General features: G+C 46.4%; 4 protein-coding genes across 4 annotated transcripts in view; all 4 read right to left on the bottom strand.

Moving 5' to 3' along the window:
• Positions 1-54,645: 54,645 nt before the first annotated feature.
• LOC119456743 (hemicentin-2-like) lies at positions 54,646-168,486 on the bottom strand. Its single transcript, XM_049669061.1, has 7 exons — positions 168,432-168,486; positions 74,906-75,027; positions 69,932-70,036; positions 66,243-66,570; positions 62,948-63,092; positions 62,397-62,542; positions 54,646-59,559 (listed from the first exon to the last, which is right to left on the bottom strand). The coding sequence occupies exons 1-7, from the start codon at positions 168,484-168,486 to the stop codon at positions 59,336-59,338; spliced, it is 1,125 nt and encodes a 374-aa protein (XP_049525018.1). The 3' UTR covers positions 54,646-59,335.
• An 11,935-nt stretch (positions 168,487-180,421) lies between these two features.
• Positions 180,422-241,193, bottom strand: LOC119456742 (beta-mannosidase-like). Its single transcript, XM_049669060.1, has 9 exons — positions 240,901-241,193; positions 235,024-235,109; positions 216,397-216,575; positions 215,052-215,228; positions 208,007-208,104; positions 198,187-198,331; positions 191,037-191,245; positions 187,167-187,358; positions 180,422-181,006 (listed from the first exon to the last, which is right to left on the bottom strand). The coding sequence occupies exons 1-9, from the start codon at positions 241,066-241,068 to the stop codon at positions 180,503-180,505; spliced, it is 1,758 nt and encodes a 585-aa protein (XP_049525017.1). The 5' UTR covers positions 241,069-241,193; the 3' UTR covers positions 180,422-180,502.
• A 769-nt stretch (positions 241,194-241,962) lies between these two features.
• LOC119456741 (beta-mannosidase-like) lies at positions 241,963-261,291 on the bottom strand. The gene is made up of 8 exons (XM_037718563.2): positions 261,169-261,291; positions 256,097-256,243; positions 249,802-249,950; positions 249,052-249,257; positions 248,250-248,320; positions 244,420-244,616; positions 243,600-243,759; positions 241,963-241,985 (listed from the first exon to the last, which is right to left on the bottom strand). The coding sequence occupies exons 1-8, from the start codon at positions 261,287-261,289 to the stop codon at positions 241,963-241,965; spliced, it is 1,074 nt and encodes a 357-aa protein (XP_037574491.2). The 5' UTR covers positions 261,290-261,291.
• An 18,733-nt stretch (positions 261,292-280,024) lies between these two features.
• LOC119456740 (beta-mannosidase-like) overlaps positions 280,025-288,358 on the bottom strand; it is a 58,974-nt gene continuing 50,640 nt past the window's right edge. The window contains 3 exon segments of the mRNA XM_049669059.1: positions 280,025-280,378; positions 284,625-284,719; positions 287,056-287,175. Of these exon segments, the coding sequence (XP_049525016.1) occupies positions 280,025-280,378; positions 284,625-284,719; positions 287,056-287,175 (569 nt within the window).

The raw sequence follows: 288,358 nt of genomic DNA, 5'->3' as shown, positions 1-288,358 counted from the left end.
TTAAAATCGGATATCTTCCCTGGGTTGGAAGTTAACGAAAGATCGGTAGGCCGGTTGGCTTAGGGTGCTTACTGCAAAACCATGAATGAGGCAGTGCAGGGTGATATGGGTTGGGCCTCGTTTCAAGTAAAAGAAGCGCAGAGCAGTGGCGCACCGACAGGGGGGGGGGGGGGGGGAGGTTGTAACCCCTCCCCCCACGAGGCCGACTTAACCCCCCCTTTTGTTTAACCCCTTTTATTTCCTTGCGCCTTTGAGTACTGAAACTAAGATTTAAGACGCGCAATCGTCTGCACACTCGCAAAAAGCGCATTTTTTTTTTACAATTTCCCGTGAAGAAATTGAAATTAGTGCTGTTTAGATGGTATTGGCAAACTAAGGCAAACTGTCAACACCCCCCCCCCTCCTGGCAGTGATCCTGGGTGCGCTACTGGCGCAGAGCAAAATTACCTTTGAAGAAAGACTCAGGAACATGAGTGAAAATAAATGGGGTGCTAAAGTGGATAAGTATCTGTACCTGACAAGCATGGACACAGAATGGAGGAAGAGGCCAAGAAAGTTGGCAGCCAAGTACAGGGTAACCAAAAGGGTAAATAGAAAACCAGGAAACAACACAAAGAAAGTGAGATAAAAGAAACAGGGACAGTGAATGAACGCAAAGAATAGAAACGAAAATGATCATGGAGATTTACAAGAATTGAAAGTAACAAATTAGAAGGGAAAGTCTGTACGATAACACGAAGGGAAGTGCCTTGCGATTTGAGGCTCTAGTTGGTTGCGTAAGGACAAAAACATACCGAAGCGAATATTCGCAACATGTATGTGTATGCTGCAGCAAAAATCCGGAGACCACCAAGCATATCCTAATGGAATGCGAAGGAATTCACCCAGTGAGACCCGTAGGTAACGTTCACCTTCCTGAAGCGCTTGGATTTAAAATGGGTGGAAGCACCAACCGGTCAGCAGCCGAAATAAGCAAGATACGTTTGGAGTATTGGTGGGAAAAAAAGCAGGAAAAAGATTGATACGAGTGGATCCGTTACAGGCATAGGTAGCGGTACAAGGTGGATAGAGAAGTTTTGAGGAAGAAAAAAAGTTTAAAGAGATATTATGCAAAAATTCTAGAATAAAAAGTATGTATAGCATACCTGAGTAACTCAAGCAGGCTAGGTGACTGTTGTCACCACCCCGTTTCGAAGGTGATGCCAATAAATCATCATCATCATCATCATGCATATCGTCGGAGTGCAGTTCCAGTCGCAAAAAAAAAAAAGAGACACAGTAATAATAGCAAAGGTGAAGAGAAACGAGGCCATAATGAAACACACAGCACTATGGATATGCAATATAGGTATGGGGTGCTCCTTGGTATGTGGAAAGGTGTAATGGTTCCACGACTTACATTTAGAAATTCGGTTGTCTGCTTGAAGTCAGGGGCACCATCAGGACTCGGTGGCAACCAAAGGTCGGCGGGATGCCCGCATTGGGCGCTCCCGGGACGACTACAATTGAAGCTGTACTGGGTGATATGGGCTGGAGAAGTTTTGGAGTGAGGGAAGCTCAGAGTAACATTGATTTCGAAGGACTGAGGAATATGAAAAAAAGTAGGTGGGTTGCGAGAGTATCCAGGTATTTGCATAGGGAAAAATTCGAGGACACCTAAGCACTTATGAGTTGTGAATGTGAAAGCATTTATGTCCAATTGAACGTCACTGAGCGGTCCTTCGAATTATGAACTCCTCGCGGGCAAGTTAGTACGTTGAGAGACTTGTATACAACGCCTCCTAGATAGCACAAGGCCGGTGCACTTCGATCCGGGACTTCATGTCCTCTTGCCCGGCTTCCATAGATTCTAATGGGAACGCTCCCGCGTAAGTCCGCCATCTGCTTTTTACGTGTCCCGGGACAAAGACAATTCGCGGAAGTGTACTTAAAGGTTTGAAATTTAACAGTGATAAAGCTAAACGCTATGAAAGATTGATTATGGGCAACACATTTTATAAGTCACTAGTGCAGTATTGCCAAATCCTGACTGGGAGCTTACCACTGTCGTTGAAAAGAAAAGTGTACAATCATTGCATTCTACCGGCGCTAAGACATGGGGCAGAAACTTGGAGGTTAACAAAGGACTGCACAAAGGACCGCACAAAGAGCGATGGAACGAAAAATGTTAGGCCTAACGTTAAGAGACGGGAGGAGAGCGGTGTGGATCAGAGAGCAAACGGGGGTAGCCGATATTCTAATTGGCATTAAGAGAAAAAAATGGAGCTGGGCAGGCCACGAAATTGCGAAGGATGGATAACCGGTGGACCATTACAGTTACAGAATGGACACCAAGAGAAGGGAAGCGCAGTCGAAGACTGCAGAAAATTACGTGGGGTGATGAAGTTAGGAAATCTGCAGGCGCAAGCTGGAATCAGCTAGCGCCTGAAGATCGCAGGGAGAGGCCTTCGTCCTACAATGGACCTAAATATAGGCTGATGCTGCTGCTGATGATGATAATGATTGCAGTATCTATATGAAACAGGCCTGCTTGCTTATATTTAGTTTCATACTGACGTTATGTCATGTGGCAACACAAGCAAAAAAGAAAAAAACAAAGTCGGGGTGATTTTGACGTCACCGCTTTCGTCACGGCGGGCTTGGCAATGGAAATTTTGGTCCAGGTAACACGACGTCATAAATCAGAGTGCACGGGAAACGCCTCCTACATAGCACAAGGCATGCGCAACTTCGATCCATGACGTCATGCTACCTTGCCCGACTGCCATATAGAATCTAATGGGGATAATGGCAAAACACCACCTGTGCGTTACGCGCCACTAAAGCGCTGCTGACGTTCTTGCGGGCGACGAGCCTTAATGAAACTTTGTAAATATCTCTACAGTGCTTATATATATATATATATATATATATATATATATATATATATATATATATATATATGGGGGGGGTGACTGTATGTGCTGTTAAGTGGTTCTCACTATATATATCATAATCACCACCCAGCACCTGGAGCATCATGTCAGGCGAACAGCCAGGCTAACATCTCCAGCATATCATTAATGCATGTTTCTCTCTCTCTCTCCCTCTCCCGAGTAAGCCGCGGTGAGTTTGACGTCACCGCTTTCCTCCCGCCGGGCTTGACAGTGGAAATTTCGGTTCGATAAGCATGACGTCATAAAGCAGAGTGCAGCGGCCTGCTATCTAGGAGGCGTTGGCTTGGCGCGGATTTACCGAGGCGCAGTGAGAACGCAGGCGAGAGCTTGCGCGGACAAGGAACGCGGGAATAACACTGGCTTACGAGAGTGAGGGTGACGTTGCGCCGCAGCGATGGCCTCTCCCCTCACGCAACAACTGGCGATCTATCGCGTCATCAGGTGTTCCATTCCGCCGGCTCTGCTCCGTCGAGGCGCGCTCGTGAAGTGGCGTCGCAGCCAATGGGAATTTAGGTGCCGTTCTCACTTTTCCAGACGACAGATGCTGGCTTTTTCGCTCAATGGGCCATTTGATGCTTTCGCATCAAAAGATTGACTCACAGTGGAGGAAAAGAACTAGGAAGCTCACTAGCAAGTATGCGACCGGTATAGTAATTAACATGCAACAGAGAGCGTTAAACGCAAAGAGGCTGGGACAATCTCCTGGGTGGGGGCAATGAAAAAGAAACCTGCTATGAGTAATTACTTAAGAAGTAAAAACGAAATCAGGAAAGAAGCAATTTATCTTAACTCAAAGGAAGCTCTTTACTTTTAGAAGTGAGATCAGGATGCCTTAGAACGCGCAGTTATAAAGCGAGATACACCAAGAAAGAAGAAACATGTGCTTGCTGCGGCAAAGCTAGGGAAACGATGACACATGTTTTAATTAGAATGTGAAGATATCTATCCAGCTGTCGGTATACTCCTCTGGCCTCCTTGAAACCCTTGGGTTCAGGGATAGCAGGGGGGAAATAAACATGTCCGCAATAGAGATTAGTAAAAGGCGATTTGAAGGTTGGTGGCTGAAAAGTAGGGAACCACGAACAATGGAGGCGTACAAAAACAAAGTTCTCATTAGTGGTTCAAAAAGTTTGATGCTGGGAATTCTTTTTCCCCCTTTTTTTAAAGACAGGTAGGACATTGGGCTGAGTAACAACAAGAGCTTGGTGGCGCAACCCACCTTCCCGTTTCAAAGGGGACGCTCATAGCATCCATCGATATTAGCCTGCAAGGTAATAATGATAGTCTGCTAACTGCCAAAGAAGGCGACAAACGGTTCTCGGTACAAAAGGAAAAGTTGTACTAATATCGCGCTCAATTCGTACGGTGTTAATTTATGCCTGTTCGCTTCCAATTAGGGACGTGACAAGTGTGAAAAAAGATATCGCGGGTCCCGAGATGGAGTAGTCTGAATTGAGTTATGCCGTGCACAACCCCGGTACCGGCACCTTGCAAATCGAGCTCAGAACGCCAGCCACGGTCCGTTTCCAACGTCCGACCGAGGTCCTTCAGTCCGCCTTTGTTTGCAAAGCTTCCTCCCTCAACCGGACCCCGCGGCGTGCTTTTCTTGTGAAGCCGACTGACCTCGCGGTCAGGACCCTCCTGGGGCCTGCGAGTGGGCTCCTGTCTCAGACCTTCCCAGGGGAAAGCGATGCGAGCAACGTCGTGCTCGGTACGTGTCCCCTTATGCAAGCATCACCCCGGAACCGCGTATCTTGAAGCCTAGCTGCGGCTATAAATACCACCACAACTACGACCGCAAGAAAGTTATACGTGCCGAAATGTTATACAAAATTAAGCCCTATCAACCCAAATATTTCCTTCGTATTACTGCTGAACGAATTTAAACATTAACGAGCGCAAATCTGTTATCTTAATGTTTTCGTGAAAAACATCATACCACAAGAATACGACAAAATCGAAATCTTCAGGAGGCCCACTCGCGTGAATTATTGCACTGATGCCGCGACCATTGTTGGTATTGTATAGTTTTCTGCGGGAAGTGCCATGTGATATTTCGGTAAATTTGTTTCACTTAAACAAATAAATCTGTCATAGGTTACTTAATTATTTGTGTGCCAACGTGATGACCGCCAAGACAGCACTAATGAGGTGGTCTTTTCTACAACGGTTAATCTGCATGTTCTTGGTTAGTCGTTTTGGTTAGGTCAATTATTTTAGTTTCATTCGCTCATTTTTATTACGATGGTAATTATATGGGCACTCAAAGCGGATTTCTGCCGTCGGCGTCGCCGTGGCCGTAATGTTCCGTACGACGTCCAACGGCGATGAAATCGTCACCGCGTGCCGTATGCTGTATGTGCGAGTGTATACTGTATGTGCGAGTGTATACTGTATGTGCGAGTGATCGCTATGGGTGCAGCGTTAAGGGTGGGGGGGGGGGGGGGGGGGGCAGGTGGTCAGTGAAGAGGGGGGGGGGGGTGAAATGTAAGAGTATTTTTTGTCAAAGAAGCGAACAGATGCCGGGCGCCTTTCGCTGAGTGGAACAGTGGCTCCGTGGGCCGACTGTGGAAAACAATACAAAATGGACATTTGTAGGAGGGTGCCCTTAACAAAGCTTAATGACTTAGGGTGCTATAGAATGTGGAGTTAAAATTAAATATACACCAGAGATGTCGCCCCTGAGAGGAACCTAAATCTTTCGCTGATACACCGGCATAGCGCTCGTTTTGACTGCTGTAGTAAGTGAGAGAGACAAAGCGATAGATAGATAAATTTTGTTGATAGGAAAGACAGAGAGGTCGACCTGAGCTAGTGTGCTCTAGTCTGCTATTCTGTACTGGGGAAGATGGAAGGGGAGTGAAAGTATTGGGATGGATGATGATGATAAGAGGAGTGGTGAGTGCTTATGCACTTACATTAGATGGTGGCCCTACTAGCGCCGCTCGTCTAGTTTCGTGTCCTGCAGAAACTTAAACAGCGCTTTAGTTGCCCGCATTGAAGTATCAGTGTAAGGCCATGGGCCGAGGATAGCGTCCTCTGGCAGTGGTTGCCTGTCAACGCTGGCTAGCGAACTTCCCAACGTCCTTCGCTCCATCATATATGCTGGGCAACCACACAATTTGTGTTCCAGCGTTTCAGGCGTCTGGCAGTGTTAACAATCAGGGCTGTTCAACTGGCCGATGAGGTGTGCGTAGCGAAGGGTGAAAGCGACGCCCAGCCGAATCCTGTGTAGCAATGACGCTTTGCTCCGCGTAACCTTCGGGCGCCAACCGAATTTACCGTCTGGGTCGATCATATGTATGTGTCTATGGATGGTGTCAGCATGGGCTCTGTATGCCTTTTGGCAGCAGTGACGGCATCGACCACAACCACTAATCGGACCCTGCTTCCCATTGCAGACTATGCCGTCGACAAAACTAGCATAACTGCATCTGCATCGCTGGCGAACGGGCCTGCGTGAGGGGTGACAAGTGACAAAGCAAGGCCGCTTCGCAAAGCCTGGAGCATTCCAGTCCTGACAGCGCAAGACAGTGGGACCGCGTGACCTTGACACAGCCCATATAACCAGCGGTGATCTGTGGACACACCATTTGGCAGCAGTGACGGCATCGACCACAACCACTAATCGGACCCTGCTTCACATTGCAGGTTAGCATACTTTCCATTTTCGCCTCATTAAGTCGCTTATATAATTGTTGCTGTCATTGCTGCCACAGTGTGTTGTGAAACTTATATGCACTTTGTCCCGGTTGCTATCAGTAATGTCGAAGGAAATGCAAAAGTGTTTCCAGGAATTCAAGGAGGAGCTCCGAAATGAATTCAAAAGCCTGCGAGAATCTCTGGAAAGAAGTATCCGTCTAGAAGAAAGAAATATTCGGGCAGATATAGAAGAGATAAAAACGCAGCACGACGTTCGTCAGCAATGGCCTTGATGAAGCTAACAAGAGGCTCGAAGCCTCCCTGATTGAAAATAAGCTGTTGAAGAATGAAAATGAAACGCTCCGAGTGAAGGTAATCTCTATTGAAAGGGACCTTACTGCTTGCCAAGCTGACCTCGTGAAGTCAGAGCAATAGTCGCGTAACTGGAACCTAGAAATAAAAAACGTCAAAGAAAAACCAAATCAGTGCCTTTCGGGTATCCTCAGCAAAATTGGCAAGGAAATCGATGAACCAATCTCAGTCGCTGATGTAGACGTATGTCACAGGGTTTCAAAAAAAGATAAAACTAAAAGGAACATCGTGGTTTCAGTTCGTGAGGCGAGATAAGCGCGACAAGGTCCTTGAAAAAGCACGCAAAACAACGCTCACAAACACAAAGTTGGGCCTGCCGACTGAATCTTCTTTGGATTCCTCGACAGCCGAGCCAATTTACATAAATGAGCACCTCTGCCAACTTATGAAGAGACTTTTAGGCATGGCTGTAGTCCGCAAACGCGAAGCGGGATGGAAATTTGTTTGGGTGAAAAACGGCAACATTTTCGCACGTCGCGACGAAAAATCGCAAGTTGCAGCGATAAAGCGTGAAAGCGATCTTGGTAAGATTTGAGCGGGCGACTAGAAATGCGCATGTTTTGCGCAGCCTGTTTTCCGTGCCAGTACCAGGATGGCAGTCGATTGTATTCTCCCGGAGGCTGTATCAAATGCTTTACCCTGTGAACCACACAAACTGTTTAAGCTCTTTCACCTGAACACAAGATCCATTCAACGAAAGCACGATAACATCGCTGTTCTGTTAGAGTCATTCAAAATCTCTTTCGATGTAATCATGTTCACCGAGACTTGGTACAATGACAACTCTGATCCCTTTGTTTTACCTCGTTACAGTCATTTCTTTTTAAATCCTCAAGATAGCAGAGGAGGTGGGGTGTCGATACAGGTAGAGCAGTACCAGGCTTTGACGTCATAAGTGAATTTAGCATTGTCACTAGAGACTTTGAAATCATCTGTATTAAACGAAGGTAAAAGTCTGTTTGCCGTATTGTACAGACCGCCGAACTGGTAATGTTGCCACGTTCTTAAGTTTTCTCGACTCTCTGCTTTCGCGTGCCAACGAGTGCAAATGGTTGCTTACAATTGGGGGTGACCTGAACATTGATATTCTAGTGAACTCGGGCCGCACCATGGAACTTTCACTCTTGCTACAAGGAAATGGCTTTGAGAACATTATTTCCACTCCAACACACGTAACTAAATCAACGGCATCTCTACTAGACCTTTTCATTACTAACGCTATTACTGAAAAAAGTTGCATCTGGCGTTGTAACTTCAGATATTAGTGATCATTTGCCAATCTTTTGTATGCTTAAGCGGAACAATGATTTACAAAAGCATGCATGGCCTGAGACAACTTATCGTAAAATATCGCCACACACATTAAATATATTTAGGCGCAAAATTGCCCAGGTTGATTGGAGTCAAACATAGGCAATCGAGGATGCCAACAAGAGCTATCATACCTTTTTGAGCATTTTGAAAAAGCATTACCTGTGTTCTTTTCCTATGCACACATATCACAAGCAAAAAAAGCTGCGCAAGCCGTGGATAGCGTATGACCACATCAAGCTAATCAAATAAAAAAAAAACTTTTCGAGTCCTTCCTTTCATCCCGAAGGATCGAAAAACTTAAAGAATATAAAATATTTCGAAATAAGCTTAATAAAACTTTAAAGAAATCTAAGGATGAATATTACAGTTGTATGTTTGATGAAAATTGCCTTCGAAATAGTGACATCTTATGGAAGAACCGCATTGAACGGAAAAAGTTATAAAACAACAGTTGAAAACCTGACGATTGGAAACATGAAGGTAGCTGGGACGGACCTTGCAAATTCTTTCAACTACTTTTTTGTCGGAATCGGTAGTAGCACATATTGTCCTGAAGCAACAAATCATATTTCTAGATTACAATATTCAGCATTTTTTCACCCAACAAATGTGCACGAAGTAACCAGCATTTTTCAGGGACTCAGAAACAGTCGCAGTCAAGACGCTGATGAACTTCAAATTAAGCCAATTAAGTATGTGATTGATTTACTTGCACCGATATTAACGCACATATATAATTTCTCTCTCACGACGGGCGTTTTTCCTAGTAGAATGCAAGTAGCGAAGGTAACAGTGATCTACAAAAACGGTGATAAAAACAACTTAGGCAATTAGGCCTACTTAGGCAACTTAGGCAACACAGACCTGTGTCTGTGTTGCCTATTTTCTCAAAAGGACTAGAAAAAAATATAAATGCTCGGATAGAAAATTTCTCCAAAAAACACAACCTCCTTACTGACTGTCAACATGGTTTCAGAAAAGGACGAAGTACTGAAACTGCACTTCTCGTCCAAAAGGAAACTATTCTGGAACATTTCGAAAATAAGACCATGACAATAGGTATCTTCTTAGACTTCAGCAAGGCTTTTGATCGAGTCAGCCATCAAATACTACTGGATAAATGAGAACGCTGTGGTTTTAGAGGAACGGCTTTGCAACTAATCCAAAGCTATTTAAACTCTCGCCTACAATACGTCGAACTAAACAAACATAAATGCAGGCTGATGCCCATTGAGTCAGGAGTTCCTCAGGGAAGTATACTGGGACCGATATTCTTCCTTTTTTACATAAATGATATCGTACAAATTTATAATAAATGCCAATACCTTATATTGTCACGTACGAGTTTGTACCGCTGTGGACAAAATGACGTTGGTTGGGGAAGAAGAGGCTGAAGTGTCTCGGAGCTCGGTAGATGGTGTCACCCTCGCCACAGAGCTACAACCCTTTGTATATATTGTAAATACATATATTTTCTCCCCGTAACATTTTGGTGGAGGTGCGGGGTAATCTCGCCACAAGCCGGCACTGGATCTTCGCAGCGGGCGTCACATCGGTTCCGCTGTTATGGCTACTGACGCTGCCTCCGACGCTGACGCTGCCTCCGCCGCTCAGACACCGGCGGAAGTGGTACTAACCCAGCTACGTCACCCGGGAATCTTCACTGGCACTGGCAAGGTCGACGTCGAAGACTGGCTGACGTCGTATGAGCGCGTCGGTAAGCACAACAAGTGGAATGCCACATATTTGCTGGCCAACCTGATCTTTTACTTGGGAGGAACCGCGGAGGTATGGTTCGAGACGCATGAAACCGAAATTACAAGCTGGGACTCCTGCAAGGAAAAGCTACGCGATCTTTTCGGAAGGCCTGTGGGACGTCAAATGGAGGCCAAGCAAGAGCTAGCGTCTCGTGTCCAGACACCAACCGAATCATACGTCGCGTATATTCAAGACGTTCTGGCTCTCTGCCGTAAAGCGGACGCGGACATGCTAGAGGCCGATAGGGTTGGACACATCTTGAAGGGCATCGCAGACGATGCGTTCAACCTCCTGCTTTGCAGGAACTGCTCAACGGTTGAATCCATCATAAAGGAATGCCGGAATTTTGAGCAAGCGAAGAGCAAACGCATCGTACAACGCTTCGACCGACTTCCCAATACGGCTGCCACTTCCTCCTGCAACGACCCTCCGGCATCACATCCGCCTGCCACGCCAAGCTTGACACAGGTCATCCGCCGCGAACTTGAGGCTATGTCTCCAAGTTCTCACTGTCCCCATACGCACGACAACATGACCGTCTCGCTCATTCAAGCTGTTGTCCGCCAAGAAATTGCCAACATGGACATCCAGTCTGCCGTCCGCCCACGTCCCACCCCTACCACCCCTGTCATTGCCTCTGCTGCACCTCGCCAGTCGTTCCCGAGTCGATATCGGAACCCATCTGAGTGGCGAACACCAGATGACAGGCCGATTTGCTTTGCTTGCTCCCGGGTCGGTCACATCTCCCGCCACTGCCGTAGTAGCCGCTGGTACTCCTCGCCTCGACCATACGCTGATCGCCGCTTCAACCGAGACCCTCGGTCTCTGTCGCCCCTTTCTGAACCATACCATGCCGGCCTTCCCTCTCGGGGAAACACCTCTAGCCGCTCGCCCTCGCCGCAACGCCGTCAGTCCCGCTCGCCTACACCTCGACGACCCTCGTCCCCGTCCTACGCGGGCCGCTTCTCGGGAAACTAAGCAATGCAGCCCCCGGAGGTGAGGCTGCGTTGACGACTCGGACTGCAAAACCTCTGCTGACCCCTGCTGCTCGACCGAACCTTGTTGAAATTTTTGTTGATGATGTACCCGTTCAAGCCCTCATCGATACTGGCGCTCAGGTGTCGGTTATGCGATCAGATCTTCGTAGCCGTCTCCGTAAAGTCCTGACACCTGCCGAGTCGCCTGCAGTCCGAGTGGCTAATGGCAGTACAACAGCCGTGATGGGAATGTGCGCTGCCCGTGTTACCATTGCCGGTCGTCCTGTGTTAGTCCTCTTCACTGTACTGGCCGAGTGTCCCCACGAAGTGATTCTTGGAATCGACTTCCTGACTGCTCATTCAGCACTTATTGACTGTGCAACCGGCACCCTTCGCCTTGAACTGCCCCATTACTTTGCCGACCCGACCGAACACCACAAGTCCCGACTTCGTTCTGCTGAATTTGTTCGCCTGCAACCTGATGCTGCGACCTACGTCCTCATGTCGCCTTCTCCTCCACTTCGAGATGGTCCTTACGTGGTGTCCCCACTTTGCGACGTTCTCCTGGCACGCCAAATCGCACTACCCAGCTCCATTGTCACTCTTGTTAACAATCGAGCGTGGCTTCCCCTTCTGAACTTTGGTTCGTGTCTGCAAGTGCTTCCTGAGGGTGTATCTCTTGCTTTGCTATCCCCTTTGGAAGAGTGTGGAGTAGCTGCTCTTACGCCCGAACCACGATTCGACACTGCTGCAGCTTCCGACCGTCCTACTTCAAGCAACGACAAGTTTACGCCCATGATAGCTACTGACCTACGGCCTGCTTACGCCGACGCCCTTCGCCGTATTCTGATGTCCTATGAAGACATCTTTGATTTTGGAAATCGCCCGCTAGGTCGCACCTGGAAAGCAGACGATTGCTCAGTCCTTATAGATGGCATAAATATGAAAGAAATAGTACCTAAGGCTACAGCCTTCTGTCAGCTACTTTACCTGTGGTGTAAAAGAAATCGGCTTTACCTAAATGAATCAAAACGAAGTGCGTCCTGTTTCGTCCACTGGGAACTGCGGAAATAGCAACTGGATTCATAACCCTAGGTCTTTACGAAATCACCATTGAAAAGTCGGTAAAATTACTCGGAGTCGTTTTCACGGAGCACATGTCTTGGAATGAGCACATGAAAACCCTACTGACGAAGTTAAGCTAAGCTGGCGGTGTGCTAAGTCGTTGTCGCCACATACTTCCAGCGAATGTGAAAAGGGTTATATTGCGTTATATTGCGCCTTGTTGAATTCCCACTTGTATTACTGCGCATCAGTCTGGGGAAACACCACACTTACAAACCTAAACAAACTTACAATAATGCAGAAAAAGGCAGTGCGGTGCATACATACCGCCCCGTTTCTAGAACATACAGATCCTCTATTTCGTAAGCATAGAATTATAAAAGCGGACAAAATCTACCTCCACTAATTACTACTAATGTATAAAAATGCTCAACTTGGCAAAATTGAAAAGTTTTTAGACCTAGCAGATTTAAAAGAAAACATAGCGTTGTAAGTATTTTAGGTACAAGCCACCTTTTGAAATTCCTTTCTCCCGTACACATTATGGCACAGAAAGAATTCGACACAGAATGCCACTTACTTTGAACGAATACTATGCACGAGATATAGACATACTAACACTAACAAAAAAGGAAATATTTCATCTTTGTGTAGTTCCTAGTATCTAGTATCTTGAATAGATCTTTCTTGATTTACTTATGCTAAAACGTTCGAATAATGTTTATAGTGATATCTTACACCTGTCCTCATGTAGTTTCTGTTTGTATTTTGTGTGTATTTTGCTTTCAGTACTTCATATTATGCTGCTCGTACATTCTGTAAGGCGGTTGATCTTCATTTGAAGCTGCAAAAGGAAAATGAAAAACGTCTCTGTATGCTCATTTCCTGCATGCATATTTGCTGCTGTACGGGTGGCAAGAGCTCAGTCAAGCTGCGACAAAGCAGCTTTTTTCTCTTGCCACCTATTTTCGTTGTATCGTGTACACGAAAGACGGAAATAAACTGATTGATTGATTGATTGATTGATTGATTGATAAGGTCCTAAATGAGTGCCTTGATCATCGATTTGGTCTCGGGTCGCGAGTATGCAGTCCGTATTTCATCAGAGGAAGAGAATGTCGATCTTGCCTCCCGGTCAGCGAGTTATTGCCAATCACACCACAACGACTAGGCACCCATTGAAAAGTGATCACGTGACCACCTAGCTTGGCACTGTGATGAAGTTCAGTGATTTATAGCACGAGCAGGTAATATGGTCCTTTCTTTAAAAAGCATTTTAGCACCTGTAGCGCTGATTTGACATCGCAGAACACCGTCCATTTTGAGGTGTCTGCGTTCTCATAAAACGGACAGCCTCCCGTATTGCCGCAAGTTCCGCAGCCGTAGATGTCGATTTGTGGTCCAATTGGAATCGCCAACTGATTTCAAGTTGCGGGATAACAAATGCTGCCGTTGTGGCAGATGGTGTGACCTAACCATTAATAGTCCAGTGGTTGTACAGTCCAGTGGTTGTACAACCAGTGGTTGTACAGTCCCACTATTCAATGTAAATATATGGGACAGGGTGGGTTACTTCAAGCCAATGGAAAAAACGCGGGGATTTCTTCGTAATTCCAGGTATTTGAAGCCTCACTAGTGGTCTCGGTCATGTCCAGGGGTTGGTCTCGGTAATGTCCGCCAACATCCCCAACATCTCGGGGATGTTGGTGGCCTGGAACCTTGCAGGTATAATGCTTGCGTGGCAATTAATTGAATTAGAAAAAGCACAGTCAAGGTTGGTTCTTTGAAGTGTTGACAGAGTATGGTGTGAGTGTCTTGTCAGCAGGCGAAGATAACTTCGCACAGGTTCACAAGACCTGTATATGCCGATTGGGCAAGCCCGTGCTTCCGCTATCGTACCCTTAGTTGACGTGCAGCGTGGCAAGCCAAGGCATACCCTCAGTGCTTGTGCCTGAAGGCTCTCCAGCGTGCGCATACAAGATGACCCCATGTTAGATAGCACATACATGCTGTAACGTATGTAGCCCACAAAAAGTGCCTGGTACATTTGGAGCAAACTTCGTTCAGAGGGGCCCCATCTCAGTGTAGATATAACACGAAGAACGTGTATGAAGTTTGTCAGTTTAGCCCTAAGCGCAGTAACATGTTTTGTCCAAGAAAGAATGCGGTCTATTATCACACCAAGAAATCTGTGGTGGGTGCCTAAAGGGAGCACCGTTCCGTCGACAACGATGGGATATTGTGACATTGATTTTCGCGTGAATGCCAACACTGCAGACTTAGTTGCTGAGAGTTGCAGGCCAAAGACGCCCGTGTGCTTTCGTTGTAGTGCACGTTAAAGAACCCCAGGTGGTCAAAATTAATCCGGACCTCCACTACGGCGTGCCTCATAATCAGGAACTGGTTTTGGCTAGTAAAATCTCAGAAAGAAGAGAGTTGCAGGCCTCTACGGCACAAGTACTTCGCTGTGATAGTAGCCGTGCGTTGAAGCCTTGTACGCACTTGTGGACGTGTGACCCCAGATGAGCAAATACAAATGTCATCCGCGTACGTGCTGATATGCGTTGTGTCAGGTAGCTCGCCTGCAAGTCCACCAGTATAACATTGAACAATATTGGGCTGAGGACGCCACCCTGTTGAACACCCCTGCGAACGTCATGTCTATCAGTCTCACCATCCGTAGTGGACATGAAAACGGTGCGGCCACTGAGATAACTGTACAGCCACGCATACATCCGGCCACCAACTCCGATATCTTCAAGCGCCTGAAGAATTGATTGGGGGAAGATGTTGTCGTAGGCACCTTTAATATCCAGAAATGTTGCACATACCAGACGACGACGTCTTTTCTCCTGTTGGACAGAACATACACACACCGTCAATAGACGATCGGCCTCTTCGGAATCCGTTGATAAAATTGAGAAGTCTACCATTTCTCTTGAGTAGCCATTCCAGTCTGTTCAGTACCATCCGCTCCATCACTTTACCGACACAGCTTGTTAAGGCTATCTGTTAGCCTGTTAAGGCCGATAATGTGAAAGATCATGCGGGCATTTCCCGGGTTTCAGCAGAGCCACAAGACGACTGCATTTCCAGTTGTCAGGCACAGTCGCGGAGTCCCACGTAGAGTTGTAGAGCAACAGAAGAATTTCTCGAGCTTCTACACCAAGATGCCAAATCAAAGAGTATATGATTCCATCTGGTCCTGGACAAGATGACCGGCGGGAAGCAGATATCGCAGCGTCGAGCTCGTGCATAGTGAAAAGCGCATCCAGATGGTGATCACTAGATTGCGGAAACGTCAATCGTGGTTGCGTTGGTAAACCGCTAGAGGCATTCACAAGTAATTTGCAGAAGTCTTCGGCGACCTCAACTTCGCGCCGGCCTTGCCGTATGACCACAGCGCTTAACGGGTGCAGCTGTTGCGGAGGCGATCGAAGGCTTCGCACTATTTGCCAAATTCTAGAGAGAGGTTTTCTCGGGTCCAGAGAGCCACAGAATGATCTCCAACGTTGTTTGTGGAGCTCGTCAAGGTGGCGCAAGACATGACGTTGAGCCTGTCGAGATGCAGCGACGTCTGATGGTGATTTGGTCCTTCTGTATTTCCGTTCTGCTCGACGTCGTATTGCGCGAAGTTGCTCGTACTGGCCATCAATAGGTGATTTAGGTGCAGGTGCGCTGAGCTGTTTTGTGGTGTCGCGTAATGCTCACGCGATGACATCTTCAATATTGGATGGTGATTGGATGGTTTGACAGGCGGTGTTCACAGATTCTTGACATGTTGGCCAATCGAGGTAACCCCATAGTGTGCGGAGCTGGGGGATGTAACCATTTCCACTGAATATATGTTGGTAGATGGTCACTTCAAATAAAACAAACACAAAAAACAGAACGCCGGGTGTGTACACCCCGGGGGCTACTTACAACTGATTTGTTGCAGCCCCTAGAAGACCAAGAAAAAAAGACGTACAGAATAATTCGTGTGCGTACGTGTTGATCAATGCCATAATAATAATAGTAATGATAATAAGAACGATTCTTGCTTTTAAATGCGTCTGTGTGGCTATCTGGAAGAAAAATTTGGGGGTTTTGTTTTGTTTTGCTTTTCCTCGATGAAACGATACGCTCGTTCTTTTTTTTTTTTTTTTTTGCCGTGATGAACCCGTCAGCATGCGAATTATTTTGTAGTGTCTTTGCTTTTGTTCTCTTCTATGGAACGGAAATAAATCAGTTGTGAGTGGAGCGCCCGTGGTGTTCGGTGTACGGTTGTTTGTGCGTTTTCTTTGCGCTCCAATGGCTTCACCAAGTATCAATCAACTCGGCCAAGAACAAGTTATTATGTATCCCCTACATATTTTCTCGCGATTAGCCCTGCTCCTTGTGGTGCTGACGGCCCGGTGGATCCTAGTTAACCGTCCGACTATTGCGTTCTCCTTTTCCCATTCTCTGCCGCGACATCCCGTTCTCCTTTAATTAATTTTTTTTTTCAATTGTTCTTGTTCCATGAGGTATGCTAAACCTTGTTATTCTTTACAATATACTAAGTATATTGTTCTGTTAACCCTCTTTTCTTTTTGCTTGTGTACTACTTTATTGTTTGCTACTGTGGCTTTAAGATGTTAACTATCATAATTGCTCTTGTACAGGAGGTCCCGATACAGTCTTTGACTATGGAACCTCCTTCTGTATACTAAATACTGTTAATATGTCCCAACCTTTAATAATAAATTTCTGATTCTGATTCTTGCGTTGTTTATCTGCAGGTTCTGATGAATAGTGTGTTTGCTCGATTAGCCTTCCCCCTCCCTTTTTCTTTCTCCACCTAGTTAGCCTTCTATTGATTTCTTTCTCAAAGTCGTTCGCTGCACTATGGATGACACCGCAGAAGGTTTTAAACCAGTTCTTAACAGGAATAGTTACTCAGAAATGGTTACTCACGACACATTTTAGGCACCTCAAAACCTTCAAAGGTACTTAGTTAATAAATAGAACATCTTGTTGGGCTACTTGGTGCATATTTGGTCTGGGAATTCTCTGCGTTTATTAACACGACACAAAGACACGCGGACAGGACATGAGTAGTCCTATGTACGTGTCTTTCCGTCGGCATGTTAATTTACGTAGACACTTCATTTACCAAATATGGTTACTTCACTTAGGTGACAGCTACAGCTACAGAGACGGTGACACACCAATACAGCTGCAAATGCTGTTTGTTTAATAACTCAATAACTATTTAGGAATCGGAAAGTCGGTCACATTGAAGCAGGCCATCCCAACAAGCAGTTAAGGAATTCCATAGCAGCTATCATAGAGAAAATAAAAAAAATATATTTTTCGCGGGAGAAAGCACGACGTAAAATAAGCATAGGACGCCGAAAACATGTATCAGGGCTCGTATTAACAAACAAAAAGCACTAGGGCAATCCCAAAAGTAAGGTCTCCTATATTTTTACATATAGAAAAAAAAAAAACGTTTATTTACTATAATAGTTACATCATTTTAAAGTTTGAAGAAGGCTTTATGTTTCCACAGAATCTCCCATTCGGTCGCTGCAATTTTGTAGACGCTGTGGCAGTTTCACAAAGCCCATGTCATACCAGCTCAGCGCCACGTGCTTCAGGAAGCTTTGAACCTCATCTTTCAGCTCGTCGTTGGAGCAGAACCGCCGTCCAGACAAATGTTCCTTCAACTTAGGCAACAGGTGGTAGTCGCTCGGTGCCAAGTCCGGACTGTCATCATCATCATCATCATCATCATCATCCGCCTATATTTTATGTCCACTGCAGGACGAAGGCCTCTCCCTGCGATCTCCAATTACCCCTGTCTTGCGCTAGCGTATTCCAACTTGCGCCTGCAAATTTCCTAACTTCATCATCCCATCTGGCTTTCTGCCGACCTCGACTGCGCTTCCCTTCTCTTGGTATCCATTCTGTAACCCTAATGGTCCACCGGTTATCCATCCTACGCATTACATGGCCTGCCCAGCTCCATTTCTTGCGCTTAATGTCAACTAGAATATCGGCTATCCCCGTTTGTTCTCTGATCCACACCGCTATCTTCCTGTCTCTTAACGTTAGTCCTAAGATTTTTCGTTCCATCGCTCTTTGTGCGGTCCTTAACTTGTTCTCGAGCTTCTTTGTTAGCCTCCAAGTTTCTGCCCCATATGTTAGCACCGGTAGAATGCAATAATTGTACACTTTTCTTTTCAGCGACAGTGGTAAGCTCCCAGTCAGGATTTGGCAATGCCTGCCGTATGCACTCCAACCCAATTTTATTCTTCTGTAAATTTCTTTCTCGTGATCAGGGTCCCCTGTGAGTAATTGACCTAGGTAAACGTACTCCTTTACAGACTCTAGAGTCTCACTGGCGATCCTGAATTCTTGTTCCCTTGTCAGGCTATTGAACGTTATCTTTGTCTTCTGCATATTCATCTTCAACCCAATTCTTACACTGTCACGGACTGTCAATTGGCGATAAATTTCCGCCAATTGGCGATGAATTTCAACCGGTTTACCGCATTTTGCGTTCAAAAATCGAATAACAGCGCCAACTTCGCATTTGGGGCGGCAGCGTTCAACGACAGCTCCATTTTGAATGGCGGCCAAGCCAAGATTCAGCAAGCGAGCGAAGCGCGCACGTGCTTATTTGGGAGTGAAGGAAACGCCACTCACAAGAGTGTGGCTAACAACCGTATTAACAGTTTATCTACGTCCCCCCAAGAATGGGAGACCTTTCTTTTCTTTTTTTTTCGGGGGGGGGGGGGGGGGGAGGTGGATTGCCCTTCGTACTTACGCTAGAATTGTTTGTAAGAGCAGATGCAAGGCATATCGTGATGAATGACATACTGTAAGCGAATGTGGCCGGTCAATGGGAAAGACCACTTACTGCAGAAGTCTTTGCGAATTCGGCCCCGGGCGATCTTACCTGAAGAGTTTTTCTCTTGCTTCTCCTCCACTCCGCTATGCGTAGCCCTTCGCATGCTGATACCTGCTACGAAGGCATCTCTCGTACCTCTTCAGCCTAACGCCTATTCTCCCTTTTCCAGAATTTCCTCCTCAAACAACTTACTCCGTGGTTTCACTAGGTCTTCACGCGTGAAACCTTAAATACACGTTTTATTTATTAATTTTTCGACCCCCTATTGCAGCATTGTTATGACGCAATAATACTAACCATTTTGGGGGCTAGTGCCTTTCTTCCGGGCCGACGCAGACCTACATCGGTGAAATGGAGATATCTTATGCACAACGTACGTGCCCAAATAGTCCTTGTTGGCTGCTTTCACTATTCCGACTAGATAAAATCTAGACTGAGCCGCAGTAGTGTACGTCGCCTTGAATTTATACATTGTGGCTTTTCTGTTCGCCTTTGCTTACTGTAGCTAACAACACTTATTCGTTTGGGCTGGTTTGTACATCGTATATCGTTTGTGGCCGGTCAATGGGAAAGACCACTTACTACAGAAATCTTTGCGAATTGGGCCCAGGCGATCTTACTTGAAGAGCTTTCTTCTTGCTTCTCCTCCACTCCGCTATGCGCAGCAGTGCCTGCGTTACTTAAAAGACACCGGACTCAGTGACAAATTGTGACTCTGCACTGTGTTACGTATAGGATGGAACGTTGACACTATGCAACACGAGAACGCCTTCGTAGACTGCGTGACAGTGCCCACAGAAACAGTTCTGGTTTGTGCGTGTGTGTGATTTTCATTTCTTTCCTTCCTTTTTTTATTTTTTACTTTTACTTATTTTTTCCTCTCTCTCTTCTATCGCATCCCTTTACCCCTCCCCCGGTACAGGGTAGCCAACCGGAGATAACCTCTGGTTAACCTACCTGTCTTTCCTTTACCTTTCTTTTTTTTCTCTGTCTTGTACATCGTAAATCTAGACTGAGCAGCAGTAGCGTACGTCGCCTTGAATTTATACATTGTGGATAATCTCTTCGTCTTTGAAGAGATAGTACCATCGCTTACTGTAGCTAACAACACTTTTTCATTTGGGCTGGATTGTACATCGTATAAACCGCAGCTTTATGAAGCGTGACACAGGACACAACACACATACTGTGGTTCTTTTGCTGTGTCCTATGTCGCACAACTTAAAAATTCTTTAGGTTGAGAAAGTACACTGCCACTTGGGGAGAATTCTAAGGGCTCAAAACCCCCAGCCCTACAGCTTCGCGTAAAAAATTTTGTTAATTGAAAACTTTCACTTTGAGCAGTCCCGGAAAACCTTGACTTGGTTTTAGTGCGACTACTGAATACCGAATTCTCAATTTCGCGAAGTTACGATATCTCTTACAGACATGTGTGTCAGATGTGGACTACCCTTGCTCGAAACATTGTGGTGAAGTTATACGTGCCGTAGAGATCGAAGTAGAACGACGCTCACGCTGTTCCATCGTTTGCGTTTCTTAAAACACTCCCGCGCTTTGTGCACTTGTGTTGTAAGCTAGCTTTATTTATTTTGTCTTTACTCGACGGTTCGACGCAATACCGTCTGGTCAGCCAAAATTATTGTTAGAAAAGAAGCAGGGGCTGAATTCGCGAACCTTTGCGTTCGTTAAGTGGTCTTCGCTATTGGCCAACCCCATTCGTTAATAATTTGCCCGGCATCCGGATTGACTAGAATTTGCTCTTACGAACTATTAAAGACGATAGTCTTTCTTGGGGAACTTAAACGCTGAAAATTTGGTCTGTCTGTCTGTCTGTCTGTCTGTCTGTCTGTCTGTCTGTCTGTCACCCGATTCAGCCACCCGGCCAAAGTTGGACCACTTGCTTACCGCCCACACTACTTAAACTGGTACGGCTGTTCATACTTGTGAACGTTATCGATCACAAATAAATATTACGCATATCTGAGGCGCAACATCACTAGGTAAGTATTAGGAGGTGTGTTCCTTTAATAGAAAATACATAGATACGTAACTCTAAAGACCTTAGTTTCTTAAGCTGCGCTGAAAATGCCATGCTATGCGCGCCGACGAACGACGTTCCCCGACTGCGCGCCGACGAGCGCCCTCTGCCATGGAGGAAGGAAACCCTCTGCACAAGCTCATGTTTCCCGATGTATTGCCAGATGGCGTCCATGTCTCACGCAGCGCCTCCTCAATTTTATCAATGCCAGCCAGATGCGGCCGATTCAACATACAGGAAGCGCTGTCTGAGGCAGGGCAAAACATAATTGGCCGCTTGATGAAATAATGCGGTAAAATGAAATCTGTTCAAACAAACCTTCATTGCATTTATCACTGCCAGGACGGAAATGGTATGAGAACAGCATCACGGGTGGCCGCGGATCAGACAAGCACTCATGTAGTATACGGCCGGCAGAAGACTATCGTCTTTCGACGACATTTGCAGCGAAGCACGCAGATACGCGGCAATTTTTTATACCGTAAGATCTTTTTGTGACTTAGTAAGGTGGGATCACTGGGCTTTTTGGTAATCCATATACTAAACGTGAACATCGCAAAAGCAGCATGAGGATGTCCCATCTCGTTTTCGTACCCGTGCGGATGTTGCGCTGATCACGTTCAACTTATTGTGAATATGCGCCCAGATCACAGACCAAGTCAATACAAGAGAGAGGGGAAAAGGCATCCGTATGGATCTCGAAACGTCACTGTTTTAGTTGCTTATCTGCTTATTTTCTAACAAAATCTTCTATTGAACAGCGGTAGACTAACTGGTACGAGCCGCGCTCAGTCCTGGCTGAGTCGCAAATAGGGGAGTGCGAATAGTAGCTTTTGACACCACGTCGAAAACAAATTGAATACTGGCCAGAAGAGAATGGAATTAACATTGAATATTTTTCAAACAATTTCTGAATGATGAATGAATGTTGCGCCTTCTCACCGTTAATATCAAACAATTTTCACTCGATATTCACAACATTAGAAAGCTTCCATCATTACACTGCACATTATAAATCATGCTTTATCAAAGCCGAAATACAACATTCGAAACACCTAAGCTTAGAAAGGCTGCATTTTTGGTCAATAAATATATGTGCATATGTTTGCAACCAAATCAAGAATGTGGGTGGTCTGCGGCGATGGCAGAGCGAGAGAGAGAGAGAGAGAGAGAGAGAGGGGAAAAAGAACTTTTTATCTAGTTGGTGTATGGTCGCGGTAGACGGTGGCATTACTGTATCAAGTGTGTTGCAATGAAACTTATTTACATATAATCTGATGAAAGGACCACAGTACTGCATCTATAAATTAGTACCAAACAGTCACTGCCTACCTCTGCGTCTAAACATTTTATTGCGAGTGTTCGTGTTTACCCGTAAAGCCTGCTCTAGTACGTTATGTCCTCTGTGGATAGGATGAAAGTTATTGCATTTCCGCTTATATTTTTTATTTGATCGTGTTCATTCGAAGACGTGAAGTATTCGAAAACTATTCGCAAAATATATGAATTTTCGAATTGTTCCTGTTCGATTCGAGAACTATTCGATTAGAGGGCCGAATCGAATAAGACTGTATTAGATTCGTTATTAGAAAGTTTCGAATATTCGAGCAAATCTAATGACAATTTCACACTTGTGCCCCATTCTCCCAACGCGCATTTCCGTTCGCAGGAAGTGATTTGTTACTACAGGCACGTATGGTTGAGCGTGATTCGCACGGAACTAGCGCAGCCTGTACAGGGCAACGCTTGTATAGGTCAACGCAGGACTAAGTGAGCACCTCGATCCTGTAGCTATTTTTTAAATGCTGGTTCGTCTTTTTTTTTTTCTTTTTCTCAATGACTTTATCGTCTAGCCTTCTTGGAGGAAGTTCTTGGCTCCTGTAGCACAGGGCAGACATGCGTGTTCCTGGATCCGCCGGCGTTGTGTGCGAGAGCTCAATGCTGGCTGCAATGGGGCAGTAAGAGATATAAAACAAAGCATGCTCGCTGTGCAAGGTACAACGGGCACCGACAGGACCTCGTTAAGCGCACGCCTCTGCGGAAGCCGTAGTCGCTGCTGCTGTCCCAACGGGAGACACATTTTGCGCACTTCTTGTTGTTGTTGTCCTGCATATTTTGTTTGTGTGCGTACGTTCGAGACGGCCGAAACACCGCTGTTCGACTTCCTGCGCGCACCGGCTAATAGATAAGACCTAACGGTCGCTGACCGCCGCAGGAGCCACGCGAAGAAGACACGGCAACTCTTTCTCGAAATTGGAAGCTGGTTTGTGTTCACATGCGAGGTGGTGATCTTACGGGGGCGTACTTGGATGGGGAGCTGTGATTTCGACATTTACGTTTCATCGAGGGGTGTCGGTGCGCATCTGCACTTCGTACCATTAAACTTCTTCTCTCTTTGGTTTCCACTTGTAGAAATGGCATGCTCGTGCAATAAGATTTGGAGCAACGCACTTCAGAAGGTGACATCGAATGAGCGAGGGCTCTGAGTCAATGTAACAAACGATGAAAGGTTGATGCCCGCCAAAAAAAAAGAAAGAAAGAAAGAAAACAGATAGAGAGAGAGCATCGAAAGCAATATAAAACACTTGGGGAGCGGCTGCACTGAACATTGTTTTTAATTATATATATATATATATATATATATATATATATATATATATATATATATATAACAGTGGGGGTGTGGTTGATGGAGGAGGAACCAACGTAGTGGCTCAGTGGCCATGTAATTATGACGCTGAGCACGGGGTCACGGGTTCATATTGCGGCTGCTGCGGCAGCATTAGTAAATAGACGGGATCCAAATGTGTTCCGAGCGCTTCAATTTAGAGACACGTTAAAGAACATCAGAAGTACTCAAAATTAATACGAAGCCCTCAATGCGTATTCTTTACAGCTAAAAAACACACTCGTTGGCACGCAAAGCCAACTACATAATTACGCTTGTGCGTCTCTATACGAAAAAATTTTGAATGTATCCAAGTAAAAGCTTTTCTCCCAAGAAAAGCCTTTACTCGAGATAGAGAGAGAGATACAATGTTCAAAGCAGACGCAGGAAAATGCAATGCTCTCTTAGCACGGGTGTTGCTTTGGGACGTTAAACTTCTTCGCTCAATCAATCAATCAATCAATCAATCAATCAATCAATCAATCAATCAATCAATCAATCAATCAATCAATCTTGAACGACGTGTAATAGACGGTTGAAGTTTGAACATAACTGGCGCCGATGCTTGCAGTTTACTGCAAAAATATTTGCTAGAAGAAAATCCTTCGCAGACATGTGTCAAACTGAGGAGCTGATACATCAAAGACAGCGAAGCTGTATTGAGCGAGTTCTGAAACCTTTCGGAAGTACTAGGGCTCTGTTTGCTGGCTGTTCTCAGTGATGGCTGTTTGTAGTTCTTAGTTCTGAGATGTTATTAGTAAATCAGTACTTGAGAAAAAAAATACGAATTACTGGCTGAAAACACCGCGCAAGAAAGGTGTTGCCTATTTGTGTCAGGTGTGCGCAAGGTAACCTTTATTCTATACCCAACGATATTCACGTGTTGAAGCAAAAATTTGGGACACCGATGCAGGTCGCGTTGCTGATTGATACCGAGCACGGCGGCGCGCGATGGCCTTTGCCGCACGTAAAACGACTGCGAAACTCCATCTAACGTATTCGCAGTAAAAAGAAAGAAGTAAGGAACCACATCGTTCTGGCTAAAATATTTGCATATTACGTCTCCAGTGCAACATTCGAACTTTATTGCTCGAAATGGGCGTTTTCTTTTTTTTTTTTGTTATCGTGCTTTCTTATCGTACTTGATTAAAGTTATCTCAAGGAAGGAAACTTGCATGGCTCAAGAGACTTGCATGGCTCAGAGACCACTCAAACTACAAAAGTCGTGGAATAGAATAAAATAGCTGCAGTGAATCAGCTTCACCGGCGAATGTGAGATTGGCGTTCCTGCACGCCCTATTCTTCCTTCTACTAAGATTAACTCCCGCCCAATTCTCGTCTCTCTTCGTCGCCCTTTTCTTCTCCCCTTTTTATCCCTTGTATTTCTGGAAAAGTCGAAGTCGAGGATTGTTACGAGATGTCCTCCGGCGAAACCTCGTTAAGGCGGAACACTTCGCGACGCAGGAAAGGAATCCGAAATAGTTAACGTTCGTTGACTCTTTGCGCGAACCAATCATTTTCTCTCCGCCGTTGTTTCGTATCATTATTCTTTCTTCCTTGCGCAAGTGTCTCGTTAAAGGGCAGGAACTGTGAGATGTGGCCACTACACGCGTTTGGAGTGCTGATGTGCTACAGTGCTGAAGGAAGCTACGTGATCGCTAATTCGGGAAAAGCCGGTTCCCAGTCTTACGTATCGGAAGTTTTCGTTCTTGTAAATGAGGCCGCACTCGTGACGTCTATAAACATCCACCTCGGAAAGAAATCGATCATTAGCGCCGATCTAGATTCTTCGAAATGGTCGTATTTTGTTTCCTATAGGTTATTTGTGTCTTGGAATGGAGATTCAGGAGGCTTGAGTACGCTAAGTAGCGAAACCAATTAAGAGAGACGGAGCTTTGTAAACATTTACTTCAAAAGTGTATCTGCTACGCCAAAAGGAAAGCAGCTTTGCTATTTCGGATTTTGAGGGCACGTATAGAATTTTTTTTAATGATATCATCGCTGTTTAGAACTACCAAGTCAGTGTTCCCTCTATTGAGTGCGAATAATCTCCGGTGTGTTACGTACCTTTCGTTGCACTCTGTGCCCAAATATCAAGAGTGAGTCTTATCCCACTTGTACACTATTGCTCTGTGGCTTCACTTGGCAACATAGAATCAAACATCTGCAAAATGAGTGACAGGTGCTGTAATTTTACACGTAGGCAATGTTTGCGTTGAAGCTGCAGAACGAAAATCGCTGCATTCACGTAAGCATGTAGCGTCATTTAGGTAAACCGGCAAAGCTGACTTCTTAAACAATCCGTGATTGAATATGAATTATTTTTTACTCTATTTCAACAGAAAGAACGTAAGAAAATGGCTGTGTTGTTCTGAGAAAATTCGAAGTATAATGAAATGTAAATAGAATGATTTATAACGAGGGCATGTTCAGTAACTGAAAATTTTACCGCACAAGTTGCACTAAATGTGCCAGCGTAACTGACAACAAATAAATCCCAAATAACGCATTCGTAATTAGGACAATTACACATAACGTTTCATGACTTGACACAATGGCTGGCGTAAAAATTGTGGTTATAGCTTTCTGCGCCGGTGTCTAAAGAATTTACTTGGACCATTTATTCGTAAAGAAAATGTCCTGCAGTGGACATAAATATAGGCTGATGATGATGATGACGATGATGATGAAGAAAATATTAATGCATTATTTCAGCGGTGACGTGTTTACGCCGTTCTCGTTGTCAGGGACGACCACAGAGGGCGACATACACAGAAAGGCTATGAGCATCGACTCCTTTCTCTATAATAAATGTCGCGCTGTTCTGTCGCAATTTCCAGTTAAAAAAGGGCACTTTTCAGGAGAGCCGCCTCATCAATTTTAAAACACCTGACGTGTTAACTTCGTTCCGAATTTATCTTCTGTAAAAAGAATAAATCATGTATTTCGCTTGTCGATACAAGTTGCCCCTCAATAGTGATCAAGAAACGAACTGCGTGCCTTGTGAAATTCTACTGTAATGGTGCCTTAACAAAATTTTAATGGTGACACAGCGCTCACTTTATGCATCGCTCATTTAAGGAACTGTAACCGAAATCGCGCACACCCTTTGGACAGTCGAAGCCTGCGAAAACATTTACGGTTTTTAAATGTTGTACCCTAGCTCTGAAACATTTGAAACGTGCAATCAAAAATCGAGTGGCAAACGCGTACACATGCACGAAGGAACACACACGCACACCTGCACCCACGCACAAGCACGCACACCCCCTCTCTCTTTTTCGTTCAACGTAGAAAAACCAATGCAAGTGAAAGTCGTGTGACGCAACGGACCCAACGCATTCTGATGCCTTTCATACACATGCACAGCATGCTTCACTGTTAAAGGCAGCACCAAATTAGCATTTCTGGACTGATTACAGCTCAGATATGACACGAATACCTCTGCAATAACTTCTTTTTACCGATCTAGGGCTACGTAATGCATCGCGTCAATCAAGTTTACTGCGATAGCAATTATATGGACAATCCAAGCGAATTTCTGCCGTGGTCGGGAACGTCGCTATGAGGTTCCGTATAAAGTCCGAACACGCTAACATCGTAGCCGCGCGCCGAACGCTGTGTGTGCGAGTGAAAGCTTGCGAGGGTCAGCTGACGATTGCGGGAGGAGGAGGAGGAATAAACTTTATTTGTGTAGCAGATTTGTGAGACCTAGGCGTCTCTACCTAGATGACGGCCTCGAGCCCTTGGGCTCTGGCGGCATCTTCGGCCTGATGGATTGCCTTAAGTTGGTCTTCCGGTGCAGAGCTGAGCAGCGTGGTCTCCCACTGCTCTCTGGTCTTGTGCGTTTTATTCGGTATGGGTGTCCGAGGACAAGCCCAAACCATATGTTGCAAGTCCGCCCTTTCTTGACAGAATCTGCATTTATCGGTGTAAAGTTCTGGATAGTAACGGTGGTAGGCCACTGGGTTCGGATATGTTTCTGGTTGCGGGTTTTGAATTTTTATACAGAGATGAAAATGTACTTCAACCGACATCACCACATACGTAATGAAAACAAAGCGTTGTACGCGCTTTGACAATTGTTATTACACATCTAGAGTAGTCAAAGGCTCGAGGAAATTCTCCGAACTGAGGTCAATACTCGGGCAGCAATTAACGCTTTAATTGGCTGCAAAAATATTGCACACAGAATTGACAAAACTTTCCATCCATAGGAACTACTCGCATAATCACTAACCTGAATTGTTCACGTGTACAGCCGGATGAAGAAGGGTCAGAAACAGCCCTTGGCGAGTTCGTTAGACGTTTACACAACTACATTGCATGGCACCGCGGTTTGCTCGTTGGACATCTGCTGTCTAATGTTGTACAAATACGTACGGTGCCCTAAGAGCTTGAGTGAAAGTAGACAGTTGACTGCCTACCTAGCAGTGTTCATTCGCTATTATTGTAACCTTTAAGTTGAAAAAGAAAACACATAGGCGTTTGTCATTTAAGTTGTTTCTTTTTTGTTTCTTTCTGTTTTTCTTTCTTTCTGTGTTTCTTTCTTTTTTTGCTGTTTCATACCTTATACGCTGCACTGAAACACGTCATCATAGCAGTGTCATCTAGTGTGGGGCCTTGGCGTCTTCATGAGCACATCCCGAAATCTCTAGGATACATTCCATGGAATGCAATTATCCCAGCCAGCGGCAGAGAAAATTGCACCCGGGTATGGCAGCTTGCGGGCACAAAGCGCCGCGTACTTTGAAAAGGCACGTGGTTTAACATGTGCGCCGTCAGTCATTGCTCTGTAGCAAGAAGAACCACAGATATTTGCGCTCCACGGACGTTTTCCAGCGTGATAATCTCGCAAGAAAAAAAAATAAATATGTTAAAGCAATTCAACGTCAGCCATTACACAGAAAAATCTTGGATAAGAGAGCCCGCGTTTGGTAAGATGCTCGGTTTCGCTGCGTGTGTTAACCGGGCCATCCTCAATTTCGTGGGCGTAGTCGTTCCTGCAGAGTTTCCATCGTGGCCTCCATCGCAGGCTGCAAAAGGGAAGTCGAAGATTCTCGAGTTTTAAATAAAGAACGCGGTGTTATCACAGCACATTGGTCGTAATGAAACGCTTTAATTGAGCCAACCGGAACTAATTCTGGTTAACATCCGTTCTTTCTATGCATCCTCTCTCTCTCTTTAATTTCTTCATTCAGCCACCACTGTTGTGTTGCATAAAACTCCGCGAGTTCAGCCCCAATCAATGTGACTATGCGGGGCGCAGTAACAAGATGTCATGTAATGGGAGACCTTGACAGGCACACACACATTTGATTTAAGTCTGTGTGCATTTGGTCTAGTCATTATTGCCAGCGCGTAAATATATGAACGTCTTATTATATGAACGGCAGATATGAACGTCTTATTTATATATAGATTATTGCCGGTTTTGTTATTGCATTGACACATTTAGCGGCTGTAGCAGGTAAAACATGCAAGCAGTGTATAAAGGTATAGGCGGAAAGCTGTCACACTGCATTCTGGGGTTTACGTGCCAAAACCACGATCTCATTAGGAGGCATGCCATAGTGGGGGACTCCGGATTAATTTCGACCACCAGGGGACCTTTAACGTGCCCCGAAGGCGTGGGACACCGCGGCCAGGATTCGATCCCGCGACCTCGTGCTTAGCAGCGCAACAGCATATATAGCAGCAAAGCCACCGCGGCGGGTAGCTGTCACACCATGTGCCCACCTCAGTGTTATTGAAAATTGAGTTGATTGTTTCAATAGAAGAATGTGACGTCGCAAAAGCACCGAAACACAGCGTCAGCGTACACAACAGTCAAGGTACTGTTCTGTTTTTTTTTCTTCGATACACGGTTTTCTGGGGCAACATTGAGGTAACGATTACCTCGGAAACTGCATTTCTCTATGTTATGCTGCAAAAAAAAAAAAGACAGAAGGAAGGAAAGAAAGAAAAGCCCACAAGGAAGCAAACTAAAACACTAAAATAAATGTGTTTACATAGATAGCTATGTTTTCAAGGTAGCAACATGCACTCATTGAGAAATACCAGTGCCCTTGCAACTAGTTCAACTAGTTTCCATTGGTTGGTTTGCTATAAGAGCAATGCTTCGCATTTCGTAAGGCTGCTTGTAATTTACTCCCGTGAACAAGTTGAAATCGATGCAATCCACGTGACAACGCGCTCGCTGCCGCCGGTCTGCCTGCTTCTGATCGCCTAGTATATAGTCTGCCACCATCAGCCTAAGCGAGTTGCTATCTAAAAAATATATATAAAAAACAAAGAACCACACGACTTTCCAAGGAAATGCCTCATGTATGGTAAACTCAAAGGCTTCGCCCATAAATCATTTCCGGATGCACGACTTACGCTAAGTAAAAAACGCTAACGAAACGGCTTTCTTATGATCGCCCTGCTGCCAGGAAATGTTCGGAGAGCACTTTTCAGACAGCTTGCCTTTTCACATTCACTCTAACAAAGAAAAATTCCAATAACTTTTCAAATATTTATTTTGAAACAGGCTCCCCGGGCCTATCTGCTTGACACAGAGCAAAGCCAGGTACCGTTTGCCCCTTGAAGAATTTATGTCTGTTTTATGTCCATTGTGCCTATATCTCGCTTGTGTTCGTGCAGCACTAGCACCATTACCTCAATTGAAAGGAACGAGCTTTTTAGGCCTGATCGAAATATGCGTGGCTTTGCATTAAGTTTGTTTGCAGCAAAGAAATGGGTCGCATGCTCAAAGCCGATTGACATATTTATCTTACCTGCGACCAGCGAGAGGCGAACGCTTTTGTTGATAAACGGCTCTATACATGAATCTAAGCTTACAAAGTGATGTGTTACTCTTTTTGGAACCGTTTGCCGACATTTTACTAAATCAGCTTGATTCTCGCCATCTACGTGTCACAGCTCCTTCTCCTTTATCTTAGGTATATTCGAAATACAATTACTTCAGTATGCAGTAACGTCTCCACAGAGAACCACAGAATACTGAAAAATTTAAGTTGAAATTCCTAGGTTGCATTATCGTGCACTTCCACAGCCTAATCGTATCGGCGGAGTTGCCGAGCAGTCATTGCGTTAGATTGATAGTAAGAGCAGGCTCCGGCTAATTGTGCTATAAAACACAAAGTTCTTGAAAGGCACTGTCCAATAAAAAAAAACAGTCTTTGCGAACAAACAACTTTGTCAAATAAACCCCAGTTGGGCAGTTGACTAGTGCTGTAGATAGCGGGAAAAATGAAACCGAAACAATTGTAATTCTCCCATAGGCTGCGGCAAGGCTGTCGTGATCTATACAGTACCACGGGTGGTGTAAAAACAAAAAAATTACTCCATCTCCCGCTAAAGATAACCATGTGTGGATGAGAAGCAGCGGGGAGATGGTTAGCTTGAGCGGGAGATGGTTTCGCGGCAGCGGCCCGAGCGCTCATCGCGGCGCTGCACAGGAGAGAGAAAGAGGCGCGCGCGCTCCGTCATTTTCATACCGCGGAACTACCGTGGCGCCGCCAGCGTAGTATGCAGCTGCCGCACCACCTGTCGTGCGCGCCGCTCCGGATTCCTAGAGGAGAGAAAGGGGGGGGGAGCGTAGGAGTGGAGAGAGAGGGGGGATGCGCGTGCGCTGTGGGGGTGTGGCACGCAGGCGCCGCTCCGTACAGTAGAGGATTCCTAGAGGAGAGAAAGGGGGAGCGTAGGAGAGGAGAGAGAGGGGGAGGGGACGCGCATGCGCTGTGGGGGTGTGGGACGCCGAGGGAGGGACGGACAAAGCCCCCGCCATAAGCTAGCTGCTTCGCATCTAAAAGTGGATGAATCCTCATGAGCGTCTCGGTTTTTATCAGACTACAACATAGGAACGGCAGCTACGTAAAATACACATGCTCAAACGCACACACACCCGCACATGCAGAGAGAAAAGAAGAGAGAGAGAGAGAAAGAAAAGGACGCAAACAGTGAGTTGCAAAAGAAACATGGAAGAGCTTCCCCTATAGACTACATTCAAGTTTTGATTCTTTCACGCTTTGTCTCTTTCGAGCAATCTTTGCTTGCCGGCGGAGTCTCCGGGTCCCGCCAGTGAATTCTTATTATACACCGCAGAAGAGGTCACCCTCTCCGAATTCGTTGCAGTGGGACGTGCTCAATCAAATATGCATACCCTCAGCTCCCATTGAGACACTGCGTCTGCTGTGGCGTATGTTATTTGTTCTGCACTTTCATATTTATGATACTCAGAGGCCGTTCTGTTTTCCAATACACTGTTTTGAGTCCCGACCGGGTGGTCACGTACACATGAAAGAAACTGTCAAATTTATTTCCCACATGCTTGGTAGACGAACAGTCATTGTTGCTTTCATATACCGTAAACTTTCACAAGCTACAAACTATCCACGGTCTTAAAGACAGACAAGAGCTGGTAGGGCAAGGAAAGGGTAATGTGCCGCGCATTTGGCCTTACATCCGCCAATACCGGTGTTTTCATGTACTGCGCTGGGGAAACTAAAAAAAAAAGCAAGAAAAAGTAATGCAGATCTGGTACGTGCCGACCGGAGTGCCTTAGCGGCTATGGCATAGCGCTGCAAAACACTAGGTCGCGGGTTAGATTCCTGTGCACGGCGGCCGCATTTCGATAGGGGCGAAGTGCAACTACGCTCGTGCATATTACAGTTTTCTAAAGAAAGCGAAAGTACGCATATATGTTTATTCATCGTCAACGTGTTTTAGCAAGTGGCGTGATTGATGTGTGCGCCAATCCAATGCTCTGTCTCTAAGAGCGCTGGTTTGGGGCGTACATACTGTGGACCTCACAGCGCCAACAATTCAACGGGCTATAGGCATACCTTTTCTCTTTTTTTTCAGGGGAGAGCCAATCTGCGCCTATCGATTTAATCATCGCGTGAATCGAAGTCAACAAGTGCATTAGCATGGGAAATTATGCATCCATCGAGCCATCGCTTTGCAGAGAAGGGAATGGAAATGCATGGCTGCACGAACATTGCAATGGGCATTTAATGACATTGTGACGACATTGTAATAGGCAGAAGATATAGCAATATGCTTATCTTCTTTCGCGGGGAAAGCCAATATGCGCCTATCTTTTTATCCTCGAACCTGTGCTCTCCAGGGGAAGTAGCGGACATGACTGCGCTGAAAATATGATGAGCTGTAAGCTTACCTTTTTTTTATTGCGATAGCAATTATATGGACACTCAAAAGCAGATTTCTGCCGTCGGCGTCGCCGTCGCCGTCGCCGTGAGGTTCCGTATGACGTCAATGGAGATGAAATCGTCGCCGCGCGCCGAACGCTGTATGTGCGAGTGAAAGGGCGCGAGGGGCGCGCGCTTTCACGGGGAGTGAACGCACGGCGGAGAACAAACGCGCGTTCTGCGCCGTGCTCGCTTAAGGGCTGCAGAAGTAAGCGTCTCTTTCCTCCTTTACAATCACCATATATGTAGAGCAAACGCGCCTTCTTCCGACGTGCGAGAGGCCGTGGGGGAGGGGAGGGGGGAGGGAAGGGAGGCGACGTTTAGCTGCGGCACCAAGTGCCTATTTATATCAGAGGCTCCGGCAACAGTCACCAACGCCGCACGCATTTTGAGCGAACGCGGGCAAAACGCCGACGGCGTCGACAACAGTTCTGCGTGTTGCTGGTGCTGCTGCATGTCCAAGTTTATACAGCTGATAAAGCTAATATCATTACTCCGTATAGCTCTCTACAAATTTGCTATCGCAATTGATGCTTCGCCTTTCAGGTGAAACTGCGACAACTTTTTTCAGAAAACGCCAATCTGCACATATTCGTTCTTTCACCGCCTTAATCGGCGTCGGCTCATGTATTAGCATGGGAAGTTATGTATGCGCCGAACCAGTCCTCTAGAGGCCCTGGCTGCGCTGACAATATGATGGGCTATAGGCTTACGTTTTAATAGCGAAGCTGTTTAAGCCGGTGGTTAGTCCTGGGGAGAGTGCGCACGAAAACCTCGCGAAGCAATGACGTCACTCCGCGTCGCCTAACAACGCGGAGCCTCGCAACAGCTGTGTAGGTGGAGCTAAGCCGTGACGTCATCGCGCGTGCCATCGCTTTGTCCAGCTTTGCCGAGCCATGACGTCATCACACCAAGCTCCCGCATAGCCGTGTCGCCACACCTGTGGCAGGCGGAGCTAAGACGTGACGTCGCTGTGATGATCCTCATAGCTCGGCGTCGCCGCCGCGGCGACAGAATGCTCCACGTTTCCGCGCCAAGCACATCGCCGTCAGAATGGGGTGACCGACGAAGTGCGTTACTCCCGTAGCTGAGCAAGCGCGGCGCGAAAACCGTCGTGCCGCTACTCGAGAGCGGATGAGACTACTTCGGACCAATCCAGAGTATCGCACCTGTGAAGCGGCGGCGAAACGTCGGCGATTTTGCAGAAGATTCGGAGTTACGAGCTCGCGTTACCGAGCAAAAGCGTGTGTGCAGCCAGAAGCGTCGACAAAACGATCCGGGGCCCTGCGACTTCGCCGATCCGAGATAAAGCTAGGTGGGATCGACCGGATCGACAGCTTCGTTGTTTGCACAGTCTTCGCACCACTAGTGTGAAGCTGCCCTCATTTTTTTTTTTCAGAAAAAGCCTATCTCCTCATATCCGTTTACTGACTGTGTTAGTCGGCGTCAGCACCTGTATTAGCAAGAGGAATTATGTATGCAGGGAACGAGTTCCCTCCACAGAAGTTAACGGCCCTGGCTGCGCTGACAATTTGATGAGCTATAGGCTCACGTCTTTAACGCGAAAGTGTTTTATGCCGGCTCGGCGATGAACTTCCTTTAAGGCTCCTTCACACTAGGCCGACGCGACACCGATTTCGGTCTGCCGACTGTTGGCGATAGCGTTTTCCTTCCTTTAAACCATTGGCCATAGAATTTTCCCTCCTGTAAACAGCTGTCGCCCACAGTCGGCAGACCAAAATCGGCGTCGTGTCGGCCCAGTGTGAATGAGCCTTTAAAGGCTGTAACGGATGTGACGTTCAGCGCCAACGAGTAAAAAAAAATGTCACAGTTTCGCCCTAAGGGCGAAGTGATGAATGCGATAGCAACACAGCAATGTCATACGAAGTAAGGTGAGCGGCTTTGGTAGCAATATGAATTGTAGTAAACATGAGCTGATTAAGTAAGCAGGTGTGCTGCGGCGTAAGTAGACCGACATGAAGAGAGACTCGATGACCACGAGAAGGCGCGTGTGAAACGGTGGTGTTGAGGAGAAGCGCTTCCCGTGGGCAGCGCGTGCGAAGGGACACACCTGTAGCGCTGCACTGCCGACCCGGGCAGCATTGCATGTGTAGCGTGCGTTGGAAAATGTGGCCCGACTATTACTGATTGAAGAAGCGTGGTGTGAGCGCGCACAAACAAACATGAATAGATCACACTGAATGATTGCAGACAACGACCGTCAAAACGCTGGCAGCGAGCGGATATCTACGCCGCAGGAGCGGGCGAAGGTACGTGCGGTCTATCGCTTCAACGGAAACTGAGCGGCGAATGCGCATAAAGGTCAGAGCCGTGTGGAGATAAGAGACGGTGCGGTCGAACGAACGACGAGCGCGGTTGTTGGCAGCGTAGAAGTGCGCCCCCCCCCCCCCCCCCCCCCGCTCCTTCCGGCGCTGGCTTCCCGCTTCCTTGCTTGCGCGTGGGTGAGATAAGAGACTGTGCGGACGAGCGACGAGCGCGGTTGTTGGCAGAGAAGTGCCGGCGCTGGCTTTCCGCTTCCTTGCTTGCGCGTGGGAGATTGAGTGCGTTCGCTCTCCGTGATAGCGTGCGTCCCCGCACGCTGCCTCTGGGGCATACGGCGTGCGGCGAAGATTTTATCTATACGGAACCTCACGGCGACGGCGACGGCGACGCCGATGGCAGAAATCCGGTTGAAGTGTCCATATAATTGCTATCGCAATAATAAGTTTTAAGCGGAACCCTTAGATCTCTTTTTCGAGGTAGCGTTGAGAGGTACAGAAGTGATGATTAACAAAGTTAATGAATGATTGCTTAGTGATTAGATTAAGGTGTATTAGGGTAGATTAGGGTGAATTAGGAGAGATTATGACCGATTAAGGAGGATTAAGGTAGGTGGCGTGCATTAAGGTAGGTTAGGGTGGACTAGGGTGCATTAAGGTGGATTAGGGTGGATTGAGCGGGATTAAGGTCGGTTAAGGTTGACTGAGGTTGATTAAGGTGTATTGAGGTGGATTAATGTTGATCGAGGTTGAATAAAACGTATTAAGGAGGATTAGAGTGGATTAAGGTCGATGAAAGTGGATGAAGGAGGATTAAGGTGGAACAAGGTCGATTAAGGTGTATTAAAAAGGACTAGTTTAGATTAAGGTGGATTGAGATAGATTAGGGAGGATTAAGGTGGATTAAAGTCTATAAAGAGGATTAGGGTAAATTAGGGTCGATTAAGGTGGATTATGGAGGATTAAGGTAGATTAGGTTAGGTTAAAGTGGATTAGGATGGATTAGAGATGATTCAGTAGGCCTTACAAGGCTTTCGCCTTCGCGTATCTTAGGCGATAACTATAAGGACGTCTTGGACTTTTGTTGACAAGGATGGAGCCGCCGTCTAGGAGCGGTGAAGCGAAGTACTGCACGTGAAACTAACGAGCGCCGACAGGGAGCGCTACGGTAGTCGCAGCGGAGCGGAGGCTGCAACGCAGTATAGGCATCGGGCGGCCGTTGTAAGGGGCCAGCGGCGCGCCGGCGATATGCTGGGGAACAGCGCCGCGAGCGGCAGCTGTCGGAGCACTGGCATGTGAAGCAGACGACGGGACGAAGGCGCTCGGTGCTTCCAGTGATTTGGCACTGCGGGTTTTAAGGGCTGACGCACCGGAAAACGCATTTTCGTGTGTCTGCTTTTGAGAAAGGTCGTCACTTGTACGAGGCAGATCACATTCGTGGCATCAGGTAGTATATAAAGCAGAAAACGAGCGCAAATTGCGATGCAAGTGCACCACGCGAACGGAGCTCACCGCGGCAAGCTAAGACGTGGAGCTCTAGCAGTTATATTCCAGATGTTATTTTGCTTTACGCTTTAGCATTACCGCGTATTTAATCATAGAAATATGCGAATAACACAAAAACTATGGGCAGAAAAAAAAAAGGGAGACGTACGTGTTCCTTATTCTGTTTCTTGAGCTGCTTCGCCGATCGCACATGTGTCAGTAAGTTCCCGTTCTCTGTCCGTTGTAGTTCTTTTATTTTTGCAATGCTTCCCCATTCTTAATTGCTTATAAACTAGCCCAATCTTCAGTCACGACCCATTTTATATAGCTTAGCGCGACAGGAGCCGTCGGCGGCGGCGAGTGTGAACACGCCACTGCGTTGGCGTTCGCCGTCGATGCACAGCACAGTCGTGTGCCGGACGCAACCAGAGTTTGGAATTGCTAGGAAGAAAAATGTACATTAAAGGAAGGCTGTTGCAGTGATACGACGGCAAAATGACTACAAATCTGAGTGTTCGTCTTCGGTGCCCAAGCTCCGGATCCGTTACACTGCGGAGACGAAGCCATGCAAGTGCGACACGAAGCTCTTGCGTACGAACGGCTCTTTTATTAGCGTTAGAACAACTATACCATAGCAAATCAGCGTCGGAAATGTACAGTGCCCAGCGACTGAAGCGCTGGCAGCGCGCGGCTGCCACCGTTTTTTTTTTTTCTTTTCGTGCCACAGGTGAGCGCCGTGGGACCAAATGCAGTCATAATGCGTTAGAAAGGTTCTCGCTTTCACTCTACACCACAATGCATCCGTTTGGTGTCCCCAGCGCTTACAGTCAGTGCGAAAAGCGCTGGCGGCCATGCGTTTCGAGTATCGCGTTTCAATTGCTGAGCATGTCTGTACGCGCTAGCTGTTGCCTACAGACCGCACATATCCAGACTTTCCGCCTGAAAAACGCAATGCCGCGATGAACAACTGATTGAATTGAATGGCCTAACCAGCTTCAGTCATGTTTCAGTAACTGTTGGCGCACCCAAAAGCGCAACATGTTTCATCAGACTTGGTTTTACGGCAGCGCCTGCTGCGCGCGGCCCGGCCGCCACATGCCATTACATTCGCGGCGCCGCCGCATGAAAGCGCCACCGGTCCAAATTCATCCCGCGCCCGGTGCCTATAGCCTGGTGCTGGCACTTTCCGCATATGGTTTGTCTTTCGCGTCGGATTAGCCAGTGCCACCTCGTCTGCTACGGAGTGGAGCTTCAACATGCATCAGCAGTGCTTACACGCTGCCTACCGCTTCGCTTGCAATGACAACAACTAAGAAAACTGCGGCGCTAAGCGGCGCAGAAAGGCAACGACGTCGACGGGCGAATCTCGCTTTGATCTGGCGCGAGACACGCCAGCGCGAAGCAGAACGCCTTAGTGCGTGCGCGGCACAAGCTGCGAAATCTGCCACTCGCATTCCTAATGCTGAGCGCGTTGCAACTGAACTGGCTGCCGAAGACACCGCGCAGTCGAACCAAAATGATCGTACCGCCGCCGAAGCGACTCAGAAGCTGGACGCCGCTCGCCAACAGGATTCCGCGCACCAAGCAAACCTGCAACACGGCCGCCGGCCCTCAAATCACGCGCCTTTCGCTGCGGCGGGCCGTGAGTTCACGAAGCAAACATGCAACAGCTCCAGGTGGTCAAAATTATTCCGGAGTCTTCCACTACGGCGTGCCTCATAATCAGAACTAGTTTTGGCACGTAAAACCCAGAAAGAGGAAGAAGCCCTATAGCGAAGCCTGGTATCGGTTTCTCCGAGCTTATAGGAAAAGGACGTTACCCATACAGCCATGTGCTTGGCGGCTGTGCCTGATAGTACAGGTTGTTCAAAGCTAAGCTTTATGGTTTTCTTAAATTAGGCACTGGGAGGCACGCGAAGACCACCGGTGCAATAGTTATATGGCCAGGGGGGGCCACAAAGTGAGATGATAATTATCGCTGTGAGCAGCCTAATTAAACTAAAATTGAATACTTATTTTTGCCGACTGCAGTAAGTTGGTATGTTTGTATTGAAAACTTAGAGGCAGTCGTGTTTATACACAGTATAAGTCGGAAGAATATTCTAGCGGGTTCGTGCTCCGAGATATCCGACTCCAAATTTCAATTGTACAATAAAGAGGCCACAAGCGTCCAAGATAGCACTGCAGCAGATGTGTTTAAAGGCTCATTCACACCGGCGACTGACAGTGGTCGCGCGACCAAGTTGGTCGCAAAGCGACCAGTCGTGAATGGTCGCAAATGGTCGCTTTTCTTGAAAAGCGACCATTTTGGGCTAGTCGCGCACTGCGCGGTTATTCAGTCGCGCGACCGTGGTCGCAAAGCTGCTCAACCAATCAGCGCCGTACCGAAAGTGATGTGTGTCGTCGTCCACGCCAAATGCAATGTCCGCGTCACGATATGCAGGCTACAGGCCGGTAATTGGTGTCTTGCCTTGTAATTCTGGGACGCAGCAGTTGCAGCAACGTGTCGAATGTACGCGGTCGCATTCGCTGAAAGCTAAACAGCAGGAAAAGAAAGCACAACACAAACCCTTTTTCCAGCTGCCGTTCGTTGGATGAGCACGCCACCCAAAGGTGAACAGCGGGTGAACAGCTTTTTAATATTATGCACCGAATAACACGCAATGCGAACTAGAAATTACAACTTGCTCTCTCTCGATAATACTCGTCATGCGCACAAAGTTCGGGCAGGAGGCGGCTTGCGTGGCCGGTCACTTCACACGAGCGGATGCACGGGCGCACCCACGAGCGTCACGTTTTCTTCGGGGGCTTCCGCGCTGCCACAGCTGACACCCCGGCGGAGCACATCAGCACAGGGACGGCGTCTTCCCGTTCGCTCGAATCAAAATCCAGCCATCGCTCGAATCAAAATCCATGGCTGTTGCCGGAACGCGAAACCAATTTACACAGTGCCAGCGAAGTGCGCGCTAACTGCGTAGATCCCTAGAATTCTCGCTGAAGAACGAGAATGTCGGGGATTGCGACTTGCAGGTCGCGCTCAGCCGGGCTTGCCGGTGTGAACATCAGTCGCCTTCGGTCGCTTTTTGTTCGCGAGTCGCAAATGGTCGCGCGACCTCCTCAAGTCGCCGGTGTGAATGAGCCTTAAAAGTACTCGAAGACGTTCATCAATCGTGACAGTCGATGCAGCCTTTCGAAAGAGCGAGAGAGTTCGCAAGTGCGTCTGCGAGAAAAGTTCACTTTCCCCGCGTTTGCAGCGAGCAGGCATCGTAGCAGACGACACTTGTAACATTTCTCTCAAAGGCGCAACACTTTTCTCATAATACAAAATTTTTATTCCCACAAATATTTCATGAGTATTTTTTATATAAGCACATGCACGGTTGTTATTGCTGTTGTGAAAGTAAATAAATAATTATTCAATGGCGCTAAATCAGGCAGAACGATGCATACCCTGGTGGTAAACCATGCTTCAATCTCAAAGTCATACAAACCTTATTCAATGTATTATGCATTATATACAACACAACATAAATAAAATTAATTTTTGCACGAAAATGTTTTAATACAGCTTCGTTTACTGCGCCGCATGCAAACGCCACCAGTTTCAAGACAGAAGTCAATCCGAAGCCTGTACTTCCCATCATTCCCATGTAGGTTGAGGCAACGTTCAGGAGAACCCCCGTAGACACTAGCGCCACTTTTCCCTCTAGGTTTTTTATTTAGAAACTCTATATTTTTTAACACGAAAGTGTTTTATGCCGGGGTCCACCAAGACTTCACTGACGTATTTCCGTCACGGAAATACGTCATAGAACATAATACAAAGAAAGAAACCAGAAGAAAAAGTTCCACAAACATGCAAAATTTGGAAATCGAACCCACGACCTCTCGGTCCGCGACGATAGATCGCCGAGCGTTTAACCCATTGCGCCACAAACGCATTTGCAGAGAGCTACACAGACGCGCCTTATATATCTAACACTCCTCCGTGTACCCGCGCTCTTGCTCGGGGCGGTGCCGCCGCCTACGAGCAGAAAAGAGAAGTACTGCATTATGACACTAACGTGCACCGACAGTGAACGCTTCGGTGGTCTCAGCACTACGACGCCTCGATGCCAGCATTCGAAGGGACGCTGGCATCAAGAAGCACTACCAACGCCACTTAGGTCACCCCTACGGAGTGCAACTAAGCTTGTGAGCGAGCTACCTTTACTTCTAAATGGCTGATACCACTGGTACTCGGGAAAATAATTTTGAAGAATGCTGGTGGCCATATTTTGTTGTGACAGGGCCATCCACCTATCAGCGAGGGGGCGATACAGAAATCTGAGGGGGGGGGGGGGGGGGGGGGGGGGTCAGGACATCCGGACATCCCCCCTGGATCCGCGCCTGAGAACGCCTTAGCGCGTGTGCGGCGCACGCTGCGAAATCTGCCACTCGCATTCCTAAAGCTGAGCGCGTCGCAACTGAACTGGCTGCCGAAGACACCACGCAGTCGAACCAAAACGATCGCACCGCCGCCGAAGCGACTCAGAAGCTGGACGCCGCTCGCCAACAGGATTCCGCGCACCAAGCAAACCTGCAACACGGCCGCCGGCCCTCAAATCACGCGCCTTTCGCTGCGGCGGGCCGTGAGTTCACGAAGCAAACATGCAACAGCTTCCCTGAAGCCACGTTTCACTTTCGTGTTCCACCGATTCCTGTGAAAGAGGCATCAATCATATTTTTTTTAATGAAAAGGTCAGTCTGCAAATATTCGTTAAATGATCGCGTAAATCGGCGTCGTCACCTGTATTAGCAAGAGGAATTATGTAGGTGGGGAACGAGTTCTCTCCTTAGAAGTTAGTGGCCCTGGCTAAGCTCACTAAATGATTGGCTATAGACCTACGTTATTTTTCCTCCAGGAAAAGCCAATCTGCAAATATTCGCTTATTGATTGCTGGAATCGGCCTCGGCACCTGTATTGGCAAGGGGAATTATGTAGGTGGGGAACGAGTTCTCTTCAGAGAAGTTAGCGGCCCTGACTACGCTCACAAAATGATAGGCTATATGCTTACGTTTTTGTTTTTTCGGAAAAAGCCAATCTGCTGAGGTCAGTTTTTCATCGTGTAAATCGGCGTCGGCCTGTGTATTAGTATGAGGAGTTATCTATACGCCGAACCAGTGCTGTCCAGAGAAGGGAGCGATACGTGGCTGCGCTGATATGATGGTATATAGCCTTACCTTACTTTTTTTCAGGGAAAGCCAATCTGCGTATATCCGTTTATTGATTGCGTAATTCGGCGTCAGAAAGTGTATTAGCATGGGGAGGTTTATATGCACTCAACCAGCGCTGACATTGTAATGAGCTATACGCTTACCTTTTTTCATATCCGGGTTTTTATCTTGTAAATCGGCGTCAGCAGCTGTATTAGCATGAGGAGTTATCTGTACGGTGAACCAGTGCTCTCCAGAGAAGTGAGTGGTCGTGCTTGGCTGAAACTGTAATGGGCTTATAGGCTTACATCTGTTTCAGGGAAGGCGAATCTGCAGATATCCGTTTATATATCGCGGAAATCGCTGTCGACACGTGTCGCCGGAAATCTGGCTCAATAAGAAATAGTTTGACATGTATTTATGATTTTGTGGCCCGCTGCTGGCATGCCCAAATGCAGGGGAAGAATGAAGCAAGCAATCAACAGCGTTTGCGTACCTTTATGTCTACCCGTGGTATTTTCTAGACGTGTTAAGTTACAAATCTAAGTCGGGAATACCTTATTAGGTAATACCGAATGTATTCATAGAAATAATATATATATATATATATATATATATATATATATATATATATATATATATTCATCGAAGTAATAGCTCTCTGCGATGGCAGTGGATATTTATTTTATTTCTTACATTGTACTTCTTTGTACTCCAAAAGTCCTTATAGTTGTTAGTGCTTCACCTAGAGTGGGAGAATCCACTCTAAGGACTCCTCGGCACGTCCTTCTTTAGCTCGCTCAAATAAGGGGCATTTTGCTGGCTAACGCATGTTTCGCATTTTCGAGTAGGTAGGACATCCACACAGCCGCCATCAATATCCGGTGTCCAGAACATTGCTGTTCATCTGCTGAATTATGTGTGTTTATTTTTGGTGTAATGATTAATAGATAGCGGTACGACAAGAAGAATTATTTGTAGTGGCGTGGAAATAATGAATTTTGTAGCAAACGTTGCTATGAATGATACAACACCTATTTCTGAGCAGCTGTGAGATTTTCTTGGGCTTATTAATTATATATTTCTTTAACACCGCAAACTTTGTTCGTTAGCAACTCTCCCATGTCTAAAACGATTATTACTAAGTAGCTAAGGACTAATAGACAGCAAATTTTCTGCATCACTTCTTTTTTTTTCTCAATAAAGCATAAAAAGATTAGGACAACGGTTCACACGAAGCGCATAAAGATTACTTGTAGACTTAATGTGCGACTACAGCGCAGCGGCTTCTGCGAGAAACATATTCCTGGCTATCGATTTACTATGGATCAGGTTGGGAGGCTGGAAGCGTGCTACACCATTTTTGTCATTGGTTTAAGTAGCTATGAATAATGAAAATTACTCGCAAAAATGCTGATTAACGTGAGAGACAAGAAAAAGAAACAAGTGGCGAATGACGTAATGTCACACTACACCACGAGCGTTATAAGATGTTTTTTTTTTTCCTGAACGTACAGTAGTCCACCATACTATAATTGTGACCTAAACCTTAACCTGACTCGGCCTGGCATTTTCTGCCCGATGACGTCCCTCTCGGCCATATATGTTTTTAAAGGGACCTCCACGGGGAGCATAACTATGTGTCAATTTTTCACCAAGAAATGCATTATTCCTCGGATATGTATGGAGATGAACGAAACATGGTCGCCTACGATGCCTTCTGTCAGGATGTTAAGCACCGCACGCATGAAAATGCACTATACGACGCCATCTCAACTTCTTGCTAATGCCACCGCCCGGAGCGAAGTCTCGCCGCTACTTCCGGTGCTTTTATCTTCCACGAATCGGGGTTGCTGCAGAGCCAGTGTCGGCTTCCCCACTGTTGACCGACCATTTGGGTTTTGGCTCCGCAATTGTTTATGGTCGCACTGAGGTTGCAAACTCTGGAAACGATGCGCAGTAGTGGGCCCGTGACTGCGATGCTTCGACAGCGCGCCTAAGAGCTTCTTCGTGTTGTGTGTGGTTATGAAATAAGTTAGTCTTACGCTTTTTCCTTCGAACGCAAGTTACTGCTCAACTGTATTTTTCGTTTTCGATTGACATCTCCCGGCTTTCAGATATTTTATCTATCTATCTATCTATCTATCTATCTATCTATCTATCTATCTATCTATCTATCTATCTATCTATCTATCTATCTATCTATCTATCTATCTATCTATCTATCTATCTATCTATCTATCTATCTATCTATCTATCTATCTATCTATCTATCTATCTATCTATCTATCTATAAACACATTGAATTGAATACAATGAATAAAGCCGGCAGATCCCACGCAATGTGGGAATCGATCTTATGCGAAGCAGTGTGCGGGGAGCCTACTAAGTTAACGAAACGACCATGAGAGCACCAAGACGTAGGCGGCTCTTTCATGACCTACATGACACGCATGTCATGACATTCATGTCATGATTCCTCAGGATTCCCTTTAGCTACACTTCAGAGACCTTAAGGTGAAAGCCTTAGTCATGCTCATGACTATGACTTCGACCATCAACCTTTAGCCTTTTCCTTCACTTAGTACCAAATGCGAACCCATTCCATTGGTATTTGAGTGTTAATGTTTTTTCGCTGAGTCATTCTCATTTTTCTGTGTCATGTTCATGGCTATGAATTCTACCAGCATCCTTTAGTGTTTCCTTCACTTAGTACGCACGTCCGAACCCATGTCCGTGGTTTCTGAGTGTTAAATTTTCTTCGCTTAGTCATTGTCATTTTTGCTCAGTCATGGTCATGACTATGACTTCTACCATCATTCTTTAGTGACTCCTTGACTTAATACCCACGTCAGAACCCATTTCAGTGGTTTTTGAGTGTTCATCTTTTTCGCTGGGTCATTGTCATGACCTACGTGACACGCATGTCATGACATTTATGTCATGACCTATCATTTATGTTCGTCATATACTCTTGTCCTAGTATGCCAATTTTGGTACACACCAAGTTAGCGAAACGACCATGAGAGCACGAAGACGTAGGCGGCTAGATAGATAGATAGATAGATAGATAGATAGATAGATAGATAGATAGATAGATAGATAGATAGATAGATAGATAGATAGATAGATAGATAGAGAATGTCAAAGTAGCAAATGTTCGCCAAGAAATGCTTCACATTTAATATATATATGAATGAGAAGGAAGGAAACCGAGGGGCCCGATTTTTATTACTCATATCACCATTAGCCAGCCAACCATAACACCATTCACGATTGTTGGGTGTCAGTGCTTGCTCGCTTCTTATGATATATATATATATATATATATATATATATATATATATATATATATATATATAGGGCTCAGCATAGTTACTCCTAGTTTACGTATATTGCTCAATTCCTGCTCGCCTCACTTCCTAGCCTTGTTCTTTTTCCTTTCTTTTTTTTCCATTACTGCCCGGGTCCTCCCAGCTAAGTGTACCGTAACAATGTGTAACAGGGATAAGCTTTCTGCCTTTTCGCTTTATCTCTCTCTTTCTCACTGCAACTGTCCCCGCATACGTAGCACTGTAGTCGTTGGTAGAATTGTGCCATTGGTGGAATTGTAACACTCTGTAGAATAACGGCAATAAAGACTGTTCTAGTATGTTTACATATATCTTGTCTATTTTTACATGAAGCCAAGAGCAAGTGATGCCAAGAAAAGCACAGGGGAGAGTAAGTGGCTCTTTGTTATTGAAATGTAAAATTAATGTTAATGTAATGTCACGAAAAAGGGAATTTAAACCGTAAAAGAAAGTGACTTGCCGCCATTGGGAAGTGAACCCACAACATGCGCATGACGCACGCCATACCTTTCCGATTAAACTTCGGCAGCGCCTATACTCCTGTGAACTTTCTTCGGCACTTGCGCATTTCTAAACAGCCTGGCTCTGAGAGTAGCGAGTCTACCAGGTAGTGTCACTCAGCGCCACTCACGGTCACGGCGGCGCATGCTTTCACGCTTGCTATCAAGAATAAATAAATAAATAAATAAATAAATAAATAAATAAATAAATAAATAAATAAATAAATAAATAAATAAATAAATAAATAAATAAATAAATAAATAAATAAATAAATAAATAAATAAATAAATAACGAGCTCATGGTTCTTCTTGTAATTCCCGTTCATCTCCTATTATTCGGCTTCTCTAAGGGGTTACAACTCTGCCTGTCTTAAAAATGCAATCCTCGGTGCAGGAAAACTCCCGTTGCAAAATGTCAGACCCGTGGAGAAAGCGTAACCATCAAGGGGGAATGTCTCTCACGAATATCATTATTATTATTTATTGTGAAAACATATATATAATGGGGAAGCGAGGAGCATGCTGCAGCAACTGCCACCGGAAGGGGCACAACGCCTGCCTACTCTTCAGAAAGGAGGACGCGAACGACAGCAGAGAAAAGGCGGCAAGAACAGGTGCCTAACACCAACAACTGTGAAAGCAAGGTGGGGGCGGCAGGCAATGAAGTCGAGGAACGCTGGTGCGCTATCTTCCCGCCTCAGGCGCTGTAGTTGAAACGACGCACCTGAGACCGTATGCGTCAGCGAAGATGCAGACCAACCCACAAAGGAAGAGCGGGGACGCCGTCGGTGTATAGAAAAATACATATGTTCGGGACATATTACACGTGCGTGCCTTTGGCTGCCTCCCGGTCCCTCCACTTTCTGATACGCCCATCTTCGCTATTCCCGAAAATCAACGTCGCGGCCCGAACATGGCGCATTAAAACCACTGAGAGCGCGGCTGTGGCTCGACCTACGGCTGTCTCATCCGTCATAGTTCCTTTGGTTACATTACGTTCTACGTTCCGCTGGGGTCTTTTACGCTCGCAGGAATCCTTCTTGCTTAGCGAAAGAGCGCGAGGACAGACGTATTCGGTCGCACTTTCGAAACGGTTTTACGGTTTTTGCTGGAAACGGTCTTTGGGATGTCAATTCCTAGCGCCGTCTTTTTGTCTCGTGTCTCCTATTTTCTCCTCGCACGCTGTGTAATAATACCGTTCGAATCGTTGATGCCGAAGTTCTTTCCTGGTTGGCTGAGAAGAGCTGTCTTTTAAGATATACCAGGATTTGAGTAATTCATCGATGCGCAATAAAACAAAAAGTGTAAATGCGGCTTCGTTCTTATCCTGGCAAAATGGGGAGGCGTGCAGCATGTCTTCAGGGATCCCAAGGAGTGCTTTTGACGCAAATGCTCAGCGGGACAATAGGCACCTGTGATCTGTTCATTTTGTGCTTTCTGAAATCCAGAAATGGGGCGGAGTAAGTGAGTCGTCGTGCATGACAGACAAAAAAAAAAAAAAGAAAGAAAAGAAACAAGCAAGCATCAGGTATAAGAAGATACTGCAAGATGTTGCAAGATGTTGCATGAAAGACGTCAAGATAGAGAGACACGTTGCAGCAAGCCCCACGCAGAATTGCTGAAAGTGCTCCTTCACGGATCCAACGAACGGCCTCCTTTCCGTTTTGAATCAGAAAGGCCACAGTGGCGTAATATGGCTGCAGAATTCGTTCGCGACACGCCAATAGTAAATATACGATTGGCGTGCCTCCTGGCGATTCAATTGATCCGTTCAGGTTTTGGTGTATTGTAGTCGGAGTTTGCCGCGTGTGAGGGGCTTTCGAGTACGTCACGTACGGCTGCGATAGTGTAACATTGTGTACCTGAGGTTACTCAGTTGCAGGTTCGAAGCACGCGAAACGCAGAAAGCCTGTCATTGGGCAATCGCCCAAGTGATTTGAAAGAAAGCTGACGCATTTGGGAGGAAAATTCCGAACTGCAGTAAAAGCAGCAAGACATATTTGCGTTTCGGCCCCGAATCCCATTGCGAAAATTGCCGAAAACCAGGAAATGTTAATATTTAAGCATCGGGCTTACAACTCTGAAACTCCGAAACAAAACCGGATATTATAGCTTGAGCAAAGAATGCCACTAAGCTCAATACAATTCTCTATTATGGATCTGGTAGGACGTGTAACCTTTGAACAAAATCTTCCGTAGTATAACTGCCGTAAGGTGTGCCAATAATTTTCGTAATTGATATAAACAAACTAACAATTCTGCCTCATTGTGCCACCTAAGGCAATACATTTGTGCAGAGGAGGCCATCAATAGGCCCAATTCACACTTGCACTGAGCGCACTTATAGGCGAATCAGTCGTTCCTGGTCTGTGTGAAAGCCTTTGACTTGGTGAGGCCCTCCACGCGCTTGCGCGAACTCACCGCGTCTTTCCTACCCCTCACTCAGCGCTCCATCACATCTTTCTATTGAACCTTTCTCGTCTTTCTATTCCCCCTTTCCCGCCAACCAGACGCACTTCTGGTTAGCATCCCTGCCGTCTCTGGTTTATTCCTCCTCCTCCTCCAATGCGATAGCTATGTACGCATATATATATATATATATATATATATATATATATATATATATATATATAGTTTAGGTTAAGCACAACGCTTTTATAGAAAACGAAAAACTGTTACCTTAAAAGGTATTGAATTTCAAATTTTGCCACTGTGAAACACCTTATATGTTATGGGATACTAGGAGGTTGAAATTTATTTTTACAGCTTTCTGGGTATTTCGATTTGGTGTAATAAACAAGCTTGGCGGCAGTGGGTGATTTTCGTGTAAAATGTTGTTAATCGAAATGGCAACTTTCATTTTGGTCGCCAAAAGAAGTGGTCATATGCCGAGGGAGTAAATGTTACGCTGACCCACAGCCGACAAAGCAATGTTGTGTCACGCCGCGAGAAATCTCATGAACGACGGATCGAGGCTGTACAAGCAACTGTTCCACTGCTCCCGCTCCAACGAAAAATGCCAGATTCTCCGATGTGCCTTGAGCGAACTGGGAGATCGGCTTTTCAATGAAGCTAAGGCCCTGGGAGCCTGGGCGCATCCGCTCATTCACCCAAAAAAGGCACACAAACGATACTTCAGTTCCTGGAAGCAACAGATTTGAAAGCCTGACTTAGAAAACGCTATGCCTTTTCCAGTGCACACACATAAATGTTGTCTTCTCTGTCTTTCTTTCAATCTCCCTCCCCAGGTGTAGGGTAGCAAACTCGAGAAAGTCTAGTTAAGAGGAAGTGTTACGCGGAGGCGCACACAGATTTCTCTGCTCAAAGTCGTGTAAAACACACAGATGCTGTCATTAGAGAAACGCTGGACTGATTGGAATGAAATTTGCTGTGTTAAGTACAGCGCCATTCTCACACTAGTAGTCGTACGAATGTTACTTTCAATGAGTAGTTTATCAATTCAATTAACCGATGTACTGAAGGAACGAATAGCTTCGGGGTGGAGCAGGAGGAGGAGGGAATAACATTCAATAGTTCTTACAGAAACAAGGACCTCAGTCCAGGCCTCCTTGGTTGGTTCAGACCTTGTGTCCCATTATATTTTCGACGTGCAACACCATAAGCGGCCACCATATTTTTTCAAGTGCCTCAGTAGGAAAAGCAAGCTTGCATATTTGTCACAAAAGAGCGCGTAATCCAAGCGCGCGCCGCGTGTCACGCAAGCCAGCGAAAGAACACGCCGGCCCCGCGGCAACTTCAACAGAGGGGGAGAGCGCATACGCCTCAAACAGTGACCCGAACAACGGCACCTATACGTCTAGAAGAGCATCGACGAAGCGACGTTAACCGGAGAGAGAGAGAGAGAGAGAGAAGAGCACACGTGCGCGCCGAGACACCTTCTCACCCGGCGAGTCGAAAGAGATGACTACAACGTTAGCGTGCGCCAACTGGATGAGTCATCACCCCCCTTCGACAACGCTTCGACGGCGGCGGTCGAAGGTACCAGAAAAGAATAGAAGCTTCCAGGCATTGGCCATGCTACCGGATCACGACTCCGATAGGAATGTTCGAGAACGCCTGCGCAAGCTATATAAGCGCCGTGCGAGAATCAGCAGTGGAGTTCAGTCTGCACCGGTGAAGTTGTGTAACGTGAAGAAGGGGATTCCCCGGCAAGCTAGTCGACGAGTTCATCGAGCGTCTGCAATTTCCGGAAGAAGTTCCTTCTTCGAGATTTGCCCCGAGCTACGCCGAGATCGTCTGACTCCACGACCAGCACGGTGAATACGATTGGACACTAAGTGTTCCTTTTCATTTTGTACTTTACGTGTTGGGCTCTTAGTGCTTGTCGTTAATTATTTTCTTGTGTTTGTTAATACTCATCTGATTTGTAATGTGTTGTGTCTAGCCTAAGCGTGCAAGTGTGTGTGTAACTGCCTGGTGTGAAGAATATATTTCGTTGTGTTTTGACAACTCTGGGCTCTGACTCGGTCTTTGGACAGCCACCGGCGTTCGCTGGTGCACCAGAGGGCCCATTCTTAATTGTCCTTGCTTTCGTGGGATTATTTTCGGAAGCTGATAAGTCGGCTTTGGAATATGGTCCGGCGTTTGCGCCTCCTTCACGGGGTCTGTGACAATATTGAATCTCCTCGCATCGCAAAGGTGTACCTCCTTCGGTGGAGGTTAAGGCGACGGTGCTGTAGTCATATATCACCCGCTACATCCGACTCCTGCTTGCCTGTTTCGTATTATCGCAACAAAAGCGCTAATGGGAATATTCGGGTCTGCTTCTTCCTCCATTGTTTGCGCAAATCTGGAACTGGAGGGAGCCATGCCCGCGAGCGAGCAATTTTCCTCTCTCGAGGTAACGGTGATAAATGAGGGGAGTTACCTGGTTTAGTGCTGCAAACACGGGAAGTTTAGGGATAAAACCTTGCAGCAGACTTCGCAATCTGCACCAATAGAAAAACGAGCATGTAGAAGAAAGAAAAACGTTGGATGGCGCATAATGATGATAGAAGAGCATGCAGACCACGGCGCCTTCCATGTACATCCGATGCCTAGAAGAATACGCTGGAGATGGCCTCAGGTGTGCATGGTGTCCAATTCGCGATCCCTGCGCGCGCATCAGTCAAGCCTCCCTTCTGTCCTTTGGAACAAATGTAGCACGATTTCATCTGGTGTTCTAGTGCGTTGCCAACGTCACCCCAGTTTCCGTAATTCAGGTTTTTCAGGAAGCGTGGTAGCATGCCTTTGGCTAACAAATAAACACACACACTTACGCAAACACAGAGTGTGCAGTGCAACCCCCCTGGATTCAGGTACGCGTACGTAGAGGAATATTCCGTAGCTAGCCTGGGCAGGCCGTGCTATATGCTGTTTCTTCAACTGCGTGTAGTGCACGGAAATACTTCGGGTAGCTGCAACCAGCCATTGTCGAGAACTACGGAGAGGGACTCGTCGGCTTTCCGCCGCTAACGGTGCTTTTGTGCGCGACGCCGACTGAATGTATGTAAAACACCGTAGTAACCAGCGGCGCCTTTAAGTGTTCAATCTAAAACGCCTAACAAGTTCTCGTTTCTGACTCGCTGACGTGAAGCGTAGCCTTCGCCGCACTGCGCGTTGTTGTCGAAATCGGGCTGACACCGGAACTTTCAGGCTCCTGCCTGAGGCTCCCCTGCTCACCTGTATACTGTTGATCACTTAAAATACCCATCTTCCCATGAACGCTTAAGGTTTATTCACACCGGCGACTGACAGTGGTCGCGCGACCAAGTTGGTCGCAAATGGTCGCAAATGGTCGCTTTTCTAGAAAAGCGACCGTTTTGGGTCAGTCGCTCACTGCTCGATTTTTCAGTCGCGCGACCGTGGTCGCAAAGCTGCTCAACCAATCAGCGCCGCGCCGAAAGTGATGTTATGTCTTTTTATCTGGCGTCCTCCACGCCAAATGCAATGTCCACGCCATCATACAGACTACAAGCCGGTAATTGGTGTCTTGCCTCGTGATGCTGGGACACAGCAGTTGCAGCAACGTGTCGAATGTACGCGGTCGCATTCGCTGGAAGCTAAACAGCAGGAAAAGAAAGCACAACACAAACCCTTTTTTCTAGCTGCCGTTCGTTGGATGAGCACGCCACCCAAAGGTGAACAGCGGGTGAACAGCTTCGCTTTAATATTATGCACCGAATCCCACGCAATGCGAACTAAAAATTACAACTTGCTGTCGATAATACTCGTTGTCATGCGCACAAAGTTCGGGCACGAAGCGGCTTGCGTGGCCGGCCACTTCACTCGAGCGGAGGCACGGGCGCACCCACCAGCGTCGCGTTTTCTTCGGAGGCTTCCGCGCTGCCAGGGCTGACACCACGGCAGAGCACATCAGCACAGTGACGACGTCTTCCTCTTCGCTAGCATCGAAATCTATGGCTTCGCGAAACCATAGCGAAGTGCGCGAACTGCGTAGATCCCTAGAATTCTCGCTGAAGAACGAGAATTTCCGGGATTGCGACTTGCAGGTCGCGCTCAGCCGGGCTTGCCGGTGTGAACATCAGTCGCCTTCGGGCGCTTTTTGGTCGCGAGTCGCAAATGGTCGCGCGACCTCCTCAAGTCGCCGGTGTGAATGAGCCTTTAGTGTTGAATATAGCTAGCACATTTCTTTGGGCTAGCTGGTGGGACACTGCAAGAACGCATGACACGTGCAGACGGAGAAAGAGAGAGAGAGAAAAAAAAAACGGGACAGGTTGATGCGCTGACTAACAAGCGATTTCGACGCGTTCCTGACTAAATACAGAAAGCGAAGTGAAGTAAGCAGAGGGAAACAACCAATGAAGTGAACAAGAGACGAAGCGCATAGCTGAACGTAGTTGGAGACAGGGAGTGTAGTCGTGTCTCTCAAATGAACTGGGATGCTGCGGAGTTGATTTAGTGACGTTAAAGACGGAATGAAAAAAAGAGAATGTCTAACAACCGGGGCCACATTCACGAAGTTTTTTCGCTCGTAAACGCATTGTCTATTCGGCAGCCACTTTCGGTAATATGTCCGCATGACGATTGGATCGCAGCTGCTCTTACGAAGTTCGAGCATAAGAGCGTTTTTTTTTTTTTTTTTTTTTTTGTGTGTGTGTGTGTGTGTGTGTGTGTGTGTGTGTGTGTGTGTGTGTGTGTGTGTGTGTGTGTGTGTGTGTGTGTGTGTGTGTGTGTGTGTGTGTGTGTGTGTGTGTGTGTGTGTGTGTGTGTGTGTGTGTGTGTGTGTGTGTGTGTGTGTGTGTGTGTGTGTGTGTGTGTGTGTGTGTGTGTGTGTGTGTGTGTGTGCGTGTGAATGCGGACCCTAGTTCATTCATTACGTCCGAGAAACTCAGCGACTCAATGTCATTTTTTCGAATCGTTTATTCCTCGACATGTACATTGCCTCTGGTGAGTGGGCCAAAAGACCGCAGGTAGGTACAGCACCTCAAATTTGAGAAAAGGCAGGAGGCGACAAGCAATAAAACTCAGTACACTGTTACAGAATAAAAAGGCCACAAGACAGTATAAACTAGCCAGGTGCACAATATATCTGCTTAGTGAAGAAAGGTGTGGTCACAGCATAAGCGATCTCCAACTCTTAGCGTTGGATAACTCACTCACTAGTTATACATGCACATTGCACGTTTCAGTTTATTTCAAAAGATATCACTTCAGCAGCTCAACCAGAAACACATTGGTTAACTTAATCAGACCTCTGCTGCACGTGTCAGCATGATCATTGCTAACAAGAAGGATTAACCATTACGATTAAATCAACCAAGGGTCAGATTCGCAAGGATGTTTTCATTCAGAAGACCTCTCTGTCCTTGCCCGAGAGTTTTTTATACCTCATCTGCTCTGATAGTTGACAAATACGAGTTACTACTAACCACCACTTGCGTTCGAATGGCCTTGTGAATCTGGGCCTGGTTTTCGTATACCTCAAAGACCAATTTTCTGCTCAGTTCCCTATAGCCACGTCAGAATCGGCTAAAATTACAAATGGCGCCAAACGAAATGTTCGATCAGAACATGCAGTAGCGCACGAATGACCAAAACCAGAACGTTTAGTAAAAAAAAAAGAGAGAGAGACAAGTTTTACTCGCATTCTTTAATACTGTGGCCAAGATTACAGAAATGCAAATGTCCGGAAAAAACAGTCGGTCTTTCCATAAGTTTTGTCGAAAGACAGAAATTCTTCTAAACGACGCGTTTTACGAGAAACGTCTCATGCTTTTTATAGCTACACTTTGCGCGGCTAAAAACAGCCGTTCCTGATGGCAGCGTGAAATATTTCTCAACTCAAGACATTCTCAAAACAAACAAACAAAAATTATGGAGTTTTACGTGCCAAAACCGCGACCTCATTATGAGGCACGCCGTAGTGGGGGAACTCCGGAATAATTTAGACCACCTGGGGGTTCTTTAACGTGAACCTAAATCTAAGTACACGGGTGTTTTCTGCATTTCGCCCCCATCAAAATGCGGCCGCCGTGGCCGGGATTTGATCCCGCGACCTCGTGCTTAGCAGCCGAACACCATAGCCACTAAGCAACCACGGCGGGTCTCAAGACATTGAATTATTTTCTTTTTTTCCCCAATAAGCAACCCATGTTCTGATTGTGCAGTCAGTAATTGCGTCTTAAGTAAATCATTAGCATTGCCTGCTTTTGTGATCAACACCAGCTTCATCAACTCTGTTTCGAAACATTATCAAATCTCTGGAGCATAACAAGAAATACTTGAAACGTGCTGTGGGAACGTGAGTTCTAGAAGCTCTTTGCACAGCAGATCAGCGCCAACCAACTTGGCGTTCTAGCCCTTAGGTAATATTTAGAGACAACGCAAGAGAGAGCTCAAGCTGTTTGCTAGCATGGGAAAATAGTACCCTGCAAGCCTGAACGCGCTTCCATTCTCCAAAAAGCCAAATAACTGCCATGCAAGATGCACCCTCCCCAAGTACAATAGTTGTAACATAACTATCATAAAGGACTCGCATGTAGGCGATTCTGAATAGTACCAAACATAGTTGTCGTGCGTTGCACAGTAGACAGTACACTATTCAGGGCATATTCCTGTTCACGTCCCTAACTAAGATTAGCCTAAATCCTGTCTAACGCCAGCTGTTCCCTTTGAGATTGGTACACCACAAACAGAGCGGCATTTACCTACATTCTACAACGTCGTATGGGCTCTTCAGCGGTGATCTTCTCACCTCATTGCGTTGTAGTTCGACGAAATGCTGCGTAAGTGCTGTGCTAGAGGTCTAAAAAGGCAACATGGGCAAAAGGCGAAAAGAAAAAGAGAATGCCACACAGCGAACCTTACACGCAAGAAAACACTATATCTCTAGAAACTGCTGCTTCGAACCTAAACATTGTTCGCGAGGGAAATTATAGCTTGTTCAGGCGAACGTTAATATGTAATATGCACGCCACTATAACGGGCTTGCGAAAGGTTCTATTTACTAGATCTAGGACGCTTGAAACGTGCTTATGAATGAGCCTATGAAGACGTTATAAAGAGCGGAGTTACAAAATAAACGGTTTGGCTTGTCTGAAAGTATTGCGCACTTGGTTAAAAAGAGTTTTAATGCCGATGGCTACAAACTACCAGGACGCATGCAATGCGAAGAAAGCTTTTTATCACATCTGAAAGCTCTGGACACAACGTACTTTTTAACGGTAAAACATACGCCGTTAATACGCAGGATGGAGAGAAGAGGTTGTGGCTTCCTAGAAAAATACTGTCGCAGCGTAAGAGGGCACTTCAAAATCTATAAGCAACCACGAGGTTAACTATGGCACTACACAGGAGACTGACTTTATGTTAGTATCTTCAGTATAGTAGTTAGACATATTGCGCAGGTCGCGAGCGGCGTCGGAAAAGTCGAGTGTGCAAGGCTTTACTACTCTAAGCTATGCGCTACACTACGATAGTACAATACTCATTCATATCCCCTGCGAAGTACAGCCAAAGCACCATTGTTTGAACCAGCTCAAGCTGACCGGTATACACGCTTGCCAGTCAGCACACTTTCTGTATCTCACTATAAACGATTAGCAACGTCCTACATATTTAAACGAAACTCTGCGCATACATTCTTCCTACGTAGACCCGGCACAATTAGCTATATACAGGCCTTAAACAGGAATTCAGGGCAAGATGACAAACTTATAATGAAAAAGGAGTCAGTCCTCGTTAATGCAGCACTCTCGATACTCTTACACTCTTGGTAAGGCAAATGTATACATAGGCTGAAAGGTCCCTCCTAAAATTGTTCCTGAGTGTATTGTGGGTGGTCCCCGTAGTTGTGAAGTAGTGAGGATGGTATTGCATATACAGAGTTGTGATGGGATATATACAAGTCTACCTTACCCTCTTTCCTCTTAGCACGCGTTGCTGTGGTAGATGCAGGCATTCTTCGCAAATTCACGTTCCTCTCACAGAGGCATAACCCTCCTTTCTATAATCAAAAAGTTTAGCGAGGACTCGGTGGCGCAGTGCTGGCGTACAGTTTAAATGCTCAATCTTTCCGACTGATCTGTCGTAAGCTTTCGCCTTTGTCTTAAGTTGCAAGCGGTGGCACGAAGTTTGCCATTGCGAAGCAGGGAATCTCAGCGTTGATTTCGGACATGCTCTCTCAAACTGGTTATCGAGGAAAGGCAATAAAGTCGACGCAAACTGGTTGTCAAGGGATCGCGTTTGCAGAACAAAAACTTCATCCTGGAGGTCTGGTAACAGAGAAATCGATAGCTCCTGAAATTATTTCCTGTAGTCAGGTGTAATTCTCTGATGTCCTTAACAAAAGGTTATTAAATACGTCTATCTTTCCTTCTTTTAAAGACCGCAATCAACCTGTCGAGATGGGCAATAGAAGTTAACGCTATGCAGAGTAAAATGAACGTCATTTGGGCATGTCTTGCAATGATTAGCCAACACCTCTGTCACATCAAAAAATGGCTCCTAAAGCTACCTATTTTACCCAACAGTATAAAATTAAATTGTTGAGAAACGAGAAAACTTCGGCACACTAGTAGTTCCCAGAATTTGGGAAGTTAAACAAAGGGAATGACTGGCGCCCACAACTCATCAGTATGTTTGCGAGCACACGCGGGAGAAGCATCATTATGAACCACTATCATGAATCACTGCGTTCCTCTTACAACTGACTCTGCCGCTGGCTGAAATTCACACGTAACGCGCACTTTGTGCTATGTTGTGACAGATCTCATAGAGTTCTCTCTAACTACAGGCAGGCATGAAAGCCAAAACTTAAGTGCGTGCGTCATTTCGCCAGTCTCGCCCTGTTCCTCAACTGCCACAAGAACACGTCAACTCAACAAGAAGTGAATCGCGATGTTCGAATCTTTCTACGCTTATCCTCGAAACAAGGCTCGTTGAAGCAAAGGATTCGTGACCGCTGTTGTTTCTAGGCTTTGTTCGGAGTTGATTATGAACAGCAGGGAAGGAACAGACCTTCAACAGCTGTGCCTCATGAATGCGCGCGCATTATCACTGATCAGTCCTTAAGGAGTCGTGCAGATGCACTACTACGCTGCCCTTGTACGATAATTTAATTGACGTCACGCAAGACTCAAAGAACTTTACCACTGCACATTCAGTGAGTGTTACGTCATGCTCACCGAAGAGAAGGTACCGTTCCTCGTTTGCCCGTAGGAGGGCTTCGCACGACGTGCGCAAACGATATCGCTTCTTCTCGATAATCAGCAAAACCTAAGAGACGGAGATGAGCCCAATCTACGCGTCGTAGGTCCACCATACGCTTCATGCCGGCATGCTCACCGGATTAAGAAAAATACGAAAGGGAAAAATAGCATAGACCTGAGTGTAGTACAGCGCTGAAAACTACAATGCACCAAGCTACGCAGATAGAAAGTTTCGCAGCTAAGCAGCTACGAGGCTACAGTGTAGAATAGTCCTACAAGGTTGTAGTGCTGGGTTTGTCCCCCAGACAGGAAATAATTTTTGTTCACTTGCGAAACTCTGAATAAACCCGCATGAGTGGTTTTTGCAGCATCTTGGAATTTTAATACGCGGGCGAATTAGAAAGTATTTGCCCCAACTTCTTTAGCCAAATTATGGTTGTAAAGGAGAAGTCAACATATCCATTCCCAGCGGTGGACCTTTCTCAGACCGGCCCGGCCTTATCTACCGGTAGCTCCGCGGCATGGCCCTGCTGTCACTTGTAGAAGATGGCGGTTGTGCTTCACACGTTCACGGCGTACGAGCAACGAAGTGCGATTCGTTTTCTATGGTGCAAGGGGAAGAACGCCCATCAAAATCCACAGGGGAATGCAGCCTAAGTATGGGGAAAGGTGTCTAGCTTTGAGAAGTATGAGGTGGTGGCGTTGTGAGTTCATTAGATGGCCGTGAAGCCAGGAATGCAGTCCGACGGTGGTTCCACAGTCAGCCGGACGAATTCCACCACAGGGACTTGGCAAATTTATTGCTGCGATGGGACAAATGTCTCAACCGGTGTGGCGATTATGCGGAAAAGATAGTGTAAGGTACGTAGAATAGTACGAATATTTGTAATTACCTGTATGTACCTTATTTTGGCTAATTAAAATTGGGGCAGAGAATTTCTGATTCGCCCTCTACAACTGCTGCCTTCCCCTTTCATGAGCCCAACTACACCTTGCGCATTTCTGCAGAACTTTGTTGGATAATTATGAATAGCTGTGCGCACTGCTGCTTGCGCTGAAGTTGCAGCCAGTGCTTGAGTGGTAGAAGCTAGATGCTCTTAACATGCTATGTCAGAGGGTAGAGCATGGCAATTTTACAAACTTCACAGAAAAGGGTTACGTAGGGCAATGAAAGTGGGGAGACTGCGACATGTTTAGGTGAGAAATGAAAAGCTCACGACAGCGGTAACTGTAGGAGCGAATCATTTGTTTTGCACACATTCGAATAGAACATCATTAGCCAATAATGTGCGAATAATGTGCGACAAGATACGTGCCAATAGACAATGCTGCATACGTAGCACACCTAGGAGATTTTTTTGAGTGCGTGTAATTCGTACACACCTCGGGGATCTGTTGAGTGTGTGTAACTCAATATGATCAATTTCTGCTCGCGCTTACGCGACGAAACAGCCGATCAATCCGCGAGAAAAAGAAAGTCAAGAACCCGCTGTTGTTTTGCTTTGCTCTGATATTTTGGGACAGAGGCGCAGCGCACAGAGTATTCAGTGGGTGCAAATTGACGTTTCAAAGCTAGCGTTCCTTCATTGCCATTTTCTATTGGTTTCCGTTATTTTATATGCGCGATACATTCTAAGCATATATTCAGCAATGCTTTTATGTACAAAGGCCAAACGTGTCGGGCACTATTGAATATATTACTTGTTAATTATATCACCACAATATTATTACTTATCTACAAGCTGTCGCAGGACCATCCAATGAAAAGTATTTCTTGATCGTCAGTGTTGCTGCGCGCTGCATTCGACTGATTCGTCCTCGGGATCCCGCGAGAGGAGGGTAGGACCCGATCACGAAAAGTACCTAATGCTCATTCCGCCAGATAACAGAGAGAGGAAAGATAGTTCCTGAGACAGCACCGGTCCATCTGGGACGACTGCAGCTAAGCCCAAGTGTCCTGTTGTCGTTTGGGTAGGACGGTGTGCTAGTAGCTGATAAAGAAGGGTTCCTCCATCATGCCGGCCTCCTCGGCCCGTTCCTCGGCGTACCGAGATCGGTACCCAAGTTTGAGGATTATGTAGAAGGAGATGAACAATGGCGGCAACATGCCAATCACGAAGCCGGTAATCTTGAATCGCTTCACGGGAACCCCGTCCAATGGGTCCCGGTCACGGACCACGCTGGCGTTGGGAGACGCTGAGCTGTCACCTGCGAACAGAAATATAGACAGCCACGTTGTATCCAGACGCACGGTTTCAGCGGATTCGTTAGGCAACGCATCACTGCTTGCTACTAGGCCGGTTTGTTCATACTTGTTACGGTGTAATAGGACGCGATACAATATTGTCACGTTACGTATATTACAATACGTATATTACGATACAATATTATTCAGGCTATTTACAGTATATTTACACGTAGGCCAACGGTGGCCAAGATGGCGACCCTATATCATTCGCGAACATGTCGTCTTCCTCCTCTTCACTGCAGTAACACTGTGACGGCTCTTCCGTATCAATATGAAGTAAGAACAGGACACTAAATAGCGTCCTGCCGAGCATGCGAATGTTATAAAGACTTGGCTTGCCCATGCAGTAGCCACAGTGCCACAGGCAAGTGTGCCGCAATTTTATTCGAGAAAGCTCATGTTCTAATGTCCCTGTTATTAACGCAGCGGTCTGCTTGGCCAATATAATCGTTCTCCCTATTTTACTCTTTCTATTCCCCTTTTCCCTTACCCCTAGTGCAGGGTAGCAAACCGGACGCTCTTCTGGTTGACCTCCCTGCCTTTCCTCTCCTTGCTCTCTCTCTCTCGAGAACTCCTGTCGGCATCTTACTGCTGTCCTTGACGATATTCCTTAAAATTAATTTGGGGCAATTACTTTTTGACAGCGACTGCTCTATTAGCGACATTTCGCGGCCATGTTGCGCCTACTGCGACGATAATTTGTCATCCGCAGAAATGCTCTTTTAGCTGCGAGACCTTAAATAAGCAAGTTGATAACCGCTTAGAGAACACAAATGTCGTGAAAACATTTCTTTTGTCGCAGCCCAGGCATGTATCCGGAAATGAAGTGGTACAGTCCACGTCTGTGTATTCAACCAATTCAATGCACGGAAAGAATACAAGATATCTAAAATTTTTGATGATGCCATGGTGGCTAAATTTTTGCTTGCGAGGGTTCTTGAATTGCGTACGCGAGTCTGCTGTCTGCTGGGGCATTCATCCTCCTCAGTTTTAAAGTCATTAAGCAAACGGCACGACACAGCTAGATGTCGAACGTATAGAGAAACGTTTCGTCTTACTGTAATGTCTAGACAAAGACTTCATTTTGTACTCGAAAGGAGAACATAACGCTCCGTGCTTATTACACATGAGGTACTCGGAAATTATCTGCGCATCAAAATTCGATGCAAACCCAGGATATAACCAAATCGCATCCATAGTTTTATGCAGACTGTAATTTAGTACTAGCGTGCTAGTCGTCTTCGTGCGAGTCTCGAGTCCTCACATTTTTACGTCTACATTAAAAAGAGCAAGTATCCGCCTTAGCGTCGATGTTTCTGTCGTTGCTCTTTGTTAAGCAACGCTAAAATGGAAAAGTAAAGTGCTTTACCTCTCTAGTTTTCAATGTGCCTCTTGCACGCTATGTTTCGATTATGACGTTCCCTCTCTGTGCGAGCAGCAAATAACCCACATTCGTGGAATTTTCCCAGACGTTTATATCGACATCCTCCGGTATGTTGAAAATTATGGCTAGCTCAGTGCCTGTGCGAAGTTTTTTTTTTTTTTTTTAAGTTTGACACCAGGTGCACCATCTCTACTCCATCTTCATTTAAAAAGCCGCATCTCAGTATGCACAAACAAACAAAGGCTTCCGCAGCTACAACCCCCCCCCCCCCCCACCTTTAATTTTTGTTAAAATGTCGAAACAATCAATTGACAATATAAAGAAACAGTGTGAGTCGTGGCGATCCAGGGACCAATTTAAACGGCCACTGGTGAGACAAAAGAAAAGGGGAAACATTGTTGCGTTCCGCCCTTCTGAAGCAAACAGTGTCACACCTATGCAAAGCTTCGCCAACCTTCTGAATGCGCTCGAACGCGTTGACTAGCGCCAAAGTGCACGTTATGGCAAGAAAGTGAAAAATCGCAGAACGTACCCTGTTCCAAGAAAGCTCGCAAACGAGCTAGAGCGTACTTTGCCGCACGACCTAGAGGAACGAGGGCTGCATCGCATTCAGGTTGGTTCTTATTGGGCACTGAGTGCATCACTGTATAGCCAAGACGGGAATAATACTAACTGGAACTAGACAATGCTCCCGCGTGGCTGCTGACGTCATCAATCGCTGACGTTTTCCAGCAGCTAAATCTCTACAGCTCTTGCCATTTTCTCAGAGCAATTACTGAAAAATTTTGAAAGCACTCTGAAGTTCCCCGAATGACTTATTTGTGATTGCGCGGTCTTCATCAACTTCTCACAACTTTAAGAGTTTATAGGCGCGCAACTTTTATGACTTCTACCAGTATAGCTACATATAAGTTTCTCAAAGAAACCCACAAAAACGGCTTCAGTCGCTTTTTTAATCGTTTTTAGTCATTCAGCTTTTTTTTTTTTTTTGTCGTTTAGTTTATTTGGTGTTCGTATTGCTTCTTGTGATATCTACGCCGTGGTGCGATGATCATGACCGGTTGTGATTGTGTTGTCTGCTCCCTCTGACTCTCTATTTTCTTCTCATTTTTCCACCTTCCCATCTCCCTCGCCCCAGTGTAGGGTAGCAAACCGAATTTTCTGTTCTGACCAACCTCCTTTCCCTTTTCATTTCCTTAGCTCTATATCACTATGAAGCTCTAGTAGTCTTCGATCCCGATATCTTGTTCAGTTTTCTTATAGTTTTTGGTAAAACGTTGCACATCTCGACCTACAACTTGTCACGCCACACGCACAGCTAGTAGACAAGACACCCAGGACTAAAACCTCAACGGCAGACGCCGTAAAAAAAGGAAACAAAAAGAACAAGGGAAATTTCGCAGTGCCACTCACCATTTCGGAGTAGGAGCGAGCGGCTGGACGTGCCTAGAGTGTTGCTTGCTACGCAGGTGTAGTTGTGGGGGACCTCAGCTTCATCCTGGACTTCTCTAAGGTGCAACTTGGATATTCGCAGGCAGCCTTGAGAAGCATTTTCAGTCCTGTACATTTAGGATAGAAATATGACGCTGCCTTAAATAGAATTTAAGGGTAAAGCAATCATGCACGCATAGCTTTCAGCACTGGTACACTTTATTTCTTCAAAGTGCGCTATTAGCTGTAAATATTGGAAAGAAGCTGGAGGCCTTAAGGACTTATAACTTAACGACTATAGGGCAACACACAAGGCGTACGTGTGAATTCAGACAGTAACGATCAATTCCATAATTTGATAACGCTTGTATATTCGCGGCGTTAGGCGTATATTAGAAGATTTTGTTAATTTTTCTGACGCGCACATACACACGCACCACACGAAGACGTTACTGACAACCATCGAAAAATTGGCAGTTGTTGGCCGGCAATTACAGTGCTGTGTGCTTTGTGGGTTGTGACGAGCTGCCCACCTAAGCGAGGGTGAGATGTCCTGGGAAAGTGGCTGGTCGTCTCGGAGCCACGCGATTTCCGGTGAAGGCTCCGCCCCCGCAACGCAGACCAACCGGGAGTCTTTCTTGTCCCGCAGCACTTCCAGAGGTTCCACAGATGGGGCATCTAGAATCGCGGGTCAAGAACATCTTTTGACACAATGTTTCCACATGAAAACTTATTACACAGCTAAAAAACGCTCTGATAGAGAAGTTATCGCTCATATGAGTGCGTGTGTGTAGAGGAAAGGGCTAATTCGTACGCTTTGTGCCGCCTCATAGACTAGGGCTCAAGGGTACGTGGAGGTTACGCTCTGAGAACACGCTGACAGAAATGTAAAATGGAGTACGATGTCGCCCCCATAGAAGGTGGCTGGCGCCAGGGTTCACTTTTTTATTATTTGCGATTGCGAGGGTTGCCACATCAAACAATGTTAATAAACATTCCTTGATAGCAAAAAAAAAAAAAACAGTTTTGAGAAGGGACGTTGCGATACGCAGTGAGATTTAAAGTAACGTAATCGTCATCATAAATTTGTCTACGAACCCAGCGAGAAACTTCACGGGGTAAAGGAAACACAGTGATTACTGTGTATTAATAAAGTCTAGCTCTTGACTGTCTTTTCCGTCACCGCTGCTGCAATGCTATAGAAGTCGCATACCTAAACTGAATAAAGTGCATTAGATGAATGTGCTCAGTGATGGGCTAATAATGTAATGAGCGTTACTGGAAGTTTTCATTTGACTGCACATTAGCACCATGCCCAGTGGTACTAATTTGAACTGTCACTGACCGGGGCGTTAGACAAATATATAACAAAGCAATAGAAATGGTGCTGATTGCCCAATAGAAAAAAATAACAAAACAAATCACGCTAACCCGCCTGAACGCCTCACCAGTTACTGTGAATGGTTTGTAATCGTCCGTTTTCTCTTATTCATACTATTCGTCATGATGGCGGTCAGCACACTGCGCAATACAAAGGACAAAAAGCCAAGAATGTACGAGGACACATTCTTATCTTTCTTTCCCTTGTTTTTGATGTAATAGTTCAGCGGAAATCCGCTAGGTGGAGATAAGTAATTAAAGGGACACTGAGACCTTCCACCCAAATGTAGCAATTGCTACAATGGAAACCCGACCGGGTTCCTCGAAAGAAAGCCTCGCAGTTGAGGAAGAATTCGTCCTGGTCCAGGTCCCGGGTTCGAGTCCCGGACCAGGACGAATTCTTCCTCAACTGCGAGGCTTTCTTTCGAGGAACCCGGTCGGGTTTCCATTGTAGCAATTGCTACATTTGGGTGGAAGTCTCAGTGTCCCTTGTTTTGCCTAGTGCTATGACCTTCATCATGACTTGACTGTTCCAACTGGCCCAAATCACCACTTTGTTCAGATTATTATTTGTGTTGGAGAAAGCTTGTCGTACGCATCCCATACTGGCGCAAAAGGTTACATCCTATTCTCTTGCCCCTCGCCTCCTCAAAACACGCCGTTTGTTTGTTTTTCTCATTTTTCCGCGTCAGACGAAGGTTACTCTGGCTTTAAGACGCACGCAGCAAACTGATCGGCCATCACCTTGGTAAAATAAATAAGTGATGATCCTATCCACACAACCTTTATGGCCAGTGCCACGTGGTCGGCCACTGGAAACTGACGCATCTCCCCTGAGACCCCGAGCTGGAGCGTGCGCTGACTCGGGTATGGGGGAAACGAGAGACGGGAGCGCGAGGGCGAGCCTGACGCAATCGTCATTCCGTGGCCGCTCGACCGCAGGCGCGCACACGACGTCCCGTGCATGCCGAACAGTCGCGTGGCTACGCCTGTAAGGCAAGTTCGCGTTTCCCGCGCTTTTGACTCGCACAGGTGAGGGGAGACGCCCTTCAGCCTCCTCCGCCTCCACCCCTGCTACACTTCCAGTCGTGCCACCTGCAATAAAAGAGCGTGGCAGTAAAGCTAGCCGCGAGGAAGGACAGACGCACCTCACAGCCGGCCAGCCGTCAAGTCTCGGGGAGCCTATCAGGGAATGGGACGCGAGCCAGCCGGTGCGCGGAAACAGCAACAGCATAGAAGCGCGCGCCCATCTCTGCCGCAATATATGGTCGAGGTGGCGGGAGTCGCTGTTCCGGAACGCGCGGCCGCTGCTTCGCTATAGCGAGCGCAGTCCGACCGGTGTTCCAGAAGGCTGCAAGGTCGCGGAATCGACAGCACTGGCGTTTTTGGTGGCTCACGGCCAGTGTATGGCGCGTCGTATGGGACGGAAGCAAGCTTGCTCTCCGAGGGCCGTTTTGAAGCCGACGCTATAGGCCTATTACTCCGCTGCGCTCGAATGGAGCGATACGGCGAGTGGGAGAGAGAGGAAATGTAGTGGAAACGCGAAAGGAAAGGATTGAGCAGTGCTGCTGTAGCAGACCGCTGTATGTGTCTGCTACACGGGCAAATTCCCTAGTGAAGATTGCGATCACGTTCGGTGCCTTGTACGCGCAGTCAGTTCATCGCAAGTTACCGCTCCTTGACGAGCAAGAAAAAGCTCCTTGCTGTAGACGTCCCACTTGGAATAGCCCTTTGATGGACTCTCTCCTGACCCTGGCTCCAGTTAATGGCTCTTTCTTTACTAGAGTGCTTCGGTTCCCGCAAAGAGACATCAGGATAGAGCGGCCGCGGAGGGCGGCGAAAGTTGCACGGACAATAAAGAATTGAAAGGCACTAAATGATCAATCCGATAATGCTTCCCGCAGCTTTCCGAGAGCGGTGTTTCTCCTATCGTGTAACGTGTGCCATTATATTGCCTGAGAAATGATTGGTTTAAAGTTGAATATTTATTCACTGTAATTGGTGTGAACAGGTTTCTGCTAATTTGTTGATCTGCTTTGTATGGTAATCGTCTCATTTATGAATCTCGATGTCATCATAACTGCGGAAAGTTAGATATTTGGCTGCGCTTTGATCCTCCTTCATTCCGTCGCCGTGTCAACGTGACCATGGTTTCGCGCATCACAGTTGCAAAAGGCTACAAAAGCGATGCAGAGGTTCATCAAGGCAACCGGACTGACCGACCGTCGATGACACAGCGCTAATTATTTTCACTACGTCGGCGACTCCAGTGCACATCAACTATTGACTTTCTCTTCTTCTCTTTATCTTTTCCTCCCCTTTCTCCTTCCCCCAGCGTAGGGTAGCCAACCGCGGACTCACTCCTGGTTCACCTCCCCAACTTTCATTTATCATTCTATCTCTCTCTCTTTCTCTCTCTTTCAATGCAAGTCGTGTAATAAAACTCACACTGAACGACGAGCTGGACGTCAACGAGTATGTGGTAACCGCGCGCCGACTTGAAGCGGCAGGTATATCGACGCGAGTGCTGCCTCCGCACGCGGCCGAAGCGCAGCAGCCGGCCCCGGAGGTCTGGCCCGACCGGCCGAAACGTCGTCGGTTTCCTCCGGGGTTCTGCCACCGCTTCCGTCGTTGTTCGGCTCGAGCTTGTGCCGTCGGGCTCGAGCCAACTGTCGGCGCCCGCTGAGCCGCACGACAGCTGCAGCTCGTCGCCTTCGCGGGCCACCACGGAGTAGCTCGGCACCGGCACGTGCCTTGTCGGGGACCACCTCCGAGACTGCACGAGAAAAAGAGTGATAGAGAAAGGGATAAACACTCCATTACCTCCAGGACGGAGCGCAAGGCACCTCTTGCGTTCCCATTTATATCCAATTGCATCGCATGCGCCACTTATTACTGCGACAGCGTTTAAAAGAACTCGACTGGATTATCTGTATCAGGCTGTCCACCTGTCCGTCGATCAATTTCCGATGCGCAAGTGTCGTCACCGTCGTGATGTCACCGCCACGTCACTTCTTTATGCCCAGCTTCTCCCTCGTCATATGCCGAAGACAAACAACTTTCCATATTCACAACCGGAGAGCAAATCCATGCCCATGCAGAAATGTGCAGTTTGGAGCTGGAGTGTAGCTATCGTGGAAAATTCGCACTTCGCGCTTTGCGTGAGGTTTTACGCGTCAAACAGACTCTGAGACTGGTGGCGTCTGTGCACGTATTTTGGAAGCCACAACGGTTAATATACAGTAGTGGACGAATGCGACGCTGTGTGCATTGCAATATTAAAGTTGCCCTCGAGAAGATGGTGGTCACCGCTGTGATATGTTGCTGATGTCGCAGTAAATGAGTTCACAACCGAATAAATCACTGAAGTCTGTAAGATTTTATTTTTGTCATTGCGATATAAACAGTTATACTTCGCACCCTTTCGAGTTTCAGCGTTACGATTAAATAAACAGGCGCCTCACTTCATCCCCATAAACACACGAGAATAGTGAAATCATTCTCTAAACAGCTAGAAGCACTGGTGATGTTTGCATACATAAGCGCCATGGCAAGGGCAGCCGTGAGGTACAGGAAATTTATTCAGCACGATGTAAATAAAGCACTGAGGTTAGAGCTCCTTCCTCAAACAGTTCTATATTACCGGAAAGAATTCAATTGCGTCTAACCAGTTGCTCAGTCTGATTGAATTTTTTTCCCGCATCCACAATGACCAAAGAGGAAAGGAGATTGCTAGGGCTTAAAACATAAAAACTTGCCCTTTTTATTTTACTGCCATATCAATGTTGAAAATATACCCGTAGGATGCTAGAATACATGAGCATCGCGGCGTTTCGGATCTGGCTAGTGAATCTACGTGGTTAGGAGACAACCTTCGAAGACACATTCATGAGCAACGCCGTTAGAGTAAACTGGACAGTGGCTGTTGAAGCTACGACAACGAGCTGCCGATATTCAGGATAGCTAGAGTCGAGCGGAACTCCAAAACAAAACAAAAAGAAAAACATCGCTTAGACGAAGACTTCAACAAAGGTTCTCCATCCGAGTCGAGGAGAAATTGTCATTGCCGAGCCGCAACCTCGAGCCACTCCAAGCAAGGAAATCGTGAAAGGAACTAGGCCGCAGCGGGGAAGGCTACGCCCGAGCGCACTTTTCACAAGCCTCATCAATTATAGACGAGTGAGACGTTCGCAGCGGGGGGTTGCTGGATTGGTGATACGAAGATCGCAGACGAAGATACAATCCCAGTAGTCACAAGGGAGGGTACTTAAAAGGCACTCGAAATGCATTGTTCGGGAATATTCGGCGTAGCTGTACGTTGCAGTGAAGCCACCCCGAACGGTCTGCATGCTCTTAAATTGTCCAGTTTCACCCCCTAAAAAAAAAAAAAAAAAGAACGTAAATAAAAAAAAAGAAACGTCCGCTCTTTCTTTCTTCACAAAACGTTATCTGAAAGAAAGAAATACGACGCAGAGGAAAACGAAAGAAGACGCAATAGAAAGGACACAGGCACGGTGTCACGTTGCGGACCCTGCGTCGTGGCCGATCAGAAAGCATAACCGAACGCGGAACGAGGACAACGAAAAAAAAAAAAGCAAATGAATATTTGATGACTTTGGCTCTGAATGACACAATTCTGTATTAGAAGCACTGTGATTTGAAGAATAGAAGACGAGCCGGAAGTTGGACCCTCGCATGTGCGCGGACGAAAGTATATATATATATATATATATATATATATATATTATGCGCGCCTGTGCTCGTCCACCACCCAATCTGGTAAAGGATTGGAAAGCGGCCAACCGTGTACCCTGGTTGTTACAAGTGAAACGTACCAAAAAGAGGCCACGACCCAAATAGAAAAGCTATCAGTGCTACTCTTTTTTTTTTGTATGCGTTACGTCATAGGTAGGCGTATACGTCAGTTATTCGTGCAAAAACAGCAGCAGATCTGAGCGATTCCTTTACTACGACATTGGGCTTTCACCGTCGGCACTGCGGCCTCGCTTGCTGATTGCACCTCAAACAATGACGCTATTCCCTATAAAAGTCCAGCAAAGCTCACTTAACGATAACTGTCGACGTTAATACGATTAGCACTCATCAATATAGCCACACAGCGTATTGCTCAAGAAACATTTATTTACAACCTGCAGTGAGCATTCCGAGATTTCCACTGCACGCTTCGCAAGTAAGTTTGAATCGTCTCAAAGCGCTAGCTTTCGCGACTGAAATTGGCGAGTATGTTATGCGGGATTTCTAGGCGTGCATCCATCGGCAAAGTGTCGGGCTGCTTTGTTGATTGCGTTAGAAACCAAACGTCGGACATGCAATTTCCTTTTTCTGGTTTGAGAGCGAGAGCGACGTTCCAGGGCCTAGCTAGCAGACAGCAGCAACACGCAAAAGTGGGGGAACTACAGGCAAGGAATGCTAAGCACATTAAATATTATTCGTGATGCGCGCGACATTGTCTCCGTCCGCCACGGTATTGTCGGCTGTGCCCTCCGAAACACTTGCATATGTATGCGTTCCGTCGCTCGCGGATCAAGCGTGGCGCACAAAACACCGCTAATCCGTGAGCGCGTTCGCTCACTGATTAGCGCGTCCGGCTCCTAATTGCACATTGCTTCAGGGGCATGAGTTTGATTCCCATGCAGTGGCGGTGGTGAGTATAGTTTCGTTTTTTTTTTTCGCCGTGTGGTAGGGATCAGAATAACAGGGGTGCCTGGACGACGTCCACTGCGTGACGACTAGGTAAATGAAAGAACAGATAGACACAGGAAACGCAGCTTCTCTAGCGTTTAACATACAGTCGGCTGTAAAAGAGGTGATGACTTATAAGTAACGTCATAAGTAACGTCCGATTGTATTCGCTGCCGGTAGCGCAAGAAAAACAAGAACAAAAGGAAGAGACGGAGACAAATGTGAGTCGCTTTGTCGTCGTTATTCACGCGCTAGCCACACCAAATGATGTATCTACAGGGTATCAGACAGGCCACACTCAATGCCTAACCTTCGGACGTCACATGTGCAGGGATTGAAGTAGAAGAGTCTTCACAGGATTGTAAGGATTCGCAAGGTTCCATGGCAGATTGGGTGCAACTCTGACTCAGCTGCAGGTCGCACTCTCTCCAAACTAGCTCCTCCATGACGTTGTTGCTGCCCTGCTGACTGGCTTCACCAGCGTCGTCTTCTCCGCCAGCCTTGTCACGCGACTTGACACCCTCTTGACTGTCGCCTATCTGCGCAGCAGAGGAGAAAAACACATGAACCTACAGCGGACACCTTGAACATCCTATCAGCCGCACAATCAACGCGCAGTCGGCTACATTACTTTACGGGACGTTGTTTGAACGATAAATCTGAATTTATGCTCTGTTCAGGTATGACGCTTGTAATATAATGCATCACTAAGTGGGTCGAAAGAAATGCTACCGGCTGAAATGTTAAATTCGAGTATTTGTGTCATGCTTCACGGCAATTCATTTTTTTTTAATTTTTTTTCTTTTTTTTTTGACCAATCTCGTGTCCCGTAACTTTTCTGGCCTACTGTGTGCCTTTCCTTAAGCTCATCTCGGTAGAATCATCCCATCAAAGGGCTCAATTGCAGTATATATGCCGGTAGTACGATGTATATTTATTTGTAGATTTAACAGGGAACGTGTGTCAGAATTGTGCTCCTCCGATTCTAATAATTTCTTATCGTATGCCCGCCGATTGTGTGGTCACGGGTGATAGCTGCAGCCCGCACCGCAAGGGCCACTTAGAAGATCTAGGGGAATGGAAAATGAAAAAAAAAAAAAGAAAGAAACGGGAAACTAGGCCACAACTTTGCCAGCTCTCCATATGCGATAGCATAGTTAGAATGGGATGTGTAAGCCGTCTCAGCAGCTGCACGCGTGAAGACCACCATGAAGTGGCTGAAGCCCACTTGCAATATGCTATAAAGAAACGCGTGGCCCATGGTGGAATCGAACCTCTGTCATACAGTACAGCAGCCCAATTCTCTAATTATTAGGCCACCCTATCGCACTTTCTTTCTTTTTTTTTCTTTATTACATGGACAACAAAACTGAATACAAATTACAGTGCGGACATAGCTACGCATGTAAAACACGAGCAAGCACACACATGCGTCCAACAAGTGCATCCAGTCAGGCGGAGGTTCCTGCGCAGATTACACACTTCTCACATAAGCTGCATTTTCCCGATAGAAGGATGTTGGCGTGATGTCAATATCCTTCCTAAGCATCCGTTGGAGAATGTCTCATGCTTCTCTAGTTCGCAAGTAGCTCTTTGAAACATTCGGTGCGCGCGTCATGTGCCAGTTTATCGCATTCATCTCTCGAGACAGCTAGCGTTTTGCGACAGTGTTATATTGCATTGCCTTCGGGATCGGTGCACGTATTCTGTTACTGCCCTGCCTTAGTTATTGGCCCATATTTTCAGTTAACTACCTTCAAAGTAGGTGAAGTTCATCTATAATGCTATAGCATTAAAAAAAACTCGTTGGTGTATGTTGCGCTACGTCAATGCAAAAGTGCATCTAGTATTTGGGATATTATACATGCAGCTGGCTCGGGATTGTGTGCGCTTCCACTTTTTTTTGCCAAGGAAAGCTTGCCGGGCTCGGTTGTTTACGGTATTGACTCTCCTCGACACAAAAGCAAAGCGTTAACTCAGTCTAGATATGATAGTTTCGTTTAATATGCGTATACCTCACGTTGCCGTAAACAACTTGCCCACTGCGCCGCGTTAAATTCACCTACCGGCCGGTGAAACGAAACCAGTGATTGTCCTAAATATTGTCTTACCCTGCGTGTCCAATTCGCATTATTCACCTGCGTTCAGCTTCATGGGACAGCTCATGGGGTTTATTTCATTAAGTAGCAGTGCAAAATGACACATTAAAATTTGAACCTTATACGAAAAATAAGGTTCCATCAAATCTTTCTCGAGGTGCATTTTTGGGAAACTCTTGTGAGTGCATGATTCAAGAGCTCGCAGACCGAAACAATAAAAGAACACACATGGTCAAAGCAGCGGAGGTTCCTGCGCAGCTTACACACTTCTCACATAAGCTGCATTTTCCCGATAGAAGGATGTTGTAGTAGAAGAAGAGAGAGTCCAATGTGGATATCGTTCACGTGGTAGCAGTTTTCTGCTACCACGTGACAATGATAGTGACTCAGTCCGGATCACAAACGGTCCCTCAATCCTGTAGCTTTTAAAAATCGCAGCAGCGCTTTTGTGGCCTTTTGTAGCTGCGATATTCGAGGCTATCTATGGTCCCAAGAATTTGTTCAAGGTGAACGGTTTTTTATCCAACTGATTAAGAGCTGCGCAGAGGTCATGTCTTTCGTTTCCAAAAGATTGGCAGTGGCACAGTAGGTGTTCTATAGTCTCATCGACACCGCAGACATTACACTCGGTGCTATCAGCCATTCCAATGAAACATGTATATGCATTGGTGAATGCAACGGCAGAGCATTGTTTCCTCACTTCGCGGAAGCCCAGGTAACAGCCGCAGTTGCATAGATGGGTCGAGAGAATTCAATCGATTTGGGTGAATTCAGGTGTGTGCCACTTCTCCAATGTCATACGGTGCGCTAGCTTGCTTAAGTGTTCACCATCACCAGTTGCTTTCAATGCGTATTTTTCATCTGTTTTTACACAGCAAGATTGTTCCAATGTGCCGTATGTTCCAGAGCATAACTTCGCCTTCATGGCACCACTCATCGTCACTGCCAAAGGAATCCCTAACATGATTACCAGTCTTAAAGTTTCTACTTCATCTGGCATTGATAACATAAACTAAAAAATACTAAAAATGCTGCAGATACTTCTAGTCACATTCTGTGTCTCATTTTTAACCAATCGTTATCATCTGAACTACCTAAGGACTGTAATATTGCTAAGGTCAGTTACTCTTTTCAAATCTGGTGACAGGCACTCACCTGGTACTTATCGGCCTATTTCGCTAACATGCATATGCTGCAAATTACTTGAGCATGTCATAGCTTCTCATGTCTACTCTCACCTAAAATCCAATTAATTTTTCTTTTCTAATCAGCATGGTATCAGGAAAGGCTACCAATGTGACACGCAGTTATTTGAATTCACGACTGATTTTCACTTTAACATATACGCTAATGACCAAACTGACTGCCACTTGCTTGATTTCTCTAAAGCTTTCGATACTGTAGCCCATTGCCGTTTGATTTCCTAGTTGCCTTACTTTTGTTTAGGTTCATTAACACTATCCTGGCTTCGTAACTTCCTGTCTATGCGTCAGAAATTTACAATAGTGAATAACTTTTCGTCTAACCTTTGCGCCGTCTCATCCGGTGTTCCTGAAGGCAGTGTCCTTGGTCCAATAATCTTTTTCATACACATTAATGACTTACCCTCAAACATATAATCCTCAGTTAGGTTTTTTGCTGCCGATTGCATCATCTACCGCCCTATTAAATGTTTCGATGACCATTCTACTCTCCAAAATGGCCTTAACGTTACTTATAGTTGGTGTAAAACGTGGAATATGTCCCTTAACGACTCTAAATGCAAGTTAATTTCGTTTAGCCGTAACGTGCTAACTCAGTGTTTCACTATTCGATTAATAATACCATAATTAGGAATACCCCATCTTACAAATATCTAGGCCGTCCACCTTACACCTGACCTTTACTGAGATTTTCATGTAGCAGCCGTGTCTTCTGAAGCTTCTAAAGTCCCTTGGTTATCTGCGTAGAAACTTGCGTAATACACCTTATAACGTACGTAAATTCGCATACCTAACCTATGTTCGTCCTGCAACTAGAATTTGCTTCATCCACATGGTCACCATATTAGGATTACCTTATCAGCATGTTGGAAGCTGTTCAGAGTAGAGCAGCTATATTCATCTCGCTTAAGTACGAACATCCTTCTAGCATTACCCGAATAAAAAAAAAGACATTTCACTTCAGGCATTAAAAACTCGCAGCACGATCACTCTTCTGTGTTTGTTTCACAAGTACATTTATATCAATAAATATCCCGTCTGCCAATTCATGCACCTGTGCGCACGTAACAACGTCTTCACAACACGCTCAGTTTCAAGCGCATACATGGTAAAACGTAGGCATTTAACTCATCATCACTGCCTCGCACTATTGCACGTTGGAACAATCTTCCAGACCACATCGCATCCATGTCAGACCGCGAAACATTTCATGATAACCTGAATACGCTCTTTGATAACACTGTATAATGATTATGCACTGTACTTTTTGTAACCTTTGTTTCGTTACCCCCCCCCCCTTTTTTTTATGCTCACATTTTTTTTTTTTTTTGTTCTTTTGAAACTGTTACCCCCCTTGTTCAATGCCCTTCATTGGGCCTGTAAGGTATTATGAATAAATAAATAAATAAATAAATAAATAAATAAATAAATAAATAAATAAATATGATCGCGAAAAGACACGACGTCGTGTTTCAGTGTTAGCCGGGTCATTGTGGTATCTCGGGCAACGACCTCGCCGACGAAGCAGCTACCTAGGAAAGCCCATGAGGAGCAAACCTTGTTTCTGTACCTTTATCCAGGACTGACGCAGCCCAATAAAATATTAAACATTTTCACTTTCCCGCCTCGGCAATGGAGCACCATTTCGCACTGCACTGATAGGCGTACGGATTGTGTGTGTGCTCTGATTTTCCCCTAATTTCGTTACTCACTGATATTTTACTCTATTCGCACGATCACATGCTGTGCTCCAACTCATTTTCAACAACTCCGTGAGTTACATTCGACACGAACACTTAACCTAAGCCATTCTTCTTTCTTCTTTCTGGGCTTTTACTTGCCAAAACCAGTTCTGATTATGAGGCACGTCGTAGTGGAGGGCTCCGGATTTATTTTGACCACCTGGGGTTCTTTAACGTGCACTACAACGCAAGCACACAGGCGTTTCTGCATTTCGCCTCCATCGAAATGCGGCCGCCACGGCCAGTATTCGATCCCGCGACCTCGTGCTCAGCAGCGCAACGCCTTAGCTGACTGAGCCACCGCGGTGTGTTTAACCTAAGCCATCCAAGTGTATATCGCACTCAATCGAATCCGTGTACATTACCTGCTCCTCCTCGAGGGCGGAGGCTGGCCTCCGAGACAGGCACTTGATGGTGGTCAACGCCTCGACGCTGTCCGCTTTCTTCTTGGCTTCGGCTTCGCCTTCGGTCAGGGGCACAGCTTCTTCTGCGCAAAATCAAAAGTAAACAACGGTTGCGTGAGCAGAGTCATTCGATATTTTCTCTTTTTTTTTTTGCATAGCGACACTTTAGCCATATCTTGATGTCCACGCTGCCATGATGATGATGATTATTTATTGGCATCCCCTTTGAAATAGGGCGGTGACATATAGTCACGCAGTCTACTTGATTTAATTATGCATGCTATACATATTCTTTATCTAATATTTTTCTACACATCTCCTTAATCTTTTTCCCCTCTAAATCTACCTTGTAACGCTACCTATGACTGTAACAGATCCGGTTCTATCGATCTCTTCCTTGCTTTTCTTCCACCAACACTCTAAACTTCTCTTGCTCATCTCGACTGCTGACCGGTTGATGCTTCAGTCCACTTTAAAGCCATCCGTTCAGTGGTTAAAGCCATCCTCCGGCGGTGGCTGTCCCCAGATCATTTACTGTGGCCAGTTTACAGGGCACGATTAAGCGAATGCCACCTTACCTCTGTCGCGTGATTATTCCTCACGTTTTGGACTTAAAGGACTCCGCTTATAAACAATAAGTTCTCTATTACTCTACTAAAATGATCTGCTGTGCGCTTGACCCTCTGTTATTTAAAGCAATGAAGTCAACAGCCCGAAAACACGCACTCAATGTGACGCGTCCCCTCCCAGGCGCCATTTACAAAGCTGTTCAAATGCTCTAGACGTAACTGTCATGTAATGCTGATTTTGTATAGTTCCTGAGTATAATTGTATCTCAATGCACATTAGGGTGGAGCGGGGGAGGTTGAAAAGGGGGGGGGGGGGGGGGGCTTCCTATAGTGTTAATAATAGACGCGCGCCACTTTCCATTTTTCTTTAAACTCACTTAGTGCGCACGAGTTGATCGGCTAGTTGGTTCCACATACCAAGGCAGCAGTGCCCGAAAGACAAGGTTAAAAGGGCATGCTCGTGACGCCAGTATTATGTTTCTCGTGTCCTTATCTGTCATGCGCTGCTGCCTTCGTATGCAATAGTGCACCTTAGTCGTAAAAGAATGCATGTGATAAGGGTTCCGTAACTCAGTAAATTAAATTACTTGGTGCGCTTCACGATGCTTACGGGCACCGATTTCGTGATTATTTAGGCGCACAGATACCATGCTGAAAAACATCGCTTCTAAAATCGCGGCCATTGACGAAGTTAGGTGAAGCTATCGTTCGGCAGTTTACCTAATTAGGAAGGCTTCTGAGAATGATTTAGGCAATAAATGGTAGGAAAACAATGAAAAGGGAAACCGAGGTCTTTTAATTTAGATAACGAGGCTTTGTTCTCGAAAGCGCCTCCTGATGAATGTTAAGGTACCTGTGTGGCACATCATGAATTGCATGTCAACTAGAACATGGGCCCTCGACATTCGAGAGAGACGTCGCGCGGTCAGTTTCCCAGCAATAACGGCTGTCGCGTAGCGCAAATGAAACATATGTAATACACTTGCCGCAAATAGTAGTAGCAAGTGTTTGCAGCTATAGAATTGTGCCAAGAGAAGGGATGCGCAGTCGAGGATGGCAAAAAGCTGGAGGTAGTCAGATGAGGTTAGGAAACTTGACGGCATAAGACAGGGCCAGCAGGCGTGAGACAGGTGTAATTGGAGATCGCTGCCAGACGCGTTCGTCCCTATAATAAAATAGGTATTATTATTATTATTATTATTATTATTATTATTATTATTATTATTATTATTATTATTATTATTATTATTATTATTATTATTATTATTATTATTATTATTATTATTATTATTATATTTTCGTGGGGAAAAGAATATATGTTAATAAGGCCATTCACCCAATGTCATTCCAACTCGTGAATGGGCGCGCGGCCGCGATAATGACGATCTTTGTTGAATAAAAATGACAAGAGGGATAACGACCAGTGGAAACGTGCGCAAACCGCTCAGCTTTCAACGACGCCTATAGTGTTCATTACTTTCGCGCCATCCTCGTCCATTTGTGCGATCTTTCTGCGAAACTCGGATGACTGGGAAAGCTAATACTAAAACGGAAAATACATCGAAATTTGCGATGCTTTCCCCTGATATCCGCAGACAGTGGCCGCCACAGTGTATGAAGTTCCACACCATCCCGCCACCACGGCGGGCGTTCAGCTATTGTTTCCCCGAAATCGTTTTCATTCTTCACTTGTAGCAAAGCAGCGAGCGGCTTTTCCCGTTGTCGCGTACAAAAGCGTAAAACAGCAGCCCGGGCCACGTCTGCTGCAGTGGCGAAAAAAAAAATGAATAGAGTGAACAAGGAACATTCAAGGAAACGAAGAATCTGCGCAGATGTGGGAAGAAGAAAGAAAAAATACAGCTTGGTAACGCCGTCACAATCATTTTGTAAACAGTGTATGTATCAATTCTATATGCTTATATGCGCTTGTGTATTTCGACAGGAGATGCTTTTTTTTTCTTTTACAAAAGCTTTTGTCGCAGAAAACACATCACTGAAGCGGAAGACATTCTCGGTATCTCTCTGTGGCGCTTTCACGCATTCTCGAAGCCTGAAATGTAAAATGTCGAACGTCAAAAAGCAAGGCACCACGTTTAGGTGGCGGAGGTACGAAAAGCGGCGCGAACAAGATGTATATAGTTCTACCGTGAAGCTTCAACCAACTTGTCATCACCACCGCTGGAATGTAGTGCTTGTTTGTCTTTTCTGTTTCTTTTTTTTTTTCAGCTAAGCTTCAAGGTAGTATAGGTTGGTGTTCCGATGACATGGCGACTGTTTGGTGTTCTTTCTTATTCTATTAATTCGGCAGGAAGAACCTGAACTGCACGGGACTTCCAATACTACGTTTGAGTGTAACACTTTCTAATCAATTCATCTGATTGATTCCCGCTATCTAGCTCGCTTAATTTTGAAAATGGCACCTCCGGCTGTTTTCGCAGAAAATCGAAGCTGCCAACCGTACACCAGCATCAAAACATTCACCTCCTCTGTGCCGCCTCCGTTAACTTAGATCTTCGCCATTCCGAAAATCGCCAGAAAGGTCGGTCGGTCATTACAGGCTCTGCAGCAAATGTCGCTACGATTACGTCACCGGCTACTCGGAGTGGTACGGAGAAGACATCACGAATAAATTCAAGATATCCCATTTACGGATATCTCCTGCAACGTAACTTGACGCCTTTCAAGCAGCTGTTCACTACAGAGCTGTTGTTAATTATTAGTGATCGTGTAAACGTATGTAAACGCCAGACATAATACACAGACGGAAACAAAAGCAGGCTAGCAAATATCTTCCGGAAAAGACTCTATTCCCACTCGCTTGAAGAGAAGAGAGAAAAAACGGGGGAAAAAAGAGGAAGGGCGCGCCACGATACGTCAACACACGTACAGAGTATGAGCACTACAGATCGGAGTCGAGACCCGTAGTTGTTAGGAATTATTGTACAAATTTGTGAGCCTCGTGCCGAGCTGAAAGTTGTTGTGATGCAGTGAGCGCAGTTCGAGAAAGATCAATCTGCTGAACCTTGCTCAGCTGTACAGAGCGACAACACCTGAAAGTTTGGCATTCTAAAAGCAAGTGTTCAAGTAAAAAAAAAACAATTACAAAAATGTGCCTTGTTTTGCTGCTCCAAAGAGCTCCAAATCTGCTGTACTGCATAAAACACATCAGCAACTTGGTGTCGGAGATCATATAAGTGCCACAATGCTCTGAATAAAGCAAATAAATATATTTTTAATGCTTTCGGGGCATTCTGGCATTTATGGCAATTGCCTCGAAGAACAGGTTGTGCGGTAACCAACGAAAGTTGTGGTTCTTTTTGTGAGGAAGGATGCCTCAGGAAAACTTTGTTCATAGCTCGTGCAACGGCACAAACTGTGGCTGCAGAGACTGCTCTGTGAAAAGGCTTACTCCTTTCTAGTTAGAAACGTTGACGCACCAACATTCGACTGCTGTGGATGCGGGGAGGTCATTCAACAATATACTTGTGTCCTCTCTAAGACGCGCCACGCATTTTTTTCATACGGCGTTAAACCGGTTGCATTGTGTAAAGTTTTCGGAAGCAAAAATCCTTCCACGTGGCAAAATCCTTCGTTGGCTCGCAAAGCACTTCTAGAGCTAACGTAGATATTGAAGCCTGAAGGCATCGATGAGCATCCATTAGTCATGCTGTATGTCCTCTCCTATTATCTTTCTATCCCCTCTTCACAGTGTAAAGCTGAATATCAAACATCCCTCTGGTTGACCTCCCGTCGTCTCTTTTCCTCTGCCTTCTGTATTTCTCCCTCTCCCCCCCCCCCACACACACGTACATACACACGCACACACACACTTACATACACACGCGCGCACACACTTACATACACACGCGCGCACACACGCACACAGACACGCACAGACACGCACACACGCGCACGCACGCGTACTTGCAAGGAAACCACAGGTGGTGCTATCAATGACAAACCGTGGCGCGGCAGCACGTAGCAACGCAAGAGGTAAGGCTATGCATATTTGATTGCGCACTGCCCGGCGGGTAGAGAGCGGCAGCGAAAGAAACGCCCGCGGGCGCCGGAATGCGACTGGAACAGCCGAAGCCCGAGAGGCGGGCAATGGCGAGCTTCATTTGGAAGACGTGTGGCCAGCCATACAAGCAGACGGCACGCGGCATATACATGGGGTCAGCGTGCTCGGAACGCGGGAACGCTCGCTTCCCTGTTCGCGGTTGCCTCACTCCCGGCTAGAAGATGCGGTTTTGTGTAACTTATGCCGGTGACCGGCGCATTCTTTAGGGCTTGCCCGGCGGCACCCATGCTAGCGCGCGGCCGTTGGTGTATGGAGGCTGCACCGCTGGTTGCAAATGAGATCTGATCTGTTTGTGTTGCCGCTGAGCATTTCCTGGAAGAATAAATTGCAAGAATGTTGGTCCCTAACAACGTGTTATGCTTGCCCCGCTCGTTTCTTCTGGATGCACTGCCTGCGGTATTCTCTGTCTAGGCTTGGTTTGTTTCAGTGCCGGCTTCATGAATGCAACTGGCTTCCTCTTCTTCACTGTGCATATATTCGGTATACAATATTCCTCTTTTCTGTCTTCCTTTCCACCAGTGTGCATTTTCGATATAAGGGACAAACACTGTAACGCTCTCATTTCAGTTCATCTGTAAGAATGAAAGAGTATAAGCTTTTCACCATCGTTGCAAGACAAAAAAAAACAAAAAAAAACTAAGAGAATCGGCCTTAAATTTGGACGTAGATGCAGCCAACAGGTGTTTATCCACCGCGTCAGTGTCACCATATACTCCGAATTATGCGTATGCTTGTACATCATGCCTTCCTAGATATAGGCGCAGGATTATGCTTTTCCGCATAAACGATGACAGATGTAGTTGAATGCATCGCGTAGAAAGACAGAGAGCGCGCTTCAATACAGAACGTAAAAATTTACTTGACAACTTGCAAACGAGAGGATTTCGAAATGCGTGTGTGGAACAGATATTTTCCGAATGGCGGAAAATACTTCGTAAGGGGATTTGATGCTGTCTACTCGCATATATACGCGGCATTGAACTCGTAGAGATGTAACTGATCCCTGAACAGCGAAACAGACGAACAGGCGAAGCGATTGCCGGCGCGGACTTCCGGGCAAACACCGGCTGTAATAAACACCGTAACCGACCGACCAGAGTTAAACGTAAGGAGAGGTCGATTAACCAACAGATATCTTCAGTTGGCTACCTTGCACTGGGAAAGCAGAAAATTAATACGAAAGATAAAAATAAATAAATAAATAAGAATGAAACAAACGCAAGAACAGCTTTCGGTGGGCAGTCCTCTGGATATCGTGAGATTCTAGAAACTGCTTCCTACAAGATGTTCTCAGAGCAAGTTCGCGATACTTTGGTTTCATCACTACACTTTGTTTGTGCTGACTGCAGCAAGTTTTCTTTCTTCCTCCTATACAGACGAGAACACTAACAAAGAGATGGGGAAATGCTTTCCGTCTCGCGTTGCTGTGTGTGTGTACAGTGCTGTATCTAGGAGGGAAAAGGACGAACTATTCGGATGCATGCTCGCAATGTGTGTGCATTCTAATCCACTGAGCAACCGATGGCGGGTTGTCATCCGTCGCAGAATTTTCCAGCTCTCTCGGCTGCACTAGACGTAAGGTCGAGTGACGAGGTTATTCTCATTGTATTGCCGAAGTTTACGTAAGTAAGCCTAGACTTCTCTCGCTGTACTGCGGGGTACATAAACCAAGTGACGTGTACTGCGCAGCGCTGCTCCCCATGTTCCTTGACCAGTTTTGTCGTGAGCGATTTGGCTTATCCTTGCGAAAACGTATTGGGAATTATATAGACGCCCATAAATGGTTGATTCATTCATTCATTCATTCATTCATTCATTCATTCATTCATTCATTCATTCATTCGGCATTGAACTCGTAGACATGTGGTAACTGATCCCTGAACAGCGAAACAGACGAACAGGCGGAGCGATTGCCGGCGCGGACATCCGCATAATTCATTTATTCATTCATTCATTTATTCGATTTAAACGTCCCATAACAACACTGCGGCTATAAGAGATGCAGTAGTGGAGGACTCCGTAATACTGTTCTCTCATGTGAACCTAAATATATAACTACACGAGTTTTTTTTTTTTTTAACATTTCCCAGCGATCAAGAAGCGTTCCCAGCTGCTGGAAATCAAACCTGTGATCTCGTACTTGGCCGCCGAGTGCCATAGTCACTAGGCCACTGCGGGGCTGCGGGACATGGTTATAGACGTTTTTCTATGAAGCCTGTGGACTGTATGTAAATAGTACATGTGCCTTACGGACTATCACTTGTAGGCATTTTGATAACAGCCAGCTGGGAACCTTACAGACCACTAATAGACCAAATATAATAGGAGATTTCCGAAAACTTTCGTGTATAGAAAATCTGTAGTTACTTACGTGCATAAAAGCACGAGTCTATGCGAAGGCAAAACAGTTTTTAGAACTTTACAAACAGTCCATGCACAGGCGGAACTAATTTCTGTAAGGCTGAAAGCTTTTGCCATCGATAATGGCACTGAAGGCGGCGTAAGAACCTCGCCTTTACTTAGCGGCGTTAGCATGCCCATAGCGTGAGCGGGGAACCTAACCTCCAGAAATCGCCAGCGCAGGCAATGTTAGGGGCAACTTACCAGTAGTACGTAAACTACAAGGAATGAAAACTATAGTAAGGCAGCACAAGCACTGCACTGTGGGTTAACGGCTTATCGACCTGTGCAGGAACACGCGAGTAAACCGAGCATGTGGGTGAATACTGATTAGGCAAGTAGCTAAGCGTTCTTCACTACGTTACGATATCTTCTTTCTTTAACCTGCGGAAGACGTGCACCCCGCAACCAACCTGTACGGCATCTTTCCGTTACTGCATCGTGACTACCCCAACCATTCCTTTATATCCTCTCCTTCTCTCTGTTTGCTTGTGTCCGCATAATACAACCTCCCGAAGTAAGTTTAATATTGCTAGGGTAGCCAACTGGGCTACCTTACGATTCTTTGTTTAACCCCCCTGCCTTTACTGCTTCGTTTCTCAGACTTTTGAAAATCCCACGAAGTAGCAGTATGCCACTTAATAGCATCAGCCAGGAACCGGGCAATCGGAGCGATTTCAAAGGAGGAGGTAAAAAAAATTCAAGGGACACTTAGTTATGAATGCGAAAGCATTGCGATCCCCAAAGATCGAGGGTTCGACTCCCACCAAAGGTCCGGGGTTCGATTGCCTTAATTAAGTGTGCCTTAATTAACATCGCGTCAAATAACACCAAAGGTCGTAGGTTGGAGTGCCGTAATAAACTCTATCTTAATTAAACATGTGCCTTATTTAACTCTACCTTAATTAACGTGTCTCTAAATCCTTCGCCTCAATTAACATCAAAGGTCGTGGGTTGAAGTGCCTTAATTAACTGTGCTTCCATTGACTTCGCCTTAAATAACACCAGAGGTCGTGGCTTCGACTCTTAGCAATGGCCGTGGGTTCGAGTGCAGCAATGAACTCTATCTTAATTAAACCTACCTTAAGTAACCTCGCCTTAATTAACTTCACCTAAACTCACTAATTCATGTGATCAACTGCCTCGATTGGCTCACTTGGGCTTACTTCACTTTTTGGACCATCGTGGTCACGCCAACGCTGGCTACGCCGGATTTTCCGCCTCGTGAGCCATATAGTGCTTTCGCATTAATAATGAAGATAATAATAACAAATATAAGGATCCTTTGACCGAGAGTTCGATCAGCATCTAACTTCTAGCTACACCATTACACAAACGCCGTTACACTTTATAGTCTTTACCGTTGGTGCAGGAGTCCTTAGAGGACAAGCATGGATGGCAGCCCACACGCACAGTGCAGTTCAAGCTCAGTCCTCAGTACAGAACAAAAGTGACACCTAATGCCTCAATATACTGCGTCAATTATTACAAACACTAATATTGTCCTATATCTACTCTGCTAAAGTATTCCTGTGTCTACTAAAAAGTCCTCAACAAGATGTTCACCTTTTCGTGCAGATGACTCGTGACAATAGTACCAAACGCTTTCGTTTTGACAATTTATCTGTATAATATTTTATTCGTTTAATTTTTTGAAGTTGGTAACCGAGATACTTTAAATATCAATCTATTCATATCCTCCTGAAACCCGAACACAGCTAGAGGATATAATCGATCTTAAAGGTGGTCTTTATTGCCTACTGTTATGTTATGAACTTGAAAATTTTAAAATTTAAATTCCATGGTTAGATGCCAAAAGCTGCGTCTCCATGCACACGAAAAAAATAGCTATCTCCATCATGCCCTTATGTTTGCTATGGTAAAAACTGCATTTCATCGCTTGAACGCAGAGATGAAGATAGAACTACGTGTAGTACATTACCATGTTGCCGCCACGTCCGGTATTTTCATGCAATCTCAGTGATTTCGAAACACACCTCAAGGTTCCTTTCCGCCGTCTGGGACAACACAAGGTCTAGATCAATTGAGTGTCAAATTTCTCGAAATCGGATGACAAGAAAAGAAGTTAACCACTTCTTTACACATGCACCGTACATACTTCATACCCGTGCAGAATGAATATATTGCGTAATCACTTCCGAGTGATTTCAGAAAAAAAAAGTTGAGAGCAATGTGCAATGTATTGTACAAGGGGTCTTAGAAGGATATAAAAACCGATTTATTACAGAACGCAGAAGCAGGAAGTACATAACCATGTAACGAGGTAACAGGCACGTATACTATAGCAAAAGGCGGGTTTAGCCTGGCAATCAAGGCCGGCAATTGCTCCGCTCTAACGTCTCTTACAGTATCATGGCGGTGTCTCCCCACATGGCCATCAAACCAGTCTCTCTTATTAATAATGCAATAAGAAGACGACCAATTAACCCATGGCCCTCAGTGCCCAGTGGCTGCGGAGCATCTGACCAAGGCGGCGGTCAGAACTGCTACGCGGCAGAGGGTGCTAAGAATCTCTGGGTCCGGACAGGCCGCCAATGGAAACTGAGCCTGGCAACGTTCAGCACGCGCACCCTCTCGAGTGAGGCTAGCTTAGCAGGACTATTTGAAGAATTATCAGGCATTGCCTGGGATATATTATTGGCCTTAGTGAGGTTAGGAGAACTGGTGAGGCTTACACAGTGCTGACTAACGGCCACGTCCTCTGCTACAGAGGTCTTTCAGATAAGAGAGAATCCGGGGTAGGATTTCTAGTCCATAACAACATAGCGGGCAACATTGATGAATTGTACAGCATTAATGAGAGGGTAGCAGTCGTCGTAATAAAGCTGAATAGGAGGTACAAAATGAAGGTAGTACAAGCCTACGCGCCAACCTCTAGTCACGATGATGAAGAAATACAACAGTTTTATGAAGATCTTGAATTAGCAATCAGAAATGTGCAAACTCGGTATACTGTAGTCATGGCCAACTTCAATGCAAAAGTGAGGGAAATGCAGGTTGGTGAGCAAGCAATTGGCAACTACGGCATCGATTCTAGGAATGCAAGAGGAGAGATGTTAGTAAAATTCGCGGAAAGGAATAGGCTCCGAATAATGAATACCTTCTTCAGGAAGCGCAGCAACAGGAAGTGGACCTGGAAACCGTAATGGAGAAACAAGGAATGAAATATATTTCATACTCTCTGCCGATCCAAGCATAATGCAGGATGTAGAAGTGTTAGGTAAGGTAAAGTGCAGTGTCCATAGGTTAGTGAGGTCTAGGATTTCTCTCAATTTGAATAGAGAAAGAGTGAAATTAGTCAAGAGGAAACAGGCCAACCTAGAGGCAGTAAGGGTAAAAGCAGACCAATTCAGGCTGGTGCTCGCAAACAAATATGCAGCTTTAGAACAGGAAGATAAATACAACATAGAGGTAATGAATGAAACCGTAACTAGGTTGATCTCAGAAGCAGCAATTGAAGTGGGAGGTAAGGCACCAAGGCAACCAGTAGGTAAGCTCTCCCAAGAAACAAAAGACATAATAAAGAAACGACAAAACATGAAAATGTCCAACTCAAGAGATCAGATTGAATTCGCTGAACTGTCAGAACTGATCAACAAGAATAAAGTAAGGGATATTCGAAATTATAACGTGGAAAAGATTGAGGAAGCCGTAAAATATGGACGCAGCATTAAATCAGTAAAAAAAAAGCTTGGCATAGGACAAGGCAAGATGTATGCACTGAACGATAAGTATGGTAATATCATCAGCAATTTCGATGACAAGTAAAATCAGCGGGAGAATTCTATACTGACCTGTACAGTGCCCAAAACAGCCAAGCTACTTTCATTCAAAATAGTGATGAACCGGATACAGAGGCTCCTTCTATAACTAGCGATGAAATTAGAAGGGCCTTGAAAAATATGACCAGGGGAAAAGCTGCTGGAGAAGATGAATAACAGTAGATTTAATCAAAGATGGAGGAGATATCATGCTTGAAAAGCTGGCCCTTTATACGCAATGCCTCACAACTTCATGTGTACCAGAGAGCTGGAAGAACGCCAGCATTATACTAATCCATAAGAAGGGAGATGTTACAGAATTGAAGAAATAGAGACCCATTAGCTTGCTTTCAGTATTGTATAAAATATTCACCAAGATAATGTCCAATAGAATCAGAGCAACACTTGACTTCAGCCCACCAAGAGAACAGGCTGGCTTCAGGAAGGGAAATTCTACGATGGATCATATCCATGTCATCAATCAGGTAATCGAGAAATCTGCGGAGTACAATCAACCTCTCTATATGGCTTTCATAGATTATGAAAAGGCATTTGATTCAGTAGAGATACCAGCAGTCATAGAGGCATTGCGTAATCAAGGAGTACAGGAGGCATACGTGAATATCTTAGCAAACATCTACAAGGATTCCACAGCTACCTTGGTTCTCCACCAGAAAAGTAGAAAGTTACCTATCAAGAAAGGGGTCAGGCAAGGAGACACAATCTCTCCAATGCTATTCACTGCATGCTTAGAAGAAGTATTCAAGCTCTTAGAGTGGGAAGACTTAGGAATGAGGATCAACGGCGAATATCTCAACAACATTCGATTTGCAGATGATATTGTCCTATTCAGCAACAATGGAGACGAATTACAGCAAATGATTGAGGACCTTAATCGAGAAAATGTAAGAATTGGGTTGAAGATGAATATGCAGAAGACAAAGAGAATGTTCAATAACCTGGCCAGGGAACAAGAATTCAGGATTGCCAGTCAGCCTCTAGAGTCTGTAAAGGAGTACGTTTATCTAGGTCAATTACTAACAGGGGACCCTGATCACGAGAAAGAAATTTACAAAAGAATAAAATTGGGTTGGAGTGCATACGGCAGGCATTGCCAAATCCTGACTGGGAACTTACCACTGTCGTTGAAAAGAAAAGTGTACTATCATTGCATTCTACCGGTGCTAACATATGGGGCAGAAACTTGGAGGTTAACAAAGAAGCTCGAGAACAAGTTAAGGACCGCACAAAGAGCGATGGAACAAAATATCTTAGGACTAACGTTAAGAGACAGGAAGAGAGCGGTGTGGATCAGAGAACAAACGGCGATAGCCGATATTCTAGTTGACATTAAGTGGAAGAAATGGAGCTGGGCAGGCCATGTAATGCGTAGGATGGATAACCGGTGGACCATTAGGGTTACAGAATGGATACCAAGAGAAGGGAAGCGCAGTCGAGGTCGGCAGAAAACCAGACGGGATGATGAAGTTAGGAAATTTGCAGGCGCATGTTGAAATACGCTAGCGCAAGACAGGGGTAATTGGAGATCGCAGGGAGAGGCCTTCGTCCTGCAGTGGACATAAAATATAGGCTGATGATGATGATGATGACGACCAGCTTCTTTGGTCACTGTAACTGAACCTTCGGGGAACACAAGATGCTGCAGGCACGCATGCGCAAGGTGCTTTTGTTGCAGGTTCTCCAAAAGAGCGTCCCTTTCATCTTGGTATTTTGGTCACGACCACAGGTAGTGTTCAACGTCTCCTGTTTCGTCGCATGCCGCACAGTTCGGAGAATTGCTACACCCCGTTTTAAATAACCATGCTGGTGTACTAGCAGATCGTGTCCTTATTGCACAATAGAAGTGAGGCTTCCTCTCGTCGAAATTTCTTGTTTAGGCAGGTACATGTGGTGCAAACCAAAGTGACCCAAAGTGAACGAATGTCACCATAGATGTGGGACTGGGTATGTACTGCTCGTCAAGCAAATTCGTTGAAATGACCACCGACTTGAAGCACTGGGTAGGTGCCAAACGGTCTGTACTGGTCTTCTGTAGTGGTCTTTGGTGACAAGTTGGGTTGCTGGGTATGTGCCAGTAGGTGCCAGTAGGTACCAGTAGGTGCCTGGGTATGTGCCCGCGTCACACGGATTCCTCAAGGACAGCAATCCGACGATTTAGTAGGCTGCGCCACATATATGCACTGGATTTGTACCGCTTTTCAATCAACGTCTTTCCCGCCCACGCTTTAGCGTGCTGCGCCATGAATGCGCTGGGTATGTGCCACTCTAAATCATCCTCTCGCCAACTTTGGTTATACAGTGTCATGTGCCGCTGAGTGCGGCAAGCGAGGGAACAGTTCTCAGCGTTCGCACGCACATTCGCGCCACGCTTCTCGTATCGGACGCCACGCGCGGGCTTGTCGGCAGAGCCACTAGATGGCGCAGCGTGTTAAAAAGAATAGGGGGGCCTCGATTCCACGCTTCTTCATACAGGGTAGTGACACGTCCGGTTACGCCGCCATATTGTTTCGGAACAAGTATAGGCGCGCTACGACCGTCAGTCCCGCTGACGTTGTTATTTAGGGTCTGCGCTCGCTGACAGTGTAAACGTTTTAATTTTTGGAGTTTGTAGGTTTACCTGCATTGCAATATTTACGTCTCTCCTTAACAACAGACGTGTAACGCTTAAGGTAAAGCAATACTATAATAAGTTTCGAGACCAGCAGATAAGTAGCAGTCGTTCTTGCCGCGCTTTCGCTTATGCTCACAAATTTGTTTGAAAAACAATGTTGAAGCATATGGCGTATACATAAGGGTTTAGATGTTAAGGGTTTAGAGGCTGATGCAACTTTCGACCGTAAGACTATTGCTGCGTAATGCTATGAAAATGTATAGGCCAAACGAGGTGAAGAAATATGGCAGCATTACCAATAACTGAAATTGCTGTATTCATCGAGATACATATCGCGCGTGTCAAAGGTTAGAACGATAAAGAGCACGGGGCCGAAAACAGTCTTACATTAGAAGCGAGAAGTCTGTGAGTGTTAAAGCAAGCTCGAGCTCGCGGTTTTGACGACGGCCGCGGCTGCCGAATTTCGAAGGGGCAAAATGCAAAAACGATCGTATACTTAAATTTAGGTGCACGGTAAAGAACCCCAGGTGGTCAGAACCCCACTATGCCTAACAATCAGATTCTGGTTCTGGCACATAAAACCACAGAATTCATTATTTTTATTATGTGAAAAGAAAAAGCAGGGCACTTATAAAGAACACTGCGGCCATCAAGCCTAAAGTATCAGCCCATGCGTTCAGCTTTTGGAAATTTCCTGCCTGCAGTTAAGTACAGTATTTCCTGCGTGTATAAGTGTAGTGCCTACATGTCTTGCTGAAAAACACATTTTCCTTACGGTCTGTTATTCAACAAGCCATACATGAGCGCAGCAGCGTGACAAAGAGCACCCTAGTAGCACATCTCACCAAAAGAAGGGAATGTTCATTGCCAAAATATATAGCTCTCACGTGAGTAAAACCAGAGGAAGACAGCCTGGGAATAACCGAGAGGGAGCTCACCAACACATGCACTTGCCTGAAGCCACAGGATGCCGTGCATATAAATTTCAGACCATTGACGAAGCAAAGCTCAAGCTATACGCTTCTTATAAACATGAAAACAGATCAGTCCAAGTTTACACGTGCAGCAATATTCGGTCATATTCCATCCTCCTTGTTACATCGGGCTGGTACATTCAGTGGTATAAGTGGTATTCAGTGGTATAAGTGCTATTCAGTGGTATTCAGTGGTAAAGTATATATACTTAGCCGCTACAGGACAATGATCCTCAAGAACATTTCCCTATCATTTGGATGCTTAGGGCATGTGATTGTTGTAAATGACACATTGGGTTTGGGTAGGCTTCTCATCGCCTGGATTAAACTGCTTATACAGCAAACGCTTAGTGCTTCAGAAAATTTCCTAAGGACCGTTCCGCACGACGATGCAAATTTAAGCATCATGGCTTAGAGGAACAATCTATTTGTCGACTTTTCGCTACGTTCTGGGTCGCGGGGGAATCTAAGACATAGGTGTCGTTTCTTCGTTGAGCTGGTGCACAAACATACGCAGCAAACGGGCATGACGGGGTGTTTTTAGCTATGAAACTGTCAAGCACATTTCGTCTCACGTCGCGAGCCCGAAAAGTCAACTAAGCGAACACGCGCGCAGAACCGTGGAAGTTGCCAACACCAGGTAACACGACCGCGCCGCAATGACGAATGCACGCATATGTACGGCCGCTTCAAAAGCCCTGACACCTGGTCAAGTTAGAGGTTGTCACCACCCTGGACGGCGGAAGACGGCGCTGACATCAGGTCACCCTAAGAAAGAAGCGCGATAGAGGTGCCCGGCTGCTGCATGACGCGTTTCTCAGTGTTCGCACGCACCGGCGCGCAATCCATTTCGGATGTCATGCACAGGCTTCGAGGCGGCCCCTCTAGATGTCGCCGAGTGTTCTTAAGGAAGGGCGAAAATTAAGAGAAGTGCTGCTGAAGTACTCTCCTCATACATCACTCGTTTCGACGGTGGCAATGCGTTGTGTCGCTGTACACATTCAATGCTATACGCATTAATGTCGACAATCATTGTGCGATGGGTCCTGACGAATTTGTTTGAGTTTAATGTATGAGAATGAAACAAATAACCAGCAATTTAACCGGGAATTGAGTCTCGCTGTACGGCAATTGCATTGTGGTTTTTTTGTTTCACTTATTGCGTGCTGCACTTCAACAGCTGTATTCAGTCTAAATTCACATCCTGTAAACTTAAAACATGTTTTAAAACCGAGTGACAAGCACAGCATCATACAGTCGCGCAAGAGGTAGTTATATGTGCTGTGGTGAACCACAAATATTCTCGTCGTATGTGATGATATTGCTATGCAGGCGGGGTTAGCTTGGCAGGCTCGGTCAGAAACTGACCCGCCTGAGCGCCTCTCTCCGCGTCATGAGTATGTGTCCCCATGAGTGCATCAATTCAGCCTCTCGCAGCAATATGAGAAATGTGTTGTAACGCTACGCTCTGGATACAGACAAACCGGAAAGCATGCTGCAGTCTATTCGGATCGCGAAATGCTTGGGCAACGGCCTCTAATGATCGCAAACTTCCGCAGTTTGCTCAATATATAAAGAGGCTGGTGAAATCAGGAATGAGAGACGCACGTTCCAAGCGTGCTAAAAAAAAAAGAAACAGTTCTGGCAGAAATGTAACTTTTTACCGCTGAGAGAACATCAAAAAGCTCTGCGCCGGACATGCCCGGCCATTTTTCTAAAGGATTTGTCGGATGCCGCTGAAGCTGTTACCGAAAAAAAAAAATTGGGGCTTCCTCTCAATCCTTCGTCGGTGGATATTTTATCTCAAAATTTTGGACGTGACGAGGGCTGGACGAGATGAGTAATGAGCGAAAAGTGAAGCGTGTAAAGCTGAAAAAAAAAGATGGAGCCTACGCGCATCTGGATGCTCGAAGCGATTCGGACGCGCTCTTTTTTTTTTTTTTTTTTTTTTTTTTTTGGGGGGGGGGGGGGGGGCTCTGCATATTGGTTCATACGCTGCTAACATATATCTTCGGTTCGAAAACGTTCTTCTAACTGAAGATGACAGTGTATGCCTTTGGTATAAAACAAGATGCGCACGCCACGCAATACAGTGTTCACGCGCATACAGTGTTCACCCCTCACAAATCACTCACTCACTCTTTCTTTCTTTCTTTCTTTCTCACACACATACGCAACGCGCAATGCAAGCTTGCGCATAAACGCACAAACTCGCGCATGCGCGCAAGGGTGATCACTCGGCTATAATCGCTCACTCACTCTCGCTTCCCTGTCGGCGCACCAATTCTGATGGTACTCCCTATTACAGAATTCAGACATCATTAACTAGCGCGAAAAAGACATCGGGCGACAGCGAGAAGCACACAAGACATACGTGGCTCGATGTCTTTTTTTCGCGCTAGTTAGTGACGTCTGTGATAAGCACCAACTAGCCTAACTGTCTTCTCTAATTGATGGTGCTCGAACAGCATGCTGCATCACTTCCACATACTTGAACGAGTAACTCTATATTAACATCGGCACGGAACACTGCGCTTCGCTTCTTGGATGATGGCTGCATCTCTGATGTGATCAGCAGTTCAAGCGCCGAAGACCATTGCGCACTGAATCACCCTCGTGCCTTCATTCATTTACAAGCTAAAATGCATGTAAAATACACAGCGAAAACTGTGGCATGTGACAAGTATGCGTGCGTGCGTGCTTAAGCTATCGGTTTATTACGCATCTGGGAATTGGTGCGCGACAACAGTAACAAGTAGACCACCATGGTGATGGCAAACTGGGCATAACACTCACAAAAGAGTTGACATGTTGCTATTGCATATTTATCCTGTAGGATCGCCATCAGACTCATCTTGGTTAGGCAAGGCCATCGTTCCAGAAGTTGTTTCGACGTTACACGGTGTATCAAATGTATTGCGGGCGCCCGTGCAACGTCGTAATAAAGGCAAAGGAAGCTTAATTCTCTTCAAAAGAAGCTGAAATAAGCCTTGCCGTAAGCATTCTGTTTCAGGTTTAACTAAATAAATTCCTCCAGAGTGAGAGCTCTCCTGTTCGCGCAGCTGCGTCCACATTAAAATCCGGTTGCTGCCTTTTTTTTCAGGTGTTTCAAACAGAACAGCAACATCGCAATACTTCTAGACAAAATGAGGCATCATGGGAAGCGCAGCGTGTTCTGGTTGCGAAGTGCAGATACAATATGAAACAATATGAAAGTAAAGTGGCGGCACTACGAATACAGGGTCACGTAAAAGCATGCATAAAAGATCACACTTCAGCTCAAGCTCAGATGTTAACTCTGGAAATTAACTATTCTTGCGAACTAATAATGGGCTTTGGTATTGTACGTTGTTTTGTTTTGCTCTATCTTAAACTGCGGGCTTTCTGTGCACGTTAAAGAACACAAGGTGGTCGAAACTGACCCGTAGCTCTAAGTTACAGCATCTCTCATAGTCGGTGTGTCGCTATGGGATGTTAAACCATGTACAATTATTTATTTCAAACTTCGAACCAAAGTCGACTCTTAAGTAGTGCACGGAGGACACCGGCGCGACTACAATTTTGACATCTTGCCTGTTCTTTGTGCAGCTCGCCGTTAACCTTAGCGTCTCTTCCCTGCATCGCCCGACTGACGCCACGGACGCTCACTACGCCGTGGCTGCCTTGTAACCTCTTGGTCGCCTCATGTGCGGCCGTCCGACACCCTTGGGACGAACTGGACACTTCGCCGCTTCTTGACCGGAGCCTGCCTGACCACGGCTCTGTGTTCACGGACTTCCATATCTGCCTTCCAGTCGATTGCTACGCCTTGTTTGCAGTCTCATCCCAGCTCGAGTGAAGTTCGATAACCCAAGCGACGTCGCCCTACTCTGCCCGATCACTGAATTGCCGAGTGCGATGACGTCCTCACCAACCACGCATAACCAAGCCAGGCAGCTATTCGCACTTCCTCAGCGGGCAGGAAGACAGCGGGCGCGGCTACAATGCTTAAATCTTGCCTGTTGCTTGTGAGCGTATGGTACTTTGACGACATGCCTAATGCTTTCGCTCAAATGACGGCTTTTTGCTGCTGTTTCCTTGCCCACGGTGTTTTAATTTGTCTAATGTATCGCATCACCCGCCTTTTATTTAGCGGGGATATTAAGCTCAATCCTGGCCCCCACTCTGGAGCATCGTCGACCCCTGTTACTAGATACTGCCGATAATGTTCTCTTTGTCCATCACATGCTCGCCCAGCTGCTCGATGACCAAAATCAAATAACTAGAGATATTGCAGATCTGAAATTATCTGTTGACTTAGGTTTGCTGCTTTCGAATCACGTCTTTTTGCCCTCGAAATCTCATCGTCCGCTTCCAAAAACATCACACTTTCTGACGGTCTTCGTAAAGAAATTGAATCGCTTGCGGCTACAGTCAACAAGCTCGCATCCCAAAACACTAGCCCACCGAACAGCCCGACACGGGACAGTCTGCAAGCTCGCCTGAGCCAATTGGAAGACAGGTCTAAGCGTACCAACATAATAGTGTATAATATTCCTGATTCCCTAAAAACGTGCGATCAAACCGAGCAATAAGTCTTAGCAGCCTTGTCACTTGCCCATGGTAATGAACTTTCATGTGAGGTCATCGAACGCACGCATCGCATAGGCGCCTTCTTTGTCCCCAAATGTCGTCCTATAATTAAGTTTTGCTCCAATAAAGCTAAAGAAAAAATACTGTCTTCTAGATTAAAACTGAGGTCTGGGAGCATATCTGTGTCTGAAGACTTCTCGCCCAGTACGCGCCTTTCAACAAAAAAAAAATGTTGCTAGAATTTGCCAGCAGTCTGCTTCAGTCCCCCGCAATTCGGGTTACGATATAATAAGCTGTTCGTGTATGACGTCGATATTAATTGTGTGAAAGTTTTCGAACAGCCTGCCAATGGCGACCTTTCTCACGAATCATTCGCCCCCAGAAACACAAGCATTCCTACAGCTACAAACTCCGCTTCATCAATAGGGTCTTGGAAGTGGACGCGATGGATTTTAATTTGCTCGCAATGCGTCCATTTTAGTGACTAATGCCATGAGCACTATTAATGAGCGAGATCGATTACACTCCCTTGCAGATACTGTTGGTTCTGATATCACCGCTTCAGCAGAAACCTGGCTTAAGACTGGTACTCAACTATGATATTTCACGACTACTCTCGTTTCGCAATCTACCGTCGTGTTTGCACTGAACATGAAGGGGGAGGCGTTCTACTCGCCATATCCAACACATTCAAATCATTTCAAGTCACCGACGACACTGACTTAGAAACTTTCTGGGCATGCGTTGTATTCGGGCACCAGAAATAATAGTCGGCATTTGTTATCGTTCTCCCAATAACCCTTCTAACTTAGTTTCTGAATTAAATGATGCACTCAGTTCTATTCTAACACGGTAGCCCTGGGGCGCTATAACGTAAAGCTATTCCAAACTTTTCTATTCCAATTCTGCAATCAGCCCACCACGATTGGTGAAAACATTTTCGGGCCACTCGCAACTTCGCCTGACTGTCACGCGACGTCACGAAAACCGCCATAGCTCCCCATCTGATATAACGTGTACACACTGATTATGCATGATTAAGCCGCATGTGATGATGTGGATAGTGGCGTGTGGCGGTGCCAGAACAAAGTGCGTGACAAGCCAGCTTGAAGTGTTGGTGATTGTATGGCAGCACCAAGAAGGGCATTGGTGATGATGATAATGGAAGATGAGGACACGTGCCACGAACGAAGAAGCGACACGAGAGCACGCAGAGCGTGAGAGCGAGCGGCAGCTTCGAACGCAAGCTCGCAAAACGGCGGCTCCAGGCTCGGGTACCGGCGACCGGGTGTCCAGCTACCGTGCGGACCTGGTCGGAGATCCAGCTCGTGGCTGGGCTTTCCTGCGCGCCAGCGGCCTGCTTGTGATAGCGGCCTGGTGCAGTGCTTCCTGCTTGGACCGGGACGCCTGAGCTACCAGCTACCAGCCTGCTGAGCGAGCCCGAGGACTGGCGACCGGGCGTCCTGCTACCGTGCGGACCTGGTCGTGGATCCCGCTCGTGACTCTGTTCTCGTGTGTACCAGCGGCCTGCTGTGATAGCGGCCTGGTGCAGTGCTTCCTGCTGGCCACCGGGGCGCCTGAGCGACCTGTCCGCCGACCGAGCCCGACGTTATAGCGGCCGAGGCGTTACAGGCCAGGCGTTACTGGCCAGCTACAGCAGTGGCCTGGTGTTCTACCGGCCTGCTGTTTTCTTCCTGCTGCCACGTCGCGACAAGGTGCGGCGCGACAGCAGCGACGTAGCCACAACGACGCTCCACCGTCACAACCACCGTCACGGGCACCGCAGCGACGAGGCACACGGGCGAGTGGTGACGCATGAGTGCTAGGCACATGTTTATATAGGACAAACGATTCGCGGACTCTAGTCCACGTACATGTAAATCGTCTGTATGTAAATAGTCTGTATCGTGCTAGCGTGTCTGTTAAGTCTGTGTTTCGTGTAGCAAGCTCCCGTCTGCCGTGTCATTATTAAAGGATCCTGGGCCCAACTGGAAACACCGGCAAGTTTGTCGTGTTTTCCCTCATCACACCGCACAAAAGAAAAATAATTATTCCTGATTCAACGCGTTTTCACCATTAGCCCTCTGCTATTGGTCCAATGTTTTCGGGCTGCGCCCACTTCGCCTGTATGTCACGCGGCCTCACAAAACCACGAAAACTCACCGCGTCAAAGTGACGTGTACGCGAAAAAAAATGCATTAATACGCCGAACAAAACTGAAAATTTTTCTGAATAGCCAGAGAGTGCCCCGTTTCGAAAGGAATAGAAGATGGCTGCCCATCGATCGCTTAGGCCCTCGATACTCGCGCCTGCCTGTGGGCATGTATTTATTTGCGCATGATAAACCTTCTCGAGTGGCAGTAAAACGTTATCGAGCCCTTTTGGCACGTATATGACATCGCTCTGCCAACTCTTCCTTGCTGAGGATCCGTTTTAGCGGCATTCTGATCCTTCCGTAGCGCGCCGCCGCGATTTTCGACCAGCCACCACAAGCTAAGTAAGGCGAAGCGGACCAATTGGAGAATCCGGCACCACCCTCTTCATGCGGTTATCTATTTTTACTGTGCTGGCTCGGCCCCATTGAAACCCTCTCCACTAGAGCGTGCTCCTCGCCTCTTGCCAGCCAATTGAATAACAAACACCTCTCCGTGCAGGCAAGGTTATTCGTTTTGAAAGCGAACAAAGGTGACCTCCTATAAACGAGGAGAGTGTTTGATTGAAGGAAGGAAGGAAGGAAAATAAGAGGCGAAAGGCAGAGAGGTTAACCAGGTTAAGTGTCTGGTTGGCTACTCTGCACGGGGGGATGGGTTAAGGGCAGAAAAGATTAGAAAACAAGAGAAGATTAAAAAGAAGAAAAAGAAAACAAAAAAGAACAAAAAAAAAGAGAGAACACATCAGTCCGCACAATTCTATAGTTTTTCTATAAGTCCTGTTTCTTTTAAAAAGCGTACTAGCGCTTTTAAAGCAGTTCGTTCCGACGTCGGCTGGGACCAGGGACCAAGAATTAAGTAAGTAAGAGGACGGCTGTCTATCTTGTCGAGCGTGGTTCTGAGGACTTTCCTTTGTGGTTCTGAGGACTTTCCTTTGTGTTTGATTGGGTTGTTCAGACAACGCTGCGGGTCACCGCCTGATGCTTGCGTCGGTGGTTACGTAAATTTGACGTAAAGAGATTGGAATAAAAACAATTTGGAATAGCTTTACGTTATAGCGCCCCTGGTCACCGACAGTGTTAGCAGTTGATTTTATTTTCCTAATATATTATGGTCGTCTGATCCACCCGCTTTGTCACCGCATTCTTCGCAAAGTCGAGTTCCTTGATTTCTACTTTTTTTTTTATTTATTGATACCTCGAATACCCCATTTGGGGTTTTACATGAGGGGTGGGCATACCTAGTAGGTGATATTTTCAATGAATGCCTTGAACGATGAATGACTGGCGTGGCGTACCGCTTCAGCAGGTAGATGGTTCCACTCTTTCGCTGTTTGAACGAAGAAAGAGTTAGCATGAGCCGCGGTGCGAACTGGAGGGGGATAAACAGTCTTTGAATGGCTATGACGGGATGAAGTACCATGCGCAGGTATGATGTCGGTCTGGTGAAGCAGCGAGTGATAAAACTTGCGAAAGAAACATAGCCTTGCTGTTTTGCGGCGGTGCTCGAGGGTTGGAAGGTTCAGAAATTACTTCAGTTTAGTGACGCTAGTGTGGTAAGAGTAGTCGGAGTCAATAAGCCTTGCTGCGCGATTCTGTGTGGATTCCAGTGCTGTTGCAGGTTAGATTGGTATGGGTCCCACACTGAGCAGGAATATTCCGGTTTGGGTCGGACAAATGGTAAATATGCTAGTAACAAGACGTAGATTAAGACGCAGGTAGCATAGAACACTATTGACATCATTGCTAATGCTGCAAATGTGTGAAGACCAACCGAGGTTACTGGACAGGTTAACACAGAAGTACTTATAAGAAGTGACGGCACATATTTCAGAACCGGCGATAACGTATTCAGCTGAAATAAATGATTGGCGGCGGTGGAGCGTAAGTAGTGACGTCTTCTTCACGTTGAGAGACATTAGCCAATTATTACACCTGGTTTCAATGATAATAATGTCGGACTGGAGAGAAAGAAAATCAGCTTCGTTTGTAGTAGGGCGATAGATTACGCAATCATCAGCGAGTAAACGAATTTTCGAAGAACCACCTCATGGTAAGTCGTTCATGTGGTTACAACTTTTCGCAAGTTGTACTTGTGGCGATGCGTGACTCTTACGCGTCCCCTGATGTTGTTTTCCCTGCACGGTTCCCATCTCCTGTAATCCGGCTTCGCCGCGTGGAGTTACGGCGGCAGCGTATTGCGAGAGATGGCGCGAGTGTAGCGCTGCTAGCGCCACCTAACGGCGGGGTCACTTGGGCGCAGAAGGAAGAAGGCGCTTCCTCTTTTGGCTTAGGATCGGCGTGCAGCACGCATGGACGCTTTGCGCGTGCGCCGGCTCGCTTCGCGAGACCGTTTCACGAGGCTAGGACAGTACACCGGTATGGACGAACACGGATCGTTCGAACTCGCCACCGTTCGCGTGACCGTACACGTGAACGACTAGGCGATGGTGTCATAGCATGGGGGCGAACATATTCGCTCGCAATCCGGTCGCGGTGAGTCAGACTTCCTTGATTTCTCGCGCGCTCATGTGAAGGTGCAATAAATGCCCTTTTGATTGTTTGCACTACTGTGTTGTCGTTCTAGAGCACATGTGGGACCCCACACATTCCAGCCTACTCGCGTGAACTGTGAATATACTTGACCTAATTCTTACTACTCGAGCTGATCCTGTTTCCGGTTTATCTCTTGCGTGGGCGACATTGAGCCGCGATCGCCGGCTCACCCTCGCAATATTTCACTCGCACATACGGCGCGCGGCGACGATTTTATCGCCCGGGACTTTATACCGAACCTCACGGTGATGGTGATGGCGACGCCGACGGCAGAAATCCGCCTGGAAGGTCCATATAATTGCTATCACAATAATAAAAAAATGTAATAAATTGGGTGTCCTGCGAGAACTGAGCAATTCAGAACCTACCGTCGCTTGGATGCGATAACCAGGCTAGCTTATGCCACGGCCTAGATCAGCACACATATGACGTAGATATATGCACGCAGCGATGTGTTCCACGCATTGGGCTGCGAACTCCATCAAGTGGAATTAGGTTTGCGTAACGTTGCGAAGCGAGTGAGGTCCACCGCCTGAACTGTAGGTGCACGCCGTTATCGTTCTGTTGCATAGTGCATCAATCCATCACACGCAGCGAGACTAAATTTAATGGTATCTGTGGAAGGTAGCCTAGCTACAGGCCCGGCATTCTACGCCAATCATGCAAGATGGTGAGCGATGAAAAAGGGGGAGTGAGGTCATGCGCAGCCTACAGTAACATCTCGGGCAGTCCTTAAAGGGACATTAAAGAGACAAATAATTTGAGTCGTATTAGTAAATTGTCCTTCTACAATACCAAAAAAAAAGACACTCGCTGCGACAGTAGGCCTAACAAGCCAGAAAAAAAAAAACGAAAACGGAAGGCGGGTGGCGACGCCTCGTTGAAGTTCCCACACCAGTTCGTTGTGACGTCATAGATTTTGACTGCGTGTCCTCGGGCCTAGTTAATTTTTGTGTGCGAAGCCCCTTATACACCCGGGCTGTCGGCGTCTCCAGTTATCGTCGTAGTAACGGTAGGCAAGCGGCTCGTGCTCGCGCACGGCACGCGCTCGTGCCACTGCTCCCGCGTTCGTCGTCGTCGTCGTTTTCCACAGCTGGCTGCGTTGGCGCTCGTCATTCCAGCGTAGAATTTCACTTCTCTTTTGTCCTCGTAATGGGGAGGCCGCGTTTACGGGGTTGTGAGCCATTGCTTAAGGCAGTATGAGCCCATTAGTGGTGCATCACTGCATGCTTCGCACCTCCCCAGGTTTCACGTTAGTCGAGCTGCATTTCGCTTAGTGGGTCATTTGACCAATACGCATAAAATTTCATTCCCCACTCGAACCGAGCCTACAACTTAACTCGTGCTAACTGTAATAACTAATTCAACTAAAACAGTAAGAAAGGCGTCCATAATGGCTAAATTGCTGAGGGAGTTAAAGACAACAATGATGGTGTCGATAATACTTCATTTTAAAACACATCATCAAGCTTGTCCTAAAATAATACTAGTGACGGCTTTTTTCCTCCGGTTAGAGTCTTTTTGAGTTTCCCACTTTTCTATCGTTTAACGCTGACTACAGTGCATTCCGAAGGAGCCGGATACTAAACTTAGCAAGTTTCGATATTTTTTGCAGAGTTAAAACGATTCAAATACCAACAAAAATAATACTTTGAAATCTGTGACGTTACATCGACGTGAAAGCGCCGGGCTGTAACCACAAAATTAAAAACCTGGAAGCTCGCCCTTCATTTTACTTTCTAATTATGAACCTATTATCGCGAAATCGGGAAAAAAATGAGGTTTTGAAATAATACGTTGTCAATTTAAATTGATTTAGTGTTTCCCTTTGGCGTCCATTTAATCGCCACGCGTCCATTTCATAGCCACTGAGTGGCCTTCCCAAATTTGGTAGAAAGCGCTTTTACGAAGCTACGGCGCTTGAAGCTTTAGCGGGGCGTCCAATAGATGTTAAAGCAAAATAGAACGTCGCAATCGTAACCCACCAAGAGCAAACGTCGATAATCTACTGCCAAGAGAGCGAATCTGTTGTTTGAGATCAATTCATCTTAGCAGATGAGAGCCGACTGAAGGTTATAGCGATGTTCACGCACGCAGAGAAGATGCTGTCATTGAGCAGCAAACTGAGGCAGATGTCTTCGCAAAGATGTCGGCACCATTGATTACGCCAGTTGTACACATCGTTACTCAATTGAACAGTTCCTGTGCTCCGTGTTCTCGTATCTACTTTTTCAATCGTTCTCACCACACCGAATCTGTTTTCCCCGCAGGACGTTTTGCCGCAGAGCAAGTTTCCTTCTACGGTTTGGAACCAGTTGTACTACGTTGGTTAAGTCATGGCAGTGTTGGTCCTCTCAGGATAGAACTGCTCACTATTTGCCTGCTTTTTTTTTTTTTTTAATCACGAGCGACCACCCCTGTACTTTCTCCCACGTAAGGGCACCCCGCACACAATACGTAATTAGATTGTGCTCGTGTGTACCGAGCGAGTTTGCGCGCGCACTTACGAAAGCACTCCTGGCCTACGCATTGTATCTAACTGTTTTACGTACTCTTCAGAATGATTTGCGGAGCGTGTGCTCCTAGCGAAACAAAGACAAAACGTATGAACAGGTATTCCAGGCATTGCAGTGTAACGCAGTCGTCTCACGCGAGACACTCCACTACAGCTTCATCGCTTTATAAATAAAGCCCAGCAAAGTATCTATGTAGCACTCAGGGCATACTATACGCCTTTACGACACCATGCGCTAGCAGGCAGACGCACTTATACGTCACACTTTCAACGGGCGCAGTACATAAAACTATGGTCGTTCTCCACGTTGCACGACCCGAGTTTGGGTCCCGCTAGCGTTTACTTATGCATGTCTCTCGTGACTACGCCAGACCGTAAACGGTTACCGGCGCGTTTTCGGGAGCTGTCTCTTCGCGCGTAATTGCTGCGTTTTCGGCGAGCAGTGTGTACAAAGAGGGAGCTAATATTGCTTGATGGCTAAGGCGGAACACGGCGCAGCGAACGTAGTGCACATCCACACATGGAAGATGCAAGCCACCGCCTGTATAAGTGAAGCGAGAGAAGTATTACACGAGTAAACCCACTGACGGTGTAGCTCATCCAGTAGTGTCAAAATGCGCGACGCAGAAAAAAAGAGAGAAACAAATGCAGAGCCGAGAGAAGCGCACGTACCATATTTCGTTGAATCACGTTACGATCGTTCAAATTTCGCCAAGTCGTAAACGCAGCAATTTCGCGCACGCGTTGAAACGTGAGCGTGCAGAACTGCAGCTCTAACGTAACTAGGTACCCTATAGGCACGTTTCAGAAATACCTCATTTCTCACGCTTAGCGCGTGACGTAACACGGAGACTGCGCGTTTCCCGCTTAATATGATTTAATGCTAGGGCTAGAATTTAATCTCGTCACGCATCGATACGGCTCGTATTGCTGAGGGTAATGCGCGTGTTTGTCCGCTATTACTCAATCTGCTTCGTCACCGAAAAAAATCGGGCGTGACGCGAGCGTCTTGGGTTTAACGATGCACAGTCTTGTATGCATATCAGGCTGTGCATCGTTACAGATATATCACTTGTCATTACTTTACTTTTTACTTAATTACTTTTTTAAATTTTTTGCAACGTACATTACTGTACGTTGCAAGACCGAAACAATTGTTTTTTTTAATTACACAATAAGAGCATTGGCGTGCAATGTAATCTAATACATTTGAATGATCAAATCAGTATATAAGGACAAATAAATCTAAGCCACGACTGGTACTAACATAATAAGAACAATACAGCGCACATTCGCTGAGAGAAATTAAATTTTCGGTACTTTGAGTGAGCGTGTACCGCATAAACTACACTGTGTAACAATCACTTTTCCTTTTCGTTTTCTTTGTGAATATTTTGTGCCATGATTAGGTGGAGTGTGCCATTCGCATAAATAAAGATGCAATATATTCTTAGGAGTGACGAAGGTTGTAACAACTCCAGCAACTTTCTAACACTCCACTTTGTTTTTTTCTATATGAACTATCAATAGTGTGAAGACTTATGCATGGCCAACTTCTCGACAAGGCTTTAGCGCTTCTCGCTAATTATCGAGCTGTTAGCCTGCACAGTTTCCCGGTGACTGCTTACAAAATGCTGTTGTTCTCTTGAATACGCACATTTCTGTACATCGTCTTGAGTGTACTTTTGTTTCCCCCATTTGTGCCAGCAATGTTCTGTTATAGTATTTCGTGAAGCGAAAATCCTCCGCTGGTTGAAACCACAGAATTGTTTATTCCAGAGTACGAAACGCGTGGTGTCTATCGATTATGCAATCATTGAACAATATATCGTCCCTGCCGCATCCCAAGCATGCCGTGAACACAGGAACGAGACAGCTACGGCTGAAAACAAGTAAAATTGTTTACATCTACGGCAGCTACTTTCACAGCAAAGAGTCCATTAATGTAAATGTAAACGCAAACGCTTTTTGTTCGTTATCGCCTCATATACCGCACCGGCACACATTAAAGCAGGCCTTTAAATTCTGTATACCACACGGAAGACTGCTGTACTAATGACGATGAAGCGATCCATAGACTTTCCTACACAAGTTACTAGAGGGAACTGCGACGCTGGTTTTTATAGGAGATAAAAGCATGGCGGTTTAGCCAGCGTGGCAATTATGGTTAGTACACTTGGAATTTCTTAAACTTCCTCCTTCTATCTTCACACGGACTTGTGACTTTTCAAGTTGATTCTTTTCGACAAAATGTTGCGTTATAAATGCAACAATGTGCAATTATTATGCATGTGCGCCGAGTCATGTTGCTTCTGCGCTGAGAAAAATATGATTGCTTCAAGCTCTAGGGCTATAAAGACAGATAAAGTGTAGTAAATGAAGTCACAAGAACGTCTCAAGCCACGAGCATGGCGATCAGGCAAGTCCATGTATTAGCCATCCATGTCCATGTCCATGTTAGGGATCGCGAAGAAGCTAAGACATAGTGTAAGAGGTGCGGGGGGAGCCAAGGCCCTTCGCTGTCCACGATGTCGTCGGCTAAATGTCTGCGTAGGCCTGAGAATTATTAGAGCGATAGCTCTACTACTCCAGGTACAAGCCCAGAAAACGCCTGGTTCCGTAAATCTGACCTTGAAGCTCAGCCAAGGTGAAACTGGGACATAGCCTGCCACTATACCGGCGGCTGCTGCGTACGCCGGCCGCGTGGTCCCCCATATCTCGAAAGCGATCTGCGATGTGGACAAAGTGCGCGGTCGCGCCGGCCTCACCTTCAAAGGTGAACTCAAGAGATCAATAATATTTACAGACTCCCTAAGCGTCGTAAAAGCCATCATGACTCTACATAGACACACAAACCCTGTACTTATTGAACTGTATTCTGCTCTGTGCAAGGCATACATGTCTAACCAGCATATTATTATATGCTGGGTGCCTGGCCATAGAGGCATCGAGGGGAATGTTCTGGCTGATCAAATGGCCACATCAACTACATCGCGAGCCCTTAACCCTACCGCTTCTATCCCTGCCAGCGATCTCAAGCCCTACTTGAGAAAGAAACTTCGGACCCACTGGCAGCGCTTGTGGGATGCCGAAACGAACAATAAGCTCCACTTAGTTAAGCCACAAATAGGTCCCTGGCATCCCTGTTACGAAAATACGAAGAACAAATGTCCTATTCTCTCGTCTGAGAATAGGACATACATACGGCACCCACAATTTCCTCTTAACTGGAAATGACCCGCCAACCTGTGGTAGATGTGGAGAGAGGCTTACCGTGCTCCACGTCCTCGTGGAGTGCAGGGAAGCCGAAACAGAGAGAAAAAGGCACTTTCCCCTAGCGTACCGATACTGTCTTCCACTCCATCCCGCTATGTTTCTGGGCGACAAACCTCTCTTTAGCACTAAAGCTGTCCTGGATTTTCTGAGCGATGTAGTATTGCATGTTATTTGCCCAATAGTTTCGTAGCACATCCCCTCTCCAGAGGATGTCGCCGCGATAGTAGTTTTGCATAGCACGTGCCTCCAGGCCCTTGCGTTTCAAAGGGTCTGTCAAGGCAGTAGTGCTGTTTGAAAAGTTTATCAGTGATAAATTTTCGTTTATCTTCATTATGTTGCAATTTGTTCTTTCGTGTTCATTGTGCACCTCATTAGCCATTGCCATAATCTTATTACATATATATTTTACGCATTTTACAGCGATTGTTTTTAGGCCCTTTTACAGCCACGACACATCTACCTTTCGCAATTCATTGCTCCATTGTCAACTCATGAACACACTGGCCTGGCGCTCTTTGGCCATACCTGGCCCTTGCGCCATTAAACACCATACATCATCATCATCACCTTCAAAGCGTTCGGTGATGTGTACAAAGTGCGTCGAGTGCTGGTAGCTTCGTATGCGCTGTGCTTTCGACGCTTAGTTCGCATTGAAGTGAGACGCAGCATGAAGGTCAATTCGCTCGCTGCAGCAGCCGCGCCGAGCAGCATCTGTGTGTTATCTTGTGGTGCAGTTATAGATGGGGTAGTTGCTGACAGCGCCGAGCAGCGTCTGTGTCCTTTCCCAAAACAAGCGAAACCGTGCTATCGCTTGACAAACTTGGTTTAACCGCGTTCAACTACGGCAATTTTTTACTGGGACGCTGTATTTCTCTAGCCGATTCGTCCGTCTGTCCCTGTACGCCGAAAGCTCCCCGGGCGCAACTGCAAGCGCATGAGCGAAAAAAGAAAATGAGAAAGAGAGGCGCGTGATTGGCTGCGCCATAGTGACGTCGTTGTTCTCCGTCGCAGCCGAGCGCGCGCGCAGCAGTTTCTCTCCGGCTCCGAAACGGATAGGCCACCCGTCATACGTATACTCCTGAGGAGCAGGCAGCTTTCTATCAGCAACGCTGCGAGCAGAACCGGGCACGAGCTCGTCTACGCTGTGCCGATGATGCAGCCCGGGCACAAGAACAGGCTCGTGCAGCCGAGCTCGAGCAGAAACGCACGTTTGAGCTTCGCTGGCTAACCAACTGTACGGAGTGCTAAGGGCGGTGATATTTGAAGGTTTTTACGCGGTGTCTGATATTCGACGTCTGCATTGTGTTTGATGAGCCGAGAACAGTAGCGATACAGATGGCCCGTGTAGGTGGTTATTCGAGCGATTAAGGTGGTGACGAGGACGAAGTGTTCACAGAAACGCACGATACTAAATTATTAACGGAATGTATCTATCGAACTTTGTTTTGTCAACGAGGTTTTGTCATCACGTGACGTGCTTCACACCTATTGAGCTATTTCGGCGGAGGCTGTCGTCTCCCAACCCTTTCGCCCACGTCAAGCAAGACTTCCTGCACCAGCAGAAACCAACGTGCTGCTTCAGCTTTCATCGCCACTCTATTTTTTTTTTCCTGTCACCACCATTCGCGCCACATGTGCTCGCCCGTCGCGACTGTCACCTTTGCTTTGCTGGCCGCCTTGACTGCACTTCCGAAAGCGTCCCGTCGGAGTGTCTCTTGTGTTATTCCTAGCCCGTTCCGCAGGTCACGCCTCTTGCCTTTCGCTTCCATTAAACGCCTGCTGACCCGCCAAATCTCAACCCTCTCGCTACGGCTCCAGACGAGCAGATAAAGAGCGCGACGCTGTCACGACACATCATAGTGGCCTGACAGTTCCATTAAAGTCATTGCCTTCTGCGTATATACCTCTGTGCGGGCGAGTGGACTCGAGTTAGTCTTTCTCGCCCGGTGACCAGCACTTCCCTTCTTTCTTCTTCAAAATTACCTTGCAATAATCCGCGTGTATCTCGTCCTGGGTCCTTTTATTTTATTTATTCGCGTTCCGTTGCAATTAGGGAAACCTTTCGGAGACGATACGAGTTGATGCACAAGACGCCGGCTGTTCAGCATGCAGGAGCAAGCGGCGAAGTTTCGTTTGAGCCAGTCGAAAGGGTAATCTTCTCCTTGGAAGCTACTAACGAGAAATCATTAAAACTGAGCTTATTCCAGACGGAACATGCAATGTTGAAGTTGGAACTCCACAGTGATTTTGTGAGCCTCTATCTCGGACTACCCTAAATCGACTCTGATTACAGAGCCAGTGCGAGCCCTCATTAAACGGTCGCTTACGCGACTGTTCGTTGTTCCTTCCTACCTCTTTTCTTTTTTTTTCCTTTTTTGACGAAATGTGCTAAAGAAACCGAAGGCAGGAGTCCTTTCTCTTTTCCTGCTAGTAACCGCTCCTCAAAATGGGGCAGCATTAAAACAACACCAATTGGCTCCCTCGAGAGTATATAGTTTACAGGATGTAACAAAAGAGATCTCAGCTTTAATTTTACAGCAAAGCTGTTAATACGGCTTCAAGCGCTCAAAAAAGGTACGTGCCAGTTCTCACGGTTTTGTGAAACTACTAGATCAATCACGAAGTTCGTATCTTAAGGAAATGCGGGAAATGTTAGGAACAATATGGCAGGGAAGTTTTCAAGTGTGTATGTCAATTAAAGATTAAATGAAAGATTAAACCCTCGTTTCGGCCAACTAAAAGGCGTTAAACTGCTTAAAAGGTTACCCCGTTTTTCTGGGAGCATTATTATAGGCAGCAATTTTATATTTAGATTTAATGGAGACCACTCCACGGCAGACGTGTACGGAAAGTTTGAAGTGTGTAGGTTAATTATGTTTGAAGTGTATAGTTAATTTCCGACATCATTACTGAATACTCTTCTTCCGATTTTGATGCGTTATGTGTGGCATGTAGTTAGATTCCTCTATCTCTTCGCTCAACTATGTGAGGAACGTTGTTTACATTTCCTTGAAGTGCGAAGCATGTTGTGAGTGACGGGCAATAAGTGTCTAATCTGTGCAGGTCAATTACAGACTTTGTAGAAAGTTACTTAATCAAGCGTTCCAGAGTGCCATACTGCCGTTGTCCGCAATGTTTCCTAGAGTCCTAAAACAGCTGTGCAAGACACCAATTATGAGTTAAGTAAAAATAAGGGGAACGTTAGGTGTAATGTAAGGCGAAACTTTCACGTTCCTGGCTTAAATGCGAACTGCAACGAAATTTCACATTGGTTAATTTTGTTATATATAAGCGGGATATATACCTACTGAACCAACCTTGGCAAAGCCTCAGAGCAGGTAACTGTATAGATGTTTTTTTCCTTTGCAGCCTTTAAACAGCAACTAAGCAGACGATGCGAGCACCTCATGGTGTCGCTATGATATAGGTCCCTGCGCGCCACCTCGTGTATTTTAATGCGTAAGCATCTTAATGCGTAATCATTGTTTGACGAGTACCCCAGCCCTGTCTCGCGAAAAGTGTAATGCCTTGTATCTGCAAAAAAAAAAAAGTGCGTAATTCGCAGAGTTAGGACATTTAATCGTTTTGTAGATTAAATGTAGATGACTGGTACCTTTATAAGCGATACGGAACAAGTTAAAAACAATTGGTCACAGAGAATACCGATAGACATACATAGGGCTCCATAAAAATGGACAGGGAAGCTTATAGTAGGGGCGTGCCAAGTGAAATTTGGGAGTGGGCCAACTTGAACTTTGGGGTCGGTCAACTTAAATTTGAGGGTGGGCCAACTTGAAATTTGGGGGTGGGCTAACTTGAAATTTGGAGGCATGCTTACGGATACGTAGACAGCTCCAGTGGAGTTCCTGCATTCTTTTTAAGCGTGCCGCGGGCGTCGAGCGAGCGCTCGGGCTGGCTCGCGTAGCCAAGCATGGAGAACCACCGATCCCAATCAAAGCTAGCCGCACTGGATACTAACCACAATGTAACCAAAACACTCCCATTATTTTATTAATACGCGCTTGTGTATTCTGTGTCATAATTTTCTTTGTCTTTTTTTTTTTTGTCTTGTGTGATGAAGCTCGCTTTTGACTATCATATATTGTGCGTCAATCTACGCATCTGCTCATCTCAGACTGCATCGCGGCCTCATTTATTTATCTGGAATTCTGCATACGCATTTATGTAGGCGCTCAGTGTGGTGCGACCTGTGGTCACCTTTTATCTCTACATGCCCGGTATGTAGGGCTGTATGCTCTAGACTATTATGTGAATAAAAAAATAGCCGTCACCATTATAGGGTAATACATCTCCTTTTTTAATGTCGTTTCAATTTTAAAAAAGTAAAATTCACGGCATATTTCGTGACAGTCAAAGCAATATTGCATTCCGCTTATTGAGAAAACAGCGCTGAGAAACAGCAGAAAACATATTCACTTTTTACATACCCATGAAATGCGACCGGAGAGAAGAAAATGAGGTTCAACTTTCTAGCAGCATCACCGTATGCGATGCAAACGTGCAGCATTTCATAGTTATCGCATAACACACGCACACACACACGAGCGAGCGCGCACACACGCAAACACACTACACTAACACACGCGTGCGCGTGCGTGTCTGTTCGGACGCTCGAACAAAAAGCGCACGGCACCTCCAAATCGTCCCATCGATTTTTTCATCACGGCTGTTGAAAAAAGCGAGGAAGCAATGGACCATTACCATTGCTCTTTAGCAATGGTAATAGTCTCTGCTCCTAATGTTTCATCTTCTGTTTGCCTCCACAAAACGACGATTGTCGGCTTCGTGCGACGGCACTCTCACAAACGATTTCAACAAGGCCAACGTCTAGGGCGCTTGGAGCATCGAAGAAATGACAGCTTCATCGTAAAACGATTGGAGATTGCCGCTTTTCTCGGCGCGCCGATGCTGTGTACGTATACTTTCAATGAACCCAAGTGAGGTGTTAAAATGAAGAAGTGCTTGTCCCGTCTTTTCTTAACCTCGCGTCCTCGTTTTCTGCCGGCTCTGTGTATACTAAAATAAGTGAGCGAAAAGCAGAAAGCGTACTCACACAATTGAAGCGCTTTAAGTAATATATTTGTGACGGTTTGTGCGTTCTTTAGGTGGATCAGCAGCACGTGGTTCATTAAAGGCATTTACATCTCGAACGGCGTTGAACGCGTTTTATGCGGACGCGCCGCCATGCAGCGGACCTCGTGAATCGAAGACTGAGCGATTGCGCGGGGGTACACGCGAGTCACACTACAGAAGCGCGCTCCTGGTATACAGTTGTATGATTGCGACAGTACAAGTAGCGCATCACATTTCCTGTCGCACCATCATAACAACTATGCGCCAACGTTAACATGAATTCAGTAAAGGCAACTTCTGCTCTCAGCATATCCCCCTCTATAGTGCATTGAAGCCATGCGTGTCCGTAGCGCAATATCCCAGTTTACAAGAATGCGATATGCTGCTGTCCGGTTTAAGGAAACGCGCGTTGCATTGAGCGCAGGATTTTCACGTGAACGAAGGTGTCCCGAGGCTTTGTATTTAACGTGGGCTACCCGGTCTGAACAGGAACTGGAAGCAGTGTGCCTGTCACCGACGATAGGCTGCCGCCTAACAGTTTATGAAAAGTGTGTGAACTGACACGGAATTAGTTCAGCGGTCCAGGTGAGAAGTAAGCGGTTGATGCCGTTATTTACTTCGCATAGAGGCCAAATAGACGTAAAATGTATTTGCAGTAAAAGAATAACCAGAGGACATTTCGTTTACTCCACCCCTAGGTGACAGCGAAGTTGTTATTGTACGATTTGCTGCACGTCGGCAGAACGCTGCCGACGTGCAGCACGTCGCAGAACTGCTGTCGAAGAACGTCGCAGAACTGCACGTCGCAGAACGCTGCCGTAACTTTGCACAAAGAACGAAGATTTGAAAGTGAACTTAATCTGCATACCCCATTTCAAGTCCACTTCACTTCCTCTTCTTCAACTATACGATATGCTAAGCGGAAGCAGAAGTAATGGCTTCCGCTTTAACTCGCATACGATCTTTCGCGAATCTCAGTCTGAGAACTTCAGAATATCTTCTCTTCGTCCTCATCACCCACTCATCATATTCTTCTTTCATTCCCCTTCCTCCAGGACAGAATAACTGGCTAGAGCAAAGTGTCTCTAACTACTTTGTGCCCTCCTTATTATTAAGCCTTTTATGTTCTCTCGCTCTCTCTCTCTTTCACGAATGCTTATAAAAGTACATAGCGGGTCGGGGGAAAGTAACTATATGATAAGCAACTCCGCGGCCCGTTGCACGATCTCACGAAAAAATTGCTCCCGACGTGCCAGCTGCGGGCGACCGGTTTAGTTACAGAGCGCTAATGGCAGATTCAGACAGCATCTTTACCGCAAGCCTGCTCATCTGCCGAGTACTCGCATTACAGTTCCAACGTGAAATTACATGTCTTCTCAGGAGTATCCCGCTCACGTGCTGACTACACCGTTAAACGCGGCTCTGCCTCAGTGCTGAGCGCGCTGCATTAACTTGTCCTCGCGAAACCGACGACCGACAACGTTATCCAACACTCGCGGTTCTGGTTGTCACGTCTTGTGTGCCAGCTTCACTCACGTTCAAATCTTCTTGCTTTCCTTTCCTTTTTTTATTTCTTAAGCCGTCTCAGCATGCACGAGTAAGCCACGACCTTTCGCACAAACGAGTGTGCAACGAAAGGGACCAAATCGCTTAAAACTACTTTAAGATGGCCGCAGGTCGTAAAGAAGCGCGGTGGGTACGAGTCCCGCATTAGAAGGAAGAGAACCGTCGTTAATATACAGAAAGAATGGATGTGAACAGCCCTTCTTGTCTGACATTGCTGTTCCAGTTTCACAGTCGGTTAAATTCGGGTCGGGCTTCCGACGACCGTGCAACGCGTTATTTCGGCGCTCGTTTACAACGCGCGCACGCGCTTGAAAAAAAAAAAAAAAAAAAAAAACTTGGGCTCGAACGCGGTTACACAAAGTGGCATTTACGTTCGTTATCCGCGACACACACAGTGTCTTCTGTCGTCAGCAGCCGTTCAAAGACAGTTCCCGAAATGTTGCGAGCTTCTCCTTTTTATGCCTATGAACTCAGAATAAAAGAGGAGTGCGTGAGAAGCACACGAGTTGATGCGCAAATAACGCGCAAATAAACGGCGAGGACAGCCGAGAAACGAAATAGATTGCATTGCTCTTGAGCAATTTTCTTCCCCCCCCCCCCTCCTTTTCTTTTCATTTGTGGGCAAACACACGCGCACAAACAAGCACACACACTCTCTTTGACTTATAAGTTCTGCCACAAGATGCATAGGCGTGTCACTTAGTCCCACAAGCCCGAGGGATGAATTTTGGTTAAACATTCGCGGGAACACCAATGAATTATTGCTCAGCAAGTACAGGTAGGGGTATATCGAACGTGGTGCTAGTGTCAGAATTCCTGCTTAGGTGCGCATGACCATGGACCAACCGGCTTTAATGCCATCATTGCGACACGTGTCTTGAAGTAATAAGTCACAAAGGTAAATAACTAATCTTAGTGAATGACAAAATTAGCGTTATCCAACTTTTTTTAGAAACTTGCTTGCTTATGACAAGCAGCTAAAGTACTTGCTACTAGATCATTCTGGTAGGTTAGCGAAATCTGTGCTGCTTGCTATCGCATAAAAAGAAGAAAAAAAGAAACAAGAGGAAAGAAAAGCAAAGACGTCCGTAGAAGCGAAATACGAAGGACAGCAGGCTGCCTAGCATCCAAAGGCAGCACCTTCAGATGTCTCGGACAAGAGGCAGCTGATAATGAATGGTTTTCTTCTTTCTAATTCTCGTGCTAATGAATTACATCTAGTACCAGAATTTGATTCCCGTAATCTATTTGGGCGAGAAGCCAATGACGAATGCAGAGGTAGGCAAGCCCTGTCACGAACAGGGATTGTGCGGGTGAGTATTTTTCTTACGTATTAGTATTGCTATCTGGTATGCAAACGTAAATGAACGCTCAGAAAAAGTAGGAATAGCAAGAAACCGGCTAATAGCCGCTGCCAGTATATATGTCCACAACGTGGGCCCTAGAGATGAAAGGGGCGGAAACAATGGAGTGAGAGCAAAACAATGAAAGAGCAGATATTGCAAAAATATAGGGGTGTGCGAATAGTTGAAATACGAATCGAGAAATCTGTGCAGTTCGTTTCATGTTCGATTCGACTATTCGTTATCTATTGGAAGTTGTCGAATAATCCTTCATGTTACGATATAAGAGACATTTATTGGAGTCCTTACTAGTAGAAAAACCTTGCAAATGGCGACTGTTCCGGATAATTCTGGCATTGGGGATGCGCGGTTGTAGCGCAAAGGCACCATTTCCTGAGCGAACATACGGAGCAGTCAACTTTTCATTCTGATAGCAATTATATGGACACTCCGCGGGCATTTTTGCTGTCGCCGTCGCCGTCGCTGTGAGGTTCCGTATAAAGTCCAACAGCAATAAAACCGTCGCCGCGCGCCGTACGCTGTGTGTGCGAGTGAAAGCTTTCGAGGGTGAGCCGGCAACCGCAGCTTTAATCTCGCGCACGCGAGCGAGGAAGGTGGCCGGAAGACGCGCTCTTCGTTCGCTCGCGGGGCACGGGGAGGAGGCCACGGAGACGGTAGGGGTGGGAGGTGCATTCTGCTCTTGCGGCTGCTGCTGACGCAGCTTCGGCGCGGGCACCCTATCTTGAAAGCGATCTGCTCTGTGGCCGACGTGCGCGCCCGCGGAGGCCTCATCTTCAAAGCGATCTGCGATGGGTACAAAGTGCGAAAGCGCATGCGCCGAGTGCCGGTAGCTTCGTACGCGCTGTGCTTTCGACGTTCAGTTCGCGTTGAAGCGAGACGCGAGACAGCGCGAAGGTCAATTTGCCCGCTGCTGCTGCCGCGCTTTCTCAATCGTCTTAACCAGTTTCCGCGGTCATCGAGCGAGATGTGTTCATGTTTAGCTGTGCGCGCGTGACACCGTGCTTGTTTATTTAGTTACTAAGCGAATGTTTATAACCTTATACGGCCGATAAAACTGCTATCCTTACTTCGTATAGCTGTCTACTAATTTGCTATCGCAATCAATGCTTCGCCGTTCGGACGATACTGTGACTTCTTTTCAATAGCGTTCAGTCGTTCAACTGAGCATGCTTCGCCTTAATACAGCTTAAGAATTCGTCTGGAGTTAAGCAAGGCAATTTATTATTTAGTCAGTCTCCCCATGTTCGCATTCCTTTAAAGAAAAGTGTGGTGTTAATTATTACAGTTGGAGCTGCGACGAATAACACTACCACAATATGGTGACGGGCTGTTCTTTTCTATTGTTACTGTTACTGTTGTAGTGCACCAGATATTATCAAATTTCTGTTCTTTCTGGTTTATGAACTCCTGAGTAAACAGAACGACCCGTTGTGAACGTTGCACGTATCAAATAACGCAACCAAGCATTTCGCTTACGAAACAGATAACACGCAAGCTTTCTATTTCATTTTGTTCAAAAATAAAAATAAAACTTGTGGTACTCAATTTTATATTCTAAGGTTGATTTTCTCGAATATTTGTATTGGACTCAATTTGAAAATTTCACTATTCGAACACCCATACAAAAAATTACAAAACCAGTGAAATATAGCGCACACTATACAACGCACTGCTTCCAACAATATATAGCAATCACTCAACGGCACTGAAGACTGTCTGACAGTGAAGAGGGCTGTCCGACAGCCCAATTTTCGATTATCGGTGACTGGCTCATGAATTTCGAGCACCATAAGCCATAATTGCGTATAGGGGGAACGCTTGTCGGTGAGACTGACTCTCTGATCACGCGCCACTAGAAAGAAGCGAATGCAGCAAACAAAGAAACTTCTGGCCTTGACATGTAACTAAAGGGCTCTCTCACAATGCATTCTTGTTATTTTTTGAAGCCACGCAACTTGAATGTCGCGCACTCGACGAAGTCTTCGGCCGCCAATATATTTCACAGTGAAAGCATACGACACATCTGCAAGGCTGGCCAGCTTAACTTACGAACGCATGCCGTGTTTAGTTCGCATGCGTCCGTCCCATACAAACCACGCCCCTTTGGTGTTTGACCTCGGGCACTGTCCACCGCACTATCAAACATAGAACGGCTACACAAAGAGATAAAGAAAAAAAAAGAAGATATCAAACATAGAGAATAATTTCGTAGCAGGTGCCGAAAGCGGTGGGAATTCCTGACCGCGCAGAGAAGGGTACGCGGAGCGGGCATCAACCGCCGGGAGCTTCATCAAAGCGCAGGTGCACCTTTCAAGTAGCGCCCGACACCGCTGGCCTCTCCCCGACACGACCCGCCAATCAATTACCGTAATCGACGGGCGCGGGCTTGAGAATAGACGACTAGCGCCGCGGACCGGCTGCGTCCAAGGGCCAAGTTGATCGCTTCAATGTATACTTAATGAAGAACCTCGCCTGTTTAGTTTTAGACAGTATATACCCGTAGATGTCCGGCAGATGCGAAGAACTGACAATGGCTTTGACCGCTAGTGGCATCGTGAACACGGGCGCCTTCGTAACGCCATAATCACAAAGGCCACGCGTACAGCGCGTCGTCAGTGTTTTACTCCAAGTTTTCCGTTTGGCTTAAACTGTCTTTGAGTGCAGAGTCGGGCAGGTAAGGTGATTCCTGGAATAATGAGGCGTTAGTTTGTTAGAGTAACAGAATCGGTGGCTGTAGGAAAAGTAAACCCAGCCGTTGGCGACAGGAGACAGTGTGGTTAGATGGTGGGCAGGCCCCTGTCTTGCAATAGACTTCCATTTGACAAGGGTGATCGCGCTGATCATGATGACGGCGAAGACGATAGTGTTTGAAGAAATGAAGAACTAATACAGAATAACCTAACTATGCGCGTTAGTGTGGATGGCGCATGGCCGCGACACTCAAGCGAAAATGATTCTTTTCTTGCCGGACCTGCCATGGTCCGCAGACAGGGTCAACTGTTTTACGTGGCATGCAGCTTTTGTAGATGGGTTTCCTATCTGTTCTACCCAGTGAGCTGTCGCATTTGTTGTTTCTTTCTTTTTGTTTCTTTCTTTATTTCGTCTGCGTTCTCGGGAATGTTCGATCTCTTTATTTTGCTGTGCGGAAATCTGCGTTCAAGCAGAGTCATCGCTCCAACAGTAATATATGTTTTGCTTCACGCTATCTCGCTTCACCTCTGTGCACATTCTCTAGATTAATTGGAGTGGCCGACAGTGCAGCATGCGAGGTCTGCGGCACCGACGAAACTATCGACCACCTGCTGTGTCACTGTCCACGATATAGCTCAGAAAGACAATAACTTGCTAACGCGCTACAAAAACTGGACAATCGGACGCTTTCCGTGCAGGTGCTGCTGGAACAAAGCCCCCATCGCTCGTCGGCCCATAAAGCGGTGAAGGCACTTTTGTGCTTCTTGAGAACGACGGGCTTGTGCCAACGTCTGTGACTATTAGTGCAATAACACACGCGTCAGCGAACTAACCGCTAATTCCCCTTCTTTTCTTCCCTCCTCTCTCTCTCCCTGTCATCTTTGTGTTCTCCTTTCCCATTGCCCTGGTGTAGGGTAGCCAACTGGACGTTATTCTGGTTAACTTCCCTGCCTTCTGCCTTTCTCTTTCCTCCTCCTCCTCCTCCCGCCAGAACAAAACCATCTCTCAATGCGGGAGCGGAGCAACGCAGCTTCCAGCTGTCACAACTAGTCCAAGAAGCAGATATATTGAAAGAGAACACTCAACGAAAACACTTACGAGAGGAACGACCTGGTAAGTGTATGAGCGTGAAATAAAACATCCGGTAGCATAAAATTTTCTCCTATACCTGATGAAATTGGCGTCCAATTCTGTGGCCAACGTGGCAAGTCACTGCGAGAACGCGAAATCTCTCTGCGTGCCACGCCTTGTCTGGGTTGTTTATCCTGCGTGCCATGTAGCAGCAGAATTGGGGCCAGATTCACAAAGCTTTTATTTCGTAAGTTCGCTTTGCCATTGGCTGGCCGCATTCGCTAATTATATGTCTGGCATCCGGATTGGCTAAAATTCTTTCTTAGGTAAAATTCTAGCGTAAGAAGTTTTCTTGAATTAGAGCCCTAGCTGTTTCCTTCCTTTCATTCACTCTACCGAGCCGCCGACCTCGGTGATAGCAGGGTCGCGGCTTCGTGCGAGCCAATGACGCAGGCCAAAATATTTATGTATATGAAAGGATTCACACGTCACTGTCACGTGCTGGCAAACTTTCCCGCTAGTGATCTGCCCATGACAGCGGTTTCCGTGGACTTCCAGACATCGATCTTTCGAAAAGCTGTAGCATAAATACAGAAAATGATACATTTGAATAATTCCTGACATTAATCCTTACGTGGAGCTGGAAAACATATCTCCACTCATGCTTATACCTTACCCTAAAACTCAGGCGTTAGCGCCAAGTAACGCCGATATTAAACAGATTAACGAACGCTCGTCGCCCAACAGGGTAATGACCGAGAGCATTAAGGACAAGGAGACGAAGTTAATTACGACAAGGCCGCAGGAGTGTCTGTTGCTGAGATGTCACCAGTGCCGGGTTCCGTGCTTGCACAAGGAACCACGGGATCGTCGCCTCCGTGCGTGTTTCTTTTTGTTTCTTTCTTTATTGCGCCCGTAAGTTAACGTTAGGTCAACTCAGATTACACGTCGCTAATGAATCGCGCTAATGGGAACACGAGATTTCGCCACTGCCAGTAACCTGCCTACCAGTTACCGCAGCTGCATCTTCCGCGCACACCCCTGAACAAAAACAAAGAACCAAAGTTGAGTGCCAAAGCCTCCAACGCGCTTATACGTAAACAAGAGCTATAATGAAGATAGAATCCACCAGCGGGACACGCTCAGTGATTAAAAGAAGCCATCTAATACAGCGCGAATGATGCCCGTCATATATAACGTCGAGGCATCGAGATTAGTGCGAGAACGCCAGCCTACCGGCAGTCTGTAATTATAGGGCTCCTAAGTATAGCCGAAAGAGACGAAGTCGCACCATACCAGCTCACCGTCTACGTGTATACGCACCGACGTTCACGGTAGGAAAACTCCGTAATATGCACTCTGCTTGTTTTTCGTGATTTTAGCAGGCTTCCCCCAGTACCCTAGAAGGCTGCTAGAGGGAGCGGTGGTTACCTCGTGGCCATTACAGACAGAGCATTTAACAGCGGAGGCTATAGGCAGGCCACATAAACTGTGCCACTACATGAGGATATATACGACCGAATGCGTGCGCCCATCGACCAGGCTAGTTTTATCCCGGTCAGGGGAGCCTCGGTTCGGCAGGCTTTATGTTGCGAGGCGAAATGCGCGCGTTACGCCGAGACAGCTAACGAGTGGGCATCGTTGCTTCTTAGCAAATCGCTATAAACACTCCCCTGATGATCCATTTCAGAGTGACTGAGATAGGAAGCGCGTTACCAGGCATGCTTCACACGTAGTGCTATTTAGAGCTGCGCATTAGGAGAAAAAAGAGAAATGACAGAAACGTCGGTAAACGTTCGTGGCTTGTGAAAAGCTTTTATGCGGGATTGATGACGTTATCAATGACGATTGATGACGTTATCAAGTTGGGAGAGTTGGTACGTTAGCATCGCGCTGTTTGATTTTGACGATGACATTTATAAGCACATCTTCGGGGATTGACGTGCCTGCCCCGTATGAATAGTACAATTAACTTCTGAGCGCGATACGAGCGCGTGACTCGCCACTTGACTAAACCACGAACAGCGTTGTTGCTCACTGCACTCGATGTGCTGTAGCGATTCACCTCTTCTATTTTATTGAGTGTGCGAAGCGCACGTGGCCTGCAAGACTAATATAAAGTTGTTTCGGATAAAACTTATTGCATATATCGCCATGCTTTAACATATTACAGATGCATACTACCGCATGCGTTATGTCAATACGTAGTGCGTATACTACATGCGGAAGCGCATTAAATACTCGAGACATAAAAAACTGGAGAACAAATGGGATCATTGGCTGGGAACACAAGCACTGATCAGATGCAAATACATTCCACATGGTATACTATGTATACATGTCGAATGAAGCTGCGAACAACGAAGTGGAAGGAGTTCAACACTAGTGGAGAAAATAAAGGCGCGAAAGTGGGATCGAGCGTTGTCTTTCTGTGCATAAAATTACATAAATATGTGATAGAAAAAGATAAGTTGACAGTTTCTCCCGAAGGGCCTAACTGTCGACCAGCTCGTTAAGGCCAATCTTGTTAAGGCCAGCTCGTTAAGGCCAACTGTCAATCAGCTCGTTAAGGCCTATCAGCGCGACAGAGGAAAGCGCGGACCATGATACAGGTGAGTCGACATCGCTCCACGCGTAGCCATCGTCGGCGCAGCGTTGGTCGACCCCGGTCGCCGCCGATGGTCAAGAGCAGGCGACGTTTAACTGTCGGGTTTGGAGTCATTTGCTACCTGTCTAAGCTCTAAGTTTTGAAGTCGGGAGGGCCACGGCGAGTTCTCGCGAACAGCCCCGCTCCACTAGGGTCCACATGCCGTCCGCGCAAATGCGCCTGCAGCAGGGCGGTAAGAACGACAGTTACATGACATTTTCGTGCCCACCATGTATATCCAAAGCTAGCCTTGTGACGGGCTGCTCGAAGGTGCAAGAAGAGACCGATGTGCGTCTTCAAATGGCATTCAGAACGGGAGGCTGCTGTACCGTATGTTCCATAGATACATATAGTGGCCGTGAATATCGTTAGCGCAATCCTGTACATCCGCGTTCGTTGGCGAGGTGGTTTGTGGACTTTCCGAGTGTCGTGTGGCCGCTGCGAATAGATCTGTGTTGATTCGACACCAAACCGTACCGGACACCCGATGAAACAGCGTCGCTTAGGCCTAACGGGCAAGCGGCAGTGTACGTGGCCATGATGAAAATTCGTCGCTGGCCGATGTGATGATGAGCCGCAAGCTGTCGTGGAAAGCTTGCCGCTAATAGGTTCGTACGGACGGCTCATCACTGATTGGTATCGGGATCACGTGCGCAGGCTAGACTGACGGCCGTTGAGGTGGTGTTCAGGGGCACTATAACGTAAAGCTATTTCAAACTGTTTTTATTCGAATCACTTGACGTCAAATTTATGTAACCACCGATGCAAGCATCGGGCGGGGTGACCCGCAGCGTTGTCTGAACAACCCAATCAAACACTCTCCTCGTTTATAGGAGGTCACCTTTGTTCGCTTTCAAAACAAATAACATTGCCTGCACTGAGAGGTGTTTGTTATCTAATTGGCTGACAAGAGGCGAGGAGCACGCTCTAGTGGAAAGGGTTTCGGTGGGGCCGAGCCAACACAGTAAAAATAGATAACCGCATGAAGAGGGTGGTGCCTGCTTCTCCGATTGGTCCGCTTCGCCTTACTCAGCTTGCGGTGGCTGGTAGAAAATCACGGCGGCGTGCAACGGAAGGATAAGAATGCCGCTTAAAAGGTTTCTCAGCAAGCAAGAGTTGGCAGAGCGATGTCGTATACGTGCCAAAAGGGCTCGATAACGTTTGAATGCCACGCAAAAAGGTTTATCATGCGCAAATAAATAGATGCTCACCGGCAGGTGCGAGTAGCGCGGGCCTGAGTGATCGGCGGGCAGCCATCTTCTATTCCTTTCGGAATGTGGCAGTTTCTGGCTGTTCAGAAAAAAAATTCAGTTTTGTTCGACATATTAACGCATTTTTTTCGGGTACACGTCACTTTGACGCGGTGAAGAAGAACGTAAACTTTATTATCAAATCAATCAGATTTGAGTCCGGCGTATTTTTAGTGGGTCTGGGCACCCGCCGTGGAAGTGGTTCCGAGACCTTGTCTCGAAGCGGCTTCCTCGGCTCGCTGGACAGCCCAGAGTTGTACTGTCAGGTTCGAGCTGAGCAGTGCGGTCTTCCAACGCCAGCGGAGGCTGGCGGTGGAAGAGACGGAGGTGACGGCACTGCCCGAATTGTTTGTTATGTCCTGACATTCCCATAACATGTGAATTAAGTGTGGCAACCTCTCCACAGGATGTGTATCTGTTTGTAGTGTACATGTCTGGATACATGGCGTGCATGAGTCTGGGGTTTATGTTTTTTTTTTTTTTTTTTGGGGGGGGGGGGGGGGTTACGTGCCAAAACCAGCTCTGATTATGAGGCACGCCGGAGTGGGGGACTCCGGAAATTTGGACCACCTGGGGTTCTTTCACGTGCACCTAAATCTAAGTACACGGGTGTTTTCGCATTTCGCCCCCATCGAAACGCGGCCGCCGTGGCCGTTGCGCCGAGGGGCGCCAACGAGCCAGCTGTGGAAGAAGATGACGACGCTCGAGCCATTGTTGATGATGATAGTTTCTGCGCACATCGCACGGATGGTTTTTAGTTTCGCCTAGCCATATACAGCTTCGCTGTAGAAAAAAAAAACACACGGTGCAAAATACGGTTATAAGACCTACGGTCTTTTAATTGTCGTCAGAGTGGTGGTGAACAAACACCGCAGACTTTATAATTGTATCTTTCACCGTGTATTTTTCTTCGTTTTTTTTTTCTTTTACCAGCTTGGCTAACGTGGTGGGATACGCGGCGCGCAGTAAGACTGCGCGTGTCAAAGCACCGACCACAATCGATTATCGAAACTAATTAGTCGAACGTTCACTGTTCGATAATATTTGCATATTATAATACTCGCATACCCATAGATTGGATAGTATTAGCTTGACGTGTACTGTTGGTTAAGCACAAATAGGGCATAGGGTGCACTAATATAGGGCGTAACTTATATGAGTAAGCCTAAAGTATGTAGGAGACTTTCTGTGGACAAATTTTCTCTGAATTATTTTTACCAATAAATGTGCTTGTTAGCTACAACGGACACAGAATGAAGCATGACTTAACATGGCGCGCTGCGTTTAACGGAACATCTCAACGTGCATTATTAACACACACACACACACACACACACACACACACACACACACACACACACACACACACACACACACACACACACACACACACACACACACACACACACACACACACACACACACACACACACACACACACACACACACACACACACACACACACACACACACACACACACACACACACACACACACACACACACACACACACACACACACACACACACACACACACACACACACACACACACACACACACACACACACACACACACACACACACACACACACACACACACACACACACACACACACACACACACACACACACACACACACACACACACACACACACACACACACACACACACACACACACACACACACACACACACACACACACACACACACACACACACACACACACACACACACACACACACACACACACACACACACACACACACACACACACACACACCACACACACACACACACACACACACACACACACACACACACACACACACACACACACACACACACACACACACACACACACACACACACGCACGCACGCACGCACGCACGCACGCACGCACGCACGCACGCACGCACGCACACACACACACACACACACACACACACGCCATTCTTAAACACCACTCTTAAACATCTTAAACACAGCACCAAGGCAAAAAAATGTAATTTACATTATTGCTCCTTGTTTAGCTATGTAATTACTTGTATAGCATTCAACTAACCCCTGAATTTGCACGACTGCACGCCTTCACCGGATACACATACGCAGTAACACTAATTTTCTCGCCGCTACTTACCTGCGAGAGTAACAAGACTAGCAGTACTGCACAGTACTACAGAACCGAGAACTAGGGGAAGGGCAATCGCTACGTCTGCCGCCGCTGTATTGCTTCTGCACTAACAAATTTATTGCGAAGCCTACAACGGAGCACGCTGCGAGTAGCCTTACGCTCTGCCATGTTTATTGTTTTAATGTTCAAAACCTGGGGCGCTATAACGTAAAATGATTCCAAACTGTTTTGAGTCCAATTTCTGCAATCAGCCTCCACGATTGGTCAAAATATTTTCGGGCCACTACCAACTTCGCCTGTGTGTCACGCGACGTCACGAAAACCGCGATAGCTCTCCATCTGATATAACCTGTACACACTGATTATGCATGATTAAACCGCACAAAAGAAATATAATCATTCCTGATTGGACGCTATTTCACCATTAGCCCTCTGCTATTGGTCCAATGTTTTCTGGCTACGCCCACTTCGCCTGTCTGTCACGCGACGTCACAAAACCGCGAAACGTCATCACGTCAAAGTGACGTGTACGCGAAAAAAAGTGCATTAATATGCCGAACAAAACTGAAAATTTTTCTGAATAGCCACAGACTGCCCCGTTCCGAAAGGAATAAAAGATGGCTGCCTGCCGATCGCTCAGGCCCTCGCTACTCGCACCAGCCGGTGAGCATGTATTTATTTGCGCATGATAAACCTTTTTGCGTGGCAGTAAAACGTTATCGAGCCTTTTCGGCATGCATACGACATCGCTCTGCCAACTCTTCTTTGCTGAGGATCCGTTTTCGCGGCATTCTTATCCTTCCGTTGCACGCCGCCGCGATTTTCGACCAGCCACCGCAAGCTAAGTAACGCGAAGCGGACCAATCGGAGAAGCCGGCACCGCCATCTTCATGCGGTTATCCATTTTCACTGTGCTGGCTTGGTCCCATCTAAATCCTCTCCACTAGAACGTGCTCCTCACCTCTTGTCAGCCAATTAGATAAGAAAAACCTCTGAGTGTAGACAACGTTATTGGTTTTGAAAGCTAACAAAGGAGACCTCCTATAAACGAGGAGAGTGTTTGATTGGGTTGTTCAGACAACGCTGCGGGTCACCGCCCGATGCTTGCGTCGGTGGTTACGTAAATTTGACGTCAGGAGTTTGGAATCAAAACAGTTTGGAATCATTTCACGTTATAGCACCCCTGCCTGGAAGCGTGTTTGAAATCTATATACTAGGGGGTTCTGAGCTCGCTACATGTCCCTCGTGTATACACTTGAACGCTGGTCTATATATTTGTTTATGCTCGTGACCGCAAGCATCTTATTTTCTTCGTCGTCAGTGGTTTCGAAGAGGGAACCAACAATTTAAGAAAGGAAATAATGTGCATTTGGCGAAATTCAAAATTTAACGGACGAAATTGCACCTGTAAAGTTAATGGAGAGCAATACATTCGCAAGGGAAGTCTGCCACGTAACATTCGGCTAATTTCACCGAGGAAATTTTGCGTTGCTGGTGCGACCACTGTTCGGAACTAGGCTACTGCAGAAAGGTTTTATCTGACAAGCGGATGTTCCAATCACTGAACTGCACTTTCGGCAGAACGCATTGCGGATATTGTTCGTGCAAGGTGTGCTCAATGCAGCGTCGGGTATTCGTAGGATGTAGCTCAGAGTCAATACAGCACGTAACACTGTTCGCTGCGCGGTCCACTACCACGACGAGCTGCGTCGAAGATACATGTGCACATGGCCACATTTACCTGACTCGATGTGTCAAATCACGCACTACACGACGTTAGGACACTACGCTTCCGCACACGTAACCTACGCCCCGCAATCAGTAAAGTACCGAGCGTACAAGCAAACCCAATAGTTGTTGGCGGTGTTTTCTTTGTGGCTAAAAACCAACATGAAAAGAAACAATAAATGTTGCACGAATGCGAAATTCTAGAGGCATACATCGACACTGGTGTGCTAAAGAAAGATTCACATCTTCCTCACAACACATGGCTTACCACAGTTGTTTCTTCGGACTGTTTTGCAACACGTCTGCACATCGCCACTTAACTGACCTGCATAGCGTATATGAAAGACGTATGTATGGAGAGTTTATGACGCCAATTGGAACGTTATCAATCCGAGCAGTCCAGGCACCACTGCACGGGACACATTGCCACACAGCCGTCATTTCCCTGCTCCCGGATAGAATATCCGTGTATTTTGTCGTCGCGTATACGCAAAGCCATTATAAGTCTTTAATGGATGTGGGTAAGGGAAATGGGTTTTTTTGCGCTGCTACTGCCATACGAGAATTGCTGGCTTCACGCGAGCCCGAGACGAGTACGTGTTCGGAATGCAGCACAGCAGGCTTTGTATGCTAAGCATGTATTTTACGCAAGAGGCTTTGTACAAAGGGCGTTAACATTCAACCCGTCGGCCTGAGGGATCAGTGCTTCTTTTGAATAAACATTGTCCCATTTTCTTTCGAATGAAGCAATCGCGTTTATGCTGGCCCACTAGATTTGGTACAACATCAGCGCTAAATGTATGTATCATAAAGCTTTTTTTTTTTTTATCCCGACAGCGCAGCAGTAACAGCATGCAGTGACCAAAGAGTTCAGGGCCTTTGACACCGCCGGAGCTTTATCGATCTCGAGTTCTCGACCGAGTTGTGACACTGCTGCCTACACGACCATACATAATAATCCCTGACGGCTTTACACATCACGGAATGCGACTATCATCCTGAATGTTTTATCGTCTACGACTGCTGGCATTTAAAATTGAACTTTTCCATTCAAGACTTGCTACAGTTTCTCATCGCTTCTGTCGGTCGGTTGTTCAATGCAACTACTGGCAAATTCACCGTAAGCATCATTCCAGGCAAACAAACAAAAAGGACACACAGCGTGTCCTGCACGGACTGCAAAAAAAAAAAAGGAATTTGTTGCTTACATGGGCCGAGGCTTGCTGAATTCACCTCGCCACCTGTGTTAAATTTCATTCGAGGAAAAAATCTGGGAGATATAGCAATGCCTAGACGTTAAAGAAAACTACGACTGCGAGAAAAAATACGCACGGATCCACTACAAGTAGCGCGCAGCACTACTTGTAAACGTTCATTAGGCAGCGACGAGAGTGTAGTCAAGAGCTTTAATACAATGCACACAGGCAATGTGCATACATGCGTTGACGTATGAGGTAAGTTGCATGTTTTTCACCAAGACAGAGTAACAATTACTGCTTCCCGCTACACTGAGTATAGAAGGCTGAACCCAAGTAACTCAGTAGCTTTCAGCACATTAAGCAGTATACCCAATTATGACTGTTCTGTCAAAGAGCAGACGACGCCGAAGCGTTCGTAGTACATGCACACGCCGACGCGTATTCTCGTGTTTAAACAGTGAAGCAAACAGGAGCTTTGCTCACAGCTTCAGTATTACCACATCGGTGCAGTAACAAGGAGTTTCTGCATACGCGACGGCGCAATAAGAGTGAGACGGTATAAAAAACAACCATGAAATCACTGAGCAAACCCCGAACGTTACCCGCAGGCAGCCGCTTTTCGCTATTCGCAGACGTCTCGCGCTAACGAAGTTTCGCCAACCTCTCTAACGATCCGCGTCGTGCCCTCCAGGAGGAGAGAGAGAGAGAGAGAAAGACATTGGCCGAACAAGAATAAGAGACCAGAAGACGGAAGAAGTTCATAACGGCTGGCGACCCAGACGTCAAATTCGTTGCGTTCGTTTCCCACTGTAAGTCCTGCGTGATCTTTCCCTCTCGTCTTCGATCGACTCGGTCCCACTGTAGCGTGAGCGACAGATATGCGAAGGCGTCGACGTGTACGCACTATGCACACGCACCACGAGAGCGGTGGACCACGCACGTTCGTTTTGGTTAAGCCGTACAAAGACGGCGCAGAACGACGATCTCAAACTACTACATCGGCATAAGAAGATTTGCCTGCATGGCCCCCTTGTAGCCCCATTTCAATCACGTCTCGTGGTTCCCTCTCTGTGTTCGACTTTCGTTCTCCCCACGTCCCCTCCCTTGATCTCTTTTCTTGTTTTCTTGGTTCGACGTTGTAATCTGAGCAAATCTCATTCAACGGCCTTAAAAAAGCGGGCTTCGGCAGTTCCATTTATTTTCTATTTCCTAGTTGACTTTTTGCTCTCTCTCTCCCCCTCTCTCTCTCTTTCGATCACGTTACTACGATTATGAGCGCCTGCCGGGTCGGGTTGAACGTCGTCAATCCGGATTTCTTTCTTCGCGGCTGTCTTCCCTTCGCGATAAAACTGCACCACACAGACTGATCTTGCAGACTACAAAAACAGAAGAAAGAAAGAAAGAAAGAAGAAAGAAAGAAAGAAAGAAGAAAGAAAGAAAGAAAGAAAGAAAGAAAGAAAGTCGAGGCATCTACTGTGTCCAATTGCTAAGCCTGAGACATTCCAGTCCATTTTTGTAGCCATGTTTCGATTGGCCGGAACGCTAAATGCTGTCGTGCGCTGAAATATCAGTGCACTGATATCAGGCGAGTGGTTTTCCCTCGGCACCCTCATCTAGAGTGGGTGCAACAATCACCTCATATTTTAGTTTAAAGCCCAACGGAATGCTAATGTGTTCCTCTGACCAGTCCGGAGCAAATGAAACACATTACAGAGTTCATCGGCTAGCACCAAGAAATGAGTGACGTCACCGCTCACGGGTCGCTTGCGACAGCATTTGAAACGGTGTGGCTGCACGTAAGTAGTCTCAAGAAACGTAGCTTGCGGCTATTTCAACACTGTTCCCGCGTAGGCTTGAAAAGCCGTGATTGTGTTAAAGTTTCTGCAGTCGTGCATTCAATGCGCGCCCGCCTCATTACCTCCAGGCACAGTGTGGTGTCAAAGGACGTCATAAAAGGACCCTACTCATCATCGCGTGCGCTTGCGAAAGGACCTCCATGTCTTATTGCACGAAGTTGAGGGCGGGCTTAAAGAAAGTTTGCTATTATGAAACTGAGATCTAATTATGACTTGTGAAGGGGATAAGGAAAAGCAACGGAGTAATAAAAACTTTGGAGATCAAACGCACAAGTTGGAATATACTTGAAGCGAACCTTTAGTCAAGCAGTAGTAAGTGCTAAGCAGCTAACGGCGACGCGAACAATTCCCCTGTTTGCTTTCAGCCTGTGCAACGTGTAATCTCGCGCAATATTTATATTTATCCACCCCAAAGCTAGGAATTTATACCTCGCGTATTTTTTAATGTTTATTCACTACACACCTCACAGGCCATGCCGAAATGCAAACACCAAAATCAGGCGCACGCACTGTGTGAGACTTGTACGCAGCGATGGCGCGAGGGTGAATGCGATGTATTATTGTTGTCGAGAAAAGGATGACGATGACAAGTGTTAGGCACAAGAGAGTAAGACGCATATCTACCTACATTTCAGGGTCCTTTACCTCTTGTGCAGCAGCGGTACGCACCCATACTGAAGGATTGGCCAAGAATGCGCACAAGACCTGGTGGCGCCGTATCTCATGGCTAAATCAAATAACATCAAAGTGAATCAAAGAATACATTGAGTATAATGCGTCAGTCTATTAAAAAGTCAGTGTGCTTTAGAGGTACCTATCAGCCGACATTATCTGTTCGGGTTTCCCGTAGGAATTTATTTTCATTTTACGCAAAACAGAGGTATACACTTAGTGGCATTGCTGTGTAGGTCAGCATACATGGGTTTCATAAGCTAGTTTGCTACTACTTGCATTCGGCACCCTTGTAACGTTCGTGTGTATATCCACAAATATATGCGCCGAGATACCAAGCGACGGAGCAGCAGATAGCCAGGCCAAATCGACAGAGTAGGAAAGAAAGCTTCGCTTTAAAAACTCGTAGGCCTCTCATGAGAAGCTGTCTAGAAAAAAAATGCAACGAGAGATATCCGTCGGTGCAGACATGAAGCGATCACACTGCTTATTTGAAAAGTTGTGTTTCTTGGACTGTTATGTTGCATTAGTTACTATTGTGCCTTGATTAATTGCAATAAACTCGTCCTTCTACGCGAACTCTGTGTGTATGTGAATCGGAGTAGACATGTGTACAACTCCTGTTTATGAGGCAAGCAGTAGCCGGCGACATACTCGCGACCCAACTTCCCTTTTTTTTATCTATTCAATACCAGCAACAAAAATAAGAACACCCGCTGTAGTGGATCAGTAACCTGAGGCTTTCTGCTGCCGAGCAATAAAGAGGTTTTGGGTTCAATGCCCGGCCATGGCGGAAGCGCAGAAAAAAGCCCGTAACTTAGATTTAGGCGCGCGTTAAGGATTACCGGGTGGTAAAAATTTATCCGGAGCCCCGCACTTATCGGCATCCGTCATAACCTGATGTGCAGTTTCTGAACGTTAGAGCCCATGATTTAATCTATAATAACAAAACCCGATGCCGACGCGGCACCTTCTTTAGGAGTATGCTGGGATTTTGTCAGATAAAACTTCAGGCGTGGGAATGATTTCACAACTCAAGCACCAATTTCCCGATTAGTGCTTGAACACGACCCAATACGATTTAAGAACGCACCACTCTCACATTTATAATTACCACGCGCGTACGCGCTGGACAGATGTACTGCACGCGACGCGGCACCCGGAACTTCGGGCTAAAATGAATGACATAATCATGTCGTGGGAGTCATATTAGTTTCTTACGAAAATTACTGAAGGGAAACCTAGACAAGTATGGCGGTCAATTCAGGTAACACGAGAATCATGAACAGTATGTGGATTTGTCTAAACATCGTCCTTTTGCCTTGAAACGGCTTCGTGACTTCGTAAACTCGTCATTTTCAGAGAAGCCTTGCAATATAAATGCAACGATTCGCAATGGTTGCGCATGTGGGCCGATATTAATTGCCTTGCTGTGTTTATAAAACTATGAGTGCTCGGAAATTTAGAAGTATAAGGGAAAATAAATAATCTGACGAGAACGTTTGAAACCACAATTAGCACGGATATTGCACAAATATATGTACTAATCATCCTTCTCGGCGGAACGATCGTAACGCCAGAGTCCCGTCTCATCCGCCACCATGGCCGTCAGTGGCGCTGGCTAACACACCCATGACGAATGTTTTATACATTTACACAAATATCCAAACAAGTGGACGGTAGGATGGCCGCTGCGCGGTAGCTTACTCGCTAAAGCACAGCAAGCGTAATTATAAGGAATACTTGGGTGCGATTCCCACCTGCTGAAAGTTGTCTCGGCGGTCCATTTTCATTTCAACTTTCCTTTCCATTTTCCCTTATTAAGGCGAAAGCCTTAAATGCCTCATCCGACGGTGGCCTTGAAGAATGCGGTGTGCGGTACAGAAAGTCACGTGAACTCGCCTCGCGCAGAGACGCGCTCGTGCCACTGCTCGCGAGTTCGTCGTCGTCTTCTTTGCACAGCTGGCTCCGACACCGCTCATCATGGCCAAAAAAAAAGGCAAAGTTAATTAAGATAGAGTTATTTCAGGCACTCGAACCCATGAAATTCGGTGGGAGTCGAACCCTCGAGCTTATGTTGGAGTCGAATAAACGCCCTTTGGTGTTAAGGCAAAGTTATAATTAAGGTACAGTTAATTAATGTGGAGTTAATTAAGGCACTCGAACCCACGACCTGTGGTATTAATTAGGCCGATGTTAATTAAGTCATAGTTAAATAAGGTAGAGTCAATTAAGGCACTCCCACCCACGACCTCCGGTGGGGGAAAACAAGTAACAAGAAGTAACAACGCATTCGAATGAGAATGTTAAGTAACTTAATGAATGTCTCTTGAGCGCGCTGGCTTTCGCCTTCACCCCCTTTGGCGTATGATAAAGTGACTGTCAATTTTTATTCCTGTGTTTCATTTAAGCATAACAGTTAATTTTTGCTGTTTTTTTTCTATGGCTCCATTGCTTGTTTTCTTCCAACATTTTGTTTTTTAAATCAAGTCCTTCTATTTCGCCTATTCCTCCCGCTCAGAGTTCCCTGGAGTAATTTTTGTAGGAAACTCTATGGGACCGCCGATGAATGGTTGCGCAATAGTCGCCAGGACACAGCCTGCCTATCTTGTGAATGGTCCCCCACGCACCTTTATACTAGTGTAACGAGGCCGCCAGCCGTCGCGTTCGAGTCGGCGGCTTCACTCCAGAGGGAGCAATCTCCTTCCTCCAGGAGGCGCCCAGCGTGAGCTGTCGCATGCATCACGGAGCACGTGTTCTCCATCCGAGCCGAACGCTTTCCATGCCGGCCGAAAACGTCCGGAAGAACGGCCTGCACCGCCGCTCGCAGGGAAACACCGCGTGAAAATAAACGCCGCCGTGGGGCGTTTCCATCACGAGTTCGCGTGGAGCCAGGTCGTTCGAAAAAACTGCGGCGACTTCGTTCCTCCCTTCCTTCCAGCCTTTCTTTATTTCGTACCCACGCCTACCGTTTCAAAGGCCCTGCGCAGAGGGTCTAGCTGTGCACTTCAGCCGAGTGTGCCCGGTGGTTGTTTGAGGTCGACGCCAGCAGTCACCGTACATCAAAGCCCAGTGAGAAGTAATTGTCTTCAATTTATCCGGTGCAGTAACACTTCGACTAAACTTGTGATAGAGTCAGGCGTTTGTTCAGCGCTAAAACGATCGCCATTGTTTTTAAAGCGAAGCTTTCTGTGCTAACTCTCCCGGACCATTATGAAGGTGGTTGTTGGCTGGCTGGGTCCTCACATTGCGCAGCACGGTATCGCAAGAGCGCATGCGCGGGTGGCAGTTTCTTTTATGCCAGAGACGCAGGAATGAAATGGGCATATTTGTAGCATTTCATTAGCCGCTTCACGCAAGCATCGCTTCACTTAGATTCCAAAATGTGCGTTAGATGCGCATCAGTTCTTTTTATTTATCGCTTTCTTTCCGTCTACGCTGATCACGATGTACACATTGTGAGGAGTCATGCAGAGCAGGCTTGCAACACCTCATTCGGAGCTGTGCAGCTTTTTCACAAGGGAGATCCAACATTTAACACTTATTGCACGGAGACATTAGAACACTAGTAATTGGAATACAAACTAGCCCTGAAACACAGAAAGCCATTGCGACATATGGCAGACAAAGTGGCTTGTTTCGAGTAGTGTAGGAGGGGTCGACCAGCCCGTGCGAGAGCGGCGGAACTGAACATGCACCTGAGTCTGCATAAAGCGGGAGATCAAAGATTGAGATGAAGACGTGCCTCAGCCAACAATCCGGGAACCCACATTCCTTTCCCACCTAATCCCCAACAGCGGCCTAGAGCCGTCCCCTTCCTTAAAATAAAGGCTTTATTCATTCATTCATTTATCGCCTTTTAGTGTTAACAGAACCAACTGTTGCTCAAAAGCAGGCGACACGAGCAAGTTACATTTGCGATCAACGAATCAATCGATCAATCACAGAATCAGCCAATAAATCACGAAGGCCTGCGAACGCACTCACATGTGCGCTAATTTCCATAGATTCCGAAGGCGTGAGTGAGAGTGCTGGTGGGTGCTCATACATAGGAAAGTGCGACCACCGGTGAGTCTCAGGTGGTCTGAGGAGGCACACCTGTCGAGTCGATTGAGTACCAGTGAGCGTGAACACACCCCCGTGTGGGCGTGAGAGACCGTCTGTGGGAGTTTGTGGATGGAACGGGGGCGTTGGAGAAATTGCGTTGTACGTTCAACATTTATCTGCCCTCTTGCTGGTCGCTCAAATAACGTTTTTTTTTTTTTTTATTACCGGTTGCACGTACAAGATGAATGAACGAAGTCAAAGTGTGTTAACATGGACGAGAACGTAGGTGAATGTCAGTGAGTACACGAAGACATATCTGTGTTTACGTACTCACCGCGAATTCAAGTATACAAGTCGGCACCGGTGAGTTCCGGCGGGCGTAGCAAAGATATGTTCGGCGATCAAAGGGATTGGCCTGTCATTTTGCCGCGTTATAGGGAGACGTAATCACATTTCAAACCAAACTTTGCTGACATCGGGTGTCAGTGCGAGCGTAATACACCGACAGAGCTGTGTGGCCAACGGATGCACGGATTGTGAAAAGTGTGCTTCGACAGCAGAAAATAAAGTGAAGCTTAGAGAAATATGGGGCCCGTATTCGCAAGAAGCTCTTACGCTGGCATTATCTCTAGGAGCAAATTCCAGCCAATCCTGATGTTAGACATGTTATTAGCGAAGCAGACCCGCTAAGGGCAAATCGCAGAGCGAGAAGCTTTCTAAATTCTTCAAGTTTTGTTTATTTTGTATCCGTTCTTTTTCTATTTTTAGCTCGAATGTATGAAATAATCACGGTACCGGATTAGCGAAAATGCTAGCAGATTTGAAAATTTGTTCAAAGTGATAGAAACTGATCAGATAAAGTATAAAAACTCGGTTGCACAATATTCCGCCACTGGAGCGGTATCAGATGGTCAAGGACACGTATTCACAAAAAGCCCTTACATATATAAGAGCGAATTCCAGCCAGTCCCGATGCTGGACGTAATATTACTTGCGAAGGCGGCTGGAAAAAAAAGCAAACAACTTTTACGAACGAAAGGCTTTGCGTATTAGGCCCCTTGCATGCTCTGGAGCCCGATACTGAGCAGACGACGTTGTGACACGTTGTGACATGTGAAATGTTCACATGAATGATCGCATTCTTACACCGTTGACGACGTCCTCCATTTCAGTATCGCCTAACTAGGCACGATCCTTTTTGTTCGGTTACCACGTCTTCCGCAGATAAACACGACCTGGGGCCGAATTCAAAAAGCTTTTGTTCGTAAGCGCTCTTTGCCATTGGTCGGCCGCCTTTGCTAATATTATGTCCAGCATCCGGATTCCGCTGGAATTGGCTTTTATACGAACAATTGGTAAAAAAAATAATTCTAGGGATTTACGTGCCAAAACCGCAATGTGATTATGAGGCACGCCTTATAGTGGGGGCCTCCGGATTAATTTTCACCATCTGGGATTATTTAACGTGAACCAAGTGCACGGAACACGGGCGTTTTCGCATTTCGCCCACATCGAAATGCGGCCAACACAGCCGGGATTTGATCCCGCGCCGTTGGGCTTAGCAGGGCAACGCCAAAGCCACTACGCCACCACAGCGGGTACGAACAATTGCAGCCTAAGTGCTCTTTGCGAATACAGGCCCTACTCCTTAATCTAACGCTACAGAATATACTTTACTGTTTCTGTTCAACCCGGCATTACTGCCACTTGTCGTTCTTCTAGGCAGAAATATTATGACTTGTTATATATCGTTCTAGCAACGTGGTCTTTAATCTAACCATGCTGAAATGGATGCAACCCTAGCATAAGAGACACGGCGGAGAAAGCTATTGTAGTGCAAGAGGGAGAGAGAGAGAGAGAAAGAGACAGAAACAGAGAAAAGGGCAGAGAGGTAAACGGGAAAGAATAAAGTCTGCTTTTCTACCACGCACGAATGAAGCATATTTAAAGAGATATAGCTAGGGAGAACAATGAGTAGGTAAACGGAAATGGGCGTACAGAATTTTCAGGCGGCTCACTTCACTATCCCAGTTGATCTGACGGGCCCGCATACCGTGCGTATGACGCAAACTATCGCTCTAGCTGCCCTTAGCGCATACGTTCGTTGCGACCGCTGTTCTCACATATAATGTTTTTTGTCGACAGTGGCCGGCAGTCCAGTGCCTCTAGCGTGGTACACAGCACCTTCATTTCCATACTAAATAATGTGCAGGGTAATGTAATGAAGTAAAAAGGGAGCTGAGAAGCACAAAGCCATCTTAACCATGGCCAGACGCCCTCTCCTCTTTGCACTACAATGCACGGAAGTATATCAAACTCCATGCGGGCCAGCGGTCACTCGCCGATAGAACGACCACGCGCCGGGCCTCGTCCGGGCATTTTGGTCATGGCCGTTTATTTCACTTCCCGGGGCGGCCGCCCGTACGTATCGGAACTCTACCTCCGAGCGATCCGTGCGTGCGCGCCGCAAGTTGTGTTACAACTCCAAAAAGACCGAAACGCCGGGCAGCCATAAACACTGGGGCTAATGCGAAGAGCGCACGAAACGCACCTGAATGGAGAAAAATATTTCGGACCCCGTCGTTGCGCAAGATAGCCAACGCTTGCTTCGCGGTGCGTTTGGCTCGTACGGTAGACTAACTGGATTTCGTTTCGCGTGAAGAGAAAGGAATCCTTCTCTACTCGGCCACGTTTACATTTGTTTTCTGTTAACGTGCGCTACGTGTGCTTCATGTTCACCGTTGCTGCCGTATGCCCGATGCGTTGGTATCGAAAAATGCTCGAGTAAAGCAACGTAAATAAATTGTTATGATTCACTTTTAAGATTTTACCAGCAGTGGTGCATATACCAAACGCTTTTCTTTTTCTTTTTTTATCTTTTTTTTACAATTAGCAATTTAGGCATCGCATATAACATACAGTACATATCCCCTGCTAGCTTTCCACACATAAAACAGCCTATATAAAGGCAAATTTACCATCCAGCAATATAGAAGATGAAGCTACAAAGGAAATCCGTGCCTGTCCTTCGGAACTCATTTACTTAGTATGAAACACTTGACATCTGGTACTACATATAGGTAGTAGATATACTACATAGGTACTACATATGTACTATATATATATACCCACTCATGAATCAAGAGTTCAAGTTGCAACCCATGTTCACGGAGATGCATATAATTGGTGCACGTGCTTCGTAAGGAACAGCAGACTTCAATCATTCGATGAACGTAACACGCCTCCATGTGCACTCTCACAGTCAGTAAATTTAGCAACGCGTGTGGGAGCCTCGACTACGTATTAGACGAACTAATAAGGACCACTAGACTTTACAGGTCACCATTTAGACCTACAAGTGAAGTAGTTAACCAACTTCTAAACACGTATTTCAACGCTGTTAAATCGAACTCCTTTTCGCTGTGCACGGCGCGGGAACCAAAACAACAGAAGCAGCGTCGGTTATCAATCCATAAAACGCCGCTTCTGTGCTGTTTCCTTGTCTGTGTCCCTGTTTGTGCTACCCAATCAAAGGTTGACATGCAGCATCTGCTGACAGTGACACTGTAGACTTCAAACATCAGAAAAATCTTTCGGTTAAGTTGTCGGTTTCCCGTACAGCTGCCGGCGCTCCCATTTCAGTTTACATTTGTCCCGAAAATTTCCCGGCCAAATCCCTCGTATTTTAGCACGGACATAGTACTCTGTATATCATCAGTGCTCCTGCTTCTTTAATCTCGCAGCAGAACTCTATAGGTCCACATGATTCTCTACATAAGCGAAATCAGGCCATCACCGAAGAGCACAGTTCCTCCACACGGCAATTGTGTGGAGGAACTGAAGGTGAAAGTAAATCAATCAATGAAGGTGAAAGTAAATCAAGTTGTAGCCAATTTTGCAACTGATAGTACATGAACTTCTTGCCCTACTCGACACTCTTCACCTCATGCCTAGAGTCACACTAAAATGACATTTCAGCTTGGAAGTGCACGCATATAAACGGTATGCAAATTTTTCTTTACATTTTTTTAAATCAATGCGGGTTTAAGATTAATCTAAGCGTTTAAGCCGCATTGCGTTAAAGCATAATGCAGACTCCTCTTAATAAAGAACACGGACAGAAGGAAGAACACAGGACGAGCGTTGTCTTTGACGCTGTTTTCTACCATGGGATGCATACCAACGAGCTCGCCTTCAAACCAATGTTAAGGAGTATATTATATGTGTGCTACAATTAGGGCTTGTGTTATTTATGAATTCGAGCACTGTTTCATGGTATATCTGTTGTCATGCACCCAGCAGTCATAGGCTGGTTGTGCTTTTATTTCGCCTGATAAAAGAGAGGCCACGTGTGTTCGGGGAAACTAGCGCTTAATTGCCTAAATATCGTTCTCGTCATCACGCACGTAAACGTCTTTATGGCTGCGCCGATCACTATAGAGTTGTTGTGTTCAAGGTTACAGCGTAACCGCCGCCGCTTCTCGTATGCATGCACTTTCGGGAAGCGTCCGAATATGATTCCACTAGCAACCACAAAACTATACCACCAGTCCTTCAACCCCCAATCCAGTGCAACATTAACTACGTAAATCGCGTATGCCGGTAACGTTGATTAAGGATAGGCAAGCAGCGTTGCGCCATTCGCTGACTTTGTGACGAAATTAAAGGGGTCAAACGAGGGCGAGTGCGCCAGGAGAAAAGGCACGCGAGATAAACAAAGCCTTCCTCGGCGGTATATACCTCGTTAACAATTAGCGCAGACGTCCGGAGTGCGAGGCAGATTTAATGATCGCCCAGACGTTATTCTGCAAGCCTCGCTGAGTAAATTGCGCTCGCCTGTTTACCGTCTCCTCAGGAACAGACCTGTATAGTTGTGTTCGCTTTGGGATACAGCAGATGATTAGGCTTCCACGCAAAGGCTGCTCCGCAAGAATTAAACAAGCTAGAAGAAATCTTGTTGTCGAAAGAAATACACAAAGCCGCCTATCTCGCCGTTCAAGATTTTAATGATAGCTGAAGCTTGACCGCTTTCGCATTGCTCTCTCTCTCTCTATATATATATATATATATATGCATGCGCAGGGAGAGGCCTTCGTCCTGCAGGGGACACAAAAATAGTGGACATTAAATAAACGCCGTAATTTATTCTATGTTTTTCTTCGTGTTCATTGCCTATTGGTCTCATGTGATCGTGACTTAATATATATATTGTTACAAACATAGGAACTAATTACAATGTATTTACAAGTGCAGCGCCGCCAGAGACACAAATGGAAAACGGTTCGTGCCAAGCCCCCATGCCCGTCTTCATCTTCCTTTGTGCCATGTCTATTAAGCGTCTGTTGTATCGCAACGAATAGTTTTTTTTTTTTTTTTTTGCAAAGGTGAAACAGCTTCCCTCACTGCCTATTTGCCGTTTTACATCATGCATGTCCTGCAGATAGCGGTCTAAGAGAAGAGGCAACGCTCGGGTTAACATGCTTACTAAGCGGCACTAGCTTTAGACACTGATATCATCAAGAAGTTAGAACAACATGAAAAAAAACTGCCAGCAAATATTTTACGACGCCGGCGCCTGAGTAGAATAAACACAGTAAACAAAAGGATCACTTGCTTCTTTGAATTGCCGTAAACTCCATTTAAGGCTAACCGGAACGGATCTTAATAATATTTATCTCTTATAAAAGGTTCATCTTAAGTGAATTTATTTGCGCTGCTGAGCACGAGATCGCGGGATCGAATCCCGGCCGCGCGGCGGCCGCATTTCGATGGAGGCGAAATGCAAAAACGCCCATGTGCTTGCGTTGTAGAGCACGTTAAAGAACCCCAGGTGGTCAAAATTAATCCGGAGCCCTCCCCTACGGCGTGCCTCATAATCAGAACTGGTTTTGGCACGTAAAACTCCAGAAAAGAAGTGAATTTATTTCAACATATACGAAGTTAAACGAGGTTTCCCCAAACTTTTCATCAAATGATGGGATTCGTCCAAGCAGCGTTAGTCTCAAAGTATATCTACTGTATCCGTTCTTGTTCCCCACCGAGATGCGTTTCCCTCTCTTGGCTATTTTAGCGGACATACAGAAAACATTCGTTCGCTTCGTGTGTGGCCTGGCTCCCAAAGTATTCCCGAGTTCCGTGTCCAATCTAGAAGCGTGTGCTCTCTCATTTCCTTGTATGTTTGGCTGGGCCACCATCGCTTATCGAAAACAAAGCCAGAAGGACGCATGTCGAGAAACGCCAGTCCCGCACATTTCTTCCCTCCCGCAGCTATACCAGTGTCTCTGCGGACTTTTCCACTAAACAAGAGAGCCTGAACGGAACGAGATGCGTTCATGCTCGCGGCATTCCGTCGAGCGGCTGCCGTTGAAAGACGGCTTCCCTGGGTACACAAAAAAGTACGATGCCCTCCGCTTCTGGTACAGGGAAACGTTTCCGGGTAGTCGGGCGGCGAAGTTTTTTTTATACATCTCCGGGAGCGGATTTCGCCATACCGGAAAACTGTCAGAGCGTGCTTTTTTTTCGTTGCCCGCATAGTGATACTTTCAGCTGTCGAAATGTAAAATGACTGACGCGTACTGATTAAGTCATATTGCTTTTGAATTCACCCATCTTTCCTTGCATCTCGGTTTCGGTACACCTGCCGGGGACGTGACTTAAAGACATTTCTCAAGTCACGTTCTGGTACGCACAAACACCACCTGAGCACCACTTAACAAGTGGCAAGAGCAGTGCATAAACATTTTCGGTAAATTTGCATACTGTTTTTCAAATATTCGCTTTCAATGGAGCTTAAGCATTCAGGTACACCTCCAGGACAAAATTATATACCAAGAAGGACTCAAGGACGATAGAGACATAGCCAAGGCAAGCCTTTTAAATTCTGTAAATTGCGGTTATCTGCAGGGAAAGTTAGTTGATTTGCGCAGGTTACTCGTAAACAATACGAAAAATCAATATTGCCATTCCGTCTTGCTTGCCAGCAAACTGTGTAGCACTGCTTACTCGTATATGGAACACCGACTATCCCCTCTGCAAGCTTTATTAACGGTCATCTGTAGTGAGATCTGGGACCAAATTTACAAAGCCTTTCGTTCTAAGTGATCCTTGCCATTGGCTGGTGTCTTGGCGGAGAGTGTGTCCGGCATCGCGATTGGCTAGCATCTCCTCGCACGAACAGCTTTAATGTACGAACTTCTTTTATGAACATGAACCCTAATCCCCATACCACATATTTTCGATGTAAAGCTTCTTCCTCTCCTGCAGCCTGAGACGCACGCACCCGTGACATGCATTTTCTTCAGTTGTGCTTACGCTGCACAGTTCCTCTGATCGAACCAGCACGCTGTCCTTCTGAAATTAGTCCGCGCCCCGTTTCAGAAGTAGAAGCACCAAATTCAGAGAAATACAGCCGCATCTGAGAGTCGTCAATTTAAAATCAGCTAGGAAGTAAGCAATCCTGTAGGAAGCATACGTGAATGCTACGGAAATTAAAAAGGAATGCAAAGCCGGAAGCGTCCACTCACCGCACGTCAGGAGTGGGGCGTGACCACAAATTTTTTCTTGTGCTTTTTAAAGGGGTTTTTTTTTTGGCTTTCTTGCTGAGCACCAGGTCCGAGGTTCAATTCTATACTCAGCAGCTGCGGTTTCATTTTGATCATGGTCTAGGTTTCCAGACACCCAGGTGGTCGAAATTAAACAGACGCTCTTCATTATGGCGTCCTTCGAACCTCGTCCTTCGAAACTCAGCCTCTGGAATGAAACAATTCATCAACCAAATTCGATTGTACTAGTAAAAACTCAGTACTACTAACTGGGATATCTGTTGAATTTTTTATTCACTTCACTTGAGAAAGAAAACATTACACGGAGTGTGTAGTTTATCACGATTCTCGCGGTCATTTATTTGCAGGACGGTACGAAGCCTCGTAAACACAATTTGAACCTAACCTTTCATAACGTGAAGTCGACAGTGTCAAAACAACCTAGTCTTGAACCTAACCTTTCGTAACGTCAAATAAACTGTGTCAAAACAACCAGTCATTAGTGACATGTGCTCTGCATGCAAGTAAGTATCTCTCTCTCCAAGCGCTTAAACGTTCAATTTACGGTTGAACACTGTACGGCATTCTCGTGCATTGGCAGCTCCTCGATAAGAAAACTTCGGTAGAGCACGTATTCCCGCCTAAAATAGGGCTGTGCTGACCGTGAGATTTCGCGCCAGTGTGTTTGTTGGCAGAGCCCGTTCAAAGAAAACAACCCGCCAATAGCGTTCGATATAAAAACAAGCTCCGCACAACAGAGCCCGAAGACCCCATCGTTCGGATGGGCTATTATCGGGTATAACCGCGTGCACTCCATCATTCTCCTGCCATCAATGGCAGCCAGTAAAAATATTTTATGCTCGGCCCTTGATTGCGCTTCCTTGCTGAACTCACCTACCGTTATTCGTGGCTTCCACAAACTGCGTCAGCGGCTACTGACCGTTCGTCAGGTAGTATGCCTGCACTCACGCCTCCTTTCAGTTTCGCAAGTAATACCAGTGCTAACGTCTATTCTTTCCACTGTACCTCTTCGCACAGTTTTCCATGAAATGTCCCTTAATTATAGTCAGCGCGTGTTAAGTTAAACCTTGTACTCTTTCTTTTAAATATCCCTGTAAGTTGTTAAGAGGCTTGTAATTTAACTACGCTGCACTATAAAACATCAGTGACCGTGAACTGCGGTCCCCATTCACTGGCAGGGTTACAGAATGGAGAAGTGCTTTCCTATAATAGCGCTGCCATTGTCAATTTATCAATTGGCACGTTTACATTTCCTGCTTGGGCAAAAGAAACATACAGTGGCACAGAAACCGCAACACTACGCTGAATACTGTTCACAAAGCCCTATGAAAAGCAATACCTTAATTTACTTGTTTTAGTTCTGCATTACGGCTTCTATACTTTTGCATCTATAGCACTTTTACATGCTACCATTCACATGAATTCACCAAAACAGACTTTTATTGCATGTGAAACAGCGTATCTCGGTCATGTAAAGATGCATTAAGTGAATTGAGCCAGATTCGTCGCGTTTTAACTCCTATTCTGAGCTGAATGGGGCAAGACACCTATATTTCCGCCAAGTAGGGTCGAAGAAGCCGCAAGGAATCCATGTTTGTTCCTGTATTTACGAGGCTGAGTGATTGGTCTCGGGCACGTGGTCTCGACATACGCAAACGAAACAAGCTGTGTTAGAAATTAAAATGTTAACTATAGTTTTGAGATTGTCTAACCTCAGGCTCGACCAGTATGTGTCTTCAAGATATTGTCCGTATATTGAGGCTGCTGCGCTGGGAAGCTCTTGCAGGAAGAATTGCTTCATAAAAAATGGCGGCGAGTCACAAGCAAATAAAACTACTAGAACATATCAAGTTGCTGACACCAGTGCCCGGACAAAAACTGGTAGAAAAGAAAGACCAGCCACGAAACAAAAGGCAATCTCAAGGAATGCACATGCATGCCTCAAGAACTGCAAGCGGTGAAAAAAAAAGGGAGACACTGACGTGAAATTGAAATACAGCACAGTTTGTATTTCAGATTTTTTTTTCTCTTTCGTAAGCAATGCAAGAATGTATAAACTACAATCCACAACCTACAATCAAAAACACTGTATTCAAGGATAGAACGACCAAACGTGGAGCAAGGTGGTATACGGATTCGTAATGCGTTCGTTTTCCGTTCTTTGTGTCTGTATCAGCACGGCTGTTATTCCGTAAGATAAAGTTTTCAAGAATTTGTCACCATACAATGGCTGGCAAGTGCTGGCGATGCTCGGAAACCATATAACCGAATGTGCTCTTTTTATTTAGGAGGATTTATAAGTAAGTCTTTGATCGCTGTCTTCGGTAAATGCTAGTGTTGCAGAAAACCTTTCCAATATATTTCGCAGAAAGAGCCTGTATATTTTCGTTGACTCGTGTACGCCAACCACGATCATTTACGTTCGCGTTTCCGGCTTTACAACTGGCTGCTACCGGAAACGGGCAACCATTGGTTAACCATAAAAAGCTTTCTAAAAGCAGGTTTTCCATAGCTCTTATATGTCGCCGGGTATAAAAAAAAAGAACACCAGTGGTGACCTACATCATTTCAACCTCACTTTCCGCTCCCCATATCTTTCAGAAGACGGGGGTATATCGAATACCAAGTAAGCGGGTACAGATATGCCGCAATCACTTAAGCCATTCTCTCCTTTTGGGACGAGTGGAGCATTCAACTTCGGAACAACTGTGTTGACAAGAAAAACGGCGTCGGTAGCATTATGGCTTTTTAGAACGATATGGAAAGAGCTTTCATCATCGCATCGTGTGAACCTGGCCAGCGCGACAGCAGACAACTTTTGCTAGATATGATGTTTTGTTCCGTCCTAGATCGTTATCAGAAATACTCTTGGGGGAAAAGTATTGATTGGTTAAGAGAGATAAGCTATGTGTAAAGTTAAAATAGTAACTCAGAGATTGAAGAGCGATAGAAGAGAAGGTATAAATAAAATTAAATGAACGAGTGTTTCGAAGGCTGCTAGGAGGTGAAGACAAGTTTGCAGAAACAAGTGAAGCATGAAACACTTTAGTCCACAAATGCCTTTCTTGCTTTCAAATGGCCGCTGGTCTCAGTGATACCGCTTCCTTATTTCGTTCTACTGAAGTATCACTTTTCTGTATTGACAAACCAGGCAATAGTACTTTCACTGACAGCATATTTAAGTACAACGCCGTGTAACTCAGTCTTACGGAGTTCCTTTATACAACTGCGGTATTTTTGTGCAGTTGAGTGGCGTCGCAGAGACACCCCAAGTTGCTCTTAAGATGTTGCCAACAGAGCAGCACAAATTGTCACCGACTGTTCCAAAGATAAAAAACTTCGCCCTTAGTTATTTGTGTAACTCTTTCAGATTATCCCTCAACTCTATGATCCATTTACACTTACGGTGCGGGTGAAGATAAGTAGTGCACGTACCTGTCTACACACGTCGAGCTCTCCGAAACGTGACGTGCTTGCTCCCGCGATTCGCTAAAAGTTATCTCTGAGCCGGCTGTTTGCCTCCACTTTGCGCGCTATAGGAGGACGATTGGCAAACAGTGTGTCATAGCTTATGTAAGATCCAAACGGCCGAACGCATTAGAAACACCAAATTATTCAGCTGCTGTGGAATCTCCTTCTATCTTTCTGCTGCGCACCCGGCACTGGCACTCAAGACATGTTCATATCAGATTACACCTTCTCGCCAGGCTCTCAGTGTGCCACATAAGCAAGTAGGTTAACGGCACACTGAAACAACAAAGACGCGAAGTTATATTGCACTTCTTTCAAGATCACTTACGCCACCATTCTCCTCCCGTTCAATGGTCCTGTTTAATCCCGTTATCCAGCTTAATGCTCTTCTCTTATTTTCAAGAACCTGCGTTATTCATAATCACACTGAAGAAATTATTCTGCCACCATGTTGCTTAAACTTTCGTCGTTCCCTCGATCATAGTTGATTCAGCGTACACTCAGACAAGAATAGCAAATGAAATATTCTTCCTGAAGATATATATATTTGATCTGGGTGGATCGTTTATTCTTCCTTTTTCTTTTTCACTAATGTATAATTTACAGGTTTATATAGGAAGGAAACCAACTACCGGTGGCCCACACTGATCCTGACTTGGTTTACTTTTATTTTGCTTCAGTCCGGGACGTTCGGCACAGCTGCTGCATCTAAGTTACCATTTTCCGTAGTACTGCAGCTCTGGGCTACTTATTTCATGTTTTTTTTTTCTTTTTTTTTCTGTGCGCTGAACATCTAGTGGAGTTACATAAAAACGTAAATTGCACTAGGCTGTCAGTTCCTCTTACTGCAAGGCCCGTAGAAATATTACAGCAGTCACGCAAAGATTTAAGAGCCGCTTGAGTGATTCGTTCTATATTTATGCGCGCGATTATAATGAAAGTTCTGGGATGGTGGAGAGAACGGAGGAGCTTTGGTATCGAAAAATACCAATAGCGGGGCGTGGATGTTACAAAGAAGAACAGGCTCGGTTGTAACTCGTTTTGTGAGAGGATATCCTTTGAAGCAATAATATTATTGCAGTATGGCTGATGAACGTTTGGAGCAGGCGCGGCAGTGCACTGTCATGCGTGTTCAAAAAAAAAAAAAAAAGACAGATAGAGAATGTTGACGTACGGTTCTTTAGACATGAAAAAGACAGTTACGAAATAAATACGTCAACAATAGAGATGTGTGAATATTTGAAATGTTCAGTACCAGTCAAATAGTCTCTGCAATTCGATTCGCATTTGATTCAAGAACCCGCAGTTCGAAGTTGTCGAACATTTCTCGTTTCTTTTCTTCGCATATTAGGGATACCAACACGTACTGGAGTCTCAAGAAAGAGAGATCAATGCAAATTAGGACTGTCCCGAAGGATTGTGTTGCAGGAGTGCTGCGAATGCTGGGCAGAGGCACCAGTTTCTGAGCGAGCGCACTGGAAATATAATTTCTGTTCAATAATTTCTAGTCATTTACTAAACATTGGTGGCTTTTAGACAGCCCAAATACAAATTTGTTGTCTTTATTTAGTTTTTTTTGGCCAGCCTCAGTATATCTGCATTCTTTGAAAACAATGCGCTGCCGCAGTCTCACACTTCTGTCCTTCAACGAACAGAACATTATACGTGCATCTGGTGACATGCTCTACCGTCATTTTATTCCTGTGATTGTCATGATGCTCCAGATAACTGAAAACAGTTGCATATCATTCGCAAATTCCTCCACTGTCAGTACTTTCATTCGCGAACAGTATTACATACATGTGTTCAATAATGTTCACAAAGTCTCATTTTGTCTCATAAAGTCTCTCCATGCTGTCTTTATATTTCAAGGATTAAAAATGATCTTAAAAAATATTCTACATGCGATTCGACAATGACATGTCAGTTTTCTCAAATATTCGTATTTTGTTATATTCTAAAATTTTACCCCTCGGACGTCCCTTGTTAATGACAAAGACGTGTATAAGAAACGAATGATGGATGAGTGTTCGTATACACTGTAGCACTGTCGCAAAACGAGGTTGCTCTGTCCAAAAGTAAAGAAAGCGATGACACAAAACAAATCTAAGCTGTACAGCTGAAGCAGAATTCGAGGTGGACAACTTCGAGCCCAGTCTAGCTTCCTTAGAAAGAAAAACGCAGTATGACTATAAGCCGAAAATCCTGGGCTTTCCCTGACAGGGGATCAAGCCTTCACGTCGCTCGCTTCGTGTAACCGCTGTATAGCGGTCAGCAGCACTGAAGCCTCGTCGATCACCTGATACCGGCTTCTTAGTTTGTTTTGTTTTTTAGGAGAACTATGGGAAAGTTCGGGCAGCGGTATGGTGTTTCGCACGTCGGCACCAAGGTAGAGAAAAAGAAGAAACAAGCAAAACTGAGAAAGCAGTTAGAGGGAATATGTTCCCCGTCGGTTACAGAGGATCTCACATGGTGGTTTCCACGTCGCCTGCACTTAACGACATCTTACAGTCCCCCACTCTGCCACCAAGGCAAGCCTCGTATCGTTTATCGCGCTTACGCCTGTCTCGCCCTCCTGTGTTTCCGGCGACCTGAGCTTTGGGGGGACGCGTATCTTCTCTGTATTACAGCAGCGTAGATGACAGTCACTGGTACGGAATATCAGAGGAAAATAAAAAGGGGGCGACAGTCATGTAATATAGTTGACCATGAAGTGACACAACATATACAAGGCTCGTTGCATAAAGCTGCGACTGAAATAAATTGTGATCGCAAGCTCAGGGCCGGGACAATGTAGCTATTCCATTCCAATTCTTATTCTTCCCGCGCTTCATCAGTGAACCAGGCATCGCTATGTACGCCTACGTTATCACCATGATCGGCCTGTCATGGGCGGGCGATGGATGCTAATAAAGGTATAGAATCTAGCGAAAGGAATCACTGCATTGCACCGGCCCAGGTTTCTCTTGCAGATGGTGCCGCTGACGTAAGAGCCTTTACTCGTCAATTGGCGCTTCAGGTGTCTATTAACGAACTTGCGCTAGCAAAGCGCACCTTGGTGTAGTCTCCGAGTACTGCCTTGCCCGTACTGGCTCGGGTACATGCGGTTTAGTAATCGGGGGTGGGGAAACGACTCTGTCTGGATTTGCCTATATGTTGTCTGCTGCTCCCTCGTTAACTTGAGGTGTGGCTCGGGGAAGCTCTGTCTCCCGTTTCTGTAATATTCCACTATGTCTTTGTACGTGACCAGTGGTTGGCTCTTTGCGTTCTCCTCTTCCCTCTCCGCGGCTGCGGCTCGGTGTGATAGCGCTCGGGCCTGCTGGTGGGCAAACTCATTGCCCTCCACTGCGGAATGGGCCGGAACCCAGATTAGTTCTATCTCCTCCCCTTTCGGGGGTTCCTTGCCTTTGAGCACCCGAAGCACCAACCGGGACACCCAGCCTGAGTGGAAGCATCTATACGCTTGTTGCGAGTCTGTGACCACTCTGGTCCTGCCTTTTACTGATGGCAGTCGCTACCAAAAATTTCCTTGCGCACCCTTGCGTAATTTTTTTTTTACTTGTTTGCGCGATTATATGGACATATGACACACAGGAGGCTTCAGTCAAGATGACAAGAAACAGTGTAATCATTAAGCATAACTTGAAGTAAAACGCCAGCTGAGCGTTCATCTCGGAGACATATATGCACATAAGAGGCTTGAGACAATCGGTTTCACGAATCATTGCAAAACGTACGACTTGTTATTGCAAGTAAAAGGACCGACAAGAAAGACCAAAAGTACCACCTGGCCAGCCAGCCGCATACGCGCATTGCTCTAAAACGCAGCGTACACAAACCGCTAACCGTTGCAGTGAACATGTTGGCACGCGGTACCCAGAAAGAATAGAAGCCGTTCGTCGTCGCCAAGGCAGCGGTCGAGGCACAAGGTTTAACTCGCGACAGTTTAAGCGTGCTCAAAAATGTGCTCATATATTATAGCCGTGAAACTCGTTGCCTCTCCAGTCTTATAAGCGCCGGAAAATCACTTCCACCACGCTTCGTAGAATTTAATCCAACTTCATTTGCTCCGTTAAATGGGCCAAACAAAGAAATAAAAGATGAAATGAAAGGAGCTCTTCAAAACATAGCTGAGGGGAGAACAAAGCGTAGCTTCAAAGAAGCGAAATCATTAAGCCCTGTGCGAAGAATTCGTAGTTACTTTCATACGCGAGTGGTTGGACTATACCAGGAAAGCTGAACGCGTCGCTCAATAGCGTGAGAAATAATCCGCAGGAAGAACTAAGTCATGTTGGGCGAAACGCGAGTGGAAAATTAAGTGATCATCTAAGCTTCGAATGAGCACAATGAGATTATTAGAGAGTACATCCCAACTGATTACGGCGAATGTTAAAAGGCCAGTTCCAACAAGACAAATAATATGCAACATCTCCCTGATTATATTTCTTAAATTAAAAATGTGATATTTAGGAAATGTTTGTTTCAAGGAAAAAAAAGAAGCTTTGTGCCAATCAGTAGTGTAGCTACAATGAAAGCTGCCGCATAATAACAAGACACACATGAATATGGAGACTTGCAGTCATGCAACAGTGGTCAAACAAGGGACGTATCTGGAGCCAAATGTTTTTGACCAAGGGTATTTTACGAAGTCCGCTAGTCAAAACTGTTCTCTCCCCTTGTTCGACTGATGATAATTAGCCACGTAGTTTTGTATGTTGCGTAGTTTAGGACCCTGTGATAACCTGATAATGACAATAAAAGGGCCATGACATGGTTGTCCGACTATTCTGAGTGCCCATAACAGGTTACATTGTAAAATAAATAGTGTGCAATTCAGGTATAGTCCGATGTAGAACTACTAACATAAAGTTAGTAACTGAATGCCACATATATTTTTGACTGTTAGTAACAGTTAACTTGTAACGGAAAACCTTATTGTCAATGTAACTACGTCGGTAAGGTAGTTGCCTAAACACCTAACCAAGCATCGACTTCGCTAGAAATAGAAGCACACGCGGTCGTACACACTTCTGTCTACAGCGCTGAGCCGGTGCACTGCAATACAGAGAAATCGATGTATGCGAGTTGTTGGCTGGTTTTAGAGAAATGCTTGTGACCAGCGGAAGCCGGAAGGATACCCGGACAACATCTTAGCAGCTGGTGTGTTATTAACTTCTTTTTTTTTTTTTTGCAGCGCAACGTTCGAAAGCTCCAGACAGAAATTTTCATATCCCTCCAGAGCACATGAAACTCCACAGACAACATACGTCATCGCAGGGCGCCGCACGTAACCATAATGAAAGCTAGCAGAGCAAGGTCTGAACACCATGTGACGGCAAAAGGGCCCCGCGTCGATTTATATACAGCTACCATATCAATGACAATAATCGAAACTGTGAGCACCTATGTATTTCGACTAAGTGTGGAATATTGTCTGCTGTATCTGCAGAACCTATAGGGCCTACAATTATGATTTCAGCAAAGCCTAACAGGACACAGAGATGCTGACTTCAATGAGAAGCTGGAGATAATAGCCTGGCTGATTGTCTGGAATTCTACTGCATGAGCCGAGCTATAATACGCGCCAAACATTATACTTGAAGGCAAGCCCTATCGGAATAAAAAAAAAACTCCGGCAGAATTAATCCCGCGGTGAATTTGGATGTTAATTCAATTAGCATTGAAGTAGTACAGCGACACACCAGATTGCCACCACCAAAACGCATCATGTATGAATCATGTATGCAGTCGGGTTCCCGTCTCACGCTTCCTACTGAACACACTGCACTAATTAGCGCAGCGTGATCGCTGCGTGCTAATTTAAGAGGCGCATACATCCATTGAAACATATCCAGTGGCCCAAGTTGGCAGTGAAAGAGATTCATTAAAGAGCGGCACGTACGTACTCAGTAAACCAAGTTTGTCCGACGTTTCGTTTCAAACCCTGCTCCCTCAGACCAGCAGCACGGTTATGTACCCTTTTGATCATGTACTACCCAGTGACCCAAAGCTAGTGGGAAAACGGTTAGATACCCAGCCCTACAGATCGATGGTCGGTCGGTCCCCTGGAAAATGCGAATCTATAAAAAAAGCGGAATGCACAGTGGTCACACAAACATACAAACGGCACACACTCCCCAGACACCCATATACACAATAGAGTTATTATAAAAGTTTCGTTAAGTCAAGCAGACCGTTCAGGGTTGTTAGCTCGGGTCTGTCAAAGAAATGCTACTATAACAATGTCGCTTTATATGAGCATCACATGGATTACGAGCGCAGAATGAATCGGCCGGTTATGTTTCCTAACCGAACATTGATATCGATTACGGGTCTACCGCACTACCAAGTTCTCAGTGTAAAATTGGTAGCAGAGACAAGGAATTCGAAAATGTACTAGTTACTGCATTTTTACGAAATTTTCTGAAGCGTGTAGGACTATTTGGTTTGATAAAGAAACAGACAAACGCATCAGCCAGGCGCGGAATGAAATAAAGCATGGCATCTCGAGGTACAGTTAACTATGCCAAGCACTACAGAAAACTACGATTCAGTTGTGCACAATCGGTGGTGTAAATTTGGCTATGGGTTTCGCAGGAAGTAAGTGATAGCACTCATTTCTCCTTCCAAGTGAGGCTTTCTATATACAGGGTGTCCCAGCTATCACGCAGCACGATTTAAAAAAAGAGGAACGGCGTTACGCGACGCAAACCTAGTGCGTATTGTTTCCAGTACAGTGGAGTAGCCGCCAGTAATTTTTTCGTTACTGAGATTTAATTAGCTAATTGTAATTAATTGTCTAAGTCGAGAAGTACTGTCCTAATTGTCAAAGTGTGAATGAGAAAGTTGTAGAGCAACATGAAAAACTACCGATACAGCTTTCTGTTGCTTATACGTGCTACATAAAAAGGTTTTTCCGAGCGTGAAAGAATCCCGCAAATACACGCAGAATTGCCGCGCGACTGGCCGCACGAGGCACTTTGCGTGTATTCGCGGGCTTCTTTCACACTCGGAAAAACGCATTTACGTAGCACGTATTGAGCAACAGAAAGCTGTATCTGGAGTTTTTCATGTTGCTCTATAATTTTCTCATTGACACTTTGATAATTAGGACAGTACTTCTCGAGTTAGATAATTAATTACAATTAGCTAATTAAATCTCAGTAACAAAAAAATACTGGCGGCTACTCCACTGTACTGGAAACAATACACACTAGGTTTGCTTCGCGTGATGTCGTTCCTCTTTTTTAAATCGTGCTGCATGATAGCTGGGACACCCTGTATATAGGAAACTGGAAGTTTTTCAGTTATGGAAAGGGGGCGTATCAATGCCGACGCAACTTAGGTTGCAGATATGGACAGGAAGATAGCAGTCATGTCGTGCCCCCCTCCACCAAATTAAACAACAACAAAAAGAAACATTCGAAAAATAAACATGATTCGGCGTTAAAACGGAAGCGTAGTGTTAGTCATAGCGAATGGCAAGACATTTTTCGTAAATGAAGCACTAAGGAAACACACCAGATTCGCAAAAGATTAATCGCAGAACAGTGTTCTAGAAGCAAATGTAACGATGATTAATGATACTTGAGTGGTGGTTTACGAGTCTAGACCAATGAGATAGCTTAGCGGAAGCCACCAAAGTCCGCTTTGGAACGGCATTCGGATGCGGTCGATGTCCAATAATAGTCTAACATCTCACGTTAGACAGATCGCTCCGCTTCTACTGATTTCGGGAATCTATAACAAGCCTTACTCGGCCGTTGTTACCGACTGTGTGCGCAAAATACACACTTTAACCATTATCTAGCTCAATTCCTTCGTCATTACCGGGTTTTTGACCGTTGCCCTGGAACGAATCACAGGCTCATGCAGTCCTAGAAAGAGAACAATAATAGTTAAGCTCAACCACTGCCGTTCACTTCAGCACCGCGAGCAATAATATAAACGCTGCTCATTGCGGAACCAGCAGTGCTGTTCGTAAATAAAATATAAACATTGCCGAAGATTCAACTATCAAGCTTCTCAAACTTTTCCTGTTCAAAGAAAAAATGAACAGTGCAAATTTTGAAAACATTTTGTGGTTTCACGTGCCACCCCACGCTTTGATTATGATCCACGCCGTAGTGAGGGGGACCCCGGATTGATTTTGACCACCAGGGTATCTTTACCATGCCCCACTGCACGGTACACGCGCGTTTTTGCATTTCGCCCCCACCGAAACGCGGCCGCCGCGGCCGGGATTCGATCCCGCGACCTCGTGATTAGGTGCGCAATGCCATAGCCGCTAAGCCACCACGGCGGGTGAAACAGTGCAAACGCAAGAAAATACATTGAAATCCTTACACTGTCGTATCGGCGCTTACGTGAAATATAATATATAAATGAAACTGTGTTCTTTATTTTGCTCCCTCTAATATTAAACAATGTGCTGACGATTCTATCAAACTAGGCTTTTGAAAATTTTAAATTAATGTTTCCTTTCTAGAGAATAATATCCTAGTATAAATCATTAGGCGTTCCTGAGAATGAACGCTTAATCGTATAACGTATGAATCATTGAGCGCACCTCTAACAAACAGCGTCTGATGCAAAATGCGTGGCTTGGTTACGTGAGTTCCACATAAACCTTGGTCAAGACTTAACGGTATGCATAGAGATTAAGCTAGTTTTGACCAGCACACGCACGATTGATTTGCTGCATGAAAGGTAGGCTGCAATTCACGAAAAGAAAATAACAATAATGTCGAGGAATGTGACCGCAGCCTTTCAACCCCTACAGTATACGCTCAGTTAAAGGTATCGATCGCTCACGTTCTCTGTCTCTCTCTCTCTCTCTCTCTTTTGCTGCTACCGTGCGTCATTGTCAAGTACGCGTTGGCCATTCGGAGACCGGTCACGAACATGCAGCCGTTACGCACGTCTACGTAAATGAACGTCCGTCGTAGTTACGCTCACCGTCAACCTGCTCCTGGCGCCCTCTGGGGACGGAGCTTACTTGCCCCAGCATCCTTTGTGGCACATTACGGTTAATCCTAATCGATAGTATGCGCAGCAAGAGGATGCTAAGAGTAATAGGAAAGAAGAGTTACACGTCGTTCAATGCCCTTGAGACCCTGCCTACACAGAGTTTCCTACAATAATCACTAGAGGGAACTCTGGCGCTGCGAACGTTCAGCCACCATGGGAATGATGGGTAGTATGCGGATTTGTGTGATCTTCGTTTGTGTGGCTTTGGACGTTCTTGTGGCTTCGTTTATTATGCCTTATTCTGCCTTCATTGGCCTACACTGCAGAGCAATCTATACTTTTTTTAATGCAGAAGACTTATTAATAAGGCTCTGAGAATACACATAGTCGATGCTCATTGCAGCGTTTCCGCTTGTCCATGCGTCCGTGGTGTAACCGTTTCAATTTTGGGCTGCTGGGCTGAGGTCCTGTGTTCGAATCCTGCCGTCGGACAATTTTAATACTAATGTTAGCTTAATAATGTTAATAACCCACTGAACCAGAATGCGATGATTTTAGGTAATAGAATGTTAAATTCAATAATTGAATCCATGTAAAATAGATCAGAACTATTGGAATATTGGTCAAACTACGTCTTTCTACATATTTTTTACAATGTTGCTTTTAAATTCAGCGCAGTTCACTTCCGGTGATTAGGAGGGAAATGATGTCATCTCTGCTGCATCGACTGCTGTGGTGGTGGTGGTGAACAACTTTTATTTGGTCCTGCAGGGTTTGACGCGATCGGGCCTAGATCTCCCCCGTGGGGACTAGAGCACTGCACGGGCTCGGGCTTACCCGAAAGCCCGAGCCCGGCCCGGCCCACGGGCCGGGCCGGGCCGGGTAGAACAGTTTTTTCACGGGCTCGGGCCGGGCTCGTGCACGGCGTGCGCTTTTTGACCCGGGCCCGGGCCGAGCTCAAGTTTTTTGACGCGGGCCCGGACCGGGCTCGGGTTTTCTGGTGGTGTGCATGTAACGTGCAGCGAGTTATTCTCGGGCATCTCAACTCTGAAAAACATTATTTTTCGGTCTCAGGCCGGGTTCGGGCCGGTTTCGAGTCGGGCTCGGGCCGGGCCCGGGCCTAAGGTAAAGGGGTGGCGGGCCGGGCCGGGCGGGTAACGTAGATTATTTCCGGGCCCGGGCCGGGCCCGGGTCTCGCCATAAAAATTTTGATCGGGCTCGGGCGGGCCGCCCAACGTAAAAACGGGCCCGGGCCGGGCCCGGGCTGAAAAAATCGGCCCGTGCAGTGCTCTAGTGGGGACGGTGATGATTATTAACATTATTATTATTGACATCCCCTTTGAAACGGGGCGGCGACAAATAGTCACCTAGCCTACTTGATTTAATCTTGTATATTATGCATGTTCTTTGTCTAGCATTTTTGTATACCCTTCATTATTCTTTTTCTTACCTTGTACCGCTACCTATGATTTTAAGAGATCAGGTCGTATCCATCTTTTCCCTGCTTTTTTTCCACCACATGCAGAAATGAAGTTAGGTAGGCCATTTAATACATATATACCTGTAGGTAAGATAACCGATGATCTATTATAGTTAGAGAGTGGATGCTAAAAGGCAAGAGAAGCGCAGTCGAGGATAGTAGAGAATTAGATGGCGTGATGAAATTAAGGAATTCGCAGGCATAAGATAATGTCAGCTGGCGCAAGACAGGCGTAACTGGAGATAACTAGGAAAATCCTTCGTTTTTGCCGTGAACATAAAGAAAGAACATAAAGCAAGGGAATATCCTCGGTTAACCTTAAAAGCGCCCCGGGACCGAAATACATTTTTGTGTCCACGCTCTCTCCTGAAACTTCGTCTACTGATCTGACTACGCACCTCTCAAACGTCGGAGCTCCGCCCATTGCCTGCAAACGCCTCAAGACGAAGCATGATTCGTATGCTTCGTTCCACGTCTGCGCCGATGAAGCCGTCGATGATGAAGCATTCAAGCGCCTGAATGACCCGCCAATGTGGCCAATGGGATGCCTCTTTAAGCCATTCCGTTGGGTGCTACACGACGACATGCTTTATGCTTCCGAGATAATCCCCAAGCAGCAAAGTGGTGCACAATTTGGACATCTTTTACCAAAACGCTCGTGAACTTCACACCAAAGCACGTGAATTTTTCTCCAACGTCGTTTCGTCTTCTTTTCCTATTTTTGTTATTTTCGAAACGTGGCTCTGCAGTGAAACTTCCTCTGCAGGACTTTTTTACAGCACACTACAATGTCTTCCGCAGTGACCGGGACTTCAGTGGATCTAAACAAAAAGGTGGTGGCATACTGATTGCTCTTGAGAGTTAACTAAGATGTGTTCAGCGTAACGACATAGAAAGTGTACAGGAGTCAGTGTGACTAGACGTCAAGCCTAGCGCACTTTGAAAAATTGTTAATTGGATGCCTATGCTAGGACTTCTACTGCCTAATAGCAGCAGAAGTCCAAGCAGTCACGAATTGTTTGCTGACCATTTCTCATCCTTATATAAAACTTCAGGTTTCCATGCTGGTGTCAGTCAGCAGCACACGACGGTTCCTACATCTAGTGCTGCGTTGTTTGATTAAAAGCTGATCAGTAAATGCAAGCACTTGAAGCCTTCCCTATTCTGTGGCCCTGGTGTCATCCGCTCCGCAATTCTAAAAGCTTACGTCAGCATATGATGGCCCCAGTATTGACATCTATATTTAATAACTCTTTGAATACTTCCACTTCCCCTCTCACGTGGAAAACTGCTCGTGTGTTTCCTGTATGCAAGTCTGCCTGTAAAACGGACGTCTCGAGTTATCGCCTAATTTCTGTTCTCTTTGCCTCCTCTAATATTTTTGAGGTCGCTCTTCACAACATAGTGTCTTTTGCCTGTGAAGAACTCATTCATCAGCATGGATTTCTCACCGGCCGCTCCACTATCACAAAGCTTGCCAGTTTCGGGAAACAGATCTCCGCACTGGTACTTCAAAGGGGGCAAGTAGACACCATTTATTGCAGCCTCAGATAAGGTTTTGATATGGTGCAGCCACTCACAGCTACTGATCAAGCTTACGCACTTGGTGTTGAATTGTCAATTGTAAACCTCTTGCGCAGTTATCTCCTCGGTAGACCATGTTATATTGACGTCAATGGCCAAGCGTCTTCTTTTTACATAGCAACTAGCGGCGTCCCTGAAGGATCAAAATTAGGACCACTCCAGTTTTATTATTAATGACGTTCTTTCCGCTATTCGCGTATATGATAATGACACCAAGATTTTAAAGGAAATTCATACTGTTGATGACTGCCGCATCCTGCAGTCTCACCTTATTTTCTTTTCTGAAATGGTGCAGAGATAATAACCTCACACTGAATGCTGCTAATACCAAAGTCATGTCTTTCACACGCAAAACAACAAGCATTTCTTCTTATTATTCTGTAGATTCGGTATCATTGTGTAAGGTCGTGAGATAAATGATCTCGCTGTACTTTTCGATACAACGTTACACTTATTAGCTCACACTAAACGCGTTGCAAGGCGGGGTATGCGCTCTCTTAGCTCTGTTTACAGACTATCGAGGTAATTCAATTTTCCTACACCATTCCACAAGTTGTACACAGCAATATTCCTTTCTCAACTCGAATAAGCATCGGTCACTAGAATGGCATTCTTGATCCAACCGTGACATTCTTGATTGGTCCAGAAAAGTTTCTAAACATATATCATCCCGCTTTGCTAACACGGACAATGCATCTTCTTCTACAGCACTGTTGGACTATTGCCATTGCCCTTACTTCGCTGCCGACGAAATCGCGCTAACCATCAGTTTCTTTTCAAACTCATTCACTGTATCTTCAGCTGAATCATGTTTCGTATTCCGCGAAAGATCCCCAGAGAACATATAGCTTTCCATGTCCTGTCCTGTCATCACGAACACTCAACCGTCCACAGTATACAGTCTTTATATTCGTGATCTAGATATCTTTCATGACTCGCTGTCATCGTTCTTTTAGAGCTTTGCGTTATTGTGTTATCATTTCAAGCATTGTTCAAGTGCCCTTCTGCTCCTTTTTCTTTTATATTCACCTTGCGCCTTTCTGTGTGTACGCCCTTCTTTTTAATATTGTACTTTTCTTTTCATTCTTTAGTTTTTTTACTTTAGTTCCCCTGCTGTATTTTTCTTTAATGCGTGCGTGCGCCAGCACCCAGACCTCATGGTTGTTTCGGGCACGGTAAATAATTGATTGATTGATTGATTGATTGATTGAGCTATCGATCGACCGGTTGTTGTTGTTGTTGTTGTTGTTGTTGTTGTTGTTGTTGTTGTTGTTGTTGTTGTTGTTGTTGTTGTTGTTGTTGTTGTTGTTGTTGTGAGGGTGTTCATGACGCAACCGCACGAGCTCTTCACTGACTGCTGGATTTTGTAAGCCGGTTGGCTATTTAAGGCACGATACCAGCGACGAAAGAGAAATCTTTTGATCGAAAAGCAGGGTGGTTAGCCGACGTATGCTTGTCTACATGCTGCTCTGCAAAGAATAAGACGGAGGGAAGAAAGGCTCTAGAAGAAAGTGTGACGAAGAACATTAAAAATAATAAAAAATAATTAGATAGATCAATAAATAAAAATATACAAAGAAGAGATGCAGGGATTGTGATCTTATAAGCAACAGAGTAAAGTGTCCTAGACGCCAGTAGCCTTGTCACAAGTGCTGATAGTGCTGGTCCCACGACATGTGCAAGAGACCGCGAAAGCAGAACCACGCTATCGTTCTTCCGAACAATACTGCTGAGGAGCGTCATCCCTGAGCGTTTATGAAGAAAAAGTTCCACAAACATGCAAAATTTGGAAATCGAACCCACGACCTCTCGGTCCGCGACGATAGATCGCCGAGCGTTTAACCCATTGCGCCACAAACGCATTTGCGGAGAGCTACACAGACGCGCCTTATATATCTAACACTCCTCCGTGTACCCGCGCTCTTGCTCGGGGCGGTGCCGCCGCCTACGAGCAGAAAAGAGAAGTACTGCATTATGACACTAACGCGCACCGACAGTGAACGCTTCGGTGGTCTCAGCACTACGACGCCTCGATGCCAGCATTCGAAGGGACGCTGGCATCAAGAAGCACTACCAACGCCACCTAGGTGGCGTTCACCGTACTCAGCACAGCGGAGCGTGGCCTCCGCAATTAGCTCTGAAAATGTTTCTGAAGTTGATCGCGGAGGCTGCAATTACGACGCGCTGTACGCGCTGATTTGACTCGGTGACGATTCAGTTACGTGCTTTGTCTTGCGCGTTGTATTAGTGTGTCAGTTACGTGCTTCGTCTTTCGCGTTGTGCTAGCGTGTGCAGCGTAGTGCAGCTTCCATATGCACGACGGTTGCTCATGGTCATCGACGTTGGTAGTCGTGATGGAGGAGACGTGCCACCAGGCGTCAGCGTGGGTGCATCAACGCCTAAGGGCGCTTTAGCCACAAAACACCAATAGACATTATATATCAATGTGCAATAAACATTACACTACTTCTGTGAAGACACGTTTCACTTTCGTGTTCTATACCGATTCCTATATAAGAGGGATCAACCACATTTTTTATAATTTTCTCTCTCTATATGTGAACTAAATATTACAGTTATCGGCTGCGTTTCGTTTTGCCGATAATCATAGCCTCTCGAAAAAAAAAGACAGAGAGAAAACATGTGACTGACGACCGACACATTTTATAATTCCACATAATATACGAAATAATTGGATACGAAAGTTATTCATCTTGCCTGGTCGTTCTTTATCTTCATTGACCACGTTGTGCTCATGAGAACTTTCCATTACTTCAGTTTTGTTGGCGCATATTCGTGTTTATACTGTATTCTTGTACGCTTCTATTATTTACATCTACTCTATAGCCTCCACTGGATAAATGCCTCTTGAATTGCTTGCAAAGTACCGTCAATAATAATTTTTAAATAAACATTAAATATGGGTGGACGGGGGAGGAGAGGGAGGCATATGGAGGCTCGAATCGGGAGAAACCCTACAGTGCACCGCGCGATGCTTGTTGAAAGCGATACAACGTCAATAGCTGGTCAGACAAAACGGCAGCGGTGTTAGGGACAGCGCAGTGCTACGGCACGACGTCATTAGACTTCCAATTACCATGCGGAATTTTCGTAAACATGCTCCGGTCACGTGGAACCTCAACTGTAACGGGAAACGACAGACCGGGCCGTAGCACTCGGAACTGCGCGGGTCGGGCACCAATTAGGCACAGCGTTGCGAAACTCTCCGCCACATTGGTCCCAAGAACCGAGCTTCTCAGAGCGTGGCGAAAGACAGCGTATGCGCAGACACACGCGAAAGTCTGATGGGAGACCGGTGGTTTAAATATATCACAGCGCTCACAGTGAAATTTATAGCGGGGAAGCATGTGGTTGCTACATACGAGGGTGGGTATAATGTACGATGCTCTTTGTATGAACTTTATAATGAGCGGGTCGGGTAGTAAACGTCAAGCTTAGGTTATCTGATATTTGACTGTAATAATAATAATGGCAATAATAATAATAATAATAATACGTCGGCGTTTTGCCCGCGTTATGCGTGCGGCGTTGGTGATAGTGATAATAGGCAATAATCAACGCGTCAAGGCGCGTTTGCTCTCATATAGGTGATTAAAGGAGGAAAGAGACGCCTATTTAAGGGAGCACGGCGCAGAACGCGCGTTTGTTCTCGTGCCCAGTCCCCGGAAGCGCGCGTCCCTCGCGCCCTTTCACTCGCACCAGCGTTCGGCGACGATTTCATCTCTAGGTACGGAACCTCACGGCGACGGCGACGGCGACGCCGACGGCAGAAATTTGCTTTGGAGTGTCCATATAATTGCGCAATAAAAAAGGCGCAGTTTCATGAAAAAAAATTGCGATACAAATTTGTAGAGAGCAGGGGAAGTTTTATCAGCTGTATAATTTACTGTTGCCACGCCGTCAGCGTTTTGCCCGCGTTCGCACAAAATTCGTGCGGCGTTGGTGACTGTTGCCGGAGCCTCGGATATAAAAGGTACAGCCAAGCGTCGCCTCCCTCAGTAATACAATACAATGAATAAAAATAACAACCTTCAAAAGGAGTGTGCGCATACGACAAGGCGCAATATAAATACATAAGAAAAAGGTGGATAAGGGCAGTTGAAAAAAAAAAGTGAAACTAGGAGACAACAACGCAAAGCTCGGAACAGAACAATGACAGGGAGCTGTGAAAAATAGCAAGATCATTAAAGTTGGCGCTATAAAGATTCTGTATTCTGTGGGCGGTTAAGTGTTGCTGATGACAGGCAGGAACATGAAAATGCATATGTTCTCTGGTGATCTTGCATGGAATACGAAACAAGTAAGGGCAATGACAATACGACAGTGCTAGAGCAAGGTCCAGCGTCCGTGTTAGCAAAGCGGGGATGATATATGCTTAGAAACTTTTTCTGGATCCGATCGATAATGTCACTGTTGGATCTAGAAATGCCGTTCCAGACGACCGAAGCTTATTCGAGTTCAGGAAGACAGATTGCTGTCTACAACTTTCGGAACGGTGTAGGAGAATTGAATTTTCTGAATAGTCTGCATACAGAGCCAAGAGTCCGCATACCGTACCCCGCATTGCAACACGTTCAGTGTGAGATGAAAAGTGTAAGCTCGTATCAAAAAGTCCACCGAAATCATTGATCTCACGGACTTTCCACAATGGTACATAATCTACTGAACAAGAAAAAGAAATGCTTGCTGTTTTGCGGGTGAAAGTCATGACCCTGGTCTTAGCATCATTCAAGGTGAGGTTATTATCTGTGCACCATTTAGAAAAAGAAAGCAGGTCAGACTGCAGGATGCGACAGTCATCAACAGTGTGAATTGCCTTAAACATCTTTATGTCATTGGCATATAGAAGGAATGAAGAATTCCGAATTTCGGAAAGAACGTCATCAATAAAAATTTAAAAAAGGAGTGGTCCTAACACTGATCCTTGAGGGATGCCGCTAGTTGCCATGTAAGAAAAAGACGTGTGGCCGTTGACGTTAACAAAACATGATCTATCAATAAGATTGGTGCCGCAAGAGATGCCGCAAGAGATTTACGATTGACGAGTCAACACCAAAGCGCGTAAGCTTGATGAGAAGCGGTGAGATGGCTGACCCTTCTTCTTCTTCTTTCTGGGGTTTTACGTGCCAAAACCAGTTCTAATTATGAGGCACGCCGTAGTAGAGGGCTCCGGATTATTTTTGACCACCTGGGTTTCTTTCCCAATCAAAAGCTTTGCTGAGGTCGCAATAAATGGTGTCAACTTGCCCCTTTTGAAGTACCGGCGCGGAGATCTATGTGGTGAACTTTGCGAGATTTCTGATAGCGGAGCGACCGGTGAGAAATCCATGCTGATTCAGAATCAATGACTTCTTCACAGTAAAAGGCAACATGTTGTGAAGAGCGATCACAAAAATCTTAGACGTGGCAAAGAGGAGAGAAATCGGCCCATAATTCGAGACATCGGTTTCACAGCCAGACTTAAATACAGAATAAACACGAGCAGTTTTCCACTTGTGAGGGAAAGTGGAAGTATTCAAAGAGGTATTATGCATAGATGTCAATACTGGGGCAAATATACTGCCGTAAGCTTTTAAAGTTGCGGAGGGGATACCATCAGGGCCGCAGGATAAGGAAGGCTTCAAGCGCTTAAGGCATTCGCTGATGAGCTTTTCATCAAACAACACAGGACTAGCTGTAGTAGCCGTTGTGTGCTGCTGACTGACACCAGTATTGAAACCGGAAGCTTTATATAAGGATGAGAAATAGGGGTAAAATAATCCGCGACTGCTTGGACTCCTACTCCTCTAGAGTCGAGCAGGCGAAAACACCCTCCGCGTTTACTAGAGCCGTAATTCCCGTAATAGTAATGATTATAACAACAACAACAACAACAACAACAACAACAACAACAACAACAACAACAACAACAACAACAACAACAACAACAACAACAACAACAACAACAACAACAACAACAACAACTAATAATAACTAATAATAATAATAATAATAATAATAATAATAATAATAATAATAATAATAATTGGCGCCTCAAGCATCCAATTGCTGTGGCAATAAAATTCGCCTGATACATTCGAACTAATGCCCTCGGGCAAGAGCTATAGCTTTTAACAACTGCACCTTTTAGACAGGTTTCCGGACACAGTGCCTTAATAACACCTCTGAGCTGAGTTCAGAAATCCAGAACGGCCGCTGTTCAGGGCCCATTTAACAAAAGCGTGTGACTCCTGCGTACATTTAGCGCGTCTCTACCAGTAGTGCAGCTTTAGCAAGATAAGCACACAGCGAAACTACGAAAATCGAGCAAACACGCGATAGCTTCAGCGGGGCAATAAACCGCGCTTCCAGAAGCACCAGAGTTCAGCTCTGCGTGTACACAGCGCCGCACGAGTGAGACCCGTGCTTTTCTGGCACCAGCAGCTGGCCGCGAACGGGCGACAAATGGCCTCAGGAGATTGCGACTTCATCGCTGAGACTAACGCTTGCTCGCCCAGCACTTGGGCGATGCGAGTGGCCGCGAGCTCACCGGTGGGAAAATAGGCGTCCTCACCCACCCAACCCAACCAAACCTCACTTCTTTTTTTTTTCTTTCTTTTTTTTCAGTTGCGTTAACCTCCTTGAAAAATGACGACGCCTGCGCAAGGCGCATATTTGGCATTATTTCTTTATGTTCGCTTTAGCGCGCTTCCGGTCCACCCCCTCCCTCCCCCCTCCCCCCCACACACACACACACTTCTAAAGTAAATGGTCAAGAGGAAGAGCTCGAAAAGTGAAGCGGAAAGTTCGCACAGTAAGGCGTTACTCTTGAGGGAAACGAGGCGAAAGGAGAACGTCATTCTCGACTTTGTGCTTTTTTGTTTCCCTGCCACATCGTTTCTCTTGCCTCTTTTCGTTACTCGTTTTCTTTTGTGTGTGGGCGACTTCATTGGCCCGTGTTTTCTTAGGCTTTTGAGTCCTCCATTCCTCGCTGTCTCCAGTGTGCGAGTATCCGGCCAAGGTGCCAACTCCTTCGCTGTTTATTGCTGCCAAAGGTTTCCTCTCGGCCTTGTCAGCACCAGTGCATGTTTCAGTTCTTTGCGCTGCTTTCCTTGTTTCCGCGTTTAGGGCAGCTTTTACGCGCGTAAGAGAGAATGAGCAGCGTTTGGGTGAACTGCATTTTGCTGGAATAAAACTAGCACATGCGCTAACATGCGGGTCAGGCGAGTATAGACCAGGTTTGCGCACGTCGTGGTTGTGGCTTATCCAGAGCTGCGGCTACAGTTTCCTAAGCTGTTGGCTGCTAGGTTACATTTTTATGAGGCCAGCCGTCGCTTTTGAGGTTTACGAGCTAACCTCTCCTTCTCTCTTGCTTTCTAACTGCTGCGTGCTTCAGCAACACATACGCGAACAACATGGAAACACACGCGCAGGCACACAAACACGCATCCACGCAAACAAGTCGCGATAATTCAATGGCTATACTGCTGCGTTGATAAGCTCGAGGTCGCGGGTTCAATCTCGGCCGCGGTATTGAACCTGTTTTTAGCCTGTAATAACCCCGAATTTAATTTAAAATACGCACGCACACATACACACTACACAAAAGACGGATTGTCAGGGCAGGTTACGCAACGAGAAATTTCTGTGCAACTGTAAGAAGCGATTGCAATAATACAGGACCTATAAACAACACAATATAAATCTTTCCATCTTTAATTTCTCTCTCTTTTATTTCACCGAGCATGTCGTGGTTCTGATTTCTTGTATATTTGGAACATAAGCATACCGAAGCGCTCAAAGGCCCGTATGTCGGCCATTTTGGTATCCGCAAGAAATACTCCCTGAACGTAGTTGCGCGACTTTCTCAGGTTCGACATTTTAGCAGTTATCAGCCGCATTATTACTTGAAGTGCAACGAGACTGTTCTTAATTTATAATGCATGAAAAATAAATACTCGAGTTTTACGTGTCAAACCCCCGACATGATTACGAGGCACGTCGTAGTGGTAGACTCCGGATTAAGTTTGACTGCCTACACGTTCTTTAACGTGCACCCAACGCACGGTACACAGGCGTTCTTGGATTTCGCGCCCATCGAAGTGTGGCCGCCACAGCCGGTCTTTGATCCCGCGACTTAGTGCTTAGAAGCGCAACGACAAAGCCCCTGCACCACCGCGGTAGGTTATACATTACTGCACGAAACACTTCACTCTTTGGTGCGCTTGCAAGTTCTTAATACAGACAGATTTACACGTAACACACATATACAAATTAATCCATAAATCCCTGTTTTCACTTTACTCGCTGCAAGGCTCCTTTCTTTTTTTTTTTTTTACATCTGTGAGCCAGTACTGAGTTTATCGACTGTGCACTTAAATAACTCGCTACTCAGAACAACATACAAATAAATATGGACGTTGTGCAGGACACAGTCCTGTCTTACCAAATGTATGTTTGCCGTTTACACTATTTACTTATGTTACTTAATTCAGGACTACTACTTACCTAATCCGGATAGTATGTCGCACAGCGCGGTCGGTAATTTTTTATGAGTCATCTGAAGCGTTACAGGGGATTCATAACCCGCTTTTAGTTGTTAGAGAGTAATCAATATAATTTTTGTGTTACCTTACACATTGCAGCTAAGAATTAGGGTTGACGTGAAAGCAGGCCAGTAATCAGACTTCGTCAAGCAGCACCACGATAAACACTGTTATTGAACAGATACAATGAAATCAAGCATTTGTTTTTATTCCAATGTATCTGTTGAAGAACAGTGTTAATTTATCTAGTAAACAACTATAAAGCCAGCTAGCTGGAATTGTGTCCCAATTCAAAATCTCTTCTACCCGCACGTAGTACTGTTTTATGAGCAGGGCAATCTTCACATTCCTTGATATTCGGAATTCACAAACGTAGTGTCACAAGCAAAAAAAAAAAAAAAAGACAGCGACAAAGGCTAATGACACCCTAGCTAGATAAGGTTCCCCCGTGACACCGAGAAGAAACGTTGCTGCATTGGCTACACGCAGACGCAACCATGATATGTTGTATATTCTTCTGGTTCTCATTGCATATTGCTTTGTATAATTTCTGCCATTTTCACAATGTAATGAATTCCTGACTATTGGGATGCTTGGAAGAGCGAAATGGAGCTTCGAGGCGCTTTAAATAATAAACTAGAGCATGATCAAGGGATGATATTGCACAACCTTTAAAAGAGTAATTTTCCTTCGGTTCGAGCGATTCCTAAAAGCGTTATTATTATTTTTTTAACGCTTTTCACATTGATGTCAGCCTACGATTCGTATTCTGGCCTTCTGGATATGAGCGTTAAGCAAATCCGACCATTTATCGGTGTTAACGTCGAAGAAAGTGCCTAGCATGGCCTATTTTTCATCGCATCGTTGCATTTTTAATAGTTCTCGCATCGTGTAAACCCTCGGCGTTGCGAGTTTGTCCAAGAGCAGTTGAAACTACAACGCAATTCTACATTTTACTAACAAACGAACAAAAATTTGAAGCACTGAAGCAAAGGACACGTGCATTTACTCTTCCTTCCTCGACCACTGTGTCATCTTCTGCGACTCTGTCAGTGTCGCCACGGCGTAAACGTCGAAAATAATTACGAGCGATGACATCAAAGTCGTGCGCCTTCAGCCCTATATAACGGATCAGCTATGACTAGTAAGCCTCTGCAACAAAGCATCAACATCGGCAAATATAACATGGATCCTGGGTGGGCTGCGACGCAACGTTACCAAAATATAGCCAGTAAGCACCAACGACGCAAAAACGCGTGGTTCTTCAGTTGGACACATTTTTTCTTAAGTGGATCACAAGTGGCTTCGTAATACTGCTGAGCACCAGGCTTGATTCGAGGCTGCAGCGGCAGTATTTCGATGGGGTCGAAACGCAAGAACGCTCGGGTATGAATTACGTGTAATAAATTAAAATAGGAAAGAAATGTATCAGTTGCGGTTTGGCAAAGTGGCTTTAGAACGAGATCATCATCGTACGAATTGGCACAACTAAAACATAAATCCATTTTTTTTTTCTCTCTCCTTCAATTTATTACAGCTGAAAACCTACCGTGGTGACTCGGTGGGTACGGCGTTTCGCTGCTGAGCACTATAGGTCGCGACTACGATTCCCGAATGCATTTCGATGGTGGCGGGACGCAGTAACGTTATAGAGTACGTTGCTTTGTGTGCGTGTCAAAGAATACCAGATGGTGGAAATGAATTCAGAGCGCTCCAGTATATGTCCCATAGTCTCAGTGTTCATTGAGACGTTAAACCCTATCATCATAGTAAAGCAATTACAAGTGGACACTATCTGTCACCTTGCAAAGGACATTGTCGTCATAACTCAGGACATATTCCCGTTAGACCTATAGACGTTCTAAGCATTTTTGTCAGTGGCCTTTTTTTTTTACTTTACGATAACAAAGCATAAATGCTTCTGAAAAATGTGAATTTCTGCGACATTTCTCCAACGCAAACATTTCAAGCTGTAAATTGGCACCGGGTCCCGGTTTTACGCTCAGGAACTCTGTTTCGGTGTCTGCCGAAGACGTAATTTAAGGTGCAGGATCTGTGCTTATACGCACTGCACCTATATATATGGTATTCGTAAGCGCCGGCTCAGCGATCCCCTGCAAGGTTTGAGCTCGAGCTCTTCCATGGCGACTAAAGAAGCCGCGATTAATGTCAGATACATGACGTGAGGTAGCCAGGCGAAGGCCTCCGTTACACAGATCCCTTGCAAGTTTCGAGCTCTTCCATAGCGACTAAAGATACATGTGTCAGATACATGACGGGAGGTAGCTAGGCCCACCGTTACAGAATGTGCGTCTCTAACTGTGGCCTCTTCAGTGGCGCCAATTGCGACTCACCACGCCATGACTTCTCATTCCGTAAGACCCTCGCTACCTGGCACTTGAATAACCACTACGCGGCACTTCACGCGTCGCTAGGAGCCAATAGTTGGCAAAAGGACTCCGCACTTTGAGCCGTCACATCACGCGGAAATACCGAGAGCCGGAACACGTCAATGGGGGAACCATTGGAACCATCCATTTTTTTTTTTTTTTTTTTTGTCAAAGCGTGGTTTGTAGTGGGAGCGTCGGCCTTCGTATATGACGTCGCAGCCAAAGTACGCCGGCCTATCTTTAGCCATGAGCTCCCTCAGACCGCCTCTTTTACGTTAGGCGGACGCTTCGTCTCTTTACCCACGTCGTGGGCAACATCTGAAAATGCGGAAGCCCTATGGCTGGTATTACGATCGTTTCGACTATTGTTTGGATTGTGCTTGGACGGAAGCGTGGATGAAACTATTTGTCGTTTCAATTATTTGTCGTTCCCTTTCCCCATCGTCGTGGGCAGCATCTGAAAACGAGGAAGCGTTATGGCTGGCACTACGATTGTTTGAACTATTGTTTGGACTATGCTTGGATGGAAGCGTGGATGAAAAACTATTTATCGTTCCAAAAGAAAATTGAAGAAGATAGTGACAAAAAATGTTGGGCTAATTTTTATTTCTTTATTAGGCAGCCGTCGACCCGGTAATAACGCTAAGGAGCCCCAACTCCCGGAGAACGCCACAAAATATTAATTCCGTTACGTTTTAATACGACCGGTTCAAAACGCGGGCCAAGTGCAACGCGGCTTCGGACGTGAAAAAGGAAACTCATGAAGTCATCGAAACCTGTTGTGGCGGTCTCGTGGTACCAGATATCAATGACGCGTTCACGCACAGTATGTGGCCGTGCTACCAAAAGCTGAATCCATTCAGCACTGTAGACCATGATGATGATGATGATTTAATGGCATCCCCTTTGAAACGGGGTGGTGACAACTAGTCACTTGATTTAATCAGGTATGCTATACATGTTCTTTCCCTTGCATTTTTGTATACATTTCAGAAATCTTTTCTTTCTTTCCCTCAAAATCTACCTTGTATCGCTACATATGACTGTAAGAGCTCAGGTCGTATCAATCTCTTCCCTGCTTTTTAAGTGCGAAACACTTTAGGGGCCCAGGCTGCCGGCGTCGGCGTCTACCGCGTGATCACGCTCAAAAACAAGGGCTCAAAACAGGGTCAAATCAAGTGCAGAATAAACTAACATTATTCAGAATAATTTAAAAACCGGAATAATCAAGCATTAAGCGCATTAATTAACATAAATTCGTTAAAATCGCTTCTATGATCAGCAAAGCTTTGGCTCCATGGGCATGGTGGTTTGGCTCCATGTGCGTGGCGGTTTCCCACCAGTTGTGCCTTAGCACAGGTGTCAAAACGGATGATGGATTGCTAAACACAAGATAAACACAGGATACAACAAGATAAACACAAAGAAAACACAAGGGAAACACCGGCGAATCACTACTCTGCACTTCCCCAGATTTCACGTTGAGTGGAACTGCATTACCGCTGAGTTTACCATTGCATTAGTTTCTTTCTCTCTCTTTTTTTTTTGCACAAGTATTCTAAACCTCTCTTGCTTATCTTGACTGCTGACCGATTGATGCTTCCGTCCATTTTAAACCCAAGCGCTTCTGGAAGGTGTACGTTACCTACGGTTCTCACTGGGTGAATCCCTTCGCATTCCAATATGATGTGCTGAGTGATCTCCGGATCTTTGCTGCAGCATATACATGCATCATCATGTTACGAATATTTGCTCCGGTATGTTTTTGTCCTTAGGCAACCAGCTCGAGCCTCAAATAGCAAGGCATTTCCCTTCGTGTTATCGTAGAGATTTTCTCTTATAATTTGTTTTTCGCCATTGTTGTAAATCTCCATGGACATTTTTGTTTCCATTCTTTGCATCCAGTTCGCTGTCTCTGTCTCTTTCTTTTTGATGAATCCTGGGTGTCTATTTACCCTTTCATCACCCTGTACTTGGCTGCCAATTTTCTTGACCTCTTCCTCCATTCTGTGTCCATGCTTTTTCAGGTACAGATACTTGTTCACTTTAGCCGCCCAGTTATTTGCATCCATGTTCCCGAGTCTTTTTTCAAAACTAATTTTGCTCTGTGATTCTCTGACTTCAAGAGAGGCCCAACTCATGTCACCCTGCACTTCCTTGTTTGTGGTTTTACCGTGGGCTCCCAAAGACAGCCGGCCTACGGGCCTACCGAAAAGGTGCTGTAATTAATTATGTGTGGCGCTCTCGAGGAATGCGCTGACGGCGTTTTGTTTCACGACATTTGTTTGTGGGCTGTCATTCTCAAAATTCCCGAGGAATAACTTTGTAGAGACTCTAAGACAAGGTATGAGCAACTTAAGTGATAGAAGAAGAACTGTAGTGCCGTATACTATACTTTTCGCTCACGGGACGCCTACGCAGGCTACGACGCCGACACCGGATCTTCTGCGACACGGGTCCCTTAACGCTGTCGCGTTAAAACGCGTCATGCTGGCCCTATACACGAAACACGTGCTTCGCGTCCTGTGAAGGCGAGACACGGGCGCGCTTGACTGCTCCGAACAAGAAAAGAAGCTAGGCGCGCGCTAGCGCGTGGCGAGACGAGAAGCAGCAAGAAAGGGGGAGAGAGATTCCAAGCGAAGGTGTGTAGCGGCTCACCGGACAGCGTGGCGTAGGCCCACAGCGCCAGCAGCACGGGTACGCATCCATCCATGCACGCGTCGGCGGCGCCGCTGACCGGGCAGCGAAGACGCTCGCCGCGCTCGCGCCCACCGCCGCGGTGGCCGCCACTTGGCTCTGGTCGAGCCGGCGGTCTGCGCCCCTCGAAGCTCGCGCGCCGTGGAGAGGCCTCCCCCCTGGCTGGCGCGATCGCAGCGCGCTCCACGGATCGCGGGCGTAGTACACACACGAGCCCCGGTTCGGCACGGAGGAGGAAAAATCGCGCTGTCCCGACTCGCGACGGAATGTGACGGGCGAGTGGCGTGGCATCGAAGCGCAACTCTTTTCTTCCGTTTCTCTCTCTCACTCTCTCTCCCCCTACCAGGTCGGCGCGGGCGGCCAATTTTTGCCATCAAACGCTTACACTGTTATGACTGACGGGGACCCGCCGTGGCTGCTTAGTGGGTATGGTGTTGGGCTGCTACGCATGAGGTCGCGGGATCGAATCCCGTCCACGGCGGCTGCATTTCGGTGGGGGGCGAAATGCGAAATTACCCTTGTACTTAGATTTAGATGCACGTTAAAGAACCCTAAGTAGTCCAAACTTTCCGGAGTCCCCCACTGCGGCGTGCCTCATAATCAAATGTTGGTTTTGGCACGTAAACCCCCATAAAATCCCGTAAACCCCCAATCAAAAAAATTGATTGGCGGGGTTTAATACGGGTGTCTCACGGCGCACTTTTGATCGCAATCAAGCCCGATCCGGATCAAATTTCTCTGTCGTGATTGGCTCCTTTGCGTTAGCTGCGTGGGGGAGCCAATCGCAGTCTAGAATTGTGATCCGGATCGGGCTTGATCGCGATCAAAAGTGCGCCGTGAGACACCCGTATTAAACCCCAAAGACACATTGAGATTATAGGAGATGCCGTATCGTGGGACTCCGGTTTAATTCTGACCACCTGGGTTTTTTTAACGTGCACCTAAATATCCTCATATTTATTTTGTGCTTTAAAGTGTCACAGGCAAGATTACTGCCAATTATATATTTGTAAATGACCCCACTACTAGCCCTTGGCTAAGGAGTCATACAGTGTTTGCACACAATTTGTACTAACTTTGGAGAAATAAACTTGAAAACTTGAAACTTGAATATAACTAAACAAGCATTTTTGCATTAAGATTACCAGGGGCGCCTGAAAAGTTCGTGGCCTGACCCGGACGTGGTGACCGTGGGTAAAAATTTTGCAGTCAGTTCTCGGCATAGTCTCCCTTGAGAGCCACACATGTATGACATCACTCTTGGAGTTTCATTATTCCACTTTGGTAGAACATTTCGTCCTTCTCCTCCAAAAAGTATTTTACGGCGTGCACGATGGCTTCATCAAAAGGAAAACGACTTCCACTAAAGTGCTTTTTCATCTGTGGGAATAGGTGGTAGTCCGAGGGAGCCAAATGAGGGAAATAGAGCGGGTGCTGAAGCAGTTGGAAACCAGAGTAGTGAATTGCAGCCATCGCAACAGCCGATGTGTGAACTTGTGCATTGTCCTGGTAAAACAGCACCCCTTTCCGGAGCATCCCTCGCCGTTTTTCCTTAATTGCCGACCTCAAATGACGAATCTGAGCTGCATAGTTGATGGTTGATGGTTTGACCTTTCGGGAGGAATTCCAAGAGATTGACAACCTTGCAATGCCAGAACACTGATGCCATAACCTTGCCAGCGGATGGAACCACCTTTGCCTTTTTTGGGGAGGGGGGATGTGGGATGTTTTCACTGTTTCCAGGCTTCTTTTGACTCAGGACGAAAGTTATGCACCCAAGTTTCGTCCATTGTAACGAATTTCTGCAGAAAAAAAGATTAATATCAGCTTCAAACAGTTGCAGGTTTTCTGCAGAATGAAGTTCTCTCGGACGTTTGTTGTCTAATGTCAAAAGTTTGGGCACCTATTGAGCGGAGACTTCGTGCATGTTCAGGAGCTGTATTAGGATATGGCCAAACATCTCTTCTGATGTGCCCACACATTCTGCAATGTGCCGCTGTGTGACAGGTCGATCAGCCATAACAATGTCTTGTACTCATGCACAGATCTTCATCTGTGCATGCTGTTGAGGGACGACCACTGCGCGCAGCATCTTCAATTGTTGTCTGGCCTCGCTTGAAATCGGCAACCCACTTTTTAACCATAACATAAAAAGGAGAATAGTCCCCTAATGTCTACTACATGTCCTTGTGAATTTCTTGTGGTGTCAGTCCTTTTTTTTTTTCAAAAGGTATTTAATGACTGCTCGCTTTGCGAATTTCTCCCTTTTCATATTTCAGCTTCGCGACCTTGCTTTAAACCGCTGTACTTGAAACCAAAAAAAAATTAAATAAATCCAGATTACTCGTGAGACCATTCCAATAACTGGACAACACTTGCACTGCAAAACAAGAACACGCGAAAAAGATTTCACGATTGGGCTGCGAACTCTTCAGGCACCCCTCGTAAGTTACATCTTTGGAGATGCATCGCGATATGAACGAAGGTATTTTCGGCATGATTTCATGGAATCGACGAGAGAGATGCCAGCTCTCTCTACCTTTATTACCTTAAAGTCTTATTACCTTATCTCTTTATTACCTTAAAGGCCTCAACCCTGGGGGCCTTTAAGGTAATAAAGTGAAAGTGGAAGTGAAAGTTGTTTGTAAAGATGCCCCTCTCTCTCGCTCTCTTTAAAAGTGACATTCCTTGTATTACGAAACTCGTAGGCCCGAGTTTCAAAGGAATGCATTTTCTCCTGCATTCAAGTCGCATTTATTTACACGTATTACATACCATAAAATCATGACCTCAAAGTGCTCCACTTTCCACCCACCCACCTCCGTTTATTCTCACACTGGTTTCTTTAGTGACGGCTTCTCCCCATTAGGGGTAAACTCGCAGTTGCTGCACTAGGAGAACCTGTATGCGAGCTTGTCGGTTATCGTCGATCTGGTGAACTTTTTTTCACTTAAGTTGTAATATCTTGATCGCCAAACCCTCATGGTTTGCACCCCACTTTTGAATCCTTTTGTACTCTCACTACTTCAGTAATTCATTTGGCAACCCAGTAAGAAAGGAAACATGAGTCAAGCAGGTAAACGTAACTATTGCAGTTTGTAACAGATTAATAAATGAGTGAGTGAATGAGCTAAATGAGTCACTAAGTGAGAAGTGGGGGAACGATGTATCATTTATACATTAGCGTTAGCATCGAACTAAATTAAGGCTTTTACAATTGGGATAAATTGAGGCTTTTACATTGCAAAGGAAAAGAAAGTAACGTCACCTGAGAGTCACGCTCAGCTGACTTCATCGTGTTGGCCAAATTAAAGGAAGGAAGGAAGGAAGAAGGAAAGACATAAAGAAATAAATAAAGGGAAGAGAGAGAGAAAAAAAAGGTAAAGGAAAGACAGGGAGGCTAACCAGAGATTATCTCCGGTTGGCTACCCGGTACCGGGGGAGGGGTAAAAGGATTCGACAGGAGAGACAGAAAGAAACATAAGTATAAAAAGGGGGGCGGGGGGGGGGGGGGGGAAGGAAAGAAAAGAAAATCGCACACCTACACACACAAAACAGAACTGTTTCTGTGGGCATTGTCACGCAGTCTGCGAAGGCGTTCTAGTGTTGCACAGTGTCAACGTCCCATCCTACGTCACACAGTGTAGAGTCACAATTTGACGCAGCAGTGCCTTCAGGGTGGCTCGCGCTGTTGTTCCTGTAGGCCAGTTTTCAAGGATGTTGATTTGCGTTATTGGGCGTTTGTCCAGATGATCTATCGTGGCTCAAAGAGCTGCTCTCGACGTGAAAGGGGCATATGACAACACTACACATGAAGCCATACCTGCTGCTCTCAAAGAGGTAGGTGTGAGTGGCCGGTTGTTTCGATGGATACGTGACTACCTCTCTATGCGATCCTTTTTCGTGAAGAATGAGGACGACCACACCTCTCTAATAAAGGAAGAAAGAAAGAAAAGTACAGAACAGAGTATATCACTAACAACCAGACAACCTTTCCTTGATGAAGGCAAGAATTCTTAATAAAACTGCGGCAGGGTTTACATAGGCCGATGTGTTAACGACAGAGCTAGAGAACATAAACTTTCCGTTAATAATAACCTCTCGACACATTTACCTGTGCACTGCAAATCCTGTAAATGTAAGGCAAGATTTAAGAGTATCAGCATTCTTGGCAGAAGCAACGAGATGCTGGCATGAGAAATTTTGGAGGCATATTACATAAGAAGAAAAAATATATATCTGCATTAGCTATTCGTCAGTGGTGTTGCACGGCGCTGAGTTTGAATTTTTAGATGCTTTTTAAACTAGCACAAGTTTCATACTGACCGATCTAGGGTGGTATGATGCGCGGAACCTTGCCGCGCATGTGCGGCTTGCCAATATATTGTGATAATTTCTAGGAATAAAGTAATTCGCGCGTGATGCTCTTTCCTTTCGCCTGTCTTTTCCTTGGTGTTTTGAGTCTTTTTCGTTGTATGAAGCAAGAATTCTTTCCGTGTACTTCTGCAATTCAAGAAGATCCATTCGTAACATTTTAAGTGCCGTTCCCTAACATACAGTCGCTTAAAATGTAAAACAATCAATGAGAAAAAAAATGCATTACGTGCATCGTAGCAAACCTATTGACTCATACAAAGAAAATTGGCAGAAATAAAAAGAAAGAAGTAACTTGCTAGAAACACGTACTGCATCAGTTAAGTAATTTTAGACGTCAGCGTAAACTTGCTTTCTTTTTTTCAATCCAAAATGCATAAACTATAACGCAAAACTACGCGCACCACACGTAAGCTAGGGAACAGCGGGTGTATAAACACAAAACCTCCTCACATGGGGAACTCGAAATAGGCGCAGCGAACAAAATCAAAGTTAAAAAATAATGGGGGGGTTATCTAGAGGAGAAACAGATATTTCAGCGCTTGCAACAAAGTAAGAAGCACCAGAAAATGTTATGTCTTAATGCCACACCGATGCTAAGCCGGTCTTTACGATCTGAGCCGTACGCTATCGTCCATGTTCTCAGGGTGTTACGCTCAGTCGTAGCGCATGTTCTGGTACGGTCAGGTTTTTGAGAGCAGCTGGGAAAAGTAAAAAGGAGGAAGTTGTAGTCTTCACGTCGTTCTCTCTTCTTTTTTTCGTTCTTTACCTTTCGCGTCATCAAATGTGCCCCAAGAGTCTTGCCTTTTCCTGGGAGGGAAAAAAAAGAACGAAATAATAATAAGTCTCCTTTGCCGGCGGCACTCCCTGGAGAGCACAGCGCCTTCCCCGCTGCTCCGTAGCTGTTCTAAAGGCCTACGCAAGATAAAAGTTTTTTAACCGAGTCTCCGGGGGTACGTATCCGAAAAATTAAATCTAAAACGGAACAAAAGAGCAAACAAACAGCAGGCGTCGACAAGTCTTTAGTGTTCCGGAAAGAAATAATTTAAAAATGTGTGTCGAGTTCGGAATCAGGAGGTGGTTTGGATGAATGCATCTCAACGCTTAACTCTAACTTTCCTGTCTTTTTTTTTTTCGTCATTAACGGCCACATTGCTTTTGCTAGCATTCTCGTGGGAGTGTGCTTTAAAGCCTTTTTTTTTCTGAAATTGTAAGCTACAACAGCGAATTTAACTCTCTCTGCCTATCTCACTATCTTTTATATCCGTTATTTAGTTGCGAATTTATGACGCAAGCACTAGCGACACGGCTATGAGCCATTCAACTATAAGAACGCCATTCGCGACATTATAAGCCAGCGCCAATACGCAAGTGTTTCCTCTCCAAACGTTTCCACGCTGACGTCGCAGCCGTTCTTCGTACCCTTACTCTCTACGCCTCAGCTGTGTGAGCAATTCTCCACTACATGACCTTGGCGAGACATGGACACCATACCCGGAGAAAGAGGCAGAGCTAGGTGCCCATGCTACCTTTCATCGCTATAGGGCTATCAGGATCGGCTCACCCACGCCTTTTTACTGCACTGCTTCCAGGTCTGGCACGCATTACAAAACACATTTAAAGGCTTCAACAGAGCATATATCGTGATTTGATTGTCAGGATCGGTTTACCAGGTCGCCATGTTTGATTACACAGTCTCAGAAATAGGCTGGGTTCTGATTGCATCAACGCCGGAGTCTGGACAATTTACTCTGATAGTTACACGACGACACGCTAAACTCCGGGAAGGTAGTCAAAGAAGGCTTTGAGTTTAAAAAAGGACGTTTTAGTAGCCTGAAAAGAAGCATGTTTCGAGCAGAGGAACCTTTCCAGTACTGCAAAAAGTCACACTGAAATATATGATCGCATACAGGCAAGCCCAGGGTTGCCGAGACGAGAGGAGCCGACCAATCGGAGTGTGCGCCGGGGAGGAGGAGGAGAGGCGTCCATCGCTGTTAAAAGAAACATACGCGACAATCGCAGAAACATAACGACCACAGCTCCGCTGTTTCGACAAATTTCACTTCCTGGAACTGGCTGCATTTTTAAATGCGAAGCATTTCTTGGCGAACATTTGCTACTTTGACCGTATCTATCTGGCCGCCTACGAATTTGTGCTCTCATGGTCGTTTCGTTAACTTGCTATGTACCAAAATTGGCATACTATGACAATAGTATATGACGAACATAAATGATATCACATGACTGAATGTCATGACATGCGTGTCATGTAGGTCATGAAACAGCCGCCTACGTCTTGGTGCTCTCATGCTCGTTTCGTTAACTTGGTAGGTACCAAAATTGGTATAGTATGACAGGAGTGTATGACGAACATAAGTGATAGGTCATGACATAAATCGTGACATGCGTGTCATGTAGGTCATGACAATGACCCAGGGAAACACATCATCATCATCATCATCATCATCATCATCAGCCTATATTTATGTCCACTGCAGGACGAAGGCATCTCCCTGCGATCTCCAATTACCCCTGTCTAGCGCTTGCGTATTCCAACTTGCGCCTGCGAATTTCCTAACCTCATCATCCCACCTGACTTTCTGCCATCCTCGAATGCGCTTCCCTTCTCTTGGTATCCATTCTGTAACCCTAATGGTCCACCGGTTATCCATCCTACGCATTACATGGCCTGCCCAGCTCCATTTCTTCCGCTTAATGTCAACTAGAATATCGTCTACCCCCGTTTGTTCTCTGATCCACACCGCTCTCTTCCTGTCTCTTAACGTTACTCCTAAGATTTTTCGTTCCATTGCTCTTTGTGCGGTCCTTAACTTGTTCTCGAGCTTCTTTGTTAATCTCCAAGTTTCTGCCCCGTGTGTTAGCACCGGTAGAATGCAATGATTGTACACTTTTCTTTTCAACGACAGTGGTAAGCTCCCAGTCAGGATTTGGCAATGCCTGCCGTATGCACTCCAACCCAATTTTATTCTTCTGTAAATTTATTTCTCATGATCAGGGTCCCCTGTGAGTAATTGACCTAGATAAACATATTCCTTTACAGACTCTAGAGGCTGACTGGTGATCCTGAATTCTTGTTCCCTTGCCAGGCTATTGAACATTATCTTTGTCTTCTGCATATTCATCTTCAACCCAATTCTTGCACTTTCTCGATGAAGGCCCTCAATCATTTGTTGTAATTCGTCTCCATTGTTGCTCAATAGGACAATGTCATCTGCAAACCGAAGGTTGCTGAGATATTCGCCATCGATCCTCACTCCTAATCCTTCCCAGTCTAAGAGCTTGAATACTTCTTAACACTCAAAAACCAATGAAATGGGTTCGGACGTGGGCACTAAGTGAAGGAAACACTACATGATGCTGGTAGAAGTCATAGTCATGAGCATGACTCAGCAAAACTGACAATGACACAGCGAAAAAAGATTAACACTCAAAAACCACTGGAATTGGTTCGGACATCGATAGTAAGTGAAGGAAACACTAAGGGCGTGGGATCTGCCGGCTTTTTTTTTTCTTTTTATGCACGTTTGTGCCACCGGACAACCTGTCTCCGTGGCGTGTACTTAATAAAGAATCGTACGCAGCCCTCCGGGCAGTTAAAGAAAAAAAAATAGCAAGAAAAATTGGTTTGCGATACCCGCAGCTTTAGGGCGGAAAAAAAAAGAAAAAGTAATCGGACAGTTGGTTCATGTATGCCCTCAGACACCTTCTATATAATTTACGACTAGCATGTGGCTGCGTATATAGCTTCACTCAGCTTCATGTTTCGGCCCTTGCGCTCTTACACTACTTGTTCAGGTTCTGTGTGCTGGTCCATTATGCTTGCAACACTTAGCCCATTCTATGATTGAGCAGCCGCTTCAGAGTGCATGGTATGGTAGACACAGTTGCAGTCTTTCCATGGTATGCTGCAATTTTTCCCCCCAAGATGGATTGCCTCGAGTCTCATCTCGCAGATAAACGGGGCTTCGAAAGCCAGAAATTTTGAATGCGTGAGCACCGCATTCACTCTTTTCGTTGCCTAATTCACTTCCCGGTTGCAGTGTAGCCGTGTGATGGATGTACGAAATAAAACGCGCACCGACCTCATATGGCTGGAACATGCAGTCCCAACACCACTAATGTACCAAACATGATTCATTCCACACGGAGGCTCCAGTGTAACTACTTAGATTGTTAAGAACAAATTTGTTGTCTTTTTTCTTTCTTCTTTTTCTTCTAGCACTAGTCCCCTTATATTCGCATGGAACGAAACTCACCATAGAGATGCAGTTCATCATAGGCCAAAAGGTTTTTATTTGAAAGTCGATGTGTATTAAAGGAGTCATGCGAAAACGAGGGAAAACGCAGAGTCCGATTACAACGTTTTGACAAATTGACTCGTTCGAACGAAAATATATTTGCGAGGTCTCAATGAAGCCGAGAGACAACTTTAAGCAACCTTCAGCTTTTCCTTCTTGTTTCTCACAAATTACGTCTGCACTTTGCGAGGCAAACCGTAAAGCTAACACAAATAACGACCTGCGAAGCGTCTCCTCCCGCAGCACCTTCAACGCTGTTTCGCCTTCGACCATCCTTGCACGAAGCTTAGTAGCTGCTACGCAGGATTGCAGTACCAGGCCATTCTTTTGTTGTGTTTTTTTTTATACGTGACACCGTTTCGATCGAAAAGCAATAGAAATATGAAAGTTGCCATCGGCTTTATTGAGACATTTGACCCGCGACGACCCGTTGTGACCTGACCTTCTTATCTGGCTTCGTGCTCCGTCGGCCGAGGTAAACGGTAAAGGGATTGCCCTGACGGCTATATCTTTGCCCCGAGAGTAACGTGCAATGTGCTAACGCCGGTGGCGCTTTGCGACGGGTGGAAACGTGTCCGCCTGAATGCACGCGAATCAAGGCAGGAAGCAATGACCGCGAGAATGCTTGTTTGCTTGCTGCTAACTATCACCGACCTCTTTACGCCTTCCTTGCGCTGTTCCCAGTCTGATGGCGCCCCATTAGTTATGTGCAGCTCCGCAGATGTCGCTATAGTGAATCAAGTGATCAGCTCTGGCGGAGTCATCACAAACAAAGTGAAAGAAACAGAGATGGTCAGTTGGGTGCAAAAAAAAAAAAAGACCAATGGAGCTTCACAAGCAGGGCAAGCAAGATATCAGAAATGAAAATTTCAACGATAACACAAATGTCAGTGCCTCGCTATTTGAGGCCCGAGCTGGCTGCCTGAGGACAAAGCATTCCAGATGAAGTATTCGCAACAGGATGAGGATGCGTCTGCTGCGGCAAAAGTTCAGAGACGAGTCAGCATTTTGTAATGGAATACACAGATATTTACCCAGCAAGGCCCGTAGGGAACGTGCAACTTTCAGAAGCGCTGGTATTCAAAGCTGATTTACTGATGAGCGGTCGAGATAAGCAAGCGACGTTTAGAGTATTGGTGAAAAAAAAGAAAGAGGCAGGCAGGACAGTGGCAGAACCGGAGTCATTACAATAGATAACTGTACAATAAAGAGATAAAGTTTTTAATGAAGAAATAAAAGATCAAGGATTGATAGGCAAGCTAGATTGTAATAGATGTAGTAAAACGTGTTTAGATCAAGCAGGTTAGGTGGCTATTTGCCGCCACCTCGTTCCAACAGGGATGCCATTAGACATCATGAATCGTCACGAATCATCATCAGATGCGAGTTGAGCCACGCTACCATCCACACGGCATTGCTTTGTGTTAAAAATGACTTGTTGCTGCGCAAGTTCGCGTGGTTTGCTATAAATTCTTTTTAATGGCATGAAAAGCGCTTGTGTGTGTCGTGTTATTTGTGTCGCGGCTGCTTTCCGCTTCGTTGAAAAAGCCGCATAGTCGCAAGAAAGCAGACAGACAAGACAACCTTTGTTTTTTATTGCAGTTTCCGCGGTTACTCATTCGGACAGATTGGATAGCGTAACAACACAGGGGTAAGCAATGGTCATGAAACAATGCGACCCCTCTGCTCCCATATTTTCCTCGCACAGGCAAGTTGCGCTAAGCGTGTGGCTACAGTTCTTACAGCATAATTCCGCATCAAGGTGCTGCATCTGACCATAACGCATAGCAGGCATGGATGTTTGTGCGGTCAGTTTCCTACATATAAAACGAAACCTTGGAGACAAAGTACCCTTCTAAGTGGGAATCGCATATCATTATCACAAATAGCAATGCAATTCAACGGTGGAACCAGCTATTGGTAAATGACCCTGCGAAGTGTTAAGCGCTTCGTACGAATTAAAATGCTCGAATACTTTCGCAAATCGATTCGATTGTGCAACATTGGTAGGTGTTCTATCTTTCACTGTGAAGCCGTACGGTGACTGAGTCCTGAAATGCATCTTCGAACTCTCTGTTGAAACATATATTACTCCGAAGAGTACCCGTTGATCTGAAAATAAGACTCGGCACTGAAGTGGGTTGTAGAATTAACAAGGAATGTAGTGCGTGCACGGCGTCGTTGCTACACAGAGGCGACAGACATGTGGACACAAAAGATTACTCACAAATGTTTTAACATTTAGCAACGATACGATGCATGCCGTCAAAAAAAAAAAAGAAAAAACGCGTGGCATGGTTACCCACATGGACTCACGGTGTTTTGTTTTTGTTTTCTTTTTTTGTTTTTTTTTTCTATTTCCGATGCCCACGTGCACATGAAGCGTGGCGAGCCTGAGTTACGTATACGCACAGCTAGCACAATAAAGGCGCGAATCGCGCCATGCTACATCGCTTCCCACATATCCCCGCTTTCACAAACGCTCCTTGGCTCGACGGTCCCTCTCAGCTACGTCGAGCGTCGAGCGACGCTGCGCGTCGCTCATTGACTCTGTCAAGCACAGGGATTCAATGACGGTCTTCAGCGATTCCTGAGCAATAAGTAATCACGCATAACCTGTCATAAAGGTACAGGACCAAAATTTCCACAGCCATCTCGGACATGCTGTTATGTGCCGGGACAGAGCTTTCCAGCCATGGTCTGATTTGTGCGGATAGAGGGCTTCGTAGATTTGGAAGCCTCTATAATCGAAATCATCCATCGAGAGAAGAACTCTAATATGGCAATAAGACCAAGCTAGACTGCGACCTTTTAATTTAGACCACACTTTCACTGTTACGTCGAGGACAGTAGACTGGGGAAGCACTTCTCAAGCAGCTCCTTACTGCGGGAAAATCGGGAAAACGTTATTCAAGCGCATTCACTGCTTAAGGCGAGGTGCTGCGCTTCATTCAACGAAGCCGTTTGGCGCAGTCGTGCGGTGTAGGCAGCGTAGCTCATTTGCAAATACGCAAGTCAGTATCCTAAGGATTTACAAAAAGGGGCACTCAAATGATGCACTTAGTCATGCGTATGCTCCCATCCCCATCTAGCCCAATTTCTTTTAAGCCCGCACTCTCAAGAACACCAAGTCTATATTCAAATGACAGTTATTCTACCTCTATTTCCTCTGTACAGACATGATCAAGGTAACCAACCCAACATTATAAAAAAAAGAAGAAAAAAGAAAAGGATACGCGGAAGAAAGAGGGACGGCGGTGTCTTTACTGCCAATCTGCGGAAGCTTCCGAGGGCAACCTTGCAAGCTCCCCACTTGAACCTCACTGAAAACTAGTGTTCCTACGCTCTCGCCTCAACCATAGGAGAGTAGTGGTGCTTTGACAGGCAGTTCAGGCAAGTGACTGTGAGGTTGGAGCGAAGCTGCTCTGTGGTCACAGACAGGCCACTCGTGAAAGTGACGCTGAGCCGGCGTTCGGTCATGATGAAGCCGTTGTCCGAGAAGCGACCGCTGATTTTGCCGGCCGAGAGCCAAACGAACAGCGCGATGCCGTCCGTGGACAGGTCGATCTCGTGAACGTTAGACTTCTCTTCTGTAGTGTTGGTAGCCTCCCTCTCTGGCTGTTCGCGAAGCGACGTGTGGCCGACACCTTCCAAGGATTCGGCGGTCGACGGAAGGTCGTGTTCGTTTGACCCAGTGTTGTCTGTGACTTTCTGTCCGGCTGACGACATGCTCTGTAAGGTGTCGCCGGCTGTCGGCGCGGTGCTTTTCCGAATCGAGTTCCCGGAATCGTTAGCCAATGGTAATTCACGCTGCACAGGCTCGTCGGTAGTGATATTGGTAACCTGCACAAGGGTCGCATGCGAGTTTTTCTTTAGCGACAGCGTGATAAGATAAGCAAGTGATAAGCTAAGTAAGCAATATACTCTTGTCTCATGGAGAAAGCTATGCAGTAAGTTACTGGGTGCAACGTGTACGAACTCTCCGACAAGGCAGACAAACTGGACTCTTCCAGAATTTTCAATATTTTTTCTCTACTGGAAAGGTAAAACATGCATTGACTTTTAAACGCAAAATGAGTTACATAGAATGCTCCCGACGCTATAACGATTTCGGATGGGCCATTGTTCGTCTGTCATTACTTTTTTCTCCATTTCTTCAACAATAACAACATTGGCAGCTAACATGCCTCGACAAAATGCATATTTAATCAATGAACACAACAAGACGTTTCTCTTACTTTTTTTTTTACTCTTCTACTGTCGCGGCGAAGCGGCAGCGTTGAAGCGTTGATGACTTGGTGGCGTGTCGTCGCATGCTGACACCAAAACCTGGCCACCTTGGCCGAATATTTAGGCCAGCATTGAATTTAGCATCGATCGGGCAGCCACAAGGTTACCAGTGTTCTGACACATGGTCTGCTTATTCCTAAGGGCTGCGACACCGTGGAAAAGCCCGGTTCGTAAATAATGCAAATAGATCGCGCCTCGACAAGATAAGCACACGCTGACTCGCTATCAATTTGACGTTGTTACAGGTAAGCTCACATGAAAAGATCATTAAAGAGATAAGCAAAACCACGCAGAACCGCACTCGATGCAAACTGCAGAGTGAAAGAGCGGACGGTTTGTTTTTCCTCTCGCGTTTAGGCCAGCTTCGGATATGTCCTGCGAGAGACGGACATTCTCTTCGCTGCACGCTGCTCATACGATAAGCAAATATTCATGCTACGACGAAAAGCACTTCGCTAGACGATGTTTGCGTGTGCGGTTGTTTGACATGCTTGGCACCTGCTCATTGAGAAGCTATTACATTGTTCTTGCCACTTTATCCGAATTCTCTCAGATGTCGTGCACTATAGAGAGAGGCGAGTCCACCTACCAAATAAAATGCGACGCGTCGACTGACTGCGAAGGACTTCTCGAGGATCGCGACATGCTCGACTGAAATTAGAAGTCTATCACAACAAGAACACTTGAAGGGACCGCTGTCGGCATTTTTTCCTTCGTTTTGTTTTTTAAGGAGCTAGCGTCGGGAGTGTCAAAGTGGGGGAAAAAAGAGTATGTGTGTGAAGAATGGGAAGGCGGTCACGCGGTAGAGAGGGGTTACGGAGGAGGATGTATATATATATATATATATATATATATATATATATATATATATATATATATAGTACAACTGAAGGTGGTCTGCGCCGGACCACCGTCAGTTACACTTCGCTACTCACAGAGGCAGGACGTGTGTCGATTAAGCACCTGAACAACACTGTAATGTGGTGAACGCCGTTTATATCATAAATACGGGACCTCAAAGAGGTGCTCTGTAATGCTAATATCTCACACATACCGCTAAATCCCCAACAATTTTTTTGTTTGTTTTTGCGGTTCAATTCGCACGGTCCATTGCACAATTCAAGCATGACCAGTCTGGACATTGTACATGGTGCTGTTCGGTTGGTGGGTGCTCGAAGCGTTTATTGGTATTTATCCACAGTGGGAACCGCGACTTTGTTGACAGTTGTGCTCAGAGAAATCAGTGGTTAGAGCACGGATGTGCAAGTAAATAATTTCCACAGTAACCTTCTGTGTATAGAGGGGACTACTCCAATGCAGACCCATTCAGAAAAGCTCGCCTTATGTGTGTTCCCTAGCCTAACCTTATTTAGTCTATGTGTGTTCGTGCGATTATATTGATTGCATAGATTTTACTTCCTGCTCTACAAGTTTTGCACCTGCCGTGGTTGCTCAGTGGCTATGGTGTTGGGCTGCTGAGCACGAGGTCGCGGGATCGAATCCCGGCCACGGCGGCCGCATTTAGATGGGGGCGAAATGCGAAAACACCCGTGTACTTAGATTTAGGTGCACGTTAAAGAACCCCAGGGTGTCCAAATTTCCGGAGTCCCCCACTACGGCACGCCTCATAATCAGATCGTGGTTTCGGCATGTGAAATCCCATAATTTAATTTTTTTTCACAAGTTTTGCCACGCAATAGAAAATGTGGTAGACCCTGATTATGTGTGACAGAGTGGTACAACCCATTAGTTCGACCGGCTGTAAGGCCGAGACCGCAAAATCAGGGGTATCTGCAACCTGCGTATAAACGTACTTTTCTAAACATTGCTCATTGTATATTGTAGGTGATATTAAACAACTGTGCAGCCAAGTGTAATATGAGAGAATGATCTCACTCACTAACATAAAATGCAATTTCCTTTACTTTCGCTTAATAATATTTTGCCATGGTTAAGACAGATAGGGAACATTTTGTGAAATGCATTAAGAAACTAATGGTGAGTGTCTTTTTCACCTTCCTCCTATGCTCTGAAAGCAAGTTTTTCCACAGCCAACACAATTAGTTGTAAAAAATATTACATTTTGTGAGCCGCGAGGCTTAGTATGTGCATTTCATAGTTTCACAGCCTTGATTTTTTAATTTTTTATGACAAAGCCAGCGAGCCCTGCCGTTTTGAGGCCCTAACCACCCCCACCTTCTAAATAACTCAAAGCCTCTGCGTTCTAAACCGTGTCCTCCCATAGTGGAGCGACAGTCCGTACAAACCATTAGAGATGGTGAGACGCGAGCTGCAAGGATTACAGTGCTTTGCTTTTGTCGCTAGAGGACGTTCCATAATGTAAAACGCGGCCAATTCACGTGACACAGTGACACGAAGTGCAATATAACCTATTGTGACCTATGTGTTTCCTACCCTGCTAAAGCTCGCAATGAGAATTGCAGTATAAATAAATAAATAAATAAATAAATAAATAAATAAATAAATAAATAAATAAATAAATAAATAAATAAATAAATAAATAAATAAATAAATAAATAAATAAATAAATAAATAAATAAATAAATAAATAAATCGAATTCCTTGGTAGTCCGCTTTCTTTCGCTGCTTGCCACCTCAAGCAATGATAACAGACATGTACAGGATACCCAGCAAACGTATCTAAGATAAAATTCTAAATTCTACACAAAACACTTACTCAGTGGAGTTCTAAATACGGAAATCGCTTAGGGTCATGCGAGGGTCGTGAAACTTTAGGAATAAATAAATGTCTGAAGGCCATCATGCTCCCACTTTCTCGCTGAGAAGACCGCGTTTAGAGGAAGAAATGTACTTCGATAGCTTTTGATCGGGAAAAAAATGTCACAGTTTCGCCCTAAGGGCGAATCAATGAATGCGATAGCAACACAGCAATGTCATACGAAGTAAGGTGAGCGGCTTTGGTAGCAATATGAATTGTAGTAAACATGAGCTGATTAAGTAAGCAGGTGTGCTGCGGCGTAAGTAGACCGACATGAAGAGAGACTCGATGACCACGAGAAGGCGCGTGTGAAACGGTGGTGTTGATGAGAAGCGCTTCCCGTGGGCAGCGCGTGCGAAGGGACACACATGTAGCGCTGCACTGCCGACCCGGGCAGCATTGCATGTGTAGCGTGCGTTGGAAAATGCGGCCCGACTATTACTAACTGAGTGAACAAGCGTGGTGTGAGCGCGCACAAACAAACATGAATAGATCACACTGAATGACTGCACACAACGACTGTCAAAACGCTGGCAGCAAGCGCATACGCCGCAGCAGCGGGCGAGGGTACGTGCGGTCTATCACTTCAACGGAAACTGAGCGGCGAACGCACGGCGCATAAAGGTCAGAGCCGTGTGGAGATAAGCGACGGTGCGAGCGAGCGACGAGCGCGGTTGTTGGCAAAGTAGAAGTGCGCCCCCTCGCCCCCCCCCCCCCCCCCCCGCTCCCTCCGGCGCTGGCTTCCCGCTTCCTTGCTTGCGCGTGGGAGATTGAGTGCGTTCGCTCTCCGTGATAGCGCGCGTCTCCGCACGCTTCCGCTCGGGCATACGGCGCCCGGCGAAGATTTTATCGATAGGGAACCTCACGGCGACGGCGATGCCGACGGCAGAAATCCGGTTGAAGTGTCCATATAATTGCTATCGCAATAATAGTCTTGCAAGGCACAGACCTACTGAATTTTGCCTATGGTTGGTAAATGTTCTTTAGAGTTGTACTGAACTATACGGACGCTGTTTGTAACGTATAAAACGGCGTCACTATTCATGTGCCAGCTTTCCGAGCTCCTCCACTCTTACATCACAGCTGTTCTTCGTGCTTTCGCTCTCAGCGCATCGTCTTTGTGACAGATTCTTCGCTATGCCTACTGGCAAAGAGCCAAATACGGAGAACGAGGCAAGGAAGCTTGGTGAACCTGGGCGTTTAATGGATTACGAGGATTGGCCCACCCACGGTTTTGATTTCATGGCCTCCAGGACTTGCAAACTACATTCAAGTGCTTGAGAATACACATATCGTGCGCTAGTACGAAGATCGGTGCACCAAATCGCAACCTTTGATTAGTCAGTGATCGGCCCTGTTCATACGCTGTTTCCGGAATAGGCCTATCTTAACTCTGCAGAACACACTACGGCGACACACGAAACACTGACGTGGTGAACAACGAATGTTTCGCTTTAAAACAGGTCACGTTGTGGTTTCTCTTAGCGGGCGGCCCTCGCGATATATCTTTGGGTGGTAAAACGGTTGCGTGCGTACTTTTTTGCGTACCCATATTATTGTGAAAGACAGCATTGGCGTTTTACGAGAGCGGGGGGGGGGGGGGGGGGGGGGGGGGGGGGGTTATGTCATGATGACGGCCGTCACGTTGAGAGTTTGGAGAAATGTTAGTACACGTCAAGTGCTGCAGCTGCAACCAGTCAACATCAGTTGAAGTATGTTGAAAAGTATCTTAAGTAAGAATGCAAAATACGAACAAAAAGTATTTAGGTCACTGTACTGAATACTATTTTGCAGAAGTATTTGTGAAATACCAAAATACTCGCAATATTACTTAAAATACAGTATATCGAGTACAGTATTTAAGATACGTACAAAAAGCTTAAGGATAAATTTTAAAAAGATGATCGAAGACGGGTAGTGGCGCCACTGTTAGACACCCGCAAGTAGCTCCTCGAGGCATCACAGGTTTCAACAGCGTCAGCTAGGTACCATTACACTTTTTACCACTGAAACAGGACATTCATTCCATTCGACTTTACATTCTGTGAGCACTCGATTACATTATATAAAGACGAAATCGGGCATCTCTTGTGACTTCTTCCAGTGTAACAAAAAGAAAGCAAGAAAAAAGAGGGAAGGGGAAGGAACCAAATTAAAAAAAATATACAGTTAAACGTCGACTAAAGTAACACGATTTTAGAAACATCGCGATTTAATTTTTGATTCCCAGACACACATCACGGAGCATAATGCGTTGAAAACATCGAGTCAACGAAGTAAACTCTACGTATCGACCAATTTAATAAAATATGGGGAGAAAATACGAGCAAACTATGGGGAGAAATATGGGCATGCATGGTTTCAGTTTAGGTTATGCACGCCATCCACCTGCGAGGAGGTTTGCGGCAGAACTGGCATGACGTAACTGACGACGTGCTCAACGGGCTCGCTATCTACAATAAGTGCGATAAGTACGCAGGCAAAAATTTATAATTTTTTATGCTCTTGAATAAGCATTGTTATCCGCACAAATGTTTTAAGTGCTTTCGATATAACAACGTTCTTGAGTTAACGAAAAAACTTCGGTTCCCATCGACTCCGCAAGATTTAGGTTTAACTGTATCGTGAAATCGGTGCCATCAAACTAGCATCGTCGGTGCCGCAGCTAGGATAAGAAATGCAAATAGAAAAGCCTGGCCTTCATTTTGTCCCGTAGCAATCAATAACTTCTCTGCAAAAACATCATGAAATATTCAAACGGAGTTCTGAAATAGCGATTTCCAGTTTGCGGTAAGAGTTTTACTTTAGTGTTTTTGCAACCTTGTCTTCTTCAAATAAAATGCACTATCGCACGGTATACACCAAGCATATTAGTTACGTATGCCGAAATCAATGGCAACGCTAAACCCCATTCGTGACGTCATGAATAGTGGCTTGTCGGCAGACCATACAGAATGCTATAACCTTACTCACTTGCAGCGTGACGGACGCGATGTCCTTAGCAAAGCGAGGCACTTGCAGGAGCAGAAAGTTCGTGGACAGTGTCGCGTTGTCGGTCGCGTTCAGCAGGCGGAAAGCGAAGAAACTGTTGTTGCGGTGGCACGACCCCGAAGCCAGCAGCCTGGACACGTTGGCCACGTATGCAGCGTGGGCGTAGTTGGACACCTGCGTGAACCGGGGCAGCGCGAATACGAAACGCACAAAAAATAAAACACTGCGTTAAGCCAGGAAGTGCTTACGTAATACATGCGGCCGTTAGCTGCGAAGCACGCGAAACTAATATCGTAATTCAGCGAAATCACGCCCTCTAGCCCACACGGTGCCAACAGTTGCGGTCCGTAATTAAAGTGGAGGAACGCCGCGCGGGCCCCCACTCGCGTATTAGGGAAGTGGAGCAGAGGTGAAGTGCCAATGTGTCGAAAAAATAACAAAAACAAAGAATATAGAAGGTAGCCCAGCACTTGTTTTGTTTTCGTTCTTGCTGTCGTAGAGGCGTACGCGGGGCTCGAACCACTGCATGACAGTGTTGACAACACTGCCGGCAATGCTTCGCTTAACTTGGTCGCCGACGACGGCAATATTTAACCTAAACGGAGGTGCCGGTGAACCGGAAGTTATTCTTAAAGGGTTTTACTAAGTTTGCAGTTTCTCATGTGTCAAGAAGAACGGGCAGTCGCGAAAATGTTGGTACAAACTTTCCCTGTGTGCCCTCATGCTACGCCTCATCACTCGTGAGCAGTTTGGTGAAGTCACCCTTAAGGGCAAAGAGCTTACGCGTTTCTTCATGCCGCCTCGTTATTTGGGAGCGCGACTCGAAGCGGGTACTAATAGCTGCAAAACGAGACGAGAAAGTACGAGTCTTCTGCTACAATCCCTCCAATCACGGTGTCCACGTGCGGAGGATTAACTTTTGCTCATTCCGAGTAATGACAAGGGAAGAAGAGCGATAGTATAGAGCTGATTCAAGTGCCGTTCCTATCTAACGAAAACAAACCTCGTGTGTCACTCTAGTGCTGAAAATAGCACTGGGTATGTGATGGAAAGATAGACGTTGCAATTTCTGACTGGAACTTTCAACTCCATGCTCTCACTCGAACTTTACCTGATTACGGACTGGCTTGTAAGGACTGTTTCATTTCGTGAAAGAGCAAATAATTAATGTCAGTTCAATATCCAGAATTGCTTTACGTAACCTTCAGGAATGGGCAGAAGTGGAGTGAACATTCAGGCCAAGCGCAATTTTTTTTGCTATATTTTCGCAGTGATACAGAAAAAAAGAATGCATCGATATGAAAGACCTTACGACCGCATGTCATAACTCGTGACTGAAGGCAGTGAGGTACGTACAACGACAATCATACATGCGTCTCTTTCTATGCACTTTGTGGCTGAGTCCGCTTTCTTTACAGCTCTCTTTTTTGTTTGTTATATAGTGCACATTACCCAAAAAAACCTAAACCGAGATTCTTAATGAAGGGGATACGTTATGCTGCGAAGCTTTGAAAGTGTAATCAGCATCTAAACTATGCTATTGCAACAAGGCACACCGCATGAATGGAAGAATATATATAAATGATAAAGTGTCAAAACAGTGCATACAACTCGCTCGCGAAATTCACTCAGGGTCTAGCAAATTGCTCTGGTAGCACGCTATATTTCCGAGTGTATGAGCCTCACACTAACCGTGTTTCGCTAAATCTGTAGAAGAAAAGAGAAAGAAAGGAAACGGCAGCTGGCGCAGGTGCGATCGCAAGCTTCATTCTGGAAAATGCGCCGCTGTGCAGGTTCTTGCGTGCCACAGTGACAAGTCATTAATTTTCATTCTGCTCGGAATCACCATAATAAAGAAAGAAAGAAAGAAAAATTGAAAAGAAAAGCACCGTTCGTGGTTTTCTCATATCCCCTGTTTCGTATCATTACGTGGACCAAAATATGTCGGCAGGAACTGCGCGGTCAAAAAGCGTCAGTAGCGAAAGTGGAACACGTGACGTTCTCTTTCTGCTTTCATAACATTGCGTGCTACATATAGTGCACCACCGTTCAAATCTGTGTGTAGTTTTCATGTGCTTGGTAGCTCTTGTTTTTCTTATTTCTAGTCTTCTTTATGGTTGTTTCATTATCATCTGGTGAGTTCAGCAGATCCAAGAGCCTCCTGATGGTGCAAATAGGACACCCCTCCGCCCCCAACTTTCCTCTCTTTCATTCACATAAGCCTTGTATACAGGAACCACGCTTTTGTCGTTATCATAGGTGTAATAAATTTCCTTTTTTTTTCTTTTTTTATATAAATATATCCACCGCAGGGACGTAATTTTTCTAGTTTTTCTCGGGTAAGTTGCAGCTGCGTAAATATCTAATAGACATATTTCAAAATCGAGATTGAAATTACGTATAACAGAGCAAGTATATTCGCGCGCCTACCACGTAATCACGTACGAAGAAAGCAGGCTTCCGCTAAATAACACCTTTTCGCAAAACCCCACAGCACACAGTTACTTACGAAACCTCACCGGTTGTACGCAAATTCTGTCAGTACGTTCACAGCCGGCTGGTCGTAGAACCCTGGCAGAAGACATTCTTACTTTTTTATGCGAGTTTCTACGCGATATTTCTAGCATAAAAACAGTTCATAAAATATTGCTAGCGCCGATGAGAGTAGCGCTGCGCTAACCTTGACCAAAACGAGGCACTTCGCGTTATCCTTTTTTTTTTTTTGCAGTTTCTTTAGCACTACACAACGGAAGCAAATATTTCTGCAGTGCACTTGACTATGCATTAACAAACCGAGCAAACAAAATTAACATATTTCCTTGAGTTTTACAATAGCCAGGTGAGAAACAGTTGCGTTGTTTTGTGGAAACAAAAGTGGCAATATGAGGATAGTGGTTCACCAGCATATTTTAGTGCGTAACGTGGCTCGCGATTCTTTTAATCGATTTGCTAGTGTATAGCGCAAACAGAGGGGGTAAAACAAGTTTGCAACACTCTCGCGCATTTAGGCATAACAACTGCTCGCCTACTGGACACGGTGAGCTAACCCTGCGAGTGAACTTCTTCTTCTTTCTTCTTTCTCTTTCTTTCTTTCTTTCTTTCTTTCTTTCTTCTTTCTTTTCTTTCTTTCTTTCTTTCTTTCTTTCTTTCTTTAGTGCAATTCTTTCTTTTTCTCACTATCAAGCACAAAAGCAAACATTGCTTCGAAGAACGTAGCGCAGGCCGTGCGCTGGGAACATCGCGTTTCACAACTCGAGCAGTGCGAGTGTTTGGGGCATGCAACGTATTGCTTAAAATAAACGCACAACAGCAGCAAATGTTTTATATTTAGGGACAGTGCAAAGCGCCTTCCTCAACGGCATGGGGAGCCAGAAAAAAAATGCGACCTCTTGTTTTCTGGTGTCACTAGTATACATTGCTACAACACACAGACAAAAATACTCACTCACTCACTCACTCACTCACTCACTCACTCCACTCACTCACTCACTCACTCACTCACTCACTCACTCACTCGCTCACTCGCTCACTCACTCGCTCACTCACTCTGCCGAGCGGTGATGGCGGCGTTTTTTTTTTCAGTTTCATTAAAGAAAATATCTATTTTCGCGAGCGTTTTGTAATGCACCCGCTCGTATTTCAAACCTAAAATTTATCATGGACGTTGCCTTATATCTACACAATCTGAAACCAGGCCTTTTACGTGGTGCCAAATTTTGTCTCATTTGGCTTTCAATTCCGCAGCTACAACATGTGTTCATGTAATTGAATAATACAGGGTAGTAAGCGGAACGTAAACCCGGTAATCGGGCAGTACATCAAAAATTTCAATTGCTCGCAGAAGGTCCGCACCGTGAAGTTGTGCGTGAGTGACGTCTTGGGCTCCAGCGAGGCGTAGTGGTAAAGCTTGACTTCCAAAAGCAGGCCGTACGGCTCGTCGTGGTACAAGTCGTCCAGCACGTAGACGACCAGGCGCCCAGCTTCTTCGTACGGCGACACGAGCAGCGGCGCGTAGAAGCGCTTCGCGAAGTAGTGCAGCATCTTCCACTCGCCCGTGTAGTCTGCACCGGCGAGCAAAGAACTGTAAGGTTGGTTGAACGACAAAAAAAAAAACACGCAAATTCTCTAAGTTTACTCTTCACACTATCCTCGGACGATTGGGAGCTTACCTACCTCAGACCAGTGGACATTTTACCTACTTTAAGTTATTTACAATGAGCTGTCTTGAATCGCTGTTTTCACGTTCTGTTTTACGTTGGATCCGCAACGGTGTCTTGACTTTCATTGTGTAACAAGACATATACGTGCAAGCTGCCATAAATTTGATTCGATTCAATTTTGGATAGTCTAGAGTAAGAAACGCCAGCGAGGATGTATTCGTGGACTTGTTGATATTGCATAGTTCACTGTTCAGCGCTGTGTGTCGTCCCCAATGCTTTCGTGTGGTCCTTTCTGCATTGTATGCAGTAAATATGTCAGTGTATTGTGCAGTACTCTTTTTTTTGGACATGTATCTCATGGCGAGCGTTAATATCGCGATCCCCAGTAAGCGGACGTGCCTTCGCCGTACAGCCTGGAGCTCCAAAGTTTGAAGCCAAGTTTAGTTAACTATGATGGCCATTAATATGCACGGTGCATGCTGTTCTCGACATGTGCAGGCCGCTTAATAATCCTTAGTCTCTGTACCACCCTGCATTCAAATAAACTGCCATCATTAATGGCTAGAAAAAAAAAGGACGCAAATAATGTGTCGCTGACGCCTACAATTGTTCGTGTTTTCTGCATATAAACGGCTTCCATCAAATCGCGTGCAAGTGGGACACTATACTCTGAACGAGAATTCTGGTGGTTGCTTTTCATTTTGCTGAGAATAAGTCAATATCTCGGCCCTACGTGTTAGGGATCATTGATAAAACAAAAAAAAATGATATTTGCTTCGGCTGGGTGAGGAATGAAAGACATGGTGGCGGCTGAACATCTTAATTGCAAATTCTGAAAGCCTCACTACGTGGGCGTGCGCAAAAACTCCGATTCTTGACGCTTGTTCGAAGGCGCACGCGAAGATTCCCGTCATAAATTGCATTACGCAACCAAGCGCTCTTAAATTTCATGCTATCCTATAGAAAACATATATTCCGAAGAACATGTAGAACACAAAGTTCGGATCGCCGCAGGCTTTCGCCGCTCGTTCCAACCACCATTAACAAAAGATTAAACAATAATAATTTTGCGTTTGAGAAGATCTTCGGATACTGCTGTTGTAAATCAGTTTTTTTATTTTATTATTTTTTTTGTAATGCAAGCTCTTACGTGCTCTAGTCCATGTTTTCTTTTCTTTTTTTGAGACACACATTTATGGGAAGTGATGTCTAGGCATCGTAAAAAGGTTGCACGGGTCATAAAACCAGGCCACCTTCGTTTAACCAGTTGTGCATAAGATAGGCGCGTTATCTGAATAAACGTAAGAAAACACGCGAGCAGTTTCACAATGCGCGCGCACCTCAGTAGGAAGGAAAGGAAGAAAGGAAGCTAAATCTCTTGCGTCGCAATAGTACGCTTTCGCAGCACGACCGTGATCGCAATGCTGGCGACGAATTAAAAGACCCCGTCCTGCATTTACCACACACGCACATATAGAATCGTCTTCGTTCGATCAATCGATCCACTAATTGGTTGATTGATTTGTTCATTCATTCATTGTTGCTCGTTTGCTGGCGTGCGTGCTTGCTTGATTATTTAGGGGCTGAAGCTTGAGTTTTGTTTGGCAGACTCTCAGATATGTATATTTCAAATTAACTCGCCCCCACAGCCACCCATCTTCTCGAGACACAAATTGGTCTTCAGCGAACAGATGAAACTGACATAAGACAGTTAGTACCACCCCAGGGGTCCTACGCTGGGTGCTTTTTTGCTTAAGAATAACTTCATAAATCTTTCCGTTCATAGGATCAATGGTGTCGCGATTGCTTGCAGCTTTTATCACGTACGATTCTTTTTATCTACCAAAGCTTTTTACTTTCGAATAGACCGAAGGTCGGAGGCCGAGAGTAATCTTCGGCCTTGGCTTTTCTTGGCTGATTATAAACATTCGGTGCAAAGATTCTCGACAATTATGTATGCGGAAACATTGTTGTGTGCGTTCGTTTGCGTGGTCTGTGTGCGGGGCGTATAGTCTATTCAGCTGTGTGAAGCGAGTAACATCTATGCCCCCACAAGTCATTAGCTACACCGTGTATCTGCTTACCCCTTCGTAAGGCCTGTTCACAACAGGTACCAGAAGCGCGTCGCATTTTCTAGCTCATCACTTTAATTCGATGCGCAAGCATTCACGTCAATTCGCTAAGGCGACATCTGTCCATCATTCCGTCCCCGGCTGAATCATAAAAGCGATGCGTTTTCTCCGGCGCGTCGTCCCCGTTTGCATGAGCGCGACGTGCTCGAAAGATGTCGCGTTCATGTAGACTCGGTCGCATTGGTATACAGGCTCAACAATTGCACCCCCTCCCTACCCGTTTGCCTATTCGAATTGCAGTGAGCCAAGGCAGTTTCATTCCCACAATCGAATGGCGAATCGACTCGGTGGAGCAAAGGAATTGTTTACGCGACATTGCGAACAAAGAATATGTTTTTTTTTTATTTCGTAAAACAAAGGAGGACCTCATATATACGTGAGAAGTGCACGCGAAGGACGCTCCAGTGGATGGCGGCTAACATTCCCTTCCATGACCTCTATTCACGAATCAATATGCGTCGCAGCTAGAAAATTACGTTTCTTTCCGTTCGTGGAATTGATATTTATTTCGAGCGCTGGCTCGTCCGTTTCTCACGGGACAACAGTCTGCGCGTGGACGCGGGGCGACGTATACGTACATACAGCCTCGACGTGCCGCACTCACCTTGCGCGTCTGTTTTTCGAGTCGTCGTCGGTCGATGCGAGACAACGTGGCATAGACGAGTCGCTTACCCACGATCGATTGTACTCCGGGGTGCCGTCACGTTAGAAGTACATAGCGAACGCCGTTGTGCACGTGTTGGCCGGATTGTTTTAAAGCATACGCACCGCTTCTTCGCTGTTGCGATGTCACGCAATACGACGACAACGGATAGCGGTTGACCTTTCGCGATGGTTTGTTTGTTGTAGCTGAATTATGCATGCAATAACAGGCATAACATGCGGGTCAGAACTTGGCACAGACATATATATGAAACTAGGTTCCCCTGAAATATCAGGTCAAGGCTGCTATTTCTTTTTCTTTTTTGTTAACGGTTTGTGTCTGAGCTATTTGGTTACTCACTGTATAGAAGGATTCGGCCGAATGACCTCACGCATTAGCAATTGGGGCTTTATTAAAAAAAATTAAATTAAATTATGGGGTTTTACGTGCCAAAAGCACGATCTGATTGTGAGGCACGCCGTAGTGGGGGATTCCGGAAATTCGGACCACCTGGGGTTCTTTAACGTGCACCTAAATCTAAGTACACGGGTGTTTTCGCATTTCGCCCCTATCGAAATGCGGCCGCCGTGGCCGGGATTCGATCCCGCGACCTCGTGCTCAGCAGCTCACCACCATAGCCACTGAGAAACCACGGCGGGTAATTGGGGCTTTCTTAAACGCGTATGCAAGAATACAGTATGGCCAAACACATGCACGCACCCACCGGGTGGCTCAGTCAGCTAAGGCGTTGCGCTGCTGAACACGAGATCCCGGGATCCAATCCCGGCCGTGGCGGCCGCATTTCGATAGTGGCGAAATGCAAAAACCCCCGTGTGCTTGCGTTGTAGTGCATGTTAAAGAACCCCAGGTAGTCGAAATTATTCCGGAGCCCTCCACTACGGCGTGCTTCATAATCAGAAGTGGTTTTGGCACGTAAAACCCCAGAAAGAAGAAGAACAAACACATGCACGCAGGCAACAACCTTCCGCTCCTAGGCCAATAATTTCAAACATTATTTTAAGCAATTTGTCTTGCAGGCGGAATGTGGAAAGTATGCGTAAGCGTGCTCAGGTATACGTATATACCATAGACCGTCTACGCCAGTACCTATGCACTATATATATACGCCTCGAAGACGGTTGCCTCTGAATAACAGAAGATATCAAAGGGAATGCTTTTACGGGCTGCATGCGCCGGAAGTGATTGTGTAGCCGAAAACAAGGCCTGGCCACCATGTTAAAGACAACCCCCCCCCCCCCCCCCAAGATTTTATTTGGCGCCCAGCAAAACAAATTTTGTGACTTTTTGCACTGGCTACGTTATTCATCCTTTCTATTAAGCACTGACAGATCCAGAGGGTCAGGAAGAAGGGAGAATTGACAGGACAGAGAGCAATACATCCCAACCATTTTCTCTATGTGTTTTGACCAGCCTCCCCTGTATACTGCCGTGGAACGGCCCCTCATGCTAAGCCTTACATGGAGGGCGCCACAGCAGCCTTTTCTGCTTTTTGTCTTTTTATTGCGATAGCTATTACATGGACACTCCAAGCGCATTTCTGCCGTCGTCGACGCCGTCGCCGTGAGGTTCCGTATAAAGTTCAACGGCGATAAAATCGTCGCCGCGCGCGTACGCTGTGTGTGCGAGTGAAAGCGTACGAGGGTGGGCCGGCAATCACGGCTCAATGTAGCGCACGCGAGGGAGGAAGGCAGGCCGGAAGCGCGCGGTCTGTCGAGGCACGGGGGCAAGGCCGCGGACAGGGAGAGGGAGGGGAGGGTGCGGTCTGCTCTGTCGGCTGTAAAATCACTTTAGTCGGCTGCTGCTCAAAGCGCGGCCGCGCGGGCGTCGCATCTTCAAAGCGATCTGCGATGTGGGCGAAGTGCGAGCCCGCGCTGGCCTCATTGTGTTGATTAGTGTTGATCAAGCACTCTTGCTTTGATCAACACTAATTCGTAGAGCTCCCCTATACCGCTTGCCTCAAAACCCAGAGCCGTTACCAACGTTAAACGCAGTTATATTGCAAAACGATGGAAAGTTGGGCTAGTTGGTACGGTAACATATTTTTGTTTTATAGTGTCAAGGGACACTGCATTGGAATACATAACGACAGTTATGTATTCCCTCTCCTACTCGATTGTCCCCCTCCTACTTAATTGTTTTGCGGTTCTCATTATCATAGAGTCTCGCCATCCCTATCGGCGGTTCGGCAAATGAGACGAGTAGGCCAGTATAGCGTAGCATTTTATTCTTGTCCGTGAAGCTTTATTCCATGATATCTTCGCGAGACTTGTTAGCGGCAAAGTTCAGCAACGCAGTCGCATCCCTCATTTGACATCCTTTGAATGATCCGAGTCGAATAACGGGAAGCGATTAGGCAAAGCAGTTTCGTGTTTATAGCACACATATTTCTATTCAAATGACGGGGATATGTCGAAAATACGTCGCCGTGAACGCCTTCTTGTAGGTTTTGTAAGTAAAGGTCAAATGTGGACACTGGATACGCTCCTCGTGAAAATGCGGGCACATTTTTGCCCGCAATTATTCAGCTCGAGCTCATCTGCCATGGTACACACGACGAGAAAATTGCAGACGTCGCGGAATATTGCGAGAACTCAAGCGTCATTCAACGTGTGTTCGATTTTTTTCCCAATTACGGCAAAGAATAGGTCACTCAAATATGGCCTTATATGGGCGCTGGCACGTACCTTAACATTTTTATACTATATAGATTTCCTTGTTAAAGCATATGGCAATTGGTTTCATGCAGACCGAAAGTCCCAAAATTATGCCTAAGACGAATCTCACAGCGTTCTGGAAGTATATAATTACCTTTTTTTGATTATTTGACTAATCGAAGCGCTCGCAATACACTTGAATGGGTGACAGAAAATTTCATATCATGAACATTGAAGGAGGGACCGATGGTAATTAATGGTCTCGGTGCTCTAAGACAGCTAACAGCAGATTTAAGCATTTAAGTTCTCCGCGCTTTTATGAGAATCAACCGGACAGCAAATATTGCTATGTGATGCCCATAAACCTCACAGAAGAAAAAAATGGAGTGCATATGCCTCAACCAAATACGAAATGTCGTTTCATTAGTATGTCGAAACTTGAGCTTGTTAAGCGTACCAAACGGAAAGCTGTGCGCGTATTGCGCCCCATCAAAGTCACTCCTTTTATATATAGATAGATAGCATACTATCTAAACGCCATAGCCCATATTCGCAAGAGCTGGGTGGAATTATAGGCCACCCGCCACTCAGAATAGAAAGCTACGCTTTAATGAGAAGAGTGCCGCGACGGTGACCAATAGCGGACGGCTTCTACGAGAGAGACGTTTTGTGAAAAAAGTCACCGCATATCCACCAGTGAATGATGAGTGGGCGAAGCACCGGGGGATCATTCGGGTAACCTGTATATATATATATATATATATATATATATATATATATACTGTACATGTGTACGGTATATACAGCGCTTATATAGCCCTTGTGCACCGCAGCGCCCCTAGCGGTGTCCATGCAAACCAGAGCTACGGAGGGACAACGGACGACGAGGGACAAGGCTTGGCCCTAAGGTGCTTCGCCCCTAAGCAGCGTACGTCCATGTGCATCCGGAAGCTCATTATTTCGTGCCACTTCGTTCTTCCCCCAGAGTTCTTCGTTCGTGCCCTACGCCATTTGGGCTATATTTTTTAATTGCGATAGCAATTATATGGACACTCCAGGCGCATTTCTGCCGTCGCCGTGATGTTCCGTATAATGGTTAACTCGGAACGCTAACTACTGGGACACAAGCTTAGGCACGAGAAAGACAGGACACAGACAGCACTGGGTCCACATATGAATCTACGGTCGACTACCACTCACCCAGCCGCGCCCTAACGTGCACCTGAAGGTGACTACACGGTCGTCATTCCAATCCATCCCCACTCTTTCGAGGTAACTTTGGCTGGTATTTGAACCCACGAACTCGGGATCAGCAGAACAATTTCACAGCTGCTGAACTACATACCACGGGCCTGTGAAACGCTTCTGTTACAAACGCCTAGTGGCACGCACCGATGGAGGACCAGGAGGGTGCCTGCCAGACGTCGTTCAGATGCCAGTAGATGGCACCCATGGTCAGACCCTGCGAGCGGCGAACCATGAGCCGCTGCCGACGGTAGTGCTCGGCCTGCGTCTTGACGCCCATCGCCTGGTAGATCTGCGCATATGGCAGGCTCCCGTCAGACTTCACTAGATACCGGCAGTTGTGAAAGCAACGCTGCTTTAGTTCTTCACAGCCCTAATCTTCCCAGAGTGACACCATTCTATACCCCCTCTATTCCCTAACTCACCCCGTCTGTCTCCACAAGTTATCACCAAGAGGATGGTACCGTGCGTCTATTAATAAACATACATTTCCTCCTTTCACCCTCATTTTACCGTGGATACGTTTTCTCGCCCTCACTGTCCCTCTCTCGTAATGGTTCACTTTCCGTTTTTTTTTTTTTTTTTTTGCCACAGTGCGCGGTAACAAATAAAAACGTTGTTGTTCTCGAAGACCAACTCTGGGCCGTCCAGCAGGCCGAGGAAGGGGCTCGTGGCCGACGCCTAGGAAGGGATATTCGCCCAAATCCCCGAATAAATCGCCGGACTTTCGATAAAGTTATTGTTGTTGTTGTTTTCGTTGTCGTCGTCGTCGCCACTCAAATCATGGCTACAGTTACAATAAAATTCCGGGCTCCTCTTTTGGTATTTTCCCCTTCCTCCTCCATAAATCCAAACAAAGGTGCAGACATGGAACCATGGTGCTCAATATTTAGTGATAAACACATGAACTCCACAGACAATGAATCCAAGGCAAGATAATGAGAAATGAACTGTTTCTTTCTTATTCAACTGCATTATTAATTGCACATGAGGGTTAAATTCCCGATAAGCTTCACGCTTCACGCTTCACAGGTATACCTGGAAAAGCGCTCGTATGGTTGATCAATGCGTAAAAGCATGGCGGAGGATAATAAATTGAGTGCATGTAGGGGAGATGCAGGGAATACCTGGAAATGGAAGAATAGGTGAGGTTGAGGGGGGGGGGGGGGGAGAGAAACGGCACAGGAGAGTGACAGCGGAAGAAATATAATTTGAAACATAAACACGGAGGGGACAGGTGTACCTGGAAAAGCGTTCGTATGGTTGATCAATGAGTAAACGCATGGAGGAGGATAATAAATTGATTGGTAGGGGAGTTGCGGGGAAGAACTGGAAATGGAAGCATAGGTGAGGTTGAGCATCGAGATTAGCTGGAGGTTTAACTTGTTTTACGCCTTTGTTAATGGTATAACAATTTAAGGCTTATGTTACTGCTTTTAGCGATTCTAAGTTGCCACGTGATAAATTGATCCCCGTCGGGCGCAGGCATTTAAACTTGTGTATGAGGTATGATTCTGTATATTTTCTCTCGCGAGGTGAACGAAAATTTGTTTTAACACGAAAGTGTTTTATGCCGGGGTCCACCAAGACTTCACTGACGTATTTCCGTCACGGAAATACGTCACACGAACATACACGAACATAATACAAAGAAAGAAACCAGAAGAAAAAGTTCCACAAACATGCAAAATTTGGAAATCGAACCCACGACCTCTCGGTCCGCGACGATAGATCGCCGAGCGTTTAACCCATTGCGCCACAAACGCATTTGCAGAGAGCTACACAGACGCGCCTTATATATCTAACACTCCTCCGTGTACCCGCGCTCTTGCTCGGGGCGGTGCCGCCGCCTACGAGCAGAAAAGTACTGCATTATGACACTAACGCGCACCGACAGTGAACGCTTCGGTGGTCTCAGCACTACGACGCCTCGATGCCAGCATTCGAAGGGACGCTGGCATCAAGAAGCACTACCAACGCCACCTAGGTGGCGTTCACCGTACTCAGCACAGCGGAGCGTGGCCTCCGCAATTAGCTCTGAAAATGTTTCTGAAGTTTATCGCGGAGGCTGCAATTACGACGCGCTGTACGCGCTGATTTGACTCGGTGACGATTCAGTTACGTGCTTTGTCTTGCGCGTTGTATTAGTGTGTCAGTTACGTGCTTCGTCTTTCGCGTTGTGCTAGCGTGTGCAGCGTAGTGCAGCTTCCATATGCACGACGGTTGCTCATGGTCATCGACGTTGGTAGTCGTGATGGAGGAGACGTGCCACCAGGCGTCAGCGTGGGTGCATCAACGCCTAAGGGCGCTTTAGCCACAAAACACCAATAGACATTATATATCAATGTGCAATAAACATTACACTACTTCTGTGAAGACACGTTTCACTTTCGTGTTCTATACCGATTCCTATATAAGAGGGATCAACCACAATTTTTAACACGAAAGTGTTTTATGCCGGGGTCCACCAAGACTTCACTGACGTATTTCCGTCACGGAAATACGTCAGCTTACAATGTACACGAACATAATACAAAGAAAGAAACCAGAAGAAAAAGTTCCACAAACATGCAAAATCTGGAAATCGAACCCACGACCTCTCGGTCCGCGACGATAGATCGCCGAGCGTTTAACCCATTGCGCCGCAAACGCATTTGCAGAAAGCTACACAGACGCGCCTTATATATCTAACACTCCTCCGTGTACCCGCGCTCTTGCTCGGGGCGGTGCCGCCGCCTACGAGCAGAAAAGAGAAGTACTGCATTATGACACTAACGCGCACCGACAGTGAACGCTTCGGTGGTCTCAGCATTACGACGCCTCGATGCCAGCATTCGAAGGGACGCTGGCATCAAGAAGCACTACCAACGCCAGGTGGCGTTCACCGTACTCAGCACAGCGGAGCGTGGCCTCCGCAATTAGCTCTGAAAATGTTTCTGAAGTTGATCGCGGAGGCTGCAATTACGACGCGCTGTACGCGCTGATTTGACTCGGTGACGATTCAGTTACGTGCTTTGTCTTGCGCGTTGTATTAGTGTGTCAGTTACGTGCTTCGTCTTTCGCGTTGTGCTAGCGTGTGCAGCGTAGTGCAGCTTCCATATGCACGACGGTTGCTCATGGTCATCGACGTTGGTAGTCGTGATGGAGGAGACGTGCCACCAGGCGTCAGCGTGGGTGCATCAACGCCTAAGGGCGCTTTAGCCACAAAACACCAATAGACATTATATATCAATGTGCAATAAACATTACACTACTTCTGTGAAGACACGTTTCACTTTCGTGTTCTATACCGATTCCTATATAAGAGGGATCAACCACATTTTTTAGTATATAGAGTCTTGCTTCATCAAATATATGGCCGTGCTCATTGAAGTGGCTGGCTTCTGCTTTAGGTAAATTGTGTTTTGTATCTTCGCGATGGCCGTTGAGTCTCGTGTGCATTTCTTGTCCAGTCTCACCTATGTATTGCTTGTTACAAGCGGCACATTCTAGACAGTAGACTACGTTGCTTGACGTGCAGGTGAAATTCGAAGTTACCTTGTGAATGTAATCTGACGCTGTACTTTTTACTGTAGTAGTAGATTGAATATGTTTGCATGTGGAACACCTGGAGCGGCCACAGGGACCGGATGTTGGCTTCGTCTTTGTCCTTAGTTTGGCGTGTACAAGAATGTCCTTGAAATTACTGTTCCGTCTGTAGGCTACTCTGGGCGGGTCGGGAAAGATCTTATTAAGTTTCTGGTTGCTGGTGAGAATTGGGTGGTATTTACTGAGGATATTGTTCACGTTGGGGAGTGCGTTTGAGAATTTTGTAGTAAGAAGAGGCATTGTTGTCCTTGTGATCTTAGGGCGGGGTTTGAGGACCTCGGCTCGATCAAGCTTGGTTGCAGCGGTGTAGGCTTTCTGAGGGGCAGTGTTCGGGTAGTTCCTGCTTGATAGGGTTTCCTTAAGGTGATCCTTTAACCCGCCGAGGATGACGAGGCCGCCTTTGACGAAGATAGGTCGTCCTATCGAAACGTTGGCCAGCCTTTCTGAGGCACCTTATCCCTGTTTATAATCCTTATTCCTCGTGTGCTACTCCATTAGTCAGCAACCTTTTTTGATTTAGGAAAACTGTACCATAAGAGGTGCAAAAGAAAAACAAAACGGGATAAGCGTCAGGCCGTGTAGTGCGAAGTGACAGATACAGAGGCGTCGCGCTGAGCAGACGTCTTGCGCTGAAAATTAGGCAGAAGGACACTGCTTTGCCACGTGTTCTGGTAATCAAGCCGAAGGGACGCTACACCTTGAACTTTGGCCTCCCGTGCCGCTATTGAAGAGCTGCTGTGCGCGCAACTTTTTGCTTGTTTCTTTCGGGTACGCGCATACACATACACACTTATTCCGAGCCTACCGCATTTGGTATACGCAAGCAAACCAGTAAAATGTAAGAAGTAGGGCGGGAGAAAAAAAAAGAATGAGAAATTGAGGTGCTGTGTGTTTGGCGGCCACTATAGTGCAACAACAGCCCCGCCCTATCTACTGTGGCGGCAGTGCTGTGATTGACTTAATGTCCGTTCGTGCACGCTACATTTTGGCCTCACCGCTAGGTTTTTGTTTCTCATTTCATCGTCTTGTCGTGCGTGATTCCACGTGAGTTGCCGTTAGCCGCGTGATTCTTTCTTTCTTTTGTTATTCATGTGCTTTTTGCCTACGCTCAACTCATTTTTTTTTATTGCAGGCGTTCTTCTGCGTAGTACCACCAGCAAGTGTTGCTTCAGCAACGATCATTCGGTAGCTGCTGCAGAAATATGTACTTCTACACTCTCATCGAGCGAACGTGCGTTCATACACGTGCTGATGGTTGCTCGGCCGCCGTCACTACAAGTTAAATTATTAACGAGCCTGCCTGTGTCTAAAAGCAAAAACGAAAGCGGTACAACATGTGCGATTAAATGATAAAGCTTTCGCTCGATGCGCCGTGGAAAAGCACGCTATCGCTTGGTTGCCAGATCGGCGGTCCCCCAACCTGGACACATCAATGTTTCGCTAGATTGCGTCCCCCTAACTAATATGGAAAGAAACGGGCCACTGCCATATCTATTTAAAATAGTCATAAGTCTGGAAATTTTTTTCTGCTTGCATCTCGTCCGGGGCTGGTGTTGCACAAACTAAGGAGACAAAGCTTCGACCGTCCTTAACTTCTCTGCTCAGGGTAGCGCTCACTTGAATTGCAGGGCTGAAGAGCACAGCTAGCGTCGCCATTGGTTTGAAAGGTTGGTAGTATATTTGTCGCCATTCAGGTGGCTACTAAACAATGTGCAGCAACTTATCGACACTCGTTGGCTGGGGTGAAAGGAAAATATGAGCTTGGTATCCCTAAAACGTGCCGGTCCGCGAGGTAGCGCTAATGTTTTACGCGGAAACGAAACTGCAGCCGCTGTGTTCCTTCGTGGTAAAAAAAAATTCATTCGACTGTATTTTAACCGTGGGCAATAACCTCGCAAATTATAGTACTGCTGCTATCCCTAAGACGAAACCAAATAGTAAGAACATGGCTGCATTCGATCGCAATGATTGCAATCTTTCATCACTGCGTTCGCGGAGAGCGTCGGTAGTGTAAAGGCTCTGTTCTTGTACCGTCATATTAGGCGCCCCGCTGACCCGTCCTGTGGGAGATAGAACCGCATAATCCCGATAAATAGGAGATGGGAGACATCGGGGGGTTTGTTTGTTTTATCGAACCAACAAGATTGAGTAGTACAGACTGAAAGCTTTCGGTCGATTATTATACACCTTGCTTATCGACTACTGTGCCAGGTAGGCGCGAGAGTCATGTACGAACAGCCAGTTAAACGGTTCGTGGTATACCTAACCTATTCAGTACTCACATATTTAGTTTAATAATTTCGTTTTCACCGGTACTTATCAATGTAGCTATAGTTTCAGTATTGCAAGTCGTGCTACATGGTTACATCAACTTAGGGGAAAAAATCAAATCAATATAACGATGAATGTTGTGCTTTAGCTAAGAAACGTATTAGTGTGCTTCATTGAAACTTCAATGTTCAATACTAATTCTTTGCGATAGAATATGTTAATGGTGTGCTTAAATATTCGGGGCGAGCTCCACCACTGGAAAAGCTGACGTCGCCGTCGGTGTGACGTGGTATGAGGGATCACGTGTACACAGCGGCAGCGTCGGCGGCTTCGGAAGCGCCGAAGCGAGCTGAAAACGAAAGTTTAGAGTTCCACCTACGCCCCGGTTCTGCTTAATAGGTAGCGCACTACAATAGGTAGCGGCTGCCTTTGAAGGCGTCCAACATGGTAGGCTACTGCTCCGTGCCGCAGCGCCGGACGTACGCAACGGAGCGCGGTGTCAGCCTTCATACGTGCCCGCAAGCCAAAAAGCTGCGTGTAGCTTGGATTGCGAAACTTAGAACCGGCAAGCAGCAATCGGCTACAACTCTGTTGTGCAGCAAGCACTTCCGCGAGGAAGATTTCTGCTACGGCGTCGGGGCTGCGATGTTCGTGAGTAGCAGAAAGTGCGCACTGAGACGCTCGCCCGCGCGCGCTGACCGGCTAATGGCACGAAGCTTTGGTCTATGAACTTGTTGATACGAAATACTGGCAAGTTCACTGGAATGAAAAGGTAAGAAGCACATTAAAAAAAAAAGGTAAGGCATATGCTTATGTTTGTGTTAGCACCAAACAATGAATGTACTGGATTAAGAAAGACAAGCAGCGGAAGATTGCTCGTTGAGAAGACCGATAAACTACAGTGCGACGCAACTTGAGAAATACTGGGCGCGTTAAGTTAAGGCGCTCGAGCGCACTCTAGGCAGCAGAGCGCGCTCTTTTAAACTTAACGGCTAAAAAGCGACTTCCGGTGCGTGATTACGGAGCGCGCTCTACGCGCTCCACCCTGGAAACGGTGCGCGAGAGCGCGCACCTGCTACGGCATCCGGAAAAATGACGTGTTTCCGACTTTTTCCACCTATGCAAGTCCGTGCTCCTTGCCCACTCGTTCCTGCCGCCACTGCGCAGCCGGGCGTCTGCTCTAAGGCATGATCGGGAACTTCGGGCGTTGGCGCGGTTTCAGCTTATAACGAACCGAAAATGACGGCCCGATCATTACTTGCCAGACGCAAAGGGGAGTAACCGGACAGTTGCAGCAAGGTAGATATACCTGGTAGCGAAGCTTCCATAGAAGCCCATACGTTCAAAACATGGTTGCTTACCGGCGGTTCATGGGGCTTAGCGCCATCTGTGTGCGGAGGGAACACTTCCGGCGGAAGAAAAAATAATTTAACGTCATACCCGTCAAAAGCAGAAGTGACGTCATTTTGTTCTCATAGGCGCGAAATTTGTTTTCGGAGGCCTGCCATTAGAGCTGTATATTCAAATGCCCCGCCATTCGACTTCATGGGCGTTCCTAGTTTTCAGCGCGAAAAGCGATGCCGGAAAAGATCAGCCGTACGGGTGTCGAAATCGCATCGCTGCACAGAACATACTTTCTTAGGAGGCCGACGAACACTTTGGGCGTAGATTGCGTTGAGTGCTCGTCCTTTCGTCGGACGCCAAGCCCTTCGGCCAGCGCTGTTGCGCGAAAACAACTAAGTAAACAAGTATCTGACGGTCGCTACTATTACTTTTGACTGCACAGGTTAAGAAACAATAAAACTACCCGCGTCACCTAATTCGGGCAAACGTCGACATGCAACACAACACATGTGAGGGGGGCGTATTGTAACAGGTGAACCTTACGAGCGCGCCTTTCCAAGCACTCCAAGAGTTGCATGGCATTGCAAGTGATAGCGGCGTCCACGCCCACCGCTATCGATGGGCGCTCTCACGGTGGGCCCTGAAAAAAAGTATATATTGATAATGATCTAGTAAAATACAGTTGTATCTTTTCTCGCCATGCATATATAAAATGAATTAGGAATTTTATTTTCGTTGAATGAATCTAACTGCGCCTCGCTTTAATTTAAAAACGCTTTTTTTCTTTCCCAGTGTTTATTCCCCCCAAACATAGTCGCGCTTCAATCGCTGCTCCCATAACCACCCTTGCTGATGTCGGTGACAATTGGTTCTGAACCGCTTTTCGCCCGAAGCTTCGCGACCTATGTGAATCGACCTTGGTCGCAGTTTGGCGCCTTCTCGTCGCTACGTTCATGTGTATGAATTCTTCAGATTCTCATGTTATCATGGAAGATGTTGGGGCACTGCTCTTTGAATTGTGTGTCCGTGTATCTGGGCACAAGGTTGATCACATAATCCTGGATGCCTCGGATCATAAGGCTTTCGTCCTCTTGCGATCGGCAATGAGCATACCGTGGAGCAGAAATAAATCCTCTGTTAGGGTATCCTCTGAGATCAGCACGAACAGCTTGCATCGCATACATAAGCCGCTGCTGCTGCGTTCGCCGCCGCGAGTCAAGTTCTTCTAGCTCTTCATCGTCTATCAAGAACTGCAGGAGGGTGTTTATCGGCGGCGCCATCTTCAAAAAGCGCGCGCAATGCGATAGCGGTCGCGGAAGCAACACAACATTCCCCAATCGGCGCGTTCGTGCGCCCGAAAGCAGTCGGCGAAAATCGCCGTTAAGTTAAGCTCCGAAGGCGTCGCACTCGAGCACACTCGAGCGTGCTGCTTTGGAGATCGGAGCGCGCTAACTTAACGCGCCCATTATTGAAACGTCCAAGAATTTAGAAAAAATAAATGGAATCGTTGCGACGGCACATCACACGTCACCGAAGGCGTCGAAGTCCCAGTTATAACGAATTTTTTTTTCTAACAGCTCTGATAGCGTCCACGTAAGAATGGTTGATTGTGTAATGTCAAATGCCCATATGCTGCGGCCTAAAGGCTCACGGCACGGTGCGAAAACGTGCTCGCAGTGAACGCGAAAGATTGTGCGCGGATATGCATGCAGACGCGCAGTCGGTCGCTGCGAACCCGTGCGATGGCTGCATTGACGCTTCGTTCTGTTTTGCTCCATTTTGTTATGCAGCCAGCCCATCATATGAACATATTTCGCATAGTTTTCCCTCAGCGATTGCGCATACCTTTCACGCAAGAAGCCGGTTCGGGGAACTCCATCGCGGAAACCGCGCGCAGTGGGCGCTCACTACGTGTTCGGTAAAGAGAGAGCGCCTGTAACCATTCTGTGCTTTCTGTTTGCTCAGGATTATTATTTCGACAGTACAAAGCTTCCCTCCTTTCGAGAGTACTTACAGAAATGTCCGGGAGTGCTCCCGCGTGGTGTTTTTATTGAGCGCCGACAGCCAAACCTATAGGAGGGAGCGCGCCGCATTATCCCTCATACTATATAGTATACGCAAGCGACGCGCTTCCGATAGCTGGCGACTCCCTAAGTCCTCGCCCCCAATACCATTCAAACAAGTCTCAGATTATATTATTTCTTCTCAATGTGAGAGCATAAACAAAAGCTGCATTTTCCAAGCCCAGTTCGTGATAAAGGAGACAAAGTATGGCCCGACCTGCGGTCTTGCCCTTTGCGAGATTGCCCGTAAAAGCGGTTCATCCACAAGACGGGAGGGTTAACATGAGAAAGGAATGTTACCTCTAAACTTCCAGTTGGTAGTCAGCTCATGTTATTTGTCACTTAGTTTAACTTTGTCCTCATTTGCCTAATTCTGCAAATGATTTATTGTTGCCGACTCATTCGCGCTTTAATGCGTTTAATCCATACGTAATTTCCACTTTCCGTGTTGAAGGGGTATAAAAACACCTCCTAGACAACTACTAGGCATGCGCTGCATGTGACAAGACGTCAATTAATGCGAACTTGCTCACTGAAAACAATTCCCTTTCGAGGAAAACACACATCTCCAGCCTCAAATTTTGCGTGTGTGGGCTGTAGTTCTTTCCAGGTGACGTCATGTCACGTGACCCGTACGCCTGTATGCTATTTAATAGGAGGTACAGTCGTAAGTGGCGCGATTGCTTTTTCGCTATGCGTACCTGAGACAGCAAGATGAGGATCCTCAGTGCCTGATCCGTGCCGTCCTTCTTGGGAAGTGTGACGACAGCTGACATGTACGTTTCCAGTCTGGCATTGGCTTTGGTGTGCAAAGCGCAAGAAACAGCAGAGGTGATACAGTAGTCACAACCAATAATAAACAAAGGTAGGCAAACTAATGAATACAAATGTTAAAAAAACTGACTGCTTAAACTGCAACCTTACTCTCCCTACTAAGCGAGTCTTAAGAAATGGTAGGCGACCCTAATATTTGACTTAATCATCATCATCATCATCATCATCATCATCATCATCATCATCATCAGCAGCAGCAGCAGCATCAGCAGCATCAGCAGCAGCAGCAGCAGCAGCAGCAGCAGCAGCAGCAGCAGCAGCAGCAGCAGCAGCAGCAGCAGCAGCAGCAGCCTATATTTATGTCCACTGCAGGACGAAGGCCTCTCCCGGCGATCTCCAATTACCCCTGTCATGCGCTAGCTGATTCCAACTTGCGCCTGCAAATTTCCTAACTTAATCCCCTCCGCCTAAGGGCTATGAATTTGACTTAGGTGTCTCTTGGTGGCACTCACACCTCGGCGTTGGTGTTCTGGGCTTTGTTGTGCGGTAATCAGTGATTTATAATCAATTCTAATTATTCAAGACACTTCAGTAACTCCACTTGTAACTAAACTTACGTTCTGATATTATATCTATAATGTAACCCATCAATTTTCTATTGTACAATATTTTTTATATTTTTTTCTGATTTATTTTATTTCATCCCCGGTCGTCGGAAGTGCTGCGCAATAAACAAGAGTGCTCGTACCACCAAAAAATAAAAAATAAAAAATAAAAACACGGGCCGGTACATACTTGCTATGATGCAAAAAAAAAAAAAAAAAAAAAACCTTTTACGAAGTTTCACGTAACGTAGAATAAAGCAAGTGCGTCATACTTACGCATTTTTTATTCACAAGTAACGAACTGTACAACGAACTTTACATTTAAAAATTTTGAGTCATCCCACTACTGTGAACATGGATGCCAGCGAAGTTGCGACTATGGTGGGTCTGCTGAAGTGAATATTGCCCCCACGATGAGAATGGGCGTATCGTCGTAGGGCATCACCCAACCGAACGTGTCTATCATGAACCTTCCGGTTGAGGAACTCGCGTTGAAACCTGGCCGTCGCACCGGGGAAGTTTGCGCTAGCGTTGCCGAGGCGTGAACCACCGTTTTCGGGTTCCTGTAGGGCAAGACGACACTGACGTTTGGCCTCAACATCGCGCTCCCGCCACTCGGGGTCCACGGCTCTTCGCTGACGTTTCGCCTGGGCTTCGGAAGCCCTCACGCTAGAATCGCCACGTCGACGACGAGCCCTTTCCCGAGCGCGTTCGTGGTGGCGTTGCTTAAACGCGTTAGGACACGTCGTCAGTTGCTCATGAATGGATCATACTGCGCAAACGCGGCCTCCCCATTACTTTGACAGAAGAGAAGTGAAAAAAAAAACTGTGGCTCTAATCCACGCTGTGAAGGTGGTTGGACAGCCAAGCTGTAAACGACACGCACAACGATTACCCATTGGGACGTCTCTTGAATTCACACACGTGGCTCTACAAAGAGTGAAACCTGAAACAAGTGAAATTTACTTAACCACACCCTTTATTACTTCACAACGACATTATATTCACGCTGTTCTTCTGGCGGCTTTAGTTACCGTGGTCTACCCATGGTAGCCTGGAATGAACTGAATGAGTTGCTAGACCGTGGTGACGTCACGGCGTGATTTCTATGCTGTTGGGTACTGTTCCACTCGGAGTAGCTTACGCAACCATAATCTTTACCGGGAAACATACGCGGGAGAAGGAACGTGCTTCGCATTATTCGCAGACGTCATTAGCATACATTTATACGGTTGCACTTCACACAAGGGTTTTTAATGACGTCAACCCCTTTCGAAGCAGCTGCAAACCTAAACTTTACCGGAACGCGTCGGAGGGTATGTGTTCCCATTGTTAACACGCGCCTTATCATCCATCATGTGGTTTTGATGCTTGTTTTGTGGTGTTTCTTTTTAAAACGAGTGCTGAGCTGTATGCTGTGAAACCATATTTTTTTTTTCTTTAACTCCCTCAGCAATGTGGCCGTTATGGACGCCTTTCTTACCATTTTAGTTTTTATTAGTTATTACAGTTAGCACGAGTTATGTCGTAAGCTCGGTTTGGGGAGGTGGGCGGCGTCCCTAGTCCAGGATGCCGTGGGCCTGAGCCGATATCTTGGCCCTGCTCACCAGGCGATGCTGGTCTTCAGGGCTCAGGCTTGTCAGCTGGGCCTCCCACTGCTCGACGGTTGGTGCGGTGATGGGTGGTGTCGATGCGTTTTGTTGACATTCCCATATCATATGGTAGAGGGTATTGGGCGCAGAGCAGAAGGCGCATCTGTGAGTATATAGCTCGTAGGATACATGGCGTGTAGCAGGGTGCCGTGCGGGAATGTGCCGGTCTGTAATTTGCGGAAGATCACTGCCTCTTCTCTTGTTAGCTTGGGATGCGGGGGTGGGTAGATCCTCCTGCCCAGTCTGTAATGACTCAGGATATCGGAGTATCTTTTCGGGACGCTATCATGTTGGTCTGCCGGTGCTCGTGAACCCGGTGGGATAGCCCGGAGAATGTGATCTCGGGCAGCAGCGTTAGCCGCTTCATTACCCGCCAGGGACTCGTGTCCCGGTGAATTAAATTTTATGCGTAAGTGTGAAATGACCCATTGAGCGAAATGCAGCTCGACTAACGTGAAACCTGGGGAGGTGCGAAGCATGCAGTGATGCACCGCTAATGAGGCCATACTGCCTTAAGCAATGGCTCATAACCCCGTAAACGCGGCCTCCCCATTACAACGACAGAAGAGAAGTGAAATTCTACGCGGGAGTGATGAGCGGCAACGCAGCCAGCTGTGGAAGACGACGATGAACGCGGAAACACTCGGCACGCGCTCGGCACGAGTGCGTGCCGAGCGCGTGCACGAGCCGCTTGCTTACCGTGACGTTTTTTGCTTACGCCAACGACACGAAAATTTCCTTGGCTGGTAGAGGTATACAGCTTCGCTGCAATTCTACGCTGGAATGATTAGCGGCATTGCAGCCAGCTGTGGAAACCGATGAACTCGGGAGCAGTGGCACGAGCGCGTGCTCGGCTTGCGCTCGGCACGACATCCAACGGCACGAGCGCAAACCGAGGGGTGCCAACGAGCCAGCTGCGCAAGAAGACGACGACGACGCTCGAGCGAATTGTGATGATGATAGTTTTTTTCTACACGCGGACACTATCCTGGGGGAACTAGTCCTTAACAGCTTCGCTGTAAAAAAATCATCGTAACTTATATTTAGAGAGACACTTCTAAGGGAACACTTATATTTTCTGTTTTGACGTCTCATTTATTGCGTAACGCACGGGACGATGGCTTTGTAGTCACTCTGATAGACGGCCATGGGCTCTGCGACGACACTATAGAAAGACGACACTAGACTAGACAATAGAAACGACACTGGTGAGGTCGCTATCTGTCGCACACGTTGCAGCTCGAGCCGAAATGACGATCGAGAAAGTCTCTTTGGAACCTGGCGTACGCGGACCTTGAAATCTTCAAAGTTTGTACCTTGACGCCGGAGGTGCTTCGCGGCATTCTCTGACTCACGATATGCGTCGTGGGTTCTCGCTCGTCGCTTACGGGCCGCTTACGTGAGCAGTGGCACCAGCGCGTTCGCGCGGTTGCACCGAGGGGCCCCAACCCTTATCCCCTTAGTCGCTTTATCAGGCGCACACAACGTCACGCACTACGTCATGCATTCACAGAAACACATCGTTTTGGACATAGGTGGCCGTTAAACCGAGCTCCGACGCGAGCGGCGATACGCGTTTGATTTTGTGGTTGGCTCTTTCACTCTCACTTTTAGGAGAGTTATAGGAAAGAGTTTTTTCCGCGTGGATGGTTAATTTTTCTGCGCGGACGCCATAAAATCCCAAATGCTAGCCATAGACAGCTTCACTGTAAAACAAACTTCGCTACGCGAGTAGGCTGCCAATTTTTACGAACGACGAGGAAACCTGTATTGTTAAATTATTTTTACGCCAGAAGCTCACACCTGGAGCCACGAAGCATCAACCGAGGTTCATTTGAACTTTCAGTGAAATAAGCACGTCTACACACGCACACCAACAGGATACGAAAAGCACAGTTCATACGGCGCGTTTGTATAAATAATTTAATCGTGTTCTGTATTTCAGAGAAGTACACTGAGGATTAAAACGCCAACCAACAATTTAAGCCCACCGTAATACCTTTGCTGAAAGCTCCGGACAAACTTCAACTTTCAAATGTCTGTTTACTGATTTAAAGCCCCATCAACGCATTAAGCATTCGCGACACCAACTGATTGTCCAAGTTTAAAAAATTTACTCTCGCTGTAAATAGCCGTTCCGTATATGAAAACAAGAAATAAGTGCGTAAAACTCCTAAAATTTGAATGAAAATCCACTTTTTACAGAAGTCATGGCAGGATGTTGAAACAATTTAAAAATCTGAACCAGATAATTAAGCTTCAACATCTATAAGACTGCTAAAGATATACTGTCTTCGAAGATAACGGCATAGTGTACAATTGCAATTAACTTCGCTACCTCGTACTCCCCTCTGGAAGTGACTTTTTGCATACAATTGCACAAGTTATTTCACCTGCTCTGGCATCATCACTTCGTCACCGCAGTACGGAACGCGGCATGAAGAGACGTGTGATCCAAGGTGATTGATTCGTGGAGTTTAACGTGTCAATGCCACAATGGGGCTATAGGAGACGCCGTATATAGTGGAGGGCTCCGGAATTATTTTGCCCATCTGGGGTTCTTTAACGTGCTCCTAAACCTAAGCACACGTGCGCTTGTTTTTTGCATTTCGCTCCCACCTAAATGCGTCCAGGCATTGAACCCGCTACCTCGTGGTAAGTGCGATCCAAGATGGAACATGCGACATTTTGATGCCTTCAGCTTCGTACGGTGATCCAGCTTTCCCAGACAAACTCATTGGCTAACTGCGCGATTTGTGTTAAAACTTCGAACTCTTTGCTTAGGAGCTTTCGATATAGCCGACCACAAGTTAGCGCCTCGCGTATACAAGGGAAAACAAGCTGAGTTCACGTCCTACGCCGTGCCTAGTGTGGTTACTCCGATCTTTCGGAAAGCCCCAAGGCAGCCATCAGTGCGTGCGTGCGCATGTAACAGCTATGAATTAGGCTAGTTGGCTTACGTTCATTGTACTTCACGACACACGCTTCTTCGTGTCAGTCGTGTATTCGTTCCCAGTCAGCGTTCATCTTGTCCCCGTCAGTGTGTGCAGTACATAGTACAATAACATTGAACGTGAGTATGCATTGACGCGACGTTCATTCCATCTAATATCCTCGGTTTAAGTATACTGCGCCGTCTCATAACTAAGTTTAGCGGCGAGTGAAAGTGAGGAGAGGCACTTGCGGAATGCAAACACACTTCCTTCCTTCCACGGCATACAGATTCATTACAAATACGCGCGCCTTTAATGAAACAAGTGAAACTCGCCGAGCAAGGCTGGTCAACGCGGCCCATCAATGTGCACGCGAAGCTCGCCTACGCCGCCGCCAGTGCCAAAGTGCTACGCAAACACTCCAGGCGCGCGGGAGACACCAAATACGTTGAGTGCTATCGAACCGTGGGGGACCGGTTCTAAAAAATGGTTGGTAAGGGGATGCCGGAGAACGCGGGCGAGAAGGCTATTCTTGAAAGATTTCCCTTAGTATTGGAGATTCGAGGCATTTGCGCGCGAGCTTCACATTTTTTCTCTTTTTTTCTATAGACCAAACTCCCCCTACCAATTGTGGAAGTGTCCCAAACAACAGGTTCATTGACAACGATAGAAAAGACAAAGCAAGTGCAGTTAAAACACAAGACATTGTTACGTTTCAACATGGAAACGTGCATTCTTTGGGTGTTGCCCCCGAGGCAGCCCCTTTCATCAGCACCGTCCAGACGGCGACAGTGCCTGACACCGACCATGACAAGCTGACCATCACGGAGATGCTACTGATTGATGTGAGAGGCCAACTTCGTGGAATTACTACCGTGGGAACGGCGACGATCTCGGTTTCCCAGGTGGCCACGCAGTTGCGGTAAATGCGAGGGCGAGGGTGCAAAATTAGAGGCGGAGTTCTGTGAACAATAAGACCCCTCTGATTGGCCGCACCAAGGTCATCAGATTCCCTAGTCGTGTCAACTAGGGAATACGACTGTTTCATAAGCGGACACCTTAGGTGCAGTGGTGTGCCCTGACGTGTTCTCATGTGTGCTGAGACATGTAGTGAGTCAGACAGTATAAGGGCTTCTACATGGAGTAGGCTACCATATCTGGAGCCACTGTAAATACTGTAAAATAAACCCTTTTTCTCTCACTCCTACTCCTGGGCGCAACCATCCCTATGGCTGAAGGATAACCGGCCTAAACGCTACCCCGAGTCCCAACAACATGAGGCGTAACACTGCAAACTCCCCAAACGAGCCTGAAAGGTGGTTATGTTTCGCCTGTTCTGCTTTTTATGCTTATCTTATGTACAGTCTCTATTAGTGTTATAACTTGAACTTTGATATTCTCAGCATTTAGCTTCAATTGCTTCTACATTTCTTGAAGAAATGGTAGAAACCTTCATTAACCATTCAGGGCAGGCGCGCCATTGTGCCTGTGTATGAATACTTCTAAGTAAGCAACGTAAACCGCCAGAGTCCAAAGTCAAATTCTCTTTAATCTAAAGCACTGATCACTGCCTTCCATGTGTAGTCGTTTTCTTGTTGAACTAAATAACGGTGGAAAAACGAATTCATAAAAATGCGATAAGAGTGGAGAGGCACTACCTCTTCGCACTTGCTTGCGCTCTTGAGCATTTACAGCAGCTATAGCAGCTAACACAGCGAATGCCGCCTATTATAACTACTGAGACATCAAGCACTCGGATCTGCTGTTGCCCAGCTCACCAACCTAAGTGCATCCTGTTCTCGAGCGTTTGCGGGAAAGGCAGCACCAGGTCTCCGGGTTCAAGGGCGGTGGCCAGCGTCTCCATCGATGGGAACGAGACAAGCCCGAAGCTCGAACAGAATCGGGGAGTCGGCACGGAGTCCAGGCTCCAAGGCGGCGAGTAGTAGTCGAAGTAGTGCACTGTCAATCAACCATGCGCAAAAGAGCCGAGACATATGAATGACATAAGTAACTCGTTGAATGTCATATAAATGTTAATGAACAAAAAGAAATAGATAAAGAAAGCAAAATAGAAACTTGAGAGAAAGAGCATGGACAGTATTTTAAGAATTGCGGCACTGCACTATGTGCGGGGGGTCGTGATTGAAAGGCGGTGGTTATTTTATATTGGGCATTCAATCGCAGCTTTTTTGCGATGGGTGGAACTAGAGTGGCAGGACTACGAGTTGCCTTACAGCCGAGGCATTTTGAAGAGATAAATATTAACGATGCGCCGTAACGTTGTTTCTTGCTTGTCCCAGCATTATGCTAGCCTTACAACCACCGTAATGCGCCTTAGTTCTAAGCGCGACATTATGTTACAAATAACTCGAGATAGTTTCAAATTTAGGTAAACGCGCAGTCTTAGTTATTCTTGTGTCTTCTTTTTCAAAAACGCATGCAACATACACACATATCGGAAGGGCAGTGTTAGTTTGCCTTCCTACACGTTGGTACCAGATAGTCAGTGAGAGAGAGAGAGATGTTCAGGGGGCAGCGCAGCAGGTGCGTGACCCCCCCCCCCCCTCCCTTAAAAAAAAAACGAATTATGTTAGTATGGCGCCTGCTCATACCTGCTCCCCCTCCTCACCATCTCCATCCCTGGCCAAGTGCGTTCCATCCCCCCCCCCTCCCCACTACCACCGAAAAACATTTCTGGCTACAACACTACATCAAACAGTCATAAAAGGGCGATGCTCAACCTCAAAAACTCGGTTACTAAAAAGGTACGCCGCCTAGAAATTCCCGCACCAGCTCGACATGACGTCACTGATTCTGACGGCATCTGCACGTGCCCAGTTCATAATTTATTGGTAAAAATCAACTACAACGTATTCAAAATGAGCCACTTACGAAATCTGGCGAGCTTTATTAACATTTTTATGCGTCACAATGGCCCAAGCACGAGGAAATGCATTGATATCCGTGAAGCCACACTAACGTGTCGGTACAGGGAATACGACCGGAAATTAAAAAAAAACAGAGCTTGACCTTCATTATCACAAATGGACTCTTAAAACAGTTACTTTACAAGTTTAAGCTAATTTAATTTCTGTATTCAGTGTCCCTTTGAGCCAAGTGTGCATACCGTCGCCGTAGAGCACGTCGTTCGGGTTGTCGTGAATGCCGCCGCTGAGTTCCGAGAGCAAACCGTTGGAAGGGGTCGAACCCACGAAGGGCCTCGACATGTCCTCCTCGTAGACTACCTTTTGCAGAGTTTCCATGTACAGCTTGACGTAATCCTCGCGGTGTTCCGTCGTGAGGAGCCTGTACCATTCAGCCAATGGAGGGGGAGGGGGGGGGGGGGGGATATAAAACATAATAAGCTTGCAACTAGCACCTCTATTCGTGGTAACAGGTTAAGTGCCTCCACATTGCCATGGGTCGAATAACTATTATAGAAGAGGGGCGCAAATTGATGTACACACACCGATATGGGCAGACAAGGCGAACTTCTCTCTTCTAGTAGCCACATATCCCCAAGTGAACCAACCAGAAAAACTCATCTGTCTAATGTAGACGTGTATTTCTAGACACAAGAATTATGGCACCTTTTCTGCTGTGAGGGAAATATTAGATAAGAAAACCGTGATGTGAGAGAAGTATTTCAGTGAGGGAAGCGTGGGTACAAGTATCCTGGCCACTGTAGCGTGGTGTGGTGAGGAAAATAGAGCGTTTGTGTGAGGGACGTTGGGATGTCGCCATAACCGTAGAGAAAACATCACTGGCCCTTTCCTAGCCTGTTCTCTACATTCGGCCATGCATTGCGCAGCACTCATGATTCATATACATCGTCAGGAAACTTAACATACACCGAATAGTCGCTGAAATGTTGATGCAGTAGACTCCAGTATAGCCGAACCCGAGGGGACCACGCAGAAATCGTTTCGCTTATCAGAAGTTTGGTTTGACAGTAGAATTCTTACAACACATGTCCGATCCTAACATAGTACTGCTACTGCGAATAAATTAAAAAGTCAAAATACCAGAACAGCATTTATTTTGCTCTGGGTAACCCAGCGTAAATGGTTGCTGCTCTGCGACCGTCGAATAAGCCCCCTCCCCTCCCAAGCCACTAGGACGTCTTCAAAACATTTGTGCACTGCAGTGTACATATTCATCCGTTTTGAGGTAGGAATTTGCGATAACAATAACGATAGCAATAGTTATCTGCTTCCGCTCTTTCCCAATATACCTTGCGGGATACTCTTCAGCATGCGAAACTTGTAACCTATCTTATACTTTTGGAGACCTCATATCTATTCGGGATCCGTGGGAACTGAGTATTTGGCCACTTTCATCTCGTTAAATTAGACTATTTGAGATCTTCTAGCACACGTAGGACAACGAAACAGGCGTCAGAATGAAGCTTGGAACTAAAAAGTCGCACCAAGTTAGCGTAGAGCTATGTACGGAGCCGTAACAATGCGTAATTAGCACAAAATTTCGAAATGAAATCTAGGTGCGCTTGTTCAAACTGCGCGCCCCTATAACCGGAACCGGAAGTGTGACATTACTCAACAAAAATATGGGCGGATCGCGGAGGTTGTGCAGTCTATAAATGTGGGCCGATCCCGAAAGCAGTGCAGTCTAAACAACACATCACATGCGGGGAAGGGGGGGGGGGGGGGGGGGGGGGATAGTCCAGGACCCCTAGTTCTACAGAGGTGGATGCCTATCGGGTCCACCCACCAGTTACTGGTGGTCACGCGGGGTCCGAAATGGGCAGCACAGCCTCCCAGTGTTCAGGGGTGGGGTGGCATTTTGGCCTAGTTGGTATTTCATTGTCTAATAGGCTTAAAGCGCAAACGAAGACGGGACGACAAGAAACAGCTTGTCTGTGTTCCCTGACGCCCCGTTCGTTTGTGCTTTAAACTTACTAGATTTAGGGGTGGAGTTGTGGGTTCGGGGTTGGGGGGATGTTGACTGTGTGATGGTTTGCCCGTGTGGAGTGGTGCAGTGACGCATATTTGCCGCAAGGGGCACATTTGTACTAGTAGAGAATAGGCTGAATAGTATGATAAACTTGGATGCGAATGAACGTTGGCATGAAGCTGCCGCCAGACGACAGCTTTATCCCTATTGAGAGAGTTGTGTGCAAGCGGTATAGCTGGCGGGAGTGACGACAGTGTTAAAGGAGTGTGTTGTACCGTGGTGATATAGACTCATCCTTGGCATCATGGTCTTCTCAAGATCTGCGCTGCTATGCCCGAGGGCTCAGAATCAAATCCCGGCCGTGGCGGCCGGATTTCGATGGGGGCGAAATGCAATAACGCCCGTCCGCCGTGCATTGGGTGCACTAGGTGGCCGAATTTAATCCGGAGTCCTCCACTACGGTGTGCCTCATAATCATATCGTGGTTTTGACACGTAAAACCCCCCAATTATTCACATGATCATGATCATGGTGCCTGAATTACATGGGCTCGGGCGACAGCGTGAGCGTGCTGGTTTCTGTGAAGATACTCGTGATCAGGATTCCAGACTAAGTTTATTTCTCTGGGACGTGAGGAAACATGTCAGAGTATGCGATTGGCAAGGCCGCTGATGCGACCACGGGCGAAGTTGTGGTTCGCAGCGTGCGAATCCAAGATTACGGTGGTGTAGTCGTGATTGGGACGGAAACGATAACTAGGGCGATGGCGGCTTCCTCAGTCTCCATGACACTGGTGTGAGCAAACGATGCTGACGTTATCTCCCGGATTCGCTGTCTGTGCGCGATGATGGATGAGGGTGACGGTGTCTGTCTACAGAGTGCTCGGTCAGCGCGGAATTCTGGGTGCATATTTCACGGAACGGGAGTGACTTTGATGCGCTTTCGGATATGTGGGGGTATGATGTGGGTCGAGGCGTGTTCCGAGTTAGTGACATGGTAGCCAAGTTGAACGAGGGCTTTGCGACCTGAAGACGCGAAAATGAGACGCTCGCGTTGACTGGTATGGCAGGCCTCAATGAACTCTCGTGCAGTGTTATTCACTCCGAGCGACTCCAGGCGAAAAGTTGCTGCGCCCGGTGGAAGGCCGAGTGCTTGTTTGTAGGTATTTCTAGGGAAAATGTCAATTTTTAGAGTTCCATGAGATAGGAAGTTGCCTAGGCCACTCGGCTAATGATGAGGCCCTGAATTAGCCGAATGATATTGTCCAGTTTGAGGCAATGCCGCTTATACGTGATACTGCCGGTCATTCTCGTGATCTGAGAGACCGTCTGGGTGAGTCACTTACTAACGAATAGCTGAGACGACGTTAGGGGGCCAAACGGAGCACTCGCGCTTCGCATGAGCTCCTGCCTCGATGCCTCATTTCACCCAGAAAACCTCAACGTCGCCAAAAATGCAGTACTCCATTGTCTTCTACTAATCAAGCGAAATCCGTGGTTAACCGGTTTTCAACCTTAAGTCCAAATTTCCCCATTCTCTGCTTGTTCGAAGATCCGCGGAGAAGAACGCTGCTCTAAGCCTAAGCGGCGTCGGGCCGTGGGCCCGACGGAGTGCAAGGAACGCCTCAGGAAACCAAGGAGCCCATGGGCGAAAAAACAAGAGGAACCAGACTGCGAAGCCAGGAACGCCGGCGGACGTGGCCGGACAAAGAAACACTGGTTCAGTAGGGACTCCAGCTTGATATCCAGGTCCAGATCAAGGTCGAGATCCGCGTGCAAGACCAGGCCGGCTCCGGAAACGAAAAAGAATCAGCAGAAGAAGATCATATCCAAGAAGGAAGAAGACAGTAAGGTAAGCTGGAAAGCGCATCTTTTCTCAGCCTCCCACACTGGTCCAAAGAACACGAACACGCAGAACGACGAAGTAAATGAGCTAAGGCAAACTATATTCAGACTCTCAGGGCAGAAAATGCTGAGCTTAGACAGAAGCTCAACGAGCTCATAGATGAACTTAAGGCACTGAGAACAGGGCAGACAAACTCAAACCCGCAAACAGACGAAACTCAGTCGGCCACCACAGGGCGGCAGGAATTCACAACTGCCATGGTAGCTATGAACAATGCGCTAGCGAATCTTAGCAACCTCGTTTCCAACATCCAAGAGGAGGCGCGCAAGGATAGAGAACGCCTAGTACAATTTACGGGCATGAAATCCAGAACTAAACCCTATACTAGGCCATCAGCTGACCATGGCGAGCTACCGTAAATGCTCGATGAAATTGGAAACCCTCGATATATGGCAGTGGAACTACCATGGGATTTGCAGAAAGCAGGGTCTTCTTAAGCAACAAATCACTAACTGCAGAGCTCTGCCAGACATAATCGCCCTACAGGAAACCGGCTGCTCACCCACTCTTGCGGGCTACTCAGATATATGAGGCGCTAGGGCAGAGTAAGGTTGCGACGCTGGTTGCCAAAGCGGTCACCGCAATCAGACACGACATCGACGCCACGGACATTGACCATGTCTTTATTGAAATCATTACCCAAAAAAGAAGCCAAGAAAGCATCTTCCTCCTCAGCATTTACAGCCCGCCCAGCCAGAGAAAGCACACTTCGGCTACCTGCTACGCAAGGCAGAACAAGCAGCAGGCAAGAAGGGTCTCATCATCCTGGGGGATTTTAATGCCTCGCACAAAAGGTGGGGCTACGTTAAGTAAACTCAAAAAGGCAAGAATCTAGCCAGAGAAGCGGATCGCAGAAGGCTCAGACTTACCACAGATCACACCCAACCCACGCGAGTCGGGAACAGTATCAACCAAGATTCGTGCCCAGACTTGGCATTCGTCAGAGAGGTAAGGGATGCTCGATGGGAAAATGACGGGGAAACGCTCAGCAGCGACCATTGCATTTTGCGCATCAAGATAGAAACCCTCCCGATCAAGAAAAGACTTGGCCAAGCTAGGCTCACCGACTGGGTAGCCTATAGAAAAACTAGGGTGGAGTCCGAAGGCGCTGAGATCACAGACATTACGAGCTGGGTCGCAGGAATCAAGGCAGACTGCAAACGGCTAACCCGAGAGGTCTCCCTCACCACCAACACACCCGAGGTGGATAAGCATCTGTTACACCTATGGGACGCCCGACGGGGGCTACTAAGAAGATGGAATGGCAGAAGCACAACAGGAAACTCAGACTTAAGATCGTCGAGGTCACCAGACAAGCCGAAGAGTATGCGACAGAACTCTCAGGGCGCAACTGGGACGAAAAATGCAACGAGCTACAGGTGACCCTAGGCTTGAAAAAGACATGGGCCTTGCTAAGGGCTCTTATAGACCCAACCATGACCAAGTCCCAAAATCGTAAAACGATCCAACGGATCGCGCACCGATTCCAAGGCACAGACCGGGAAATGCTAGAGAACATCAAGCAGCGCTATGGTGGGGATACAACGGCCGTCAACGGCAACTTGACATACACGGGTGAAGCAAATCCCGCTCTAGATGAACCTATTACCACAGAAGACGTCAGACACGCTGTAATGTCTGCCACAAAGAACACCACTTCAAGTAAGGATGACATCACCAACGCCATGATAAGGAACCTGGACGAAAACTCGATCAAACGATTTACAGAATTCGTCAATAAACACTGGGAACGAGGGACCATCCCGGACTACTGGTGACATGCGGAAATAGTAATGATTCCGAAGTCCGAAAAGACTCCCTGCCTGGAAAACATGCGACCCATTTCACTAACGTCCTGCTTGGGAAAAGTATACGAGAGAATTGTGCTTCAGAGGTTGGAGACCCACCTGGAGGATAACGTGCTCATGCCGCACACTATGTTTGGATTCAGAAAATGCCTCTCCACACAAGACATCCTCCTGCAGATCAAGGAGGAAGTGCTTACTAACATCCCGAAATACGGAGAAAATATCTTGCTTGCGCTCGATCTTAAAGCGGCCTTCGACAATGTAAGTCATAGAGCTGTGCTGGAGGGGCTCAGCAACATTGGTTGCAGGCAGAGAATACACAGCTACGTCAAAGCTTTCCTCAGTAACAGAACCGCCACCATTGGTATAGGAGGCATCAGGACTGACACCTTCAACACGCCCCCAAAGGGAATACCGCAAGGTTCTGTGATATCCCCTATGCTTTTTAACATTGTTATGATCGGCTTAGCACGGAAGCTGGAAAAATTGAAGGACTCAGGCATGCCATCTACGCAGACGACGTCACAATCTGGGTGACCAGGGGATCCTTAGGAGAAAAACAAGACCTTCTGCAGAGTGCAGCAAATACAGTCCACGCATACACAGAACACTGCGGACTTGCATGCTGCCCGGAGAAATCCGACGGTGCTCAGACTCTACAGAAGAGGATGCAATCTGCAAAACTCGATAGACATCTACATAGGGGGGAAGGAGATTCCGGAGGTATCCCAAGTTAAGATCCTTGGCACGTGCATACAAAGCGACTGTCATGTGGATCACATATCAAACAGCTCGCAAACACCACAGCGCAGATCACGAGGATGATCGCAAGAGTCTCAAACAGACGACGAGGTATGAATTGAAGAGGACACATGTAGGCTAATACAGGCCCTCGTGGTCAGTAGGATTGTATACAGTGTCCCCTACCAAACACCGCTCGAGCAGGAAAATGAACAATTAGCGGCAATCTTAGGAATGCTTATACTCGTTAATGCGCTCTCGGACTGCCAGTCAACACCTCGACAGAGAAATTCCTTAAATCGGGCATAAACAACACAGTGCAAGAACACATCGAAGCTCACCTTCTCGCGCAGAAAATTAGACTCATGCAGACCCCAACGGGCAGGAACACGCTGAAGATACTGGGCATGAGGGATGCTTGCAGAGAAATCAACAGCACGGAAAGCATACATATTCTAGAGATCACTGAGATCAGCCCGATACCTAGAAACATGCATCCTAAAATACACGCGCCAGAAGAAAGGCAAGATCGGAAGCACCCGAAAGATATTTCGCGGGGAGAAAAGACGTGTTATGCGTCGACGCGACCACATACAAAGAACACTCCGGGGCGGTAGTCAGCGTTGTTCATCACCAGCTTAGGGAAATGAATTGCGCTTCGATCAAAGGTAACAACATCCTCGAGGCCGAGGAAGCGGCAATCGCACTCGCCATCACCCACCAAGGCGAAGAGGCCACTACAGAAATACTTACGGACTCGCAAGAAGCGTGCAGAAGGTACAGCAGTGGACGTATATCCACTGTGGCCATCCGCATACTCAAGACGAAAAAAAATCACCTTCTCGAGATGCTTCATTACGTGGACACCAGGCCCTGAGACTGTGACAGGGAACCAGCGTGCCGACGCCAACGCCCAAACATACGCCTACCAGGGGGCACACCACGACGGGGAACTGGGCGCTATGGAGCAATTTTAGAAAACCAGAGAGCCCTAAGGAGGAGCTACCCCCCTCCCCACAAAGACCTTAGTAGAGGGCAGTCGGTTGCCCAGAGGCAACTGCAGACTAATACATACCTTAATCTGAGTCTACTCAGCAAAATCTATCCGGCAACATATGACAATAAATTCCCGCTATGCAGGGAACACGCGACGCATTTACTACATTACATGGTCTTGCCAAAAAATCAAAGGTAGCTCCAGTACACAACACCGGAGCAGTGGGAGGCTGCGCTATCCTGCTCGAAGCCTGAAGAACAGCTCAAGCTGATCGACAGAGCTCGCAAGATGGCAAAGGCCACAGGGGCCCTGGACTGAGGGCTCCACCTACGCCGGGATACCTCCTTTGTGAAAATAAAGTTTTTTCATTCATTCATTTAACGCATAACTTTGTTAATACGGCCCCAACTCTTTATAACCATAAGCTTCACTTTATTTGAATTCCAGCTACTGCGCTAAATCTGCCGTAATATTTTAAAACTTGGTCCGTGTTCGCTGGGATACCGTCTATTTACCTTAAATTCTGAGATGTTAGCTAAAGGAAAATGAAGGAAGCTTAAAGGATTTCAAAATGAGTTCTTTACATTATAGTTGCCCACATAGTTATTTAGATATGCAGACGAAATATGCAGACTAACCAGAGCAAGCACGTAGGCCTTTCAAGATAGTGTAGGTTAGCGGCACCGCTATACATTTGGGTCCAGTGACAGTGCGTAGCTGGTGACGCTATCTATCTATCTATCTATTTATTTATTTATTTATTTATTTATTTATTTATTTATTTATTTTCTGATACTGTGCAGCCCATGACGGGCTATTACAGGAGTGGATTAACATACATAGACAGAGAAGTGCATTAGTGCAATGCAATAAAAAGGAAAAAAAGAAATTGAAGCAGCACTGCTAATATGAAACACATTAACAATATAATTACAGAGCACATTTTGACTTATTATATCACATTATTAGTACAGAACATGAGGGTGCACCAGTGTACATAAGGCAATGTACAATATAATTACAGAGCACATTTTGACTTATTATTGCGATAGCAATTATATGGACACTCAAAAGCAGATTTCTGCCGTCGCCGTCGCCGTGAGGTTCCGTATGACGTCAATGGAGATGAAATCGTCGCCGCGCGCCGAACGCTGTATATGCGAGTGAAAGGGCGCGAGGGACGCGCGCTTTCACGGGGAGTGAACGCACGGCGGAGAACAAACGTGCGTTCTGCGCTGTGCTCCCTTAAGGGCTGCAGAAGTAGGCGTCTCTTTCCTCCTCTACAATCACCATAGGCACTTGGTGCCGCAGCTAAACGTCGCCTCCCTTCCCTTCCCTCCCCCCCCTCTCCCTCCCCCACGCCCTCTCGCGCGTCGGAAGAAGGCGCGTTTGCTCTACATATATGGTGATTGTAAAGGAGGAAAGAGACGCTTACTTCTTCAGCCCTTAAGCGAGCACGGCGCAGAACGCGCGTTTGTTCTCCGCCGTGCGTTCACTCCCCGTGAAAGCGCGCGCCCCTCGCGCCCTTTCACTCGCACATACAGCGTTCGGCGCGCGGCGACGATTTCATCTCCATTGACGTCATACGGAACCTCACGGCGACGGCGACGGCGACGGCGACGGCTACGGCGACGGCTACGGCGACGGCGACGCCGACGGTAGAAATCTGCTTTTGAGTGTCCATATAATTTCTATCGCAATAAAACTACACCTGAAGCAGTAATCGTGCCCTGTGGAAGGAGCTATAAACATAGTGTCTGTGCCGTGATGTTTCCTGTGTCTTGATTTGGAAGTACGTGTCATATCTTATTTTTACATGGTTATGAATAACTAAGAACAAGAATTTAAGCCTGTTTCATACTCGGTACGTTTTTGTAGAGGTGGGAGTTCTGCAAGTTTACATAATTAAGTTGGAGAGTGAAAATGGCGGTATTTATTAAATATAAACCTAGAAGTAAGGCGCTGGACCTTCTCAAAGTTTTAGACAGCTACTTTGGGTGTAGGGATCCCACACTATTTTTGCATACTCAATTATGGGTCTTAGCTATTATGGGTTTTGTAAGCTAAAATTTTAATTTCAGGGGAGGCACAGTGCAGGTTATGTCTCAGACCCCACAATATTTTGTTGGCTTTTGCACAAAGCTCATTTACGTGAAGATTCCAACGCAAGTCGGGTGAAAATATAAGACCTAGGTATTTATATTGCTTAACTCGAGCAAGTTCATGACCGTTCATACTGTATGAGAAATTAGAATATTCTTTTTTTTTTCTAGAGATGGACATAAAACCGATTTAGTTGGGTTACGCTGCATTTGCCACCGATCGCACCCGTTCTTAATTTTCTGTAAGTTAAGATCGGGCTGATCACCTGGTGACTATTCTCTTGTACAATATGCAGTCGTCGGCAACCATTCTTATTTGGGTAGTGATGTCATTTGGCAGATCATTTATGAACTAGGAATAAAAGGAGCCCTAAGACACTACCCTGGGGCACCCTAGATACCACGGGAGACAAAATAGATTACTGAGTCCCAGTTGAACATATTGTTCTCTATGTGCAATGTAGGAAGTGAACCACCGCGTAAGGGCCGAATTTTTGAAGGTAACACTGATTTTAAGTAAAAGATTTTTGTGGGACACCTTGTCAAAGGCCTTTGCAAAGTCTAAGAATATTATATCAGTTTGGCCGCGGGCATTAATTGTGCTAGAGAGGTCATGTACAAGTTCAATAAGCTGAGGGACGGTGGAAAATGCTTTGCGAAAGCCATCTTGATCTGGAAAAAATAATTTATGTTCATCTAAATAGGTGAGCAGGTGCTTTGATACAATGTGTTCTAGCATTTTAGAACAGCTGCTCGTGAGCGATATCGGTCGGTAGTTGCTAGTGCCAGAGGTTGGGCCACCTTTATGTATGGGCACAGTTTTTGTGCGCTTCCAGGCAGTGGGAAACGAGCCACTAGAAATAGATTGTTGAAAAATTAGTGTTAAAAACTTGGATGTCCATTCGGCATATCTATAAAGGAATTCATTGGGGATTTCTTCAGGACCGGGACTTTTTTTATCATATTAACGTAAAGCAACAGATTGAAAACGCGCTCTTCTGTAATCGCGATATTCTGAATAAGAAGTCTGTCTGCATAATCATTGATGGTAGGCAAGATACCGTCATCGATGGTAAAAACTGAGGGGAAAAGGAGTTAAATACCTCCGCTTCATCCTGGCTACTTTTGCCTGTGTGCATGCTACACGACTTAGCCGTTGGATTCAAGTACCTCCAAAACTTTTCTGGGGCTTCCTTGAGAAATAGTTTCAACGTTGAGTTATAAAAGTTATCTTTAGATGTCTTCAGGTTATGTCGGAGATTTTTACCTAAGAGGTGAATGTCATTGTTTCTGTTCAATACTTGGACTGAGAGTGCAAGCCTTTCGCATACGTTTAAGCTTTCTTTAAGTGTGTATTATCTCCCGAATTACCCAGGGGTTTTTCCTGCGCAGGGGTTTTTCTTTTTCCTGCACGTTTAGAACGCTGAGGAATGAAATGTTGTATGCAAAACGCTGTCATATCGTGGAAAATTTTCCACAGTTCTTCAGTAGTACCAGATGATCTGTACAATTCCAAAAAAGAATAATATGACTGATCCAGATGTTCCAGTATTGTCAGGTCATTGGCGGCTTTAAAGTTGGGAATCACAAGTTTCTCATTCTCACGCATGATATTAACATAAACATCTAGTGACATCATAACCATTTTATGATCAGAGCGACCTTCATCAATTTCACACATGTTAAGAAATGGGAGCAACCAACCAGATACGAATATTAGATCAAGGATTGAGGAAGCAGTTGGACCCACACGCGTATAAGCTGAGACGACCTGAGTTAAATCATAACAGAAAGCCATCTCAAGTAGTTGTTCACAATTAGGGACTTCACATCCCTCTACACAAAGTGTTGACCAATTAATTCCAGGAAGGTTGAAGGCCCCTAATAAAATCGTATTGTCTTCGTGCTTTAGGTGTGCGTCCATAAAGCTGCTTAAGTTATTAAACACATTCACTGGGGAGTTCGGTGGTCTGTACATAGCACCAATGAATACTGTACAATTATTAAGTTTTGTTTTAATCCAAATATGTTCGACATCTGTGACATGCGAGAGAATACTGAACAATATACATTCTTTAATTAGCAGGGCAATACCTCCTCCTCTCGTTTCACGGTCTCTTCTCACGATTTTGTATCCAGGAGGTGATACTTCGGCATCTAGTAAGTCTTTTTTAAGCCATGTTTTGGTAAGTACCAGAATATCGGGATCATGCTCCAGTACTAGAGCCTCAATGTCCATAACTTTATTTGAAATGCTTCTTACATTTATGTTCATTATCTTGAACTGTTTAGAAGCACTGTGACGCCGTCAATCGTTGTTACCGTGCCTGTCACCTCTTTCGGAAGGTGCCTTACATATGTACCTCAAATTAGTAGCCTCATTCCAACTATACACCACATCATTTATACTCATCTTGTCAAACATAAGTTTCACCTTGATCCCCGCCTTTTTCCTCTCCTCAGAACTAGAGTCCCATAGCCGTTTTCGGATCTCGACAATTCGTTTAGAAAATTCTTCGTTAATGCTGATTTCCTTACCCCGGAGCATAAAGCAGTTTCGCCGGATTTTAGTTATATCTCGGAAATCTGAGAGTCTCAAAATGATTGGCCGATCTTTACCATCCTGTCGCTTTCCTAAGCGATGAATCCGTTCGACTGAATCCATTTTTAGGTTTAAGACTGTATGACAAACATCAACGTTGACCTTCTTACGTAATACCTCTGCAGTTTCATTCGCATCTTTTATCCCTCTGATAATGAGATTATTTCGCCGAGAGCGATTATCGAGGTCATCAATTCGTTTGACGAGAGCATTACTGTCAGAATTTGATTTACGGGTCAAGTGTTCAGCTCTTTACCAAGAGTTGCCATTGCAGGTTCAATTTCATTGGCAGTTGGTGGTCGTGTCGATCCCAGGTGGGAGCCTGGAGCAGCCTTGGACCAGGAACTTGACTGGCCGCTACTCCCGCATCCTGGGCATCTTCTTCTCCCTCTTCTTCCACGTCTGCCGCGATGGCTGTCGCATGCTTGCTTCCTTGTTTGTTGCTCACTTCTGGCACTTACCCACTACGATCACGGCACTCGCGCACTTCACATATCACAACCTCATTTCCTTTCCTTTTTAAACACCGAATATTTGTGTCCGAATGTTCGAATATCCGGCTAACCGGTTATTGAAACGGGATATCCTGAATATCCGTTTTTGAAATCCAGATAAGCGGATAACCGGTTTTCGAGACCGGATTCACTATCCTCCGGTTAAACCAGATAGCCGGTTTGACTGATATTTGCAAGCACTGGGCCTTACCGAGGACGCAGTTAGAACGCTGGCGAGCCTGAGCTTGTGCAGACAAGGAGCGTGTGCATATACACAGGCTTGCGAGAGCGACAACGACGGTGACCATGCGGTGACATGGCCTCGCGGCGATGTACTCTCCCATCACGCAACACCTCATGCACTACTGCGACATCTGATGTTCCCTTTCGCCCGCTCTGCTCCGTCGAGGCGCGATCGTGCCCAGCGTTCCGGCTCGATTGGTACGATCGCCTTGAAGGGGCCGGATGCGGCGAGAAAAATCTTGACAATTGTCTATACTAAAGCATAAGTATTCTTTGCCACATGGGTAGACGCGCATAAGCTAAATTCTTAGACAATGCTGTCTACTAATGCTGACGCATTAGTAGACAATTCTAAGAATTTTTTTTAGCTTTTCATTCTGTACTGTTGTCAAGATACGGCAGATTCTCTCGCCCCCGCGATGCAGTTTTCTGGAAATACTGACGGCTGCGCTTCACTGGCAGCTGTCTTATGGTACACACTAGGTAAGTGAACACACTAGCCACAAGCTTCGGGCAATGCCGTGCCGAACATTCGCATGGCAGCCGACGTCGAGGCTTCTAAGCGTATGATAGACTTGGATGCGAATAAATGCTGGCATGAAGGTGCCGCCAGACGACAGCTTTATCCCTATTGAGAGAGTTGTGTGAAAGAGGTATTGCTGGCGGGAGCGACGATAGTGTTAAATGAGTGCGTTGTACCGTGGAGATATAGACTTATCCTTGGCATCATGGTCTTCTCATTATCTGCGCTGCTAAGCCCTAGGGCGCAGAATCAAATCCCGGCCGTGGCGGCCGCATTTCGATGGGGGCGAAATGCAATAACGTCCGTGCGCCGTGCATTGACAACGTCGGGACAAGCGCACTAGTGCACCCTTCCTCCGTCCCAACCGGCTAGGTGCCGATGGCGCCACTAGCCCTGTCTTGTTTCGCTTCGAAGCCGTAGCGAATGGCGCTTCAAGAACAACCACTGATGGCCTTTTAACAGCGGAGCTGTTTAAGCCGACCGTCAGTCCGTGTGTCGCGAACAAAATCCTCGCTGAGCGATGACGTCACCTGCGTTGCCTAGCAACCACCTCGTGGAGCGGCGTGTGCTTCACGTTCTCCTTGCCGTGCACATGTTGCCTTGACATGGGACGTTAAGGAGAGGGAAGGAGAGCATGCGCGCGGCAGCGCGCTATGCTCGGGAGAGAGCAGCGAGAAAGAAAGAAATGAAATTGTAGCAGCACCAACGAGGCTACGCGCACAGCTGCTGCCGACGCCGTCCGCGTTTCCCCGCGTTCGCGCCGAACGCGCGTGGTGTCCGTGACTGCAGCAGGCACCTCTGGGGGCGGCTCGGCAGGTTACAAATAGAGGACGATTCCAAAAACAGGGAAGTCTAATTCGCTTAGCCCGAAAAATTAAGGCACTTGGACAGTATTATCCCGGAAAATTTCGTAGTTCTCGGCACTCGTGAAAGGAGAACAATATTCCTCATGACACGCTTGGTCGTATGTTCTTAACGCGGCGATGACAATTGCAGGATCTTTATGTAAGCCAGAAACTACGCTTCTGGTGCCTCTTGATGCAGAAAGCTTCTTGCATCATTGATTTATCTGAAAGCTGTAAAAATTGTAGCGGTGTGTTCAGGACTAGCGTGAATGAGCCCAGCCACTAGGGTATGTATGCATTTCTACAGTCCAATCTGTCTGATTATGCAACTGGTGCATTCTAAATTTCACCGTATATATTATTGCAATTAGTTCTTATGAACTAATTTACTGCTATGGCTGCGAACATTCATCAATCGAACGTATCTTGTGAAACCGCAGAACCTCCAGTCTTAAAGCCCATTCAAATCGGTTTTCTCAAAAGAAAACATATCACCGCCCCTTCACTGCGTGAAGATGGTCGAACACCGAAGCTGTGTAAGTTACACCGAGTGTTACGTGTGTTACATGTGCATGTGTTGCACGTGATTCAATTGCGTAAACACAAGTAAACGCAGATCTACAACAGGAAATTATATCGAAACGTTGCGAGGCGAGAAGAGGCAGCGACTTCCGATGCTACTCGACGACTGTCCAGTTCTCTGGTCGAAACCTGCCGAGCCGCCGCCAGAGGCATCGGCTGCAGTCACGGACACCGCGCACGTTCGGCACGAACGCGGAGAAACGCGGACGGCGTCGGCAGCAGTTCTACTGCGTTGCCCGTTATCCTAAATGGCGCGCCGCACAGAAACACCTTCTCTTATCGCCTCTCCTCCTTGCACCTGGTGCGGCCCTTGTTGGTCGCCTCCTGCTCCCAGCGCGCGCCCTCTCATCAATTGTCCTCCTCCCCCAGCATGCCTCTCCTCCTCTGCTGGTTACGTGACCTGCCCTCCCCCGGCGCGGCTCTCATCTTCTCCTGGTCACATGACTTGCGTGACGCCGGACAGACGGCTAAGGGTCTACTATAAACAGCTTCGCTGTGAAAAATTGGCTGAGATTACTTACTTACTTTGCTTGAGATTTCGCAGCCTGCCGTCTAGCGATATCTACTGGATGATCGGATTCAGCCTGTCGCTTGCGCTGAAGCGCACGCAGAGACGGCCCAGCCGGCGCGCCATCCATGGCGAGACTGAACGACCAAGCACCAGCGAAGCAGCCTTTAAACCCTCGCCTAGTCACGTGGTTCCGCAGTGGCAAGGCTCCGAGCTAGCGCAGCTGCGACGCTTCTCCGCAGCGGATCACGTGGAGTGACGTCACAACTGCTACACTTGCGCTCTGGCGGCCCGCGCTCCTGTGGCTCATGGTCATGGCGACGCGATGAATGACATTGCGAGACATGGCGCAATAGAGTTTTCGCTCTAAAATAAAACAAATGCATTATATGAGCCCGATGCGAAGGAAAACGAATGTTCAGCTTCGAACATTCGTGTGCTGTTGGTGTAAGTTCGTCACCCATGCTTTGGTGCATTGATTCAAGAATGCCTTCATACACTTATTCTTCATACGTGGGCGATAAAGTGGCATATGTTTTAGTGTGAGTTGAGGTTGATGTGTGTAGATAACGTGTGAGAAACTTACAATGCCAGGAAGCGGCGCTACTCCCTTTGCCACTATGCAACCGAGCGGTAATCACTTTTGCTGAGCTTCCGAGGTTGAAGCGGTTGGAGTCCTTTCTCTGGAGGTTACCCATAAAACGCGGGCGGATGAGTGGATTTTTCATCCTCGAGGAAAGGAGTGCATCGCGAAGGGTCAGCTACACAGCCAGTCCTTGTGTAGCAGCGGTCCGTGAACTAGTAACGCAGGTCTATTCCGTTTCGTAATATGTCATACACTATTTTTGCAGCCAACTATACTGCACAGGTCGACTTTCCCTTTTCCGTTCCACATATTGCAGCATGAACTGAGCACAGTGCGTTAGCTATCACCAAGTTGCATTTTCGACAGGTGACCGCACAGTAGCAGTGTAGAAGCGGTAATGGTTTCGCATTCGTGCGCTTTCGTTTGAGGTAGTGAGCCGCCCGTCGCCGAAAGCACCATCTCGTTCCTCTAGACTACAGCACTAGTATAGCAAGCTACTCCGCGAAGAGGGTCTGCACTATCTACAGAGCTGACTTAACAGAAGTATAGCTTACAATTCATTCGGCCTTCACAGGACCCTCTATCGTTAGTTCTCCCTGATTTACTGTTTATTAAGGCGAAAGCCTTAAGTGGCTCATACCCCCGATGGTCTTGAAAAAAACGCGCCGTCCGGTCCAGTGGTACAAAAATTTTCATCATCAGCAACGGCCCATACCCCCCTAAGCAAGCAAAAATGCAATGGCTCATCCCTCTCGTAATGCAGAGGCTACACGCTCTCAGCAAAGTGAAGCGAACAGGGCATACATTCATTGAAGTCACAGCATACAACGTACATAAACACGTCTAGTCGAGTGGTGCAAAACAAAAACTTGTGACCTTCTCAATGGCTCAAACCCCGGAAGCAATGACTCATACCCCCGTAAGCAAGCAAAAATGCAGTTGGTTCATATCCCCGTAAGGCTGAGACTACAAGCGCTCAGCAAAGTGAAGCTAACAGTGCATACATTCATTGAAATCACCCATACAACTCACAGAACAGCATATTTTTCAATCGCCTGCTGAGAGGATGTAACTAAAGTCGAAGAGAAACGTCGTTGCGCCAGTCTGACCCCGCTACACGAGCGCGCGAAGCCGCAGCTAAGCGTCGAAAACGAGCCGAAGAAGCCGAACTGCGAAATATAGCAACGCGACGATGCGAGATGACGCATTGCCAAGTGCGCAACAGGCTTTCGCCTCCCCAAGTTACAGGAGTGTAACATGCTACCGAATTTTTTTCTGTCGGTGCTTCCGATATACTCTTTTCTCCCAGGCGTGTGCCCTATTAGATGTATGCCGGACCAGTAAAAAAAGTGCGATGTTGGACCAGTGCCTGTGTTGTTTCGTGTTCCTATGACCCTGTAGCGAGCGCTGTTTGTTAGGAATGTTGCTTTAATTCCAGGTGTCCAACAAACTGAACTGATATCGATTGCTGTTGGTAAGGCAAAAATATTTCGCAGATGTATGTCAATCTGAGCAACTGATATATCCAAGACAGCGAAGCTTCATGAGTTATTTTCTTGTGATGACAATACCGCGCATTGAAGGTGTTGTCTATTTGTGCGAAGTGTACGCAAGGTAACTTTTATTATCGTTGGTAATTACATTTCAGCCAAAAATTTGGCCTCCCGACGCAGGTATTGTAGCTGATGGCTACCGATCTAGCACGCCACCACACATCCCTGCCGCTCGAAAACGGCTGCGAAACTCCCCTTAACATGCAGTTTATCTGTAAACCGTTCGACTAAAGCAGTCTTACGCCACTACTATCCGCCTCCGCATTAAGTAAAGGCAATATGACACCTAAACGGAGTTCCCTGGAGAAGATTTTACCGCTATACGAAGACGACGGCAAATGGGGTAGGTCTGTTTAGAACGAGCAAATATGTCGTTCGGTGAAAGGGTGATATCACGGGGAACCAGAGACGGGAGAGCGAGGGCGTTGGGAACTGCACACGTCATCCACTGTAGTTCGCAGGCGTCAGTAGGTTTAAACAAAAAGAAATAATGAAAAACAAAGCCTCCCGGGCATTGTTGGCGCACAGCATTAGCCCCAGCGTGTGCCACAGCCACTCAAATAACGGTCGCGACGCAGTGCGACTCGAAGTGCTTTGGGCGCGTTAGCCGAGCTTTCGAAAGAAGTGGACGCCGAGATGTGCGCTCTTTGGGAAACCATGCATTAGGCCTTGCGAAAGTGAGTCGCTAAACCTTACCGCCCGATGGCGACGTTCTCTCTCTCCCTCTCTCTCTCTGTCTGTCTCTCATATTTATTTATTGCCCGTAGTTAGAGAAGAGAAAAACATTTGCACTCCTCGTTGCCATCAAAAATAAATTGAAAACTACATGCTGAGAGGAGCAACGGCGGGGGTTCTACGCTGTCGATATTGTATATGGCGTCTTGGCTACGAACAAGTTTGCGCGGTGCTGTGTTTTGAGGAGAACCTGATATTTGAAGAGGAAAAAAAGACCTTTGGCTAGCACAAACAGAATGAATTTCACACTACTCTAGCTCTCCTGGAGCAAGCACAAACATGAATATTTCTCCAACGACTTTACATGACACGAAATGCAGCATCCTCCAAATTCGCATAGTTTACCGCTTCGTACTCACAATTACCCACACCTATCGCACCCAGAGCTAATATGTCTCAACGTCCCTTGCGTTCGGAGGTCTGGGTTGCCAACCTGCACAATACTTCTTCGTGGACCTCTCCTACGCCATCTACGCAACATGATATTCACTCTCAACCCTCACTCAAGAGTGCTAACCAGGACACAATTATAGTACATACATGTACACGAAAGCGGCGTATTTGGTACGTGGGGAAGCTCGGCTTCGAAAGAAGTGGAACACGATCTGTCACTCACTTCCACCAGTTGTAAGCCAAGCCGAGTTCGTTTTCGCTGTTTCCGCACCAGAGAACTAGACTGGCGTGGTGACTCAGTCGCCGCACCTGCAAACACCACCGCCTTTAAGTTTGCTGCACTGATTGTAGAGGTACGAGACAAGCTGAACCAGCAGTATTCGCAAGAACGAATGACACATCTCTCAGTTTGCTTTTGTACATGCAGCGTCAAATATACTACCTATTATAAGTATGTAAATGAGTTGATTAAATGTGTTTATTGACGCCCAGGCATTGCCGATACCTCAATATTTTGCATTACAAAATGAAGAGCGAATAGATATGCATTTCCTTCTGCCTCGAAGATTTACTTATTTCTTTTTTTTTCCTGGACGCTTTACAGTGATAAAAGCGGAACAATCATTCATTGTCATCCTATACGGAGAACGTTTTCGATCAATTAATTTAGGGTCATGTCAGCCTGCAAATCGCACTTCAAGGTAATAAGTTATGTTCCAATACTTCAAGTGTACACCTATTTACACAAAAATATCGCTAAATAAGTACATCAATAACATTTGTACATGCGATTCCAATACTAATTGTATCATTGATTGCACACAGCCACAGTACTTCGCGCACAATGTCGTAACGCCACACGAGCGCACCTTCGATGTGGAACACGCAAACCGGGGAACTTCTTGGACGTGTCATACTTTGTCCATAGCTGCGTTCCCATCTGCCAAGCTGACCTTGTTTTCGCCGTTAATAGATGTGCTAGTGGTTTCTCTAGAATCACGTGCGCTAACCAGCAGCGGTTCTTCCAGTTTTTAGCGCGTTCAGTACAAGCTAATACACGAGCATGAGCGGGTTTCTGATTGTGAAAATTACCATGTTCGAGATGTTATTTTCAAAACGTGGAGAGAAAGCATGAAACCAAATGATACCACCCTCGTTGAATGGCTCGACTGGCACGAAGTAAACAGGCAGTGACCGAAATAATAACGCAATCGTACAGCCAATCTGTCTTCCGTACCAGTAGAGTCACTGTCAGGGCATTCTTAGCATTGGCCACTCCTCAAAAAAAAAAAAAAAGGGGGGGGGGGGGGGGGCTGCCTTATAGAACGAAGCATGCAGAGAAGCTCCATTACAACGATATTTCTTTTATCGACGATTCAAATTAACACCTTACTCGTACAATTTCTTTCCGCATCAAAGCGTCACGTCAGTAGCCGGTATCCTTTAAACGTGGCCGAAGCTTTGAACAAGTGTCTATCAGTGTCTTCCTGTAAAGGGTACTCTGCCACTACAACGCGTGGCAATAAGTAGAATCAAGAAAGAAGCACTATGCCGAGAAAGTGTGAACGAGTGCCGTGAGCCCATCCTGTTATCACTAAGATATCGTAAATATTAGGTATTCTCGTGAATTGGCAACGTTTGTGTAAGGTATACGCGTAATATGATGGCTTGCAATAGCCCATAGAAACGGTAAGCTGAAAGAAATCGCATTGGAGGAGCTGTGCAAAAAGCTCGCATTTTGCCGACAACGCATTATAGGCAACTCACGATGTACATAACTACGAACCACGATAGGTAAAACACAAAGAGTACGGTGTCGTTCGTGTCACTAAACAACACGCTGTTTGTACGCGACGAGCGCCTTTTGTTTGAACCATGTCAGTCGACGGGTTGTAGGCTAACAATTCTTCCTCAAAACTTTCCGTGTTGATACGCTTTGCGCCGGCAGCGGGCAGGAAGGGTGTCGCGGTGAATAAACGCTTTATTCTTACTTCCCACTTCTAGACTTTCGACAAACTTTCTTTGGTGGACATACCACACCAAGACTAGACGAAAAGAAAAAAGAAAGAACGACGACCTCCAAGCCAACTAGCTCGGAGTTGGCTGCCGCGTACCTTTAGCCATTTTCTTTTCACACACTATAGATGCGCTCATCGATAAAACCCGTGACCTTGTTTTTTTTTTTTTCCTCAGGACCTTTCGTCCTTCCATATCGGGCACAAGCGTTGTTTACGTAGCGCGCGTCGACTTGCCAGCGACGACTAAAAGAACGGAAGCTGTCCATCAAACTTGGCGACGGTTACTTCCGGAAATCTGGGATGGCCACAACCACGTTTCGACCGTGAGCTTATCATCCCGCTTGCTTCCGTGAGAGCTTATCGCTTTTCCGCCCTTCTTTTATGTCACCCCATTGGTCCCGTTCATACCCTTTGTATGAACATAATCGAGAAAAAAAAGAACAAAAAAAGAAATCAGGTGGTTTAGTGATCCTAACTCTGGCTTTTATGGTATGCCTATCAGTGGCTGAACACTAAAAGCCAAGCGGTAAGTTAGGAAATAACGCCTAAAATACCCTTCTATGTTGGGTATGCAGTGACGTCATCAGCGTCGCCATATTGTAGTACAGCCAACACGGCGAAATGCTAGGCTTATTTATATCCGCTTAACTCCAGCAGCACAGTGGATTACAAAGACACAGTGCTACAAAAGGGCGTACGTGACGCCTTGCGAATACTTCCTATAACTCCGCGAGCGCCTTTTCACACCGGAAGAAGTGACTTCGTAGTAAAAAAAAAAAAAAAAAGTTATGGGAATAACCTTAACTGAGCATCATATTCCTTATCCTCAATGGTCTTCGCTTTGAAGAATGGTAGTGAGGACGTTACTCTCGTCACTTGTTGGCGCCGGCTATTCTCAGCCACTCAAAAAGTGGTGCAGATGTTTTCGACGAGGACGTCCAGCCTACAGCACGGCAACGGCATAGAAAGAAAGGCAAGCAGCTGACCGCGTCGTGCGTTTTTCCACGTGGTTGGGAAATATGGAGTCAACCGACACCAGCCCCATGCTACTTATGGATGACTGTCATTGCAAATACGAGTACTAAGCCAAGTAGCGGCTTAACAGCAGTCAAGTTATAGCCATACCTACCCCCCTCTTACCATCGTGCGCTAAGCACTTCAACCGCTCTGGAAGAACAGCGGGTCATTGAAAAGTACAAGATCCAGTGGCTTTAAAAAAAATAGTGAATGAAGTGCTCGGAAAGGGTGCATGGTCATTCTGGACACACAGCGCGAACTCACATCTGGCCAATTCCGCCATGATGCCTTCCTTAAAAAGACCACTTTCTTGACTGTAAAACTAGCCTTCCCACAACAAAGTTCACCACGGTAATGACAGCGAAGCCCAACTTTAATATCAGCATATATGTCGTTCCTATTGGCGCATAAATGTTGTTTACAGCATAGTTCGTATGTTTCATATGAAATACGTTGATCTGACTCCCGTGATGAAACCGCACGCTGTGACAGCCGATGCCGGCGTTACGTGAACAAATCATCACTGCGACGAAGTGCACTTGCGCACCAGCAAAAGTGGCAAGTGAAGCGCGTCCGCTCTGTCTGGGCTCCTAAAGGGCATCATGGTAGAGTTACTCGGCAGTGAAGTACGCCGTGTGTATCCTGCACAAGAGGGGGGTGAAGACCTGTTGCTTCTCTTCCTGCAGTACAGAGAACTGGGTGAGTCAGTACGGGCCAAAGTAGCAGCGCAAGTAAAGAATACAAGGACAAGGACGTGACGCTGAGGTGACGACCATAGACTTGTAACTGAATCTCGAAAAATATGAATAGTCATCAAGTAATTATGCATACGCTGTTCATATACGTGCGCATAAATCATGTACAGGGACTTGGGTAGATGCTCACAAGATATATCAAGGCCACCCGGTCAATGAATAAGAGCGGTAGATAAGCTGATAGATGATGATTTGTAATGGGGACCTCTTTGAAACGGGATGGCGACCAATAGTCAGCTAGCCTGCGTGACCTAATCAGGTTTTGCTATATTGGAGTCTAGCATTTTACCTATCTCTACTTTACCTCGTAATGTTACCTATGCCTGTAACGACCTCGGCTTCATTGTTTCCCTGCTTCTTTTTTTTTTTCATGTTTCTTGCTTATTTCGACCGCTGACAATTTAATGCTTCAATCAGCTCTGAAGGAGAGCGCCTCTGGAAAGTGGACGTCACCTATGGTTTTGGCCGGGGGAATATCTGGGTATTCCATTACATCGTGCTCAGTCGTCCCCGCTTTCTTTTTTTTTTTTCTTTGCAACAGACACACACCTGTTCCGATTGCGAATACTTGCTCCTGTGTGTTTTTGTCCTCAGACAGAAAACTCGTGCCTCAAAAAGCAAGGCCTTTGTGTTATATCTTAAACATTTTGTGCCCTGGTATCTTGTTTCTGTCTTCTGTGTTTTTTTTTTCATCCTTTGCATTCAATTTACCATATTTGTTTCTCTAACTTTCTTTTTAATAACTAACAAGCCGCTGTGGTGTTGGGCTGCTAAGCACGAGGTCGCGGGATCAAATCCCGGCCACGGCGGCCGCATTCGATGGGCGCAAAATGCGAAAACAACCGTGTACTCAGATATAGGTGCACGTTAAAGAACCCCAGGCGGTCCAGATTGTTCCGGAGACCCCCACTACGACATGCCTCATAATCAGATCGTGGTTTTGGGCACGTAAAACCCCATTATTTATTTATTTTGTAGCTAGCAAGCCTGCTGTTCCGTCTCTGGCCGTGTCAAAACACCACCATTTCGGAATGTGTCCAGGGGCGCTATAACGTAAAGCTATTCCAAACTTATCTATTCCGATTCCTGCAATCAGCCAACCACGATTGGTCGAAACATTTTTGGGGCGCTTCCCAACTTCGCCTGTCTGTCACGCGACGTCACGAAAACCGCGATAGCTCCCCGTCTGATATAACGTGTACACACTGATTATGCATGATTAAACAGCACAAAAGAAAAATAATTATTCCTGATTCGACGCCTTTTCACCATTAGAGCTCTGCTATCGGTACAATGTTTTCGGGCTGCGCCCACTTCGCATGTCTGTCACGCAACTTCACAAAACCACGAAAACTCACCACGTCAAAGTGACGTGTACGCGAAAAAAGATGCATTAATATACCGAACAAAACTGAAAATTTTTCTGAATAGCCAGAGACTGCCCCGTTCCGAAAGGAATAGAAGATGGCTGCCCGCCGATCGCTCAGGCCCTCGCTACCCGCACCTGTCGGTGAGCATGTATTTATTTGCACATGATAACCTTTTTGCGTGGCCGTAAAACGTTATTGAGCCCTTTCGGCACGTATACGGCATCGCTCTGCCAACTCTTCCTTGCTGAGGATCTGTTTCAGCGGCATTCTTATCCTTCCGTTGCACTCCGCCGCGATTTTAGACCAATCGGAGAAGCCGGTACCACCCTCTTCATGCGGTTATCTATTTTCACTGTGCTGGCTCAGCCCCATCGAAACCCTCTTCACTAGAGCGTGCTCCTCGCCTCTTGTCAGCCAATTAGATAAGAAAAACGGCTGAGTGTAGACAATGTTATTCGTTCTGAAAGCGAGCAAAGGTGACCTCCTATAAACGAGGAGAGGGTTTGATTGGGTTGTTCAGACAACGCTGCGGGTCACCGCCCGATGTTTGCGTTGGTGGTTACGTAAATTTGACGTCAGGAGATTGTAATAAAAACACTTTGGAATGGCCTTACGTTATAGCGCCCCAGGATCGAAACACTGAACCAGTATAGCGTAAATTTGCGTTTTGCTCGGTTCTATTCCTTCTGCATCATAAACCGTTCACAACCGGCCAATCCCGCTGATCGCGGGGGCGGGGCACGGCTCAGACCATTAACAAAATTCTAAAAGGAATAGGGTCGATCGAAATAGAATCGTTGCATGATCCTGCCCTGGCTGGCCTGACTTCGTCGGAAGATCGGTAAACCTCAGCTGCCTGCGGTCTCGGCGTCCTTCTTGAGTGCCACGGCTCAGTATGGGAACCCACACGGCTCTACAAGGTAGTTAGATGAGTGCTCACCTGCTGGCGGGCCTCCAGCGCCACGGAGTCGAGAAACGCCGGCGTGGCAGGGTAGAGGGCGCTGGCGAAGGCGAAATCCTGCCAAATCATGAGCCCCTTGCGGTCGGCCATCTCGTAGAACAGGTCGGACTCGTACAGGCCGCCGCCCCACACGCGCAGGAGGTTCATGTGCGCCGCTGCGGCGGAGTCCAGCAGCGCCTCGAGCCGCTCACTGGTCACGCGGTCCGGGAACGCGTCGGCCGGCAGCCACGCACTGCCCTTGGCGAACAGCGGCAACCCGTTGACCCGAAGGAAGAACGGTTGCGCCTACGGGCGCGGCCGGGGGGACTTAAACCTTCTTTGCGTACCCTTTCGGCAGGTAACGTAAAATTGGTGCGTGGATATATTTTGTTGTCTTAATTTCTCCCAGCGATCTCCAATCTCTAGCTAGCGCAAGAGAGGGGTAATTAGAGATCGCAGGGAGAGGCATTCGTCCTGCAGTGGACACAAATATAGGCTGATGATGATGAATAAACATCAATTGATCTTGAGAACAATTGAAAGAGAAGTGAGGGAAAAGGCAACGCTACGTGCGGCTCTTTCATATCGGATATTTCGGATATCAGTATAACGAAAGGAGATATAACAAGCTATCGGATGCTTGTTCATTAAACATTAGCTGGGCAGGCTTTATACTAGTGGGATTTATACGGCTTCAGCAAAACTGAATATGCACGAGGCAAACGCCACCACATGCAAGAGTAATATCCCCAGCATACGACCACGGCAAAACGGCAGTATTCTGAATCGCCCCACACAGTTGAACATATTGGCATTGAAACTTACCGTCGCTAGTGGCTAAGCGAGTGCCAACACTCCTTCGGCCATAGGATGCGCATTCGCTAACTCGATTTTTTTCCCGACAAGCAGCGTAAGGAGAAATATGAAACAAAAGCAGTTATTATAATTAAGCTTTTAACACGAGAGTGTTTTATACAGGGGTCGGCCATGAACTTCCTTTACAGGATGTAACGGATGTGACGTTCGGCGCCAACTAATAAAAAAAGTTTTTAGGCGAAATCCTTAGATCTCTATTTCAAGGTAGCCTTGTGAGGTACAGAAAATATCACGTGACGATAACAAACTTATTTAATGATTGATGAGTGATTGGATTAAGGTGGATTAGAGTGGAATAAGGTCGATTAAAGTTGATCAGGATGTATTAATGAAGATTAAGATGGATGAAGGAGAATTAAGGTAGATTAGGGCGCATTAAGGTACATTAGGGTGGATTAGGGTGGATTAAGGCCGATCAAGGTGAATTAGGGTGTATTTAGGTAAATTAAGGTACATTAAGGTCTATTAAGGTGGATGAAGGAGGATTAAGGTGGATTAGGATGGATTAAGGCGGATTAAGGTCTAATAATTTGGATTAAGGTGGATTAAAGAACATTAGGGTGGATTAAGGTAGATTAGGGAGGTACAATGTGGTTTAGGGTGGATTAGAGAGGATTCAGGTAGATTAAGGTGAATTATAGTGGTCTTTACAAGGCTTTCGCCTTCGCGTCTCTTAGGTGATAGCTGAGGACACCTTGGACTTTTGCTGACAGGAATGGTGCCGCCATCTAGGATCGGTAAGTACTGCATCGTGACACTAACGAGCGCCGACAGGGAGCGCTACGGTAGTCGCAGCGCAACGGAGGCTCCAACGCGGTATAGTCTGGTGTTGGCACTTTCCGCACATGGTTTATCTTTCGCGTCGGATTAGCCTGTGGCACCTCGTCGCCTACGGAGTACAGCTTCAACATGCTTCAGCAGTGCCCACACACCGCCTACTGCTTCGCTTGCGATGGCAACAACTAAGAAAACGACTACGCTAAGCGGCGAAGAAAGGCAACGGCCTTGGCGGGCGAACCTAGCTTTGGTCCGGTGAGAGACACGCCAGCGTGAAGCAGAAAGCCTTCGCGCGTTCGCGGCGCACGCTGCAAAATCTGCCACTCGCATTCCTAAAGCTGAGCGCGTCGCAACTCAATTGGCTGCCCAAGACATAGTAGGACCAAAACGCTCGTACCGTCGTCGAAGCGACTCGGCAGCTTAACGCCACTCGCTAAAACAGGACTCCGCGCGCCAAGTAAACCTACAAAACGGTCGCCGGCCCACAAATCGCGCTCCTTTCGCTGCATCGGACCGTAAGTTCACGAAGCAAACATGCAACAGCTTCTGTGAAGTTTCACTTTCGTGTTCTACCGATTCCTACAAAAGAAGGATCAACCATAATTTTGCACTTATTCACACACAAAAATACATCAGAGATTATAATCAACTGCACACTGAGCGATTCTTTCCATCTGTCGCTCAGCCAGGATTTTGGAGCGTCGAAATAGTCACTGTACCAATAACGCCTGCAGGCGCTCTCCCGTCTCATTATCGAATGAATCTCGCTACACTACCAGAATGGTACGCACTTGCGTTCGTTACTTGTGGTGGTCTAGTGCTTGGGCCAGTTAGTGAAACAAAGATTTGTTAGCCCGTCGTCCTGCCCTTCTTGTCATGCCTCGTCTTGTCGGTTTTTACCCACTCGCCGTAGCAACTGACTCCAGCTTATCGGTAACAAACATCAAAATCATCGTTATAGCACCTAATTAAGCGACGCCACATTAAAATATACGTCCGAAATGCGCTCCGTATGGTTGAACCTTCACGAATCGCCGACCGCTCACCCGTGCTATTCACGAGCGGTTCCTGTATCAGGTCCACTGTGCGAAAACCGATGCTCCTGGTGATGGTGGCGGTGTCACTGCCCAGAGACAAGGAGACGGACAGGGTGTACAACCGGTGTCCTCCGTACCCGTTGGGCCACCAGGGCTCGATGGCCAGGTTCTACAAGCATTCAATGTTCAAGAAGCACATGAAGGCCGACATTCATTCATTCATTCATTCATTCATTCATTCATTCATTCATTCATTCATTCATTCATTCATTCATTCATTCATTCATTCATTCATTGCTCATACTTTCAAGACCCGTATACCCTATAGAGAAAGAATTGGTAATGCAGGAAAATACGCATAAAAACAAAATATAAGACTAACATGTGGCCTGGTAAATGTTTCTCTTGAAGTTTGGATCACCCGGAACCACCTTCATGATAAGTGATGAAGCTGGCTCCAGTCGATAGTGGTTCCGCATTAGCTTGAGCTGCAGCTAAACACTTCGTGCTTATTCTTCCTGGCGCTCAGATGCAATCTCTAATAAAATATAGAGCCGTACAAAAGAGAATAAATTTTCTTTAAGAAAAATATATATCGCATAAATGACCTAAACATAAACTTTCGATCGCAGGCAACAAACAAAACATACTAAAAACTTCGTGCCCTCAAATTTATATTCATACATGAATGCAGTTTTCCTACCTCGTATGTTCCTTTCACTTGAATCGCCGTATGGTTGCATGCGAATCGGCTTCAACGTTCTCACTTAACGTCCTCACTCAGTTCCATAAGACACAGTGCTGCGCGGCGGGCGCACGAGAGACTTGCCTCTGGTATTCGTAGCCGGAATCTGTAGTGCGCGCCGAGCTGGTTGTTCGCGGACACCGATATGTTCTTCTTCACGGTCAGGCGCTCGTCGAGCACCAAACTGAGTAGCAGTCGTGTCTTTCCACTGAACGCTACTTCGAGGAACAGGCCCACGTCCAGCGACCATCTTCTCGGCCTTTCCCCGCTGTTTTGCGAGCCTGTGAGTGCGCGGCGTGAGAACGATAAAGGAGCCATTTCACTCCCCCCTCCCCCTCCCACTCTACTAAGCCACCATTCTGTCTAACGGGTGTCTATCAATGACAATGTTGCTGCGTTATGTGAACCCTGTAGTAAAATACCTTCCTTCGACCTCCTCAACCTATAAAAGGTTGAGGAAGTCGAAGGAAGGTATTAGTCGTAGGAAGGTAGTCGAAGCATTATTTGCGTCGGACCAAGCACTTTGAGGTGAGCAGGTTCCTGTCTAGCTTTTGTTTCGGGCCTCTGCCATAGAAAGAAACATATATGTGTCCGATAGCGTATTTGAGCCCGAGTCCCCCACGCAATGACCTGTGATCTAGCCACTAGGCTCAAGATGCATGGATACCATGGATACTTCATGGATACAGACCATTGGAGCGTGCGGCAGTGCGCCACGTCACACAGCGACTCAATTTGCTTAGAAATTCGAGAGCACGTGCATGCGAAAGTTTCAATTACGCCACCGGTGCAGGAATTAAATGTGCGAGTAATTGCCAACCATATCATGCTCCTTCGCTTGCGTCATGTCGCATATAGTAACAAGTTGCTTACAAAAATATGTGGGCAGCTTTCACTAGTGATGCAAGGCTGGAGTAAACAGCGGAGCTGGTGATCGACCTAGCTTCTTCCAGGTATTACTACGCTTGGCTAAGTTTTGCTAGGAAATGCGAAGTGCACGGTGTTCCGAATCGGCTCGCCGCCGACGCGCAGATTTTCGCTTGGCCGCTCGACGCGCTTCAAAATGAGCGGCTTCTTCGGGTGTCCGGATATTCTTTGGTCGTCCCATGTCAAGGCTACATGTACTCTGAGTCAACGAGAGTTCTGCAGCCGTTGCGGCGGCTCCGAGCTTTATCTTCCTGGTGACGTCACGGCCAAGCTGCGCCTGTGCACTTGCCGGGGCGTGGCTGGTCGAAACCTGCGGAGCCGCCGCCAGAGGCGCCTGCTGCAGTCACGGATACCGCGCGCATTCGGCGTGAACGCGGGAAACGGGGAAACGCGAACGGCGTCGGCAGCAGTTCTGCGCGTTGCCTCGTTGGTGCTGTTGCAATTTATTTCTATCTCTCTCCCGAACATAGCGCGCACCGCACGCAAGCTCTCCTTCCCTCTCCTTAACGTCCCTTGACAAGGCAACATGTGCACGGCACGAAGAGGAGGCGAAGCACTTGCCACTCCGCGAGGTAGTTGCTAGGCAACGCGCGGTAACGTCATCGCCAGGAGCAGTTTTTGTTCGCACTACGCGGCGCAACCAAGAGGTTAAACAGCTCTGCTCTTAAAAGCGAGAGCGCACCACCTTACCCCAACCTTCACCTGTGGCAGCCAGCACATTATACGGAATGTGACATTCTGCCCCCTTCAGGATCCGCTCGTGTCGTAATGAAACAGGTTGGAACGTTTCCTTACAGGAGTACAATACATGTCGCCATGCCATCGTCGTCGATGCGATCAATACATTGTCGTCGTCGTGCCTTCACTTTGCCTTTGTCGTCTCACACACACGTTCGGTTCAAACACACAGAGTTGCTTGTCTTACGCGGAAACGTGGCGCCATCTGGTAATACTTTGTGAAACCCCAAATAATGCGAGATAGCCAACTTCTTGCAAGGTACTTCACATTACATTGATCCCCCAGTGCGAGGTCAGCATACTTTTTTTTTGTTTAAGTAAAACTGTTTATCCCCCCTTTCCTCCGCACCGCTCTTTTGGCGATGAAAGCTTGCGTGATGGCGACCGAACGGCGACGACGTAGAGACAGGCAGGTGAGCGTTTCCTCAATACGAGTTTTAGCGTATAGCGTAGACGTGGAACATGGCACCCAAAGTCGTTGTTTACTACAACCTTGTAACTGTGGGATTAGAACGGCATAGCGTTGTACGACTAACTCTTCTCGTCGAGAAATAAGCTTTTAAAAAAATCACAGCATATCCACGAGGTGAATGATGATGATGGGGCGAAGCTCCGAAGGGATCATCGGTAAACCGTGAATACTCCGAGTAATTCGCCCAGTATATGATCAAGTAAACACGTGAGAAACAGTGTGTGTATATATACAATACGTTTTATTTTCTTAGACGCTTCTTATTAGATGCTTGGTTTGCGCGCGCCGCCGCCGCCTTCCGTGCTCTCCGCTCCGCAGCCTTGTCTTCCATCAGGCGACTCCGAGCGAAAGAGATATCGCGCCAAGAGCGAGCACCTTTTATTATAACACCCCTAGCGGCAACCCGTCGCACTACATTGTAGGTTTTCTCATCAACTATACGAATAACTAGCGCCATCTAGTGACATTATATACACTTTATATATATATATATATATATATATATATATATATATATAGAAAGATCGGCACTTACGCCATCTTAAAACTACAGGTGGCTACATACTACATCGGAGGAAGGACAGACCCACGCCCTAAGGGGCTTCGCCCCTAAAATATTTCTACGTGATGAATACGTCACTTCCGCGCCTGATATCTATTGCGGCAATCGCTTAACTACTCTAGGCATCAAGGGTATACAGTAAACGGATTTTTGTACGGTTTGGCACGGTTTTGTTGAAAAGGCACAATGTGGCTCCCGTATCGTTCCGAGGCCTAGTTGAGTTGGCTGTACGATTCGCTATGTTTACTTATGGCATTAACTACATAACTGTCTAATTATTCCGCTTATATTTCAGTCAATTATTAAACCACCGCTTCATATATAAAGTACGCATGTCACTGTTTATATTTTAGTTAGACAGCAGAACTGACCATGAGTAAATTATTTCATATGGTCTAAACAATAATTATTTATTGCTATAATAACAGCCGATGACTAGTCCCTTCCGGTGGCAGTTACCAACCTTGCTCCTCGCTTTCCCTTTCCTGTGTATGTATTTTCAAATCAAATAATAATTATTATTATCACTTGCACGCCAAGAATACACGGTGACGAGAAGTCTTCTTTCTGGGGTTTTACGTGCCAAAACCAGTTCTGATTATGAGGCACGCCGTAGTGGAGGGCTCCGGATTAATTTTGACCACCTGGGGTTCTTTAACGTGCACTACAACGCAAGCACACGGGCGTTTTTGCATTTCGCCTCCATCGAAATGCGGCCGCCGCGGCCGGGATGGTGACGAGAAGTAACAACCACCTTCGAAAGAAGTTTTATTGAGTAATCCGAATGCTGCCCAACATCATCGTGAAGTTTCCTACAGTACTAAAGGGACTATGTTCCTTCCATGCGGTAGCATGCTAGGAACACCGGGGAAATGGGTTACGGATAGAATATTTTCCGAGACAGGTACGACATATTGAGGACGCCTTTGATGACCAAAGTTACACCAGTCACGATAGCTTTGTCTTTACTGAAACGGCCTGTAATATGCTGCTTTTATTACATTAACAATTATCAATTGCTAATAGAACGTGAGTACTCATACTAGGGTACACAGTTAAATCAAACTAGCACAAGTACCCGTTATTGACTGGATACGTGTGTACATAGTGGTCCTAAGACTGGAGTGTACTCAAACAAACTTAAATCAGAATCTGACAAGCAAAACACAGGCAAATCAGTTCAACAATATTTCCTGGTGACCTTGAACAACTCACCAAGCCGTCGAGTTCTGACTACCATGTCACGTATGACGAGGCCGTCGTACATCTCGATGACAATGTCCTTCCTGAATAAAACGCACACACACATAAAAGGCGGAACCATTCGTTAAGGTACGTTGCACTTAAGCTTAGTTTATTAAAGCACTGGGGATGTCCTGGTAGCATAGCTTCTATTATATTGTGCGCTATTTACACGCCTGGCATGTTATTTTAACGTCTCAAGTTGTACGCCCGTTATAGGGGAAGCCGCGCTCGAAAGATTTAAAATAACTTGGAATGCAATTTTTTTTTACCTGCACCATAAATCCGAGCACACGGGCTTTTCTACTCCATCTAAATGAAGCCGGCGGCAGGGGATCGAACGCACGACTTCTCGCTTAGCAAAACAAGGGCACGTTGGTTATTGAACTGCGACAGGTAAGGGAACTGTGACTGGAGAGACGCCCCGTATAATTACACATTTGTCCAGAACGGGCAGTCATAGTAACAACACCACATTACTATAGACGTTGGTCCTGTATTTTAGTCCTATGTCACGCATGTGATGTCGATTTCGCTTTTAGTATGTCATATGTGAGTCACTTTCTTGGTATCATTCTACCTTAGGTCTTTGTGAAAAAGGGGAGAAATGAATTGTAACGTTATACTCGATATGATTGATTGATTGATTGATTGATTGATTGATTGATTTATTTATTGATTGATTATTCTTAGCGCTTGTTCTAAAGCCATGAATCTTCTACGGCCATTTAGGTCTAATCAGTCGCAGATGCTGACAACCGCATAGTACGCTCACCAGATTCCCTGCGTGGGGAACGCCGGTGCCATCTCCCAACTGAAGGAAGCCTGCGCCTTGCGCACTTGGTTCACGCTGCATTCACCGCGCTGGCGCACAGGCGGGCACTCGGGCGGCACTTGATGGCCCTTGCTGAACACGCGCGCACGTTCGCGCGCATGCGCCACGGCTGAGGTGAACTCGACGCTCACGTTGTTGTAACCCACCTGCACGGGCAAACCGCGCCGCGAGACGCACTCCCGTCACGGCGTGGGATCTCACTCACGTCACGGTGTGACCACCGATGGAATCTATGTCGCAACAGTCTACTCAAGCACTGCTTGCCTGGAGAATGTTTCTCTCTCACTCGTTCTTCATTCCCCCCACCAGTTCCTCATTACAACAAATGCACTTTTGCATCTCCTCTTGGCAGCCTCCCGCAATCGCAGTGTGCAGTACAGCCCGAGGCTATTTGCAAGTGAGCAATTTAGGGTTGATTGAGCTAAACAAATGTCCACCAGAACAACGAATTTATCTTGTGAATAAACGAATACACACAGGCGAAGAGAAATGCACTGGTTGGCAATTTCGTTTTTTTTTCTCTCTCTCTTTCTCCCTCACTGAGTCTCCCTTCGCGCCTCCAGCTGTTACTGCGTGTGGCACTCGTGCAGCTTCACTTTCCAGTGATTGTATAATAAAGTTATGTATGAGTCGGCGCCTGCCCTCACTTCTACCCTGAATGGCGTCGTTGTCAGCGCGCTTAACTCGTACCTTGATATGCTGTTTGATGTCGAACACGTAGCGCACAAACATGTTGTCTGTGTCTCCCACGGGCACATCGTTCACGTAGACAGTGGCCACAGTGTCGATACCGTGAGCAACGAGCAAAATCCGGCGGTGCTGCGTCTGCTCCTCTTTCACTGAAACGTGGCAATAGCAGACAGAATAACTTGTATCGCGGCACCGATGACAGTTACATTTAACTTCGTGGAACAAGAAAAAAAAACAAGTCCGTGGGGCTGCCTGTATACTGTTAGGTCAACTGAGGGGGCGACGATTAACTGTCGTCAGCGGTATCCTCCAGCGTGACCTTCAAAGCGGCGTTCGCTTTCCGATTACGCCGAATCGTCTAGGACAAAGCTAAGCAATCCGTCTGTCGCTGCTCTTTCACATGATACCAGCGCATTATGCATTGTTAAAGATCCTGTATTCATGGACACCGCTTTCACAGTAGCGTTGCACAGCGTCTCAATTGTCCAACTGTCCAACCAACCGATGTTTCGTTTTCCGTCTATGCTTCCTCATTCGTTCACGTTTGCTTTGAGGTCTCCCACTGTGACTCAGCAAGAAGGCTTCCCGACTGCGCAGAACCATTGAGCTACGAATTACGCCGACCTTCTGGTCAATACACAAAGCATGTGGGAGAAGTATTCATTGTCGTGCAGGCTGCATCTTTGCGTGCTGCTTTCGACGCGAGCGTCACAGTGACGGAAAATATATATATACAACGAAGTTTTCCTTTCTTGCCTAATCTTTTTGTACAACACGTTTGCGTCACTTCTGCTAGTTGCCACTTACGCCGTTTTCCGTTTTGATAACCTTTCCACATTTACTCGTGGCAGGCTTATCGGTGATTGTTCTTCCCAATATGGCCTTCATTTATTTATGAATAACACTATTGCATATTCGTTAGAGTGGGTGGGGCGTACATTACAGTTGGTTTACAGGACGTTAAACATAAGTTAACAAGATCTTTAGTATGTGAAGCCTTGCAGTTCCGTGACCGAGTAGGTAATGTGACTAACTTACACCGAGTACTCACATTCGAAAGAGTGTGCCATGGAATTCCTCAAATTTGTTTTTGTTTTCCTATATTTCATTATTTAGTGACAGATATCAGCCTGTGATTGCTGGCCCTCAATATACAGGCTCATTATGTAACAGCCTTTTTACCAATTGCAATATCCTTTGCCTTATAATGAACAGCTTTAGAGAATAAATTAACCCAACGAACCAGGGGCGTAGCCAGGGGGGGGGGGGGGGGGGTCGAACCCCCCCTCGCACTGGCATAATTCAAGGAACCGGTGCTACTATCACAATTTCATTCCTGGGCGCTTCCGTTTGGGTTGGTAATTTACAGCGAATCATTTCTTCATATGGCAAAAAACTGTCACGGTGTTTGTCAAGGCTTTGACACTCTCTAAGGTTTTGGGCGAGAATGTGGCGGCCGCATTCTGAAGCAACAAATGCGAAAGCCGCATTTTAGATGAAGGCGAAAATGCTCGAGGCCCGTTTACTTAGATTTAGGTGCACGTTAGGTGATTTAGGTGCACGTTAGGTGAACACCCAGGTGGTCGAAATTTCTGGTATACATTTCCGCCACTTCCCTTAAGGTGCCGGTTAGGCCGCGCTCGCGCAGGATCTTAGGCTACGTTCACACTTGGTCTCAGAGCTGCCGGAAGCGGCAAAATCTTGCAAAAATCCACCCGCCTAGGCGGCAAACCAGGCAGAAAAACAAGCGGCGAGCCAAATCGGTCTCGGACAGATTTTTTCGCTATAGCGAAGCGGAAACGCGGCGGAAAGTCGTTCTGCTCGACCGGAAGCTACACTAGCATGTAAACAACCGGTCGTAAAATTGAACATGGCACCAAAAGTGCAGGCTGCAATGCTGATCGACGCGATCAAGAACCACCCCTTGCTCAACGACAAGAGCGGTACTAAAACGTACTGTCAGCAATACTCGCGATAGTATTCAATGTCGCGCGACCGGAGGTGCGGCAACGAAGCCTTAGCGTGACCCAACTTCTCGCGCTTTTGCAAAGCCAGGCGAACCCACCACCACAGTTTCCGAGGTGTCCGCGTCTTCCGTTTATTCATTGTCCATTTCTAGAAAACAAGTAGGTAGAAGTATAAAAGCCATTTCTTCTTCCACTTCCATGGCACACAATAGTTAGGCAGATTCCTCGTTGGAGCTCCATAATTCTCCTCGCACGTGCACGGTATGTTGCAGAATTCGCCGGGTGCTTTTCTCGTCGCGACGATAGATTGGGAGCGTAGGTCTCACGTAGGACGCGCAGGCTTTGGCGAGCCCCAACACAAGGGCCAGCCCGGGTTTTAGCTTTGGTGTTCCCGTTGCCGCTTTGGTGTCCTGGAGGCGCCGACAATAATACGAAATGATGAAAGGTTATTACAACTTGTAAATAAATACTATTAAAGAAATTTAATCACGCCTAGGCACCAACCTGTGACTCAGCGCTACCGCGCCCGTGTGAGGAGAATTACGGAACGCCAACGAGGAATTTACCGAAGGTCGCAGATGACACGCGAAGTTGCGCAAAATGATCACTTCTGATGACGGGTGGGTCAATGAATGAACATACCTCTCGAAATAATGCGATAATGAGCGCCACCACGCTGACAAAAGTACGCAGACTAGATGGATGTATGGACGAAAGCGGCAGCGGCGGTAGCAAAACAAATGTGAACAACTTGGACATGCGCGGAAAAGATTTTCCGGCCGCTTTGGCCTTTCCGCCCGCTTGCCGCTTCCCAAGTGTGAACGTAGCCTTAGTCTGCGCGCGAAACGTCTCTTGTTTCAGATTGCGCCCCTACGGAAGGCTGGTAGTTACTGTTGTGTTGAATCCCATACCAGCAATGTACACACAAAGGGGTTTATGCCAGCAGTGAAATTCCACCGACTCGCTACAGAATGCACGGAACAGACAGCCGACAAGCATGGATTACTGTTGTGCTCAGTATACAGCGTAAGTAAAATCTTGTTGCAGGCGCTGACAGTTCTCGTCGGAGTTTACGCGTCCTGAGAAATTGATTATGTGCACTATACACTGAACAAGACCGGAGTTCATTCCTGCATCACTAGTACAGCAAACAGTCGAGATTCTGTGAGGTACGAGGCCGCTTCCTGTTTGCACCGGCGTAAGTGAAGCAGAAATGAGTTGCACGCACTAGAGCACTGCACGGGCTCGGGCTTACCCGAAAGCCAGGGCCCGGCCCACGGGCCGGGCCGGGCCGGGTAGAGCAGTTTTTTCACGGGCTCGGGCCGGCCTCGGGCACTGCATGTGCTTTTTGACCTGGGCCCGGGCTGGGCTAGGGCTTTCTGGGGGTGTGCATGTAACGTGCTGCGAGTTATCCTCACGCGTCTCGACTTTGAAAAACATGTCTTTTTCGGTCTCGGGCCGGGTTCGGGCCGGTTTCGAGCCGGGCTGGGGCTGGGCTCGGGCCGGTTTCGAGCCGGGCTGGGGCTGGGCTCGGGCCTAAGGTAAAGGGGTGGCGGGCCGGGCCGGGCGGGTAACGTAGAAAATATACGGGCCCGGGCCGGGCCCGGGTCTCCCCACAAATTTTTTGGTTGGGCTCGGGTGGGCAGCCCAACGTAACAACGGGCCCGGGCCGGGCCCGGGCTTAAATAATCGGCCCATGCAGTGCTCTAGCACGCACTACTTAAAACGCGTACATATGTCATATCTATGCTGTGCGCTGAAATATTCTGTACAATTCTGAATCTGTTGACGTAAAGGCAAATGACGGCTGCACGCTCGCACACAACGGAAGACACAGCGGCCCATACACTTGCCGCAGAAAATGCAACCCTCTCGTATGAGGGAGCAGGGCGACGAAAGCTTCGGGAAAAAAAAAGCCTTACGCGTTCTTGCGCGTACTTAAGTTTTCTAGCGCAAAGACGCAGCGAACAAGCTATTGCTATGGGAGTAGGTATAGCCTGGTCAAGCATGCATTTTCACCTGTATAGCCGGCCTTGACTTGTGAAACGCACTTCGCCCCGACGAGGACGACGCCATCTACGCTTAACGAAGATTAACAATTAATGATGTCTTCTCCAATCGGGCGGGTCGTCTCAATGATGCGTTTTCGAAGACGGGTCGATTCAGTGGCGTGATGAGAGACCGTTGCTCCTAACGCCCCTGTACCTGTCATACTTTTTACTTCATTTCTTCACAAGCACACGCGAGAGGGAGGGGGGAGGTCCCATGTCGTTGATATACATGTATAGAATCTGCTTCAACTACCGATATTTAATATCGATCACGTCACGTAGAAGAAAGCAGACGCTTGCCCCCCCCCCCCCCCCCCGAAAAATATTTCTGGCTACGCCCCTGCAAGGAACATAAACATTTCAACCCCCAAGAACAAAGTTAAATACATGACTATGATGAGGCAGCTATCGTTGATCGGGGGATAAGGAACAGTTGGCTCCCGTTAAAAAAAATCCGGTTACGTCGAATCTTTGGATATGCCGATCAAGGTACAATTGTTTGATTTGTTTCCCATCAATCTCAAGCTAAAAAATTTTTTTTAATCTGCTGAACACGAGCCATCTATTCGATTAAGCCCAACTTCCGTGATCATCGCCAATACTTGCTATGCTAGATGCAGGAGAGGCTCCACGCAAATCACATAATGCTTCTGTGGACAGCAACTATGGTAATGTCGATTATCTGAAAACATGCCAGACTATCCCCACGGGAACAAGTACTTGCGAAGGTCCTCGCGTGCATTTGCAGTCTGATAAGGATATTGAGGGCACTGTCGAAGAGCCACATGAACAAGTGGCGCTTACACGCTGCACCTGATAGTGTTCAAAACAGGGTCAAAGCAAGTGCAGGATTGATCAAAGGTGGCTAAAAATAAACTATCATGATTCAGAATAATCTAAAAGACAGGAATAATCAAGCATTAAGCGCATTAATTAACAGAAATTTGTTAAAATTGCTTCCATCATCAGCAAAGGCTTTGGCTCCATGTGCGAGGCGTTTCCCCGCCAGTTGTGCCTTATAGCACAGGTGTCAAAAAGGATGATGGATTGCTAAACACAAAATAAACACAGGATAAAACAAGATAAACACAAGTTAAACACCGGCGAATCACTTCTCCGCACTTCTCCAGCTTTCACGTTGAGTGGAAATGCATTACCGCCCAGTTTATACCATTGCATTAGCGTCGAGTTTTTTCTTTCTTGTTTTTTTTTATCAGTTTATATCAAGAGCCAGTTTCGAGACATACCACAGATTTGCAATGCGGCAGCAAGCAAACTTTACTGAGTGGCTCAACTGAATGTACAAACACCAGTGTTCTGAATCATCTAGTGCAATAATGTATTTTCTTACACGTGCGTCTTGAATCTAACACTTAGTGCACCTAGAATAGTGAATTTCCTTTCTTTAGGTTATGTTAAGACAGATTTTCTTTGGTTCCTTCACGTTCGTTTTAACGAGTGTCTACTGTACTTACTGGCGTACTTTATCCTGAAGCAGTCGACTGAGCATACAGAGATCAGGTACCGTTTGTTCACTTATCTTCTTTATCTACTTTCGGTAAATATTCGTTCATTGATCAGTAATTGCCAAAATTTGACACCTAGGAAGTGTTACAGTTTGCTACGCCATTAACTGTGAAAGGAGAGGGGCGGGGCGAGGGGGGAGTGATAAAAGCTCAGCTCCCGTAAGTCAGCCTGGTGTACACTTATCTTTTGCGTGTACAAAAGCTTAATTAATGTAAAGACACTTCGCTTCGCCGTCTTGCAAAATAGATCCACGGCTTAAACTACCCACAGCTAAAGGAGAAAACAGAACTGACCACGCCACAATGCCACGAATTACAAGTTTCGTAGCATGGCCTTTCAGATCAAGCAGCTCGAAGGCAGCAAATGTGTCAGCAATAACGACACGTGCTATCTAGAAGGTCATGATCTCAGTCAGTGGTCCTGTTTCCAGTCTCTTGTTTTTCATTGTGTGTTATCGATGCAGTACATGCAGCATTTATTTTATTTCGCGCTGATCGCCACGTGAAATGTTGACGCGGTAAAATAAGTGTGCGCAGGCCTGCTTTGCGCAGCAACTGCAGAAATGCCTCGTGAAGCTGATTGTCCACAAGAAAACGCACGTAATTTTTAGTTTGATCAGCCGGCATCCTGGCACATAACTATAGAGCTCTGTTTCTGTGCTCCGCCGCGTTAGAGTAGCAGTAGCTCGGTGCTTTGATGTTCATGAACGCCGCGTGTCACCATAACCATAGAAGAGAATCGTATACGTACGCTGGAAGTCCCTCGTGTACGTCCAGTTGTCGTGGCCGACCCAGGCGAAGCGCTCGTCGTTGTCGCGGTAGTAGGCGTCGCCGATGAGCTTGGCGCGCATCAGGTCTGTATACACGTTGCCAGGGACCACACCGGAGAAGTGGTACGCTGCGAGGGCGGCGCGATACATGTCCCCATGAGTGAGGTCCGCTCCTCCGACAAAGATATATGACTGAATCGTGATACCTGATGGCTTTTCGTACGGAACCAGTGCGATGAATCCTGAGTGTTGCTGCTATGCCTTTGACTTTCACAGAGACATGCACATCCTAACCCCGCCCTATCCCAATGGTTAAAAACCATTTCTGAAGTTTTACGTGCAAGAACCACAATCTGATTATGAGGCTCGCCGTAGAGGGGGACTCCGGATTAATTGTGACCATTGTGAGCGCCCGCGTGTGCCACCTGTCTCATCACTAGCGCCACCTACAGCGCTGTTACGCCGACTCAACGCCAAGCCCAAGCGAGGCAGGGCTCTCTCCCATTCGCTACGATCGCCGCCACGGACGGTCACGGTTTTTGGCGCGTGCCACTATGTTCTAATAAATAGTTCGTACCCTATTATTCTCGCCTCAGCCTTTACGCCTCAGCCATCACGCCCAGCCCTCACATCTGGCGCAGTCGACCCCTAACCTCAGCCAAGCCATTCAGCCACGGCAGCGCAAGAACGCCTTTCGAACGCCAGCGTCGAACGCCAGCAACAACGCCAGCGTCGAACGCCGGTCAGTACGCCTTCTCAACTGCATCCGTCATGGTACTTACGCTCTCACGCCGCCGAAGACTCACGCCTGAAGATACTCCTGCCATTTTACCGCTCGTCTGTGTAAAGCACGGCCGTCATATGAAGAGTCCCGTGAATGTTGACTAGCCCTAGTCGACAACTAGGCTTAGCGATCACTCGCCTAGTCTCCCGTGCGCCCAGCCTCGTTCCGCAACGCCATGCCGGGAATTGTGTGGCAGAATCTCGACGCGGTGACCATGTCGCGTCTCGGCGTCGACCTTATACGCGAAGAATTGGCCCGTCGACAGCTGGACCTCACAGGTTCGAAAGAGGAGCTCGTTCAGCGTTTGCAAGCCGACATTCAGCAGCAGCGTGAAGCTACCCCCCCGGTTGAAGCGAATGAATCCGCCTCGAACGCTGCGGCGTCTTTGACGCTGGACCCAGCCACTCTACAGAGCCTCACCATGCTGTTCCAGCAGCTACCTCGCCCTGCAACAACGGTGACGACACTGCCAGACCTGTCATCGTCCATCCCACAATTCGCTGGTTCGCAAAGCCACAGTGTCAATACATGGCTTGACGACGTACGACGAGTACAGCAGCTCGCCTCGTGGGACGACGCCACCACACGCCTGATCGCAGCTAGCAAGCTGAAAGGCACGGCGCAAGACTGGCATCTCGCGTTCGGCAACCAGTACAGCACCTGGGCCACGTGGAGTGCCGCCCTGAAGGACACATTTTGTACAGAATTGTCCCTCATTGAGTGGCAAGAGCAGGTCATGAGGGTAACCCAGGCCCCATCCCAAAGCTTGCACCAATATGCCTTTGCCAAGTTGAAGATCATTGAGCGTTGCCCCGTTAACCTTTCTGAGGCACAAAAGATTGACTACCTGCTGCATGGTTTACGGGAACAACACATCCTCGCCGCCATAGCAGCCAACAGGCCGCCCACGGTAGCTGAGTTTATTTCTACTTGCACCAGCCTCGACAAGAGTGCGCAACATCTGCACGCCAAAGCAAGCCCGTCACCATTTGCCAGTTCTGTTTTGCCGCCGTCGCAACCCTTTCGTGCCGCTAAGCCCGCAGAGCGCCAGCAGCCTCGCTCAGAACAATCGACACCACAGTCCTCCCGAGGAGCCACACCAAAAACGCGCATTTCAGAGCTGCCCGCCGAGCAACAAGAAGCTACTTATGCAGCTATTTCGGCACAGTATGGCGCTCCAGCTTTTCGTAGCGGTCAAGACCTGTCTCAAGCTGTCTGCTACCAATGTCATGCCTTGGGTCATCTTGCATCCAAGTGCCCTACACGCACCAGCCGCTTATCATCACCAGCGCCTCCAACCATGCCCAAGACACAGCAGCCCCCAGCACTGCACAGTGCACCCGTTCCGCTTGACGGCTCACAACAGCAATGCCCCTTCTTCAACGCAACTCTCAGTGGAGTCGGTGAGTGTGAAGCGTTTCCTGACTCTGGGTCCAAGGTGACATTAATCTCTAAAGCTCGTGTGCCTGCAAGCATGATCATCCCATGGACCGAGCCTCCACTCGTGGTGGTAGGAGGAAGCACAGTGCTACCTGTTGGTGCTGCATTTTTGAAGATATCCATCGGCCCAGCCACAGGAGTTGTTGAAGCTGCTGTTTTGGAAGATAATGTACTCCCCCTCATTCTTGGTGAGGATTGGTTCTCGGCAGCGCAGGCACGTCTCATCTTCGAGCCGCCAGAACCAACTCAGCTGCAGCATCGAGCCACGAACGTCACCATTACAGCTAGCCAAAAACTAGTCTCAAGAATGGCAAATGATGTGATCCCAACAAGGTCCGTCCTTTTTCCTGAAACCAGGCCCAGTTCCAAAGACTGCCTACAACGTGATCCGTTGCCGTTGCCAGAACAGCCACCATGGAAAGCGTTAGCAGCCCAAACGTTGCCCTCAAGTAGCGCTCCTCTAGTGTCAAACTTCCGCGCTTCCGACACGGCGCTCGTGCACATTCATCCTGACATTCCACCGGCTCGCGTTGACAGCCAGCTCGCCCTCACCCAGCCTCCCCTTTTGGCGCACTTCGACCCCATGGCAACCACAACGCTAACCACAGACGCTTCGCAGGAAGCCATTGGAGCAGTGTTATCGCAAATCCAAGACACCAGAGAATGTGTCATTGCCTACGCCAGCCGTGGACTTACGTTGGAGGAACGAAAACTGCACAGCAATGTATGGGAGTGTATCGCCGTGCACGGGGCAATAACTGTGAAGTTCCGCCAATACCTCCAAGGCAGAAAATTCTCTCTGGTCACAGACAACTGGACTGTTGCCTGCTTAACGTCCAACGTGCGGCCATCTCGTCGGTTCACTTCTATGCTCATGGACTTTACAGTAGAGTTCGATTTCACCGTGCGACATCAGCCAGGACGCCAAAACGTTGTAGCCGACCACTTGTCCCGTTTGGCAGGTGCTAACCATGGCTCAGCCTTCGAATCCAATGAGTTCAAGCGCTTCATGAGTCTTCATACCGTGGAGCTCCATTTCACAACTGCCTATCGACCTGAGGGCAATGGCTTAGTCGAGAGAAGCAATGGAACTCTCCTGGCAGCTCTCCGCAAGATCTGTGCAATGGAACCACTGCCATGGCCTACCAAACTTCAAGAGGCAGCATTTGCAGTAAACACGTCCATGAATGCCAGCACGAACTTTACGCCATTTCAGCTTCTCTATGGCTACGTACCGAAGATTCCACTCCAACACCATCCTCCGTTCGAGCACTCCGCCCTTGCCGAGCGCATCCTCGACACAACAGTGCAGCGCTCCGAAGCAGCCGCCAATTCGGAAGCAGCCCAAGGTGCACGCAAAGAGTGCTGCGACCGCAGCCACCGTTCTCACACCTTTACCGTCGGTGATATGGTCTGGGTGAGACGACAGGCTCCGGTTGCCAATGAGAAAATAGCACCTCGCTTCAATGGTATTTATCGCCTCTACAGAGCAGCAACAGCCTCAACGGCCCCAACGCACTCGATGTCTACCGAGCCACCTCGACGACTTTGTGCTCGAGTGAAGTTGCAGCGTTCCCGCGCATGTGTGTGGGAGTGGTATCGTGCGTGTGACAGTGTGCAGAAGCAATTGACCACGAGACGTGGTCAGTCAGACTGGGGTGGGATGTGAGCGCCCGCGTGTGCCACCTGTCTCATCACTAGCGCCACCTACAGCGCTGTTACGCCGACTCAACGCCAAGCCCAAGCGAGGCAGGGCTCTCTCCCTTTCGCTACGATCGCCGCCACGGACGGTCACGGTTTTTGGCGCGTGCCACTATGTTCTAATAAATAGTTCGTACCCTATTATTCTCGCCTCAGCCTTTACGCCTCAGCCATCACGCCCAGCCCTCACACCATCTGGGGTTTCTTTAACGCACACGTAAATATAAGCTCACGAGCGCTTTTGGCCCTCACATTCATTGAAATGCGGCCGCCACCGCCGCCGTGATTGCACCCGGGATCTCGAGCACAGCAGCGCAACATCATAGCTACTGAGCTACCACGGGGGTCTTATCGACAGCTGCAACCGCACTGAACACGTAAACACTTTCTGCAGGCACGCCGCAGTAGTGCCGCGTGCCTGCATTGCTTTTTAGACTGTCGTGCCTACGTACGGTAGGAGGACTAAAAAGCAAAAAAAAAAAAAAGGGGGGGGGGGGGGGGGCATGCCACTGATTTTCACATTAAACATTTCACAACATTAAATCACACTGATTTAATGTTGGCTGCATTGTCGAAGCGTCACCCCACTTCGAATGTAATGCTGTCAAACGGACTAGTTTGTCAGATTCTCGATTCATGTTACGAGCGCAATATAGACGGGACACAAGCAGAAGGCGCGAACACAATAAACGCAGGACGTGTCTGCGTCTTCTCTTTGTGTTCCGTTAAGTTGCGCCAGTAACTTGAACAAAGAAACTTCGCATATAATCAGCATCCGTAGCTTACTGTGAATCACGAATCAGCAGTGCAATAGTTCGAAGGCTCAGCTGTTGCCTTCGGAACTGCAACGTGGATTTACCATTCAACCGATCGAACATCGTAGCACTGCGCGTTCCATCATCGCTCGAAGTTAAAGACATTAGATTTTTTGTCGCGTTCATGCATCGATCCAGAGCATTCTTTTGTGCCACCTGGCGTTGTGCTCTGCGGTACATTGCAAGTGCGAATGAGTGTGCAGGACCTGAACAGCTTCCCAGAGAGCACAGTAAAGTGAGGGCGGGTGCGCAGGGGGTGGCCCGCGTAGATTAGAAAAGCCCCGGCTTATTATCTTCACCGACACGTACGTACATTTATTTCGATTGTACACCCTCCAGTCTCCGCTGAGGGGCAGGACGACGCACAGGGTCCTGGCGCACGCGGCCAGGAACGCGGCGAGACCCAGAAGCAGCGCTGGACGCCGGGGTCCCATGACCGGACCGTCTTCTTCTTGTTCTTCTTCTTGTTCTTGCTTCCAAACAATGACGCATACCCACTACGGGGAATTGGCCAAGAGCCAGACGGTGTTACAAATTTCATTGCCATAGCAATTATTAGGACACTCCAGGCGCATTTCTGCCGTCGGCGTCGCCGTCGTCGTGATGTTCCGTACAAAGTCCAAGGGCATAACATTGTTGCCGCGCGCCGTCTTCTGTATGTGCTAGTGAAAGCTTGCGAGGGGTGAGCCGACGATGGCGGCTCAGTCTCGCGCGCGCAAGGGAGGAAATCGAGTGGAAGCTCGTCGGCTTCCCTCGCGCGCAAGGCATCGGGGGAAGCATTTCTCAATTTTACACGTATTTGACATTGCAGTGGGCCTCGAGTTAAAGCTCCCTCTTACCAAGCACTACCTACAAAAACACAATGTTCGGTACAAGTTTCAGTTAAAAAGAACAACATACAGTACCTGAAAACAACATATAGTGCCCGAAAATATTTCTGTATGAGGTATATAGCATAAAAATTACAGCTTAGGGAAATTCCCCAAAGCAAGGGATGCTTTTTCAGCGCGCTTATTATTATAAAAAAATATCATTAAACAATATGGTTGCCTAGTGGACGATGCTAGTATGCTCATGGAGTGTTTAAATTATTTGGTAATGTGTATTTGATTATTTTCGGCCACTGCTTGTGTGTGCCTAGTAGGAACGAGTAATTATTATTCCGTGTATCAAAAAAGCTTGGTCGTTGCGGTAGAGCTGCAAATAAGTTACGTTAAAAAATAAATTATAGACTGACATGTTTTTATTAAGCCACTTAATAAAATTAGCCTATTTTCAATGGACTTCTACAAGTAATGCATTAGACTGATTGAATATAACCTACGTTTGCAAAATGACGATCTTTAGAATAATGGATGCGGTAGTCGATTTCCTCACCCGTCCCCCCCTCCCCCCCCCCAAAAAAAAAAAATTCGGGAGTTTTACGTGCCAAAACCACCATCTGGTTATAAGTGGGGCTTATAATCAATTTTTGACCACCTGGGGTTCTTTAACGTGCCCACAATGCATGGTACACGGGCGGTTTTGCATTTCAATATGACTACCACCATAAATATAGCTAACAGCATGAGAAGGCGTACAAGAGAACAATGAGCCCGCTTTTGCTCAGAGAGTCTTCGTATAAGATAACTGCTCGAACCGGCGTTTATTATCGCAGGTTCGTTTAGCTTTCAGTTTCAGTTTGTTTCACTTTATTGTTTTCAAATCTGATACATTTGATGGTAACTAATATACAGGAAGAGGTCCCACAGTGGAACACCGTAATGGGGCCTCTTGCTATAATGACTCTTAAAACATAACAAGTTGAGCCGCTGAACAAAGTGGTCAAGTGCAAAGTTATGATTAAGAGTGCGAGAAATGGACATTAAGAATTGAATAAAAGCATCAGGAACAGCGAAACGTCGAAATGGACTCGAGTACAACGACTTATATGAACTATGGAATATTCATTTTTAGGAATCATTAGAAACTTGTTAGGCATGTGGCATGATTCTACTAGCATTAAAACCCAAGGCCTTGGACAGGGTAACTATGTAACCTCACTTAACTCTGGATGGATACTTACCGATCCTTTCGGTAGTTCCTGCGATATTACGCAATGGTGAAAATAGCGTTATATTTACCAACAGTTTCTTGTTATAACACTAACAGCTAATGCAAATGACTGAAACAATGCAAATAACTGTAACTGCACCCGACGTCGCGCAACTTGCCAATGCCGCTCACTTAAGAAACATCATCCTACCTGTTGTATAGCTCAATGCAACCTCTTATGTGGCAACCCTTCAATGGGGTACTTGAGGTACTCAGTAAATAAATAAATTAATTAATAAATTATGTGACATAATCAATGATTTCAGCGCTATTTTCACGCGCTGTGGATGCAGGCATGCTTGGAGAACTTACTCTTACAAGAATGCGTTCTCAGAGTTAGGTAGCCTGATCCTGATAATTTCTGCAGCGCAATGAATTCCATTTAGTTGCACCCATGAACTGAACCAAACTGCCGAAGAGCGCAGCTGTCGCGTCCTTAGCACACGTCCATTTAGTGACGTTACTGTCCGTTAGGTGCGCAAGGCGCGAGAATCCTTATGAAGCCGCAATCTCATTCGCTTCGCAGTGTGAAGCTGGCAAGATCGTTACGCGCTAATTGTTAAATGTTACCTGATACTTACGTGTCAAAAATTCTTGCGTGTTAATGGGAGAAATTTGAAAGGAACGAAGTCATCTGCTTGCAGAAGTTAAGAAAGTTGCAGTCCTATTAATGTAAACTTGCAGTGCTCCCTACAGTTGAGCTATGGTGAGGAGTCAAATAATGTATTCATGTTCCTTTAAGATACAAACGGCGAGTATCGTGTCGGGTACATTTAATCCACTGGTATATTGTATCTATATCTCCATTACTTCCGTCTCAGTATCTGAACAGTGCACGTGTCATCATTCAATTTTGAAGTATATTTGTCAAGCCTTGCTTCGTACCGCAAGCCGCAGCAACATGGGCAACCACGTGCTATTTGCACACTGTGAATATACTTTCATTGCTCCTGCAGCGTTAACCAGCATCAGCTTTTTCGGTCACCTAGTTTGGCTCAGAAATAAGAAAAATCAGGTAACCAATGTTTTCTTTACAGCACACGCCAACACCATGCTCACATAATATATGCGATGCCTTGCAAACACTTGCACCGGCTTTTTATAGAGTAACTCCAAATTGGTGCTTCTCCCACCATACGCGGAAAGTTTTCATTTTTCCGTGGGGGGGGGGGACCAGCTTTCCGAAACCTGCCCATGTATATATATTGTAACGTGGCAAAGAGGAGATAGAAGAGGAGAACGAAGAACTCAGCAGCAGCCACGGCTACATTTCGGTTAAGGAGTTGCCAAAATCTTAATTTTGATTATTCACCTTTACCCCTTTGTTCGTTGTTAGGTGTATGTTTTATATTATCCAGTGTGGCCAATCCCCCTCGTGGGTACGAGCCATGTTCTGAGGCAACAACAACAACAACAACAACTACATTTCGGTGGCGACATCGTGGCGACCTCTCATTCATCCTGGTCTTCACCTGTGAATAAACATCGATCATCCGTAACAGTTTTTGGTGGAAGGTGCTGGGTACCCCCGACCACCACGCAACACGGACAACACGGTTCTCCAACCTCCTGATCTGCGTCGAAGCCGCCGAATCGCTGAATTGCCCGCATTACGTCCGGTGTTTCAAATGTCCCACACCGAAGCCAAAACTCGCACGGAACCAGCGGCATCTTCCACCCAAACGATGGCTAGTCCTTGGCAGCGCCAACATCTGGTAGAGCCTCGCACATTCGGAGTAAAGCCCGGCGAGGACGTCGAAGAATGGCTTAACCACTACGAACGGGTGAGCAAGCACTATCGTTGGGACAGCGTAACGCTACTCTCCAACGTAGTCTTCTTTCTGATGGACACGGCGCTCGTGTGGTTCGATAACCACGAGGAAACTCTGACAACGTGGGATCGTTTCACGTCCGAAATCAAGGAGCGTTTCGGCGATTCAATCGCAAAGAAGAAGCAGGCCGAGCAAACGCTCCTTCAAAGAGCTCATGTTCCGGGCGAGACGTGTGCGACCTACATCGAAAACGTCTTCAAGCTATGAAGGACGGCCAAGCCGCGTATGTCAGAGGAGGACAAAGTTGGCCATTTGTTGAAGGGAATCGCGGAGGACGTTTACAACTTCCTCATTGGTAAAGAGAATCTTGGCTCAGTCGCCGACGTAATACGTCATTTTCGTACCTTTGAGGCTCTCAAACTGCGCCGCATAATCCCGAAGTTTGGCCGGCTAGCAAACGTAACAACTGTTGCAAGCATTGAAGACGACATCTCATCAGTCGATCTCGCGACGACCATTAGACAGATTGTGAGAGAGGAGCTACGTCGTTGCACGGAATTGAACAATGAGGTCCGTGATAGTCAACATCCGTACAATCCTCCGCCAGCTCCCCTTTCCATCGCTGCAACGACTGTCGAGGAGTACCGCTCGAGAAGGCCAATGAGAACGCAACAGAACTACCACCGAGAAACCGGCAACGAGCGTGCTGAGGGACATTCCCGTTGTTCAGCAACGGCCTACTCGGAGCCACGGACATACCCATCCTACCCGAACGTTAGCCGTGAGCCTCCCGTGTGTTATACCTGCGCTGTCACAGGACACATCTCTCGATTCTGTCGTCAGCGTCGTTGGGCACCGAGGTGGTACGAGTCACAGCCAACGTCCTATGGCACTGAACGTCCTAACTTCGACAATTCCTGGCCTCCACGCTCCTTTACTTCGTCGACGACCTTCCCCATTAACAGTCCTCGACGGAATCAGCGCAGCGACTCGCCCGTTTCAGACCGCAGTCTCACTCTACCTTCTTCACGTCAACGTCGCTCTCCTTCACCGAGGCGACGTTCATTCTCACCACCGCTGTCGGGAAACTAGACTGCGTCGCCGATGGAGGTGAGGTCGCCAGACTCGACACGACACTGTTTACACCGGTTTCAATGCTGAGAAACAAAGTGGAAGTGACAATTGATGGTATATGTACAATGGCATTGGTGGACACCGGGGCTATGAGATCTTTTATGAGCCTTTCTTTCAAGAACCGGCTTCGACGCAAAGTGATGTCTTCCCTCGACACGCATGCTAAATTCCGCGGAGTAAGCGGTGAAATACTGCGTCGCCTTGATGTTTGTGCTGTGAATGTGTTATTGGTGGACAAGTGTTATTTAACCGAGTTTGTGATTTTGGAACACTGCACGCACGACGTTATATTAGGGATAGACTTTCTGCAAACCTGCGGGGCTTCATTCAATTGTGGTGCCGGCGAGCTTTCGATAAATAGCGGAAAACCTGGGGTCGATGCTTGTCAGGATCCGTCATTATCAGACCTCGTGAATCAACAACCCGCTGGACAAAAAAAAAAAAACATTTGCCGCTGCTGAGGGAGTGACGCTGCCTCCGTGGTCTTTAGCACCGGTATCCATCATCGCATCTTGTACAGACGCTTCATTTGACGCCGTGGTACAACCCTTTTGCGACTCTTGTGGGAAGAAAAACCTACTGGTACCCAATAGTATTGTATCTGTGAACAATAGTAGCACGTTTTTGTGGACGTTAAATTATTCTGCCGTCCCTGCGCGTGTTCCCGAACACATGAAGATTGCTGTCTTCGACGACGTCACGTGCTGTTCATCGATGGTCGTCAGGGTCGAGGATTCCACTGAAGGACGAGCCACTTGCCCTTACGAGCAGAAAATTCTACGCATGGTCAGCAAGTCTTTGTATTCACGTGAACAGGGAAACTTTAGTACAACTGATAGCCCAGTATGCTTCCGTGTTCGACTTCTCTCAAGATGAGCACCGTACAACTATTCCATCCTCGCGTGCTCGTCATCGCATTGACACAGGATCGGCACATCCTCTTCGGTAAAAGCCCTACCGAGTGTCTTCATCAGAGCGCAAGTTTATTGCGGACCAGATACAAGAGATGCTGAGGAAAAGTGTCATTCAAGATTCATCAAGCCCGTGGGCCGCACCTGTCATCCTGGTAAAGAAAAAAAATCGCTCGTGGAGATTTTGTGTTGATTATATGCGACTAAATGCAATTACCAAGAAGGACGTGTACGCACACCCGCGAATTGACGACGTAATAGACTGCCTACATTCTGCCTCCTACTTTTCGTCTCATGATCTGCGTTCAGGCTATTGGCAGATACCTGTGGATCCCGTCGACAAAGAGAAGACCGCCTTTGTTACGCTGGACGGTTTATTCGAATTTAACGTTATGCCATTCGGGCTCTGCAATGCGCCCGCAACGTTCAAGAGATTCATGGACACAATTCTCCGCGGTCTAAAGTGGGAAATATGTCTTTGCTACCTGGATGATGTTGTTATTTTCGGCCGCACTTTTGAGGAGCATAACGAGCGCCTTAGCTTGGTTCTGACATGCATGGAGAAAGCAGATTTGATTCTCAACTCTGGAAAGTGCAAGTTTGGGGAGCGACAGACATTGGTACTCGGTCATCTAGTCGACAAAGATGGAGTCAGACCTGACCCCCGCAAGATTGAAGCGGTCAGTGCCTTCCAGCCTCCGCAGTCAGCGCGGGAACTGCGCAGTTTCCTGGGACTCTGTTCTTATTTCCGTCGTTTTGTCCCAAAATTCGCCGACATTGTCCACCCGTTGACGCGTCTGTTGCAAAAGGATGTATCGTTCGACTCGACACCAGAATGTGAGTCATCGTTCCGTCAACTTAAATTCATACTTACGTCAGACCCCATCCTGCGTCATTTTTATCCGTGTTCCCCTACCGAAGTTCATGCTGACGCCAGCGGAATAGGCATTGGAGCGGTACTTGTTCAACGGCGAAACGACGCCGAACACGTTGTTGCCTATGCCAGTCGTTGCTTAAGCAATGCTGAGCGAGCAACACAGTCACTGAGCAGGAATGCCTTGAAGCTGTTTTTTTCTGTTCAGAAATTTCGCTGTTACATCTATGGTCGCCCATTCAGCATAGTCACTGATCACCATTCGTTATGCTGGCTGGTCAGCCTTCGGGATCCGTCTGGTCGTCTAGCACGGTGGGCCTTGCGACTACAAGAGTACGACTTTGTAATGAAATACAGAAGCGGCCGCCGGCATGCTGACGCCGACTGTCTTTCCCGCTTACCACTGCCAACAGCAAATTCTGAAGAAGACACCTTCGATGACTGTCTGGCCGCTATTGCACCTGAACTTCCGGACGCGACCATCTTCCAGGAGGATCAACGCAACGACGTCAATCTTGAACATCTTTTCGTGATGGCCCTGAATCCGAAAGCCAGTGGGGGTTTTTCCATACGTGACAGCTTGTTATATAAAACCAACCACTCTGCAAGTGGCGCCCGCTTTCTTCTTGTAGTCCCAGAGAGTCTCCGTAGTGCTGTGCTACATGCCATGCATGATGATCCAACATCAGGTCATCTTGGATTCGCCCGTACGCTACAGCGTGTGCAAGAGCGATTTTACTGGCCTCACATGTGTCAAACAACAAAGCAATATGTGGCTAGTTGTGACCAATGCCAACAGCGGAAACGACCTTCAACCGCCCCACCAGGTCTTCTGCAGCCGTTGATTCCCCCTCAAGCACCTTTTGAGCAAGTTGGCGTGGACCTCCTGGGTCCATTCCCACGGTCATCGAATAACAATCGATGGATCATCGTTTGTGTAGACCACCTTACACGATACACAGAGACCACAGCAGTGCCGTCATCTACCGCTGTTTGCGTCGCTGCTTTCTTGTTGCATTGTGTCATCCTACGCCATGGCCCACCTCGCGTGATCATAAGTGATCGCGGTCGTCAATTCGTGGCCGACGCTGTTGGAAGAGCTGCTTCTGCTATGTGGAACACAATTTCGTCACTCAACGCCGTACCGTCCGCAAACCAACGGTCTTGTTGAACGCACGAATCGAACTTTGACGAACATGCTATCCATGTATGTGTCCTCTAACCACAAGAACTGGGTTGATGTGTTGCCATTCATAACATACGCCTACAACACTGCGAAGCATGAGACAACGAATTACAGCCCTTTCTATCTGCTTTATGTTCGATCGCCGCGGAGCTTCCTCGACACGATTCTGCCGTTTTCTCTGGACGCTGAGGATTCCGTCACCAAGACACTTTGCCTCGCCGAGGAAGTCCGCCGAATAGACCGTGTCCGCACATTGGCATCGCAAAACCGCTCGAAGGATCGGTACGATAGATCCCATCAAGCCATTTATTTTGAAAAAGGTGACCTAGTGCTGCTATGGACTCCACAACCCAAGCGTAGCTTGCGTAGCAAGCTCTTGTCACATTATGTGGGCCCGTTCGTTGTTTTAGATCGCCTGAGTGACCTTACTTACGTGGTTGCACGGGTTTTGTCTACAGATAGGCGTTCCAAGAAAACCCAGCTCGCTCATGTAGCACGCCTTAAGCGCTACTATCCCGCCGAAGAACAGTGACTCTCCCAGTGGGCTTCGCCCTGCGAAAGGGGGATTGTAACGTGGCAAAGAGGAGATAGAAGAGGAGAACGAAGAACTCGACAGCAGCCACAGCTACATTTCGGTGGCGACCTCTCATCCATCCTGGTCTTCACCTGTGAATAAACATCGATCATCCGTAACAATATATATATATATATATATATATATATATATATACCCTGTGCTAACAATTTGCTATTTCTATAGCTTTATGGCGACAGCAATTACATCTACACTTCGGGCAAATTGTCGCGGTTGTCGTCGCCATGATGTTCCGCATTAAACCCAAAAGCCATATACATGGGCGACCCATACCCTGTGGGTGCGGAATAATCACGGAACAGTGAGCCGAAAAGGATGGCGGCTTGATGGGCATTATTTCCCACGCGCTCAATATTCGGATTAGTTGTAGGTCACGTAATCAAACGCGAATTGGAAGGAGAGAACGCGCCTTCCCCTCTAGCCCTGCTGTAACTGTGAATGACTGTGCGCGGCTGACACTTATGAGGCCCGCGTGCCATATCTAATTGTTGGTAAGCATTGGTGGGTGCAATGATAAAGGGCGACCAGGGATGGCTGCTAACTTCATGCACGCTGTCTTCCTTGCCGGGCTGTCTTTCTGCCCCTTAGTGTTGCAGAGTTAAGAAACAGAGGTCATCGCAGATCACTCACAGAGGCCGTCAGTAGTGAACATAAAAACAGGCAGATATAATGATGATGCATCGAACTTTCAGAGTTGCTGTGAATCGCGCGGCTGTACGAACCGTTCGCCTCCGCTGCCGGCGTTCTTCACAATGCTTGGGTTGTGAAAGTGAATGCTCGAGGTCATCCAGTGAGATATTTACATGTTTACATTGTCTGTGCTACTATGTCCACTATGCTTACTATTTTAATTTTAGGTGAATGTTTACTGCAATTTATATGGCTACTATAACTAACGTATATACTCGTGTAAGGGCCACACTTTTCTGTCGCGATTTTGACGAGCCTTTCATGGGACCGGGCCATTTAACCTCATTTTTCCAACTACGAGTATGAAATCCACCGTAAACCTCCGCGGTCGCCTCCTCTCGAGATCCAGTAACGACGCGCGAAAGTACGCTGCGCGCGACAATTCGCTGTTGATCCCGATCACAATCAGCACACGGAACGCGATTGCTTCTCGGTTGGATGTCTTTTTTTTTAATATTGGCTGTGAAGTTATGGATGCGGCCCTTACACGGGTGCGATCCTTACACGGATTTACACGGTAAGAATCTTCCTTCGTGTAATTGTCTTCCACTACGCTATCACTAATACTGCTTCGCCTTCCCGGCCAAACTGCACTCTTTTTTTATTTTTTTAGTACTTTGAGTCCGAGTATAAGCGCTGCTGCGCATGACTTCTAGACTTCTATTTATTCTGATTTTGAGTGAATCCGGCTTGGCATCATTTCGGTTACTGAGTGAACTCTCTATACAAGGTGTTTCAGCGAACGGTTTCCAAAAATTTTTAAAGGTGGCCTGTGGCAGATAGTACAATTCTAGTTCGTGAGCTCGTCTACTCGAAGAGGCAGGCATTACTTGCAACGAAAAATTGAAATGCACAATCGACTGATTAACAAAATTAACCAATTAAGTTTTTAGCTAATTACCTTATGGCCCATGTTGCAATTTACAAATTCTAGCCGTGGAGTGCGGATCCACTTTGAAATAAATCTTAGGCTGACACCAGTGTCGAGATATTAATTCTCTAACTTTGCAGAGAAATACATTGGCGTGCCTGTCACTTTCTCAACAAAACGCCGTTTTATGCATAAAAGCACAAAAGTATGAAAAGAACCAATTATAGGATTTTACGTGCCAAAACCACGATCTGATTACGAGGCACGCCGTAGTGGAGGACTATGGAATAATTTAGACCACCTGGGGTTCTTTAACGTGCACCTAAATCTAAGTATACGGGTGTTCTAGCATTTTGCCCCATCGAAATGCAGCCGCCGTGGCCGTGATTTTATCCCGCGACCTCATGCTTAGCAGTCCAACACCATAGCCACTAAACAACCACGGCGGGTAAGCGCAAAAGTAACTGGAACGCCAATGCATTTGTGCGCAATGTTCGGGAATTAACATCTCGAAACTGGTGCCATCCTGAGAATTAGTTCCTAGTGCATCCGTCTTGCGAATTCCGCGGCTAGAATTTATAAATTGCAACACGGGCCATAGAAGTAATATGATAAAAACATAATTGGTGATCTTTCTAAATTAGTTGATTATGTATTTCAATTTTTTGTGCAAGTAATGTCCACCTCTTCGAGTATACTAGCTCATGAACTAGAATTGTGCTATCTGCCACAGGCAACCTTTAAAAATTTTTTGAAAGTGTTTGCTGAAACACTCCGTATTTATGGCCTCTGCATGCAAGAGGCGATGTTTCCATCCCTAATGCGTAAATGCTGTAAATAATTAGAAGAGCGTCTTTTTCTTTTATTTTGTCGCCAGTCGTCAGCATTGCCTACTGGAAAGAGAATCAATATTGAGACACATATCACTCACGTGCTTTCCAGGTGCGTAGCCAGGGGGGGGGGGGGGGGGGGGAGCTGATGGTGCATCAGCCCCCCCCCCCCCCCCCCCCCCGAAATTTTTTCGTGCTGGCGTGCACCGCCGACCAAAACTACCACCGACACCGGCAATCATTCTGGATTTTGTCTACAATGTCCTTTTCACGCTCGAAAAGACATTTCGGCACGAACATTGCGAACTCGGGCTGGATTTCGTGACAACGCCCTTGCACCTGGAGTCACGTAACGCAAGGAGCCCCATCCGAGCACAAACTTTCAACGGCTTTTCGATAGCGAGCGGGCGCGTTGCGGCATCTCGCAGCGGCCGCGGAATATACGGAGCGCATGGATTTCAATTACGAACCTTTATGGGTATAAAGTTCTCATAAACTTTCGACGCGAAAGGTGCGCTGACATTTCGAAAGGCATGCTTTAAAAGATTTTCAATTCTAGAACTTTATGGCTTTAATGTTCTTATAAACTCGGGCCAACAAGCGCGCACTGGAACGCTCGTGTCCAAGCCGTTCCATAAATGGAAGCGCGTGCTCGCAATCTCCCACACACACGAAAATACTAAATATCATCATGACTGTCAGCTAGCAGCTGATAATTTTCTCCAAACATTCTCAGGAAGCGTGCCCAATGTCATTGATCAGCTGGACCAGGGCAGGCAAAGTAAAATATGAGAAAACGGAAGAAAGTGAACAACCTATTATTGAGGATTTTTTTTTTTTTTTTTTTTTTTTTTGCGGGCGACAAGGTCTGGCTCTCCGTGGCCACAGGGACAGGGGCCCTATGGATTTAAGCAATGCCCCTGCTGAATATACAGGCATTTTCAGAGTGCTTCTTCGCATGCGAGCTGATTGTGGAGATACATATCTGAAGAACCATTTGGAAAGTTGCCCCAGTATTGCCTCGTATTTAAGCCCAGACGCACAAAACCAAATTATAGAAATTTGTGGTGACATTATCAAAGAAAGCTTAGATTCAAAAGCAGGCTGCTTCTCCTCACTTCCTGACGAAACGACGGACTATCGCTGGAATCGAACAGCCTACTGTTTCTGCAAGGTACCTAAACAAGTATGCCAACGACATCACGGGAGTGTTTTAGGTTTTAGCACCGGAATAGATGCCCATCTCGCACTGCGACAGCATGTTCTATGTAAATGTGTAAACACTGCTGCAGCTTCTAGTCACCCTTCCAGTGACCACTGCCAGGGCTGAGAATATTTTTTTAACAAGAGTTTTCTAAAAAACTACTTAGCGCTCTTCAATGTCTGTGGAATGCATGGTTAGGCTGGTGCTTCTATACACCAACAGAGACGTCGCCATCAACGTGTCCGAAGTCATTGACCGCTTCGCTCAACTTTCCCGCCGAGAGAAGTTTGTCCTTTGGATAGCGAAGCAGCAAAAATCAATGCAAGTAAAAAGCACTGTTCCTTCAGGTCCTTAAGTTCTTAATTATGAAAACGTATGACCGCTCATTAGCTTTTAAAACCGCAGAAATTTTCGCCGTTTATTCTAGCAGTTAGCATCATGATCACAATTATCACGCGAATACAAAAATTACGAGGATACCAATAACCAATTTTGACCGACCTTGCTCATTGAAAGCCCGGCCCACGCGGCATTCGCCAAAAACACTCGGATATTGGGTAGTTCAACTTACCGCATCATCTGTGGCCTTCGTTTGTCCTTTTCTTACCTTTTCAGCTACCTGCTTTTATTTATTTATTTTTTTTTGAAACGAAGGAATACCCTCCTTTAATTTTGGGTGCAGAATAATTGTTGGCGTTGTGCAGGCAGTTAAATTACACATTTTCGTACTGATTTATGCAATATTCCTCTATTATTCTACCCACATGGCACTGTCGCGACCGCTGCATGGCCCAAGTACATATCACGATTTCTGCGATCATAGTTATGTTCTTGCCAGGATAATCTGTCTTTCTGTGCGCAAAGTTTACTATCTGTGACTGAGCAACATGCTTATTTGTCGTATTTGACGCATTATATACACTGACGTTTGCTTAAATACGTAGATTTATTGGAGACTCATACGTATTTTTAAATATCCTACTGCGAGATTTTGTGTATACAAGCATTGAACTTTGTTTCTAGCGACTCTTTTTTTTTTTTTTGCCCTTTCGCGAGTTGTATCTTCGCATTTGTATATTCCATTCTATCTTCGCATTTCTAATATATACTTTGCAGAACTCCCACTTTTTATTTGTACTCACTGCTGCGGGTATTATCTCGGTGTAATTACAATACACGACGAATTACAGCTGCTCCTGCGCAATCGATTGCAACGAGGGATAGCATCATTGAGGTTTCTTCCTGGCCGTTGCATATGTAGCGGCCAGGAACAAGGTTCTTTAATGACAAAGATTCATCAAAATATTTGTCCTCAACTTATTCATTTCATGGCCTTTACGTTTTTCATATAAGCTGCATGCACTGCTTTGCTGGTTTCTAACTGATATTGACCCTTTTCGCGGCAATCCCGTGGGCGCTGCCATATTTGATCACGTGGTGACGCGTCCATTGCTTGCCTCAACTGCCTCCGTTGCCTCCTTGTTTACAATGGAAGTGTATGACGCCGGCGCGGCTTAGAAAACCTCTGTTTTCGGAGATATCGTAGACGGTGACTAGGTGAAAGACACGAAGCTTTGATCACATCTTCAGAGAACATGCAAAAGCACTTTCGGAGCTGATTGAGCTATGTCCAAACGGCGCAGGCAGTTTGTATGGTGCTTCTTCTAAAAGCCGGGCTGAATATGCATTCCAAGCTTTGCGATTATAAATTCAGTCAGGATTAGTGTGTTTTGCTCTTTGTTCTTTATTCGGCAAATATTTTGAAGCAGTGGCTTGTCAGTTTCTGACTCAGTGAAGTTTCTCGGTGCGGCCACTATCTGATTATTTTCTGCCTATCGCTCGCGGGTGTGCTCAGTTCCGAATCCGATAAATTTGTTCTTGCTGCGCACAAGGCTTGAAACGTAGCTGTTTTGTACATTGTAATACCTTTAGCAAATATATATTACAGCTAGTGACTTGCTTACTCTTGTGGACCGTCACGAAACATTCAGCTTCGACCATTCGTACGCCATCGGTGTAGGCCGTCATTTATTCTGCGTATACAGTGCGCATATATTCAAGTGTGCGCCCCGTCACTTATTCTTGATACGTCGGAGATAGAGTGGGCGTAAGTTTTCCTGCCATTTGGGACAGATGTGTATAGGTAACGTGCGCGAAACTTACTATGACAGGAAACGGCGCTACTCCCTTTGTCACTGTTTAACGAGTGGTACTTACTCTTGCCGACGTTCTGGGGATGAAGCCCTTTCTTTGAAGGTTAGCGATACTAGGTGGGCGGATGAGCAAAATTCTGTATCCTCGAGGAAAGCCGTACATCACGAAGTGTCGGTAACACGTTCCGACAGTTGCAGCAGCGGTCCGCGAACTTCGCCACAAAGATTCATTCTATTCCTTAACATGCCAGTCACTATTTTTGCAGCCAACTACTGCACAAGCCTTCAATCCACATTATTCAATCTAGCATGATTGGAGCACAGTGTGTTAGCAAAAACTCAGTTGCATTTCCGACAGCTGATCGCACAGAAGCAAGGTAGAATCGGTAATGGTTTCGTATTCGTGCGCGGTCGCTGGGGAGAGGTATGGCGCGCCGCCGTGAGCGCCATCTCGTTTCTCTAAAACAAACTGCTCCGCGAAAAGGGTCAATAGTTCTAAAGTTCATGTGATGTTTTCTTTACTTATCAATTAGACAAAAAACACGGAAGCATTGATATCAGTTATTTCTGCCACAATTTTTGGGGCATACGAATATATTCTGTTATGAAAACATACATATTTTATTGGACAGTGCATAGCGTTCAATAATTCGTTTGCAGCATCTAATATACAATGAAATTGGCAATGCAGTTATTATTCATGCATTTGATCCCTCGACAAATTCTATAAGGAGGAGGCCGCTCTGCAACCTGAGCCGCCCCCCCCCCCCCCCCCGAACAAAATTACTGGCTACGCCACTGGTGCTTTCCACACGCCGTTGATAGAAGACTGCCGAAGGGGTCACTGCAGTCCGCAGGTTTTTTTCGGGGTCAAAAAAGCACGCAAAGTAATTTGAAGTGAGGTGAACATACATCAACATATTATTCTCTAGGTATAGGCTATCCATTTAGTTGACTACCTCCTTCTCTTTAAAAAAATATAATAAACTTTGTCCTTTGTAAATATTTTAATATATTGTGTCTTTGCGTGGTGTTCTCAGCGGAAATGTTTAAAAAATGTTAAAGTTGGGAAACACGGATGAGGTAACCACCGCTGGTGCTTCTAATGCGCTTGTCCTCCTAATGTCAGGATTTGCCGAAATAAAGCGAAAGTATAGATTAAAAGCCGTGCACGTGCGCCAACAATAGCGTGGTAAGCTTCACAACAAAAGTGCAAATGTGGAGGCAACGCAAGAGAATCCTCAAATTATGTGGGTAACAGAACTCCGGTAATGACATTTTAGGGGCGGGGAGGGGGGCAGGCTACGGATCTCTGCCCCCCCCCCCCCCTCCCCGTAGTCGGCGCCTATGTCTCCCGCGCAATAGCGCTTTCGAGCACGTGACGGAATTTATCTAGCGATCTCGACAGTACATTCTTCTCTGAAATTGTTCACTGAAAGCAATAGAAAATAGGCAGTGAACAATTTTAAGCAGCAGTATTTCATTTAAACAAATATGCGCATAATTTCTTGTCAAGCCCATTCAGCTAACTGTCCGCGTTAGTACTGTACCTTTTCGTTTTACAGTAGAGCTGTATATGTCGACCCTTCTATAGTTTTTCAATGTCCGTGCCTCAAAACTCTCGCGCCCCTCTATGAAGATGCAAAGCAAACCAGTAAGGCATGTGCTGACACCTGGCGTAGCAAGAGGAAAACTAGGAAACTGGCGGCGAGTAGCAGCGAAGATCATGCCCGAGACACTACCTGTAAGAGGCGGGCTCGAAAGGAAGACGGGGGCCGCGAAGCGGATCATGCGGCGAAGCGATGCAGGTACCACGCCAGTAAATTGGACGAGCACAAGGGTGCGTATGCGAGATTTCAGAGGGACTTTCTGGACAGACATTTCGGATTCAGTTGTGCTGTGTGCGACATGTGGTTCGAGAGCGATTTGATAGTGATTGGTAACGTTCGACATGTCACGAAGCATGAACGTGATGCGGTTTTGACAGCTACCCCAGCTCCTGACTTAGCCAGCTGCTCGGTTTGGATACGCCGAGGGAGCGTTAATGGCCGTAGCGCGCATCGCTCACTTGGTGTGACAGGTGGTTGCTAACAAGCTACCTGCTGCATTTCCGCGCCTGCACAATGAACCCAATAGTCAGTATGTTGCGTGCGCTGGTATGGGGAAGCCGCGTGCAGGGCGTACTGCCGAATAGCAGCTCCGCATGTAGCCCACATTCACAGAGTGGAATGGCTGTTTTTTTTAGCTTTGTTCTCCATGCTATACTTGGCGTTGCATTCTCGTGTTTATTTAATTGCCGTATTTGCCTGCATTTTGACTATTTTTATTATTCCCTATTCGACCCACCCACTCCCCTATGTGATGCGCTTCCAGGCCTTTAGGATATCCAAATAAATAAATCTATACGTCACATGCCTCTTGCATATATATATTGTGCCGGAGCACATCGGCACCACCTCTGTGCCAGCCAGTGTGGAAGAAGACGTTGACGATCGTGTGGTTCGCGCTAGGTCGGTTTGTGAGCCAGCTTGTTTTAACCGTCTAGCTTCGTCAATTCTACCTGCCGAATACTCTTGTCACAATATCTATATATATATATATATATATATATATATATATATATATAAGAACCTAGAAATCCTTGCCACGCGCCGTGGTTGCTTAGTGGTTAGCGTGTTGCGCTGCTAAGCGCGAGGTTGCGGGGTCAAATCCCGGCCCCGGCAGCCGCATTTTGATGGGGGCGAAAAGCAAAAACACCCGTGTACTTAGATTTAGGTGTACGTTAAAGAACCCCAGGTGTTCAAAATTAATCCGGAGCCCCCCACTACGACATGCCCCATAATCATATCGTGGCTTTGACACGTAAAACCCCATAATTTAATTTAGAAATCCTGGCCCCGAAATCATCCTAATAGTTTCCTTTGGAGGGATTAGGCCAGATTAGGCGGGTAATATACGGATGTACATAGAAGTCTGGGTGCGTCCGGGGTGGCGTGAACGGGCATGTGGTTCACGGCTAAACTGAATAGTCGCGAAACGGTAAAATAATGCTGAAATGTCGTTAGTATTATGAGAAATTCATTTGACAATCCAAACATTGCAACCTACGATACCGCTAAACATTCGAAGTTTTACATATAAAGCCTATTTTACTTCAGTAGAGTTTGCCGTTGGGCTAGTTGGTACATAATGTTATAAAAGAAAACAACGCAAAATACGAGACAATCAAGAAATACAGACTGCCTGTCTATCTCTATCTTGTGCCACCTTTTGCGCTGTTTTCGTTCTCAACATCGTTTTACTACGTTTGTTCCGTATACACCCCTGTGACATAAACTCCGTTTCCTAATACTTTCGCGCCCTTTCCATAATTACAATGAATTCACGTCTTATTGCGTTCTACGTGGTGTTTACGGGACCGTTTTATTCGCAATAACAAGCGGGAAACAACTGGTGCAGCGCGTTTAATGTAGACGTACGCGTACAGTTTGGTCAAGTGTTCAATTGCGTGGCTCTCCAGTAAGTGATTTATTCTGATGAAGTGGGAAACATTAGCAACTGCTGTGTGTCTCTCACCTTGCTGGTACCGTTATGTGACTGCCCCGCACAGGGAGGTAGAAAGATGCCGGCACCACCAAATAAAAGTCGTCTGCTGCAAAACCGGGAGCTTCCACGCTTGCCAAATGGAAATATTTGCGCGTTTTCTACACTACTTAAGAGGAATCTTTAGCGGCTTTAGCTCCGGTGCTCCTATTTAAATACATGTAAAAGGAGAATTCGTTTTTTCTCGGCAACCACTGCACCACATTTGACGAGGTTTTTTGCATTTAAAAGAAAAGCATTAAATCTAGTGACTGCTGGTTTCGAATTCTTGATTTATGTCGTCAATTTTTGTTAAATATTGGCAAAAATAGCGAATTTTCAGAAAACGAAACTATCAAGTTTACAACTCTAACTTAGCAATGAAAGTGATATCACAATTCTGTCAATTGCATTTAATAGTACATCTAAAGCGGATAAAATTGGTATATTACACATGGCTCTCAAGACAACTAGTAATATGAAAATACAGCTTTTGCAGAGCCCCTCTACACAACTAAACAAATTCACGTGGCATATAAATTGACAAATCGAATTTGTACGCTTTGAATTATCTAATGGATTCCGTTTACAGAACCGCGCGATATGCGTTCTTGATGCAGAGCTATTTATTTGTAGACTTCGTGCTTCTATTTTTCGAACTTTCGAATTTTTGAAAATTCTTTTAACAAGATTCAGGCCCTAAATCGAAATTCCGCTTCCAACAGTCACCAGAATTTACCTTTCTCTCTCAAATGCAACAAATTTCATTAAAATATATCCAGTGCTTATCTCAGAAAATCGTTTCTGCGTTTTACATGTCGGTCGCGTCGGAGTTGGGCCCGAGCTAAAGCTTCCTCTTAACAGCAGACGACGACGACGCTGTAAACTTGAGGCGCATTCAGACTAGGCCGACACAACGCCGATTTTGGTCTGCCGACTGTTTGCGACAGCCGTTTACAGGACAGAAAACGCTGGGCCAACGGTTGAAAGGAAGGAAAACGCTGTCGGCAACAGTCGGCAGACCAAAATCGGTGTCATGTCGGCCTAGTGTGAATGATCCTTTAGAATCTCCCGCCGACTCGAGAGAAACATCCGCCAAGTACACAGCGGCAAGCAAACTGAGCAATGGAAGAGACTCTCGTTTGTTATTCTCAACTAACATGAAGGAAAATCACCACCACTTGCACCTCGAATTAACAAAAATCGCCCAAATTTCTTTAAAAAAAAGGTTATTAAAAAAGAACGTTCATTATCCAGGCATACACATTTTCGTTCACGCCTTTAGCGGAATCATTTCACGCTCTTCGTCAAACGCAGTTTGTTGCAGATCGTAGAGCGTCTCGTTTGTGGCAATGCCAAGAGGGCAATGTGGCTCAGCCGTGCAATCCGAGACGGTGTAGATAACTATGGCTTTTTGAAGCTGCTCGGGAGTCACGCTGTCGGAGGTCGTAAACTGGACCACCTTGGCGGGATCCTTGAGGAGAAACCCGTTGTCCGAGAAGCGACCGCTCAGAGCTTGCGAGTCGAGCCACACGAAGAGCGCCACGTTGTCCGCGAGAAGCTCCACATGATAAGTATACAAGTGTGGCTCCAAGTCGGTGAAAATTGGTCCCGTTACGGAAGACACCTGAAGAAGGATCGTACAGAAGAGAGGATGGGCTTGTGTAGCGCAGCGACAAAATAAGTAAAATAAGAAAAAGAAGAGAATTTCTACACTGGGTTGTAGCAGTTGGACCAGCAGAGGTCTATCACTCCGACAATAAAAATTTAACTTGTTCATTTCACGTGCCAAAACCACGATCTCATTACGAGGCACGCCGCAGTGGGGGACTCCGGAATAATTTTGACCACCTAGGAATTTTTACAAGTGCACTCTATGCACGGCGTCCTCTTCACCCAATGGCGTCATCTTGGACAACGTAGAATATTGAGCGAGTGAGTATGCGTAGTACCTCAAGATAACACACTGGTACACAAAAGAAGGGAGACGGCATATTTTCTTCTTCTGTGTGCCAGTATGTTATTTCGCGCTGCCAAATATGGGCGTTGTCTTGTCGTGGCTGTTGCCGTAGCCAGGGATCACTGCCCCGGTTGCGTACTAAACAAAGCGCAGGGCGAGGAAGTTTGGCTCAGGTTGCACCACATCGCAATAAACCGAACGCTGCGACGGCATTGTGACGTCACCTATGGGGCCCTAGTGCCACTTAGTGGGTTGTGGCATAGTGGTTAGTAGTCTGGTGGCTAATGTGATGGTTGCTAGTAGGCACTGGGCTTCTGTCTGCCAGCAGCCGCAAAGTGCAGGGAAGAAGTCAGGATAGCGTCGCTTTATTAATCTTTCCCTGCCATGAATGGTTCCTTTCTTTCAAGCTGCAGAAGTGATGACATCCACCGCTCAGGGGCTCTGGCATTATGCTGGTGAACACTAAGTGCAGGGTGCAAGACCCCATCGAGAAAGCCACATTTCGAGAGCGACATGCAAAAAACGTTCGTTTACTTAAACATACGTGAATGTCACAGAACTCCGGGTGGTCAAAAATGAATCAAGATCTCCTCTATATGGACAACCCAGGCGCTGCTCTTGGACATGAAAACCGATCAAACAAATAAAAGCCTAAAAGCAACAGGACCCATTTTTTATTACCTGATCTCGAATGGTCCATTGGTATAACCACTGTGACTTGAACATCTGCTCTGCTTACTATGTACGCATACAATAAGACACCGTACGAAAGAAGAATGGGAACCGAGGGGCTTGATTTTATTAGTCATAACCACATAAAGCCAACAGACAACGAAGCCAAGGAAAGCATCGGGGAAATTAAGTGTAGTTGAAATTGGAATGTAGAAAATAATGAAGAAAAGGGAAATGAAAGTGGACGAAAAGATAACTTGTCGCCGGCAGGAGCCGAAACCGCAACCTCCGCATTACGCGTGCGTTGCACTACCAATTGTGCTACAGCGACGGCCATCAATTCGTCCACTAACTTGGGTATTTATGTTTACAAGATCTAGGCCTAGGAGTGTTAGCCAGCGCCACTCAGAACCATGGTGGGCGGATGTGAAACACATCCGCCCACCATGTCGCCCACCAGAACACATCCGCCCACCAGAAGGTACCTCTCCAGAGAGAGGTACCTTCTTTTTGGCGTTTCGTCGGTCGTTTCGCTGGCATTCTTGTTAAATATATGCACCTCCTGTCTCCCTGGAGCGGAGGAGCACTCTGGGTGTTTTCAAATTGAACCTTAAACATACTTGGGCATTTGATTCGCTTTGCTAGTGACACAGAGTGGAGGAGCATTTAAAACAAGTGGAGTAGCAGCACCAAGATGGCGACGCAGGGGAGCACTTAAGCGTGGTGTTAAGATGCCAAGTTCCCGGCGCGTGGCCTTTTTTCAGAAAGAGCTGCTCTGCAGCCGACGAACACCAAAACAGGCGCCGCCCAAACATTGTAGAACATTTAGTGACAGATGCAAGCGTGATCTTACTCTCGCATCTGCCGCCAGCTCTTCAAACACACTTCAGCAGCCAATCTTGTGAAATGTGGGTACGGTATGTTCTGCGACAGCACCAGAGGTCATACACCTTATCCAGACTTCGTGCTCTTGCTGCCTGACACGTTCCTTGAAGTCACCGGGCTCGCGTACACATTTATTTACGCCCCCCCCCCCCCCCCCTCCCGCTACTGCTCAACCTCACGGACAATAAAGTTCATCAGGGAGAAGCTCCATCGATCCCATATGAGCGATCCTACCGTCTAATCAGCAGGCAAGTCAAAGTTTCATATAATCTTGTAGCAGCCATGTACCAATGAAATTTTGTTGAAAGCGTTACCGTTATCGTTGCCCGTCTCAAGAGTGCGTCGGCAGGTTGAACGGGCAGCACGTAGGCCTCCGGCGCGAGCAGAGATTTTGTCGAAGTGTCTTCGAGCGTGAACCACAAGAAGCATTTTGCGCTCGAGCAAGAACTAATGTTCCACAGGCTGTCCAATTTTATGTTGACTGCGTCCAAAGAGCTGGCAGCGGGCTGCAATGTAGACAGTGATATGGAGTAGCTTATTATTTTCTTACCTCTATTTTGTTTTGTGTTGTATGTTTTTTTTTGTCTTTGTTTCGTCTTTGTTTTGTCCGACGAAAAAGAAAACTATTGAATTGCGCCTCAATGTATTTGTACCTGAGGTTAGAAAATACAAAACCAGTTTCACTCCATTTGGCATACCCCATAGAGCGAATCCTTCAGACTTTCTTTGAAAATCTCAAGCCATTGCGTAGTGCAAAATAATGCTTTTATATCCACAGGTTTTCTCACGGTGCGTACCTTTAATTCGAAGACGAACAGTCTCGCATCTTACGGTGCAGCCGGAAATATAGGTGGCATTGCAGAGATGACAAGTAGTCTGCGCACCTGAGTTCACGTTTCAACCACAAACATCTTCGAACGCTGTGTTTCGTTAAAAAACTCCATGTGCACACCGTAATTTTCGAAGTGCCAGGTGAACGAATTGCCGACAAGACTTTATTGAGCAACTCGACAACATATCCGAATCCGGCGCTATATCGCTTAAGCATCGTCACCTCCCAAGATAATGACGCGGAACCCGTATGTCGCGAAGTCTATAGACAACGGGCTAAAATATGTGTTAATAAGGCCGATTCACCGAAGCCCACTTTTGTGATGAAAGCTGAACCCAACACAATCCTACGCCACAGACACCTGACATGACATCATCGTGTGTAACCAGATAACTGCTGCTACATATAATTCCTCGAGAAAATGCGCAAAGACGTAAGTTTACTAATGAGAGGTAACTAAAACGCACGAGCAAGAAAAAAAACATACGTGCGTTGCTTCGCAGCAGTAATGCGGCCTTCAGTTCAAGATCGTAGGGTATTTTTTGCGAGTAACCTATTTTCATGTACCTGAAACACCGGAAATTACTTCTGGCGACGATGCTTTGCACATCGCTCGAAACAGTTGACAACAATAGCGAGAATCGATGCACCCGCCACAAATCTGGTTCAGAAGCACTGCTGGGCTCTTAAGAGAAACATTACTTGAGCTGCATTACTAAATTACCCTTCTGCAATAACAAAAGATTCACTGCTATCGCAAGAACAGGCTTGCTCGATAAGCCGGAAAAGATGCAAAACGTAAAGACAGGTAACCCGACGCCACGTTGATGTTCCCCCACCAGCTCGCCGTGACGTCCCGAATTTTGACGGCGTCTTGTTACGCATAGATTCACGCATAGAGAAGGATTGTGATACATTGTTAAAGAGCCAAGACTGAACTTGGGAAGTTTCGAGTACGCTTACTGAGCTACAATCTGCAGAAATTCGAAAAAAAAAATACTTCAAAATCCGTGCTGCTACAGTGACTCACCAGCGCTAGCGTTTAGGAGCGAAGTTTCTAAAAAAAAACTAACTTTCACTTTCTATTCTAATGGTCAGCCTATTACCGCGAAATTAATGAAAATATATATCTAAAATAATACTTTTGTAGCGAAGAAGAGAGACACTAATATATTACAATATAATATGTATAATATAATATATATAATACAATTTATAAATAAGTCTAAACTGATTTAGTGCTTCTCTTTGTGGTCCCTTAAACTACGCTGCTTTTAAAGACGATAGTCTTTTTGGTACATGCTCACCCGAAGCATTTAGCAAAAAAAGTGCGAGGCGCAGTGGCCCACTAACTTTAGCTGCAAACTGCACCATAAATCAGTTTGCTTGTGCGTTAAGAGCCTTGCTTACCACTGTGAGCCTAAATCCCATCGAATGGGAAGAAACGAACGACGTCCACTTGTAAACAATAATGCTGAGTGAAACATCTTCCAACGGGAAACGTTTGTCGTTGACAACGAATACGCGAAGATCCGTTCCATTTATAAACGGTGACACGAGCACTGGACTGAAGAACTTCTTGGCGAAGTAGTGCAGCATTTTCCAACGACCACCGTACTCTGAAAACGAGTGAAATAAATGGCCACACAGTAGATGTATAAGCACACAGGAAGGACAAAATTATGCGGATAAACCCACATGCTGAAATCTGACAAATTAGGTTTTCGCGAAGCGGCTAAATAAATACCACGACCGCCACCGCCGCCATCATCATCATCATCATCATCATCATCATATCATCATCATCATCAGCCTATATTTACGTCCACTGTAGGACGAAGGCCTCTCCCTGTGATCTCCAATTTTATCCCTGTGTTGCGCTAGCTGATTTCAACTTGCGCCTGCAATATCATGCAACTGATTATATTCTGCACGGTGGTTTGCACAAAAGCGATCGCCTATCGGCCAGTGAACCGCGGAGACCTCCCACCACGTGACCGCGCATTATGCCGTCTCCGGGATCGGCCTCTTTTGCTACGACCCTGTATCCATGGTCGGCGCGACGACTAGGCTGGGCTGATCCTCGAGATGGTGCAACAGTAAATTAGAAAACAGGCATAGAAAGATTTTAGAAGGGTTTGCTTTAATAAAGAAATTGTGCTCTTGACGGCCTATATTTGCTGTGGTAGGGATATTTAGGTATCTTTTGTTTTGTCACTGAGTTATTCCGTAGAAAACAAGGCCAGCAGCCTGGGCACCTATGAGAGTAGTAAAGATGGTAGTATATGTGTTCGGTGTACGAGTTATTCGGCAAAAAAGCAGCAGCCGCAGCGCCGGGCAGGAATGCCCGGGACGGTTCGAAAAGAAAGCTTCACCAGTTTCACTTCGATAAACTTTGTTACGTCACGCAGCGAACTCGGCAAGCCAACTCTCCCTGAAGCCGTCCCGTTCATTTTCTTTATCTCTAAACGTGTCGGCACTGCAAGTGACCCTGCGCTCAGCGGACTCGACCCATGTGCACTTGGTTCCTGGTAGCTTTGTTTGCCAACCACGCTGTGCTCACTTTATTTCGATATGTAGGCGCAACTTCGTTTATTGCAAAGCACACATTTATTGTCCTCGTTGCAACGCGCGAGTTGCGGCAGCCGAATGCTGCCGTCGCTCCCATTGTCTTTTCGGCAGAGCGAGCGTGCTGGCGGAAGCCATTAAAACTTGCCATGACAGATGCCGGCTCTTTTCTGGGAAGACTTAAATTTTAACTCGTGACACTTCGCTTCTAGCTTATTCCTTCCTTCATAGAGACACTCGAGTCATGTACAGAACAGTTAACTCTTAAAAGCAACACCTAGCTGGTAATAAAGCCAGTGTATATAACTTCCCTTCGACATTTCTGTTTTGCAGTGAGCAAAAACAACGTGGCTGATAAGATATATCAGGCTGACATGTGCGCACTAAAAATTGTCTGCAACGCGTTGATGCAATAATTTAGCTGTAACTGGCGCCTGAATACGAACTGCGTATTCTATCAATGGACGGTACTGCGCATTAGTCCTAACATTATCGACTTGTTCGAATGTCGTCTCCGCTCTTAGTTTTGGCTTATTAATGTTACACCAACTGTCGCAGCATTTTTTTTTTCGAAGTTCATGGTATTTATACTTTTCTTTATCTCGCTCCTTTGCCAAGTTCTCACCATGCAAGAAGCATTCGATAAGTTTGGACTGTTTAGATACTCAAAGCGCTCAAGTAGATGTGCCAGCATTTCTTTAACGCACAAAAATAATCTTGTCCCATCTGCAGAGCTAGACATGATGTGGACCTAAAATCTCGCAAGATGATTACATGTCCCGTTGTTAGCGCTCTTGCGACGTTTCGTTTTTTTGCTTTTTTTTTTTTTTTTTTTTTTTTTGCTTCGACCCCAGGTTTCGCCTAAGCCATGTTTCAGAGCTATGGGTGCGCATATATTGAAAGTTTTTTAATATTTGAAATATGCGCCGTATAGTAATTAATGGCAAATGTAATTAGTATTAATTCTGTTAATTATTCAATTAAGCATTTCAATTTCTGGTAAAGTAATGGCCACCTCATCATGTAATTTAGCTCAAGGTTTAGAATTGGGTTATCTACTTTCGGCGCTGGCATTTACAGCAGGCTTGGACGTATCGTTTAACACAAGTGGCAAGTTTCGGTACCACAGGCATCTTCTTTTTCTTTAATTTAATGCAGCTAATAAAAACATCTGGTAAAGGATCCCATATGTTTCATATGGGAGCATTGGTTATGGGAGAATACGGGCTTTATTATAGAATCCCATATGTTTCATTGGGGATTCAAATTGTATGTGAAAGTTATGCGGCATATGAATTTTTTCGATATGATTAGCATAGACCTCGGCACTACGCGATTCTCATATCTCGTGGAAGAGCACCAACGCCTGCTGGGCGGCATTACTGACCGATGGAAGACCAGGACGGGGCCTGCCAGATATCGTTGAGCTGCCAGAAAAGAACGCCCATGGTGTGACCACGGCCGTCATGTTCGAGGTAGCCGCGCCAACGTCGGAACGACTCGCAACCTGTGCGAACGCCTTCGGCTTGCACAACCTGTGTAGGTACGAGTAATATATATATATATATATATATATATATATATATATATATATATATATATATATACCCATATATATATAATAGCAAGTCTGACAGAAAAATGACAGATCACATGCATTAGGGTGCCCCCCCCCCCCCCCCATCAATTTTTAACTTTGGAACACCCTATCGTGTTACTTATTCTGCACTTGTTAAAATGCGCCATATAATAAATCTGAAATCTGACATGTTAATGTGTGCTGTAGCACATACTGGAAACAATAGCTTATTAAACTTGATTACTGGTTTAGCAGTTGAAATAATTAGGTACACTGCTGCTTGCTTTAATGCGAAATACCTGCCCCTAGATTACTTCTCGCTCTAAACGGCAATATATCAATGTACCTCCAGATGACAATTTACCCTAACAGCAAAAGACACTGTCAGGTGACTGCGCTGATTTGCTTGTTCTTGGTTACGTATTATTTCTTTTTCGAAATTGTCACGCGACAACTTGCACCTGTTTCGGTTGGTACTGCTTGTAGTCATCCTGAATGAACAGATAACGAAGACAAAGAGGAGAACGAAGAAATGGAGGACCAGTAATGGCAGATGATTTGTAGAAATAAAGTATTGAAGGATTTTACCGTGTGTTGGAACCGTACACTGGTGGCGATATCAGAAATGCATCCAATGCGAAAGCCTGAAGTTTTTATTACACATCGATATTTGCTAAGTATATTTATAGGTGCACTCGAAAACTATCGCCAATTTCTCAGCAGAATTTTCCTAACACTTGAACTAGCAGGCACTTTCAGGAAATAAAACAATTATGCCTGTCAAAAAAATACCTCATAACTATACTTAAGCTGTTACAAAAATAGAAAGTTATTCCTGTTAAAGAGTATTTTTTACTGCTCTTTGCTTTTCTCTATTTAAATTAACTTGATCTGGTTGGCAAACTATCTCACAAGCTTCTAGTGATTCCAGCCACATAGGAATGCACGGAGACACTCACTTGACTTAAATATGACACCATGGCGTATGCGTCTTCTGTGCCGCTGACATTTAGGTCGAGTACAAATATGCCAAAATGGATCTCAAGCGCTCTTCTTAATTCTTGATAACCTGTAGGCCGGGCAGCAGAAACGCAACAGGATGTTGTAAATG

The sequence above is a fragment of the Dermacentor silvarum genome, chromosome 6 (genome assembly GCF_013339745.2).
Source record: "Dermacentor silvarum isolate Dsil-2018 chromosome 6, BIME_Dsil_1.4, whole genome shotgun sequence".
In the NCBI taxonomy this organism is placed as follows: Eukaryota; Metazoa; Arthropoda; class Arachnida; order Ixodida; family Ixodidae; genus Dermacentor; species Dermacentor silvarum.
The sequence above is the reverse complement of the archived record's forward strand: the minus strand, read 5'-3'. Positions and strand labels throughout refer to the sequence as shown.

Excerpts from the sequence above, each read along its gene's own strand:
- LOC119456743 (XM_049669061.1), bottom strand. The coding sequence starts at position 168,486 with ATGGATGGATGCGTACCCGTGCTGCTGGCGCTGTGGGCCTACGCCACG. Across the intron at positions 66,571-69,931 it reads ACAACGTCATGGAGGAGCTA|TCTCGGAGGTGGTCCCCGAC; the intron begins GTTTGGAGAGAG and ends TTTCTCGTGCAG. Across the intron at positions 63,093-66,242 it reads CGTCCAGCTCGTCGTTCAGT|ATGCCCCATCTGTGGAACCT; the intron begins GTGAGTTTTATT and ends CCGCGATTCTAG.
- LOC119456742 (XM_049669060.1), bottom strand. The coding sequence starts at position 241,068 with ATGAACCTCCTGCGCGTGTGGGGCGGCGGCCTGTACGAGTCCGACCTG. Across the intron at positions 235,110-240,900 it reads CGCTGGAGGCCCGCCAGCAG|GTGCGGCGACTGAGTCACCA; the intron begins GTGAGCACTCAT and ends TGGTGTTTGCAG. Across the intron at positions 187,359-191,036 it reads CACTCACGCACAACTTCACG|GTGTCCAACTACGCCCACGC; the intron begins GTGCGGACCTTC and ends CGGTTCACGCAG.
- LOC119456741 (XM_037718563.2), bottom strand. The coding sequence starts at position 261,289 with ATGGGACCCCGGCGTCCAGCGCTGCTTCTGGGTCTCGCCGCGTTCCTG. Across the intron at positions 256,244-261,168 it reads GGTGTACAATCGAAATAAAT|CGTACCACTTCTCCGGTGTG; the intron begins GTACGTACGTGT and ends CCGCCCTCGCAG. Across the intron at positions 241,986-243,599 it reads ACCGCTCGTGAATAGCACGG|GCTACCTTGAAATAGAGATC; the intron begins GTGAGCGGTCGG and ends GTACCTCACAAG.